Consider the following 288,358-nt stretch of genomic DNA (forward strand, 5'->3'; position numbering starts at 1 on the left):
GCTTCAAAAGTGCTACTTACAGAAATACATCTTTAGTGATAAAAAAAAGAAAGCTACATGTCACATGTGCAAGTTCTATTCCTGATCAGTACAGCATAGTGTCCAATCATCAGGATAATGCACACACTAAGATTTGCACATTATACCACAGTAACCATGTAGTAAATTACATATTCCATTTGCACATAGGCAGACACCTGAAGGAATCGGGAAACTAAGAACCACTTACCTAATCCAAATGTACTGGCTTTTGTATATATAGTAAATGGACGCTTGTAAAATATCTGACCCATTTTTACTTTTGAATTTTTTTCTTTTCATTATTTTTTTTAGCCCAAAGATACTAATTTTTCAGTAATAGAAACTGTATGTAAACATTAGGAATTTGAATCGGGACAAAAAAAGGGCAAGGACATAGAAAAATTATGCTCTTGGGACCTGGAGGATAGAATCCATGCATGATCAATAATTGCTCTCCCGACCTATTACATGAAAAATCAAAAGATACAGAAGGACACTTTTCTTTATTCCCACTAAGCAACTTGCAGGCAGTATTCCACATGATGGAACTGATCATGGGCACAGTATCAGATCAGCCTCAATTGTACGTCATATCCAGAGTGCAAAGGTTTTCGTAGACTGGAGTCTCTTTCAACACTGTGTCAGTTACTGATATGATAGTTCTGAATCTGCTGGTGTAGACAGTATCTGACACTGGTAGAGCAGCAACTGAATTTGGAAGGAGTTGGCATGCAAGTGTTTATATTTAGGGATGCCCCTCTGTGAGACTAGAGCATGACCTTCTGAAGATGACATCAGAGCCAAGCAGACCACTGAGACAGCAGGGGCGAGGATGCCGCCCAAACACAACCGGAAGCAGAGTGAAGCAAGGATCCGCTGAACTTACGGCTGGCTGCATTCCTCGCTGCATTCCTTGGGAGGGCTGGTTAAGTGCATTGCTATTTTTTCTGTTGTGAGTTAATTTTATTAATTTTAATGTGAAAAACAGAAGTGACAGTACTGAAGCACCGAATTGCAGCCACAAAGGCAGGCCCTTCTTTGCTTTTCTTGCTTTTTAAGATAAAGCATCTTTCACTATCAGCAACTTGTTAATAAAAATGACGTCTCTGTCACCTAAAAAAATTTGGCAACATCACAATAATAAATATGGAAGAAAAGAAACATATACTATGGTTGATTACTATAGAAAAATCACAAGTATTTTTTTTCCCCCCAGAAATGTAATTTCTGTTCATTCCAGTTAATTTTTAAGACATATTTTAAGGGAATGTCAAAAGTTTACATTGACTAGGATGATCCCATGGGAAAATATCTGTCATTCTCACCAGGGACAGATGATATTTTCCCCCATTTCTTTTTTTTAAAAATTCTACAGCCTCAATCAATCAATGGGTTAATGGTACTCCATACTTTGTGCTATGTAATCTGAAGTTAAATGGGCGTGGTTTTTGTTGTCTTTCATCTTCCCACAGTGTGTATGTGCTTTTGAACTTGTTATAGGGAACAGAGCCTCCTGAACTAAAGCTGTTCTCTGGCATGAGGTTGGCCAAAGTGTACGGAATGTAACTCAAATGCTCAACACTCAGACTTTCCTGGATAAACACTGACGATATTTGGAAGATGCAGTATCCCTTTTGCAAAAGCAGTTCTCCTCCCTTAAATATGAAGAATGTACTGAATTCACCTGAGGGGAAAGAAAACAAAACACGCAACACCTAGAACAATTTTTAAAATAAGGGCTATTTCAGAGTCAAATGAAGAAAAATTTGTTCAGGAAAATGTCAAGACTTCAGTCTTCTGTAGTCCCTTTTCTCACCAATGACACTTTAAAAAGGAGGTGTCCATCTTCTGCAAAACTGGAGGCCAGATGCACTGATGTCATCAGCGAAGGGCTACAATTATCCCCCCACCCCAATTTTAATATCTAGTAATTGTTTCAGAGTGAAGAGAATGGACCAATATTTACATTATCAACCCACTTACATGTGTTCACATACATAGCATTTTACTTCTTTTAATTTTAGGGCATTCTTTTTAATGCTTGCCTTTAAAGGCCACACATGAAGCTCTGCAATCCTCTGGGCCTCTGGCTCTCTGCTGGCCCACTGATCCTCCAGTATCAGGTATCAAAGGGCTCAAAACCAGGTTACTGGGCAGGAGGCCCACACTGCCATTTCCGGCCTAAGACACATTTCACTACAATGTGTGTACAACGGCCAAGGCTGATGCAGATATTCTACCAGTCTCTGAAAAGAGTAAAAAGGGAGAAAAGAGAATAAAGATGTGGAGATCATTAATGGCACACCTCTTTTAATGTATCTTTAGTGATAGGAGTAAATACAGGAATCAAACATTTAAATCAGATTCCCCTTTCCAAATATGATTTAATCACTGGGGTAAAGGTAGCTCCAGAAGTGTCGACTGTGCAAACCCTTGCTGTAATGGTTAATCTACAGAAGCACACATTAACCCACCTTAAATCCCTTTTACCATTCTCTTTCTACATCTGCATTTCTGGTTAGTATTAAGTAATTAAAAATCTTCTTTTTCTATCTACACTTGAATTTTAAAAAGAAAGAAAAAGAAAGAAAGAAAGAAAGAAAGAAAGAAAGAAAGAAAGAAAGAAAGAAAAAGAAACCAACCAATCCGATGGGGGTAGTGACTTGTATACACATGGAGAGAAATTTTCCAAAGCTAGGAATGGCAACTAAATATGTAAAAGACATGCCGCTGAGCCCTGGGACGGGAGGCAATCTCTCCTTCCCGAGAAATGCAAGAAAATAATAATCCCATAGAGGAAAGGTAATCTGTTCCAAAGTAAAATAAATTAGCACACTATAAAGCACTGAGTTATTCAATTTGCTGCCGCTGACGCCGTTTGGCTTTTCCGTTGTTGAAAAGGGATACTGCATCTTTTTCGTTCAGCTCTTATCGCACAACCAGGCAAGCTACACAGAGTTTGGAAGGACCTATGCAGTCGTCATGGCAGAAGGCCCCGCAGCCTTTGCACACAATCATGGCTTTCAGCCGGCAAGAGCATTTCAGTTCCAATTCATCCGCGTTGCTGCTGTCGGCAAAGTTCTGAACGGGCATCTGAGCATTCTGACCTGGCAGGCCCGTGGCAGGGCTGGAGCCACTTCCCAAAATCCCAATGGACTTTTCAATGGCAGAGGCCGCCCTTTTGAAGCTCGTGCTCCCAAAGTGTATTGTTGGATAATTTCCACAGAGCTGCTGCTGTTGCTGCACCTGCACTTTCTGAGCAGCTAATTGGGTGAAAGGCTTTTGTGGCTCAGAAAGCAAATAGGAAGAGAAATCTGCATTTTTTAGCGCAAATGCTTTTAACTGTTCTTTCATTTCATTCTGGTCATAGGAAACTTGTTTCATGCCCAGTTCACAGCTGCTGCCTAAACCTTCCTCAAAAGAAAGAGGTTCCGATTTTATATTGCTACATATGCCCGTGGACTGTGGCCAACTAAGTCTCTTAGTGGTTTCCATGGTAACCGGAGGTTGCTTTTGATCGGCTGGGACTTCTGTATTAGGAAGAGGTGGAGGTAGTGGAGGTGGTGGTGGGGGAGGCGGGGGCAAAGCCAAGGGTGGAGGCGGTGGTGGCGGCGGGGGTGGGGGATGCACTAGTGCTTTGTTGGGCACTGTGTGTGCAGCCCCGCCCACATCGTCGCCTTCTTTAATGGGCATACTGGGAGATAACATGTTGGCTAACCTTAGCTGGTGAGGTGCTGAAGAAAGGCCCACCTCTCCCAGTCCCTTTTGTTCAAGATGCCTGTTGAAGGCAAATGCATTACAGCCCACCGGGGCCTTGGCAGAGGCCTGTAACAGAGCCGCAGTCGGAATGGGGCCCCTGGCAGCCATAGGCATTTGGTAAAACTGCTGTCTGTGTGAGGTACCCGCGTCGAGATGGAAGCCGCCATTCTTATCCACGTGAAACAGGTTCTGTTGGAAGCTACAGGAGGGGAGCAGCCGCTTCTGCTGTTTGACCTCGGGGCTGTGAACGATTCTGTTCTGCATGGCATGCTTGCTCAGCCACTCTTGCTTAAAGGGCTGGCTGTGTCCCAGCTGATTCAGGCTGGAGTTGATGACACAAGGCACGCCTTTAGCATCTGGCTCCACCAGCAATCTCCCTGGTTCACATTTAACTTGAGTGTGTTCCCCCACAGTCCTGGCCACTCTCTTCTTGGGGTGATTTTCTCGCTTTCGCATTTGGAGTGGCGCGAGAGTCCCTGCCAAGTAGCCCTTCCCATCTGGGTTTGGAGAGCTTGACGGCATCTCCACGACGTTCCTTTCGGGTGCTGTTTTACCCACTGAGGTAGTTTGAAGAGGCAGAGGAAGCCTGTTAATTTCCAGCTTGGCTCCCAGACGGGGCTGCGGCAACACTTTTTCCAAGGGCAGGTTGCCCTGGAGTAACTGTGTCACCAGTGGATTGTTCGCCTCCACAGACGACAGACGACAGCTTGAGCTCCCTGCATTGGGAGCTCTTTTCAGGGTGTCGGTAGCCAAGGAAATCGCCTCTTCCATAGGACCAGAGTTGGGACCCTTCACAGTCGGTGTCTGTTGCACACTCGGGACTGCCTCTGTGGCCGGAGGTGGCAGCTCAGGGCCAGGGAAGTCCTCAGTGTCCATTCTAAAGCCCTTGTCCGCTTCGTGAGGTTCGGATTTCACAGGGAGAGTGACACTTGTTACAAGATTCCTCGGGTGAAGTTCTGACATGTGCGAGAAGCCGGCATGTTCAGTTTTGATAGCCTTTGGGCAGCTCTGCTCTTGATATTCTTTCTGTTTACTTGAACCCGAGTGACTAACCAGAGGCTGTCCTGAGCTCCTCACGCCCTCATCATTCCAGCAAATCCGGTTGCCAGGGTTATACTGATTGCTACAGGTTGCATCTGCCTCACTTTTGAAAGTGGTTGGGCCACGTGCCTGCTCAGCAAAGCTATTACTTGGAACAGTGACCTCATTTAATTTATCTGGAACAACCAGGGGTACTTCTCGGAGATTTGTGCAGGGGGCCTGCATCACTTTACAGTCCTGTTTCGCTGCAGAAGCAGCAATGAAACTAGAGCCGTGATCTATGCTTTCATTCGCAACTGGCTCGGGCCTGCTAATAACAGACACCTGAGGACACGCCATGGGCTGTGTGGCTACTTCTTGCCTCACGGACCTGCTCTGGACATCCAGGCTGGCTTCTGCACTTCCGATGGAGACAGTCAGAGACAACGTGGATGTCAGCGTGGTGCTGTGGTCCACGATGACTTTACACGGAATCGATCTGTTTATGGCTGCTGGTGCAAAGCCCCCCGAAGGTTGCTGAGGTTTCCCAGAACTGTCTGCCCTGTTTCGAGTCCCTGAATTTTTGTCCAAGCTTTCCGCACTTAACTTGGGAGGACTGTCATAAGAATTTATTGTCAGCATGCTGCCAGTAAACATTGCGACGGGTGGGCGGGCAATCAGGGTGTCTGTGACGGCTACTGAATCCCTGCCGCTAAGGGCGGCTCTCACAGTGGTCCCCATGGATACAGTGGCCTGTTCTTCACTCCCAGGCATGGCTATCTTCTCAGGAGGAAATCTGTTCATTCCCGCTGGGGGAATCAAGACAGAACTAGTGGAGAGATGGTTTGGCAAGTTACTTCCTATGGACGGAGTTGGCACAGAGGTGTACTGACTGGAGACTAAACTACCGGCACTGCTGCCTGACAGGAGCAACTGCTTGTCATCCATGGAACTCGATATGCTGGCGCCCTCTGCAGCGGTGGGAATGGGAGTGCTTTCAACACATTTTGGTATAATGGCTATGCATGGGGCGTCTGATCCCTGGATGGTTTTTAACATGCTTATATTACAAGCAGAAATTGTGGCGTTCGTACTATCAACAGACATTAGAACAGAGGATTTATCAACAGAACTCACAAAGGGATGTTCTTTAATTGCTCCTGACATAGCAGTGCTGCAGACAGACACAGGAACAGAATTTTTATTAAAGAGCACGGGCACACTGCTATTTTCAGAAGAGGTAGATGAAACAATTTTCTCAGATAAATGGGACACAGGTATATTTTCATCAGAGCTATGCACAGATAAGTCAGTGGCAGTTTCTGGAAGTTTCGTCGGGTTAAGAGACGGCTGTAATACAGTGGTGGTCTCCCGGAGGTGTGCAGACTTGTTGGTAGGAGATCTGCAGTTTGGATTGACAATAATGACACCGGTTGAACCTTCGATTTTTGTTTCAGGGGTAGGAGGGACTTCTAAGCTTGGAAGGCCTTCCTTTGAGCCAAGCGGAGGCAACCGGGACTCTTTAGCATTCTGGAAGAGGTGGGCTCGAGCCTGATGCTTTGCGAAAAGCTTCGCCTTTGTCTGCTCTTTGATGTGGGCCAGGGTTCTGGCCTTTCCCCCCTCTCCTGGGCTCCCTATGGCTCCAGAGACAATGCTGGCTGCGGCAGCCACAGCCGCAGCTGCTGCAGCCTCTCTCTGGGCCCTTGCTTGCTGGGCTCGAGCCTTGATGTCTGCAAGGGTCCTGGCTCCCGTGTTCCTCCCACCACTGACGGATGTGCTAGGGGATGTTCGAGACTCTGCTTTGGAGACTGGTTGGCTCTTGATAATGAAAGGTGGCCCAATTTTGGAAAGCTGGATCTACAAGAAGGGAAAATGGAAAGATAAAGTACTTGGTCCATGATCACAGAGCAGACACATGGCACATAACAATGCAAAGAGTAGCTGTGACTATGGGTGACCTACACCAAAATCCCCGAATGGGTGAATGGGCTGTTGGGGTACAAAGGAACACGAAAAGCAGCATGAATGCGAAAAGTAAAAAAAGTAATTTCTGTTTTTACTCTATGAAAACATCAACGGGTGACTTCATTTGGCATGGAAATGAAATATCATCTTCATGCCTCACACAAACGGAAACCAAGTCCATGCCTCTCAAAATGAGGTTAGCTAAAAAAGACTTGGCTTTTAAATGACCTTCCTTGCTGGCATGAAGACCTGAGATCTTCACTCTACTTGAGTTTAACTGTTTTCATTTGACACACACTAAAAAGCCCTAGCCAAGAGGTCAGGAGACCAGAATGCTAACCCTGACTTTACTCAAACTTTATGATGTGAGGCAAATCACTGTGTCCTTTGGTGTCTCCAATAACCTCCCTGAGCCAGAGATGGTTTCTGGGTATTCTTACACCGTCTAGCAGGCTGCTTTATACATATGTAATAAGCACACAAAAGGAGTTCGTAAACTCAGATGTAAAATGAGACTAGTTATTTCTGGTCCATTTCCTTCACAGGACTGTTATAAAGATGGAATCTGGTTTTTCTGGGTCTGAAATGAAGTATGAGTTGGGCAATTTCTTTTGATCCTGGTAATCCGCAATTTGCTGAATTTCATAAATGTCCCAAAACACAAGGTTCACCTACTCAGGATAATTAAGAGACTTGCAGTCATCACCAAATTCATGAGACACAAGACAATAACAGCCAACATACCACAGCCAGGCCTGTGGTTCTCTAGTCATAGAGAACATTCTTAGAGTCATGGATTTGTAGAGCTGAAGGGGATCTTGTTAAAGTCTCATTTTACAATTGAAAAAACTGGAGATAAGGTAGACTGCCATGGGGCCATGGAACAGTAAGTGACAGGGAGACTTTGGGCTCCCCATTCAGAGTTTGTTGACATGTAGTGTGTTTCTTCTTCTTCTTCTTTTTTTCTTTTTGAGGTGGGGAGATAGTGAGACAGACTCTTGCATGCTCCCTGACCAGGATCCACCTGGCAACCCCTGCCTGGGGCCGACACTCATATCAACAAGCTATTTTTAGTGCCTGAGACCAACTGAGCCATCCATTATCAGCACCTGGTGCCTATGCTCAAACCAACTGAGCCACTGGCTGCAGGAGGAGATGAGGTAGAGAAGGGGGAGACGGAAGGAGAAAAAAGCAGATGGTTGCTTCTCATGTGTGCCCTGACCAGGAATCAAACCTAGGACATCCATAAGCCGGGCCAGCGCTCTATTCACTGAACCAACCAGCCAGGACCTGTGCTTCCTCGTTTTACCCCTCTAGAAAAAGTTTTTCTTAGAAGTGTATGTCTCTCTTCTTAACATACATATATTTGCATTATAAACACTTGGATATATGAGAGGATCACATCAGTTTGGAGTTATACTGTGGGACTCTGGTAGATGGAATTATCTTCCTGGGCTATCTCATTTCTCATTTTCAAGCTTGTGATGTCTCTTCTAATTCAAACATTTCAAAGAAAAGATGAATTCAGAGAGGAAATTCAATTTTTCCTTTTAAATATTTCCCTTACTTTAAAAATTTTAAACTGTTAAAGAAATTAAGCCTGGATATACTTAAGCAAGAACTCAAAGTCAAATCAACATAAAATATATCTATAGTATCTACCTTTTTATATATCTTTACATAAAGTGTGTTATCTCTTTGAAAATAAGCTTTTGACAAAAAATTAGACTGGTATTAAAATACTTCTTATGAAAAGCATGCTTATATTTTCCTTCCATTTTTTCAGAAATTAAAATGCATAGCAGTGTTTTATGTTCATCTTTTCCATTGCTAAAATCTCATTTACTGGGAACTGCTTTATTAAACAGAGCAATTACAACCACACTCTTAAAAGTCAACCTTATAGAGATCATGAGTCATGTATAAAAAGGTATCAGAGCAAAGCAAAATAAAAAGAAAGATTAAGAAAAACAAAGCTTGAATATGTTTATAATTCTAGACCTACCCAATGATGGAATAATCAATTTTATTGGTGAACAATATAAATGGACTCAGATAAAGCACCAAATAAGTTTAAATTATAGTGAGTAGAAATTTTTTTATTAAATAGAGTTTCTTTTGAATTAAACTTAATTTTCATTTTATTAGGCAGAGCCAATTTATATAAAAGGTTTGTTTTCTGAGAGTTAAAATCTACTGGGATCAAAAGTAAATATTTAAATAGAACTGTTTGTCTCAGGCTTTATTTTTTTGTGCGAAGTTAAAGATCTCTTTGACTATCTTGGAAGTAAAAAAATAGAATTTGTATGCCTGTATCCCACAGCATTTCCTTTCAGAGTTCACAAAGCAATTTTATTAACTCATTTTAAAAAATAATAAGGTTCTTCCAATGAGCCAAGTTCTTCTCTGCTAGGCAATGGCGGTATTCAATGTTTGCTGGAAACTGAATGAAGGTATAATTATGTACCTTCAGCTCTTTAGTGCATACCTCTAACTTCTGACTACTTTCTCTATTCCTTCTGAACTTTTATAGGTCACTGAATTATCTTTCACATTTTCCCATGTTTATTTAGGTCTCTTGTCCTACACCTTGAAATCCTCCAGAAGATTCTGTATCTCAGTGGCCTGTAGGCAATTCTAGGCCCTGATCCTCCTCCTCCCTTCTCTTTCCTTTAATGCTAAGGTCTAAATACATACATGCTTCTAATATTATCATATAAGCTCAATGTACAGTCTTAGAAAGGATCATTTAACATTAGATTAGTGCTGTGAATATTAGATTATCAACTGCCACGTAAAACCTGGAAGAAAGAAAACCTCATTTATTTTTTGAAAAATTAAGTATCTAAATAGAAAAAGCTGATCTATGGAATTGCCTTTTCTTCTTCTTCTTCTGTTTTTTACACACCATACCTTGAGAGGTGGGACCCTGGGCTCCTCTCTTGGAGGCTGCTCTTTCTCAGGTGGGCTGCTAGACGACACGTTCCGGGTGGACGGATCATCTTCTATCCTTGCCCTCTTCTCCTTACAGATTCCAAAGCTGTGCTGCTCTGCAGTTTTCCTCTTTGATATTTCGGATTCTCTTTCATTTCTTATCCCATCAGGTGACTTGGAGGGTTCTGACAACTTGGAAGTGTGCAGGGTCTCCAACCGATTCTGTGTGCTCCCCTGCTTATGTGTTTTATTTCTAGAGCCTTCTGGAAATGCAGCCTTATCCACTGGTAAGACATACTGCTTGTCCTGTAATTTAGCTGAGGGAAGCTCGCTTCCTTTAGTCTCTGTCTCTTCAGAAAAGACAGATACTTCCAATGGTGAAGGCACCCCCTTCTTTTCTGTTCTTTGCAGGACATTATGGTTTTTAACTTTAACGATTTCTGCAGAAGAAAGTTCTGGAATTGAAGTAGGATAGGACTTCTCTGTTTCCACGTGTAATTTACAAGGTTGCTGACTCAGGGTCTTACTCTGTAGTTCTTCTGATGAAAACTCTTCAGGAACAATGAAAGAAGAACCCATTTTGATGGGGTCAGCAGTATTTGATAGTGTCTTCTGCTGAGAGAGAGCGCTCTCCCCCAAGGTCTTGGCAGGGGCAGAACCTTCATTCCTCTGTGGGGAGAGTGGGTCTTCAGGTACGGAAGGTGACTTTCTTTGCTGATGTGCCATTCTTTCATTCATGGAAGAATTAGAAATTGGAGATGCTTCGGAAGGAAGCGGCAAACTGGATATAAAAGTGGTCTCAGATGTGAGAAGCATGGAAGACACTGAAGAAGTTTCTGACGTCAAAGGTAAGTCAGACATGGGTGATGCCTCTGATGTTAAAGGTAAATTCGATACTGGGGATGCTTCAGAGGTTAAAGGTAAATTGGACATTAATGATGCTTCTGATATTTCAGGTGAAGTGGATACTGGAGATATTTCTGACATCAAAGATGCATGAAGGTTTTCTTCAGTGGGATTTCTCTGATTATATTTGTCTGTGTTCTCTGTGCTGGACACCTCAGAACAAAATGTTGTCTCAAGGGAGGCCGGAGTACATGATTCTTCTGAAGGGGACTGGGTTTCCCCTCCTGGGGAAGGCATGCTGGTACAGGCTCCCTCTGGGCTCTCAGAAGAGAAGGAAGTTTCGGAGATGCAAGCATTTTCAGAAAGCTGTTCATCAGGATCACTCTGTAACTCCATATCCACAGCAATTCCTTCATTTGGAAACTGGCCTTCTACAGAAGATGACCCTGTATTCGTTTTTGGAGTATTGGTCTCTATCGCAGTTTCTGGCTCCTTATGTTCTGTGTCACTGGCATGAGTCACAGATGAAGTGGAAGGAACGAGAGAGTCACAGACTTCTAGTTGATCGATAACAACTGACATTTCTTCCTGGGGAGATTCTGATTTCTCTTCCACTTTAACTTCAATGTGAGGCAACGTTTCTAAAACATCATTCATCATAACACAAGATTCCAAGTTCTCTTCAGGAAGTGCTATTTGGGGCTCTTCATGAGCGTTGGCTGAAATTTCAGACTCCTCAGAAAATTCAGGTATTGTCTTATGATTTTCATCCTGGCATTCACAGATGCTAGTCTCTACCTCTTCTGCAATTTCTTCCTGAATCACAGATTCTTCGGGGATCAAGATATCCTCTGATTCCGATTCTGCCATCACATCTTTACCCACCTCTACCATAGGGCAGAGCGTAGCACAGAAATCAGGCTCTGGAGAAGCTGGACTTTTCATGCTCTTTGGCTGTTGTTCTTCCAAGGGAGTCTGTGAAGAAAGACTTGGAAGACTAGCGGTCCCACATGAAGAACTACTTTCAGCCCCATCATTGTTTGGTCCAGAAGTGAGCTTTGTGGATTCCTCTCTTGACATGCCCAACCTGAAGAGAAATAAGAAACATTAAATTGTTGTTCAATCACAAAACTAAAAAGGTACAATTTTGATCTCTCACCAATATGGTGTTCAATATAAGTAAATACATCAATAACAGTATAAGCATTAACTTTATAATCACTAAGTGACATGCTTAATTTTTATAAATTAATTTAAAATGACTTGGTTTTTCTATTTTATAATCGTAACTAAAATAAACTCTATTTCTGGTTAAGAAAGGTATAGATTTTTATTCCGTAAGCAAACAGAGGTGAACCTTAGCAACTGTTAATAAAAGAAATAAGAAAATTACATACTATAAAAGATTAGAAAATATGAGCAGAAAAGCAAACAAATGTGTAAGATCTAAATTTTTTTAAGTCATAAAGTAGAAAGCTACTGTTAGAAAATAACAGCCTTCAAAGGGTACATATAATCCAACCAAATTATTAGGATCAACAGAAGATGGGTATGTTGTAAAATTTTGAAATTGAAATGACTTCTGAAGATTAAGTTCTCTTAAACTAATTAAAGAGATGTTATTCAATCACTTTATTTTAGCATCTAAGTGTCTAACCCAAGATAATATGGAAATTTCACTAAAGAATAAGAGATATATTTTGGGTCATCAGAGTTGATTCTACTTGATTACATTTTTGGGAGTCAAGATTTAAATTCTTTCATGTAAATCTCTTACTGTAAAAATATTCATAAAAAGTTAAGAAGATTAAGGATCCAGCCTAATGTTCAGATTGCCAGGCAAAGTTAATCAGAATTACAATCAAAGATATTTTAAATCACTACTTCCTGTCAAACTACTTTATAATATCAGCATCAGATGGTAGAGGAATATGATGTTCTAAATGTAGTTAATTAGAGAGCTAACGGCAATTACAAAGTAAGCTGAAGAGAGAACACTTCCAGAAGAAACATAGCTAAAATATAGCTATAATAATATCAATGCAGAAAATACCTCAGTGAAATCTTCCACGTTTTACTTAAATCCTCAAAATGAAATGGAAATAAAATTGAACACACTTTTTGGGTGTTTTATCATTGCCTTCTTTACTAAAATTCAGAAGGTTCTGAGACGAAGAGAGAAGATACTGCTTTCATAATTTGTCTCTTTCCTTCAACTTTCCCTATGCATTCCAACTAAGCTGTAATTTGTAACTATACTAAACTGAGAAGAACAGAATAACTACATTACAGATAAATTTAAAGCAGAATAATCAGATAGAAATAAGGTCTTCTGGGACTAGGTCAAGGAAGAGAAGCCACTAATAGATAGTAGATTAAGTGTAGAACATACAAAGTCTATCCATCGGCAGTCAAATTTCTGCTAGTTGATTAGTAAGATTATTAAATATATGTGTATGATAAATATGACATATAGAAAATAGCACTATATGAAATATGCCTATGTCAACATTTTATTATTTCCATGGCAGAATAGATTTAAGATGAAATGAAGTATAGAAAGAGCATGCTTACAGCACAACACATAACCACATAAAGAAAAACACTGCCTTCTAGTAATCTAAACTGCATATCACCAGACCAACTCTTATAATTCTGACTTAGCATAAATGTGGGTGACTTTTAAGTAACTGAAATATATAGACAACAGTACTATATCCCAAGTAGAGTAAGCCAGTAAGAACCATAATAAAGACCTCAAACAAAGAGCAAAAGCAAACTCAGACAGATCTTAACTAGAGGTGAATTGGAATGACAACATTTTGGGAAAACTTAGAGCAATGAAAAGGCACTTGGTGTCAGTCAACTGAAAATGATCTGATGCTAGGAAAAAAATCCCTGACATATCAGGAAAATGTGGGAAATCTAAAAGTAACAAAATTAGAAGGGCGGTCAATGAAATGTCCAAAATACATCTGTCATCCAGTATGAAATCAAGACAGCAAAAAACAATCGAGAAGTCCAGTGATTTACGGAGACAGAAACTCTGTGGAAAAACTACAGCAACACGGGGTTAAATAAAATAGCTGTTGGTATTCAGAGCTGAGAGGTAATAAGTGGGAATCATATTCACTCACAGTGCTGTAGCTGACATCCTCTAGGGCAGGGACCTTTAACCTGGAATCTATGGAAGTCTGTGAAACCCCGAAATTTCATGTAAAAAAAGTGTGTGTGTAATATTTTCTGAAAAGAATTTGCAGGATTAAGATACTGAGTAACTTACTTAGCCTTGCTGTGAAAACATGGGAAAATTCAGTTTTACTGTCCCTCAGTTTAGGGCACTGTTTTTTAAATGTAGTCATAATAATGATATATCCACCTTATAGAACTGTTGGGAGCAAGAAGTGAATAATATTCGTAAAGCTCTTAGAAATATATCAGAGCCAGAGTACAGGCGGTAATTATTTGTTGAATGAACAAAAGCTACCTGTCACACATGGTCTCTAGAATGTAGGCTGATGGCAGAGCTTAGGTAGCCCTACAGATGACTGTCCCTGTGGCATCTAGGATACTGTCTGGCACAGAGGAGATGCTGGGTAAATACTGTTGGATTCATAAAAGAATGGGCCCAACACTCAATAATAGTTCAGGACCAGTGCATTGGAGGTAATTACCTCAGTTATGCTTCTGCTGTTAGTGAAAAGAGTGCCCCCAACATCCCCTTTGTCAGACAAAAGATGAAGGAGGCCTTCTGAGTGGTGTTCAATGTCATCTTCCAGGGATTTTAGTTCTGCTGGGCATCAGCATGACCTGGGGAGCATCTAAAATACAGATTCCTGGGCTCCACTCCTGGAGAGTTCCAATCAATCAGTCTGGGGGGTTTCTGGAAATTTGTAGCTATTTTTAAAGTGACAGTGAGAATGTGACACACCCAGGCTTTAGTAATACTATTAGTGTCTATATATGAAGGCGTAGAACTAGCCAACAAGTTTTAATTTTTGGAAAAAAAGAAATGAAGGCCATTGTCTTCTTTCAGTTTTGCTTAATTAGACATGTTTACATATCCAAGGCCTTAGGGCAGCAACTGAAAACAAGCCTTCCTTGCCTGACCAGGCAGTGATGCAGTGGATAGAGCATTGATTTGGGATGCTAAGGACCCAGGTTTGAAACCCTGAGGTCACTGGCTTTAGTGTGAGATCACAGACATGACCCAGGGTTGCTGGTTTGAGCCCAAAGGTAGCTGGCTTGAAGCCCAAGGTTGTGTTGACTTGAGCCTAAGGTCACGGATTGAACAAGGGGGTCTCTGGCTTAGCTGGGATTCCCCAGTTAAGGCACATACGAGAAAGCAATCAATGAGCAACTAAGGTACAGAGACTATGAGTTGATGCTTCTCATTTCTCCCTCTTCCTGTCTGTCTGTCCCTTTCTCTCTCTCTTCACAAAAAAAAAGAGGAAAGAAGGAAGGAAGGAGGGAAGGAAGGAAGGAAGGAAGGGCAAGAGAGAGAGAGAGAGGGAGGGAGGGAGGGAGGAAGGAAGGAAGGAAGGAAGGAAGGAAGGAAGGAAGGAAGGAAGGAAAGGGAAGGGAAGGGAAGGGAAGGGAAGGGAAGGGAAGGGAAGGGAAGGGAAGGGAGGAAGGAAGGAAGGAAAGAAGGAAGGAGGGAGGGAGGGAGGGAGGGGGAGGGGAGGGGAGGGGAGGGGAGGGAGGGAAGGGAGGGAAGGGAGGGAAGGGAGGAAGGGAGGAAGGGAGGAAGGGAGGAAGGGAGGAAGGAAGGAAGGAAGGAAGGAAGGAAGGAAGGAAGGAAGGAAGGAAGGGAAAACAAGCCTTCCTACACAAGAGTACCACTTAGGACAATTTACCAAAGGCTAGCCGACTCCGGGTAAGAAGGCTATTAGTCTTATAATTCCTTTTCATGAAGAGCACTCATGTGAGATTCATTCTGATGTTTTTCTCCATTTACAAGGTAGAACTCTTTGAAATTAGACCGAATGGTATAGGTTTTGTTACTTGCATCACCTCAGTACCTTTTACACAAAACAACTTTCAAGCATTAATTGTGTACATGGAGTTAAAGCTCAAATTCCTTTACTAAGGAGAATCTAATGGTACTGTCCATTGTCAGCTTCTTAGTCCCTCTTCCTCTCTTCGGGATCTGACTGACCTTGACACTCTAATGCTGCGCAGGTGAGAATATTTCCCTGCTGACTATGAAGCAATGGAGAAATACTTTTAATTTAGTTCAGCCACTGCCACACTTCTGTGTGGCTGGCAATATTTTAAAAAGAAACACACAATTAAATATAAGTTCAAAACTGGTTATACCCAAAGAGGAAGATGGGCAAAGGGTAATAACACCTCTTCCCTCCCAAAAAGACTAAACAAATATATATGCATGCTCAACATTTTAGAAAAATGTGAGAATTAAATGTGTCTAAAACTACTTACGTCTAAAGTATTCATTAATAAAAAATACTTGGATAAAAATCAGGAGATTTCTTTCACTGAAATCCAGTTAAGAAAGCCAAAATTGACTTCTATAGGATTTCACGCTGTTTTCAGTCCAAAATGAATTTTCATGGACAAGTTATACACCCTTGAAAATGCATTTTTAAAAATTTAAGTGCTGATACGCCACTATAATTTTACCTGCAATTTCTTACACTGAGGGACTATTGCCTTTTATCACAGCTTTATTAAGTTTTACAGCATATGAGTGTGCTATGTGAAGCAGAGAATTACATTTTCATTTCCTTCTGAGAGAAATGAGAAAAAAACACTCTAGCACTTACTTTTCTCCATAAAACCTTTCAAAGAATTTTTCTTTCCAAGGTTCTGTTTTCTTTTCCTTCTCAATTTCTTGCCTTATCCGCAATTGCATTTCTGGAGTAAACTCTCCTGGAAAGAAAATGCTCATATATTGAGTCAAATGGTCATATCCTTTGCCAATTAATCAAGAAAACATGTCATTAATTTGAGTAAATTTTTATGGATGTTGAAAACTAAAAGCTGAGCACTGATAATATTTCTACAGCTTCTCTTTTTATGACATCACTTAAATAGTAATTTAGTCATGGATGAAAGCTCCAACATTTAGCAAATGCGTTGCCTGCTCAGAGCTGTGAGTGAAAGAGTATGTACTACTGTATTCAGTGTCCTGAATGAAGTTGGTCTGGTGAGAGGACAGGCACACAGCTGATGACAATATAATGTCAAAAGCCCTATATGGGATAAATGTAGTGAAAGTATAGGAGGGAAAGCACTTAATTCTGCCTATATCAATTACAGAAGGCCACGTATAGGAAATGATTCTTGAGTTAGCTTCTGGGGGATGATTAAGCTTTAATAAAGTAATTAATTCAGAAGGCACAGAGATATGAATATGTGTATTTATGTTCTTTTTAGTAGCCAACTGTGAATATAACATAGGATGAAATAAAATAGAAAAGATAGGCTGAGGCTAATTACCCAATGCATGCTCTAAAGAGAGTTCTGAATTTTTCCTTTAAGACACAGAGGGAGGTCCTGATGGTGGTTAGTGAGGGATAGATATGGCCAAATAAGCAGTTCGAGATAGGGTCGAGAAACTGAAGGACTTCACCTAAAAGCCTACTGTCCTAAGTAAGAGACAGAAATTACAGCCAGACCAGTAGCGGTGGGGCTGAGAAGAGGCTGCAGGCTCAGCACAATTCACACTTCATGGCCAGAAGGAGCTGAGGAGAAGGAGACACCACCAAAACACAATCAAGTTTCAAAGTGAGGAGCAGTGAGGACAGAGTGGTGATCTTAACCTCGAGAAGGCAGGATGAAGAATAGACAGCAAAGGAAAGAGAGTGAGTTTAACATGGGCATTTTGGTTTTAAGTGCCTAATATCAGCTAGGGAGATCATGTGTGCATCTGGAATAGGACACAGAGGGACAGGACAGAGGAGTGAGAGGCAGAGTTGATGTATTCAGCATATGGGCCAGGGGTCTCAAACTCGCGGCCCGCGGGCCGCATGCGGCCTGCCGAACAATTTTGTGTGGCCCGCAGACTAATCCACGAAGTTCAAAATATTTTGGATAAAATTAAGTAAGCCTAGGGGCCTACTTGTATTTTTCATTTCTCTAGCATCCTAGCTAGATATTAGCTTAGTTAACAGCAGTTGTGATGAGAACTACAGTTTCTGGTCGTTTTGTGACACTGAGTAAACTGCATGTACGATTGTGCTTGTTGTACTGATTTTTTTTTTGTTTTCAACTGCAGTGAGAAGTGTTGTGTAACAGTTGCCTTTTGTAGACCTAGTGCAGCCCGCCGAACGGCTGTGATCTTGCTCTGCGGCCCACATGCTGAGTTGAGTTTGAGACCCTGATATGGGCCATAGCCAATACCAAGGTATTGAGGCTGCTTAGAGAATATGAATAAGTTAGAAAAGAAAACACCAGGGAAGAGAATGGTAGAGACATTAACCTTTACCTTCCAATGAAAGGGTAGGAAATCCTGAAGGAAGCTGAGAAATGGCTGTCAGAAATGTAGCTTTAGAAAGAAACTGTAAATATATTATGCATATCTACAGTAGATGGTTTCCAATCGAATAGGATAACAAGCAAATGAGAAATTGGAGCAGGAACATGAAATGGAGGGGTTACGGAGGGACTCGAACTCTTCAGTTAGAGCGCCATCAGCGTTTCCTCGAAGGGGTTACTTCAGTTGTGTATAGTGGGGTCACACCCAATCTGAGAGGGAGAAAGGGTATACTGTAGTAGCATTGGGTATGTTTTCGTCTTTTAAGAAGCTTGGTGACTAAAAGAAAGATAAGGTGAAGTGGTGGCTTCAAAGGAAGAAAGGATTAAAAGAAGATTCTTTATACCTCAGGTCATTGATAGAATATATAATGCGTCGTACAAGTACTGAAAATTAACACTCTCCCCAAAATCTTGCTATATCAAAAATTTTATTCCACTCCAGAGAACATCATGCTTTCTTCAAAAATATCAGATATCAAAAATGTCAAGTATAACAAAAGAATTGGAGAAGTCATTTGGAATAAAATGTGAATTTTTACTCAATTAAAGTACACTTAATGGGGGGGGTGGTAAAAAGACTTGGAAAGCAGAGAAAGGCACAAAGCTCAGTACAGCATGTGTGCTCAATTATATCAAATAGTAATAGGAAGTAGAAGTTACCTTCCGCCAGTCGCTGTTTCCATCCCTGTGCTGCATATGCAAAGAATTCGTTATTTAGAGCTGAAGTACTGAGGCGTAAAATTCCATCGCTTCCCATCTAGAAAATAAGCCAACAAAAACAAGATTACGTTAAGAATAATTCAAAGCAAAAGTATGCAGGAAAGAAGCAAAAAAAATGAGGGTGTGTGTGTGTGTGTGTGTGTGAGAGAGAGAGAGAGAGAGAGAGAGAAAGAGAGAGAGAGAGAGAAAGTGCAGGTAGAAGGAAGAGAGAAAAGGAAACCAACCAGAGACGGCTCTCCTAGTATGAAAAGTGCACTGTTCACAGTGACTGTCCAATAACAAAATATACCAATTTAAAGGAAATTCTTATTAGGCATTTCCATTATTGGTGGTGAGTATAACAAATGTGTGTGGTTTAGTCAAAATAAGTTTTATATGTTATTTTTCTAATATGCCTTAAATTGTACCTAATGGAACATCAATATATGTTTACATCTTTTGATTAGGTTTTTTAAATGAAATCTTCTAAAATGTGTGAAAACTAAAAAATTCGGTCTGATCGCTTGGATCCTTTTACTGTCAGAGGTTTGGACAACAAAAAGTTCTGAAATATATTAAAACAAGTACACCCTCACTATCGTACATATCCCTCTACCCCGCCTCCTTTGGATACACACAAAACCAGATATATAACAAGGACTAAAACATGTGCAACTATATGCTCCTAACCTTTCCCCTCAAATATACTGATTTCTTAAACTCATGTATACAAGAGACCCAAGTAATCATCATCAGACTGGATGCTTTCAACTCTGCACTCCTTTTACTGCATTTCCTTTGTGCATGTACTGTGCTTGCTAAGATAGGGGATAGAAAGAGTTAGTCGCGTCCTTGGCTGGCTTCTTATGTACTTGAGGAGGGAAGATAAAACACATAGAAAGTTAGATAATGCGCCCTGGCTGGTTGGCTCAGCGGTAGAGCGTCGGCCTAGCGTGCGGAGGACCCGGGTTCGATTCCCGGCCAGGGCACACAGGAGAAGCGCCCATTTGCTTCTCCACCCCTCCGCCGCGCTTTCCCTCTCTGTCTCTCTCTTCCCCTCCCGCAGCCAAGGCTCCATTGGAGCAAAGATGGCTCGGGCGCTGGGGATGGCTCTGTGGCCTCTGCCCCAGGCGCTACAGTGGCTCTGGTCGCAACATGGCGACGCCCAGGATGGGCAGAGCATCGCCCCCTGGTGGGCAGAGCGGTGCCCCTGGTGGGCGTGCCGGGTGGATCCCGGTCGGGCGCATGCGGGAGTCTGTCTGACTGTCTCTCCCTGTTTCCCCTTCAGAAAAAAAAAAAAAAAAAGTTAGATAATGCTAGCATTAGATAGGTGGAAATTAAGACGAAAACACATAAAAAGTTAGATAATGCCAGCGTTAGATAGGTGGAAATTAAGAAGTGCAAAAAATAAAGGCAGGGAAAGATGTATACCTGACACAAATGGTCAGGGAGAACTGAGGCCAGGGCTGACACTGGTGCAGGGTCTTGGGAGAAGGACAGATTTAGACAGAATGGTTTCAGGGATAACGCACAGAGTCTACTGCCAGAGAGTGTGAGCTGTTTGGTAGAGGCACGGCATCATGGAAAATCAGTAACTGGACTGTTTATGAAGGTGTAAGGATGTTTTATTTTAGCCTGCTAGGCAAAGGCCCGGCAAACTATAGCTCCAATATATATATTTAAAATGTCCCCTTAATCCTATATGCATGCTTCACATATTTTTTTTTGTATTTTTTCGAAACTAGAAACGGGGAGAGACAGACAGACTCCCGTATGCGCCTGACCCGGATCCACCTGGCACGCCCACCAGGGGGTGCCGCTCTGCCCACCAGGGGGCGATGCTCTGCCCCTCCGGGGCGTCGCTTTGCCTCAACCAGAGCCACTCTAGCGCCTGGGGCAGAGGCCAAGGAGCCATCCCCAGCGCCCGGGCCATCTTTGCTGCGATGGAGCCTCGGCTGCGGGAGGGGAAGAGAGAGACAGAGAGGAAGGAGAGGGGGAGGGGTGGAGAAGCAGATGGGCGCTTCTCCTGTGTGCCCTGGCCGGGAATTGAACCCGGGACTTCTGCACGCCAGGCCGACGCTCTACCACTGAGCCAACCGGCCAGGGCCTGCTTCACATATTCTAAGCTTGAACTAGTCACCGTTATCTGAAAATGTACTCATAGATTTCTTATCTCCATGTTTCAGTTTGTTTGTAGTCTTTTATACACATCAGACACACTATCCCTATTTTAAAATTTAACTCAAATAATGCCTTCATGAATGTGTCACCTAAACCACTACTTAGGAGCAGAGGAGAACACCGGATCTAAAAATAAAAGTTGTACTAACTATTCTAAACTGTATAATGGTCAGCCAAATCCAGAAAAGGGAGACCATGGGAACATGAGTGAGATATACCAAATTCTGCTATCATGACATCTACAGAAAGCCACAGATTTGAGATCCTGTATTTCTTCATCTAAAAAAATATTCATCTTAGTTTCATTCTAAGTTTCTTCATCTAAGAAACACTAAAATATTCAATGCACTTGAAAAATTTCAGCACAATTTCATTTGTTCATTGATTGTTTACTTACTCAATTATTCCACCTGTATTCAACAGATTCTTATTAAGTCACTCATATGAACCTATGTACCTGACACTTGTATGGGTGTTCGCAGTATGGTGGCAGTAAAGAAAAAGCTTCTACCCTTGTATTCTGAATATATTCTACATACAGCACATACTTCTGATCTATGTACATCTCTTCCACCTACTAGAGTCCAACACAGCTGTAATGCACAATTATATTACCCTGCCAGTGTCCCACCTTATGGCCTTACCACCACCCCAAGATATGAGTACAAAAATGTCCCAGCCTTCCCACCTTCTGATTGGATGATTCTAGGATATGGTTCTCTGGAATGTGGTATAGACACTAAACCAATAGATGCCACCTGAGTCTTGGATTCAGGCATGGAATGAATGAATGTTTGTACCATCACATCTGGGGAACCACTGGCAGACTATGCACGCCTTGTCTCCACAGCTCTAGACTATGTGGGAGTAGAAGTTCATGTTTCCAGGGGGCATCATTTCTGCTAGGGCAGGGTTTCTAGCTTTGGCACTAGAGAACATATCCTGTGCATTGTAGGATGTTTAACAGCACTCCTGTCCTTTATACACTCAATACCTACAGAAACCCCTCTTCTAGATGTAACAAGGGCTCTTATCAAGAATCTTGTCTAGCAAACAATAGGATGAGAAGAGAGACCAATTGAATGATATGCCTCTAGGAAGTCTAAAATTTTCTGTGAATATTGACTCTGAGTATTTGTTTTTGTGGTTTGGGAGCCTTGAATAAAAGCAAATCCACTTAGGAAGACTAAAAGGGAAGAGGTATTCATGCACAGATTTTCAATAGATGGGTATAAAAGGCAAGTTCCCTGAAGAGGTAAAGGAAATTTGTTTGCTACGCAGTGCATTTATATAACGCATGGAGGAAAAGGTTAGACTTTTCTGCATTTAAGGATATGTATGGTGCCTTCTAATCCTCTGTCATTCATGCAATGCCATATTGCAAGTACTCAATAGATGTTTATTGTCCTTGCTTTGTGTGGTGAAAGGTTTGAAATTTAACTACAGCAGCTGATAAGTAGGATTTGTTTTGTGCATTCTGCCAGACCAAGGGCATGATTATTAATGGAAATTTCAGCATAATTTTAAGACACAAAGAAATACCAGTTCTGGATTAGCTCTGACAGAGTCTCGAGATTTTAGCACATGAAAATGCAAGGCAGTGTAAAATAAACACATTCAAGAATAAGTAAGCTAGCCCTGGAGGAAAATGTTTGTCTTTTAAAACAAAACAAAACAAAATAATATTAACAGCCAGATTTGCAGCCTGCATGAGACAGAACAATTAAACACTAGGGCTAAATTAGACTTAGGAAACACATGCCAATAAAACTTTTCAAATACACTATTAATTTTATGGCTTTAAGAAATACTGTCCAAAAGACATAAGATTTTAATGTAATGAGCTGGAACAATAAACATTTCTGAAAGGTTTATTTATTTATTTATTTATTTATTTATTTATCACCGAGCTATAAATTCTTGTTTTTCTGATTACCCACAATAGAAATGTTCATTCTAAAAACTCCCCTTTCTCTCTTATAGTAAAATGTCTAACTAAGCTATTATTAAGTTATGTTTTCTCTTAGATCAGAAAACCTCTGATCATACTGATGACTAAAGAGAAAAATAAATATTAGTAAAGGGAAACTTATTTAGAGATCCCTTTACAAAAATGTAAACTATTGGTCAGTGTATCATTTGCCTTTAGTATTGAGTATATGTAGAGGCCCTGAATAGGAACTTAAAACAGAGACAGAGATCAGTGCCCTGAGGCAATGGCCACAGTGGCTTTACTGACAAAAGTACTGAACTCAGTACTGTGCTGAACACAGCACTAGAGGAATAGAATTACCAATTCTGATTAATCAATAGGTGGGGACATTTGAGCTACTCCCTTGGCCTTTAATCTGCTCTAAAGAAGTTCCCCTTCCTGACTTCTTCATTCTCTTCTGCTCATTCTCTTCTCTGCTTTCGGACTTCCTCATTCTTGTTTCTGCTTCTGTTTTGTGTGTATCAATAAATACCCATATGGACTGAGGGTCAGGGCTCTCTCAGGAAAACGTGTATAAGGAATTGTGAGATGTTCTTCTCTTCACCCCTCAGTGCACTCCAGGTGGTCTCTGAGTAGTCCCTGTCTCCACAAGTATATTAATATATATTTTATGGGCTGAATATCAGTGGAATTCAAAGGGTTAAAATGTTGTTGTTACTTGCATACCACTAATGTTTGAAGTTTAATAAATGTTAATTTTGTACAAGAATATAACTACATTTAATAAAATCCTATAACCCTCTACTATATTCTTTTTTAAATTCATTTTATCTATTTATTCATTTTTTAGAGAAGAGAGAATGAGTGAGAGAGAGAGAGAAAGAGAGAGACAGAGAGAAAGAGGGGAGAAGCAGGAAGCATCAACTCACATATATGCCTTGACCAGACAAGTGCAGAGTTTCGAACCGGTGACCTCAGTGTTCCAGGTCAATGCTTTATCTACTGCGCCACCACAGGTCACAGGTCATGCCCTCTACCATATTCTTAACCACGTTTTCCCTATCTTGGGTTTCTTGAGAGAGATTCAGAATGCATGGCATGTGGGTTGCTTAGAGAGGAACAGTGAGAAGCATGCTGGAGAGTTAGAATATGACTCAGTAACAACAGGACACCTAGATGGCTCAGCAATCTGGACTTCATTCTACAAATGATGAGGACCTAGCCATTCAAAACGAAGCCAAAACATGATGAAAGGTTCATGCTGAGTGTGTGAAGGTAAGCAGACTGCGGCTTTAGACATCATAATGGTCAGGATGGGCTGCTAATGCTCACTGTTGATACGGGACATTGGAGCAGACACCTGAAAGGGGGGGGAGTAGTGAGGTGTGCAGCCATCTGGGGAAGAGTGGGCTGAGTGAAGGAAGGCATAGGAAGGCAGAGGCCCTCAGCCGGGGCATGCAAGGAGGCCCTAAGAGCTGGAAGGACCTTAGAGAGTGGAAAGGACAGGAGTGGAGGGGACAGGACCATTCCAGGCCTCGTAGCCCAATGGAAAGACTGGCTACCCCCACCCTTTTGAGTTAGGTGGGAAGCCTCCGGAGAACTTGGGCCTGACAACTGAAAAGATCTGACTTTTCATAGGATTGCTCTGCCATCTGCATTTAAAGAAGACTCTAGAGTAGTACTGCCTGAAAGCGATAGCAATGTGAGCCAAACATGTGATTTTAATTTTTCTAGTAATCACATTGAAACAGTAAAATGAAATGGGAAATTAACTCTAATCTACTTATAACTCAATCTATACAAAATGTTGTTTCAACATATAATCAATATAAAATATTGTTAACGAGGTATTTTTTTCATTCTTTTTGTATACTAATTATTCAATATCCCCTGTGTATTTTTATATCACATCTCAATTCAGATCAGCTTAACAGTCATGCAGTTCTTCAGTGTGCCCAGTAGCTACTACAGTGTTTTAGAAGATAAAGATTTACCAGATACATAAGTGTGTGGTTACTGCAAAACTCCAGGAAAACGATGATAATAGTCTGGACCAGGGTGACAGCAGTGCAGGTGCTAAGAAACGTTTGGGTTCTGATTAGACTCTGAAAGTTGAGCCAACAGGATTTGATGGTGGATTGGATTTGCACTATGAGAGAAAGAGAGCAAACAAGGATGCTATCAAAGACTTTGGCCTTTGCAATTAAGGCAAAGGGGAGGCAAATGGGGATGGAAAGAGACTTTGTTTTGGGCAAGGAGTACATGATGCAGCGTGCAGATGATGTTTTGTTGAATTGTACATTGAAACCTGTGTAGTGTGAAACAATGTCACCCAAATAAATTAAATAAAAAATTATGAAATTGCTAGTTATTAAAATGGAGAGGACTAAGGGAGGAGGAGGTTTGGTTTTGAATCAATTAAGGTTGAAATGTTGATTATAATTCCAAGTAGATGTCTTAGATATCTTTCTGCATGTACTGAGGATGCCCTGGACATAGGCAAGATTACAGACATGGGTTCCTGTCAAGAAGCATCAAGAAAAAGCCAAGGGACAAACGATAAAAAACTTTGTTCAGGCAGTGACAGTAAAGATACATATTATTCAAGAGAGGTATAGGAAGCAGAATTGATGGGGCTGAGTGAGCATGTGTGGGCACAGTGAAAACAATAAAGGCATGAAAGATGATTCCCAGGAATAAGGCTGGTATAATCGGCTAGATGCTGGCAGCAGACATCAGGACAAGAAAAGACACAAGAAACAACAGTGCTTTGGACAAAGAAATGATGGTTTTTTCTTTGGATACACTAATATAAGGGTATCTTGAAGGCATCCAAGTGAAGAAGGTCTAATCAGTAACCCAGACGGGGCAAGAAGCTTCACAGTGACAACAGAAGTGAACACAGAAAATTAGGAATTATTAGCATAGAAGGTATCCTTGAAAACATGGATATGGATGATAGCACACAGGAAGAATTGCCAAAGGAGAGAATGCCTTAAAGAAGATTCCCAGGGAACCCCAACTTAGAAGAGACAGGAAGAAAAAATTAATACTGTTAGGAATACTAAGCAAAAGCAATCAGAGATAGGAACAAAAATGAATCAAACAGCATCATAGATGCAAGGAAAGAAAGTGTTTCCAGAAGATAATCTGTATTGTGTATGTGCTTATATCTACCCATCAGTGTGGAATTATTTAGGCCAACACTTTGTGCAATACACTATGTTAGCTGTTGTGTCCAATGAAAAAAACCAAGAGGGGTATTTAGAGCAAAGTCAACCTAGGAGTCATATGCAATAGCAAGAGAGCGATGAGCAGATGAACTATATAAACTGGTATCACTGACCCTTGCATACTTTAAACTCAGAGTGTGACTCAAGTTTTTCTATAATGGAAAAAGTAATTTTGAAAGCATAAAGTTAGGCATAAAAAGAAAAGGTGGCTGAGAGAGACAACATTAGTAAGGGAAATAGAACCAACACTATATTTGGCCAATACTTTTTTAATGTTCTAAAATTTCAATAAGACAGTATTTCTCAAACTGTGCTTTGCGAAACAAGAATTTTAATATGTAATTTTAATTTTAATGGGCAACCTATCTAAAAGGAAAATGATTGTAGAATTCAATAAATATAGCCTATACTTACTAAACATGATTAGTTTTCTTCAAATATTTTCTGGTATGCTAGAATTTATTTTAAGCTCCTAAGAATATACTTATCATTCAGTATTCCCCAAATGTTTTAAACTTATAGTCCTCTCAAAAAAAAGTATAATTATCTAATGGAATAAGTGTTCTCCAGAATATAGTCCGAAATGATGCATTAAGTGTCATAAAAATATCATTGTCAGGACAAAGGAGAAAAATCTAGCACAATAATTTTCACATGCTAGATACTCTATTCCTGTTGAATAAATGAATAAAAATTCCTAAGATCTGGACATGGAATAATTTTCAGTACATTGCAAGAACTAAATATTCAAAATATATAAAATAGTGAAAACATGTAAAGGATGATGTCATAAGCTTTTGCCTTCATATTTAAACAACCTTGGTTTCAAAGCACACTCCTTGAAACAATTACTTGACATTCCTTTTTTAACTGTGTGAAAATAAAAGTGTGCATAACAACTCTTATTAAAAATTAGAGATTGTCATTATAAAATTGTAATTAAGACTACTATCTGGAATTATATGAATGTTAAAGGCGGGGGGGAGGAAAATACATTATTTCTATTCTCCCTCCATTTAATTGAAAAAATATGCATGAAATTAAGCTAATGTGTCAAAAGGCAAATCTCAGAGAAAAAATATTACCAAAACAAGTCAACATTTCAATATAAAAGTGGAAGGCTTTTTATATCATCATTGTTATTAAAGAATTTTAAAGCTTCTCTTCTAAGCTGAGCTGACTCCTTTTTTCCCCTACTACTTGTTGCTTTGGGGAATCATACTATTGCAAAATCAGCAGGAATGAAATTCAGTATGAAAGGATGTGGGAGGTGACATTCTACCATATGCAGGATGATGCCAGGCATAATTCTTTACTGGAATGAAGTTCCCGGGGCAGAGGAGTGAGCAGGAGAAGCACATAGCAACATTTGAGTATTAAAATGAGATTTGCATGTAAATTGCAAAGGGCTTTGAAAACAAAAGATTATAAGATAACTTAATAACTAATAAAAATTGTGGCCCTGGCTGGTTGGTTGGCTCAGTGGTAGAGCATCGGCCTGGCGTGCAGAAATCCCGGGTTTGATTCCCGGTCAGAGCACACAGGAGAAGCGCCCATCTGCTTCTCCACCCCTCCCCTCTCCTTCCTCTCTGTCTCTCTCTTCCCCTTCTACAGCGAGGCTCCACTGGAGCAAAGATGGCCCAGGCACTGGGGATGGCTCCTTGGCCTTTGTCCCAGGCACTAGAGTGGCTCTGGTCGCAGCAGAGCGATGCCCCGGAGGGGCAGAGCATCGCCCCCAGGTGGGCAGAGCGTCACCCCCTGGTGGGCGTGCCGGGTGGATCCCGGTCGGGCGCATGCGGGAGTCTCTCTAACTGTCTCTCCCCGTTTCTAGCTTCAGAAAAATACAAAAAAAAAAAATTGCATCCAATAAATATAGCTTATATTTACAAAATATGGTTACATAGTTTTTTTTACTATAAATATTCCCTGATATGCTAGAATTTATTTTAAACCTATTTATTATGGGAGCCGACTATAGTCTCATTAAAAAATACATATAAACATATATATGTGTATAACCAAATATCCTTATCTATATCTAGATTATCTATACATATATGTGTGTGTGTGCATGCATGCATATATATCCATGTGTGTATGTGTAATTCTCTTCTTTTAGAAAAACAATTTGCAAGTCATCTAATCACTTGGCTAAGATAATGGTTTCCTTTAGAATGAAATCTTTTGCACGTCCTAGAAGAAAGGTTCTTCCTTCCACCAGATGACCTGCATAAGCCTATAAGTCTGCAGAGGAGATATTCAATTGATGTTGAAAGGCCATCCCCTAGAGCAGTGGTTCTCAAAGTGTGCACCAGGGCGCACTGGTGCACCCTAGAAGATTTCTAGGTGCACCCTATGGTATTCCAGAGAAATATGTGCCTGTTGGGGACCAAAAAACCAACAGGGTTTTTGGAGTATAGATTTTTGTGGGACAGCGGTATAGGGAATTGGCTGTAACTGACAGTCTGCCCAACCCCCCACCTCACTTGCCTGATAAGGTTGCAAAAGGCTGTTAAACTGTAGTGCTGGATTATTTACACTACCCTTCATTTTCTTTCTTTTTTTTTTTTTTTCTTTTCATTTTTCTGAAGCTGGAAACAGGGAGAGACAGTCAGACAGACTCCCGCATGCACCCGACCAAGATCCACCCGGCACGCCCACCAGGGGCGCCGCTCTGCCCACCAGGGGGCGATGCTCTGCCCATCCTGGGCGTCTCCATGTTGCGACCAGAGCCACTGTAGCGCCTGGGGCAGAGGCCACAGAGCCATCCCCAGCGCCCGGGCCATCCTTGCTCCAATGGAGCCTTGGCTGCGGGAGGGGAAGAGAGAGACAGAGAGGAAGGCGCGGCGGAGGGGTGGAGAAGCAAATGGGCGCTTCTCCTGTGTGCCCTGGCCGGGAATCGAACCCGGATCCTCCGCACGCTAGGCCGACGCTCTACTGCTGAGCCAACCCGGCCAGGGCCGCTACCCTTCATTTTCCCCAGAAAGACTGGAGGCAAGTTTCTTCTATCCTTTATTTGGTGTACAGTTAAGATGATATGTATGGTGGGGGTTTTCTGCACTTGGTAAAATTCTTGGGTTGCCTTGGAAACATGATTAAAGATCTCATTGATTTGCTAATGGCTCACTTTGCCCAATAAATAAAGCAAGATGAGGGTTTTTCTTTGTTTGTTTTTGTATTTTTCTGTAGTTGGAAACGGGGAGCCAGTCAGACAGACTTCCACATGCACTTGACCGTGATCCACCCGGCATGCCCACTAGGGGGCGATGCTCCACCCATCTGGGATGTTGCTCTGTTGCATACAGAGCCATTCTAGCGCCTGAAGCAGAGGCCATAGAGCCATCCTCAGCACCTGGGCCATCTTTGCTCCAATGGAGCCTTGGCTGCAGGAGGGGAAGAGAGAGACAGAGAGGAAGGAGAGAGGGAGGGGTGGAGAAGCAGATGGGTGCTTCTCCTCTGTGCCCTGGCCAGGAATTGAACCCAGTACTCCTGCACGCCAGGCCGATGCTCTACCACTGAGCCAACCAGCCAGGGCCAAGATGAGGGTTTTGAGCATGCTTTGTTCTTGCCAGCAGCAATTACAGGGCCCTCCGACCCCGTATTTTCTTAATTCCGCACTGTTCCCACTCGGGACCTGGAATTACTAGCTGCCCTGGTTCGTGGCATGTGCCCAGATATAAAAATTAATATAGTTACTCTATTATACCATTTCATTATGGAAATACCACTATTTTTATTAACACATCATTATTATATTTATTATTAAGACATCATTATATTATTTTTAGATTAATACACCCAAATAAAATGAATAGATTTCTCAAAAAGAAGCATGATAATGAAGAATCAATTCTGGAAGTGAGCAAAAGTTAAGTGTAAATAAAATGGGACTTGAAGGCAGAATTTAATTTATAGTATTTTCCATCACTTAACACTGAACAATACGATTGGATTAGAAGCCCATTCATGGAAGCTTTAAGTGATTTGGTTTAACATTATTAACATAAGAAGAACTGGCAGCTATATCCACTGATCATGGATTGATGCTTAAACATAAGGAATTGTCTCTTGAAGCCTTTTGGATTTCTATAAGAGAAGAATATGTGGCAATATCTAAAAAAGCTTTGAACATTTTACTACAATTTTCAACATCCTATTTATGTGAATTAGGATTTTCCACCCTCAACACAATTAAGAGTAAAAAGAGAGGAATCCTTCAATGTATTGACAAGGAAATGAGAGTTTGCCTTTCAAATATATGCCTAGACATTGAAGTAATTGCTAGGGCACATCAGGTTCATGTTTCTCATAAATACAAGAATGAAAAAACTTAACACATTCTCACTGGGACCTGCCAAATTTACTAAATCTTACTAAGAATGTATCTATATATAAAAGAATGTATCTATATATAAAAGAATGTATCTATATATATTTGCACACTATCACACATAAAAAAAGATAACTTTTTTGTCGTTTTAAAAATTTTAACCCCCTCTTTTTAAAAAATTCTAAAAAGCATAACAAAAAAATGTAACATAAAAATGGTTTTAATGTCAGAATAAGTTTAATTTTGTCATATTTATTTCATTTAATTACCACAAAAGTATGCTTGGACTTTATATTTTTTCTTTAATATTTGACTTAATTATTATAAGATATTTCTCAGAAATTTGTATATAGTGCGCCTACAATTATTCGTAGGATTTTAAATGCGCCCTGACTTCAAAAAGTTTGAGAACCACTGCCCTAGAACAAGAGCTGTTGGCAAGCAATTTCTCTGACCCCAAATAACTGGAAAAAGGAATTTGCTAGTAATATGAGGAAAAGATTTTTCTCTTAATGCTTAAAAGAATTTTAGCCTTATCAATAGGGAAAACCATATATGAAGAATGTACATAATAATGTAAACATTTTCAAATACATAATCTTGATACTGATTCTTAAAAGGTTTCAATTACTGAGTTTTAATTACTACAGTTATATGGAATAACCCTTAATTTCTATACAATATTAAACAGAAAAATGATTCCCTAATGACATTCTACAACCTTTCCTAAGAATCATCCTGTTGTCAAATTTCAGGAAGAGAAATATCTACTTAAAGTGTTACAACATCTCTAATACTTTAGCAGCCCTGCTCATAACAGATGTAGCCAGTGCTGAAATAGGTAAGAATAACAAAATAACAATATCTAAAGGCAAAAATCAAATCATTGACAGATTAAGATTTAATCAACTTCTCAAAATTAAAGAAGTATGTTTTGATAATTATGGTTCATCTTCTTCATTAAACTTTGTGGAGAACTGCTAGCCACATATTGGGACAATCTGCTCAGCCTTGATGAGAAAATATATTTTTAAAATTTAAATGTATACAAATAAAATTTGAACATGTTGACAATATGTGTATGACTTAAAACACAACCACTCTTATAATCTGCATTTTCATCAATGTTTCCTCTGTGAGAGGAAAATAAAAAGCAAACTTCCAATGTACTCAACCATAAAACAGAATATTTATGCTTTATTTAGTGAAAATCAAGCTGATGTTCTTGTATAGATAAAATAAGGTTATGTTATAATGTGGGAATCAGTGAATCACTGTTTCCACTTGAAATACACTGAACAGCTGTGTTTAAGTGACTATTAGTCACTCATTTCTTTAACAGACATTTCAGAAGCATCCACTACATGCCAAGAACTGTGAAGTGGACAGACAGCTTCTGCTGCCACAAGAGCTTAGCTGCTAGCACACAGAAGGATAATGCCCATTATAATAGTATGGTAAGTGTCCAGAGAAGGAAAAGAAGCTGTCAAGAACCTCCGGGCCAAGGTACCTAGTATGCCTTAAATTCCCCCTTTGCAGCCTGTTAATATCTATGTCTTTTCCCCTCTGCCCGATTTCACAATGGCTCCAATCTTTTTAATTGCTCAATAGTAGCAATAACAACTATAATTAATTTAGTAATTATTTGAAGCAGGATTTGATCCACCACCACCCCCAGAATAAACCTTTCCCATTATACAGGGTTTCTTGATTAGCATGCAGGCATTTATTCTGCCACTCAAAGCCTTTATGTGCTAGGACTAAAACAATAGCAGCAGCAAAACAAAAGCAAAAGACATACGGTCCCTGTCCTCTCAAGTTATAATGACAAATTGTGTTAAGGACTCCAAAGGAGAAGTAACATGTATAATGTGAGAATGTTCTAAGTGTGTGTGTGTGTGTGTGTGTGTGTGTGTGTGTGCAGGAAGGATTCTCTGAGGTATCCACTTCTGGGCAGAAAGGTAAATGTGTGAGGGGGACAAGTGAGCCCTGGCGGAGTGAAGAAGGAAACCCACCAAGACTGAAAAGGGATGCAAAGAAGCCTGCTAAAAAGGGAACCACAGAGAGTGCAGGAGCTGACAGAGTATGTGGCACTGAGGTTTATTGCTGTTTGTGTCATTTTATTTTATTTTTTTAATGAATCTTCTTACCTGAGAAGGCTCCACCTCTCCATGCTTCAGTTGCATCATTTGTAAACCAAGAATAACAAACTACGTACTTCATAGAGTTTTTGTGAGAATTAATAAATATAAAATGCTTTGAATAATGCTGGTTTAGAGAAAGATCTCAAGAAGTTCAGCTATAATGATAATAATTATATTTGGTAGCTGATGTGACAGAGCCACCCTAGGGCACCCCCAGTGAGTCACACCTTCATATAATCCCTCTTCCCTTGAATGAGGTAAGAACCTGTCACTGGCTTCTAGCCAATATAAAATGGGAAAGGTGAGGGCGCTCTCTCTCTTGACTATGTTATGAAAGACTCCATCTTAACCAAAGGAGGTGGCAACACTCTCCCGCTGGCCTTGCAGAAGAACAACCATATGAGAATTTGTCTATGGAGATAAGGGGTCTCTAAGAGCTGAGGGCACCAACCGTACAGCTGTAAGGAAGGAAATCTGCCAGCAATCTGAGTGAGCTTGGGAGAGGATTCCAACAGCCATGAGACTGCAGCCTGATTTCAACCTGATACGATCTGAACAGAGAAATGAGCTAAGCTGTGCCCAGCCTCTTAACCCTGAAACTAGGAGATAATAAATACATGCTACTTTAAGCTGAGTGTTACACAGCCCAGAGAACTAATACAAAAGATGTGAAAAAGCTCACTTGATTGCTTCTTCATTATCAGTTGAGGGAGAAAATCATCAGTTAAGTGTGTGTGTGTGTGTGTGTGTGTGTGTGTGTGTCTGCCTAAGGCAGTGGTTCTCAACCTTTCTAATGCCATGACCCCGCAATACAGTTCCTCATGTTGCGGTGGTGACCCCAAACCAAAAAATAACTTTGGTGGCTACTTCAGAACTATAATTTTGCTACAGTTATAATTCAGAATGTAAATAACTGATATGCATTATGTATTTTCCGATGGCTTTAGGCGATCCTGCCGGGGTCGCGACCCACAGGTTGAGAACCGCTGGCCTAAGGACTAGGAGGAGAGAATATAGGACTCCAAGCAGTATTATCAAAGAAGATGGATTATGAAGAGTGAACAGACTAATTACCAAGAGGCCTGGGATTTGCACACCATGACAAAGTAGGTGCTTACTAAATATTGTTGAATGAACTAATTTTGTTGCAGTTTAGCTGTGTCAATATTTGATGTATCTACAAAACCCTGTCCAGTCTTTTGATGATGGTGCCCAAAATATACTTTTGTTAGTGTGCATAGCCAACTAATTTTGTAAGATACAGATAGCAGCAGCTACTTTTGTTGATGTCTTTGATGTAAAGTAACAAAGAGGAGAAAGACTGTGTCCAGACTGCTAAAGGATTTAGCTTTCATCTAGTGGTTAGCAACACCAGAGTTACAGTACTATCACACACCATTACGAAGCGTGAACATTGTTTATTTTCGAATTAAACCAATCCATTTTGTGCAAACCATAAAATAGAAGGGCTACTATGGAAAGATTTAAATTTTATGTATATCCTAATTCATCTCATATCCATTAAGAAATTTTTAAAAATTTTTCTATTTGCACGACATTTGCTGGTATTCTCCTTTGCTAAGTAAACCAGCATGTTACAATGGAGAGTGGGCCGGATTCAAAGTTAAAAAGCTAGACTGCTGACCCTCTCTCAGCATTTCATAGCTGCCTGAAGGCACTCCCCTTTCCTAACAGCTTTAGATCTCTGTCCCATTACTTAAATGGGAAGGACAAATGCACTTGCAAAGCTATTACACAAGTTAGAAATAATAAATATAAAGAATCTCACTACTATCCAGCGAGAAGGGAAATTTTAAAAGTTTAATATATAACAACACTAACCATCATTTATTGCTTCGTTTATGATCTTCTTTGGAGAATCTCAGAATTTTCAAGTTATGTCCTCTTAATCTGACGCAACTTGAACACAGGTGTCGTGCTATCTAAAGGTGCAACATTTGGAAGGAACTATTTGCTTTGAAACGAGGTATCAGAGCTGGAGACTCTACAGTATGGGGTGGGCTTTGCTGCGTTAGTGTGGGCTGGTCACCTGAGCTCATCCTTCCCAGAAATCAGCCCTACTACTTAGCTGACTGGCCCAGAGATCAGTGCCTGAGACAAAGCTGTCTCGGAGCAACATTCTATGACTTCAAATAAGCAATTAATCACCTCCTCACTGTTTCAGGGAAAGAGATAAGGTCTGAAATACCAGAAGAGATACCTTGAAAGGGACAAGGATACCCCAGAACCATGCAGCAGAAGAAGAGAGAGGTCAGTGTGTGTTAAGCTCCCTCCTCCTCCCCTGTAATTACTTAAAGTCCCCTCATCCCCCTCAGCTGATCTCTATTTCTTGCAACCTGAGCAAGGCCAAACGGATACAACTAAAAAAGTATTACACTGAGTAAACTTTAAACATTTTCCACTTTGAAGCTAGAGTACCGTTTATTGGAGAAAGAAATTCCACTCCCCTCCCCCAAAAAAGCCAAAGACCATGAAAAAAAAATGAACTGCAATACAAATAATAAGCTAGCAGTTCACATTACAGCAGCACGCTATAAGGGTAGAGTTTCAGAAAGATAAGACTCTAAATCACCCTTTAAATGTTCATAACAAAATGCCAAACATGCCACCTAAATCACACTGACACTGAGCAGCTAAAGAAAATCCCAAGATATACAACTCTCTGTTCATTAGTAATAGAGAATGCCTATCCATCACCAGATATTTGAAATACTTATGTCACAGATTAGTGACATGCCAAACCTCCGGTGCTTTACTTTCTCACTTTCCCAAATACATTCTCTGATAGTAGTCCAGGAGATGTTCCCAGGGAAATAAAAGGTTTTATGATACCGTAAGGTTGAGAAACTGTTTACACCACGTCCAACAACTCTGCACTACAGAGCTCAGCAGCCTGCAACCATGCAAAAGGGCGCAACGTGCCTGCAACTCCTGAAAGCTCTGAGCACTGCTCTCCACCGATATTCTGTGGAAATGCTGTTCCGCAGCTGATGTTCCCTATAGGAAAAGCTGCCTTACAGTATCTGTACTAAGTCAGAGCCCTACAGAAATGCCGAGCTGGAGTCCACTTTATTACGCTGTCACTAAATTGGCATGTCTTTATAAATTCCAATTTAATGAACTCTCACTTGCTGTCAGAAGTTAGAACACAAAGCGGCCTTCGGGAATCACGCCCCTGACATTTTAACAAAACTGCCATTGAAACATTATTTAAATACTATTTGTTACTTCCCACACATAAACTAAGGATTCCTTTATTAAAAAAAAAAATGAGGTCTATGCAACTCCTTGTGTTTGACTTTCGCCTTTGATCTCCAGAATCTTTTATTATTTAGACAATTAATTTTAATGGGGTGATATTGATCAATTAGAGTACATAGTCCAGAATCTTTTAAATAAGTTGTGTGCTCAAATGCAGGGCCTTCAATGGGAGTCGGGGGGGGGGGGGGTGTTCTGATATTATGGCCACATTCTCTCTCTTTTCTCTTTATTAGTTGCCACGTGTCTCTTTACCTAGATTTCAAAAGTTTAATTTTTCAATCACGTGGATCCCAATACTTTTTAAATGTAAAGAGAACACAAATAAAATCAGTTTTTAATAGCATTGGCATTTCTGCAAATATTTGATAAATATGAAAAAATATATTATCTTTGCTAAAGCTAAAAATAGAGACATTGCTAATGACAAAAACATTACTCATGGGAAGATGATGTTTGAGGAATTAATCATTGTATTTTTAATAATTACGCGTCCACACTGGGCCCATCCCCTACAACACAATCACCTCCTCCGGTTACTGCGGCTTGAGAAACAACAGAAGGCTAAACTGAATGTGATGACATGTCTACATGACACTTTAAAAAACTAATGTGACAAGCGGAGAGATACTGGGGCAGAATGTGCAGACCTACTGGTGTTTAATATGCTAATGTCCATGGCAGACCTGTCTGTGCCAAACGGGTTTCAGACTGTTAGAAATGAAGTTGCTGGGTTTTAAAGGGCACCTGCTGGTTCAGAAGCAGCCAGAAGGACAAAATCCCAGAGAAAATGGAGCGGAAGAAGTCTCAGTCAGGTCATGCAGATCCAGAACTTCAATTAAAAAAACTTATTGCCTAAGGTAGTTAACTCATGTAAGGAGTCAAATCAGTGGTCTCCAACATGGTACTCCACCCCAGAGTACAGACACCATGAAGTGCTTCATGGGGAAGCAGAAATACAATAAAGCAGTGATTTTCAACCGTTTTCATCTCATGGCATGCATAAGCTAATAAGTAAAGTTCTACAGCACACCAAGACATATATTCTTTGCTGATCTGACAAAAAAAAAAAAGGTATAATTTTGATTCATTCACATCAGATGGCTATTCTTGTGTTGACTGTCATCGTTTTTATTTTTTACAATATTTGATGATCGATGGGAAAAGCGGTCAGTGTCCTCAACTAAATAGTCAGGTACTGCAAGTTTTAAAAATTCTTTCAGCACACTGGTTGGAAGTCACTGAAATAAAGTAAAATATCAAGATATCACTTGACCTTCATGTCCATGTCCTGCCTGAGTCACTTACTGTTGGGCGGAGTGCAGAGGGAAGAGAGGGATCAACTTCCCTCCACCTTTGTTCATGTTTACTATATTTCAAAGCATTGCATTCAACTTATTCCCAGTTCAGTAATTATACCTAGTATAAATTTTTATTAAATCAATCATCAAAAAATGGACTAGGGGCTCATAATGGCCTCTACCAAGAAATGGATTCAATACTAATAAGCAAATTTAAGCAAACAAAAATAGAGTAAAGCTGACATAGGTCCTTCTAGTATAAATTCATCATGAGCTACATAGAAAGAAGGGCCAGGATAGAGGATGGGGGAACTGGGGTGTGGTGGAGTGGGCAGTACAGAGACAACACACCAGGGGTCTAGAAAACACCACCGAGTCAGGAAATGAGCTGTGGTGTAAAGCTGAGTTGGAGGAAACTTGGACAGAATAAAAAGGATGCTTGCTTCCCAAGGGAAATATGGGAGCAATAAGAAATATCCTTGGCCTGCTTTAGAGTTAGAACAAACCATATGTCCCTGGGCAAGTTACTGTAACCATATGAAACTCATTTAAAAGGTTTGTAAAATGAAGTGATTAAAATAAAAGATCTCTAATGTTTCTTCCAGATCCAATAGTCTATGACATAGGTAGGAACAAAGGGGGAAAAATGACGCTGATCCTGAAGATCAAGCCCTAAAGGACACCACTTAATGAAAATAGGGTGAAAAAGAGTTAGGATGAAAGCAGGCGCTGACAAAATCAATGCGCGGTGAGATTCTATGAGCTTGGCCACCTGCACCGAAGGCAATCTGCATCCTTGAAGGCGGCTGTACTAAATAAACCACATGAGCTGACCCTGCAGAGACGCAAAGAACTAGAGTGCATGTCTGAGGGTACAGTTACCAATGATGAAACGGAAGAGCCAAAGGCGGGGAGGACTTCTGGGGGAAAACTTTCTAAAAATCAGAAATGGCATTTGAAGTATGTGTGTGGGGGGAGGTATTTTTCACAATGATGGGGCATTTCTGGTCTTTAGTGGGCGAAAAAGATGCAGAAATTCTCAATGTGCACACCGTCACACACAATGGAGAACTGTCCTGCACACCAAATGCCTTACAAATGACTCAGTGGACACACAAGCAAGCAAAGCACCTGCTAAGATGATCCAAGACAAAAAGATAACCCCATCTATTCGTGTGGGTTTTAATATATACTGAATTTTCTTTCTAGGAAGGTACCTAATGTGTATTTTGAGAAAGTACTACAATTTGCTGTGTTTAGAACTTTCATAAAAGTTGTTTGTGAAAAACTGCATTACTGAAGTTAATTTACAATTTCTATCCACAGTGCCGGTCTCCAACTGCTACTATGGCAACTACAGTCTTTCCATATATGTGTGCACTGTTCTACTCTCTGTCATGCCTTCACAGATGCTCAGGTCTGACCACTTACAGACTGGAACACTGAAGAGTCTACTATTGACTTATGTTTCTCTTGGATATATCATCATTACAATATATTATTTTACATATTTGGAAAATATGTGTGTAGAAATGTTATCTTTTCTGTGACTTTAAAGATAATAAAAAGTCTTTAAAAATATGTATTTCAAAATACGGTCATTCTTTTGTCTTCCTGATGTTGAGTTGTATAAATTCTTCATAAAGTTTGGATATTAACCCCTTGTCTGATGTATAGGTGACAGAATGACTTTCATCAATAACTCAAGAAACAACAAGTGCTGGTGAGGGTGTGGATAAAAGGGAACCCTCCTGCACTGCAGGTGGGAATGTGGACAGGTGCTGCCACTATGGGAAACAGCATGGAGTTTCCTCAAAAAATTATAAATGAAACTGTCTTTTGACCCAGTGATCTTCTCAGAATATACCTTAAGATTCCTGAAACAGATCCTGATCAGGCAGTGGCATAGTAGATAGAACGTTGACCTGAGATGCTGAGGACCCAGGTTTGAAACCCTGAGGTCACCGGCTTGAGCATGGAACCACAGATATGAAACCATGGTAGCTGGCCTGAGCCCAAAGGCTGCTGGCTTGAGCCCAAAGGTTGCTGGCTTGAAGCCCAAGGTCGCCGGCTTGAGCCCAAGGTCACTGGCCTGAGCAAGGGGTCACTGGCTCAGCTAGAGCTCCCCAGTCAAGGCACATATGAGAAAGCAATCAATGAACAACAAAAGTGTTGCAACTACAAGTTGATGCTTCTCATCTCTCTTCCTTCCTGTCTGTGCATGTCTATCCCTTTCTCGGTCTCTTGCTTAAAAAAAAAATTCCAGAAACCATAATTTGAAAGCATCCACCAGAAGATGAGTGGATTAAAAAGCTATGGCACATTTATATATAGAATGGGTACTGCACAACCATAAAAAGAAGAAAATCTTACCCTTTTGTGACAGCATGGATAGACCTGGAGATTATTGTGCTAAGTGAAATAAGCCAGTCAGAGAAAGACAAATACCACATAATATCACTTACATGTGGACTCTAATGAACAAAATAAACTGATGAACAAAATAGAAATAAAGCCATGAACACATGAAACATACTGACTGCTGTCAGGGGGAGGGAGGTGGCGGTACTGAATGAAAGAAGGTAAAAGGATTAGTCAAAAAACACATATCCATAATCCATAGACACAGTCAACAGTGTGGTGATAGCCAGAGAAAAAAGCAAGGGAGGTGGGCAGGGGAGGGAAATGGGGACAAAAGGGACATTGCTAGGGTGGAGGGCGCATGATGCAGTGGGCACATAGTGGTTTGTTGAGTTGTGCACTTGAAACTTGTACGGTTTTGCAGGCCAATGTCATCCCAATAAATTAAATAAATAAATAAATAAATAAATAAATAAATAAATAAAATAGCATCCTTGCTTTAGAGAATTTTTATTCTATCTATATCAGTAGTTTTAAACATTTTGAATTCACACTGCCTTTTCTATATTTGATAAAAACTGTGGATGAAAGCTCTGTGTGGCAGACTAAACTGTCTCCCAGGATCCATCTGTCCTTCATTCTTGCACATTAACAAACATATCCCCTAGGTTTGAACAGCATGAGAGATGATATTTCCCAGACTCTCTTGCAGTTAGACGTGACCATGAGAGTAAGATCTCACCAAAGGAATGTGAGCCAATGTGACATGTGTACTTTGTACAATGTACATGTTACTTTGTAATCTTGCCCTACATAATCCTTGAGTCAGAAAGTGGATGTCCCAGCTTCAACCTTTGGGAATAAGCAACTTGAAAGGCTAGAACTGCCCAATCCCCAAGGACTATCTACTTGTGCACTATTACGTGAAAAAAAACACCTGCTATTACATTGAAGCCACCTTTCCTGAAACTCTGTCACAACATAGCCTCTATTTTGAAGAATACACCCTGAAAACAAACAGACAAATGTAAGATCACATGCATGCAAGCATGTGCATGCATACATGTACATGCAAAAAAACTGCACAAAATTTCAAGAATTTCACAGACTCCCTACAGCCTTCCTTGTGGCTCTGACCTAAAAATACCTTGGTGTTCAGGGTAGCTAAGAAGTCTACTAGGCCAAGTATGTAGCTTAAAGACATTAGAGGAGCTTTTGTTTTGGGATGGTCACAAGGAAGCTCATTTTCTCAGCTATCTACAGGTGAAACAGGAGAGCATTCCAAAACAGAAAAATGTCATTGAATGATTAGCCCCTTTTCCATAACCCACATTCTTCCATATCTCTTATTTCTAGGCTTAGGCCTGCAAGCAAGTAATTTTAAGAAACATCAAGCTTATTTTGGTGAGGCAATGTGAATACCAGCAGTGACAAACATCCAACCTTCAAAATTATAATGTACTCTTTCTCAAATGAGGAAAATCACTAACACACCCATCATCCACATTCTCTCTCTATCATTAATAAAGGGTAAATATCTAATGCACATATCTTGCAATAAATATATAAAGTGGAAAACAAAGAGCTAAAATCATACTTCATGACTAACCACTATGAACATACTTTAAAAAGAATGTAATAATTCTAGCAAACTAGTAGCAACTGTAGGATCAACAATAGTTCTCAAATTTTGGCCAAACCATTATCTAATTTCCCTTTAATTCTACTCTTAGCAAGCAAATAATAATACCTAAAGAATAACCGATTGTCCATAAACTAGAAATTGCAGGAGTATGTGAAACTAGCTAATCAATTTCATATACTATGAAAATATAATAAAATAAGGATTGCAGATTTCTTGACTACATTACTGTTTTCTCCAGCATGTGTAGTAATGAATAGAATTTTAATCTTTTTGACAGAAGTTTTTTATTGCTGAAAGATATTCAAGTGACTGGACCAAAAATCTGCGAATGTGGGACCCCTGAGAGGAATTCTTAGGAAAGCAATACTGTAAAAATGCCGCACTGCCTCTGCAGGGATACCCAGCGACAGCCCCACAAACACAGAGTGATCTAATCACACCATATGCTCTCATCCACAGGACACATCTGACCTAAGTGCAAACAATCAAGTCAACGACCGCATTTTATTCCAGTGATAAAGGCAATGAATGGCTTTTAAAATTCCAAGCTGTTTAAAAATCAGTTACCAATGATACAATTCATTATCATAATAACTGAAAAATGTTTCCATCTAATTAAATAATAACCATATCCTGACAAGTTAACAATTAGTTCATTTGGAAGTACAGATAGTCCATAATCTGATTCTTATCTCATAAACAGGGATAAATTGCAATTATATAAATATTGTATAAAATTAGGGAAGGGGAGCCAAACTAAATTTTGGAAGAATATCATGTATATTTTGAAAGCCAGTTAGAAGCATATGGCACAAAATCAAATCAAAAATTAAATGGGCAGAATATTCATCAAATTTGCATATAAAGGCAAAATAAAGAACAACTGTGAAAGCCAGGGACATTACAAATTAAAAAAAAAAGATATATTTCACCAAAAGGAATAGAGAAATCATGGCAATAAAATAAATTTGAACATCTGTTTACAAAATAAGATGTAATTCAGTTAATTTAGAAATCAATCCAAGAAAAACCATGATATTCATTCTGAAATGACAAAATTGTACTGTTGGACTAAAACACAGAAAACTAATCAGAAAATCTAAATGAAATAAAAAGCTGAAAAAATAGAGTAAGGCTATTTTAAAACGTTAGTGAAAATAATGCAATAATATACATAAACAATAGTGCTTTATATATAAATATATTTTATCACCAATTAAAAATATTTTATAAAATAAAGCTTGGTAAAATTTTTCTTCTCCAAAAACAATCAAACAAACAATATTTCCCAAATATTCAATAAAGATATGAATCAAAAGTTAAAATACTCAGATAAATTGAAAAATTCATATCTTCATATGGTTAAAAAAGGCAGTAATTTAATGCACAAAGCTTGCATGTTTGAAAGAAATAAGAAAGTAAAATTTTAAAAAATATTCACCAACAGATTTGTATCTAATTAGAAAATTCAAAATTAGATAATCAAATCAAAGGCAAAAATTCAAGGGAAATTTATATTGGTTGGAATCAATAGTATAGAGGTCCCTCGTCTATTGTGGGGGCTAGGTTCCAGAACTCCCAAGATAGGCAAAAATCCATGAAGTAGTGACCTTATATTGATTTTATTATTTATATATATTTTAAGGCTTTATTTCAATTTAATATTCTTTTAATGTTTTAATTAATATTTTATATTTGTTTATATTGTTTTCAATTTTTTAGGCTAGAAAATGCTTATTTTACTGCAAAAATAATTAAAATAATATATAAATATATCTATATACTGCAAAATCCCATGATATAGTGAAAAATCTGTGATACAAAATTAGATATATACAATTTAAAAATCCACAATACCGTGAGAACACAAAAGTGAACTGTGATATGTTGAGGAACAACTGTATACATCTTTGTTAATCAGATTAAAAGAGAACAGTCTACTTTTTGTGTCTGAACATATATTTAAAAGCTCAGAGACATTCTTTTCTCTATGATCAAGTGAAAAAGAAAATTGAAAAAAATTAAGTTATGAACAATTCTGTGTAGACAATACATTTCTTTTTCCTTCCTTCCTCCCTCCCTCCGTCCTTCCCTTTTTTTTTTTTTTTTTTTTTTAGGGGAGAGGAGGGGAGGCAATGACGCAGACTCCTGCATGTGCCCCAACCAGTATCTGGCAAACACAGCTGGGGTGGATGCCCCAGTACTGACTAATTTTAGCGCCTGAGGCTGTCGCGCTCCGATGGAGCTATCCTCAGTGCCCAGAGCCAGGCTTGAAACAATTGAGCCACTGGCTGTGGGGAGGCGAAGAGGGAGAGGAGGGGAAGAGGGAGAGGAGGGGAAGAGGGATGGGGGAGAAGCAGATGGTTGCTTTTCCTACATACCCTTGACCAAGAATCAAGAATCAAAAATTGAGAATCGTGAATTGTACCCGGGATGCCATACACCAGGACAGTGCTCTATCCACTGAGCTCCCAGCCAGGGCCTAGACAATACATTTCAAATGTGGGTGCAATTTTTGAAAACTGGACCTAATATTAAATACAGTTTCCTAGCTGACTCTTAATGAGTTTCTGATGAAACAAGGTACAAGTAGAGGTAAAAATAACACTTTGTCCACAATCAGCTTTAAGTCAGACACACCAACCTCAGTACATGTGAGCCAGGGTAGTGATAGGAATAGAGGTGAATGGGAAGTAGTGGTGAGGAAAAGAAAGAGCTCTAATTGCAGGTGTGATAGAATATACTGGGCACTGGCCATTGCAGAGCCAAAGTGTGGGAAGAAGAGTAGTGTTTTTCTGTTTTGTTTTGTTTTTTAATAATGTTTACAAGTTTTCATTGAAGTATAACATACACAAAGTGAGCAGATTACAAGTATATAGCTTGATTCATTTTCCCAAACTGAACCCTCTCATGCTGTCAGCATCCAGATGAAGAAACAGAACAGTAATAGCACTCCGAGGTGCCAGCTCCTGGTACTGCTCTCCAAGGATAATGTAACACCATAGATTAGTTTTGCTTGTCTTTTACCTTGATAGAGATAAAATTACATAGTACATATACTTTTATATTGGGCACTTATGCTCAACTTGTTTATAAATTTCACCCATTTTGTGGCATACAAAAGTACTTTGTTCACTCTCATTGTAGTACATTTGAACACTAGAACACTACACAGAAATTTATCCATTCTGCTGTTCATGGGCATTTCAGTAGTTTCCAAATTTTGAGTCTCATGGCTATATGGGCAGTATGACTGTAAATATTTTTGCTCATCTCTTTTGGTAAACATATATATATATATGTTTGGTAAACATTTATATATATATATATATAATTTTATTGGGTATAAATGTAGACTTTAATATTGTCAAACTATTTTCCAAAGTGGTTGTACACTCCCACCAAAGCAAGAGTTCCATGTGCTTCATTTCCTTACTGACATTTGTTATGTCTGCTTGTAATACTAGCCATCTTCCTGGATATGTATTTGTGTTTCATTTGTGTTTATTTTATGAGCAGCTTTACACATGCTTATTGGCCATTTTCATAACATATTTTAAAGAGCCTGCTCAAATTCTTTTTCCTAAGTTGACAAAAATTATTTGCATTAATAAAAAAATTTAGCATAATTGTTTGATTGCAATCCATAGAAATCTATGTCATCACTAAATAGAAATGAAATTTTTTTTTACCAGCACTAGATAGAAAATGAAATTTTTGAAGGATACTGTATACATTAGTGTGAATACTACTTTGGAAAAAATTCAGATAAAAAAAAATGCGTGAGATCCTCTGTACCAGTGTGTTCAAGCTTGCAGCTTCAGAAGACCTGTCCCTTGGCAACCATTAATATCTAGAGAGTATGTTCTTTGTTTTTATATAATTAACTTTTATTTATTTATTTTTAACAGTTATCCTTTTTTACTGTATGTATTGGGGTGACACTGGTTAACAAAATCATATAGGTTTTAGGTACACAGTTCCATAACACATCATCTGTACACTGTATTGTGTGTTCACCACCCTAAGTCTCTGTCCATTACCATTTATTTCCCACCTCCCCTCAGCAATCCCTACACTGTTTGTTGTCTATGTCCATAAGTTTTTTTTTCTTTTTTGCTCAATCTCTCCACCCCTCCAACTAGTCCCTCAACAGCCTGCTCTCTGTGAGTTTGTCTCTATTTTGCTTGTTAATTCATTTTATTTATTAGGTTCTACATTTGCATAAAATTGTATGGTACCTGTCTTTCTCTGACTGGCTTATTTTACTTGGCATAATGCTCTTCAGGTCCATCCGAGCTGTCACAAAGGGTAATATTTCCTTCATTTTTATGGCTTAGTAGTATTCTACTGTGTACCTATAGAATATTTGCAATTGTTAGGATGAAAGGAATGAAATCTCACAGACATCTAGCGTGTAGAGGACAGGTGTGTTGGAAACATCCTACAATGTACAGGACAGCCTCCCTAAGCCCATTCTGCACCCCAACAGAGGATGATTCATGAGTGCGGAGGTTGAAAATCCCTGCTGTACACAGAAATTACAAAACATTAAAAATGTATAAAGACTTAAGTAAAAGGGGGAATGGGGCATACAATGCTTAGAGGTTGTAGGACTTACTGTCATATAGAGTCAGAGGGTATGGGGATATTCTTTGGGGTGATGAATCTATTCATTATCTTAACTGTAAGACTGGTTTCCTGGGTATATATGTATGTGAAAATACATCAGCTTGCAGACTTTCAATGAGTGCAGTATATTTTATGTCCACTACACTTCAATGGAACTGTTAATTTTTTTAATTCTCAAAAAATTTAATAAAGATTGACTGAATTTAAGAGAAGTTCTACATCTACTAAGTAAATTGAATCTGTAATTAAAAGTTTTCCACATGGAGATTTTCAGGCCTAGATAATATTACAAGTAAATTTTTCCAGTTTGAAAAGCAGTAATCTTATAAAAATTTTACCATCAAAAGAATATTTACTAAATTATTTTAAAAGGCCAGCATTACTTTTACTAACTTGACAAAGACATTACCAAAAAGCAATATGACAGGCCAAACTCTCCCCCTTATTCATAAATGTAAAATCCTAAGCAAAATATTAACAAATTATATTTAGATGTATATGTTTGTGTTCTGTTTGTTCTAGGAATATAAACCTTGTTTAAAGTTTGAAAAGCAATTGGTCATTTACCACACTAATATAATATAGGAGAAAACAATCATCTTAACAGACACAGAAAATAATACCATTTGTGATTAAAACTCAGAAAACTAGAAAAAGTACGAACTTCATTAATATTATAAAAAGCTCCTATTTAAAAATCTATATTAGGTTTCCTCTATAAAATGAAACAAGAAAAATATTTTTTTCCTGAGATTAAAACAAGATACCAATGAAAGCTATTCAACACTGTAATGAAGATATTATCCAATGCAATAATGAAGCAAGGATATCAGCATTTAAAAAAAATAAACAAAACTGTAATTGTTACAGACAATAAAATTGTATATGAAGAGAATCCAAAAGAAACTATACACTTTAGAATTAATAGGTAAGTTAGCATATTTATTGAGAAAAATAAATATACAAAAATGTATTTCTATATCAACAAAAAATAAAAACAATTTAGAATAGCAGCAAAAACAGCAGATATGCAGGAACATATCTAATAAAATATAAAATACCTTTCTATCTTTTAAAACATATAAGACCTTTTCTAATGAAACTTTCAAACATTACTGAGAGAAATTAAAGACATAAAAAGAAAACAAGCTATATTAATGAATTAGAAGATTCAGGTGTGACGTCAAAGTAATGGTGACGTGAGAGATACTCCTGATATCTCCCCTTGAAATTTCAACAAACTAAACAACTATAATGCAGTGAAGGGATCCCCGTCACAGGCACACTTGAAAGATCCATACACCAAATAGACTAAAGGTGGGACAGGTTGAAAAGGGGGGCGGAAGATTAAATGCATTTGAAGTGGATCTGGGAGGAGTCAAAGCTGGAGGTACTGTTATTTTTTTTTCTCTGCCAGACTAACAGGAGGAGGGAAGCCCAAGCTATCTGTGTTTTGTCTGAGGGGTATGGAGAGGAAAACCCAGAATGACTGGGTCTCCTTCTGCTAGGAGGAGCAGTGAGATAGAGGGGCAGAGGGGGAGATAAACGAAAGCAGCCATAGTATGGAGTACGGCCAGTATTACTGTGGTCTACCTGCAGTCCACACTCAGCAGAGACAGAGAAAGCTCAAGTGTGGCCCCCAGCCTCCCAGATCGCATATCCCTCATCTTGTGGTAAGGAGAGTGGCAAAGACAAACCCCACAGCTAGCTCTCCATAGCCACTCTCTCCCCTGAAGAACAGCAGTGCTTTGCATCTGTTTCCCAGGTCTGTTGTGGGGAGGAGCACATGGAGACATGAGATCACCATTGCTACAGCCAGAAGGCTGGAAATCTGAAGCCTTAAAGCAGAAGCCATAAAGTCCTCACAACATACCCCACCCACCAATGCACTATGGCCCTGCTGACATCATTGTGACAGTTATATCTCAGCAGAGGACAACCCAGGAACTTCACAGAGCTAAAAGTTGTAATACAGTGATACCTACTTGAAGAAACTGCTCAAAAATGAAATTTATTTTTTCTTCTTTTTCCATTTTCTCCTTTTTTCCTTCTTATTCTTTTTTCTCTTTCTCTTCTGAATTTCATTTTCTTTAATTTTTTATTCTCTATTTTTATTTTTTTGTGAGTGTTTTTGAGGATTTGTGTTCAATCTTTGTTTACTGTGGTTTCCCCTTTTTACTTGTCACAATTTTTTAAATTTTTATATTTTTATTGTACTGTTTTAATTTTTTTAGTTGTTTGCTTTTGTTAGGGTTCTTAACAATACCACTCTCAAATGTCATCAAGGAAGAAGAGTTCAAATACCATGGCTATACAAGCCAGAGACAGTTCAGAAAGAAAAGGAAAAATCTCCAGAAAAAAAATCTCAATCACATGGAAACCTTGGAGCTAAATAATAGAGAATTCAAAATTGAAGTTTTAAAAATACACAATGAGATGGGAGAAAATACAAACAGGTAACAATATAATGAGCTCAGAAAGAAGGTTGAAACTTTAAAAACAGAAATGAAGGACAATACATGAATTGAAGACAGAGGTAGAAAGTTTAGCTAATAGAACAAGCCAGATAGAGGAAAGAATCAGTGACATCGAAGATAGGCAACTAGAAATGCTACAGAGAGATGAGGAGAGAGACTCAGGAATTAAAAAAAAACTGAGGGAGCTCTACAAGAATTGTCTGACTTGGCCCTGGCCGATTGGCTCAGTGGTAGAGTGTCAGCCTGGTGTGCAGAAGTCCCAGGTTTGATTCCCGGCCAGGGCACACAGGAGAAATGCCCATTTGCTTCTCCACCCCTCCCCCTCTCCTTCCTCTCTCTCTCTTCCCCTCCCACACCAAGGCTCCATTGGAGCAAAGATGGCCCGGGTGCTGGGGATGGCTCCTTGGCCTCTGCCCCAGGTGCTAGAGTGGCTCTGGTCACAACGGAGCGATACCCGGGAGGGGCAGAGCATCGCCCCCTGGTGGGCAGAGAGTCGCCCCCTGGTGGGCATGCCGGGTGGATCCCGGTCGAGTGCATGCGGGAGTCTGTCTGACTGTCTCTCCCCATTCCAGCTTCAGAAAAAAAAAAAAAAAAGAATTGTCTGACTTAAACAATGGAATTGCCACATACAACAAAATGCACATATCTCACTAACAATATTAAACTTAATTAAAGAAATAGGGTACACACTGATCTGTATAAAGCTAAAAAACAGATCACACTAGTTGATGGTAACAAAACTAAGGATGTGGGTTCCTCTGAGTATTTACTGAAGTGAGGAAGAAAGACTTCCAAGGTTTTGTGTGTGTGTGTGCTATATCCCTTCACCTTTTCACCCAGTCCCCAAGAACCCTCCTCTCTTACAGCTGTCAGTCTGTTTTCTGTGTCTATGAGTCTGTTTCTATTTTGTGTGTTTGTTTCTTTTGTTCATTAAACTCCACAGACAACATATGGTGATCACCAAGGGCGAGAGGGGTCTGGAGGTAAAAGAGGGTAAAGGGGAGATAAGTGGTCACAGATGGGAACTTGACTTTGGGTGGTGAACTCACAATACAATATATAGATGATATACTATAGATTGAAACTATAGAGGTATCAGATGGGCTTTTATCTGTATGCATGTTATACTTTTAAAAATTTACATAAAAATAAAGGAATAATTATGTTTTCTTTCCATTACTCCCTCACATTAAGAAATAGCTGACCTATAGAACAACAAGAAAAATAAATGTGACAACCCAGGAAGACCCAGGATCGACAAAATCAGAAATGGCCAAGGTAAACTTGGGGGCTTGCTCAAAATAATGGAGACTTAACATTTTCAGCAATTACCGTATCTGTTATTTTGGCATATTTTTAAAAATCTAGAGTAAAAACTTAATTTTGCTGCTAATTAAGTACAAAGTAAAAGCTTCATTTTGTACAAAGCAAAAGCTTATAGGAATTAACTGACCACATTTTAAAATTTAGATAAAGTTGTCAAACACATTTGGTGTAAAAAATATTTTCAGTCAAATTTTTAAAAATGTGGTGTATCTTTAAGATTTGAAGTAGAGCCATACCATATAAAGTTGGTGGGATGGTACCACAGTGTTTTTACTTCCCAAATGAAACACATTTAGTTTATATTAAAAACACAATAAATGTTAGCTTCATTATAGCTATAAAGTTACTTTGTCTTTTGTAATATGAAATATATGTATATGTACTTTAAGATACCCCCAAAAGCAAAAATAGCCATTATTTCTTAAATCAAATGTATACTAAATATTGAATTATATTAGCAAATATATCTGAGCTATTAAACATATCAAATAATATCTGAATATTAATAAGTTTATCCAATTCTGTTTAACAGATATTTTTTTCTAGCTTTTCTTTTCCATTTAATGCAATCTCTGAATAGATAAAACATTTGATGAATAATTTAAAGAAAAACATAAAGTACAAAAAGTAACATTCTGGAAACAATCCCAAGAGGAGAGTAAAGAAAACAGGAAAACTGTTCATTTTTATCAATCATACATTAATAAATTCTTTCTTTCTCTTAACATTTAATGATATTTCTGTGTACAAAACAACAGATGCAAATTACCAATATTTTAGCATTAAAAAATCAATTAATAAAAACAAATCTCTAAAGGCTTGATGAAAAAAAATTACTCTAGGCAGGAAAAAAGATTAAACATATTCTAAGTACCATTATAACCTCTGAACTCCCTATGCATCAATTTCATTCCACTGATTACCATGGAAATGAAACACTTAGAACTAGGCTCACAATATTTATGAATGGCAAATATAATTTGAAAATCTATTGCAAATTGATTACCCCATTCCCCAAAGGAAATACAAACCCCTCAAAATTATGATAAATAATAATAAAGTTACCATTATAAGTACTCTCCTATTTTAAGTAAAAATAATTTAAACATTATATTTAACACAGGTATTTATAAGCATTTAACAGACATATCAGGGAAAGGAAAAAGAGAACTCCATCAAGACGATGATCATGGCCAAAACTTTGCCCTTTGAGAAGCAACATCAGAGACTTTACATAGCCGAGAAAACAAATTTCGCTGAAATAATCCAGGGAAGTCTCTAATCAAATTAATAATAAATCAACAACAAAAATTCCCTGGAGAAAGGGGCTGTAGAATCAGTATACAGATGATAAAAGATATAACCTAAAATGCCTAGAGAAAAAGAAGAAAAGGGGGAGGAAGGGATGGAGGAAAGAAAGAAAAGAAAAAGTTGAAGGGAAAGCAAGGGAAAGGGAGAGGAAAGGAAAAGGATAGGGACACACACACACACACACACACACACACACAAGAAAAGTGACCCATAGACTGGAAAGCTACCAGGCAAGAAAACTGCTTATAAGAAGACTGATGTTGGATTTACACAAAAAAGCTTCAAAGTGGCCATCACAACTATCTTTAAATAACTGAAGCAAACCATGCTTAAATATATTGAGGAATACATGATCATAGTGTTTCATCAAATAGAGAATATCAATAGAAATATAATAATAAAAAAAGAACTTACTAAAAATTTTGAATTGAAAAGTAAAATATTAAAATGAAAATGTCATGAGAGGAGGTTAACAATAAATTGGACCCAGCAGGAGGAAGAACCAGCAAATGTGAAGATAGAGCAACAGAGATTATACATTCTAAAGAATAGAAAGAAAAAGAATGACAAAAATAAAACAGAGCCTCAGAGAAATGTGGGACACAATAAAGTGCACCAACAAATGGGTAACAAGATAACAGACAAAATTTCTCAAATTTAACAAAAAAGTTAATCTACAAATCAAAGAATCTCAACATGCTATAAGTAGGATAAACATGAAGAGATAAACAACTAGATACATCATAGTAAAAATGCTGAAAGCCAGAGAAAATTTTAAAAGAAGGAGAAAAATGACTTGTCAATTTATAAGGGAACCACAATGACAGCAACACTTGATAGCTCATCAATTCAAAAAATGAAATAAAGAAAAACACATTAATAATTACATTAAAAATAATGAAATAGTGAAGAATAAATTTAACAAAATAAATAAAAGCATACACTCTAAAAACTAAAAAACATAGTTGAGAGAAATTAAAGATGTAAATAAATGGAAAGACATCAAGATTGATATATCCAAGGCCTTAATGTTGTTAAGATAACAATACTTGCCAAAGTAATCTATAGATTTAAGACAATTCCCATCAAAATTCCAGTTGGCTTCTTTACTGAAAATGACAGGCTGGTCCTAAAATACGTATGGAACCAGGGCCCCAGAATAGACAAAGGATCTTGAAAAAGAAAAACAAAATTAACTGCAGGACTCACACTTAAAAAAATCTAAGAAAAAAAATTTTAAATATATATATTTTAAATTATTAAACTACTTGGAAAGGTATTTGTATAAATCAATACAGGAATATATTATCAAACCTGACACAAAGCCCCAAATCATAAGGGGAAACTCAAATTTTCTATAGAGCTAGAAATAACTAAAAAAAAAAAAAAAAAAGACAAAAGACTATAGATGTTTGGGGAGAAACTGGGAAAAAACTCCAAACTGCTAGATCACTATAACCCTTTATCATCTATTATGCTGACCCGGCACCCTCTCTCCAGCTGATTTGCTCTCATGCTCCTACTGTGGTCACTCTTGATCTCATTATGAACTCCTGCTGGCCAACCATCCCTTTTCTTTCACCTCACCTTGCATCATCGCCTACCTTTTCCAGTTTAGATTTTCTGCTCCATGATGTTCTTAAGATTTTTGCCCTCCTGTGCATCTCAAGATACTCATATGACAAAAACTCAATCCATGATGGATCTTACCATTCTACAGTCAGTGCTTGGGAATATTCACTCTTTTAAGCAAACAGCTTTGACAATTATGCCGTCAGCTGTGAGCAACTTGTCACTCTCCAGATAGCCTACTGTGCTTCTTTCAGTAAACTCACTTTCTCACTCTTCAGTGACTATTTCAAACTCCATTCTCAAGTGTTTTACATTCCTCCCTATGCTCACCCTACCCATCACTACCTATCCATAATTTTGATTTCTCATTCTCTAGGGGAAAAATAACCATAGTGATCAGATGGGAAGCCCCTAGACTTTCTACTAGTAACTTCATGCCCATCTTCTTCACCCACTTCCTTCCTCCCCACTTTTCTTTCTAAGGAAAACCTCTCACTAGTACTTGGATCATGACCTCCACCCCTGTGTTTTCAGGGATCATCATAACTTCCATTCTTATCTGGATTATTTAATTGCTACCTCTCTAAAAGACTCCTATCCCTTTGATTACTAAATCTATTAAATCCCCTCCCAGGTGGAAAAAATATGTATTAAACAAACAAAACCCTCACCTTTCATCTCACCGGATGTCCTTTCCACTTCATAGCCAGATTTCTTAAAGACAAATCTATATTCTCTACTTCCTTTTATCTTTAACTCAATCCACATGCCAATCTAATCTTTCTTCCCTACTAAACAAAAGGTTCTAAATATTATACTAACTAAAAAGGAGGAAATAAAATGACCATTCTTGGTAAGTGAAATGATTATCTGGGAAACGTTAAATAAAATAAAAAACAATTAAAAATGATTAAAAGTTAAATAAGATTGCTAAAAAAACCTTTAATATACATGTACACAAAACAAAACACTATATTAATGAGAGAAAGACCCCATTTACAACAGCCATGTTTAAAAGAACAATGGCCTCATGTACTCAACAAGAAATTCTAAGATGTACTGCTCCATTTACGTTTCTCTGTACATGCAGGGGAAGATTGTTCTATCCAAATTCTCTACTTTCATTCACTTCTGAAGCCATTCCAAACTGGTGTTTCCTCCTATAATGCCTCAAAAATAGTTCTTGTTAAGATTAGTAGTGAACTGCATATGTGATATCGGATGGTTAACTCTTCATGCTCATCTGATTCAATACTTCAACATTATATAAATTTCAGCCTACTCCTTAAATATTCACCCCTTTGACTTTGTGATACACACTTTTTGTTTTCTTTTACCTCATTTCACTGGCTATGTCTTTGCAGTCTCTTTTTCAAACTTAATCTCTTTTATTTGGCCATTAAGATTTGGAAATCTCAAGTCTTAATCTTGGCTCTCTTTTCCTTCTTTTCAATAATACATATCATTTATATCAATGGTTCTAATTAACAGCTATTTGATGATGGTTCCCAATTTTTTTTTATTAACTCCAACTTAGAATTCTTGTTTAATCTTCAGATCTATCTAGCCAACTTCTTATTCAAAAATCTTCATATTTATTTCTCAAATGCACCTCAGGTACAACATGTCCCAAGCTGAAAAGGTGTTCTTCTTCCAGTTTTCCCTCCCTCAGTAAATGATAGCACCCTCCATCTATTGGGCAAACAAGATACTAAAGCTGGGAGTCTGAGGAAGAAAAGCAGAAAATCAAAAATGAAAACCAGAGTATCCCAGAGAGAGAATTCTGGAGTTCTGCAGTGAAGCATTGATCAGTGCATACAAGTGACGGAACAGAGGCTGGGAAGAACTACCTGAAGTGAATACAGATCATAGAGGCCTGTGTACAAAGGATCTCTTCCCACAGGATCTGTTCCCACCCGTCAGTCTGTAAAAACACATCTCAGTGATGCGGAGAAATGTCGCACAGACTGAGTATTGTTCTAGGTCTGCCAAAGATAATTTAAGATTGCAAAGTATCAAACTGTTTCCAAATAACTGAACTACATCAAGCTCACTCATATGCCCACTCATAAACCTTCTCTCTCTCCTTCAACATCTATTCCTAAGTGAGCTTTGTGGACAGGTACAACTTCCAATATTGTTTCTTCTGCAGGACTATACCTTCAATGAAGGCAGATGCATGACAGTCTCATGGAACATGTCCCCAGTGTCTAGAACATTACACAGACCACCATAAAACTTCAATTAATAAAACTGAAAAAAATTATATATATGTATATATATTTTAGTGAGAGGAGGGGAGGCAGAGACAGACTCCTGCATGCTCTCCAACCAGGATCTACTCAGCAAGCCCAATAGAGAATGATGCTCTGCCTATGTGGGCCCCTTGCTCCACTGCAACCGGAGCCATTTTTTAGCACCTGTGGCAGAGGCCATGGAGCCATCCTCAGCACCCAGGGCCAACTCGCTCCAATCAAGCCATGGCTGCATGAGAGGAGGAGAAGAGAGAGAGGGAAAGAGAAGCAAGAGGGGGAGGTGTGGAGAAGCATATGTACACTTCTCTTGTGTGCCCTGAAAATGTATTTTAAAGAACTGAATTCTTTTGAATCGCCTTCAGTTTATTAGTAGAGATTGTCAAAATCATTTTTATCCTGTTTCACAAACACAGAGAGGGTCTTGTTCTCTGCATTGTCACAAAGGGTCTTTTATTTGAACTGCCAAGTCTTTCCTATGTCTCATTGATTTGTCTTTTTATTCTGAGACAGGTCAATAGGTGTTGGATCTGTGTTAGGTATCGAGATGGCTTCTGTCAGAAACTCTTGGACCTTGTGTAAATCTTTCAAAGATCAGAGAGAAGTGTATGTTTGCCTCATTGATGCTTCCGCCCAAGTACTATAGGTTTGGCACTTGTGAGGAGTAGGAATGGATTCTTTAATAAAAAAAATGTCTTAACCATATACACTGCTCACAAAAATTAGGAGATATTTCAAAATAAATATGAACTGATAAAATATTCCCTAATTTTTGTGAGCAGTATATTTAAGGATACATCAGTGGGGTCAGACCTCCCTTTAGCTAGCAATACAGCTAGTCTTTGAACACAGAACACAAGGCAACCCACTAGCAAACAAAGATTGGAACGTGCTCTGCAGTGGGATCCTTCTGCTTAGAGACTAACTCCTAAAGCAGATTTATAGAGAGCAAGACCAGTATGGAGACTTGCTCACAGTGAAGGCTGCACCTTGTCCTCTGGCCCTGATGGCTCAGAGCTGGGTCTGTGTAGGGCCAATCTGCTGACCCTTTTGGTCAGATCCCACAAAAAGCATCCGTACCTTTTCAGGCACTCACTTTCATTTTAGTAATCTCTTAGCTCAATCTAGTCTTGCCTTTATTACTTCCTGCAGAAACTCCTCACCATATTTGGCATCTGAATAACATTCTTCCCCTAGGTTCCAGGGCTAATAAATACAATAATGAAAAAGAAAAGCCAATTCATTCTAATGAGAAGTTAGAAGCCAGAAAGGGAATTAAATATGCATACTTATTCTGCCACCTTAATCCATAAATTCAAACATTACTATAGTGTTCACTTCATCTTATAATCGATTTTTTATACCTTGACAATGATCTTTAAGAAATGGTACAAATGGAATCAAAGAACTTTTTAGGCACCTATTTTTGAATAGTATTTAATAACTACTAGGGGTTCTAAAGGTGATTTGATAAGTCAGTTTTCTTCCTTTTCATCCTATAGTCTAACTTAGAGATGACTCACTGTATGACACCTGTTCATAAAGGTTCATGGTGACCTTAGCATTAGAAATGTCCTTTATTAAAAAAAAATAGAAATGTCTTTTATTAAGATGACAGGAACTAATGTGTAATCTGCCACATGCATGACTCCCTTTCTCAACTTTTAGTTATTTCTATGATAAAACAAGGTTCAAGTTCCTTATCTTCCATTCTGACATAAACTGATAGCTGTTACCCCGACATATATTATTAAATGATTTATTTAACGATCAAAGTAATTATGTAAATATTAAGTGACAAGGTTAAATATTGAATAATTTGATATGGGAGTGGTGGGAGTTGAGCTGACATGGCTTCTCAAACACACCCTCTCAGGTGTCCATTATAAAAGAGGAAGAAGCGGTTCCACGCACGGATGGGATGTTTTCCGGCTTAAAGAAGCACGTGCGTCTCAGTTAACTGCCTGCTTCATAGGACCGAAATCAGCAGTATTTGTCGGATTACCTGTTACATGCAATTACTTGATCATCCGCAATTCAATCCAGCTGATACATTATTCGACATATATTGAGGTAGATACTGACAAACAGGATTTGATGTTAACTATCCAGATAGCTAAGAAATATATACTATTTAAATGAAATCACTTCCCTTCATGAGCATAAAGCTCAAATGGCAAGAATAAAAATCTCCAGGCATGGTCTAAAAGGGTATCTTTGGTCCTGTATGATTTACTATCACCAGTAAGTGACTTAGGCTAGAAGGAATATTGAATATCCTAAGTACTTTAAGATATGCTTTCAGAAGCAGGAAAAAAACCAAAGTGTCAGTTCCATTAAAATAATTACAGCTCAAGTACACACTTACTTTTACCTAAAGGCTTAAGATACTAGTATTTGTACATATCTTTAATGCTTTTTGAATTTTTGTAATCTGTTAGGTAAACTGATATTTCATTATATATGCTATTTGTAGAATAAAATAACTGTATAATTTTTAAATCAATATATATGGTACATAGAGCAATCTCTAAGAAGAGCCTGAGTTATTGCAAATGTATGAGCTATTTCCATCGAGGAAAAAGATGGAAAGCCATTTCCCATTTGCATTTATAAAGGCTGTGTGACTTCTTTAAATATATACACTGATGCCAACAGAGCCATCAGATATCAATAAATCACATTCTCATGTGCTGTAAAATGTATGACACACACATTCATTTTCCTAGTCCAAAATTCTCTGCAAAAGGGACTGTGTAAATGTTCCATTTTAGTTTAATGACATTCTTCACAGTTAAAATTATGTGCATTATTGCCAGTGAGTGCAAAAACCTGAAGAGCACAGAGCTAGACAGGATTTTAAAGAGCCTACACAGTACATATCCTTTAGTGGCTAATCATTTAACAGACCACAGCCACACAGCTATGAATAGAGAACGAAACTGGGAGGTCAGTAAGGATGGATTGAAATGCTGCAATTAACTTTTGGAAAAAAATAATGGGCATAATTTATTTAGAAGCAGTTGGGGAATGGTCTTACAAGTATTTGGAGAGACAATCTGATCGCCCCGATACCACCAAATGAGGGCAGAACTGAACATCACTTAGAAATGACACAGATGACAGAAATGACAGCAATCTATTCATCAGTGATGTTCAATTTAAAAATGTAATAAAAACCTAAATATGACTCCACTTTTTTTAATTGAAATTTATTCCACTAGCTGCCATATATTTTAAAAAGGTCATAAAATGGTTCTACTGTAGACACAGTTTATAAAGTACAAATCCTTAGAGATAGAAGGATCTGCTATGCATAATCAAGGAGGTTCTAAAAATTCTCCCAGCTTATCTTACAGAGAGCTGTGCACAAAGACATGCATGGCCAGAAACCCAAGCACTGAATTTATTTAACGAATATCCTACATGGGACTGAATGAGGAACTAGCTGCAATTCTACCGGTTCACTGGCATTGAGCAATGCTGCTCAGACTCCTTGGTTTCTTTGTTTTTGATCTCTGAACTTAAATACGATAACCAACAAGAAGACTTTTAAACCACGTGTTTACCTAAACCTGATATTTTGAGACTCTATTACACCAGTCAACACACGTATTTCTTCCTTTATCCCCCATTTTCCTCTTCCTGAGACCTCTACTTATTCCAGTTCCTCTGACCTTGCTTTTTTCCTATCCAACCTGAACCCCATAATCAACACTTCTACAAGAATTTCACTAAGTCCACTAATATCTCTCAGCTCCTCCAATTTGAGCCTCTGTAAACTCCAACCCTCATAAAGCCCAACTTCTGGCACATCTATTAACTAGCTAAATGCACAAATATTTAGCATTACTGGGGTGTAAAACATAGTAGACCAACTGTGTCCACCCTCACCGAACCTCAAATAGGGCCTCAATGCTGTTCAGCAACAACTTCTTTCCCAGGATGAATCCATAGGACAATCCATCAAGCTGTATTCAAAGCCATTTTACCCTCCTGAAACCCCTAGACCTCTAGTCTCTGATCAAATACACCACCGCACAGCTGAAAAACCCTGACTTCCCACTTAGTTATTTCTTCACTCATTCTCTTCACTCTGATCTGATAAATCAGCACTTTTTAAAACTTAAACCAGCTTCTTCTCCAATCCCCTTTCCTTCCCATCTATTCTAAAACTGCTCAATAAATCAAATCCTCTCTTTCATGCTTAATTTCTCCCAGGAACTGCCTCAAATTTTAGGGCAAAAACATGTTTAAGTCTACCCTAGCTTTAAACACTTTTTTATTTATTGATTTCACAGAGCAAGAGAGGAAAGAAGGGAGAGAGAGAAAAGGAGAGAGGGAAAAGAAGGGATGGAAAGGGAGAGGAGGATGGAGGTGGGGAGAAAAGAGGAAAGGGAAAGGGATGAGGGGAAGGGGGGAAGAGGCAGAGGGGGAGGGAGAGAGAGAGAGAAACATTGAATTGTTGTTTCATTTATTCATGCATTCATTGCTTGATTCTTCATATGTGCCCTGACTGGGGATCAAACTTACCACCTTGGTGTATCGGGATGCCACTCCCACTAACGGAGCAACCCAGCAAGAACCACCTAGTTTTATACAGTACCATTCTTTTGCTATTCTCAGATGACCAATAAACACTTACTGCCTTAAGATATGTATTCAGTTCCCCTTTCTCCCCCAAACCCAATTCCCAAGTCTTAATGATTTTATTTCTGAAATGTCTGTGTTGGACTGAACTGTGTCACTTCAAAAACATATGAACACCATAGCACTGTTTTAAGAGAAGAAACGCACCCTCATGTTTATGGCAGCATTGTTCACAATAGTGAAGATCTGGAAACAGCCCAAGTGTCCGTCAGTGGACGAGTGGATTAAAAAGCTTTGGTACATACATACTATGGAATACTACTCAGCCATAAGAAATGATGACATTGGATCATTTACAACAACATGGATGGACCTTGATAACATTATTCTGAGAGAAATAAATAAATCAGAAAAAACTAAGAACTATATGATTCCATACATAGGTGGGACATAAAAATGAGACTCAGAGACATGGACAAGAGAGCGGGGGTTACAGGGTGGTGGGTAGCAGAGGGAGGGGCTTGGGGGAGGGGAGGGGCACAGAGAAAACCAGTTAGAAGGTGACGGAAGACAATTGGACTTTGGGTGATGGGAATGCAGCATAATGAAACGTCAAAATAACCTAGAGATGTGTTCTCTGAACATATGTACCTTGATTTATCAATGTCACCCCATTAAAATTAATAATAAAAAAAGAATTTGTCTCACGGCTAATTCAGGCAGTTAGAAGAACAATATAAGGATGCTAATTCTGCTTCTCAGGCCACATCTTGCAAAAGGGGCCCCAAGAAAATTGGTTATTTGGCTCCTTTGATTTTGCCAATTGGATTTAAAAAAATAGGTCAGGAATGCCCTGAAATGGAACTAACAATACATGAGCATAAATTTTAAGGACTTTTAGATACTGGAGCTGATGGATCTGTTATTGCTAAGCTACACTGGCCTCCTTCCTGGCCCACTCATCCAGCAGCCACAGAATTACAAGGTATAGGGCAGAGTAAATCCCCTCAGCAAAGTTCTAGTTTTCTACACTGGGAAGATTAAGAAGGTCATTCTGGATTTTTTTAAGTCTTATGTGCTCCCTGGATGGCCAGTTAATTTGTGGGGTAGAGATGTTTTGAAAATATGGGAGCATTGCTTGTCAGTCCTAATGGTTTAGTCAGTACTCAGATGCTTGATCGGGGATTTTTGCCCACTAAAGGACTAGGGAAAGAACAGCGAGGAATTCTCACCCCCATAGAAGTGGCACCCAATACCAGAAGGTGTGGATTAGGATATCAAAATTTAGCCTAGGGGCCTCCTGCTACCCCTATAATGTATTGTGCAGACCCAATTACTTGAAATCAGATAATCCTGTATGAGTAGACCAATGGCCCCTTTCTCAGGAGAAACTTAGGGCAGCTGCTCAATTGGTACAAGAGCAGCTACAGCTTGGGCACATTGAACCATCTAATAGTCCATGGAATACACTTCCATATTTTGATCTTGTTGCCTCCTGGAGTATCAAGGGGCTAGCTTATAGGTTTTGAGTCTCAAAATTATTGTTGTTCCTTTTTTTCAAAGGATCAACAAGAATGGCTCTGGGAAACTTCCACTAAATGGCAAATCGCTTTTGCTAATCAATGGACAACTTTATACTGAAACAGTCAACTTAAAATCAGCCCAAAGACTAGAATTATATGCCATTATCATGGCTTTTCAGCTCTTGCCATATTCCCCCTTTAATCTATATACAGACAGACAGCAAATATTTACTTATGGTGTTTCCACTATAAAGACTGCTGTCTTAGGGACAACTGCTGATGAACTATTTCAGCAGTTCCTCCTTCTTCAAAGACTTGTATGTCAACATAGAGCTCCATGTTTTATAGGACATACTCGAGCTCACTCCATGCTCCCTGGAGCTTTAGCATAAGAGAATGCCCTTGTTGATTAAGCTACCCAAAAGGAAATTATTTGGAGCAACCATGACAGATCGAGCAATTCGGTCTCATACTATTCATCACCAGTACGCTGCAGCCCTGTGTAAACAGTTTCAACTTTCTCGGGAAGCAGCATGGCAGATTGATAAATCCTGTCCAAGGTGTCCTATACTACAATCTGTCCCCTAATTTGGAGTTAACCCTCAAGGACTCCTACCAGGACAACTTTGGCAAATGGATGTTACTCATATACCTTCATTTGGCAAATAGTCCTATGTCCATGTTACAGTGGATACTTATTCTGGATTTATAGTAACCTCTGCCAGAACAGAAGAGGCTGCTAAGCATGTTATAGCTCATTGTCTGTATGCAATTTTCTATTATTCGATTTCCTAAACTGGATAAACTGACAATGCTCCTGCATATGTAGCAAAAGCTTTTACTGTATTTTGTCAAACCTTTCAAATTATGTGTATTTCTTAAAATCTTTAAAGTCAGGTATTATTAAAGTGTACCCAGCAGCCCTGGCCGGTTGGCTCAGCGGTAGAGCGTCGGCCTAGCGTGCGGAGGACCCAGGTTCGATTCCCGGCCAGGGCACACAGGAGAAGCGCCCATTTGCTTCTCCACCCCTCCGCCGCGCTTTCCTCTCTGTCTCTCTCTTCTCCTCCCGCAGCCGAGGCTCCATTGGAGCAAAGACGGCCCGGGCGCTGGGGATGGCTCTGTGGCCTCTGCCTCAGGCGCTAGAGTGGCTCTGGTCACAACATGGAGACGCCCAGGATGGGCAGAGCATCGCCCCTGGTGGGCGTGCCGGGTGGATCCCGGTCGGGCGCATGCGGGAGTCTGTCTGACTGTCTCTCCCTGTTTCCAGCTTCAGAAAAATGAAAAAAAAAAAAAAAAGTGTACCCAGCAAATATTTTAAGATCAATTTAAAAAAAATTTAAAAGGGGGAGTCATATCCTGAAACTCCTATGCGTCTACCATATCATGCTTTTTACTTAAAATTTTTAAAATTTCTTTTGAATGCTGATGAACAGAAGACACCAAATCTTTTTCTCCTGCAAACTTCTACCTTCTTTTATTTGATCCAGCTAATAACACTGTTTTATCTTTTTCCAAATAGCTCCAGATATATGAAAAAGGTTTATATAGGTGGATGGGGATCCTCAAACCCCTCAGCGAGATCTTCTGAGCATGGCTTTTAAGGTACCAAGAGGCAGAAAAAGCCCAATAGAGATCAGGTGAACTACCCACTTTTAGGATACGCCCTTAAAGGCTCCAATACCCCAAAGGGGTTTCATAGGATGCCATCTGGGTCCTGCTTCAATAGTGGAAAGGAAGGTCATTGAGCTAAAGCCTGCCAGGCTTACATGCCTTATGCTGTGAGGAAAAAGGGACACTGGAAGGTAGGCTTTCCCTCGCTCCTCTAAGGGAGGGTTCAGTCTCTCCCAGCCCTGCTCCAGCCACCTATGACCTAACTTTGCCCAGACTACTGGGGTTTGCCACTGAAGGCTGAAGGTGCCGAGGGCCGTCGGCCCCATCTACAACACTGTGGACAAGCCTAGGGTATTTCTTCCAAGAAACAGGTAAACTGATCTCATTTGCACAAGGGCCACTTAACTATGTCTTGCCTGAATAGTCAGGTTTTTTATTCTTCCCTTGAAGATCTCTGTTGTGGGTGTTGAAATCCTATTTTCTGCTGCTTTGTTTAATATATAGTGTTTCCTTTATTCCTCCTACCTCAATGCCCCACTCATATTTCAGGCTGGGACCTACTCCTAATTTAGAGCTCTCTTTCCCCCTTTTGCCAATTTCTATTATGAATTTACCTTTGCCACCCAGCTTAGTGTATCCCAAGGTTCTCTTTACCAAGCCACAGTTGCAGAGCCCCAGGGAAAAGCAACTTGGTCTCATCTGTCCAGGCAGAGGAGAACAGAAGCTCCATCTCCACACATGCTACAGATGGCTTTTCCAGTCTACCTGAATCATTACCAGCTAGAAGCAGCAGTCATTGGGATTTTGACGTGAGCTGCAAAGTATAGAATTGTGACAACAATTCCAGTGTCATGTGGACTTTTCCTGGGTGTGGACTTTTCCTGGACTCCTGCTCCTTGTGACAGCTCCTAACAGACTGAACTGGGGTTGGGTTGCATTTGCATGGATTTGGAATGGTGTTAGAGACAATTTGGACTTGGTGAAGATGTTAAGGACACTACACTTTTATGGATTCTTGCTGTATTGGCCAAGAGTTTGCTTAAAGGCTTTAATCACTGTAAAAAAAAAATAGAAGACTTGATAAAGAAGATGTGGCACATATACACTATGGTATACTACTCAGCCATAAGAAATGATGACATTGGATCATTTGCAACAAAATGGTGGGATCTTGATAACATTATATGCAGTGAAATAAGTAAATCAGAAAAAAACAGGAACTGCATGATTCCATACATTGGTGGGACATAAAAATGAGACTAAGAGACATGGACAAGAGTGTGGTGGTTACAGGGGCAGAGAGGAGGAAAAGGGGAGGGGGAGGGGCACAAAGAAAACTAGATAGAAGGTGACGGATGACATTCTGACTTTGGGTGATGGGTATGCAACATAATTGAATGACAAGATAACCTGGACATGTTTTCTTTGAACATATGTACCCTGATTTATTGATGTCACCCCATTAAAATTAATAAAAATTTATTTATAAAAACAAACAAAAAAACCCATATGTCCAAACCATCATCCCCAATGTGTTTGGAGATAACGTGTTTGAAGAGGAAATTAAAGGTAAGTGAGGTCACATAGGTGAGGTGCTAATGCAATATAACTGGTGGCTTTATGAAAAGAGGAAGGGATACCAGGTATGTGGATGCACAAAGAGAAACCCAGTAAGAACCTAGTGAGAAAAAAGAAAGAACTTCAGAAGAATACAAACATGCCAGCACTGTGAACTTGCAGCATCTAGAACTGTAAGAAAATAAATGTCTGTTTTGGGGCCACCCAGTCCGTATTTTGTTATGACACTTCTAATGAACTGATACACTGTCCCATTACCTAGGTCTTTCTTTTTCATTCTATAATGAAATCTTGGTTAAAGTTATTATGTTTATCCAACACACTAAACTAACCATATAAATGATTTCTCAGGCTATATTTATTCATTCAGAAACCATTTATGGAGCACTTAGTACATGCCATGTACAGTGAGCAGAAGAAACAAAGCCACCGTCCTGGGGCTTTTATTCTCATGGAGAAAGATGAATGAATTCATGGTAAGTACAGGGAAGGAAGTAAACAGAAAAATCAGATAGAAAACAACTAAAGAAGGTATATTAGATAGGAGGGGAGGCAGGAAAAGACTTTGGGAGAAGAAGCCACTGAGAATAATTTGGTGGATGAGAATGAGAGGGCCTTGTCAAAAGATAGCAGAAAAGCATTTTGCGCAGAGCTGACAGCAAACACGGAGGCTAAGAGAGAACGAGATTTGAGGGACAGGAAGGAAGATAGTGTGGCTAAGCCACAGCAAGGTGGGAAGTGGGGGGATCTCCCTCCTCTGCGTCAGGCTTCATTCTTCCATGGAACCTCGTTTCTAAAATAATAAATCTGAGCATGTCATGCTTCTAATGTAAAATTTCAATATATTTAAAATATATTCAATATATTATTGCTTGCTGACCTATGAAGTCTTTTATAAAGGCTTGCTCCAACTTTCCTTTCTAGCCTCAACTCACCCTATATCCCAGCCATCTCAACCATGTGTTGAAGGACATCATACACTCCTCTGTGTGTGTCCTGGGGGCGAGGCTCACCATGTGGGGGAAAAGAGCATGGCCTAGAGTCAGCCAAATCTGTGTTCAAATCCTGGATCTCATATTTTAACTTGGGAGAAGCTGGGTAAGCCCTCACTTCTCCCTGATTCTCAGTTTCCATATATAGAAAGCAAGACTGATCAAACAAACCTTTTGGAGAGTTAGTGTAAGGATTAGTGATAGTCTATGTAGAAGGCCTAGTATTGTGCGTAACCACTGTTATTATTGATGCCCATTGTTTCCTATGCTAGAATATCCTGCTATTCTTAACCTGGTGAACTTCCTCCACCTCCCCACACCCAGTTCTTATAACCCTTTCTCTTCGAAGCCTTCTCTAACTCCCACAGACAATTTAATGATTCCCTGTATGTGCATATGTTGCATACACCACCACATGACATATTCTGTAACTATACGTTTCTACATCTCTCTCCTCTAGAACTATTACTTCCTTGATGATTTGAACTGTGACTTCCCCAAAAGGTTGTTACGTGGGAGACGTAGGAGGAACAGAGGGCTCATTCAAGTTAGGATTATTTGAGGAGAGTAAATTAACATGACATTAAAGCTGTGGTCAGTGTGCAGAAAACCACAGAGGATAGTACAGTAAACCAAAACTAAAAAATGGGGGGGGGGCTAGTATCTCAAAGGCAAGGGAGAAAGGGCTTATCCAAACTTACAGAGTGCTGTATAGACAGGACAGTCTGATATGAGCTGGTCAGTGGATATAGCTTGTGTGCAGGGCAAGTGAGGGGCTCAATCCCATTCCTCTTCCTCCTCCACCCAGCCTTCTGTGGGGCTCCCCAAAAGCTGAACCCATTGAGAACCAAGAGAGCCTTCTCCTTTTCCTCCTGAACAATTCAGGTCTTAAACTTATAACAGTGTAGGTCTCTGTGCTACTGGAGAGATGGAGGGGGCCCATGACAGCCCAGAGTATAGTCACAGGACCTAGCAGGATGAGGTAGGTGCCCATGTGGGGAAAGTCTAGGAATGGCTGTAGAAGGATGACATGTGCCTGAGGAGTGTACTGATATGAATGTCAGAAATCAAGAAGGAAGGGGAGGCTGTCCAGTCCAGACGGGCTTGCAGGTAGCCTTTCATGAAGTAAGTGCCTGAGTGCAGTAAAGAGACCATCCACAAGGGGTGGTGACCAGGGTGGTAGACTGGCTATCTGCAAGGGGATTAATCAAATATTTAGATATATTAAGGGTGTCTCACTGTCTGTATAAGACAGCCACTGAAAGGAAGAAAACTGGAGTGAAACATGGGTATTAGATTAATATGAATCTAATTAATATTAGATTAATTTTACTGTGGTTTTACTGTGAATTCATGGCTTATAAATGTAGAAATAGAAATATATATATAAATAAATATAGAGATAAATGATGTTATGTTTATATATTGTGACTAGGCTTATACTCTTTTTTTCTATTAGGTATTCCTCAAGATATAGAAGTAAGAAGGTGCTTGCACATGCATACATGTACACACATGTGTTCTACGTATTCATAGTCTATTTATATTTCCTAGCTCTGACTTAGAAATATATTAGTATATTTCATCACTTTGTTCTAGATCTGGGAGCAGCAACACACTAATAGCAAAGGCTGCACATTTTGTGACATCTTGATTTCTAAATACCATCTTCCACTAAAGGGAACCGTGGCTCCATGGACAAAGAGGACATTCCAGGGCCAGGGCAAAGAAAATGTAAGATAAGACTAGAACAATCTGATGCACTTCAAAGTAATGAAGTGCTCAAAAATAATGTCAGGAGACATAGGAACCATTGGAACAGGTTCCCAGTGACCAAATGTGAGACTATCAAGCATACCTACTGAGAAAATAGGAAATTGTGAAACCACATAGATATACTTTTTTTTTTTTTTTTTTTTTTTTTGCATTTTTCTGAAGCTGGAAACAGGGAGAGACAGTCAGACAGACTCCCGCATGCGCCCGACCGGGATCCACCCGGCACGCCCACCAGGGGCGACGCTCTGTCCACCAGGAGGCGATGCTCTGCCCATCCTGGGCGTCGCCATGTTGTGACCCTCCTGGGTGTCGCCATCTTGCGACCAGAGCCACTCTAGCGCCTGGGGCAGAGGCCACAGAGCCATCCCCAGCGCCCGGGCCATCTTTGCTCCAATGGAGCCTTGGCTGCGGGAGGGGAAGAGAGACACAGAGAGGAAGGCGCGGCGGAGGGGTGGAGAAGCAAATGGGCGCTTCTCCTATGTGCCCTGGCCGGGAATTGAACCCGGGTCCTCCGCACGCTAGGCCGACGCTCTACCGCTAAGCCAACCGGCCAGGGCCGAAACCACATAGATATAAATAAATGAATAAATTGAGAGTCTAAGGAAGAACACTATATTTAAACAGTTTGAAAGAACTTCTTCATAAAATATAATTACAAACAGGGATGAAGTAACTTGATACTGGGAAAGCTCAAGTAGATACATTTTAATAAAATGATCAAGTGAACATCATAAGTATTGAGACAAATCAAAATTGTGTGCCATTTATCATATTCCTCCAAAAAATACTTAATCTGAATCTAATCACAAGGAAACATCACACATACTTAAAAAGTGTCAAAAAAAAGTTTAGTGACAACTGAAGAACTCTTCCAGAATGAAGAAGATAAAAAGACATGACAACTAAATGCAATGACAGATTCTGCACTGGATCTTGTTGCTAAAAGTGACATTATTGGGACAACAGGCTCAACTTAAATAGAGTCTAAGAATCCCATGGTAATACCGATCACTGTTCATTTTCTGGTCTTAATTGCTTGGATTGTGCGTATGAAAGAAAATGTCCTTGTTTGTAGAAAATAAAATCATGGAGTCATAATATATTAGGAAAGAAGACAGGATGGATCATCAAGCTAGAAATCTATTCCCTATGTATCTTTAAATTTTCCAAAGTTTATGATTATTTCAAAATTAAAAATAAATACAGGCCTTGACTGGTTGGCTCAGTGGTAGAGTATCGGCCCGGCATATGGACATCCCATGTTTGATTCCTGGTCAGGGCACACAGAAGTTGCCATCTGTTTCTCCACCCCTCACCCTCTCCCTTCTTTCTGTCTATCTCTTGCCCTCCCGCAGCCATGGCTTGGTTTGAGTAAGTTGGCCCTAGGTGCTAAGGATGGCTCCATGGCCTCACCTCAGGTGCTAAAACAGCTGTTGCTGAGCAATGGAGCAACAGCCCCAAATGGGCAGAGCATTGTCTGGAAGGGGGCTAGCCGGGTGGATCCTGGTCGGGAAGAGTCTGTCTCTCTGCCTCCTCACTTTTCACTTAAGAAAAATAAAAAATTTAAAAAAATAACAGAAGGCACAGGTCCTCTGATGAAGTAGTCCATATATGAGTTAGCCTCCTAGAGCTAAGCAGAGTGAAGAAGGTTGAAGGATGGATCTAGAGGGACAAAGGGAAGACATTCATCTTACTCCTCTATGACCTCCTAATGTCCATTTGCTACTGTTCCCGTATGTAATGTCCACATTTACGATTTCTCATGGATTAGCATTTTCTGTCTATTCCCTGGCTTTGTCCCATACTCTTTGTTATCCACACTCTCTCACAAATACCTGGATTCCTGTGAAACTAATATGATATCTCTCAGTTGCCTCAAATCCCACAGCTAACACTAGAATCTATATAGATTTTATCACTTACTCCATTTTATCCAGTCCCAAAACCTGAATATATCATCATTTCTGAACATTTCATATGGTAGTAGAAGCATCTCAACCCAACATGTGTAAACTAAACTTGATACCTACTCCATTCCTATAGTAAGCACTGTTACTTGACTACCAAGCTTCTCCTCATCCCATCCTCATTACATATCCTTCTAATAGAAACTCCTAACAATTAGGTTTATGAAGTATCTCTGACCTTCACCACAGTGCACCATTTTACTTTTAAAATTCAAGAGAAGGCCTGGTTGCTTTAAACTAATTTGCATATTTCATTTCCTTGGCTAGCATCTGGCTTCAGAGGTGGTCATATGATCTAAGTAGTACCTTTAGTGTGACTCTTAGGTCATTCCTTTGAAATACTGAAATAGAAATATTTTCTTCATGAATATGAACTAAGAGGCAAGTACCATTTTTTTTTTATTCAGATAGCCATCATCCCACAAAAGATTCAGGTTTAGAACAATAACAACAACAAGGGAGGAGATTTAAAGTTAATTCATTAAATAGTAATTAAATGGGTCCTTAACAATAACTGAAACCAGGATGAACAACTGGAAGCCCACTCTAACATCACTCTTCCAGTCCCTGAGCTAATAAATCTCCTTTAGAGTTAAGTCAGTTTGAGTTCCATTTTCTGTTATTTGCAGCATAATGTGTGGAAAGTAAAATTAAACATAAAACTAGAGGTAATAATCTTATAAAACAACCAGGAGCAAATAAAAAATGTAACCTAAAATAAAAATAACCTCTTAAAAAGAAAGAAAAGTACAAGTATAGAAAAACAAAATACCAGACAGGTTAGTTTAATGATCATTGGCACTAGCAGGATAAATGGGAAACCTAGCTTATCAAATTTTAAAGACGTACAATACAATGAACCCTGGCTTCATATGGGCCAGAGTCGGAGGTCCTGCAGGACTGCTTCTGGGGAGAAATCAGGCAGAAACCTGGGCCAAAGGAAGGAAACACGGCAACTGAGAATTTCAAAATCTGTAAAAATATGTGAAGACAAGCTTCCACACAAGTAAAATTCTCAGGTATTTCACATAATTATAGTACCTTCCATAGACTCAAATAAATCTATGCAATCAGATGCCCACTTCCATGCCTTTCTAATGATTCTGTCCCAAAAAATATTCCCATTTGGATATTTATAAGCTAAACTGAAACATCGTAATTTTGGTAGCAGGAGAGAGGGCTGAGCTCACCTCAAGACAGAGAGACCACTCTAAATTTGTTGGTATCAAATATTGATGGGACCACAGAGCATTTTTGTCCTTCTAAGTCACCCTAGATAAAATCTCTAGTTCCCTTCTAGACTTTTTACAACTCCATCTCACAGGGGTTCTGTCATTTATTCCTACTCATCTGGGTTGAAAGTATGCCTGGAATTCAGTCATTTCATTTCCAAGGCCAAAGCTCAAGGTCAGACCCTTATCACAGATCTCAACTACTACAATTGTCTCTTAACCAGTTCCCCTGTGTCTTCGCTTTCTGCCTGTCCAACACATCATTCACAGGGCTACTGGCTCTTAAGAGAAAACATTTATTTACTTGTCCTTTGGATGTTCTTTCCTCCCTTTTGTCCAGTCACTCAATTATTTGTATAAATTATTCTATGCATGCCATTTCTCATTTGAAAAGTCTCTGATGGTACCCATTCCATTCAGAAAAAGTTCAAAGAGCTTAGACTGCAACCAGGTCACCAAGATTGTCAACCACATTACCCTCAACATAGTAACCCACCTCTTTGCCCTGGTCTAGTCTTATTGAACTGCTGAACCATCTGGTACACACAAGCAGCAAGTCCTGGTAAATGACATGCTCTCCCTCTGTAAAATTCACTGTCCTTTGCTTCTGCTTATAAAACACCTATTAGTCCTTGAACGTTCAAGTATTCTTTCCACCATGAAATCATCTCCAATACTGCTTTCAGACTAAAGTTCATTATCCTCTGTACCCTCCAAGGACATTCTCTGGTCTTCCATGTTGACATCTATATTGCTTTGCCCAGTCATATACTAAATTTGGTGTCATTCTATCGAGTTATTAGACTCCTTTCCTAGTGAGGAGCAAAATGTATGTTGAACAGTATTTTAGCATGTGGTTGTTTTCCCTTCTGTCTGCTACTTCTCTAGAAGGTTCATTCTTGTATCCTCTATATTTAGCAAAGTGTATGGAGCACAGAATACACAGTCCTTAAATATTTCTTGAATAAACAATTTCCTGATGAACTTTTATTTGTGACAGCTATTGTTTTATTTTCTCACAGTGACTAGAAAAAACTGAGTAACAGAAACTGTAATAGGCTGAATAAAATACTGGACTTAGACTAGCCTCCTGGGTTACTGAAGTATTGGGCTAATCTTGGGACAATTTGTCATTTCTCATTCCAAAGAGATTTATTGGATATCTTGTATATGCAAAACCCTATTCCAGGAGCTGGAGATAGAACTGCAAAAACGGTAAACCACACAGATATTGAAGTGGAGGAAATAGTATGTAATTAAAAAATCAGTCAACACACACACACACACACACACACACACACACACACACACACACGTTTTTCTTATTTCCTGAACTCAATTCTCAGTAACACAAGCTTGAAATCAAGAGTCATCAGTGGCTTCTCTCTGTATCTAACTCCAACTGTCATTTGACAAAATGTAAAACTGCTACCTCTGGATGATGATTATGCAGATAATAACAACATTATCTTCCTTTTCTTTTATTTTCCAAATTCAAGCCCTCATTTTGCCTTTTTGGAACAACTAAAATTGCTGTCTAACCATTCCTTTCACTTTCATGCTTCCCATCTCTAACATTCTTTTTTAGCACTGCCAGAATAATTTTCTTAAAAGGCAACAATATTATATATTACAGCTCTACTCAAAAGCACTTGATGGATTTGTACTGCAAACACAGGGAGAACACTGTTCAGAACTCTTTAGCCTCATACACAAGCATCTTTCAAAATCAGCTTCAAATTTGTCTTTCCAGACTCATTTGTACCATTCTACCTAAATTCCAGACGTCCCCAAAATTAGCTTTTGATTTTGTATCTTTGAAACTTTCACTTGGTATATTTCAATCATTTTTTTCAAAATCTGCCTATATTTCAAGGCCCATTCTTAAATTTGTCTCTGATTTCTTTCTTTCTGCATATGAAAACTCAATACATTGTGCTTTTCCCCTTAAACTTATCTGCTTATAGATCACATTTTGATTATTACAAATATAGCCTATGTATCCAACTAGAGTGCATGTAATCATTAATTTCATAAAAATTTAAAAGTCATTTGTTATCTTTCCATTATTCCAAAGCATTTAAAACATCAAATTCATACTAAATATTAAATGATTTTTGTAGAATGAAGGTTAAATCCTAAACAAAAATGTACACAAAATGAAAATATTTTTCCAAATATTAACAGTAATCTCTACCAAAGAGTATATAAGAATGATAAAAAACTATACAGCTCAACACATCTTAAGTATGTATGGAAGAGGGTCAGTAGAAATTGAAACAAATAAAAAGCTAAAAAAAAATCATTCGTGTTATGTGGAAATACTGAATCAATCTTGATCATTTCAATTTATGGATGTACCTATCATTTTGAGATACAAATTCATAAACATATACACACTATATCCATCAACTGGAAACTATAAACTGTCAAATTTTACTGAAATGAGAATCACAAGGAACTGCTTCCTATTTACCATTTATTAAGTTTTGTGAAATTTAATAAAAATTTATGTAATGATGTCTTTTCTCTTTTCTAAGGAAACAGCCTTAGAAGACAATTGATGCCTGCTATCATGGTCCTATATTTCTATTTCTTTATTTTAGAAGCGTTTCAAAGTACAAAAATACATGTAAATCATTTTCAGTTACGCTAAAAAAAAGATAAAAGGTGATTATTTATAGGCTATCATATTCATGATGATACACTCTCAGAAGGCAACTGCAAACAAATTTTCAATGCTTTTTGGGAAGTGTTGAGAATAAAAACATTTACATAATTTCTTAGAAACCCTGGCCTTTTATTACTGCACTTCAATATTCCCTCCGGGCAAGGGAACAGTTTCTTCAAAGATTTATTTGATAATGGAATGTTGGATTTCTTTGTTTTTCATTCCCAATGTGGGGAGGCCTATTGTTTTCATACTATGGCAATGTGCTACATTTTAAATTTTGAATTGGCTCACTACTGAGAGAAAAAAGATGATTGTGTTTTGGCAGATTAAACAAATACGCTATGCTAACAATAAGTATATAAATTACATAAATATTCTATTATAAAATGGTCCATTCACTTATCAATCATCTTCGATAACAGACTTGCCACTTCATAATAATATAACTAGTGACTAATATCAAATGTCTAAACATCTACTTACCTGTCTATCCACTTCTGGGAGCAAAAGCAGGAGGTATTGTTGAAAATGCTGAGGTAAGGAAGCAAACGTATGTTTATTTATTAATGCCCTCAAGTTAGTGTTGACAAGAATAGATCCTGGGGTTTCTATATCAATGTCCTCAGCTTTGGTCCATTTCAAGTGTCCTGTGATAAAAACCAAGAGGCATAAATTTACTCTAGATGAAAAATCACGCACATGTACACACAAATATATGTATATTCTGAACACACACACACACATATATATACTCATGAATATATAAAATTCTATCCCTTTAAAAATATATTTCAGAAGAAACTCTCAAAGTTTCTTTGTGTTTTTGTCTTGCCTTAGTGGTCTTTAATTTTCATAATGCATACTTCACTCAATACAAGCTATATTTTTTTATTTTCTACTCAAAGACAGCAGTGCTAGAGAAAGAAGTATTTTAGCTATGTTCTTGCACTTAACCAGAATTTTCAAAAAAACTCTGGGAGCATAAATGGTAACAATTACAATATTTATGGATTCTATGATACATAGAATAAATAACAGCAGTGCTATTAATTTTAACAGAGATAATGGTAGCATTGGTAGCTGAGTGCTCCTCATGTATCAGCGAGAGCACCAAGTACTAGATTATCTCAGAAAATTCTTGTGCAGGATATTTTGAGGGTAATAACATAAAAAGCAATCCTTTATCAAAATATTAGCTGCAAAGTCTGAAATGCCAGTGTGTTTTGAAGGATATTCTACAACTCAAGGCACACTGACTTCCAAAAGAAGGCTGTATGCAGAGTTCACAACTCAAAATAATGACAAAATGCCTGACCAGGTGGTGGCACAGTGGATAGAACACCGACCAGGGACACTGAGGACCCAGGTTCAAAACACTGAGGTTGCCGGCTTGAACACAGGTTCATACGGTTTGAGTATGGGGTCGCCAGTTTGAGCATGGGGCCACTGACATGACCCCATGGTCGCTGGCTTGAGCCCAAGGTCACTGGCTTGAGCAAGGGGTCACTGGATCAGCAGGAGTCCCTCAGTCAAGGCAAATATGAGAAAGCAATCAATGAACAACTAAGGTGCCTCAACGACGAGTTGATGCTTCTAATCTCTCTCCTTTCCTTTCTGTCCCTATGTGTCTCTCTTTCTTTCCTATCTGTCTGTCTCTCCCTCTCTCTCTTTCTCTCTTGCTCACTTGCAAATATATATATATTTTTTTCTTGTGTTATATATATATATAACACAAGAAAATAATCTACCATGAGGGACAGTCAGATAATGCATCAAACAGAAGAATTACTACTCTTAGTTACTTGAATTAAGAGAATCATTTGAATGTGATTTCAATAGAATATGTTTTAAATCAGGGGGCACTAAACTATGGCTTCTGAGTTATACACAGTTAAATTGTTTAGATATTGTCTACATCTGCCTTTGCACTACATTTCAGAATTGAATAGTTATGGCAGGAATCACATGGCCTGCAAAGCCTTCAGTTTTGCCTCTCTGTCCTCTTACAGAAAAATTGTTGACTCTTATTTTAAATAATTATAGACAAAAGAAGGAATAAAAACCATTATGAAAAACAGGACACTATGATAAAAAAAAATGTAGGCAAGATTGAAATATAACCATATAGAACTTCTGACAAAATTAGTTTTTAATAAATTTTTTTAAATATCCCATGAACAAGGCCCTGGCCGGTTGGTTCAGTGGTAGAGCGTCGGCCTGGCGTGTGGAAGTCCCGGGTTCGATTCCCGGCCAGGGCACACAGGAGAAGCGACCATCTGCTTCTCCACTCCTCCCCCTCTTCTTCCTCTCTGTCTCTCTCTTCCCCTCCTGCAGCTGAGGCTCCATTGGAGCAAAAGATGGCCCAGGCGCTGGGGATAGCTCCATGGCCTCTGCCCCAGGCGCTAGAATGGCTTTGGTCACAACAGAGCGATGCCCCGGATGGGCAGAGCATCACCCCCTGGTGGGCGTGCCGGGTGGATCCCTGTCGGGCGCATGCGGGAGTCTGTCTGACTGCCTTCCCGTTTCCAGCTTCAGAAAAATACAAAAAAAAAAATCCCATGAACAAAGCAGAAGAAATAATTACTAAATATAGAGTTGATGAAAATATCTAGAATACAGGATATAAAATGAGTGATAAAACAGGACAGAAGATGGAAGACAGGGAATAGGATAAACAGTCTGAATGCACAGCTGTAAGAGTTTCAAACTGAGAAAACACAACAGATAGAACAGAGGCAATATTTAAAGAGCTGATGGCTGAAATTTTTAGGATTGGAAAAATGACGAATCCTCGATAAAGCAATACTCTAAATCTGAAGGACAAATGCCTTAGACCACAAGACATCAAAAATAAAGAGAATATCTTAGAACAATTTTGAACAAAAATAGATTGCCTCTAAGGGATGACAATAAGATACAGAAACCTTATCTTCAATAGATAACAGACGATAGTGAAATATCTTTAGTGGGCCAAGAAAAAAATAAGCGTCCCTCTAGAATTTCATTAAAAACAAAGTTTCCCAAAATGGCAATGATACAAGAACATTTTTAGTATCCAAAATGGAAACTCCCTTAGAGAATCTTGCTTAAATAACAGTAAATGTTCTTAACAAATAAAGAAATTAAATCTAAGAAGGAATGAGTGGGTAGCTAAAGCAATGGTAAACTAAAAGACTAATAGACTTGAGTAACTCCAAATAAACTTACGGTGAAAAATAATGCTAATATCTAATGAGAGTTAAAACAAAGTGGAAATAAAATAGTAGACAATAATTCATGCAACATGGGAAGATGTGATTGGCACTGTATGGGGAAAAGAGAGACACAGACTATTATTTTACATTGTTAAAAACTCTATCAGGTAGCCATTTGAAAAAAAAAAGACTCATATTTTCCAAATAAATGCATGGAAAGAAAACTCAATCAATCAAGTGGAAGGCATATAAAAGGAGAAGAATTTTTTTAAAAAAAATTAAGTCCAATACAATTATATAAATATAAATGAATTACTGTATTTAATTTTATATTATATAATTTAGTTATATGATGCTTACAAGACATATACTTAAAATGAACATTGTATGGAATAGATAAAAATGAGATAAACTAAGAAATACTAGGCAGATATTCAAAACAACAACAACAACAAAAATAATACTATAACATTAACATCAGACAAAATAAAGGTAAAAAATCTTATTGGGCATGAAAAAGGTCATTGCTTAAGTGTAAAAGAAATAATTCACTTGGAAAATATAATGACCTTATTAGTCTTCTTCCGTTTAAACAGTATAGTACTCAAAATCTAACAAGAGAATTAAAAAGAGATATTGGTATTGTACAATGCCAGCTGGAAGTATTAACATATTTAATTTAATTCTTAAGACAAAAAAGTTGTCTTAAGAATATAGAGGACTTCAGCAATTCAATAATCAATCTTGAGCCAATGAATTTGACATAGGGCACTGCACTGAGACCTTATGAGAAAGCAATGTTTTTGTCAGCACTCAAGGGACAGTAAGAAAACAAAAATAAAACAAAAATAACTGACTGGTGAGTCTCAACAAATACTGAATAATAATATAAAACCTCATCTTTCTTTTCACATAGCAATGGTCCAGTCCTCTCACACCCATGAGATAGATATATATATATATATATATATATATATATATATATATATATTTGTGCATTCAAAAAGCACATTTCTAAGTGTTTCATAAGTTAAAGGAAATAATTTGCAATAAAAATTACAAAATATTTGGATTCTAAATAATGTCAAAATTTGTAAAATGCAGATCAATTAGTTTTAAAGGTAAACTGTATATATTAGATAATGGAAAAAATATTTAAAATTCATAGGTTAAATGTACAAATCAAGAAGTTAATAAATGAACAAGAGAATAAAAACTTGAGATGAAGAAATAAAAGATTGTAAAATGAAGGGTAGGCATTCATGAAACAGAAAAAAAGAACAAAATAGTTTTATTAGATTAATAAAACAGGCATACCTCTTGTGAGAGATGGCATAAATGAACATTAATAGAAACAAAAAATAGGCACATAATTTGAGATATAATATAGATTTACAAGGCAGTTATAATAACTTTAAAATATGTTTAAGTACTTCTATGACTTTAGACAATATCTTAAAAGACAGATAAACTATTATAAGTTTATAACTTTTCAAATTTAACTTACAAATAGAAAACCTGAATAAATTTGGAAAATTATTTTAAAAATGGATAAATATGCAAACCCCCCCACATACACACAAAGCACTTATTATAAATAGCTCTAAAGATAAAGTTTACCAATACACTGGCACTTTTGCATTATTTCATTTAATACATATTCCAATTAAAGGTAATGAAAGAAAGATCTTTAATTCATTTTATGAAGTTAATATAACTTCTATCCCAAAATAAGTACAATACAATAAGAAAATTTCTTGGTCAATCTCACTAATAAACACAAAAAGTACAAAAATTATATCTTTCTTTTAAAAATCTAAAGCAGATCTGGCAAACTCCTAACATTTGCTGAGTCAAGGTGATTTATATGTAGATGTCTGTTGTATTGGCATCTGTATTTTTCTATATGTTTGGAGTATTTCACAATGAAAAAAAGAGCACAGGGAGAAATGAATTGGGAAGAAGCTTCTCTTCTCATCAAAGGCAAGGGTCAAACCTAGAGACAAAAATGTTGAAAACGATAGGGAGGAAATTTGCTTAATTCTTTTCTTATGGCCTAAAATATTCTCCATATGAAGGAATTGAGGTCATTTATCAGCAGTAATTCTGATTGGGAAGTGGTATTGGGGAAACGAGAAAATTAAAAACCTTTTGAAATACGTTATGAGCAATGTGAGAAGTAGGGCTTATGCTGCTGGTTACTATTTAGTGTGGTTCAAAACCATTAAGACTATCATAGAAAAAAAAAGATCAGAGAGGTACATAGTCTTTTATGGCAATGCCAAAAGATCTACTTCAAAGATGTCCATTTAAGCAAAAATATGTTCCAAATTTTAGAACAAAAACGGAGCAGATGAAATAATTGCTAAATTTGCTGCCACACAGAATGTTTAATTCCTTTTTAATTATCCTCATGCACTTACTCATAATTGGCTTAAGAACAATCCAATTATATCTGATTGTCTTATCTTGTTAAAGCTGGTACCTCATCTCCTTTCAGTATTGAGAGAAAGAAAAAGATGTAGTCATTTCAGTGTCTAATTCCTCGACACTAGAGAGTATAAAGTAGTTGAGGTCGATAGAAAAAGGAAAGCTAAGCCCATTGCCACAGTGAGAGTCTATGCCTGATCTCATGATACAAAATCATAAATGTGTCCAATCAGGTGCAGGGCAATTCCCTATTATTCCCTATTATTTTGATCAAAGGGAGTCGGAAAGGACCAATGTGAGGAAAGACTGCAGACTTTGGAGCTCCTGTTGATCAGTTGGGTAGTCTGCTGGCTGAAACACTCACTACCCAGAAGGGAACCCACACAGGATTTAAGCATAGAACGCACAAACACAGAGACAGAGACATACCAGTCACACAGAGGGAAGGAATACATATCAGGGCAGACCAGAGCCTTTTGTGACAAAAGGAAAATATAGAAAGAGTTCAAAACGAAGAGTTCTTCATTGTCTCAAAGGAATTAGAAAAGAATGGTTCTGAAAGAGCTCAGAGAGGAAAAACAGGCTTTCAAAGAGTGAAGTGTAAGGGGAAAAAAATTATCTGAAGTCAAAATCAGATCACCTACAACAGGAATCTACATAGCCTTCCCAAATGAAAAACTGTGTAAAAACGTCTATTAGGGAACATGGAGTCTATTAAAATATAGTACCAGGGTTAATGAACTATGGGGATTCTGATTATAAAATAGAATATAAGTGTTAACAACCTTGGTGTTTAAAAAATAATAAAACAAACAAAAAAATAGAAGTAGGAGGGGCTACGTGTAAAATATCCCATCTTTGCAATATACTGCCCAAAGTTAAATGAACACTTAACAAAATAATCACTCCTACTTCAGCTTTTCATTTTTTTAAATATATTTGAAGAGAACATTTAGTTATAAATATATCTTGTGGCAATGTTTAGCAATTTTCTTTTTTGATTTTACTTCTGTTCCTTTTTATTACTCAGCACTCAGCCTAGGCTTAATTAAATTTAATATTACTAATTAAAATGGTATAATACAGTTTTTTTAATGAAGATATGTACCTGTACTTACACATTAAGAGATGTCACATAATGTTTATAAATACTGGGAGAAATTATTTTGGGTGATAGATTAAGGCTTATTTTTCATCGTTTATTTTTATGTAACTGCACTGAATTATTTTAAATGTATATAACATTTTATGAAACCAGTAATGTTATAATTCTCCACTGCAAAAAGATTAAACCAAATACAATATAATATATTGGAATGAATCCCAGAAGTTGGGCTCAGCAAGGACATTTATTACAAACTCTTCAGGGGCAGCCATTAGAATCTCAGATTTGTGATTAGGCACTTTGGAAACCTCTGTGTGATTAGGTAAAAAGAATTATAATTAAAAACTGGTTTAGGTAAATTACCTATAATTTAAGAAATGTACATTTTAGTTAGGGGAAAATGTGAGAAATTAATATAAAACAAATGGTAAGAGAAAATATCATTAAACAATTTTTTTAAAATGTTTACACTCCTTCCTCTAAGTGCCCTGAAGACCATGAGAAGATAATGTACCAGGGTTTTTTCAGAAAACTCCACAGGGAAGGTTTTAAATGAGTTTCATCCTTTGCTAGAATAAGGAGACAGGATATTAAAACAACTGATTAGGCAAGGTAAACATATACCTCCAACCTCATTTACAGCTGTCACCTACTTTTTTAATGTCGCTGGACGTAGTTTCGACTGCCTGATTATTTGGTAGTCTAATATTTATTGTTATAATAATTTTCAAGACATATACAGAAAAGCTCTTGTAGATACTGTTAGCATATGTTTTTATGCATAACAGAATGTTTTCTACCATACATGATTAAGAAATAGGAGAGTGCTAACAAAGTTTTCTTTCTTTTTTACTATAGCATCATCAAAGAAATAATATATAGCTCCGTTATTTTTTTCTACTGCATTCAGTTGCCCCATGCACCATGTCTATTCAATTCAATCAGACCTATTCAGAGAAATAGTCTCATAATTTTCATAAATAATCCTGGTTAAGAACACAAAAATAAAACAAAACACCTATGTCAAAAGTAGTAGGTCCCTAGGCTGAGTGATACAGTATGTACATTTCTCATAAGGATTTCAAGATCACCATCAGAACTAGAATGAGGGATGTTGAAGCTCGATGTGTGTGTGTGTGTGTGTGTGTGTGTGTGTGTAACTGTGTGCGCCTCACCCTCTCCAGAGAAGCTGGCATAGGAAGGGATCTGAGGAAGTCTGTGGTACATCCTTTACTGCACGGTCCTCAGGGGAACAGTAGGGTCCCCTGTGTGCTGGGCTACATACATGACATTCTCAAATTAAGTAAATGCCAGAGACCAAAAGGAAGCATGTAAGAGATAATCAAAAGTATTTCACAATAAAGATGAAACTTTAGATTTACACCCTAAAGTTTGATTTTGACTAAATTTAGTTTCAGAATTATCCGTTCAAGTTAGAAAAGAATTAGAACATTCGTTTTAATTCATAATGTTTTGACAGGTTAGGACTTATATACAGTTACCTCTACCTAAAGATGGCAAAGAAGGTTAAAACCACATTTCTGAAACTGTATGAACTAGACGTCTAACTTTGGTGGTAAAAACAAGTAAGAGAGAACCAGCTCTCCCTTTCTGGCTGGCTCAGGGGTGCTAGGCGTTCGTCTTCTTTGTACTGGCTCTGGAACTATACATTGGTTCACAGAGAATGACCTTGCTCAAGGAGCACAAAGTCATTTTTACTCAAGGTTATCTAAATTATTGTTTATTATGCCGAAACCTATAGGATGCCTCACACATCCAGACAAACCTACTAACCCATTCAGTTACTTGCAAATAATTCATTCAAAACTTATTCAGCACCTACTAAATAAGAGGGATATATGGGTCTGGTGAGAACTTCAAAGATGAACAGGAATGTCACTATTCCCAAGGAATGAACAACTTAATGGCAAAGAAGGGAAAGCAAAATGTATATAAATATGCCTTATGGAGTACTAAATATCATCCTGACTCTAAAATGTGTCACAGCATATGGAATATTTTACTCTAAGGTCATAGAACATCAAAATCACTACTTTCTAAAAGAGACATGAGTTACTGTCTGGAGATAGTTACATTTAAGGCTTTTTCTTTCATTTTATATTTTTTTCCACTTTTAATTCTATAGTATTGGGCATATGTTGGAGGCTCAATAAGTTCTACTGACTTCATTTGCACAAAATAAGCCATTCTACTAAGCTGCTTGCTAGGTTAGTCAGTCACAGTTCCTTCCCAGTAATTACCTTCAGTTTACTAATGATATATTTTTACCTTAATTGACTTAATTTTAGTCCCTCCTTCTTTCATCCAGCTGTCTGACTTTATAGGATGAGCTAGGAAATCTTCACGGTTGCTCACTCTCGACCTATGTGTAACTAGTGTACCTGTATTTTAACACCTATGGTGTCACAGAGTACCATGGTGATCCTCAGTGGTGTCTACAGGTCTACAGTGTAGGCTAGATGATTTGACAGTCAGACCATATACGACATTAATGGTTTAGATCAGTGGTAGTCAACCTGGTCCCTACTGCCCACTAGTGGGTGTTCCAGCTTTCATGGTGGACGGTAGCAGAGCAATCAAAGTATAAATAAAAAGATTTAACTATAGTAAGTTGTTTTATAAAGATTTATTCTGCCAAACTTAGCAAAAATCCGACATAAAGTACTTGGTAAGTAATTATTATTATATGCTTTAACTTGCTGTAACTCTGCTTTATAAATTTTATAGAGTAAAGTTACTTCCCTACTTTATAAATCACCATTACTGTGGAACCGGTGGGCGGTTAGAAAATTTTACTGCTAACAGAGATACAAAAGTGGGCGGTAGGTATAAAAAGGTTGACTCCCCCTGGTTTAGATTCTGGAGCAAGCTGTGCTTTGGCTTGTATCTTAGCTGTGTCATGTATGAACAAACCTCCTTAAACCTCTGGGCCTCAGTTTCTTCAGCTGAAAAAAAATGGAAATAATTCCACTGTACATAATTGAAGTAAAGACTAAATAAGGTAACTTTGGTCAAAATACCTAGGCCATGGCATTAAATATGTTTAGTGAATACAATTTCACTCCATTCCTTCACTAAGGTAGCTGCACTATTTCTAATAGTCTAAAGAAAGCAGGTTAAAAAGAACCCAATGATCACTTTTATCACCTTTGTCATTTGCTAACAAATCAGCTTAAATACTCTGACAATGCAGTTTTGAACATGGGAGACGTTACTGGTGGGCAGGACTTCCAGGCAACAAGTAAATGATAAGGGATCCTGGCCTGAGCACCTACGAGGCTCTCGAGGACCCCGTAAAACACTGCTGCTGTCTTCGGGCCTAATGTTAGCTAAGGAATTAAATACAGACACCCCGTGCCTTGAATTTTCTTAAACTCATGATTATGACACCAGTTTTATTGAGGTTATTACTAGACTATTTTAAACCGAAGGTCACTGACTTTTATATTACTTAGGGTATCATAACATGACATTTTTTAGGACATTCTTTTTTTTTTTTTTTTTTCTGAAGCTGGAAACGGGAGAGACAGTCAGACAGACTCCCGCATGCGCCCAACCATGATCCACCCAGCACGCCCACCAGGGGGTGACGCTCTGCCCACCAGGGGGCAATGCTCTGCCCCTCCGGGGTGTCGCTCTGTTGCGACCAGAGCCACTCTAGCGCCTGGGGCAGAGGCCAAGGAGCCATCCCCAGCGCCCAGGCCATCTTTGCTCGAATGGAGCCTTGGCTGCGGGAGGGGAAGAGAGAGACAGAGAGGAAGGAGAGGGGGAGGGGTGGAGAAGCAGATGGGCACTTCTCCTGTGTGCCCTGGCCGGGAATCAAACCCGGGACTTCTGCACGCCAGGCCGACACTCTATCACTGAGCCAAACGGCCAGGGCCAGGACATTCTTTACATATCATTCTCCAATTACAGCTTTCTATTTCAGAAGCTACTCATAGTAAAGGACTTCTTTTATTATACCCCAAAGGCTAGTAAAACACACACACACACACATACACACACACACACACCAAAATATGTGTAAGTGTGGCTATACACAAACACACCCATACGTTTTGGGCGATCCAAGAACTATAAAATTATTTAGCCTTGGAAATAATGCAAAAGAGGTAATTATGCTACATTTAAAGAATTAAAATGGTCCTGGCCAGTCGCTCAATGGTAGAGCATCAGCCAGCATGTGGCTGTCCCAGATTCAATTCCCAGTCAGATCACACAGAAGAAGAGACCATCTGCTTCTCCACCCCTCCCCCTCTCCTTTCTCTCTCTCTCTCTCTCTTCTCTTCCAGGAGCCATGGCTTGGTTGAAGCAAGATGGATCTGGCTACTGAGGATGGCTTCTTGGCCTCACCTCAGGCGCTAAAATAGCTCAGTTGCTAAGCAATGGAGCAATAGCCTCAGATGGGCAGAGTATCACCCCATAGGGGGCTTGCCCAGTAGATCCCAGTCAGGGTACATGTAGGAGTCTCTCTCTCTGCCTCCCCGTTTCTCATATAAGAAAAGTTAACAAAAAATAATTTAAACAAAAATAAATCCTGTTTTCCAGAAGATAGCTTATTTAAATGTATATATATATATTTGAATAATATCAATAGATATAAATATATATCCTATTTAAAACAGATATATTAAGGGAATATTAAGAATAAATATATATAGGATATAACATATATCCTATATTAAAATATAAATATATATCTTATTTAAAGACTTTATTTTTTTCAGAGTCAGAGAGAGGGATAGATAGGGACAGACAGACAGAAATGAAGAGAGATGAGAAGCATCAATCATTAGTTTTCTGTTGCGACACCTTACTTGTTCATTGATTGCTTTCTCATATGTGCCTTGACCGTGGGCCTTCAGCAGACCAAGTAACCCTTTCCTCAAGCCAGCCACCTTGGGTCCAAGCTGGTGAGCTTTGCTCAAACCAGATGAGCCTGCACTCAAGCTGGCAACCTCGGAGTCTCAAACCTGAGTCTTCCGCATCCCAGTCTGATGCTCTATCCACTGCACCACCGCCTGGTCAGGCTTAAAGACTTTTTATTAAAAGTATGTTTCTAGGATTTAACAAAATTCCTGGTATATGATAGACAACCAATAAGCCTTTACAAAAAAGTAAAAATAAATATGTCAAAACCTTGCTTGAATTTTACAGACAGACTCTGCAAATAAGAACAACCTTAAGTTGCCAAAAATATAAGTGGCAGAACCAGTAATAAAGCTCAGGTCAATGAATTTGTAGTTTCTCCATTTCACAAAATGTTACAATGATCCAAATCATTATCATCACCCTTACTCAGAGGTAAAATAACTAAAGAGAGAAATGAAGCCATTAGGTCCAGACTTCTAATAAGGCAGATTCAGTAGAGAATTACAATGTTCAGCCCAGGATACATTTATTTATGTCTTTTTAATTCTTATCTTCCTTTTTCCTTGAATGCTACTGCTGAGTTCCTTAATGAAATGTTATCAGGAAGTAAATCTTCAGAAGGAACTCTGGTGCTGACTTGTAAGACCCATGGACTATGTCTCCCACACTTCTTAGCAATTTTACACTGTGTTTCAGACAAGCACTACTGAAAATTTCAAACAGCACAGATGAAAAGCAAGGCAGAGCAGTTTTACTGCAGCAGACCCCAGTGACAATGTACTCTTCAGCTCAATTAACTCTTTATAAAAGTTTCATATATTCCCTCAATAGAGTGTATTCTTATAAAGTGAAATCTAGTTACAAGAACAAAATATTGTACATTAGATAGAATTGTGCTTTGGCAGATAATTACTTAAATCCATATCATTTTAAATATATTAATTTAGCCCTTGTTTCATTCAATAATGCCATTCACAAATTTAGAAATATTTAAGCAATATTTAATAATCTTAATACTTAATTAAGGTCATTCAGTTGTAACTACATTTCCTTTATTTAACACTTTTTTAGTTTTGATAAATGGGAAAGATAAAAATTCTTTTAATCATTAAAAAAAATGCTCTGAGATTTCCCATAACTTCACTCAAAAAGATATAAATCTATAAAATGTGAAATGTCATTGTCTATTGAACACTTACCTAAACCAGACTTTTTTAATCGTTTTAAGTGCTGACTTGTTTGTTTTCCAGTGGGAGATTTTTGCCCATGTTTCATTTCTTTATCTGAACTGTCTGCTTCACCATTTTTAGATTCGGATCCTAAAAAAGGAAATAGTTATTATGTCATTATCTTCCTCGTGCTGTCCTTGAAAAAGAAAAATCTGAAATTGTTTTTAAAAAACTGTAGATAAGATCTCTTTTTCTAAGAGTTACTTCACTACCGTTAGCCACAATCTGATTCCTTCACTAGATACAAAGAGAAAGCCCAATAAATCAATCAAACAGAACAGAAAGCAAGAACAGATGGCCTAATAGTGGAGTCAAAAAACATGTTCACTGATCTGATAGCTTTTAAAAGAAACACTTAGATCTTCTGTAAAAATACACAAATAAGCTTCAACAATACTATATCATTTAGAGATGACGAAAGAAAGAAAGAGGATATGGGAAGAGAGGCTGAAGAGAGGGAGAGATCATACCTTTATAAATAACTTAAATGTTGAAGCAGGAACAGAAAATGTAAGCATCAGTCTATAATAAATAGAATGGTACACAGCTGATAAAGTGACAGAAGGTAAATTAGAAAAGGTCAGGGCTGCACTGAGGTGAGAAGAATGCTGCTGGAGCTCAGAAACGAATAAAAGATTCCCAGTTCTGCAGCAGAGGAGTAGAAAACAAATTCACACCCTCGAAGAACTGCTTTTGATGACATTATACACATCAGCATGGGGTCCACCATTAAAGTTCAACATTCAAACAAATGCCAAAACAACAACAAAAAATCCACCCAGAAGTGCCACACATTTTCTTATACTTATTGACATTAGCAAATGAAGTCCTTTGATGAGTGAGCTGGTACCCTTATTTTGTTAAAGAGGGAAATACTCTTATTTTTTTATTTTAATAGCTGAAAGAGTCAAAGGTATAGAAAAATTAAACAGAACTTCAACTGGAAATATTATTCAGGTGAAGAGAAAATCCCTGAGACTTCTCTTTCTGTGAGGACGCTCTCTCCAGGAAGAAACTGGCCAAGCGGACCACATTGCAGCTCTTTACCTGAAGGCGAATCCGACTGCTCGTCAGACACCTTTAATGGTGTCAAAACAACGCGTGGAACAGTCTTGTTTACCATCATCGAGACTCCATTTCTTCTTTTCTGCTGCTGCCTCAAAGCCTATAAAACATGATAATAAAATATAACATAAAAATATAGTCAAAATGATTTCTCATAATTGAATTAAATGATCCATTTGCCCATTAGATAGAACCTTTTAAGAGACTTAAATTCCATAGTTACTAATTTGTCAGGCTTCTTCATTGTCACTTACATGTCATTTTTCCCCTCAAAAGCATAAAATCAGGCTTTGGCAAAGGGTTTAAACCTGAAACCATTTTTGGTTTAATTCTGCAAACAAAGCAGCACTCAAAAGGTTTGTTCTACCTTAGCAGTGTGGCTTGAAAGCCCATGGACTTTGAAACCATGACTCCCAAGTAAAAGAAATGTAAAATAAATGTTTCAAGACCAGGATAAAAATATATGTGTCTGCACTTCTCTCGCAGGTGCGTCCTCTCCGGTGCACTGCTCAGTCAATCAAGTTAACACTGAGTGTCATCAGTATGTACAGCAGGTAAGGACTACAGTATTGATGCACTCACTCAGCCGTGGGGAGTGCTGCACAAAATCACTGAACATGGCAGGAATCATTTATTTCTGTGAAGGGAATCAGTCCTAATCTTGGAAACCTTGCAGCACTTGGCTTCTGTCTGCTTGACTTTGGGCATTAACCTTCAGAACACGAACATGACGGCATTCTGGCAAATCCAGGGGGGGAAAAAAATAAACTGATACAAGAATAAATCATTTTAAATGGGATCATTTTGTGTTTCACAAATGAATCAACCACAGTGATTATCATGTAATAAAAGACGTTTAAAAGTTTTGAAATACACCTTATCAAGATGATCGCTTTAGGCCAAAAATTGCCTATAATAAAAAAGGGTCTTAAGCATACAAAATTGAAGAGATATTAAATTCACACTTACAGGAATGCTAAAACTCCTCAAAAGGTTAAAAGGCTGACCACAGACAGTCTCAAACCTTTTTATTCTTGGTTTCTGTGTAATTTCTACCAATTTTATAACATCTCAGTTACTTGATTAATGGTCTTTGACAACAGCTGTCACAATCTGCTGAAATACTGCATTGACTGTATGTCTCCTTGCTGTCAGAAATGATGCCATTTTATTTGCAAAGGGTATTAGCTGAATGTCCAATGTGTTGATCATAAGATTTAGTCCTCAAATAATTACAAAAGTGAAACATTAAATACCATTTAAATGAGAGAAGGCATCTTCAGATTATATTTAAAACCAGATGGGAAAGTGAACGGTGTGGGAAATCTATTACAAAATATTATGTTGCTAATGATAACACAAGATACTTTCTCTTATGGAGCTTCTGTATAGTACCAAGCACTGAGGAGGGTCAAGAGATACCAAAATGAATAAGATTCCATCCTCCTCACCTTTCGCTTGCTCTCAATAATATATTTAATCAGAATATTGTTCTATAAGATATTTACGACATTTGTTCTCTTTTCATGAAGGTGTGTATGTAACTGCATGAATCTCTCTAGTCTTGTGAGAGAACACAAAGCACTTTATAGACATTAACCTATCAATCAAATAATAAAACAGAATGTAGGCAACACAGTGTCTTATATTACAATTAAGTCCATCTTTGCCCACTCTGTAAGAAACTCACAGACAATAAAGTCTACATAAACACTGATAAGTTTTTAGGAGGGTCTACCATATAGATCTAAACTATTTCCCTTGGTAACTCAAATAGGCATTCTAAAAATATGCATTTTATGTCAGGGTAAAGAGGTATGTTTTGGAAAAGTCTGGTTAAAAAGAAAAAGAGATGAAATAACAAGAGGCCTAGAAGCTTGAATCATAAAGTCAAAGAAGGCCTGCCTTTTTAGAGCATTTTGTGGTAACAATTAAAGTAATAAAAACTTCATCCTCAATTTTTAGAGCTGAGAAGACTGTATTACAGAAAAATTAGTATTTGAACAAAAAGAAACTATGACAGAAGCAATAGTGTAATAATAATAACTCAAAAAGCTATTTTGAATTTGAAGAGTCATGGTGGGGCCAGGGTAGGTATAAAAGAATGCTTATCAATACCGAACCCATTTCAATGATTTTTTTTCCTAAATACATATTTTCTACTCAAAAATGTATGCAATATTTCTTAGTATAATATTTTTTTCAAATACTGAAATGTAACACTTTGTGCCTATTGTTGACCAAAAAATGCCCACCACATTAGAAAAATGATTGTTTTAAGTGTATGGAAAATATACATACTCTTTGGTTTTACCTCTAAAATAAAAGCATAATATTTGACCCCAAATAACTTTTCTAGGGGAAAATGAACAACATTGGGAAGCGTGTCACAGCAGCAAAGCTGCAGGCTACTAGGTAAACTCTGAGGAGCACCTGAGTTCAGCTAAAGGGGCATCTTGATCACATTTACTAGATACACAGTCATTAGGCTAAGCGATTGTAGGCTTCTTGAACATTCCAGTTCACTTTCTAGAAAGCAGGATTTATTTGACTCTGGACACTGAACACCCTCCGTGCAGATCAGGATGTGCAAGGACGGAGAAAAAACAATGTTCACTAAAATGAGATGGTTAGGATAGTGTGGACTGGCTCCAAACAACAGAATTGGCATTTGTCTTGTCCACAAGGAAGGTCATACAGTGAATCCTGCCTTAGATTATTATATATATTAATATATTTCTTACTTTCATGGTCTCTCATTATAGGGCTCAGATCCTGCAAATAAAGAAGCTAGCTATTCATGGTTTAGGTTTTACTTTTTTGGTTGTGTAAGTATATTTCTGCCACAACATGCACATAGATCCCTCACACATGTGCTACTTTTGTACTTCTCACAATCATTTGAAAAATGTGCAATGCTGTTTGGTCCATACCAACTATGGTAGAGAAAAGGGGAGGCTGAAGTGAGTAGGAACCCACACACGCCATTGGAAGGGGTAGTGCCAGTTCAAGAGAGCCAACATAACAGGGCTTTTAGGATTTTTTAGGTGAGCTTTCCTGTTTTTAAACAATATGCCAGACAAAGACGATTCTGAGCCAAACTCAGACTGAGGGCACCAATCTTTGACACCCACTAAATACCATTCCCAATGCTCCTCACCTCACCAAATAAATGAGTCTGACCCTGCCCAAGAAAGGCAGTAAAGTCCCCTCTTCTAACACGTTGACCTACAGAGGGATTGGCTTGCTGCAGAGCTGTGGTAATGACCATGGGGTGCGATGGTTAAGGGCGAGGTTGTAGAGTCAGAGAAAGACCTCACTCACAGAGTAACGCAGAGTAAATTACTTGGGTAAATGTTCCTGTGAGACAGACAGTGTTGCTAAGACATTTTAAATAGGAAATCCACAGAGCTGTTTGTATATAGGCTGTTGGGGGACAGTCAGTGGCCATCTGGCCTTCCCTCAGTAAGGCCTTTGAAGCTGTGTCTAACACCTCTCTTCACAACAGGGCACACCTGTATCCCATTTTCCTCAACTTTGAGCTTTAGCTAAAATTCCAAGAGAATAAAAGTTTCTATTTTATATAATGTTACAAATATAAGAGAAGAGAAATACTATTGAACTTGTCATTATCTAAGTTTAGATATCTCACAACCTGGAAATGTAAATCCACATCCTAGATTAAGAAAAGAGAATTACAAAGGCCACTTTAGTTGGTCCTGGAAGAATTCACTCTGCACAAGAGTACCATGAAAGGGGAAGTTTTTGTTGTTGTCATGGCAATAACTTGGGACAATGGGCGCTTTTTCTATTCTACACCAAAGGTATTGATTAGCCCTAATGGCCCTGTTGATCAACCAGAATATGGTTTTATTTTGATGTTGCTATTACTTTAATTATTCATTTTAGGGGGATGATATCAATAGTTAGTGGAACCTCTAACTATTCAAGCCTTGGCTATACATGAAAACGCTAATGGTATAGCTTATTTAACAACTTTAAATCCTGGCATTTCAAATCCAGATAAAAGTAGTATCAAAACCTAAATAGGCCCTGGCCGGTTGGCTCAGTGGTAGAGCATCAGCCTGGCATGCAGGAGTCCTGGGTTCAATTCCCGGCCAGGGCACACAGGAGAAGCGCCCATCTGCTTCTCCACCCCTCCCCCTCTCCTTCTTCTCTGTCTCTCTCTTCCCCTCCTGCAGCCAAGGCTCCATTGGAGCAAAAGGCCCGGGCGCTGAGGATGGCTCTGTGGCCTCTGCCTCAGGCACTAGAATGGCTCTGGTTGCAACAGAGCGATGCCCCAGATGGGCAGAGCATCGCCCCCTGGTGGGTGTGCCTGGTGGATCCCGGTCGGGTGCATGCGGGAATCTGTTTGCCTCCCCGTTTCCAATTTCAGAAAAATACAAAAAAAACAAAAACAAAAACAAAAACAAAACCTAAATAAACAAGTAGATGGCGAGTGTAAATGCAGTCTACTATGAGAAAATGTACCTCCTAGCTGTCCACACAAATAATGTCTTCATGTCTAAACTACAGAGGATCTTGGCCATACAAGTTTAATACTTTCAGATACCATTCACCATAAAAGACATTTACAGGCAAAAATTGGAAATAAACTTACTTTTTAAAGAAAACAAACATAACAGAGCTAACCCATCTAGGAAAAGTAAAGATGACATACATCAATTACAATTTTAGGTCAAAACAAAAAGAAAAAAATCAAAAGATGATGACTCAGCATGCTTTTCTCTGGAGATGTACTGCAATAGTCTCTTATAAAAAGAAGCTAAAAATCCTTTAGATAAACATTTAAATTATAAACAGAAAGCTCGTCAGATAACTCTACAAACATGACATGGTTCTCATTTCCACTCTAATGAAAAATAAAACCTAAAATCAGAGGCTCTTGTATTAACTTGGAATTTGCATGCACAAGTAAGTAATGCCTGCTTTATTTTAGTTGAAAAACAACTCCAACAATGTAACTTAAGAATGCAATGAATTGTAATAAGCCTTTCACTAAAAAGGAATCTCAAAATATCACATGCTGTGAATGCTAAAATAATTACAAATACACACATATGAAACAGCTGGTTGTGTCAGGCACCAACAATTTGCATTGTTGCTAGTACACTAAATGTCAACACCCACGTTCAGAAACTGTTATAATGCAACATAACCTTTGGAATTTCGCAGTATTGGCCAAACATATAAAGCTAAAGCAAAATACCAAGAAAGTATCTGCTTTGTGATATGAAGAGGGAAAATGATGTGCAACTTTATGAATAAATTCCACCATCCTAAATAAATAATGCAGGAAGACAAATCAATGGGAACAACACAGAAAGGTTCTGTTCTCCATCATGTTACCTCCTTTAACAGACCTCATCCTTCTTAAAGCTATTATTTGAGTGTTTAAAAACTCCAAAATTTAATCTTTCTTAATTATCCTTCTTTAAAATTCAAAATCTAATTCCTTTTATACATTTTAGGATCATTACAACTAAAATAAGGCAGAAAGAAGGCAGAGGACAAGGTAAAAATCAGCAATCTGCTGCTCTCCAGAAGCTTCTGAATATGCTTATTCAGAAAAAAAACCACTGAAATAACAATATATTATTCATGAAGTTACTACCAATATATGATACTAACGTTTTGATGATTATAAAGTAGATGGGTCCCAAGTATTTAGGAATAAAAAAATAATCTGTCAATAGCGAATGGGCATTACAGCCTCCATAACTATCAACCTATAAGCACAGTCCACAGTCCTGCAGAGGAAAAGAACCCACTGTCTTCAGTGACACGCTTCAGTTGGGAGCTGGGGTGTGGGGCTAGGCTCAGGACTGGGAAATATATCTGGCTTATTTTGTATGGAGGTTTGCTTTAAATGATTATTTCTAACTGTATTTGTGAGTATAAAGTTACTAGATTTGGGTGTTTTTCCCCCTACTTCTAAGATTCTACAATGGCCAATGTATGGTTAAACTACCAAATCCCTACTGACTCAGAAAATACTTCTAGTAAAATGATGAGAGTTAATATATTTGAGTGCCTACCATTAAAATGTGCTGATACTGAACATAAGCAATCTGTGTTTGGAAATAATATTCTTAATGACTGTGCTGTTTTGCTTCCCTTATACTATACAAATATTCATGAATATAAATTTGCTTGAATAATGTAAAAAAAACCTCGTCTATCCTATTATGTACCATATGCCAAAAGTCAGTATGACTTAAGAGGGCAGTATCTGAAACCATGATTCCGGGCTGAAATGTCATCTCCAAGATTTACTCACTGGATGGGTTTAGGTAAGTTATCTAACTTCTCTGGACTTTAGTTTCCTCATTTGAAAAATGAGGGTATTAGTAAATACTTTAAAGGATTTGTATAAGGATTAAATGGCACAGTACATGTAAAATAGAACATAATTTCTCAGATTTAGAAAAGTAAATGTCAGCTAATGTAAATATTATTAGGGTCATTCAGTTGGCCCTACATTCATTAAATTATGATTTGTGCATGTAAATATGCACATAAAACATATTCACAAGTATAGAACACATACATATGCATATATATGTATATAAAATATATACACTTACAAAGACTTCTACAAGACCATTCAACTATCTACAACAAAAGCTGCAGATTTGCTGAGCTGCTACAATTTAAAATGCCTCATGTTCAGTCAATTTTTGAAATGCTGTCTTAAGAAATTCAGCAATTACAGGGAATCTGAACAAAATTCTGCAAGAACAGCTTTTCTTCTAAATGCTATTCCAATATGAATTTGATTATTGATCAAACATTAGCACAGCTGCTATACAGTGTGCCATATTGTCCTGGTAACTCATTTGTTACTCTATTATACAACAAGACACTTTAAGAAATTAATAAATAGCTCTTTCTGGACATTAAGAAGTTTTCAGAACAGATTTCTTCAAACAACCCTTAGATCCTAAGCAAGCAGGTGCCATCTTCCAAAAACACATGCTCTTCAATAAAACAAAACAAAAAACCACTAACTTGCAGTGTGTAATGTTTTAATAAGTGTAAAAAATGTTTAAATGATATGAAACCAAAATGAAGTAAAAAATAATAAGACATGACAATGCAGAGATGCAAATTTTTGTCTTTACGTTCAGACAAAAAAAGATTTATGCTATGCACACTTTCTAAATCTCTACTTTTCAGAAATTTGGGTTTCTTTTATGATTGCATCTATGTGTGTTAGATGCTACTGGCTACCAGTATCCAGTTTTGTATTTTTTGTTCTATCCTGGTATTTTATTACCTGCATCCCAATTGCTGCTTGAATAAGCCTTTCCGAGACTTTCCTACCATCACCCACCCTTCATTTCAGCAATTAAAAAAGGACCACAACACTGAATTCAATTTTGTTCTTTGGCATCTAAAACATTTCACAAGGGCAATGATATAGATGACACAGGTATGTATTTTGACCGATGTAAGATGAAACACTGTTACTACTATAAATATAATACCAATGAATGGAAATTTCAAAAATTAACATAGAATAAAAGTAACATAATTCTGAACAAATGTTAAGTTTCTTTCTTAAGTTTCTTTGAAATACAGGAAAAGTAGTAGAGACAGTATAAATCCAGGAGATTGGATGTGAATATTAAGAAGCTTTACAGATTGATGGGACTTTGAAAGAAATGTTGAACTTTATTTAAATACATGGTGTCTTTTCTTGTTGGTCTTCAAACTTTTTATAAAAACCGCCCACTTTTGCAGTGCTGGTCAACCTGGTCCCTACCGCGCAACCAAACAGTGCTGCGATTGGCCCACCGTGAAAGCTGGACCGCCCACTAGTGGGCGGTAGGGACCAGGTTGACCAGCACTGCAAAAGTGGGCAGTTTTTATAAAAAGTTTGACGACCCCAAAATTGTAAGAGTAAAGCAGTTACACAGGGAAAACCAGGAATTCAGGGTTAAATATGTAAGCCTTCCATTTATTGACATTGTTAGTATGATCATCACACAATATTCCTATCTAACCATAGTGTCTCTTACTTTTCTTCTGTGCTCAACTGGGTGTGTGCTAGTGTGACAGCTGTGGCGAACATTTACTGAGTGACTATTATGGGCTCACTCTAGCACCTGCTGTCTGTGTATCACCTTCCTCAATTCTCAGATCATTCCCACATTTTCTAGAACTAGAATTTAAGATTCAGAGAATAAAAGTGGCTTGGTCAAAGTCATACAGTGAATGGTAAAAATTGAAACAAGGGTATATCAGAGCTCAGAGTTGAACCTTATAACCATCAACTCTTACCACTATCTCTAGACAAGGATACAGAGGTCAAGACTGCTTATGTGATATGAGGATGATACTACAAAGGTACCCTCCATTCAGCACCAAACAACACTCATCAAAGATGGATATTCTAGATGTAAGTAAGCCATAATTACTATTTTCCTTATGTGTAACCGAATGCATCCCAGTAATGAGAAAACAATTATGTTCATTTCTTTACGTCAAATATCAGATAAACATTAGACAATACGGACACTATTTTCAAAACATGCAACGCATTTAGGAACCCAATATATTTAATATAAAACATACACACAAAAAAATCTTAGTACACGTTTTTATGTTTCCAACCAAATTTTCCTCCTTCTATTTTATATCAAAGTTCTCAAACAAGCCTCTCCTAGTTCTTAGCATAGATTAAAATTAGTGTACTGAATATTATCAAAGTGGTTAAATTCGGGGCATTTATATTGCCTTCTGGTTGCTATACTCTGATTTGTTTTATTTTTTCTGCATGAAACCCATTACCTTAGGCAGGAAGAACCAAAGGACAGAGGAAAAACACCAGCTGCCTTACCTGTTTGAGAGCCTTTTTGGTGTGTTGCTGAAAGGAAGACACTAACTTGCTTTGCACTGCTGTGTTAGTAATGCTTGAATCTCGAGTGGAAGATGCTTCGTCAGTTACCGGCTTCGTGCAAACTAAGAACAGAGAGAGATAATGATATTACTAATTTGAATCCCTTTTTTATATCCACTATAATTAACTTGGAGCTTTTCTTCAATTGGAAACAGAGACTTAAAATAAAACAATACAGCACAGTAAAAAGAAGAGTATCAAAATTTCAAAGAAGGGATCATTTAATAACTGTGTGGCCACAGTGGCATTTAGCCTAAGTCTCCATTTCCTTACCCACTAATTAATGATAACTTCTATGTCATAGGGGTATTGTGCAGACATAAAAAAAGAGCACAACATCAGCCTCAAGAATTGGAGTCAGTAGAGATTCTACAAATATGAATATGGATATTGGGCAATGCACAGTACTATGAAGAAACAATCTAAATTAATAAAATTGTTATACATCACCCATTGAGGTATTATCATTCTATTCCTCTTTCTACAGAATCTGTGACCTACTGGGGCATCTTTATCCTCTCCTGGGGGCCAAGTCACATACTATGAAGAAGAAAAACCAAAATACAAGCTGCTGAGTGTCAATTAACACAATTATTTTTGAGAAAATTGAGCCCTTTTGCAGATGACAAATGATTGGCCATTTGCACCAGAGGCAAGATTTCCTGCTGCCCACTCTACAGATGTCATTTGTTTAGAAAAGACTTTTTTAAGAAGAACCAATGTTGTATTGACATGGATAACCAAAGGGCCCACATTCACCTCCTGCTCTGTGAAACCAGTGGTAGAACCAGACACTTCTTTCAGCCCGGCTCAAACATTCCACCTGAGAGGCCAGCTTTAACACCGAAGTGGCTTTGGCAAGAGCACAGAACAGACTCTTTCTGTGCACACAAGGGGAGAAGGAGGTATTTGGAAAATAAAAGTGAAGAAGTAGTATGGTTATCAGCAGAATGGAGGCATATGTCAAAGGCAAGGAGGCAAGAAGAAATCAGATGGAAGAAAATAACTTCAGAACACACTGCATAAGCTCAAAATGTGACTTTTGAAGGGCAACAGGGTCAACATTAATCCAAGAAAATTTTCCAAAGAACAGTAACTCAGGAAGATTCTGATCTGAGTATTAAAAAAAAAAAAAAGAAAAAAAAGGTGGAGTAAAAATTATTCTTGTCAAACATAGAAGCATATGGAGGCACCCAGTGTTGAGAATACTCAAGCTGCTTTTGATAGACTCAAGCACATATTGCCCTGAAATAAAAATGTGGTTCGTGAAATATAATGTTTGGAAAAAAAGTGTTAATCAAGTTTTCTTTTAATACAGAAAATAATTAGGAAGCCAAAATGAACAAGTTCTGGAGGATAAAATGATTGTTAGTTATTAATGCCAGACACTTAACATATGTGATCTTTATTTCATCCAGCTTCCTTGCAAGATGGAAAGGTATTATCTCCATATCAGAAAGACAAAACCAGCTTTCGGAAAGGCTCTGTAACATGCCGGCCGTCACATAGCCAATGAAACTGCAGAGCTGGGACCCAAGGCCAGGCCTGTATTTTCCACCTAAAATATTTGGCCTCAAAGCCAAAAACTGATGCAGACAATTCCACGTCTAAAGAAGTCCAATTTGCATCAAGTTGGCAGTACTGTAACAGGAAGTTAATAAGGGCACAGGGAACAACTCATTTAGCCTCTGACATGAAAAAATTGAGAAGTGTTTGTGAGAGTGATCAGTCCAGGAAATGCTATGGTTGAGGGAACAAAAGGAATTGCCCATGGCTATAGTGAGAGAAGTCCCTGTATTAAAAATTACCTTTTTCTACTTGGTACTATATGATATTTTTTCTTAAAACAGTCTAAATATTCTAGTTAAGAAACACTGTAGGTCCTGGTCTGGTTGCTCAGCAGATAAAGCATCATCCTGGTGCACCAAGGTCGCAGGTACAATCCCCAGTCAGGGCACATATGAGAAGCAATCAATGAGTGCACAACTAAATGGAACTAAGTGGACCAAGTTCATGCTTTTCTCTCTCTTCTTTCTCTCTCAAAACAATGAAAGTTTTCTTAAAAATGTTTTATGATACTCTTTGCATAAGCCATGGCTCCCAGGCTTCCCTCCTTGAAATGCTCACTAGAGTGATTGGTAATCCTTTCACAAAATTTCCTTATCAAGAAATATTAAAAGTAATCATCAGTTTATAAAGATTAATTTATTTTATACTGATTACATAGATGGCTTTTCAATGTTCTGAAATCTATGAAGTATGACAAACTAGAGGGTGAAGGTGAGGGGAAGTCGGACAATGAAATATATGACCCCAATTGATCAGATCTAAACAAATGTGATATAAGCCTAACCAGAAATAGAGTGTATTAGGAAACGTTTTACTACTTACACATTCTCAGAGTAGTATTTGCATCTAGAAAAATGGTAACTTACTAGTTAATTAAAAAAGATAACCAAACTTAGTTATGTGGAGATTTTAGGGGCTTTGTGGAAAATACAAGAATCCTTCTGCCAACAGGATGTCTAAACAAATTTACTGGTTTTCTTAGGGAATGGTATTATTCATTAGTGTTTAAAAGGTCAACTTTCCAATGGAACAGAATAGAAAGCCCAGAAATAAAACCACATATATATGGTCAAATAATCTTTGATAAAGGGGCCAACAACACAAAATGGATAAAAGAAAGCCTCTTCAACAAATGGTGTTGGGAAAATTGGAAAGCCACATGCAAAAGAATGAAACTCGACTACAGCCTGTCCCCGTGTACTAAAATTAATTCAAAATGGATCAAAGACCTAAATATAAGACCTGAAACAATAAAGTACATAGAAGAAGACATAGGTACTAAACTCATGGACCTGGGTTTTAAAGAACATTTTATGAACTTGACTCCAATGGCAAGAGAAGTGAAGGCAAAGATAAATGAATGGGACTACATCAGAATAAAAAATTTTTGCTCAGCAAGAGAAACTGATATCAAAATAAACAGACAGCCAACTATATGGGAACTGATATTTTCAAACAACAGCTCAGATAAGGGTCTAATATCCAAAATTTACAAAGAACTCATAAAACTCAACAATAAACAAACAAACAATCCAATAAAAACATGGGAAGAGGACATGAACAGACATTTCTCCCAGGAAGAAATACAAATGGCCAACAGATATATGAAAAGATGCTCATCTTCTTTAGTTATTAGAGAAATGCAAATCAAAACTACAGTGAGATACCACCTCACCCCTGTTAGATTAGCTATTATCAACAAGACGGGTAATAGCAAATGTTGGAGAGGCTGTGGAGAAAAAGGAACCCTCATACACTGTTGGTGGGAATGTAAAGTAGTACAACCATTATGGAGGAAAGTATGGTGGTTCCTCAAAAAACTGAAAATAGAACTACCTTATGACCCAGCAATCCCTCTACTGAGTATATACCCCAAAACCTCAGAATCATTGATACGTAAAGACACATGTAGCCCCATGTTCATTGCAGCACTGTTCACAGTGGCCAAGACATGGAAACAACCAAAAAGCCCTTCAATAGAAGACTGGATAAAGAAGATGTGGCACATATACACTATGGAATACTACTCAGCCATAAGAAATGATGACATCAGATCATTCACAGCAAAATGGTGGGATCTTGATAACATTATACAGAGTGAAATAAGTAAATCAGAAAAAAACAAGAACTACATGATTCCATACATTGGTGGAACATAAAAACGAGACTAAGAGACATGGACAAGAGAGTGGTGGTTACCAGGGGTGGGGAGAGGGAGGACAAAGGAGGGAGGGAGGGAGAGAGTTAGGGGGAGGGGGAGGGGCACAGAGAAAACTATATAGAGGGTGACGGAGGACAGTCTGACTCTGGGTGAGGGGTATGCAACATGATTTAATGACAAGATAACCTAGACATGTTTTCTTTGAATATATGTACCTTGAATTATTAATGTCATCCCATTAACATTAATAAAAATTTATATAAAATAAATAAATAAATAAATAAATAAATAAAAGGTCAACTTTAGTGCAGCAGGATCAAAAACCAACAAATGCTTAATTAGTATGTAGGTAATTAAAGCCTCATGTCCTTTAATATTTTCTGACTGCTACAATAAGTGGTATACAATCAGAGGTCCTTCCTGAAGACAATGGATACATAACTTGGTACTTGTGCTATTTGTCTTAGACTTAAGAAACCCTTGATATCATGATACCTATTTCAGTATCACTGTATATGCTGTATAGTTTGGTTTTAATTCGCTATTAAATTCACAGTATTAACAATGATTCACATATATAGTGTGTCCGTAAAGTCATGGTGCACTTTTGACCGGTCACTGGAAAGCAACAAAAGATGATAGAAATTTGCACCAAATAAAAGGAAAACCCTCCCAGTTTCTGCAGAATGATGTGGCAGCATGTGTGCATGTGCAGATAATGACGTAACACTGTGTAAACAGCAGAGCAGCCCACGGCCATGCCAGTCGAGATGTGGATGGTACAGAGGAAATTTCAGTGTGTTCTGTGGCTTGCTAAATTCGAATCCGTGACCAAAGTGCAACGTAAATATTGGTGCGTTTATAACGAAGTGCCACCACATAGGAATAACATTACTTGGTGGGATAAGCAGTTGAAGGAAACCAGCAGTTTGATGGAGAAACCCCATTCTGGTAGGCCATCAGTCAGTGATGAGTCTGTAGAGGCTATAAGGGATAGCTACCTAAGGAGCCCTAAAAATTTGTGCGTAAAAAAAAAAAAAATCTGTGCGTACGTGTGCTCGACAATTACACCTAAGCAAGACTACAGTTCATAGGTGTTAAAGAAATGTCTCTGTGTTACAGGGTACAAATTGTGGCAACAAATGGAGCCCACATCAAACTGCACTGAATAGGTCTGAAACTGGGAGAGTTTTCCTTTTATTTGGTGCAGATTTCACATTTCTATCATCTTTCGTTGCTTTCCTGTGATTGATCAAAAGTGCACAACTTTATGGACACACTGTATTTACACACAGTGTTTCCAAAAGAAAGATTTTGTTCAATTTAAAATCCAGAACTTCAGCTAGAGGGCAGGACACTAAAACTGAAACAGTAACAAGAGGTACTATAAAGTTTTTTCTCAAGATGATTTATTTTCCTTTAAATCAACTCTTTTTTGCTTTATCTTACTGTCCATCTAAGACCCTAGAGATGCACTATGAGTCATTTTTCTCCCCAATCCTTCTTTCTGGAATTTAGTCCTATTTTTCTGGGTCAAACAATTTTTCTAATTAGTTACTTCTGATAATATGATTACAAAATCTGAAAAAAAAATGGGTGATGCACAATGTAATGAATGCCTAGACTTCAAATGGTGTTTCTACCTGTGCATGCATGTGTATGCATGTGTCTTGACACTATAGGCTCTTAACACAGACATATGTGTCTCATAATTTATTCTTTTGCCATGTATATGATGAGTGTGGCTAAATCTAAAAATATGAAATAGCTGGACTGTGCAGGTTTCCACTTTGACATATTCTTATAGCTTTCTTAATAACACATTTGATAAATAAATAATAGAGGGTTTATTTTAAACAGTTGCCTGAATATTTATCTAAGGGACTGAGTCTGGCCTCTGAAATACAAGCCAAGGAAAATTAATGTTAAAGAAAGGACCAGGGGAAATCCCCTTTATGTGAATTTACAGCAGGAGCCAGGAAACTGAAGAATTAGGACAGATGTTTTACCCAATAAATATCAAACACTGACATACAGCTTAGAAAGTGATATCTTCTTGGCCTTAAGCACAGAATGGGAATCTTTTCTTTTTCTAACTGTGCATGGGCACCATCACAAAATGAATATCGGGATTTTATACCTTGAAACCCCACAAGCATGCCTGTTCTTTCAAAAGAGGACAAACTGAAGATGAGGAAAACAATGTTAAAGGTAGAGAAGTCATACTTCTGCCTACATATTGCTTGCCTGCCCAAATTAGACAAGTCAAAAACATAGTTAAAAACTATTTGCTACTTTTAAATTCAAACAGCTCATGGGATTCTCTATATTCGCTGCTCATCTACCTCTACTCTCACTCACACACAGATTCCAAAAGCCCACTTGCAAAATATTTCATTTATAAATATAGATGGAGGATTACAGGTAACCATGAGACAGGTTCGAAGGCTAGAGAAACTGGTAACTGTGTTTAGCAAGACTGGATTTCAGTGTCTTTTTTTTCGAGTCTCCAAGTTGTCCCTCTCCCTCCTCTTTTCATTCAGCACACAACTTGAAAATGTAATTGAACTGGAAAACATGGGCAAGAGCTCATCTTTTTAAAGGTGAGTGCTAGAGAGAAGGTAATGGTGATAAGACCCTCGATCTGATTACTAATCCACTGACAGGTGAGCAAAAGGGCTCTGACCTTTCACCAGAGACACAAAGGGAGGGACCAGAATGCAATCCTGACTTTGCTTCTATTTCTAGTCTCACATCTTGGTCACTTCCCCAATTCCTACTCTCTCTGATCCAGCCAGCAGAGGCCCTGTGTTATTTCTTGAATACATATACTTGTATTTGTTGCAGTTGCTCTGACTGCCCCTCTATCCAAATAACCTTTCTCTTTCTGCCTAGCAAACTCATCTTTTTAAATTAAACTTATTGGTGTAACACTAGCTAATAACATTATATACATTGAAGGTGTACAATTTTACACTACAACATCTATATACTCTACTTGCACTCACTGCCTGAAGGCTAGTTTCCTTTTGTCCCCTTGTATTTGACCTCCTTTGCCTTCTCCGTTCTCTTCCCATACCCTCTCCTCTAGTAACCATCATTCTGTTGTTTGTATCAATAAGGGTTTTCTGTTGTTGTTGTTCATTTGTTGCTTCTTGTTTTGTATCTCACATATGAGTGAAATCATATGGTTCTTGCCCTTTTCTATCTGACTTATTTGACTTAGCACAATACCCTCAAGAGCCATCCATGTTGTTGCAAATGACAATGTTTCATCTTTTTTATGGCTGAGTAGTATTCCACTGTACATATTTACCACTGCAGCATTATTTACAATAGCCAAAACATGGGAATAATCCAGGTGTCCTTTGACAGACTGACTGGAAAACTCATCTTGACAGAGCAAACTCAAACAGCCTCTCCAAAACCTTTGCTGACTATTGTAGTCTATGAGGTAGGCTTATTCCAACCAACCACGTTCCCTTGGAGCTTAGTGTAGGAATTCCAACAGTTCTAGCATGCTGAGGTGTCTGCCTCACTACGACAGGCTCAGCAACTCAGGGACTTACGTATATATTTATATAAAGATAGGCACAGAGCAGTTGATCTATAAATGTTTATGAAGCTAAAATGTCAAATTTGACTTTCAGTAAATTTATTTAAAGTGTCTATTTTTAAAGTTAACTTTTACTTACTGTTTTTAATAAGAATTAATGGAAAAGAGACCAGCAAAGCACAGCTTTTTATTATGGAAAATAATACATAAAAGGTGACTTCATTTAACTTTGAAAACTGAAGCTTTATTTTTTTAAATGTTTAAATTATCCTAAAGTCAGTTAGGGAAAATATAAAAACTGAACCACAAAATGTCCTAGGCAAGTCAGTGGGAAGTCTTATGACCTGCCACTCAATGTATATATACTTCCCTCTGCTGTCCTAACTCATTACCTTATTCTGAAGACAGTCATAATTTAGAGGTTTTGCATAGTAAACTAAAAATAAATTTAAAGTCAAAATTAGATATCACAATGCTTACTTGAAATGGCAGGAGCTGTACAGGGACAGAACCACAAAACAAACCAGGATCTCACATAATATAGTCACTGCAACAAAGGTACTCATTGCAGTATGTTCCATTAAATGACATGACAAATAACAGGCTGCCTGAGGTGAGAGGTGTTCAAAGGTCTGACCAAGGCAGGAAGAGGGGCATCCTTTGATCAGTTTAATTTCTAGTTGTTCCCCCTCCAACGAGTCCCTTTCAATTTTCTGAAAACCCAAACTAGATGCTCTCAAATCAAAACGGTTATCTGGAGAAATAGTCCTGACAGACATGATAGGCTTAATACAGTTTTTATAAAGAAAACATTTACATCAAAGACCACACAGTAGATTAGGCAGTGTGTGCCACAATGTTAGAATTCAGTCACGTTTTAACAGAGGGTTGGGCCTTAGAAGGAGCTTATTTATTTTTTAATAATGATTCATTCCATTATAAAACTTTTATTGAGCACCTTCATGCCAAGCCCTGTATAAAACGCAGGAGAAAAACGGTGAATAAGACAGACCCAAGACCTAATTTAGAGACCGTAATTTATAAAAAAAATATGTTTTTCAAAGAATAACAATATAGAACTATTAATTTTACATAAGAAAAACCAAATCTATAAAATCTTAGTCATGATAACTATAATTTGTTTTGAAAGATCAATAAGTGGGCAATTCAAAGGGATCCCTAGACAACAAATCATAAAGAAGACATGTTTGAATTGTACCATATATATATATATATATATATATATATATATATATATATGTATGTTATACTTACATTTGAAATTGTGTACATCAGATATTCTGGAAATATACAGCAACAAAATACATGCCAAAAAACTGTTAAAAATGATGACAAAGACCAGGAAAAACCCATCTAACCCCAACTAAATCTTCCCTGACCTCCACTTCATTCAAAGGAAATTCAATTCTTTAATCCTTTTTTGCTCCAGACTAAGAAAAAGTACCCATTCTCAAAGCAGTCATACTCCAAAATAGACATGTGTCTGAATTTAAACAATTTCCCTGTCGCATTAAAAGAAACTAAACCATTCAAAGAGTATTAGATACCAAGACAGGCCAGAAATTAAATAGAGCAATGATAGCAACAGAATAATGGAAACAATAATTTCCCTTTAAGAAACTTTCAGGCCCTAGCTGGTTGGCTCAGTGGTAGAGCGTCGGCCTGGCGAGCAGAAGTCCCAGGTTCGATTCCCGGCCAGGGCACACAGGAGAGGTGCCCATCTGCTTCTCCACCCCTCCCCCTCTCCTTCCTCTCTGTCTCTCTCTTCCCCTCCCGCAGCGAGGCTCCATTGGAGCAAAGATGGCCCGAGTGCTGGAGATGGCTCCTTGGCCTCTGCCCCAGGCGCTGGAGTGGCTCTGGTCGTGGCAGAGCAACCCCCCCACCCCGAGGGGCAGAGCATCGCCCCCTGGTGGGTGTGCTGGGTGGATCCCGGTCGGGCACATGCGGGAGTCTGTCTGACTGTCTCTCCCCGTTTCCAGCTTCAGAAAAAAAAAAAGAAAAGAAACTTTCAAGGGAGAAAGCATCTGAACATCATAAGTGTTGATACTTGATAATATTTAGTACAATATAATCCATGAATAAAATATACCTAATATAACTAAAATTTTACTGTATTCTATAGTTAGATTCATTTGCCAAAGGTAATGAATACAAACCCTCAATTTGTCACCAGAGCAATTTATTTCTACTAATATCTCTGAATATCCATAAAAATATCCCTGTAAACTCAGACAAGAAAAGAGAAAATAAAACCTAAAATAAAAATATTTAGCCCTGGCCGGTTGGCTCAGCGGTAAAGCGTCGACCTAGCGTGCGGAGGACCGGGGTTCGATTCCCGGCCAGGGCACATAGGAGAAGCGCCCATTTGCTTCTCCACCCCTCCGCCGCGCTTTCCTCTCTGTGTCTCTCTTCCCCTCCCGCAGCCAAGGCTCCATTGGAGCAAAGATGGCCCGGGCGCTGGGGATGGCTCTGTGGCCTCTGCCTCAGGCACTAGAGTGGCTCTGGTCACAACATGGCGACACCCAGGATGGGCAGAGCATCGCCCCCTGGTGGGCAGAGCGTCGCCCCATGGTGGGCGTGCCGGGTGGATCCCGGTCGGGCGCATGCGGGAGTCTGTCTGACTGTGTCTCCCTGTTTCCAGCTTCAGAAAAATGCAAAAAAAAAAAAAAAGAAAAAAAGAAAAATATTTAATGTGAAAAGCATATCCTACCGGTACCAGCTGCTAGCCACCTCACCCCTTCCACCACAGAAGCAGTATGTATTCCTCTCCCGGAATGATGGATAATAAGTTGCCTATGTGAGGAAAAACATTAGAAGCTATTTCTTTTATACTGCACCATGATGTTCTATAGTGTATCAGGTTCCTAAAACTTCTACACAGAAATACAGCAATCCCCCTAGAAAATGAGAAATTTAAAAAAAAGTGGGAAGGAAGAATATCAGTAAAGGTTGGTATAGGTCAAGGGTAAATGCTTCACTCATGGGCATTGGTACTAATTACTTTATGCTTCAACATGGAAAAGGTAACTCTAGTGTACAATAAAGAAAAGTTAGGTAAGGGTACTCAAGTAGCTAACTGTTGGGGAAATGATTGTATATTGTCACTTTAGAAAAAAATAGAGAGAATAAATTATCTGGTATTAGTTTTAAAAGTACTGTATTTAATTTTATTTTTTAATGCATGGGTGCTTGGTCCCTATATACAAGTCACAAACTACCTAAATCAAACAGAAATCTGGCTAGTTAAAATGAGTCATTACAGAACTACTTTTGATTTTGATTTTACTTGAGAGGGGGATTTGTTTTTATTATGAGATCATAGTCTCTTTCCAATCCTTATCTCTATATTATGAAATAATTCTCTCAGAGTATAGGAAATGAGGGGAAAGTACACTTAAATGGCCTGATCTATCTGCACTTAAAAATAAAACTTCATTTCTTCCATGACTTGTCTAAACCCATTTCTACAAGAACAAAGTTCACAGTTCCAGGGAAAATATGTCAGAAAAAGAGGTCCCTGAGGGCTACAAGAAGAAAAGAGGAGTATCCATAAGTAATGCTTGAACAGGCTGGACTAAGCCATTTGGAGAAGTTAAAATAAGGAGGGGGGGGGGTGATCCAGATGATGCCCAGCTGTTCTCCATCATCAGGGAGACAAAAGAGAAAAGTCATTTAATTAAAAGCACAAATGATTTCAGCATAAGGGGGGAAAAATATTTACTATGAAGGTCACCCCAATAAATTTAATTAAAAAATAAAATATATCCCTTAGGAAAAATAAATAATAAAGGTGATCAGAAAGACAAATATAAAGGAACTGTGTGATTCTGATCCTTCTGGATATTTACTAAATGAGAATAATGTCTCGTTGAATCAACTGGTTGAAGTAAAATGCTGCCTTGAGAGAGGATACGGGCCCACGTGAACTCCTGCAGTCCCTCATTCTTCTTGTGAACTCTAAAGGCTGTGGGCGGAGATGAAAGAAGGGAGGATGGACAGAGTGGGCGGAGGAAGTTCTGCATCCCACCAATGGTCATTTCTGACTGTGAACAGTATTCTCTTTCCTCTGGATGTTCTTTCATGTGTTACTAAAACAACATAATTTTCACAGACTTTAGTTTCTCTCGGCCACCAATGTAGAACAGGTGTCTCCATAAGAGCGAACAAAGCTGTTAATGAAAATGCAGATGTTGGACAGAAGACAAATCAGCCTAACCTAAGAAAGACAAGGGTACCTACCTGGAGGACTTCCCCTCCCTCATCTACAGCACTGGCTGGAATGGCGGTCAGGTAGAAATTGGTCATGAACACAAGGCTACACTAACACAGCATCCTACGTAACATCACACTGGAGCAGTCACTGACAAGCTTCTGAAACACCTCCAGCAAAACAAGGCCCATAGCACCACGAGGAATGAGGTGCCGAACAGGTTGGTAACATCTTTTAAAGTTACTCGAAACAGCCCCTTCACAACGCTACAGCCCCTCAGTTTGCTCTCCCAGGCCCTTGGAGAGTATTGGCACTGGTAAACTGTTGGAGCTCCTCCCTGGGGGCACTCAGCCTTCATTAGCACACATCTCACTTCCTCCAGGAAGCTCATCTGTATGTAATTGATGTCTCAACAGAGATCCTAGCCACACACTTCAGGTCATCTTAAAGCACTTTTCACTTTTGAAAAAAAGACCCCTCAAAAGTGTGGCCTCGAAGGCAAGAAAAACAAAGAGTGAGCTGAATAATGTTTCATTAAGCTAACACGACTCTGCCAAGAATCATACCATCAGAAACCTGCTTATAAAACTGGCCATGAAGAGTAATGAAAAAGGACCGTGTAAAAATTCTTCAACTGTTGAAATCATTATTTACCCTGGGATCTGAGGACTAAAACATAGGATATAAGTTCTCTATAATTTTTTCCCCTAAATAGAGACTTACAATACTAATTCCCCTGCTAGATTACTGCTTCCTCCCTGAAAGCCATTAGGGTTAATAACATCCAGAACCTTTTTGATCTATGTGGATGAAAACTGTGCATTCTCCAATTTCCTCATTATAAAAAAATTAAATGGAATGGTTGCTTTTAAACATGAACTAACTTAGGACCACAGAAAGAGAAGCTCATTTTCTTGTTAATAATAATTTATAAGTAGAAGGTAAAAAAAGGTGAAATACCATCTACTGATGGTATCATTTTATATAAAATATGTAGGGGTTCTGCAGGCAGCAACATGCTATAAGTCAACTTCATATGTGTGAGCCAACTTATGATATACCAATGTATTATGTTCAGAAAACAACTCAGACACAAACATACCCATAAATCTCTGACTAAAACAGCCCATAAAATTCAAAGTATTTTCTTTGGGTGACACAGATCTATACTTACATTGGCATAAATGGTCATGGGTTGTCAACAAAGATATATCAAGTGATTCACCTAAATCACTCTTAGATCTCTAGAGCTAAGCTTGTAAAATTTGAAGAGTTTACTTACCCAAGTCTATAAGTCTAATCGTTATTAACTTGAGAAATTGCTTAGGAGTCAAAGAAACATAACACATAACTATAGTTTTGTGTCTTGTAAATTCTATAATCAATAATATACCACTTTTTCCACATTGTAAAAATTTTAAACAAAACCATAAAACAAAATATCTTGGCAAAGCAACTTCCATTTTAAAAAAAATCTGTTTCTCCAGCCAGTTGACTGCAAAAAAAAAATAAAAAAAAAAGAATGAAAGTATTACTATTTTTATCTTAACTGTACCTAAGGACTCTCATGTTACTGACTGGAATTCAGCTGCTACGATTTCTTGTTATCAGTTTTCATAAAGTGCTTTCTTTCCAAATACTTCTCTGCTTACCCCCCTTTAATGGTGCAGCAAATGTCAATTAATCTTTGATAATTTGAAATAACTCTATGATAGCAGTGGTTTATTCTTCGAATTGCCACAGGAGTATCTTAGAAATTGATAGTTATTAGCATTTACTTCAATACCTTCCAATAGCTCATTCCAACGGAGGAATGAAACAGGAGGAGGGGAATAAGATAAACAAACAAACAGACAAACAAAAATGGATGTTGGCACGCTCCTCTTCCCCTCCTCCTCTCTTCCTGCCCTTTCTCCCATGTCCACACATCCCTCACATGCCCCACCTTCTCTCTCTGGTAACATTTTCAAAGTATATTTGCACAGCTGGAAGAAGTGTGGATACTATATCCATTCTAACTTCTGGTTCAAATCTGTATTAGAAATGGAGTAAGCAGGGAAATCACCTACACCAGTTCAGAGTCATGGATTTATTACCAGTTTGTAAGAAATCACGAGGTAGCCCTCTTCTTCATTTGGATAAGCCAGAAGCTCCTCTTTGTCCAATTTTTGTATTTATAATCTAAACAGATTTGTACAAATGTCGCAAACGCAAACTGCATTAATGACTCCCAGCCAGTAGTGTGCCCTGTGGTTTCAGCAGACTTCTGGTGTCACATCTACATGGGCTTGCCACTTGGATGGGACATTTAACCTAAGTTTGTCTCCTCACTGGTTAAAATCAAGTAAAACAACAGAGCCTAGGAGTGACTGTCTCACAGGAATGTTGTAAGGATTAAATAATACTTATGTAATGCCCTTACAAAGGCTGGGCAATATAAGCACTCAATATATATATTTTCAATGTCTAGGTTTGAAAATGAATCCTAAGGCTAGGTTAATGAACTAGATATATATAAGTATATCATATTCACAGGGATAGAAAATATACTTGTCCTACAAGAAGCAATTGTGGTTTGCAATAAGATGCAAAAGCGGACAAATCAAGGAACACACAAGGAAATAAGCTATTTACTATTTTTTCAATGATTCTCCAGAGCAACTTCCCACTTCCCTAACGCACGCAATTTCAAAAGAGGGGCCAGAAAAATCCAGTTTCGGTGACATTAGCTGGAGATGTGTGGGATATGTTATTTTGTGAAGTACCTAGTCACATTTCCAATTAAGGGAGTTTGCTTATCTCTGCTTTGGTTTAATTATTGTCTGAGTGTTCTCTCCCTCTCCCCCACCTCTTCCCAGCCACGAAAACCCTCCCCCTTTTCTCTGAAATTCAGGATTAGCCATTAGCAAAATCTCCTATGATCTTCATCTTTTCTCTAAACACTCCCATTGCATGTTGATCTACAAAACCTGGCTCTCCTGTGGACTCTCTTCCCCTTCTACTCTCTCGGGTATTAGCCCTTCTCTTTTCCAAACATCTTGTGCCAGGGGGCTGGGAATGAAATGGGTGACATCTAGTCCCCCTCCCTGCTCCTCAGATGCCTCTAGCATTGTATCTCATGTTCTCACACTATAGTACCAATTATTCCTCCTCACTGTACTTATCTACCAACTAACTCCTGAATTACTCTTCTTCACTTCATAAAGATTTTAGCTCCTCAATGTGATACCCTTTCAATGATGGTTCTATCAGGACCATCTCTTTCAATATCCATACAGATGATGCTGTAATATTTTATGGCAGAACCACCCTTTATAACATCTTCATGCCAATAAGAAAAGGCAATGTTTCCTCCCAGGAGACCTTGTTCCATCCCATGACACTAAGGTGGGTAAAATAGAGGGCTTGCTGGCTTTCAGCCACTGGTGGGCCCATCGGCCAGACCACTCTGAAACCAGCAGGCCACACTGCTAACAACTCAGACAGCCTTAAACCTAGCCTCTCCCTTTCTTCTCATTTTAGACACATATTCCAAAATACTACCCTAAACTCAGCTGGATGCATTCCACTCTTACATCACCTATCCTTCTAACTTATTTTCTCTAGAACACCAAATCAAACAGTCCTTCCACCCCAAGGAGCCCTGCTCCTTCACACCACCCTTCACACAATGTGTCTCTACCCACCTCCATAACCAGCTTCAATTCCATGGAGACTGACCTTAACAAGTCTAGTTCATGCACCTTCAACTCTCCTACCTCTCACTCTTTTCATCACTGACATCTGGCAAAATCCCAACTCTACTCAAATTCAACTCTGTACCTACTCTGTGCTTGTACAGTGGACATGAACAGGAACTGGAGAAAAATGTACAGCCATGCTGGCTGGTCTCATTAAATTCAGGGTTAGCAATCTTATGAGTTTCCTTAATGATGTCAGACTCTAGACAAACATTTTATATCTTCTTAAATCTATAAATTTATCTCCCCTATCCTCAATCTGAGCTGATGAACATGTTTCCTATTTCACTGAGAAAAATGAAGAATAAGAAGCCACCTTCCATAGGCCCTCTCCCACATGGGCTCCTCTCCCTTCATTTCTAGCAAAACACATGGACTCTTCCTGCTGCTTTCTTAGAGTGTCCCTCCATACCGGTAAATAAGGGTAATCTTTCATCTGTTTAAAAGATCCCATTCCCTCTCATCTAATCAAGCATCTGGCAATAGGATACCCTGTTGTTCATTATCAAATCCTCCTCCCCAACTGGTTTTTCCATTGGTATACAATTATTTTCATATTCATCTCATATTTTAAACAAAACTTTCTCTTGGTACCACTCTCCCTGCTAGCCATTTTTCCCATTTCAGATCTTCACTTGATCTCAAACATCCCTGACAGAATTATCTACACCTGGAGTCACTAATTTCTGTTCTCCCATTCTCTTTAATTCATTCTCTTCATGCTTGTGGTCTCACTAGTCAACAAAAATTGTTCTTTTCAAGTTCATCAATATGCTCACAAAGCTAAATCCAATAGTTATTTTCTAAGTTATTATAAGTTGATAATGCAAAAACATTTGAGTCAGTTCCTCTCCAGAAACACTTCACTTGGTTTCCAGAACAGACAGCATATTCTCCTGCCCATTTACCCTGAGTCTCATTCACTGGTTCCTAAAATACCCCCAACTTCTTAAAATTCAAGGACCCTGAGTTTGGTCTTTGGGCTTCTTCTCTTTCCTATTTACCTTCAGATTCTTGGTGCTCTCAGCCAGAGTCTTGCCTTCAAATAGCATCTATAAATGACTACTGTCAAATGTATATCTCCAGCAAGGTTTTCTCTGTGAATTTTGTGTGTGTGTGTGTGTGTGTGTGACAGAGACAGAGACAGAGAGAGGGGTGGGGGGACAGACAGACAGGAAGGGAGAGAGATGAGAAGCATCAATTCTTCATTGCGGTACCTTAGTTGTTCATTGATTGCTTTCTCATATGTGCCTCAACTGGGAGGCTAGAGCAGACCAAGTGACCCCTTGCTCAAGTCAGCAACTCTGGGCTCAAGCCAGTGATCATGGGGTCATGTCTGTGATCCCATGCTCAAACCAGAGACCCCATGCTGAAACCAGTGACCCCTGGCTCAAGCTGGTGAGCTCATGCTCAAGCAGGATTGAGCTAACACTCAAGCTGGTGACCCTGAGGTTTCAAACCTGGGCCCTCTGCACCATAGTCCAATTGTCTATCCACTGTGCCACTGCCTTGTCAGGCTTCTCTGTGAATTTAAAATAGATACATTCAACTATGAAATATACCAACCATATTGTTGAAAATAAATCCAATACTTAGTATTTCTAAACTAAGCTCCTGCTCAACGTAGCAGCCTCCTGCCCCAAACTGGTTCTCTCGCAAACTTTCCATCCACATTAAAGATGATGCTATTCTTCTATTTGCTCACACTCCTATTCGGAAGTCATCTCTAACTCATCTTTATTTCATAACCACAATCATTTCAGCAGCTGCTCTTGTATCTACCTTCATATATATCCAGAATCCAATCCCTTATCACATCCTATCTTATTTAAACCACTGTCACCTCCTCTTTAGATGATGGCAACAGCTTTTCTAATCAGTCTCCTTGTCCATATATATATATATATATCTCAGTATACATATATCTCCACCTATATATACCTATAGATAGAGATATATACAGATAAAGATAGATCAATGTCTACATTGTTTTTATATATATTGTACTTCATGATCCTAAGTGAGATCATTGTCTCTTTTGCTCAAAACCCTACAATAGTTTAACATCTCACTCAAACTAGAAACCAACACCAAAGCACTATATAATCTGGCCTTATAACTTCTCTTTGTATCTTTCCATAGTCTCTCCTTGTTCTCTCTGGTCCCCAACCTCACTAGCCTCTTGATGTTTCTGGAACATTCCAGGTTTTCTTCTGCCTCAAGACCTTTGTAACTACCGCTTCTTCTACCTAAAACTCTTTCCCATTAAGCTTACTGCCCTTGGATCCTTTCTCAAATGTATCACTCTCTCCTAATCTTATTTTCTTATTAAGCTTATTTTGCCCCATATCATTTGCCAGCAGTAAATAGGCTATACATCTTATATTTTATTTATTTTCTTATTTTTTTAATGAGAGGAGGGGAGGCAGAGACAGGCTCCTGCACGCATTCTGACCAGGACCTACCTGACAAGCCCACCAGGGGGCGGTGCTCTGCCCATCTGGGACCCTTGCTCCATTACAACCAGAAACATTTTTTTTTTTTTTAGTGCCTGAGGTGTAGGCCATGGTGCCATCCTCAGCGCCAAGGGCCAATTTGCTCCATCAAGCCATGGTTGCAGGAGGGGAGAAAAGATGATTGATAGATAGATAGATAGATAGATAGATGATAGATGCAAGAGGGGGAGGGGTGGAGAAGCAGATGGGTGCTTCTCCTGTGTGCCCTGACCGAGAATCGAACCTGGGACATCAATATGCCACGCCAATGCTCTACCACTGAGCCAACTGGTTAGGGCCATTTTATATTTATTTATTTATTTATTTATTTATTTATTTATTTATTTATTATTGTCTGTCTCTTTACCAACATAAGATCCAGAGTGATCTCTTTTTATTCTTGATTTTCACCACTGTAACTGCAATGTTGAGAACAGTACTTGGCACACAGTGAAAAGCTCAATACATATGTTGACAGAAACAGCACACAAGTGCTCAGGCAAGCAGGCAGGACAACTAAAGGAATGGCCTAAGGAGACTAATTTTTATTCTGCTGAAGAAACAGTCCTTGCCCCATTCATCAGTCCTTTCAGAAAGCCAGAAATTGCCATGCATCTCTGCTTTGTTCTCTCTCTAACCACAAGGACCTGCCAAAGCTCACAGTAGAATTACAACAATGGTGGAGAGTTAAGTTTTCAAAAGGTATAGGAGGATTAGGGACATCAAATTCAATGAAAGTTGATTAAAAAAAGAAAAGGTCTACAAGGCCTACTTCAGCTGTTTTACAAACACACCTATCTGTGTTGCCTACATTAATTCACAGTCTCCGCTGCTGATCAGATAGGTGCTGAAGCAGAATCCGTCTCAAGGGGACTATCAGAAAGCACAGCAGCTTAAAGGGCAAGAGTGTTCAGTCTGAATACAGAAAATCTCCTATGGCCATTAATAAAATGAATGGGTTTAGGCTATTAGTGAAATATGATGTTTCTGCAAGGATTCTTTCAGGTTTGTTTGTTTAAAGGTAATTTACTGATTTCTCTGAGGCCACTGACAGAGACTTAAATGACACAATCTTCCTCCCAAATCATGGTCTGGGTCCACTCGTGGGACCTGTGGGTAGAGTGAGGGATAAGAAGCACAGCGGCTTTTGTGAAACAAAACTTTCCCCACACTGAAATACAGAAATTACATACACCAACAGAATCATAATGCCAATGTCTGGAGAAAGATAAAAATGAATTAACATGGGTAGAATTCAACGGTGGAAAATACCTCCTTGGAATTCTGGAATGGTTGCTTACTTTTCAGAAAGTGTTTCACGAGAATTTATTTGGCCCTCGTTTCACCGTGAGGAATGTTAACACTAAGCTTAATTTACTATGGACTAACCTAGAAACGATGCTATTATAACACCATTGTGATCAGAGGAAACATCAGCACAATCAGACATGAAACACTAGCATTCTCAAACCTCACATAAGAACAAAACCACTAGATAACCCCTGGGAACTCTCTCACCTTGCAAGGGAAATTTACTGATAACACTCAAGACTATCCAGGGAAGCCATACAGTTATAAACAAAATAAAACAAAATGCAAAAACTGTATACTTTTCTTAAGTACTAACCTTTTGAATCAAGATTGTGTGATGATAAATCTAAGCAGGTGATAAAAAAAATTAGAAGAAAAATTTATTTACAACAGTAGTAGGGAATTCAATTAGTAAATTATTGAAATTCTAGATTACTTGTAGAAAATAGGGTTTATAGCGTGAAATCCACCTCACTTACCTCCATTTCCTTCCCCACGGGCATTGGCCTCCGCCATTTCTGTGCCATCCAATTCAGACTCACAGCCTAAATCCAGTGTTCCATCAGCTGGGCATGATGACTCCTCTTTCTATATTATTTTTTAAATGATTTGTGGAGATGTATCAGCAACAAAAACACTTTCAGAATCCTAAAGTCTTATCGCATTTACTTGTAATTTGAAATTTTAATACTTTACTTTTTAATAAAAAATCACACATTAAAAAAAAAAAAACTGGGAAAAGCACATTGCCACAGCTGGTTTTTTGGATAACCTTTTAAAAGCTATACAAAAACTAAGTTTTCTTTTGCCATATGTTACATGTTTTTCTTTTTCTTTCTTTTTTTTTTTTTTTCAATTCAACATTCCTCCTATGTTAGGAAATGGCTTAACAATTGAGAATTTTAATCAGTAAATTAAACACCCGGGTAGCTACAAAAAGCCACTAAAATAATACAAATCCTTTCAGTTAATCTGTTATTTTCTGAAACACACACAGTGACAAGAGCTTGATGCTTAGTAGCTGAGAAAAAAAACTTTGCTTCTTTGCCAGGTATAACTTTTAGCGTGAAAAGCAAAATCTTCTCAAAGAAAAATAATCAATTTTAAATATATTTCATCATTTATTAAAGCAGTGGCTCCTTTTTAATTTATAAGATATAAATATACTGATTTTACTCATTCCAAGGCACATAAACATTCATAGACCATTCACTTTTGTCCTCTGGAATTTTGAATCCTAGATGACATTTCCCATTATAGTTGAAAAGGGAAATTGCACTAAAATAAGTAAGGTTCAGTTATATGAAGCTTTTAGTTTTATTTCTCTATTCTTCTCATATAACAAATAATGCATTGTTAGTAAAACTTCCCTGAGAGATCACTGTTTTAAAAATCAAACTGATTTATATCAACACGTTTTCAAGGAAAATGGTGAAAGTTCTTATTTTTATGAAATACAGAAAAGCATCAGGTGTGAAGCCATGTATCAACCAATGGTCTAAAGTCCGATATTTTGCGGCAACTGTGATCATCTTAAGCTCTTGGCTGATGACCCGTGGCACTCGTCCATGTAAATTTTTTAAGAATCAAGAATTTTAAGGAAGCCACAACTATTTTCCATTACCATATGTTAGAGTGAAACCACAGATATGCTTTCTTTCCTTAAAGAAAAATGTCATTGTTTATTCTTAATATGAAATCATTTTTAAGACATCTGCAAACATTTAAGAGGCACAGGGGTCATTCTACCCTTTCCACAAAACGAGTTTTGTTTACCTGCATATGTTGGGGGAAAAATGCATGATACATGGTAATAACAGACATAATATGCAGAACAATCCAACTTACTTTGAGAGCATAGAGGCCTGACTTTCCAGGGATTTTGAAGAATGTCCCATCCCCTATTCGAGTGTTAGTGTGAAGCATTGCATTCAGACAAGCTAATGGAGAAGTTCCACTAGAAAATAAAAGTATATAAAAAATGAAGCAGTCTGAGATGCAGTTTCTGTGGCAAAACTGTTCTGTCTCTTAAAAAAAAAAAAACAACCCTCTTGCATGCCTTTTAAAAATATCCTCTCAACCCTGAAAACATCTACATTACAATAACAGGCCAGTCCAGTTTCGCCAAAGTTAATCAGATGCATCTGTCTTATAGGCTTCAGGCAAAAAGTCTCCTGAATTGAAATTATGCTTTTATTCATAAAGCAACCAACACTATATTTCAAAGAAACCAAAACCCAAACGTTTATGTGGTGTTATTTTGCAAATAATACCAGGAAAACCACAGTATTTAAATATTACAGACAACTTGATGGTTGCACTTGAATGATCAAATAAACCAAGTTCAAGGACAGCTCCATCCTATAGGTTGAAAAGCAACAAAAGAATAATAAGAAACCAGGGAAGAACTGATTTGAAATTATAAGCATTTAAATTACTCATGGGATTGCATTTCTCACAAGGCCAAATAAAAATTTATATCTGTGTTTATATCTCCGATACAGCTTCAACAATAACATCCCTTTCTCAGTTAGACTTGTCAAATAAAGAAATGTGTGTTTGGGAATTCTGCCCAGCTAATAATTATGTTCTGTAGGAAAGATGCAAGTGACTGAATTATGAAATCAACAGTGTTTTAAAAAGAAATCTAACAGCATTAAACTAGTGATTAAAAATATCAAAGCCCATATGCACAAACATTATTGAAATTATACACATAGAAAGATGTTTATGTAATATATGACACATATGTATTTCCTGGGTTAGACTTTATAAGCTTTCTTTTGTGTTTTGTTTGCAAACTGATAGCTTTGCAAACTAGGATTTAGAACCAGAATTATTACTTTCATTAATTTATGTTTCCATATACATTTTACTTCCTAATATGCCAACAGATTACTATTTGGTTGAGCCAATATTGATTAGAAGTCCTATTGTACTCTATCACTCATTAGTGGTTCTGGGTATTTAATCCAAAATATTGTGGGACATGAGGACCTTTAAAATAATAAGGTTTTGAATTTTGAATTTCTGTGATAGAAACATAATTTTGTGTTACTGAAAGTTTTCTAAAAACCAACATTATCAAATCTCTTACTTAGTATGAAAACTCACTGAGAAAATAAACAAGCCAAATTTGCTGAGCTGCCACAACATACTTAATAGAAAGTCAGCATATATACACATCACGGTCATAAAGGTTTATAGCATTATAACAATGGGAGCACTCTTTATTATTTTAGAAAGCAAGTCTCTGCACCAACAGGTCAATAAGATTCCATTGGGTTTGACAGGAAACAAGAGCCTTAATGTAAATTTGGTCATAGAACAATGCAGTTATACCACTACAGTACACATGGATATAATGCTGTATGTTTATATAACATCTTTCCTCATGAAACTTCTACAAGCTACAGCCTCATTTCATTATTTTTCCTTACACAAGATTTTTTGCTCATATTTAAAGTAGGCCAGGCATATTTTATAAAGTATAACATATTCATTTCCCCAGAAATATCTGTCCATGAATAAATTCCAGATAAATGATGCTATACATGTTATACTGAATACTTCAAAAAATATATTTTTCAACATTATTCTCTTCAGGCAAAAGCACAGACAATTTGAAGCTGGAAATCATTATGCCAGATTTGTGGAGTTTTAATTTAGTGGAACTGTCAGAAACACAGATTTTCTGTAGGGACTTGGCAAGACGATGTTAACACTACAAGTAAAATAGAATCCAATACATAAAAATGATAGAATATAGACTTTAAAAAATATAACGTAATAAAATTGTCCACCTAACAGCAACCCTCACACACATTCTTCCTGATCTTTACCCCTGAGGTCCTAGCACACACAATTCCAAGAATAGTAAAGAATAATATAGCATTAAAGAGAGCTAAAAAATGCTAAATAGATATAACTTACCACTGCTAACATTTAAATTTTTTCTAAAGTACAGTAAAGGAAAGATAAGTGAAGATAAATTGACTTTTAAATAGCAGTTTAAGGCTATGCTTATTTCAAACATAAGTGATAAACACCCAGTTTCAGATAATAAATAAACTCTGTCGAGCATGTATATATTATTTAATTATACTGTTTATTAACTCAATTAACTCGATTCACCATAGAAATATTTAAAAACACATAATTCACAATCATACGCAATACATCCCCCAAAGTCTCAATGACTACTGTGATTTTTCCCAAATCTTTCTCAAAACAGACATATGAAATTTATTTTAGTTCAAAGCTATAAAACATTTGCCTTTTAGGAGAATTAGAAAATACTTTGCAATCAAATGCAAATTTTACAACTTAAATCACTAGCTGATTAATTTAGTTACTTAGTCTTAAGCGTGTCACTTGTAACTAAAAACCTAATAATATAAACTGTTTTATTTTAAAAAACAATAATACATTAGCATCAAAAGAGTTAAGTGCTTATGTCAGGGTAACTGTTTTCCATGGCTACACAAAAGGTTATATTTTTTAAAAACTTTCAGATCATTCACTTATTCTGAACAATTTCATAAAGTTTAGAAGATTTGGTTTGCTTTTCCTGAAGAAATGAATGTCTTAAATAGCAGGAATAAATAAAAGTATTATTTATTTGTTTTATTATTTTTATATTCAGAAAAAATAGAACTAACAAGTATGCCTTGGCCTACTTTAGGGAAAAAGATATTTATTTATTAGACATATATATTCATATATATCATAATGATTTACTGTGGGTACAAAAGATGATAAGGCAAATATATGTATATGTTAAAAGTCTATAATCTTTGATAGTATGAACACTTTCTATGTAACATTTCCTATTTTTAATTAATTTTTTAATTTACAGTTAATGTAAGGGTTAATCACCTTAGAATTTAAAAGTTAAAAATTCTATAATAGACTACATATGTGTATATGTATATATGAAATAAAACATCAATAATTAACAAAAAAATCTCTGAAATTTCAAATGTTACTTACTTTCTAAAAAGATGAATTGGTAGAATCATCCCGATTTATGAAAAGAAAACAAACAAAGAAAAAAGAACAAGTTAGTTTTCCAACTTAACATGCAATTCTTCATCTTACCATTTTAATAATAGAACAACTTACGAGAAACACATCAAACTCTGATCTGGCTGCCCATAGAAAGGGAAGCAGTGAGGGAAGGGGGCGAAAGGTGGCTTCCACTTTCGTCCCTAATACTTCTACTATATTTTCATTTTGTCCACAATGCACATGTATTTCCATTTTAAGAATCTAATTAGAAATAAATAAGGAGGACAACATTTGTCCCTAATTCTTTTCTTTCTGCTATTCCCTATTATTGGGCCCTTTCCTATACACCTGCCAGGGTAGATGTACAGCTTATTCTATTTGTTTGTTTTTCTCCATAGACTGTTGTGTTATGGAACCCTTCTGGTTTGTTTTTATTTCCCACAACCCCTGAAGCAGAACAGGGGTGGAATTTGGAGGCAGGGGAACAGGCATAATTTAAACTGTCTAGACATCAAAGAATCCTGAGATGCTTTGCAGAGACCAGTGCTGTGTGCAATAAAGAAAAACCATTGCTTAATCACACCAAATTGATGACGAGCACATAAAATTTTACTAAGTGCACACTTAGTAAAGAGAACGAATGATCTATCTATTTTAATAATTTTAAAAACCAGAAAGAATACCTGGGGAATGCAACTGGAAGAATATTTATAGATATGACAAAGAAAATTATCATAATTGTGGTCTTTCTTTTCTTTATATATAAAATAATAATGCTTTTCAAGACAGTATTTAAGTAATACAAATCTTAAACTACTTTATGTTATTAAGTATCTCAATAAAATTTTTAGATGAAAGCTATTTCCTGAAAACATTCTTAAATGTCACTTTTCAAATATGGGAACATTAAAAAATTAATCTTGAAATACAGAAGTTTAAAAATTCAAAAAGTTGAAGAAACTTATAACAAACATTATTAGACTGTTATGCTAAGTGCTACTAATATAAATTAAAAGATACAATTATATGTTCACTCTCCTTTCAGAAAAATTAGTAATAGCTCCTTTCAAGTATTTTCAGTGTTGATAGCTTAGAGAGAATATCTTAATTATATTTTAGAGAAAATTATGTGGGCCCTGGGGTGCAGGTAATGTTTTATTTAGTTCTTTATACAGATGCATTCACTATGTAAAATTAAATTACTTATGATTTGTGCATTTAACTCAAGGCTACACTTCACAAAAATAATTTTACTGTTATAAAAGGATTGATGCACTCTTGGATTTATCTATTCATTTACAGATTTAATGGGCATGTCATTACTAATGGAAAAATTAAACTATTTCTACCAATGAATGTGATGACTCTTAAATAAAATAGGCACAGTGTGCAACAGTTGATAACCTCGTCATCAATAACCTAGTCATCCTGATGATTAAAAACTACCACAGAAGGCCATACTCCCTTCTTTCTCTTGACAGACACTACTGCTAGTCTGTAACTCCCTAAAATGACTGAAGATAGAAACATAAAGGCTACATTCGTTTATATACATTACATGACTAATCCTAGCGCATAAAATGTTAGCCCAAAAATGACCTCCAGCTACCCTTAAATTTAATTTTGAACACAAGAACAGTGTTACCAACTTCACAGTCTCTCTAAAAAGATCACCAATAAAGTTTTTAATAAGCACTGACATGAAAAATAAACATTAGAGTTTTAAAAATATAAAAATAGAAACAACCAATTAACTCAAGAGATGGGTCCTATGTAAAAGGAAAATATTTGCCCACTTTTATGTTAAGAATATCGACATGATTTTCAATATTCTATATGTCTCTAAGGTAAAGTTATAAATGTAGAACTAGTACTCTTTATGAATTGATATTTTGAAGAAATAATTACTTAGTGACATATGTTGTACAATTTGTTTTACATTTAACAAAACAATTTCAGACTCCAATTGTAAATAATGTGTCTCTGAACAATATAAAAAGATATTCTTCCTGAATATAAAGACATTTTAACATAGGTCTATTATCCATTTTATAGATACTACCAAGCTATCACTAGATCTATTATAGTTATTCATACAGCCATATTACTAAATTGACCTTTTGTTTTAGGAGACAAGAATTCCTAAATATTAATACAAGGACAAAAGTTTGGCTGGTATTCAGTTAGAATAGGTCTTTAAAAATATAGCATTTCACATACGAATAAAATTGAAAATAACTTATTCAGTAGAGGGAAAAGAATAAAAATAAATGTTACTTTAAAAAGTTTTTTATTTTACAGAGAGAAAGGGAGAAAGAGAGAGAGGGAGAGGGAGTGAGAGAGAAGGAGAGAAGAAAGAGGGAGAGAGAGGGAGAAAAGAAGGGAGAAGAGGAGAGGGAGGAAGGGAGTAGAGAGAGAGAGAGAAACATTGATCCATTGTTCCACCCATCTATGTATCATTCATTGGTTGACTCTTGTATGTGAACCCACAACCTTGGCATATCAGGATGACACTCTAACCAACTGAGCTAACCATTCCGGGCTAAATATATATTATTATAAGTTAACATTTATCAGTATCTTAAAATGAATGAGCTTTTACAACTATTGTCAATATTCCTTACAGCCACCATAAAATGTAAGCATAATTCCCAGTTTTGCAGATGTAACAGAGGCTGAGAGGTTAAGAATCTTACTGCAGGCTTTGGCCAGTTGGTTCAATGGTAGAGCATTGACCCAGCATGTGGAAATCCAGGATTTGATTCCCAGTCAGGGCATACAGGAGAAGTGACCATCTGCTTCTCCACCCTCCTCTTCCCCTTCTCTCTCTCTCTCTCTCTCTCTCTCTCTCTCTCTCTCTCTCTCTCGCTCTCTTCCCCTCCTGTAGCCATGGCTTGATTGGTTTGAACAAAGTTGACCCCAGGTGCTGAGGATGGCTCCCTGGCCTCACCTCAGGTGCTAAAATAGCTCAGTTGCCAAGCAATAGAACAATAGCCCCAGATGGGCAGAACATTGTCCCCTAGGGATTTGCCAAGTGAACTCAGTTTGGGGTACATGTGGGAGTCTGTCTCTTTGCCTTTCCAACTCTCACATAATAATAATAATAATAATAATAATAATAATAATAATGTCTTACTGCAGTCAAAAAATACCTAAGTGATACTCTGATTCGAAAGCCAATGGTCTTCCCACTATTCCATGTTTTCTCTCCACAGAATTGCCTTTTCTACCTAAGGAACCTTGGCTACTAAAATATATACATATATTTAGCACTTGAAGAAAACACATAAAGAAAAGGCAGATGCTGGCAAAAGGTAAGGTGGTTGGTTCCAACTTCACTCATGACTACCCCAGGACAAATGTCAAGTATTACAAAGAAAGAACTAGGCTGCAAAAGATGTCATTGTTGGTTATCTTCTTCAGGTAATGCTACCTGTGTAAACTAAGGAAGAGAGAACTCTGAGAGAATAACATACAGAATTCACATCTATAATTGAGATGCCTCTTTGTAGAACAGAATCATTAAAAAATAACACAATCCATTAAAGGAATAATCATTTATGAAGCACATTATACATGTCAAGCTAGTGTTAAAATAAATTTGCACTCTGACAGTGCTTTTCACATTAATTGAAATGCAGGCTAAGCTGAAATGAATTCTCTGAATACACATAAAATGACAAGGGGTTCAGGAGAAGGAGCCTTGAGGCATGTGGCACACAAGAGGAGATCATTTGGAATTTAAATGTTATCCTTAGCTCATTTCAAGGAGAGGGCTGAGAGGACATCATGCACACATTTCCAATGTCACCAACCTATGGCGATCGTGGGCTCTTCAGAACTTTATAGAGTATGTTCTCACCACTGCGATCTCATAGAAAACATTTTCAATGAGAACAAAATACATAGCTTTCAAAATAAAATACTGAACTTCATATATTAAAGAAGAGATTTAGTTATATTTGGTATGATAAGTTAGTTTCATATAAACATGTAAATTTTTAGGTTCTACTTGTAGCTTACTTGTACTCTCTCATCTTGTTAGCAATGGTTAATACTGCAGCATTTCCAGCTGTGTTCTGTGGGATAGTAATCTCAAGCAATGCTCCAAAATAATGATCAAGTAAGTTTTGGAAAAGCAGCATGCTGCATTCTTCCCTTGCGTACTCAACAATACATTAACAACACATACTAAAGTCTCTGAAAATTCCTACTTAACTCAAGAAACATGCTTAACTCAGTGTTTCCTAAGCTCTTTTTAATAAAAAACCTCCCCACCATAATATTTGACAACATTCCCTATTATAGTATGCCAAGAAATAGACTTGGGGAAATGCTATACTATATTTAAGATTAAGATCATTAGAAAAAGTGCCTAGCACTTATACTCTCAGGAATGTTTAATTTTATCAGCCAAATGCTTAAAAAGTGTAAATATACAAAATATGCCTCTCTGTGAAAAAATAATGAAGTGTAGTGATTATTTTTCCTTGTGTAAATATATAAAACTGAAAAACATATCCGGGAACTTTGAATAGCATTGTAAAAACTTATAAACAGTATCTACATATAATTGAAAATACCATATACTTGAATATTAGATTACCAACAGAAAAATCATGTTAGTCATCTCTCCCAATGGAATCTCGCCTCCTGATTCTCTAGTTCTCGCCAGTGATGGGTACTATCTCCTCATCATCACATAAGACCAAAGTATTTCTCACACTATTCAATTATTCTGCCTCAACAAAGTTCATCATTCAATTTACATTTTTACTGCCTCAAGTCCTAATGTAAAATATTTGACATCACAAGAGGACAGTTCTATAGCCCCTAACCAAAACTCTTCCTTCAAAATCCCCTACTCTAAATCAACCTACCCACTGGTGCCAGGGCAACAAACTAAAACAAAAGTAAAGCAAAAACAAAAAGAAAGAAAATGAAATACTGCTCACACTCTTCAGGCTATGCCATACGTTGGATATTAATTACTTTGTTTATTTAATCGGTGGCTTTGCTGCCTACAAAGGAAGCCCAACTCCTCGGTGGACATTCGGGTCCTGTATAGTAAGTACTCCACTTGCCACCAAGCTCATCTTCATCTTCTCCAACTTTCTGATAACTCTTCCACTCTCAGACTACTCTCATATAATCTGATCCAACTAAGCAAATCTAGTGCCTCCAAGGTTTCCCATTTCTCTGCTTTGGCCCAAATGAGGCCTTCTGCAAGCAACTGCATCCCACGCCTGGCTCCACTTACCACTCAGAATAAAAAAATTAACTACCACCTGTATGTACCACCTTTTGTAATATTCCTGTATTCTCATCTCAACTCGATGCAGATTTTCATCAAAATTGCTTACACCTCCAACTTTCCTGCCCTTGCTACTTCCAACAAGTTTGTTAACTTCCCAAGGGATAGATGTGTATTGATTTATGTTTGTATTATCTGACAAGAAATCTCAATGTACTCAAAAGATGTTTTTTGAGATGATTTTAGATACTGTTATACAAACTGTTACAATCATGGATTTGTGCACACAAAGCACCTGAAATGAATACCATCTCTACTGCATTTAAACTCATGACTACAGTCATGTGTGTCAACAGGGTACGTGACCATCTCCTATTTATACACCCTGTATGCCTTTCTTTTAGGGACTTTCCTCTCCTTAGTAACATGCCTCCAGTTTAGCCATCAATGAAATGGTCCTGATTTTCCCAGCAGGAAGGCTAGCAAGATTAAGCTATCTGGTCAAACAGTGGGAGTTTGAATATCTTTGGGGGAACTTACACAGAAATCAAGGGAAAGAGTAGTAGAAACATAACCTGGAAAGGTAGCAAAAAAAAAAAAAATGAATGAGCTGCTGCCCACCCCTGCCTCCACAGACATGGAATGCTAAGAATAAAACTGACCAAAGGAAAGCATAGCAACAACTCATGGAGTGAAAAGAGAGGGGAAAAGATATTCCTTGAATTCTGCATAATCTAGTCACATTGAAGATCAACCTATTAAACATCCAAGTTAATTAAACCAGTAAGTCCCCTGTTTATTTTATTTTTGACACGACTAAGTAATTTATACAAGTTGACCTCATTTTTATCATCTGTAAAATGAGTTTAAACAGGTACACTTGAAAGCTCCACTAACCCCATTCTGGTTCAAGTATGAGGGCAACTAATAATGTTTTGACTATTAGCTTACTGCTCACTGCAGCCACACTGCCTGCCTTCGTATTCTATCATGTTCAGCACCCATGATCTCTTTGCTTCCTACTCATTGGTCAAGTTTCCCTTGCCTTCCAATAACCTCCCCAGTACATAAGGATCATCTCTGAACCTCTGCAGCATTACAGTGTGTCCTTTGATTGGAGCATTTAGTCCCGTAATCTCTAAAACTAGATTGCTTGATGGCAACCAGAGCCTCAGGACTCTAACTTCATTAGGATTCTTTGCGTTCCCCTCAGAGGGCCATGCAAGACATGGACCCACAGAAAACATTCAGAGGTTGTTGATAAGCTAACATTTCACAATTTACAGAGTAAGACAAAATTTGAAGCCTGCCAATACCAAATATTGGTTGAGGATATCCAGAAACAGAACTATGAAATAGCCCAGCAAGAATATAAATTGACACAACCATTTTGGAAAGACATCTGATACTATCTAGAGGAAAAAAGTGTGCATGTTCTACAGTTCAGCAACCCTACTTTTGGTATAGAGTCTAGAAGAACTAACATTCACGGAGACAATATTTGCTTTAGGAAAAAAAAATGTCAGTAAACTTAATGTTCACCAATAGTTACAGCTATAAAAATATACTTTTACCTATGTATTCATAATAAAACTATAAAATTCTGAAGTATAATAGCATACAGAAAATCTATGACACCAATCATCTCTGAGAAAAGAAGGAAGTCAGAGAGCTTCAGCTTTTTCTGTTACACTCTATTTAAAAGAAATTCAAAGCAAGTATGACAACATGTCCACAGTTATTAATTCCAGCTGGTGTTGTTGGTCTCTGCTATTTTACTATATTTTGAAAATTTTCCAAACCTAAAATAAAATTGTTGATGACTTTCTTCTTTTATCAACAATTTGGCTTCTCTTTAATCTATCAGAGTCCTCCTTTGTTTCAAGTTATATTAATGTTTAAACATTTTTATGCAAGCAAATAAGTAACCATATGGAAATTACATAGAAAATGTAACAGTACAATATTATACAGAGTTGAGAAGTACCTCCCCTCAATGGTACCCACTGCTTCAAAAGTAATGAATATTAAAGATTTATCATGCTTTCTTCCAGAGCTTTTTCTATTTGCATTCATATATATGCATATATTCAGCTCTATGGCTCAGTATTTTAAATTTATTTTCAACACAAATGAGAGCATTTAGTGCATACTGGTAGAGGGATGCTTTTTTACTTAATAACATGACTGGGAGTAGTGCCCATAGAATATTATTTCTTCTTAATTTTCTATAGACTATGCTCTTAATATCCCACAGGGTAAATATGTGATACCATAATTTTTAAGTATTCTCTTATTATTTAACATTTAGTTTGTATCTAAGTTTACCCATTAAAAGAGTGCTGCAATAAAGAATCACATAGTCTCTTTATATATGAATATATTCTATAGATTGAATATTTGTGTTCCTCCCAAAATTCTTACATTGAAAACTAATCCCCATTGTGATGGCACTGAAAGGTAGAGGCCCTTTGGGAGGTGACTAGATCATGAGGATGGAGGCCCTTCCTGTATGGGGCTGGTGGCCTTATAAAAGAGAGCTCAGAGAGCTCTGCCCACTTCCCATGGAAGTACTCAATGTGAGCCTGGACATGTATGAACCAGAAAATGGGCCCTCACCTGATTCCAAATCTGTAGGTGCCTTACCTTCGATTTCTTAGCCTCCGGAACTGTGTGAAACAAAGTTCTGTTGTTTATAAGCCACTGAGTCGACGGGATTCTGTTACAGCACCAGAACAAACTAAAATAACATATACTACTCTTCCTATAGTATAGATATAGATTCCAAAAAGTAGAATTTTTAGATTACGAGGATGCTTCTAAAATTTTGATAGTTATTTCCAAATAACTTTCCTTGAGAGTAACTATTTTCCACATTCTAGTAAATGGTGGGCAGTATCAATCTTTAAATTTTGGCTAATGTAATCTAATTTAATCAAAATGGAAGTGGCTAGGTCATTCCAGGTAGAGGGAACAGCATGAAGAAGGCAGAGTTAAAATGTGATGCACAGAAACAGGGTTATTTGGTATTTCCAGAGCAATGAGTGAGATGGAGAGTCAAGTTGGGCTCCTATTCCCTAGGGAAGTTATGCACCAGGCCACGTGCATGACTTTTACACTACAGTTCAAATACCCTGGGAGGGAGCTCTGTCTTCATGCAGGAGACAGTGTAGAGGTCTAGAAGATTTTAAGGAGGGACATGCCCTTGTCCCTGGATAGCATGAGGACAGATCTAGATTGAGACATGCCTAGACAAAGACAAATCAATTAGTGTTTGGTAGTGTTGCACTGTAGGGAAGATGACAAGAACCTCACCAGAGCAACAATGGCACAGCAGAGATGTAGAGAAAGTGCCAAGAAATACCTGAGAAGAAATATGGGTAAAAGGAAATTGAAAGAACAGAAACTGACTAGATGTAAGAGACAAGAGAGAAGAAGAAATTTAGGATTGCTTCAGGACTGGGGGTAATAATAATTAACTAAGATGTGCAATTTGAGAAGAGGTAGGTTTGGAAAAAATATGGTGAATTTAGTTCTGGACTCACTAACTTAAAGTTATGCACCCAAAATTCAGATACACACTTGAATCACAGAGTTAATGTTGGGGTCACAGGTAAACATTGAGGAACCATCAGCACATCCGCAGTATTTAGAAAGGTGAAAACTGATAGGCACTGATGTAGCTTAAAATAATAAAAGAAGAGAAAAATGACTGACTTGAGCTTATTATATTTTAAATGTCATAAAACTACAAGGGAAAATATTTCTGAGATAAAAAAAAAAAAAGGGAAAAAGAGTCCTGTGAAGGATTTCATTATAATAATGAGGTGTGACTCTAACTTCAGGATATGATTATTTTAGAAGTCAGAATAAATCTCTATACTCACAGGTAGTAATAACCTATAAGTAGAAAATTACTTAAACCTTGCCAGCAGGTACCCTTCTTTAAATATAATTTTTCTTTTAAAAAAGCAATATAAGAACATTATGAAATATCTGTCAATTGAAGAAAAAATGAAAAAAAATCATTCAAAATCCCAACTCCTTATAACATCACTGAGAATTTTATAAAATTTTTTTCTATTTTTCTGCTATGTTTCCATTTTTAAATGATCATTTATCTAAATGTTGGGTCATAATATTTCATTTTATATTATACTCTTTCTATACTAAAGCCATCATAAATATGTCAAATGGTTAAAAATAGTCTATTGGCCCTGGCCGGTTGGCTCAGTGGTAGAGTGTCGGCCGAGTGTATGGAAGTCCTGAGTTTGATTCCCGGCCAGGGCATACAGGAGAAGCACCCATCTGCTTCTCCACCCTTCCCCCTCTACTTTCTATTTCTCTCTTCCCCTCCCACAGCCAAAGCTCCATTGGAGCAAAAGTTAGCCCAGGCACTGAGGATGGCTCCATGGCCTCTGCCTCAGGTACTATTATAGCTCCAGTTGTAACGAAACAAAGGCCTAGATGGGCAGAGCATCACCCCCTGGTGGGCATGCTGTGTTGATCCCGGTCAGGCACATGTGGGAGTCTGTCTCTCTGCCTCCTTGCTTCTCAGTTCAGAAAAAATACAAAATAAATAGATAAATAAAAATAGTCTTATTAATTTTTTTCAAGTGAGTGGTTTTCAATTTGGCTGTATATTAGAACTTTTAGGGGAATATTTTTAATGGAAGCTTTGAGGCAACTCCAAACTTATTAAATAAAAATGTCTGGGTGGGGCATTGGCAGCGGCATTTTCTCATATCTTTCCAAATGACTCTATTATGCAGCCAAGTTTGAGAACCCCTGGTATGACCAATAAACACTTAAATTAGGTCCTTTATAACTGAAATAGCATTGATATGAATATCAAAGTGTATATAATATGCATATAATACTTTTTTATTACATTCAAGAATACTTTAAGATAGGCTTGCAGAAGTAGCATTATTAATTCAGGAAATTTAAGTTATGTAATGACCTTATGAAAATAATGCCAACTGGCCTTACAATTAGCTGTGTTGGTTTAAATTCTTACCAGTAGTATACAAGCGAGAAGCATTATTTGGATTCGGGGTGAGTACATGGACTAACTAATTTATTAAGAAAACTAAACAATTTTCAATGGTTTACTTTACCTTGCACTTCTATGATTATTTGTTTATTCCTTTGCTTTATGGGTTGGAGCTCCTCTGTTCACATCCTTTGACTACAATGCTCTAAGTTGATTTTTTAAAATTGTTTGAGTAATCTCTTTATGTAATACCTCTAGAACAGGGGTCCCCAAACTTTTTACACAGGGGGCCAGTACTGTCCCTCAGACCGTTGGAGGGCCGGACTATAAAAAAAAACTATGAACAAATCCCTATGCACACTGCACAAACCTTATTTTAAAGTAAAAAAACAAAACGGGAACAAATACAATATTTAAAATAAAAAACAAGTAAATTTGGCCCTGGCCGGTTGGCTCAGCGGTAGAGCGTCGGCCTGGCGTGCGGGGAACCCGGGTTTGATTCCCGGCCAGGGCACATAGGAGAAGCGCCCATTTGCTTCTCCACCCCCCCCCCTCCTTCCTCTCTGTCTCCCTCTTCCCCTCCCGCAGCCAAGGCTCCATTGGAGCAAAGATGGCCCGGGCACTGGGGATGGCTCCTTGGCCTCTGCCCCAGGCACTAGAGTGGCTCTGGTCGCGGCAGAGTGATGCCCTGGAGGGGCAGAGCGTCACCCCTGGTGGGCGTGCTGGGTGGATCCCAGTCGGGCGCATGCAGGAGTCTGTCTGACTGTCTCTCCCGGTTTCTAGCTTCAGAAAAATACAAAAAAAAAAAAAAAAGTAAATTTAAATCAAGAAACTGACCAGTATTTCAATGGGAACTATGGGCCTGCTTTTGGCTAATGAGATGGTCAATGTGCTCCTTTCATTGACCACCAATGAAAGAGGTGCCCTTTCCGGAAGTGCAGTGGGGGCCGGATAAATGGCCTCAGGGGGCCGCATGTGGCCCGCGGGCCGTAGTTTGGGGACCTCTGCTCTAGAATATCAGCTAAAAACATTTTTTCCAATGCCACTTAATGTTTTGTGTTTAATATGCAGATACATAAAATGCCATGCAGTCAATTATGCCTGTCTTTCCCTCATAGTTTATTTTACAACATCTAACTCTGAAATGTCATTACCCTGTCAAAGGAGAATTGACGTGGTAGATTTGAATTCTAATTTTTTCTCCAATGGTACGACTTTTCATATTTAAATGTGCAATGATATTTGTATCTTCTTTAATATAAACATAACTAACACATCACATGTTTGATAAACATTTAGCATTTTTATGAACCTTTTTGGTTCACCAAGAAAGGAAGAGCTCCCGTGTCCATTTACTTCATTTCCCATTCATCCTCCTACCCCTTCTCTGCAAAAGACTGATACTGCTCATTGGAAATTCCTTGGTCAGCAGAATGTCAAAAGAATTCAGCTCAGAGTTTTGCTGGCTATGGGAGAAATTTTACCTTTAAATGTTTGATAAAGGAAATGTCTAAAATTAACTTCACCAACTAAAACTGTTAAGATTGGCATTCATACCACAGGACAAATGTCAACTGAATTTAGCTTTCTCCTTGCCTCCCTCTTTCTCCTCTTTCTCTGTCCACTTACACTCTTTCAAGGCAGCATGTTCAGTGGTAGTTGTCTGCTTTGATTAGAAGGCTAACAGTTATTTAATGAAAATAACTTTTCACCGTAAAGTAGAAGTTTTGTGTAATTCAAAGACCAGTTACCTGGGACGAGATCCAATACATCTACAAAATTCAGATAGAAATGTAAAAGTAAAAACAAACTTTACAAAAGGTCTAATTTCTAGGTAAGATCTCTTATAGAAACAATGTGCTTTGAGAAAGGAAAAGGATACTAAGACCAGAGAATTTAAGCATCCTTCACTTCCTCAAACTTATTAGCGACACTTAAATATACACCCAACAATCTGGCAGTAGACCTAAAGAAAATTTAATACGCTCAGTTCTTGTTTTCATATCACCCTCCGGGAAACAGAATTCAGGAGAGGCATAAGTTGGGAGCAGGAACTGCAGAAATGCTTGTGTTTGCTACAAGCCATATTAACACCCTTCCATACAGAATAAAACAGTAAAATTAAGGTAAGAATGGCTAGGATCAATGCAAATGTAAAAAGAAAATAATAAATCATATGGTTTCAAGATAATGGTTTTGGAAAACCATAAAATTATACACACATACATATTAATAAATTCCAAAAGAAATGCCACTAATATGTTATATATGTATACCTCTGTTTTACAAAAATAACATCTTCCTTAGGAAAAAATGCGCATTTTGATGACCCATGGGGAGAAATGTATCTTTAGACAAAACAAGATCTCTACACATTATTTTACAGTAAAACCGATGTTCCAACCAGGCACACAGAAACCCCTCCAGACAACTCCAATTACAAAATGGATGAACAGTATGTAAATGGAATCGGGGTGAAAAAAAAAAAAAGAATTTGGGAGCCAAGGAAATAATTCAAGAAAAAATTTTTAAAAAACTAGAGCCCTATTTAATCAGCTAACTAAATGGTAAATGATTAAGCAGCTGCTAAAATTATAGAAAACTATCTATGTCTATGTAACAATAAGAGATATGTTTTTCTGCCTTCATTTTATAATGTATAAAAAAACAAAACTTGCAATATAATGGCTTCTGGACATTTGGCAACCATCTTATTTAAGTAAGCACAATTCCAATCTACTCATTTGACCTGAATTAAAATCTTGAGGTTTTATATAGCCACTTAAGGCTTTCAGGAAATAGTTCCTCGATGCACCTGCCACCTAATTCCACAAAATCGATATTTCACTTAAGCTAAGTCAGGAAATCTTAGGTGATGAATTCAATTATGACTGTTGCTTCATGAGCTGCTAGTAGATAAAAAATAGCAGTGAAGTTGAAAATCATTACCATTAAATAGCTTAACTTCTTTGGGAAGGGTGTTTTCTAAGGTACTGTTACCATAATTAATAACAGTACATCATGTTAGGATAGCAGTAACAACTTTAATATGTGACATAGTACCTTTCTATTGCAACATGTCAGTTTATAACCAATGAAACAACATTCTCTCTGGCTATACCTGAAATAATACTATTGTGATTATGGGAGACAGCTTCCCAGCAATATAAAAAAGGAAAACTGATAATATTGATTCAAACATACAAAGATAAAAGAAAACAAGAATTTAATCCAGATATGTTAATATTTTAGCAGAACACATAAAAGTTGCCCCATTTTTAGTCACAAGCACCGTGTTATACATGAAAGACATCGGTAAGTGGAGGTTCCACATAGACAAATTTTTTAAAAAAGCTTTCATAAACAGTAAACCCTTAATACTGGTCTTCAAATGCTAATAATTACTAACTACCCGATTGACTTCCATACACTGATCCTTATTGTTCCTGGGTTCAAATGTGGGGGTCTCATTACTTCATTTTCAAAACAGTGAATGAACAAAGAGATAAAATCTGAACTTCTAAACCTATTTAATCCCTTACATGATAAATCTCTGATGATCCCAAATTGTTCCTTTCATCACTTGACTTCTTAAACTGAGTTTTAAGAAAACTGGAAATTTTCAAAAGAAACATATGCCAGTACAGTATATGCCTATACTTCTCATTTCCTCTTTGATTTGCTCATGCCTTCTAATAGGCATTCCTTTTTTCTTCTTTTTTTCCCTTTTGGGACAGCCACTTCAAGTTTAACATTTTCCTGTGGCTTAACATTTGACTATGATGGAAAGACTGAGCTCTGGAATCAGCCAGACCCAGGCTCAAATAACAGATCTTCAACTTATAATTGTGTGATATTAACAAGATACCTAACTTCTCTCGACATCGATTTCCTCATCTGCAGAATGAAGAAATAGCACCTACTTTCAATGTTACTGTGTGGATTAAATTAGTTAAAAAATAGAAACTGCTTGGCTCAATGCCTGACACTGATCAGTTACTGCATAAATGTTAGTTTCCTGCCCTTTTGCCGAAATGACATTCAACAGACAATTCTAATGATATTTACAGACACATACACCTATGTTTCTTCATTTCAGTTCTTTACCTCTATTCTACTCCTAGATTTCATAAACTGCCTTCATGTTCAATACTCATCAAGCTTTTTATTACCCTAAAGGAAAATAACTAAAATAATATTACATAAATAACAGCCCAAAGAGACATCAAAGTTCTAAAAAAACATGTTCAAAATTAAAGAAATTCTAGCACATTTTCTGTAAAAACTTAAAAATGCCTGAACAGTTTAAGTAAGGAGAAGGAGAGGCAGTGAAATTCCTTAATAGTGCAACCCAATTTGATTCTTAGTAAAACAGGGTTAGAATAACGAAGTACCTTCTGTGAAGATAAAGCAAAACATTCTCTGGGAAAAATCACTCATCACCAACAAGAATATTAATGTAGCCAGGCTACTTTGCTTAGAAGAGCCCCAAGCAAAAGGGTGAACAAGCAGACTACAACTTTAGCAAGAAAGATTATGAAGGAAAATAAAATATTTCTATCTAACATGATAGTAGGATTTTCAAGTGTATTTACAGTTGTAGTAAAAGATATGGCCACAGTTTACACAAACTATAATTCAGACAGAGAAATTAGCAAGCACACCAAGGCCTCCCAAATTTTCCTTTTCCAACACATCACACTTTCTCAGTTTTGATTCTAGTCTGCCCTGACACACTGACGAAACAGAAATAGCAGATGTGTGCAACATCGATCGTGGAATCACCCTTATAACCTTCTGCACAGTCATTCAAATCACACTGCCTGGCCTTCAGGTGTCCAGTTGTCTTCTCAAACCCACTAAACATGAACAGGGGAATGAGTGACAACTCTGGGGTTCCATACAGGGAGACCCTCAATGTCCATTTTCACCCAACATCACTAGCTGGTACCTACCCGGAAGGAATGAATGGAACCACTCCAATGCAATCCCAGCCACTCCTGCTAGTTCAAGCATTCGGTTCAGCATCACCTCATGACCAACACGAAAGCAGCTGAGGCTCTAATATAATCATCATGGAAAGTTGTCCCAAATCCTTCATTCGAGGAAGATCCTTCATACACACCAACGCTGTCTCCAAGCCATGCCGGGGTCTGAAACCAGACTGGAAAATATTATATATGTGTATATATAGTAAAACTCCCACAAACCACTCTTCTTCTATGTCATATTTATTACAGCTGCTTAATTCATCCTATATATATATATATGTATATATATATATCCTTCTCAAGGTGAAAATATGAACATTCAAGGAAAGATCCTTCCCATAGTAGGAGGTAAACTGAAAGCATATGAAGACCTGGTGCTGCCTGGTAAGGTAGTTGAGGCGGTCCCAATTGGAACATACTTTGTCCTGAAGGGAAGAGAGAAAACACAAATTGGTTTCCAAGGCTAATCTTCTACACTCAGTATACAGGATCAAACTATTCCAATATTATTTTTAAAAGAAAAAGAAAAACCTTGGCTTTATGGGAAGGCAAAGCCAGATTAATGCTTGAAGCCCTGCTGGATTAGCAAATGTGCCTTTTCCTTCCGAAATCAGACTGTGCGACACCACTTTCATATTCCTAACAACCGTCGCCTTGACTGCAATATCAGACTCTCTACTGATTACAGAGCTCTAGACTGACAGCACTTGCTAATCATGACAACAGTGCCAGGACCCTTTGAATGAATAACTTCAAATGGTAGGAATAATAAAAAAATGACCAATGAAGCCCCATGATCTATAATATGTTAAGGAGCAAGAACAAATGTATTTAAAGTACATCAAATTTCCTCTCACTTCTTAATGAATAAGCTTTTTAGAAACAAAGTGATAGACATTATATAGAGTTTTCAAAGTTTACTCAGAAAATTCACTGTTATTTTCTTGAGAACTTCATTACAATGTTAAAGATTATACATTTACTTCTTGCTTGCACCTTTCTCCTAAACTAATATAATACTGAAAACAAAAACTTTCAATCCCAGCACAAAATTTCACTAAATTTCTATATTTCTAGAATATATCTAAAACAAAATTAAATGGGTTACATCACTACAGCATTATTTTCTATGCACTTATCCCCAATTTTTATTTGCATTAAGGAAATGGCTCTCTATAAGACTGCCTGTCATATATAATTCCACCTAAAATTAACATAATTTTGTCTTCTATTCTCAATTTCACTTGCTCTAATGACCAGATTCATCTGATTCTTTGTCAGTTATAGTCAGTCTGTACCAAAATGAAGAAGATTGGTGATGTCCATCTGGTACACAGCCTCCTCTTCCCACTCAGTATTTACATCGGTTCCCAAGTCAATTGTTCCACTGATGTCAAATACCCAAAAGCCTTATTAGGCAGGTTTGGACCTGAGATTTATACTTAGTATAATACTCGCTATGTTTTTCTGGACATTCTCCACTAACTTAATTGCATTTTATAAAAAGTGATGCATCTATCATAAGGAAAATGCAAAGAATGAATGAATCTCCTAGGCAATGGTCTCAGAAAATATTATACTTGAAGGAATAGATCACTTGGTTTCTTATCTCAAACTTACAGTCCACTTGGTGCTTAGCAATATACAGTGCATTTCCTTCTTAAGTTTTAAGTCCTTATGTTAGCATATTGGCCCTTTATTGCATAACTGGAGGGACTGATGAAGTAGAGTAATATTAGAGTCTCCTCAAACCACCCTTTATACAGATGTCAGCTAAAGATGTCTAACTTAGAATTTCAAGCAAATTAACATTTACTGAGATGTCTGTTATAATCTAGAAACTACACAGCATATACAAACATGAATATGGTATGTCACTAGCTATTCTGGAATTCAGAGTTTAGTTAACAGAAAGACAGATAAACAAAAAGAAGTATGATAAAATATATTAAAATCCTCCCTTGGACTATGAAAGACAAAACTAGATTTATACCTGGGAATTGTGGGGCACATTTCCCCAGGGAGATGATGACGATCTGAATCTTAAGCATAAAGAGGTATTAAGGGTGGCAGCATGGTAATAACCAGCAGACACTAAGACATTAGCATATATGTTTAAAAGAATCTTGGAAATCAGGTTACTACTCAAAAGTAAAATGTATTCTATCCTACATTTAGCTTAATAGAAAAAATATTTCAATTTAATAGAAATTCTCTGAATACTCAATAAATATTATACAGCTCAAATATATGAGAACATTAATGACAGAAGAACATAAATAATGACATAAATTTTTCAAGTAATTAATTGTTACCTACATACTTCAGTGTAGCCCTTCTCAGAGATAGCAAACTGGTTTTGCTCACTACAGTCTATTCTCCAAAATTTCATTCTGTGTATGTGAAGCTTTACAATCAAATTGCAAACAAAATTTGGATGACCGTACAAATATACAGGACTCTAAGACACATCTTTTACCCCCAAAACATTTTGGTTAGAAAATCAGTGGGTTGTATTGCCAGAATACTACAAGTTAACACCTATTATTAGTCTGGAGGATGAGAAAAAGAGGAAATACTACCATCAGTATTATATATTCAAAAGGCTAAAATGGCCCAAGTATGAGAGCTAGCTAGAGTTAAATTACCTTCTGAGTTAAATTACAATCTCCCCAAAGCATCTCATTTAATGAAAAATAATTTATTTACTGGTATATTCTAAATCAGGGAGATACCTGATACTGGAGTCCCTACATTAGTCATTGGCAGATATCATGTAAAAACATCTTGGGCTTTGATTCATCAAGTAAAAATGTTTTAAATCTTATCATTGAATCAGAGGCAAGAACAAAAACTAACTAGAATCCCTTTTCTGACTTCTGAGGAAATTTTAGATAAAAATTAAGTATTAAACAATAATACATACTTCTTATTGAGATGTGAACCTTTTGGCATCATTGTACCAAAATACTACTATGAAGTATCTTAGAATATAAATTTGAATCGACAACCTATTCAATCTTAATTTCCCTGAATTCTAAGTAATGCAGCAGAGAGTAAAATCTCAAATCTTAAAACTTACATCACATTTTTCAAATTATTTTATTTTCATAATAGTTAAAATTGTCCTCAATTTTACTGAAAAGACAAAAAATAAAAGACGAGTGACTTATCTAAGATGACACATTACATTACAGAGTAGAGTTAGAATTCAAATTCCCATTCACTCAATCAGAAAATATCATAAACTTATTATATAAATGGCACTATGGAGAAGAGAAGGATCAATGAGTCATAAACTCTACGATTAGAGAAACTCCAGTCCTATTATAACAAGAGTAAAATTGAGAGAGTTTATTAGAGACGACAATAAAGGAACACATATATTGTGTTATAATGGACTAGCGAGGATAAATGATCCATTAAAGCCAGAGTTAAAGAATTCTTCACTGAGAAGGAGTTATCTGACTTGAAAGTGGGCTTTGGAGGTAGGAAGTGAAAGACAAGAAATGGTGAAGGTCATTACAGGCTGAGCAGAATGAGAAAGACTACAGAAATATATGGAATATTTGCATAAAATCAAGTATACGTTCACAGACATTTTTTTTTTTTTGTATTTTTCTGAAGCTGGAAACGTGGAGAGACAGTCAGACTCCCGCATGCGCCCGACCGGAATCCACCTGGCACGCCCACCAGGGGGTGACGCTCTGCCCACCAGGGGGCGATGCTCTGCCCATCCTCCGGGCACCGCTCTGTCGTGACCAGAGCCACTCTAGTGCCTGGGGCAGAGGCCAAGGAGCCATCCCCAGCGCCCGGGCTATCCTTGCTCCAATGGAGCCTCTGCTGCAGGAGGGAAAGAGAGAGACAGAGAGGAAGGAGAGGGGGAGGAGTGGAGAAGCAGGGCACACTCCTTCTCCTGTGTGCCCTGGCCAGGAATCGAACCCGGGACTTCTGCACGCCAGGCTGACGTTCTACCACTGAGCCAACCAGCCAGGGCCGACAGACATTTCTTTTTACAAAAGTGACAATACATATTTAATCCAAATCAAGCCCAAACATGAGATTTAATTTGAATATATATACAGCAGAGAGACTGGCAGTTGTTCTCCATAACTACCTTTCTCTAAGTTAAGATTCCCACCTGTTAGCTGGGACATGACTCCCACAACAAACTATATTCCCCAGCTTTCCATTCAGTTAAGTGTAACTATCTGACCAATGGAACATAGGAAGACTGATGCACTGAACTTTCAGAACGCATCTATAAAGGAAGTACATATGCCCCTACTTCATGGATTTAGTGGCTAGCCATATTAGGTGATGGGAATAAGGACAAAACCCTAAAAATAACAGAGCAACAGACAGAAGGACCCTGGCTGCCTAGATGTCCTGATAGTGCAAAGTAATCTCATCATTCCTTGGACTCTTTACCTTGAGTTCATGCAATGAGCAATGAATCTTTATTTGATTTAACCATTTATTTTCAGACTCCATGATACCCATGCAAACATGTACATTCGCTTATGTAAATAGGCTATGCTATAAAGCAAATACAAATTAAAAGTAATTTCTTGGTTCTCAATTCTTAAAGCCTGAGGAAATAATCTGAAAATATTTACACTAATTGCAAAGCATTTAATATAACCAGCAATATACAATTGTAATAGACTTTCAAATTTATTTTTAAATTTTAATCTATGTAACCACTCTATGTAGTGGAAAGATCAAACATCAATATTATGACATTGTAAGTGAAGAGTAAAACAGTATACCATGAATTCACTACAAAAAAAAAAGTATTAGATAGCTCCTTATTGTATTGGTTTTAACCTTAATTAAGTCATAAAATTATCACTACATATGGTCCATCCTGTACTGATATATTAAAGATCCATTTATAAAGAAAAGCCAAATGAGTTATTAATACCAAAAAAGAAAAAATCAATAAATGAAAATTATATTTTTGCTCTACGTTCACATTAGTTGACCATGTTTTTATTTACCCACTGAACATGTCAGACTACTCAATTGTACTGTGATTACATTAAATATTTAATTGTTATCCATTTTATGTTCTATAAATAATAGAGGAAAATTTAATAAGTAAACATAACTCTATTATCTCAGTGTGAGTGAAGAAACAGAATGGGCTGAAAGAGTCCAAAGGGAAAATTCTGAAAAGGGAACAATGGGTACTGGATGACCTGTTTGCACGCAACTGTCTGGAGGCAAATCTATTCCTTTCTTTCCCGTATTACCTCATTTTATAAACACTCCAAAGAATAAATGGAATAATCACATTGATTAAAATTATCTAAGTGTCTTACTGAGCTCCCTGGCTCTCTACAGCCCACAGAGGCAAGAATGTAAGGCAGCCTCAAGTGCTTCCCCTATTATCATTGCCCTCCTTCGGGCAAGGTCTTAATGACAACAGAAGTCAATGCCGTCAGAATCAAGAATATTAGGTCACCATTTGAAATATACATTATAGTACAATCTCTCTTCTACCTCTAACACCTGCCTATAGCGGTACAAGTATGTACTAATGAAGACAAATAAAATAAGGTAATAGAGGGTGACTAGCTCAATAAAAACCCATCGTGTCAGGAAAATCAATTGAGAGACATGTCCCTTCTAATAATACCTTAGAATAGAAGGTTTACCTTTTTTTTTTTTTTTGTACAGTATGGCCTTTCCTTACTACTGGGTTTTTGCACATTCATCTCAAATTCTGAAATGATCTGTCTCTTCTAAGTTTAAAAACAAGTCAAACATTTACTAACTCTATTATGGTGGACAACTCATCTTCTCTAAGTCTTAGTTTATTAATATGTAAAATAAAAGTTTAAGACGATATGATCTGTAAAGTCCTTACCAGAAACAATATGCTATAGTTGAATTGAACGTCATTCACATCTTAGACTGTACCACAGTGTAGTAAAGCTGTTCTGAATGCCTTTTTAAAGAAGCTTACTTTCAAATAAATTTTCAAAAGCATGGCTTAAAATTGGGATAGTAATGACTCCAGCAAATGGCCCCTTGTATAAACTATTCCTGAAAGGTGTGATTCCACAGTTATGAGGAATTATTCATCCCGCACTACTCTCTTATTACAAGAAACACTTCTAATAAAGGTTAGGAATTGCTTCAGTGACCAGATGGTTAAAAACTAGTTCAGAGAAAGACTGCATTTAAAATTTGAAAATGATCTGCTACTACTCAAAATTCTATAGACACTATTTCACAATTCCCTATCACTCTCAGTGAGAAAAGATAAGAGTATATCTAACATACATTCTAATTTATAAAACTTTGAAAATTGAAAGTTGTAAGTGGCTGACTCAAAAGAATGTGGTTTAAAATAAGTAAATTCTATTTTTTTAAAAAAAATTAACACTTCCAATATTAAGGATGGATAAAAGAAGTGATCACAAAAATCTGCTCTAAGTAATTCCAAATAGTACTATTTGTGTTCCTGATTCCGCACTTTCCTCAATAGGGTGGAAATACAGCAGGATTCCAACATGATCTTTGCTAATCTGAAAACTGAAAAAATGTAACATTTGAGCTATTGTTGAAACCATCCCACAAGCAACAACTTGTTCCAACAAATCTTCATGAATGCCATTTTTTTTATATATGTAGCAACTGGCAGGTCACCTTCAATAAACATAAATTAAGCAACAAAATAAATAATAATCCTTGTACACATTGTTGTGTTTCATACAGACATGCTACAGAAGAACGAAGTCATGAATTCTCCTAGCCACCATGGCCTAAAGGAGAACGTGCTCTACCTGACAATTTTACACCTGTTTTCTGTAAAAATTTGAAAAAGAGAGTGTTTTTATATCTCTTGGTGGGAATACAATGAATAGATGTGATGAGGAAGGATGGAGAAGTGGTTAAGATACCAAGTCAAGTATAGCTGATTATGCTCTCCTTAAGAACATCTCCTTAAAGATGCAGTAATGCTACTTCTACAATTAGACTCACTTATGCATTTGGGCTTCCTTTCCTTTCCCTATGCATCTCCTAAAAGGAGAACAATGTTACTAACTTAGCCTCCCCTACCTCCACCTCAGCACGATTTAGTCAGTTCCATTTATTTTTCACAAATGTGGTAACTGCCACCCTCTAAAATTGCCTTTTGGACTAGCTACATTTTGTTAGCAACTTTGCGCTGACTTGTCACAGTTAGTGAGTTCCCCTGAAACAAGTTTCACTGTAAGTCCAATATCAACAGCCAAACTTTAAATTAAGAGCCCCTATGAAGTCCTTGGTTCTTCCATTATCCGAGGAATGCTTTCCACTCGCCCTGCATTACCTTCTAAAACAACAGTGAGAAGAGACATTACAAATATGTCTTACTGCAGTCCATAAGCCCAGATCTTAGCTCACAGTTATACTCCTCATAGTGACAAGCATACAAAGTTCATCTGAGGCTTTGAGTCCTCCTAGTCTAAATGGGTTATAAAAAATTTTCTCCTTTAATCCTATTTACAATCAGGCTATAAACTGAAAGAGTCTCAACATACTTAAATCTGCAAGCTAGTCTTTAATATCTGTAATACATAAGGTACTCAACAATTAGGCCAGAGAAGCTGTCGAAGAGGATGGAAGAATTTACTTAATAGAATTATATAACCAATTCTTTTCTTAATTAAAATTTTATTAGGATCATAAAATAAGTATTTTAAAAGGTCAAGTGTAATTGGTTCTGAAACAGACATCAAACCCTAGACTTGTAACTTGCCAGGTGGATAAATCGCCTTGGTTTCCATATCGGTAAAATGGGAAATATAATAGTATCCACCCACTTCAAAGATTCTTAGAAGGTAATTCATGTAAAGGCCTTAACACTGGGCCTAATTTAAGTTAATGATCAGAAATGTTAGGTACTCTTTTAATCATCAGCCTGTGCTCATTAAGTTGCTTGGCATACTGGATAAATCATGGCATCTCAGCATTATGCCAGATAAATTAATGACTGGCATAATGTCTAAAAGTTTTCTAATTTATAAAACTTTGAAAATTGAAAGTTGTAAGTGGCTGACTCAAAAGAATGTGGTTTAAAATAAGTAAATTCTATTTTTTTAAAAAAAAATTAACACTTCCAATATTAAGGATGGATAAAAGAAGTGATCACAAAAATCTGCTCTAAGTAATTCCAAATAGTACTATTTGTGTTCCTGATTCCGCACTTTCCTCAATAGGGTGGAAATATAGCAGGATTCCAACATGATCTTTGCTAATCTGAAAACAAAGATGTCTTATATTTGTGATGGAAAGACACCACTTCTTGGCATGTTGGAAAATAAGATATTTTATTAAAAATTCAAGAGAGGATTTAGAAATTTATAAATTTAAAATTTTTTAAATAAAAATAAAAATTAAAAAGTCACTATTCACTAGGCTGAAAACAGGCTTCACAGAGAGCAGTTAAAAGACCCAATGAAATGATGCAGGGAAGAATGGTCTGTGGCCATGCTGTGAAATCATCAAAAGCAGGGATCACATTTTATTAGTCCAGCAACGCTTCCAGGCTCAAGAACGAAGCATGTGCTTAATAAATGTTAATGCAATGAATACATGCCCTTAAAGCTCCCACAGAACCCTCAGTATCTTACACAGTGAGCATAGTAGGTACAATATTTAATTGATTCACTTCATTTTATAATATCTGTATCTCCACAACTTTATTTTCATTTCTCTGACATCCTTTAATTTGACTACTAAGTACCTGGCAAAGCTCTGTACCTGCACACCTGAGTACTGTGAACCTGGCCAGAGGATGATTACCAACGGACCGAAGAGAGAGCAGATAAAAGCCTCACACAGCACCCAGAACAGACCTGAACTTTAAAAAAAATGTTAATAGCCATTACCTAAATTTCACAAAGACTCCCAGTCAATAATATCAATTTGATTTTGTATAGGCATCTCAGGGAATGTAGGTTAAATAGTCCTTAATTGTCCTGAAAAAACTAAAACTTGTTCTTAGGAATTATGCACTGTAGCTTTTAGAAAATCTGGTATAACAAAATGTAATTTTTATTCTGCTAAAAACAAATCAACTATAAAAAGAAGTCCCCATGTCAGCATATCAACTGTTTTGCATTTGAATTATGTTGTCAAGTTCAAAACAACGAAGCAAAACTAAAATTATTTAAGCATGTGGCAATTAAGAGTGCAAGCAATGAAATGAAAAGATAAAGAGAAAAGCACCACTTAGGGAAAAAATGAAATATTATCACCCCAGTGAAATGCCTATTCCTCCCCAAAGATTTTCACCTGCTCAGGCTCCTTAAAAAGGCTCACATACAATGTAATTTTATATCCATTTCTGCTTCTATTTCTGCACTGAAATATTTATAGAGAGTGCAGTATTTCGGTAGTAAATTATACCTAGATCTTGATAAAGCTAAAATCGCCTAAATTACCTTTTTGTTCAATTATTTGGAAGAATGGAGAAAGAAAGCTTGACAAAATAAAAAGGCGTATGAAAAAATGGCCATTTCATAGCTATAATTGCATACCTTAGTGAATATTGATGCCTCAAGGGTGATATGCAGTCACCACAGCTATTTTTACCAAAGGCTTCAAATAAAATCCAAATCAATTTCTGTTATGTGAATATACACATTATTTTTTAACACAAAACAACCCAAGTATTCTATTGTTTTATGTTAGAAATAACATATGAAAACATATACTAGGAGTATGTAAAAATGGAAGCACAATACAATATTAAGCATATTGTTATGAGATACCTTCCAAGATGAATCCCATACTAACAATTCTAAAAACATTCTTTTTTTTTTTTTTTTTTTTACAGGGATAGAGAGAGAGTCAGAGGGAGGGATAGATAGGGACAGACAGACAAGAACAGAGAGAGATGAGAAGCATCAATCATCAGTTTTTTGTTACGACACCTTAGTTGTTCATTGATTGCTTTCTCATCTGTGCCTTGACCGTGGACCTTCAGCAGACAGAGTAACCCCTTGCTCAAGCCAGCAACCTTGGGTCTAGGCTGGTGAGCTTTTTTGCTCAAGCCAGATGAGCCTGCGCTCAAGCTGGCAACCTCAGGGTCTCGAACCTGGGTCCTCGGCATCCCAGTCCAATGCTCTATCCACTGTGCACCACCTGGTCAGGCTCTAAAAACATTCTTATGGTAGGCCATGAATTCTGGAAATGTAAAGTTCCAAATTCTGAGTCACTGTTGTAAACTGAATTTTTGCACCCCCCCCAACTCATATGTTGAAGCCCTACCTACTAGTGCAGCTATATTGGGGATGGGGCCTCTAAGGAAATTATTTCAGTTGTGTGAGGTCAAATGCATGGGGCTATGATATTATAGGAGCAGTCTGCTTATAAGAAGAGCTATCAAAGAGTTCACTCTCTCTGCACGCACATACCCAAGAAAGGCCACATGAGGACATAGCAAGGAGCTGGTCATCTATAAGCCAGGAAGAGAAGCCTCACCCAAAACCTACCCTGCTGAACTTTGATAAAGGATTTCTAACCTCTGGAAATGTGAGAAAATAAATTTCCTTTGTTTAAGCTATCCCATCTATGGTGTTTTATTATGGCAGCCTGAACAGGCTAAGCCAATCACATAAGACTTCAATCTGAAAACCAGAAAAAGTCCTTTTCCAAATTGATTATATTATTAGTGTGAGGCATTCTTTCTGAAAAGTGCTTCTTCTCCAAACAGTAATCCAATCTTATATATAGCCTCTTATGGACCAATGTGATTATAGAGTGTATGTGAGTGTGTGTAACTACACATACCCTCAACACATACACACATAAGACAGTTCATGAATGCCTCATGGGGCTCTACTTCTACTTCCCAAATCATGAGAAGATGATGGGAGAAATCCCATCATGAAAGCAAGTAGTCAACTGTGGCTGCAATTCCGGGTTCTTGAACATAAAGGCTTTTAAGTAACCCAAGTCCAGACTGATTAGGATGTGCTAAGGAGTTCAAAACTGACCTCATAGGGTAATGTTTCATATAATTATTTTTTAACTCAGGATGTGCTTCCATAGTCATATATAATCTTATCATCCCCCTGAAGAATTATTCCAATCACATTGTCAATATAAAAAAAATAAGTTTAAGTAAAAAGTTTGACTTCTGACAAATTACATAATTATTTTAACCAAGTAATGATATCTATGTACAAATTATGAATTCTTACATACAAGTTTTATACCCACTAACTTAAAACTAATTAATTCTAAACAAAAAAAAAGCATATAACATAAATCAACAACATAATAATACGTGACATATTTTGGAAGGAACCAAATGTATAAAAAAATTACCAGATTGGAAATTCAAAAATTTCATCTAATTGTAAGGTATAATTTATGCTTTTATTATTCATATCATAAGTCCTGCACTATCAGACTATCCCATACTCATCATCTCACTAGGAAAAAAGTATCATACCAATCTTATCTAATTATCACCAGAAGTACAACCGACAATATCTTTCAACTCATAGTTTACTAGTTGCAATTTTGGGACTTATCAGTTAATAAGAAATCCTACTATTGATATAAGTGGTAGTTTATGAGAAAAAAGAAAGAAGTTATAAGGGGGAGAATGTTTTTAAAGAGACCAGCTAGGAATATAGTGTGTTAATCTATATAGTTAAGAAATTTTAAATGACCACTTTCGTGCATGGTGACAAATAGCAAGGAGTCTAGTATCTACCTTCAAAATTTGAAAACATTTATTTATAAAGATATGTGTACCCTATGTTCACTGCAGCATTCATGGTGGCCAAGATATGGGAACAACCAATGTCCTTGAAAGAGGACTGGATAAGAAGATGTGGTGCATATATATTGTACAATGGAATACTACTCAGACATAAGAAAAGGTAAAATACTGCCACCTGAAACATCATGAGTGGATCTTGAAACTATCATGCTAAGAAAAATAAATCAGATTAAAAAAATCAAGAAACATATAATTTCACTGATATGTTGGATATAAAATCAAAAACAACAAATAAACAAGACAAACAATACAAACTCACAGACACAGACAATAATAATATAGTGGTTACAAGAGAGAAGGGAGAGTGAAGGGAGGTAATGAAAGATAAAGGGGTTAAATATATGGTGACAGAAGGTGACTTGATTCTAGATTGTGAACATACAATGCAATGTGCAGACGATTTATTATAAAGTTGTACACTTTAAACCTATATAATCTTATTAACCAATATCACCCCTTTAAAAGAGAAGTTATAGCCCTGGCCGGTTGGCTCAGTGGTAGAGCGTCAGCCTGGCGTGCAGAAGTCCCGGGTTCGACTCCCGGCCAGGGCACAAAGGAGAAGCACCCATCTGCTTCTCCACCCATCCCCCTCTCCTTCCTCTCTGTCTCTCTCTTCCCCTCCTGTAGCGAGGCTCCATTGGAGCAAAGATGGCCCAGGCGCTGGGATGGTTCCTTGGCCTCTGCCCCAGGCGCTAGAGTGGCTCTGGTCGCAACAGAGCGACACCCCGGAGGGGCAAAGCATCGCCCCCTGGTGGGCAGAGCGTCGCCCCTGGTGGGCATGCCGGGTGGATCCTGGTCTGGCGCATGCGGGAGTCTGTCTGACTGTCTCTCCCCGTTTCCAGCTTCAGAAAAATACAAAATAAATAAATAAATAAATAAATAAATAAATAAATAAATAAAATAAAAGAGAAGTTATAAGTGGAAAAAAAATGAATGGCAAAGAGTAAGGAAACCAAAAAAGAAAAGAACATATATTTAGGAAATAGAACTAACACTGGCCAAGACCCACATGGCCATGGGGGTAAGGGAGAAAAGAGAAATGGCTCTAATTGAGATTTCTTTTCTTTACTTTTTTTTTTTTTTTTTTTTGTATTTTTCTGAAGTGAGAAGCAGGGAGGCAGAGAGACAGACTCCTACACATGCCAGACCGGGATCAACCCGGCAAGCCCACTCGGGGGCAATGCTCTGCCCACCTGGGCCGTTGCTCCATTGCAACCAGAACCATTCTAGTGCCTGAGGCAGACGCCATGGAGCCATCCTCAGTGCCTGCCAACTTTGCTCCAGTGGAGCCTTGGCCGTCAGAACAGATGACAGAAATAGAAAGAAAGGAGAGGGGAAAGGGTGGAGAAGAAGATGGGTGCTTCTCCTGTGTGCCCTGGCCAAGTATCAAACCCAGGACTTCCACACACTGGGCCAATGCTCTACCACTGAGCCAACCGGCCAGGGCCAGATTTAGATTTCTAATCTGAGTAATGATGATGATAAGTAAAATTTTTGTCAACTAAGAGATAGATAGTTTATTCTAAAGGCGTGTTTATACACATTCATGTACACACCTATTCCACAAATAAATATATCCAGATGGCCCTATGTTTCCGTTTAATAACACCATTGTCTCATTATTCCTTTCTAAGTAGCTGACTGTGCACACCATTTATACAATGAGGGGATTAAATGTTAGCAAATGGCAGGAATGACACTATGAGTTAACACTGTAATTTTAAAATGCCCCACCAAAAACCAGACCACCATTTCAGTAAGAAAGGATAGATGTCAACATGGAGTCTGGAGATAAGAATTGATTCTGCAGCAGAAATTATTTGTGTTTCTTTCTTATCTCTAGACAAAACATTTCAGCCACAAGAAAGAATCATCTCCTATAGCACTAATTAGAAACGTAAATCTCGCTGAAAGAAGTGCCAAGAAATTTTATTGTTTGTCACTGTACATGGCAATAGAATTTTCTATTCCCCTAGAAAAATGCAACATCTTTAATAAACCACTGTCCAGTGGAGATCCTAATTTCAGCATATCATAACATAGATTAAAAAACAGAAATCATGCAAAGCCTTAAGACAAGTAGCTAAAAATAAATTTATTGTCAGAATTATCAGTGGGAACAAAAAGTTTTCCTTGACACCAGAATAATTACCAAATCTTAGATTGTCAATTGCTTGTTCCACATGGCAAAATCAAAAATATGTTCATATTCTGAGTAAACACTAAACACAACACTAAACACAACAGAGATTGTTATAAACCTTTCCAAATGTCCCTACTGTGATATGTAATTATAGGCTGCTGCTCTGTAAATGGTTGATAAAGTCTAACATAGATTTTTTAAAGGCAACTATAATATTGTAGAAATATACCTCATAAATATTGATTGCCCTGCCCCAAATCCAAATGTGGTTTTCTATTGCTTTGTGTGAGCTCTTTCTGCCTTTGTTTTATGACTGCCTCACCTCCATTAAAAAACTATTTACTTATTATCAAATAATATAAGAGCCATATCACAGTTCATGCTACATTAATGGTGGGTATCTTGTAATGAGAATGCTCAACACATAAGAAATTATGCCTCACTGATGAACAGCTGTTCCGCTCTCTCCAGTTAGAGCTACAAGTCTCATTCCTTGACCTTCCGACCCAGATGTGTCACTATACCAAGCTCACATTTCTTTTTAAGTATAAATTTAACAATTGTATGAGCAGAGAAAACCATATTTTCAGGCATCAAAAATCCCTCAGTCTTCTTTGTAAAGAAACGATCACTTCTGAATAAGCAAACAAAACACAGAAAAGCAGAATTAAGACAACTCCAAAAGTCAGCCAAGCCATGGTAACTGGAATTACTCCTCTTTTTCTACAAATATTTTTAATCACTGCAGACAAGACTATATTCTACATCAGCACGCTAACTCTCTGAGGAAGCAGGAGTATTTAGCCAAGGGTCCCAGCAGGCATATTAACCATTCACAAAGCATCAGACTGGAATATGCACGTTTTTTATCCCCTCTATACAAGCAACACTACTATTTGACTGATTATAAGATTCTGATCATCTGAAAAGCATTCATACTGCTATGTTTTATCAATTGTTGACAACTCATAAACACAAAGTAACAGAAGCCTGAAAATAATTTTTCAGAATCAGTAAGAGCAAATATATACTATATATGGACCAATGTAAAACTGTATTGATAAAATCTTCTATGCTATTAGAACAAAGGAAATTAAAACTTATCAAAATATATTTTCATCAAAAAACCAATTCCAGGAAATCAGACCATGATATTATTAATATTTTTTCAATAAAACCATTTATCCTTCTGACAATTTATTATATTTGTATACCTGTTTAAAACCACATGGAAAGTACTTATTTTAGTATGGCTTTTCAAATAGAATTTAATCATACATTACTCATCTCATCAATAACATGAACAAGATACACATAATACGATACAGAAAAGATACCCTCTGTTTATCTACATGAAAAGAACGCAATTTAAAGTATCACTTGAAAAGAAAAAAGATAGCCTAAGATGTCAAGAATTTCATCTCAAATCAATTATCAGTATCACATATAGTGAACACAAATACTCACATTAGCTTTTCCAAAAGTATCATACTAGTGTATTTTTATTATATGTTACAAGTTTAAACCAGCAACACTTAATAGTGTTTGAAAACCAGCAACAGTATATAATGTTCTTTGTTCATAGAGGACCTGCTGGAGACTAATAGCATGCATGTATTTAATAGGATTCCCACAAAACTGTTAGATTCCTTTTGATTTAAACAAACTATTGAAAAGGATGAAAAACACAAGAAGCATCTAACTCTAAATGTAAGCCAAAGTCAGCTCTAGGCTCCAGCAAATTAGCATCTTGAGAAAGATTATTTACCCAACAAATAATTATTGAGTATCTCTTGAATGCCAGGAGTGTTAGGTATCTGCCCTGAAAGCTCTCACAGACTGGTGGGAAGATGCATAAGAACAAAATTACAGTACAGTGAGGTAAATGCTACAGGAGCTCTAACTGGCACAGAGAATAAAAGAACTCCCAGGTTACCCAAGACACATGGTGTTACTTTAAAGCCAGATCTGGAATGAGGATAAATTACAAACCCTATCTCCTCTTTTCTAGGATGCAAGGCAATGTGGAGGACTATTTGGGAGAGGACTGTCAACATGACCTCTCATCCCTAGAGCAGTCTAACCAGAGGGCTATGGTCACATTAGTAACTTTCCCAATCACTCCCCTCCATTTAACCAGGCGTATCACAACGCTGCATTTCTTTAAAAATACATCATTAATAAATAGAAATTAAACAACTATGTTTGACTTTGTGATGATGGAATTCTTAAATGTAACTCTACTTAAGAAAAATAGATACAGTTACACTTAATTTACTCAACTCCCATGAATATCTGGAAAACATTTAAGAACATGGAAGGAAGGTAGCAAAATAGTACATCAATGTACTATTAAGTAGGCACCATAAATGTTAGAATCTGCTCCCTAAACATAGATAATGTGTAGAAAAGCCCAAAAACTCACCCAAAATCTATATACTTTTATTTTAGAGTTGGTTCTAATAAGCAAACTAGAACTAGTAAATAAGAAAAAAGTGGACACAGATACACTAGCCATAAGTAACAGATCCCTGTTGACATGAGGGAAGAGATTTAAACAAATTTAAAAATAAATGGGAACATTAAATGCATAATCTGAGGCCCTTCGATGTAACCCTTTACCATTCTGGAAAGACCAACATTTTGAAAAATATGAAATAATGCTGTTATAATAAAAATGCAATTAAAATGCTTTTCAGAGCCATGGTACAAGAATTTTATACCTCAAGGTACATAACAACTGATAGCAGCATAGTGACTCCTGTGGAGAAGAAGAATGTGATGAACAAATTTCAAATGTCTGCGCATAGGATATGCATTTTATGTCTCTGTTGGCAGCTGCCCCTGGCACAGAGCCCACGTGAGACAGGAGCTGAAATCTTGCAATTTTACCCCCTCTTTTCTTTTGGTCGTAGCACAAACATTTCCAGTGCTTTGTAAATGGCATAAATATTTTCAAGGCTTTGACAGGCAGCAAGGAGAAAATTCATTTCCAGGTGCCCCATTTCGTTCTCGAACGCCTCATGCTGACATCTGGCTGAGAAGACCAGGAGCAGCTCTAACAGAGCTGTGAGGCTCTGTCAGCAGCTTCCCTGCCCAGAGCTGCCTCCGCTTTGTGGGAGAACAATTACTGCACACACAATATAGTTTATATTATCTCAGGCTCTTTCTTCAGAACAGGCAGAAAAAGACTCTAAGGGATGAAAATTTGATCCTAGGTGTCCTAGTATGCAACACTAAATTGTAATGTTCACAGATTGCACTTCCAAAAGATGCATTTTAAACAGGTGGAAGCTGATACTACCCACACTTTACAGGCATAAGAGTTGTGGGTAATATTAATAACTAATTTTTAGGAAAAGTTGACCCACCATGAAAGCTGGAATGCTCACTAGTGGGCGGGAGGGACCAGGTTGACCAGCACTGCAAAAGTGGAGGGTTTTATAAAGGTTCACCATCACGGCCCTAGGAGGATATTCATTTCTCTCAACAGTTCTATCTCAGTATCAGTCAAAACATTCAATGGGTAACTCAGCAGGTTTAATTTTTTTCTTTCTTTCTTTTTTTTATACAGTGAGGGGAGAGGAGGCAGAGAGACAGACTCCCACATGTACCTTGACCGGGATCCACCCAGCAAGCCCACTAGGGGCAATGCTCTGCCCATCTGGGGAACTGCTCTGCTGCTCAGCAACCAAGCTCTTCTTAGCACCTGAGATGAAGGCTATGGAGCCATCCTCAGCACCCAGGGCCAACAGGCTCCAATTGAGCCATGGCAACAGGATGGAAAAGAGAGAGAGAAAGAGAAACAAGAAGGGAAGGGGTGGAGAAGCAGATGGTCATCTCTCCTGTGTGCCTGGACTGGAATCAAACCTGGGACATCCACACACTGGGTTGATGCTCTACCACTGAGCCAACTGGCCAGGGCCCAATTTTCACCAAGTTATAATCACTATATGCTCAGTGGCTTGCAGATGACAAACTTCATACAAAAAAGAACCTCACTCTATGTAACATAATTATATATACATATATGAAAACTCTATGGTTATTTTATCCTCTAACAAACTTTATTCCCCTGTGAGTTATATCATCTATCTGGTCCTCAACTCCTGGCTAAAGCCAAAACTATAAAATTAATGAATAAATAAAAATAAGGGATCTTCACAGATAAACAAAATGTATGTATATCCATAAAATGGAATATCTGGCAACAAAAAGGAATGAAGTACTATTGGTTTATGCCACAATATGGACAGACTTTAAAAAAATATGCTAAGTGAAAGAAACACATAATGAAATGATACATATAATATCATTTCATATATGTGAAATGTGCAGAATAGGCAAACCCACAGACAAAATGTAGATTAGTGGTTATCAGGGACTAGGGGTGAAAGGAATGGTAAATGGCTGCTAATGGATACAGGGATTTCATTTTAGGGTGAAGAATGTGTTCTTAAATTAGAAAATTGTAATAATTGCCCAAATTTGTGAAAATACCAAAACCCACTAAATTGTATATTTTAAATGGTGAGTTTTATGCTGTATGCATCATATCTCAATAATATTTTTTAAAAGGCTCAATAACTAATTAATGATGCTCCAAGTATAGGAGTTCTAAATATAAGAGGACTAAATTTTCAGCCACATTCACTGGCACTCTGAATGTTATGAGTGAGCTCATCACTATATCCTGGGACCTCTCTATGAAGCCTGTAAAAGTATTTCTCTTTCACTATTCATTTTCAGAAACAATCTTTCTTATAACAAAGAGGAGTGATTCCAGTAAGTGGATAATTCACACAGTGCTGTGCTTTGTTAATAAATATGCTTAATATTAATCTGTCCAATGTTATTTATTAAGCCAACAGGAAGTTCCAAGGAAGTATTTGGTCATCCAAATATTTGGCAGTCACAAAAATATTTGCAGGCAGTTACTTAATTCACAACTAACTATAATATCAAAATGTAGATACAATATTGCTTTGCAACTAGTAGCCATTATTAATCAATTAAAATGGGATATGTTATAAATATGAATACGGACCTTGTTTCTTTTAACCCTTCTTTCTGAATGACTTCCAATATCTGCTTTGCTGTCATTGGTGAGTTGGGGTGTTTTTCTAGTGCCTAAAAAATAAAAATAAACATAAGATTCATAGATTATTTCATAGAAGCATACAAAATGAAAACATGAGTGAATCATGCAGTGTTTCCATTAAGGGGAAGGAAGGGGTTGTTTTATCAAAATAAGGTCCCATCACAAAACTCAAGTGTCTAAAGAAAGAATGTAATTATTTTCTGGACGTTTATGGTAATTTCTGCAACACGTAGAGGCCATTCTTTTTTTAAAAATCACAAAGGCGTACATACCAAATAACAAAATAATAATAATAATAATAATATGAAACTTAAAAAAATTAAGCATTTAAATATATATAACTTTATTAAAAATTGCTAGCATTTTATGGTTAAAGACATGCTTTCAGGCTGTCAAAATAGTTCCTAAATTTCCAGGACCTTGGAAACATGGAGCCTGAATATCAACAACAGAGAGCAAAGTGCTGCTCAAAAACAACCTTACTGGATTCACATTTTGATCAAGTTCTTTTACATTAAAAAGAAATTGAGGGGGAAAAAATTAAACTCCTTCATGACCAAAATAGAAAGAAGCATACAGAAACCCAAGTCACTCATTACAGTGTGTTTTCCAGTTCAGCTCAGTTTCCTTTCTTTTGCCTTTTCTAATTAATTTCAGGTAAACCCCTGCCTCTTCCCATTCATCCCATCTCAGTTTTAGAAACTGAGTCTATTTTTTTTTCTCTTCCTCTCTATCCTACTTATCTTTGAGTAGAAGGGAGTTCTTTAAACAATGTGTGAGTAATCCCTGGGACACAGGTATTTCCACAGGCATTAGACATCCACCCTGAAAATCAAGTTCTTTTATTTAGCCAGGGATTTAACTACATGTATTGAAAGCAGTATACAGCAGTGACCACACTGCTTACCAACACGGGCTACAGGGGCCAGCTCTAGGTACAAGAAACAAACCTGCACATGTCTTCATGATGACCTCCTCCAAGGGTAGACCATACCTACTTAAAGACCCTGTACAGAAACTTCTGCACAAGTTCTGGCCCCGTGCAACTTTCTAGAGTTCCAATTTGTGATGATTTACTAGAAGGATCATAATTATTAAAAATTAACAGGGGCGCTCTAAAAAATTAAAAATGGCAACCATTCCACATCTATTCATAGCAGCTCTGTTATCTCTCCTACGAGCTATGGCCAAATTTCTACAAAGTCACTAGCAAAGGTTCTGTCCATCAGGTCCTTCAATGATTTGCATCCAGGTAGCCCCAGCTCAACATTAGGGCCACTTTCCTGGCCTTCCCTTTCTGCTTCCCAGTACATTTCCCCATTTTTCCCAGTCTAGATCAGTCCCTGAGTCATAGCTGATAAGTTCTTTAAAGAATATAGAAATATAAGCTGTATTAGAAGGAAGGTATGGCAAGTATGTCATTGGAAAAGAAGAAAAACCGTCCTCACAAAGGAGGTCACCGAGAGCTGAACTGAAAACTGGGAAAGGGGGAAAAAAACACAGGCATTGCTGTTTAGGGAAGAGGACTCAAGTATAAAAATATTGGTAAAAAAAAAAGGCAAGAAGGAAACTGTATAATAGAGCTGAAGGGGGAAAGATTAGTTCACAACAAAGGGAAGGAAAGAAACAGACATGAAAACAAAAAAAACTGACAGAACTTTTAAAATAAGAACTACAGGTAGAGAAGTACGTACTTATGAATTACTGAAGGGAGATGCTATGGTCACATGGACTCATTACAGGGTGAGCATCACCCCAAATGATAGGAAATGCTGGGGACACTAATGTTCTCTCATAAAAGAGATGGGCAGAAGGTCAATAGACACAGACACACACAAGTCAGCAAGCAAGGAAGAGGGGTACTGGGGTGAGAGGCACAGGATGGTGGAAAGAAGGGTTTGGAGGAGAAAGGAGGGAAAGGAGGAAAATTGAGCTGAACTGGGAATGTCCAAAAGGCAAACTGGTTAAATCTAGAAAGGGCCGAGGAGGAAACTCCAGTGTCCCAGGCAACGTTTTAACAGAAATTTGGGTGCACTTGAAAGTGGGGTTACTCACTGTGGAGGACTCCCTGTTTCTCTTCCTGAGTACAGGCCCCTCAGCACACCTGGGCAGCTCCTCCCAGCAATTGAGAGAATTTGGATAGCCCTGTCCCCTTCTCTATGACATCACATCCTACTCTACAAAGGAAGTAAAAGTGCCAAGAATTACATCGTGAAGTGGATGAGAGGCAGGAAGGAAATGATGAAGCCACACAAAACACCAGAAGCCACCCTCAGATCCTGCAAGACAGAGAAAGGAGACAGGGGAGGAGAGGTTCCTGGGTGTGAGCAAATGCCACTGAACTAGCTGTGTGAACATTCATAGAACAAGATAGAGAGAAATTACCTTCACAGAACAAAACATTGATACCATCAAAATAATAGAACACATGGTAGAGACATGAATCAGACTCACAGGCAGCCATACTCAAACACTTCGGTGGGAAGAAGCCACAGTCAGAGTGAAACGGCACCCTATGCTACCAGGCCCCGATATTAGATTGCCCCAACAATCCCAATCTCTCGGCTGTTATGTGTCCTGCATAATGATACTTTCTGGATTACCTTTTATGACATTTATAAATACTAGTATTTAAATATGGCATTATGGTCAATTAATACTTTAAAAAATTTTTTTTCTTAATTTTATTTAGACAATTAATTTTAATGGGGTGACACTGAAATTAAAGTACATAGATTCAGAGAAACCATCTCGAGATCATTTTGACATTTGATTATGTTGTATACCCATCACCCAAAGTCAAATCGTCCTCCATCACCTTTTATTTGGTTTTCTTTATGACCCTCCCCTCCCCTACCCCCTCCCTTTCCTGTCGCCCCCTGGTAATCACCGCACTCTTATCCATGTCCATGAGTCTCAATTTTGTGTCCCACCTATGTATGGAATCATATAGCTCTTAGTTTTTTTCTGATTTACTTATTTCACTCAGTATAATGTTATCCAGGTCCATCCATGTTGTTATAAATGATCCCAAGTCATCATTTCTTATGACTGAGTAGTATTCCATAGTATATATGTACCACATCTTATTTATCCAATTATCTATTGAAGGGCTTTTTAGTTGTTTCCATGTCTTAGCCACTGTGAACAATGCTGCGATGAACATGGGGCTTCATGTGTCTTTACATACCAATGTTTTTGAGTTCTGGGAGTATATACCCAGTAGAGGGATTGCTGGGTCATATGGTAGTTCTGCTCTTAATTTTTTGAGGAATCACCATACTTTCTTCCATACTGCTATACTACTTTATATTCCCACCAATAGTGAATCTGGGTTCCTTTTTCTCCACAGCCTCTCCAACAGTTGTTATTACCTGGCTTGCTGATAATAGCTAATCTAACAGGTGTGAGGTAGTATCTCATTGCAGTTTTGATTGGCATTTCTCTAATAGCTAATGAAGATGAGCATCTTTTCACATATCTGTTGGACAATTGTATTTCTTCCTGGGAAAACTGTCTGTTCATGTCCTTTTCTTATTTTTTATTGGATTGTTTGCTTGTTTGTTGTTGAGTTTTGTGAGTTCTTTGTATATTTTGGATACTGGGCCCTTATCTGAGTTGTTGTTTGAAAATATCATCTCCCATTTAGTTGGCTGTCTATTTTTTTTTTCTGAGGCTGGAAACAGGGAGAGACAGTCAGACAGACTCCCGCATGCACCCGACCAGGATCCACCCGGCACGCCCACCAGGGGCGATGCTCTGCCCACCAGGGGGCGATGCTCTGCCCATCCTGGGCATCGCCATGTTGCAACCAAAGCCACTCTAGCGCCTGAGGCGGAGGCCACAGAGCCATCCCCAGCGCCCGGGCCATCTTTGCTCCAATGGAGCCTTGGCTGCGGGAGGGGAAGGGAGAGACAGAGAGGAAAGCGCGGCGGAGGGGTGGAGAAGCAAATGAGTGCCTCTCCTGTGTGCCCTGGCCGGGAATCAAACTCGGGAGTTGGCTATTTTGTTGTCAGTTTCTCTTGCTGTGCAAAAGCTTCTTAGTCGGATATAGTCCCATTCATTTATCTTTGCCTTCACTTCCCTTGCCTTTGGAGTCAAATTCATAAAATGCTCTTTATGGCCAAGGTCCATGAGTTTAGTACCTATGTTTTCTTCTATGTAATCTATTGTTTTAGGTCTTATATTTAGGTCTTTGATCCATTTTGAATTAATTTTGATACAAGGGGACAAACTGTAGTCGAGTTTCATTCTTTTGCACGTGGCTCTCCAGTTTTTCCAGCACCATTTATTGAAGAGGCTTTCTTTTCTCCATTGTGTGTTATTGGCTCCTTTATCAAAGATGATTTGACCATATATAGGTGGTTTTATTTCTGGGCTCTCTATTCTGTTCCATTGGTCTGAATGTCTCTTTTTATGCCAATACCATGCTGTTTTGATTATCATGGCTCTAAAATATAATCTGAAGTCAGGTATTGTAATGCCCCCAGTTTCGTTCTTTTTCCTTAGAATTACTTGAGCTATTCAAGGTTTTTTATAGTTCCATATAAACCTGATGATTTTTTGTTCCATTTCTTTAAAAAATGGCATTGGAATTTTGATGGCAATTGCATCAAACTTGTATATTGCTTTGGGTAATATGGTCATTTTGACTATACTTATTCTTCCTATCCAGAACAAGGAATATTTTTCCATTTCATTGCATATTTTTTATTTCCCTTAACAATGCTTTGTAGTTTTCATTACATAGGTCCTTTACATTCCTTGTTATATTTATTCCTAGGTATTTTTGTTGTTCTTGTTGTAACCATAAAAAGGATTATTTTTTTTAGTTCATTTTCTGATGTTTCATTGTTGGCAAATAGGAAAGCAATAAACTTCTGTATATTAATTTTGTATTTTCTGACCTTACTCTATTGGTTTATTGATTTAATAGTTTTTTGAGGAGTCTTTGGGGTTTATGATGTACAAGATCATATTGCAAAGTGAAACTTTTACTTCTTCTTTCCCAATATGAATGCCTTTTATTTCTTTCTCTTGTCTGATTACTCTGGCTAGAACTTCCAAAACTATGTTGAATAAGAGTGAAGACAGTGAGCAACCTTTTCTTGTTCCTGATTTTAGAAGAAAAGTCTTCAGTTTTTGCCATTTAGTATGATGCTAGCTGATGGTTTATCATAAATGGCCTTTATTATGTTGAAATACTTTCCTTCTATACCCATTTTGTTGAGTGCTTTGAACATAAAATGATGTTATATTTTATTGAATACCTTTTCTACATCCATTGATAAGATCATATGGTTTTTGTTCTTTGTTTTATTGATATGGTGTATTACATTGTTTTACATATGTTGAACCATCCTTGTGATTCCAGGATGAATCCACTTGATTATGATGAATTATTTTTTAATGTGTTTTTGAATTCGATTTGCTAGTATTTTGTTTAGGATTTTAGCATCTGTATTCATTAGAGATATTGTTCTGCAGTTTTCTTTTTTTGTGTGGTCATTGACAGGTTTTGGTATGAGGATTATGTTGGCCTCATAAAATGTGTTTGGAAGTATTACTTCTTCTTCAATTTTTTGGAAGACTGAGTAGAATAGGAACCAAGTCTTCTTTGAATGTTTGATAAAATTCACCAGTATAGCCGTCTGGCCCTGGACTTTTATTTTTTGAGAGGTTTTTGATAGTTGTTTCTATTTCCTCCCTGCTTATGTGTCTGTTTAGGCTATTTCTTTGTGTCTCAGACTAGGAAGATGGTATTGTTCTAGGAATTTATCCATTTCTTCTAGACTGTTAAATTTGGTGGCATATAGTTTTTCATAGTATTCTTCAATAATTCTTTGTATATCTATGATATCTGTGGTGATTTCTCCTCTTTCATTTAGGATTTTGTTTATGAGTTTTTTCTCTTTTTTCCTTAGTGAGTCTTGCCAAGGGTTTGTCAATTTTATTGACCTTCTCAAAGAACCAGCGCCTTGCTTTGATTTTTTTTCTAGATTTTCTGTTCTCTATTTCATTTATTTCTGCTCTGATTTTTATTACTTCCTTTTTTCTGCTGGTTTTGGATTGCCTTTATTCCCCTTTTTCTAGTTCCTTAACATGTGATGTTAAGTCATTTACTTGGGCTCTCTCTTATTTGTTCATATAAGCCTGTAGTGATATGAACTTCCCTCTTATTACTGCTTTTGCTGCATCCCAGAGATTCTGATATGTTATATTGTCATTTTTGTTTGTCTGTATCTTTTTTTTACTTTTTTAAATTAATTTTAATGTGTTGATATTGACAAATCAGGGTACATATGTTCAGAGAAAACATCTCCAGGTTATTTTGACATTTGATTATGTTGCATACCCCTCACTCAAAGTCAAATTGTCTTCCATCACCTTCCATCTGGTTTTCTTTGTGTTCCTCCCCTCCCCCCTCCTTCTCCTTCCTCCTCCCTCTAACCATCACACTCTTGTCCATGTCTCTGAGTCTCATTTTTATGTCCCATCTATGTATGGAATCATATACTTCTTAGTTTTTTCTGATTTACTTATTTCACTCAGTATAATGTTATCAAGGTCCATCCATGTTGTTGTAAATGATCCGATATCATCGTTTCTTATGGCTGAGTAGTATTCTATAATATATATGTACCAAAGTTTTTTAATCCACTCATTCACTGACAGACACTTGGGCTGTTTCTGGATCTTCACTATTGTGAACCATGCTGCCATAAACATGGGGTTGCATTTCTCCTTTTGGAACAGTGCTATGGTGTTCTTAGGGTATATTCCTAAAAGTGGGATAGCTGGGTCAAAGGCAGTTTGATTTTTAATTTTTTGAGGAATCTCCAAAAACAGTATGAAGATTCATCAAAACATTAAAAATCGAACTGTATCTTTTGATCTCTGCTTTTACTTCTTCTTTGACCCACTCATGTTTTAGAAGTATGTTGTTTAATTTCCACATTTTTCTGGATTTACTTCTTTTTTGCAGTTGAATTCTAGTTTCAAAGCTTTATTGTCAGAGAATATGCTTGGTATAATTTCAATCCTTCTGAATTTGTTGATGTTAGTTTTGTGGCCCAACATATGGTCAATTCTTGAGAATGTTCCATGTACACTGGAGAAAAATGTATACTCTGTCATTTTGGGATAAAATATCCTGTAGATGTCTATCATATCCAATTGTTCTAGTGTTTCATTTAAAGCCCATATTTCTTTATTTTCTGTTTGGATAAACAATCTAGAGCTGTCAGCAGTGTACTGAGGTCTCCAAGTATGATTGTATTTTTTTTGGTTTTTATTTTTAGATCAGTTAGTAGATGTCTTATATACTTTGGTGCTCCTTGGTTTGCTGCATATATATTAAGAAATGTTATGTCTTCTTGATTCAATGTCCCCTTTATCATTATGAAATGACCATCTTTGTCTCTGATTACCTTTGCTGTCTTGTAGTCAGCATTGTTAGATATAAGCATGGCTACACCTGCTTTTCTTTGGATGTTATTTGCTTGGAGAATCATTTTCAAACCTTTTACTTTGAACTTGTTTTTATTCTTGTAGCTTAGATGTGTTTTTTGAAGGCAGCATACAGTTAGATTTTCTTTTTTATCCACCCTGCTACTCTGTGTCCTTTTATTGGTGAGTTCAATCCATTTACATTTAATGTAATTATTGATACTTAAGGGTTTCCTATTGACATTTTATATATTGCTTTCTGATAGCTCTGTGTCTTGTTTGGTTCTTCTCTTTTGTTTTTCTGTCATTTGTTTTTGTTTGGTTGTATTCCATACTTCTTTCCTCTGTTTCTTCTTTTTTTTAAGCCATGTGTTTCTGTAGTGGTTTTTTCAGGGGTGGTTACCATTAGGTAATAAAAAGAATATATATCATATTCATCGTAGTACATTATCTCATGAGTGCTTCTGCACTCCATCCTCCTTTGCTACTGTTAATCTTTGCCCTCTCCTCTTTTTTTGTTGTTGTCACAGATTAATCTTGTTTTTTATTGTGATCTTGTTGGAGCTTTTACTTGTAATTTTGTTTTGTTCTTTGTATCTGGTCAGAAAACCCACTTTAGTATTTCCTAAAGTGGGGTTTTTCCGGTGATAAATTGCCTCATCTTTTCTATATGTGAATGTTTTTATTTCCCCTTCATATTTTTAGGATAGCTTTGATGGATATAGTATTCTTAGTTGAAAATTCTCCTCTTTCAGTACTTTAGATATTGGGATCCACTCTCTTCTAGCTTGTAGAGTTTCTGCTGAGAAAGCTGATGATAGCTTAATGGGCTTTCCTTTAAATGTTGTATTCTTCTTTTCCCTGGCTGACTTGAGGATTTTTTCTTTGTCATTGGTTTGTGATAATTTCATTACTATATGCCTTGAAGTAGGTCTGTTTGGGTTAAGGTAACTCATTGTTCTGTTTGCTTCTTGGATTCGAGGCTCTAATTCTTTCCACGGGTTTGGAAAGTTCTCAATTATTTGTTTGAGTATGTTCTCCATTCCATTTTTTCTCTCTTCTCCTTCTGATATACCCATTATTCTTATGTTGCTCTTTCTGATGGAGTCAGACAATTCCTGCAGGGCTTTCTCATTTTTTTAAATTCATGAGTCTCTCCCCCCTTCTCTCTGTAATATCTCTAGTTGCCTGTCTTCTATGTCACTAATTCTGTCCTATATCTGGCCTGTTCTATTTGCTAAGGTTTTTACCTCATTTTTCAGTTCATGTATTGAGTTTTTCATCTCTGTTTGTTTTTTATAGTTTCAATTTTCTTGGTGAAGTATTCTTTTTGTTCACTGAATTGTGTTTTGAGCTCTCTAAATTGCCTTTCTTTGCTTTCTTGTATTTCCCTGAGTGTTTTTAGAACTTCAATTTTTAATTCTGTCATTAAACTTCAAGATTTCCAAGCAATTAATTTTTTTCTAGAGATTTTTCATCATCTATCTGAGCTACATCTCTGTCTTTTGTATCCATGATATTTTATTTCTTGTTCCCTAATGGCATTTGAGAGTGGTATTGTTATTAACACTAATAAGAGATAATAAAATAAAAATTGGATACAGTGAAAAAATAAAAATTCTATTATGATAAGTAGAACAAAAAGTACAGAAAACAAGGAGCAAGAATTGAGGGAAAATGACAAAGAGATAAAAAATGAAGTAAAAAACATGCAAAATGCCACAAAGAAAAATATAAATCCAAAATAAAATAATTTGTTGATGACAATCAAATGAGAGAAAAAGAAAAAGGAGAAAAAAAAAGAAAAAAATGTTAAGGTTTTTGAAATGTAACCCTCATAAAAAAAACAAGAATGAAAAATGTAACTATGGATAATGAAGTTCAAAAGTAAAAGAAAGAATTAAAAGAAAAGAAGATAAAATGATCAAAGTGGGGAAAAAAAGAAGTTATAAAAAATGTAATTTTTTTTCCTGGTTTTGAGAGGTAGCTGGGTTTTTTTGTTTTTGTTTTTTTTGTGTTTTTTTTTTGCAGGTGGCGCTGTACTACAGGTTTTGCCCCTGTGGGGCTCTTGAACAGAGATTTGCTGTTGTGTCACTACAGCAATGATTAGGCTGGGCCTCAGTCTCTTTGGTAGATGGGCTTTGTTAAGGCTTGGTGGCTCCAAAAATAGGAAACTCAGTTTTCCAGGTTCCTCTCCCCATGTCTCTCCCTCCTGAGCTAGCAGCCTGGGGACTTAGCTGTGAGGTTGCCCCAGCCACTGCTTGCACAGGAAGAGGCTCTAAGAGCAGCCAGGTCCTTCAAAGCACAGTTCTGGGTGAAGAGCCTTCAGCGAAAGGAGGCAGGGTTGGAGCTGATTGCAGATCTGGCACCTTTCTAAGGGCCTGAGGAGAGGTCTAGCACATCTTAGCCTGCCCCAGGCTGGGAGCCCATTACAGATCAGATGCCTTTCTCAGGGCCCACTGGCATATCTAGCATGCCTCAGTGCTCCATGGTTCTAATCTCCACAGGCTTCTCCATTGTGCTTGCAGCAAGCCACATGCACGTGCAGCCCACATGATTTCCGCAATGTACAAGGAAGTCTGTCCCTGCTCACTTAGGTGCACAACTACTGTGATCTCAGACAGTGCTGGGAATGTGAGAATGCGCTTTGAGACCTGTGTGGGCTCGCAGAGGTGCCCCGCCTAGACCAGTCCAGGCCTAGGGATCCCGGCCCTTGTGCACTTCCCATGCTGTTGGTCAGGGAGCCCGGACTACACAAAAACGCTGGCTACACCCACGCAGGTGTCCACCACTGATAATCTCTGGCTAAGCCCTCCAGCCCGTGAACATGTGCACAGATGCCAGAGGCACCAGGTGGAGCCACTCACACACTGCCCATGATCATGGACCCAGGCACGCACAATGCCACTCCACTGCTGGCCTCCACGGGCAACCTGCACTGGCAACCTCCGTCAGAGCCTGCCACCCCATTAGCCCCACCTCCACGATGTCAGGCTGAGCTGGTGTGTTCTCTTCTCTGCTTGATCATCCACCCTATCCCTGCTTCTTCCCTCTGTCCCAGACCCTCTGTTTCTCTCGGTTCCAGATGAAAGCAGCCCTTCCTCAGGTCAGTGAGGAAAGCAGAATACTCCATTCTCTGTCTTATTTCCTTCAGAGTGGATTATATATTCAGCCACCTTTTTACCCAATCATACCTTTGTCTGGTGTGTATATTTCAGGTGCTCCTGAGATTTTTTTTCTCCGCCTTTAGTTGTTGAATTTGTTGAAATTTCAAAGGGAGATATCGGGAGCATCCCTCATGGCACCATTTCTTTGACATCACTTCAATTAATACTTATTTTGAATTTAACACATTCCTCCAATTGTTTTCCACCTTGTACCTACTTCTTTAGAAAATCGGATCAAGGATGCAAGAGCAGGGAAGGGAGTAGGATTTTGAAGACTATTACAGTAAGATTTTTCCAGGAATAGGTCCAATAAATAGATCGTCCAAACAGCTTCAAACTGGCTTGGTCAATAATAATTAATTGTGACAAAACAGGCAATTTAGTTTTAAAGTGTGCCATAAATAAGTATTTAAAATAATCTTGCTTTCTAATAGTAAATGTAGAAAAATGCAAACTCATACCTATTTTACTGAAAACAATATGAACCCCAAAGCCTACAACCAAGAATATTAGCCACTGCTAATATTTGTTTTCTTTCTAGCTTTTCTATTGATATATATTTATTGAATAACATAATTATAATTATATAAAATTCATGTATATACTAGTAGCTGTGCTACTTTTATGTAATTTGAATTCTTCACAATGGGCATCATAGAATATTTCACTAAGAGTAGGCATTATTTTGCCCTGGCCGGTTGGCTCAGCGGTAGAGCGTCGGCCTAGCGTGCGGAGGACCCGGGTTCGATTCCCGGCCAGGGCACACAGGAGAAGCGCCCATTTGCTTCTCCACCCCTCCGCCGCGCTTTCCTCTCTGTCTCTCTCTTCCCCTCCCGCAGCCAAGGCTCCATTGGAGCAGAGATGGCCCGGGCGCTGGGCATGGCTCTGTGGCCTCTGCCTCAGGCGCTGGAGTGGCTCTGGTCGCAATATGGCGATGCCCAGGATGGGCAGAGCATCGCCCCCTGGGGGGCAGAGCACCGCCCCTGGTGGGCGGGCCGGGTGGATCCCGGTCGGGCGCATGCGGGAGTCTGTCTGACTGTCTCTCCCTGTTTCCAGCTTCAGAAAAATGAAAAAAAAAAAAAAAAAAAGAGTAGGCATTATTTTATTTGCATCATTTTAAAATTTCAATTAATAAATTTAAATATCCAGAGAATATACTGAATGTAACATTTTTAGTGTATTGTTGAGTTAAAGAATGTGAGTTCTGGTATTTCTCTTGGCACACTGCCAATTGTTTGCAGAACTATTTAACAATTTATACTCTCACCAAGCAGAACTGAATCTTCCTCCTCACCACAACTTTATCAGTAGTAAGCATTATCTTATATACTTATGAGGATAAAATTTGTTTCAAATAAATATCAGGTGGAATAGGGGATATGATGCTTGGGACATTTTTGTTTTTCTTATTAATGTGGAAAAAGCTCTTTATAAGGTAAAAATAATAGTCATTATTTGTATATTGGTAATGCTTATTCCCTTTGTTGCTTGTTTTTGAATATTTTAGAATTACATTCAAAGTTTTCTATTTTCATATTAACAATTCTATCCGACTTTTCCATTGTGACATCTACTCTTATGTTAGAAATTCATTTTATCCATAGAGTGTGCAAACATCTACAAATACTTCTTTCAAGTCTTTTCTTATTTTTATTTTTAATTTCATCTGGAATTTATCTTTTTTTCTTTATTGGGGTGACACTGGTTAACACAACTATCGTATTTCCCCATGTATAAGATGCTCTCATGTATAAGACACACCTCAATTTTGGGGCCCGAAATTTGAAAAAAAAATATTACATAAAGTTACTGAACTCGTTTTATTCATTATAAAATTCATACAACTCCTCATCACTGTCATAACTCCCATCCATTAGCTTGTCCACATCTGTGTCTGATGACGAATCACTGTCTTCATATATTGCCTCGTCCTCCGTTCCCTCTGTGGCATTTGAAATGCCACAGCCACTGTATAAGATGCACCCAGTTTTTAGACCCCAAATTTTTCAAAAAAGGGTGCAGCTTATATATGGGGAACTATGGTATACAGTTTTCAGGTGCACAATTCTTTATACCAAAGTGATGCACTAATGTAAGCAGCTCACCTTCTATTAATAAGCCAAGGTTCCCCAACATAATTTGTTTCAAAAACCTGTCATGATTAGTGAGGCACCCTCTGCCACCTATTAATATTAAGGCAATGGAAGCCTTTTTGGATGTGAAACCAACATATATCAATGTGGGTACCCATATGTGAAATGCACAAAAGCAGAACTGTTCTTGTTGAGGTGGAGATGAGAGAGCACAGAGGCCTGCACATCCTCTAATGGCTGAAGGAACTTCTGGGCATTTTCAGGGTCTCTGAAATAAACTGCAAACCACTGTGCTTGGGGCCCGTCCAGGAGTCCTGCTATGTTCCCCTGATCTGATCAATTGTACCAGCACCACACTGTTTTAAATTGCTGTCATGTTATAATACATTTTACTATCTGGATAAGACACTGCTCTCATTATTCCTTCTTAAATTTTTAATTGTTCACTTCTTTATATTTCCAGATGAAATTTAGATTGGAATTAAATGAGACAGCTAATTAAAATTTTAAGGAATTTATACACATTGTTCCATGTATTTAAGTTTTATAAACAGTAATAAGCTTTCTTTTAATATTTTCAGTTGCAAATATAAATACTTTTTCATATAATATTCTCACATTTTATTGCTAATATCATACATACAAAAGCAATTGAATTGTGATCATTATTATCTATATGAACAGCAAATTGAATTCTTAATAGCTCCTATAGTACCGAAGTACAAAATCATATTTTCTAAAAATACTGTGTTTCTGTCTCTTTTCCAATAGCTGTTTTCTCTTTCCTACTTATTTACATTGGATAAAAACTGATCTTTTCTAGTCCCTGTCAAAAACACTTTTGCTGAAAATTGAGCTGCTTTGTAATTTATTTCCTCAAACAGAGGCCCCTAAAACCACCTAATTTCCTTAAGAATATTCGTAGCTAGAATTAGTGAAACTAGCGATCATGCCAAGAGAAGACTGTAATTGGAAACCACTGGCCAGATCCTACTGTCTCTACACAAATCAATGTCTGAAACAGTGTTGAATCTCTCCATAAAACGCCCTGTCTTTCTTTGTAAAATAAACTGTTCTCCTGTGTTAGAGCTCTATTTGTGATTCCACTTCACTCTAAGAATTGTGTCTTGCACCTCTCCTGCTTCTGCCTCATGCACTGAAGGCCTTTCAATTCTCAACCACCTCTTCCTCCTGTATGTTTCACATGAAGCGCTGCTCTCTATAAAAGGGGATTTCTATGGCTAGGGACACAAATATTTACAACTGACTTCCTAGCAATGGACCCTCTTGCATATTTTCAGACAATGTGAACAGATGTGTAGAATTGGTAAACACACCAGTGGGTTGATTTCACCTTCTTTACTTATGTGGTTAACTATAAGAGAGCCTATCTCAAACACACCTCAATTCATGCAACCTAAGGGAAGACAGACTCAGCCCAGAAACCTCCTCCCCCAGACTTCTGCTTGCTCCATTAGAAGGAGGGGGGAAAAAAAGACCTACATAGAAGCATAGTAATATAGTTAAGAGAGGAGAGAGGCAGTTTGCCAAATAATCAAGGGCACAGGCCAAGCTAAGTATCTATTTTTTTCATTTTAGATTTAAACATTTTAACCTAATAAATACAATGTTTCAAATATTTTAAGGCTTATTCAAGATTGCACTGGTCTCTCTCAACAGAAAAGTCATTTCAAGTATCCCTAAGATAAATACATTAGACCAGTGTCCATCTAATGGTTAAAAGTTATTTTTTGGCCGTAAATAAAATATTCTGAGCTTACTTATCTGATTGCAAACTAAAAATATTTCCACAATTTAAAATCATATCAATGATGTATTATGTTTAGATGTGTGTAATCCCAAATGAGTATCAAACATCAGGCTTTGTCCCTTTTTCTAATTGTATTGTGCCTTCCCTTAATCCATACTGGCAGTTCATTAAAATATTTATGTTAGCTGTTTAAGGCCTCGTGTCTTAGGTAAATGACTCGGGGGTTATAAAATAAGCCCATAACTCAATTAGGTTATTCTTTACTCCTAACATGCATGATTACTAGGCAAGAGTTTAAAGATGATACTTGTAATATTTCTATTCTACTTGCACTAATTTTATGAGAAAATGATATGTATATGCTCTACAATTACAGAGTGTTTTCACACAACATAAATTATTTCATTTGCTTTCATACAATGATGTTATTTTATTTTACCTTTATAATAGCTTGGTGAGATACACAGAAAAGGCAGAATCAACTTTCTTTGAGATGCACAAAGTTGAAATAATTGCCCCAAGGTCATGAAACCAGTAAGTCGAAGTACAAGACTTATACACATGATTATGTTGATGATGATAATGTTTAAATAAAATAACACCAGCTAATACTTATTAGACAGCTCCTCTGTGCTAAGTCCCTAGGGGATGTGCGTCTAGTACAATGGATTCTGCGGTTCATATACTTATGTTTCTAGTTCCACTACTCCTGAGGGCCCTCAGGACCTATGCATTCTGATGAAAAGTAAATTAGGTTCACCAGTAGTATTCACATAAAAAGTGACAGTAGATCACCTAAAGCTCAATTAGGTTATTCTTTACTCCTAACATGCATGATTACTAGGCAAGAGTTTAAAGATGATACTTGTAATTTTTTTCTATTCTACTTGCACTAATTTTATGAGAAAATGATATGCCACAGTAATATTTGAATATATGTGACTTATAAGATACATAAATTTTGATATAATGGCCTTGAAAATCAGCCCAACTTAAGCCAGAAGAAAGCAGCCTCCAGGAAGAAAAAGTGCCTACGAGGTACCTACGAGGTCTGGCAGCTAGTGAGTGACGGGTCTTGCCCATCTGACTCCGAAGTTTGCACTTTCTACTAATTAAACTGTTTCCTTTCATGAGCACAGAGAATTTAGCAATTGCATAGGCTTAAAGTTAAAATATTATATACAGTATCTATCTCATAATCTCCACTTTGGTAATCTCACACTTAAAAACAATCAGATATTTTCTTGAACTTGCACATAAAATTTAAACCATACTTTTCTGTGTAGAAGCTGTCAAAACTGTCATTAATTGTTATAACCTATTTACTGATGTTCTTCCTGCTACTCTGCAAGCCTCATGAGATCAAGGACCTTGGTCCTCATAAATATCTACAACCCCAGATTATGACACTAGTATGTAAACAGGCTTAAGTAAGATCAAGTTAATTTTGGGAGATGTTTTGAGTTGCTATATATTAGGAATTTTAATAGTGTAATAAAGACAGTTATGAGCTTTGGAGTCAGGTAGACTAGGAAACCCTTACTCATTAGCTGTCTGATCTTAGATACTTAACCTTCCTGAATCTTAGCTTCTTAGTTTCCTCATTTATAAAATGTTATGAGGATCAAATGACATAATGAATGTAAAGCGTGTATCATTCTGATATAACAAATGACTATACAGCAATATGTGTTAATAATCATTAGCTAGTACTATTATCTGGGTGGAAAAAAACAGTTCACTTTGAACATAGCCCAGAAAAATGAATCTTTTCAATACAAAGAAGAGAGCTGTAAAAAATAAAAATAGATGAGTGGACTACTAGTAGACATGGTCTCTCTTTGAGATCTCCAGCATAAATTGAACCCAGAGTTCTACAGACCAGGTTAGCCCCATACTGCCATCCCTCATCCTCTGATCGCTGCCAGACTTACTCCACTGCAGATTCATAGGTAACCCTGCACCACTCTGCGCCGAGTTTCACCATCCACAGTTTTTCTCTATTTAACAAGCGGAATTACACAATACGGCACTCTGGACACTGCTCTGTCACCTAGGAGAAACAGCACACTACAGGAACAAATTATCCTCCCACGTTTGTATTACAAATCAAGTAAAAACATCCAAATATCAACTATAACTATTTATTTCCTACAATGTATACTTAAAGACAAAATTTTAAGCAACTGTGATATCAAATGTCACCGAATATCCATCAGGAGGAAATTCTGTCTTACAGGAAAATTGTTTAGTCACCCAGCTTCATAAAACCTGAGCAAGTTGAGAGTAGACAGATGTCTTTAAAAGGCCTGGAACAGTTCAGAGTGTGATCATTTACTTGAATCTGCAAATAATATTGAGAACTGAATTCTAATTTCCTGTGGGATTTTGTCAACTTTTCTCTACCTTCATAAATTCCTAATCTTTTGAAACAGTTGACATTTAAACAGAAAAAAAAATTGTGACAGACACCCAGAATTTCCACAATGTTAAAAAAAAGTTTTTAAAAAAGTAAAACATATCTTTAATGAAAAAGAGATCCTTCTATCACAGAAATTTGCAGGCAGTCTACTCTATTCAGAACCAACTAATTGTCAAAAAGCTTTTTCTGCATATCAAGTAAAAAATTATGATTTCCTATCATATTCACTGTATAGTTCTACTTTTTGTCACTGTGACAATTATTTAATGTTAAATTCCAAGCATTTTTGGCCCTGGCCGGTTGGCTCAGTGGTAGAGCGTTGACCTGGCGTGCAGGAGTCCAGGGTTCGATTCCCGGCCATGGCACACAGGAGAAGCGCCCATCTGCTTCTCCACCCCTCCCCCTCTCCTTCCTCTCTGTCTCTCTCTTCCCCTCCTGCAGCCAAGGCTCCATTGGCACTAGAATGGCCCTGGTTGCAACAGAGCAACACCCCAGATGGGCAGAGCATCGCCCCCTGGTGGGCATGCTGGGTGGATCCCAGTCGGGCACATGCGGGAGTCTGTCTGCCTGCCCCTCCGTTTCCATCTTCAAAAAGATACAAAAAAAAAAATTCCAAGCATTTTCCTAATATACAGCTTAAAGTAAGGTAACTGTGTTATATGAATTTACAAAACGAGGTCCAATAATTTATTTACATGATATATTATCATCTATTTTAAGACACTAATAAGGGCCTGGTCTTCCTTTATTTCCAGGTTAATGACACTTCAGTTTCTTCCATCGATTCTCACATAAAATAGCTTGTAGACACTACTTCCGAATCATCCATCTTTGAATATTCTTGAGTTTGCCAATGTCACTTGTAAAACACACATCTTTTAGAATTATACTAATTTAATTAAATAGCATTGATAAGTATTCTGCATGTAGTCTGATCAAAACATAATACAGTGTCACTTCCGTTTTGCTAATTCCTATAACTACATTAATGCCACCTATGATAACACTTCCTCTTTTTTGGCAGACCTCATCACACTGCACTCAACTGAAACTTCCAGATCTTTAACATTTGCTTCTGAAATCACATGCGTAATTCTGTGGCATATTTTCAAAATTTGCCAGACATAAATCTATCTTTGTTTCATGGACTAGTGTTTGTTTTAATATATTTTTGCAGCCTCTGAAATCTTATTATCCCAAACTGTCTGACTATCCATGGCAATTGCTATACTTTGCGGAGTTCACAAATTTGAAAATACTTATCTCAAGCTTCATTTTTTTAGGTTTAGGTTATTTGTTCAAGCTTATAAAGTTCTTTTGGAATCACTACTCTTCTGTCCAGCTGTTCAGTTTCCTTTTTTATATTCTGATATCCACATATTTGGCAAGCATGATTTTTATGTATTTCTGAAGTTACGACAGAGCTGAACAAAGCAGTGGAAAACAGAGCAATACACCATCGTGGCTGCCGCTGGGCTCTCCTTTCAGACTGATACTGATTGGCAAATCAATATACTTTGTCTATAGATGTACAATCTGCTACAAATTCATTTAATTATACTATCACCCAGTACATACTTGTCCATCACTTTTAAAAGAGTTTCATAATAGACTATGTCAAATGACTGGCTGAGATTTAGTTCCAACAGGAGCAACCTCCTGGTGTGCAAGTCTAATAATCCTATCAAAATAAATTAATTTAGTTTGACATAAATTAACTTAGTGAATCCATATGCCTTCCAGGGATCACTACCTCCATTTCTAACTGCTCACAGTCATCAGTTTAATAATACATTCTAGAATTTTACTGAGAGTTCAAGTAAAGCTCAGTAGTCTGTGATTTCAAAAATGTTCTTTTACCTCTTTGATAATAATAACAATAGCAAACACACAGCAGGTACTCTGCATCAAACATTATTCTAAAGTGCATATGATCTCGCTTAATCCTCAAAACAATCACCTTATCTTATGGGGACTATTATCACCCTCATTTTGTAGGTGACAGATGAGATAACTAAGGCGCAGGGAAGTTAATTTAACTCTCCCAAAGTCACAGCTACAAAGTAGTAGCATCCAGATTTGAACCCCTGGGGTTCATTTCTTGGGACAAATACCCTCCTGCAGTCGGTGACTGTCCCTATGACTATTAGCAGTGCCTCGATCACGTCCGCACGTTCTTTCAGCGTCTTGTCACTGATCTCATAGTTCCTCATTTCTTACCTCATCTAAAACACATTGGATTTAACTTCTATGATACTCCCTCATCACACTTTGCTTTAAAAAAAAAAAGCCTGCACTAATTTAAAAGTACAATGAAATATTTTAAAAATAAAAAATCATGCCTGATAAGACAGCTGCTGTGACTCTGGCTACTAATTTCATGGCAGCTAAAACATAGAGGCCAACATGAGTCTCTTAACACCCATTAGCTAAATAAAAAACATTAGTTTGTCAGAGCAGATAAAGGTTTTCTTATTTCTAAACTAAGACAATTATCTTGTATGGATATTCATTCAGAAGCACTGGGTGATAGACAAGATCTTCAATGAGAGTTTCAGGAAAGCAAGCATGGGACAGATATAAATACTGTTGTAGAGCCTCTCATAAAAATCTAAACATAACAAAATATAACTGAGAATAGGTAAAATAATCCAAGAAGATAGTCTTCCCACAGTTAAATATAATTAGATTAAGATTATATACTCTGATAAATTGGAGTTTATATTTTACTATTATAGATAGAATAATCTGAAAAAAAAAAGACTTGCAGATAGTAGAATCAGTACAATATTATGAAAATTAAGGAGCTTAATGCACATTTCTGTCCACATATGGTAGACTAAACAAACACATGTCATGAAAAATCTATGGTCAAAGGCAACAATCTCCTCAGGATAACATTCGGAAGCAGCAGGCAGTTGAGACCCCAACTTCACATATTACAGGAATCCTTACAAGGTACTCCTATTAGTAATAGCAGGTAATACTTACAGAATTCTAGAAAGCATTTTGTAATAGAAACAGGAGAGTCAAATCTTTTACAAGATTTTGACTTATGTTAATGTATATAATTCTTACAATCACCTATCAAGGTAGGTATTATTTCTTTGTAAGTGAGAGAACTGAGATACAGATATGTTAATTCACTTATATCAGGCTATTTCTATGTGATAAGAAGAGCTGGGATTAAAACCCATGCCCTTGAATTTCAAGTGTTTCACCATTACAATATACTACCTTGTAGCCAATAGCCCAACCTTACTTGGAGGGTAATTTAGTAGTACTATTAAAATATAAAAGGTAGGCAGTCCAGTTTGTTGAACTTAACCTGTCTTTAGGTATTTTTCTTAAAGAAATTCAAAGACCATCCTGCAGGCTTATTGAAACATTATTAGAAGGAAAAAAAAAGACATAGCCCAAGAAAGAGAAAGACAGTTAAATGAATGAAGGCAGATAGACACAATAAAAAGAATATACAGCCGTAACAAAGAAAATAGGCAGTGACACAGAAGAGTATCTATGAAAAACTGATTAAGAAAGATGAGCAAGTTGAAGAACAGTATGCACAGAGGAAGCATATATTCAAGTGCATGTGGTATACACATACACACCACCATACCCACAACACCCCCCAGCACCCCCCATGCACATTCACATCATATAAAAATATTCAAACAGTAAACAACTGTCACTCTGGAGAGTGTTAGAAGAGCAAAAGTAGAACAGGAAATTTTATAAGTTTTGTTTTTAGATGCAAGGTACTTTCATAATCTTTAAACTGTATGTTAATTATATAATCTGTATTATATACTTTATGTGATATATGTTTATAATATATAATATTTAATTACTAATTTAAAAATCAGTTGAGTACAAAATAAGTACTCAAACAACAAAAGAAACATCTATAGACCTTACACTCTAATGCACAGTGAAGAAAATAAAATATAGGCATATTGAATTTTTTTTCCAAAGTGAACATTACTCATCCTTCAATCTGAGTCAAGAAAATTCTTCGGCGTTATTCTCACAGACTAGTCTGACATGACACAGCATCCAGATGTAGCTGCCAAAAGGAATTAGCTGTAAAATATATCTTGCGATAATTGTAGAAAATGACTTTTTATACGGAATTATTTGATTCTGACCACTTAAATGTTGAAGAATGACAAAGACAATGATACTTGCTTTGTCACAGTTAATAGCAGCCCTTTCCTCCTGACTGTAGTTAAACAACAGCATTATCTCCTCAATAATTCATTGATTTAGCAAATATTTACCAAGCACACACACACACTACAATGAAATACAATAAAACATGTTATCACCATCTCTGGAGACATGTATCCTCTGGTTTACTACAGTTGTGGAGGGGAGGGTGGCAAACATATAATTTACTTAGAAATAGATTTAAAATAAAAGGAAAGAGACAATGCCATATCCCTTAATATTCACTCAAAATGCCAATTTAGTTTATATAAAATCACCTTTGCCTACCCTATTCCCAGGAGCGATACTATATTTCAGATTCTATGCAGTAGAGATAACCATCATGATATGTTGGTTTTTGTTTTATTTTGCTCGCTCTTTTATTTCTGGTACCTGCCACACTATAAGCACTTAAAAAGTGCCTAATGGAAAGAAAACAAGACGAGTAAATGACAAGGAAAAATTGATGTCCTAAATTTAATGGGTTTTGTGAACTCCTTATTCTCCATTTCTTAGAAATACCTTTTCCTACTTTGACTTGAATGGGAAATGTCATATTTCCATAGATCCTAAAGAGTGACTTACTAATAATGGGGTGGTGGGATGGCAGAGGGCAGGAACAGTTATGCAAGGGGGGACAATCACTGATCTTCCCCATGATACATGAGCCTAAAGCTCAAGAAAACAAATCTCAGTTGCTTTCTCATAATAATCCCATGTGCTGGGCCCCTGTTCCCAGCCATTTGAAAGAAGCCAGGTTCAGAAAATAGGGCTTTTGTAGAGAGAAGTAAAGAGAAGAGCATCCTGGACACATACATTCCTTCTTTTCAGGTGTTACTGAGGACTTTTAGTCACCTATATTGATTGGTGCTTATACAGGTTTTCCAAGAAATTCTTCTCAATAAATTGATTAGAGTTAAATTTTAGTATCTGTTTAGAGCTAAATGTTCATGACTAATGTGTTTCTTTCTTTTCTTTTTCCAAGTGAGAGGAGAGAGATAGACAGACTCCCTCATGTGCCCTGACCAGGATCCACCCAGCAATCCCCATCTGGGGCCTATGCTCTGCCCATCTGGGGCCATGCTCACAACCGAGCTTCCTTTAGTGCCTGAGGGAGAGACTCCATAGAGACACCCTCAGTTCCCAAGGTCAGCACGGTCTAGCCAATAGAGCCATGGCTGCAGGAGGAGAAGAGAGAGAGAAGGGGGAGGGTTGGAGTAGCAGATGGTTGCATCTCCTGTGTGCCCTGACTGGGAAGAGCTGGGCCAACGCTGTACAACTGAGCCAACTGGTCAGGGCTGACTTAGGTACTTCTTTTTTTTTTTAGATTTTTTTAAAATTCATTCTTTAGATAGAGAGGAGAGAGAGAGACGTGGAGAAAGAGAAGGGGGGAGGAGCAGGAAGTATCGTCTCCCATATGTGCCTTGACCAGGCAAGACCAGGGTTTCGAACTGGCGACCTCAGCATTCCAGGTCTACACTTTATCCACTGTGCCACCACAGGTCAGGCCAGTATTTCTTATGCTAAGTATTAAGCCCTTAGTTGATTCTTTTCACAGAATTTTTAAGAATTACAAAATATCTAATATTTCTAAGTCTGATGTTACATTTTGATTCCATTAGAAAATGAATAGTAGTTATTAGTAAAACTTTTTCATCATTGCCAAACTAAAAATCTTAATCAAATAAAACTCAAGAATGCAAGTTTGTCAAATATACACTTTGACCCATCCAGAGATAATAGTTTAAAAAAAATAAACAATTGTATAAAACTAGGAACTCACCAGGTAAAGGTATAGATAATTTAAAAGAGTTTTTTACCTAGAACTCAAGTTTGATGAGTAAAGAATTTCTGAATACCAGGCTTCAGAAAGAGGACTATTTTAAAAATATACATGAATCAGGTATATTAATATTCTCACAATATGACTAGAAGGCCTTTTATAAGCCAAAAGGTTTTATAAGGTATGAGCTTCCCTGTTTCTCATTGGAGTTGTGCATAAAAATCTACCATAACTGTTTATACTAAAAACCAACTCAAAGGTCTCCCACAAGTTTACTACACTCAAATAATTAAGATACCATTAAAGTATCTACACCAAGATTTATGCTAAATATATTCTTGAGGCAATTACTTTAATATGCTACTTGACATACTTACTACCCACCTTAGTAATAGCCAAGTTTTCCAACCCTTTCCCTTCTACCCCTCCCCCTCTTTTTGGTCCTATTTGTTAAAGTATGTGCTAGAGGAATTTAGGCTATATTTATCAGGGCACAAAGCAAACAGAACTGGTTTCAATCAACCAATATTTGTTGATATGAAGTATGGGCTGAGTCTCTTTAAGGAGGTAATGGAACATTAAAACATACCTTTACCAACAAAAGAGTCTTTATGAAATCAGATAGTCTCTATTGCTTCCTAGCCTTCCCCAGTCCTGATTTTACCAGTACAGTTTCACATGGAACCAGGCTGGGAGTTGATTATACTATAATGCTATGATTAGATGTCAGAATGAAGAAAAATGATTAGTTCTGATGTGACCAAAATATGTATCCCTTTGAAAGAAATACAAATAACTTACCTATTAACCGACTCTAAATTAGCACTTGCATAAAGTCTTACTTAGATTTTTCCCAGTGGTTGCCATTCAGCATTATCAAATTATGCCTGAAGATAAATTAGGCCAGATGTTGTTCTCTTAGATTCAATCAACTACAGGCAGTAGGCACGAGGCCCACGAGGAATCAAACCCTCCCCGGGAAAGCTATATGTAGGAAATGCTTTGAGAGTTCTGTTAACTACCTTAGCATTCAGGTTTAAAGAGGTAAATAACTACACCAGCCATCAGATACACAGAACATAAGGGGAACAAAGTGTGAAATATTCTGTAGGTATACTCATGCAAAGGGAATATAGATGTAAAACATATCACCTCCATATTATTGGGAATTAAATGGAGATCTGTTTTGTGACCCGTGCAATTCAGTGGTGACCTTATCTATAATAAGACATACATACCTATACCCTATATAAAGGGCAAAAAATCTTGAAGATAAGGAAATCACTGAAAATCAATGTCTCCTGCAGATAAATTATATCATAATGAAAAACATAACCTAACATGTACAAGGACATTCATTAACAACTCGATCCCATTTGAGCACAAGATTGGCAGAAAATTCTAGGTAATCTAGTTTTGAGTTTTTGCTTTAGAGCATGGAACAGATATGGCTGCACACTGGTAAACTGCAGGGCTGGAAAACACTGTCCATCTGGTTTAAGATGCATATGGTCAACACATTCCTTGTGGTATGAAAGTCTGCAGGCTTTCAAGACAAGTTTTCTTCATTTTTTCCCCCTTTCCCTACATGAAGGAGTAGGGCTCAATGGGGAGTCTGTCAGCTGTCAGGAGTTTTGTATGCTTTATGGAGAGAAGAGTGAAAACTGGAGGGAGAGATAGCCTGAGGGTGACTTTGCTCTCAATAGAAGGGAAATGTAGACCATAATCTCAGGGACAGACTGGAAAACATAATCCCTTACTGGGGTTGCTCCTCTCCACCAGCTCTCCTCTAGGTGCGAGGGAGGGAAAGAGGGAGGGAGGGATGGAGAGAGGGAGAGAGTGAAGGAGGGAGAAAGAGAGAGACAGTGAGAGATAGGGAAGGAGGTATTATTACAGTGTCTGCTTTCCTCTTCTCAGTGGTGTGGGATAACTGGCCATACCTTTTCAATGAAACACAATTTGTCTGGACTTGGAAACTTGAACTCATTTAAATTGTCCAGGTGCCCTTTTTCTATCTAACTATCTCGGAATTCAATTCCCTGTTAACAATAATCGTTCTACTCTTTCTAGTCAGAAAACATTCCTCCCTAAGAGACAGACGGAAGAAAAGGCAATTATTTTAGAAAGCAGATATATAAACAGAATTATCTTGAGATAAAATATAAAAGAATTGTCCTTGTAATGAAAGTTTTCTATTGTTTACTAGTTTAGAAATACTGGAGAAGATAATTCTACAAAGCAATTTAATGTAATGAAGAAGAAAAAAAGGACTTAGCTTTGTTTGCTTTACTTACCTCTGAAACATGTAACTATGCATTTAGTGTCTCATAAACAAAGGTAACAGATAGCCTAGAATAAAACAAGTTTCGCTATAGGACTTGACCTGTGAAATCTCAGTGGATTAAAACAAACATTCATTTCTCACTCACATCTATATGACCAGCCAAGAACCAGGCTGACTAAAATTCTACCTTGTCACTGCTTCTGTGATCAACACAGCAAGGAAAGAAGTAAGGTGAATCACACACTGACTAGAGGAAATAAGACAACTCACATTGTAATGCCTAACTTCAAGGGTCAAAGAAGTCTAATGCTACCACATAACTCTAAGGAGATAAAAATGAGTGAACTGTGCTTCGACCCATTGACAATAACAAAATATCCAGTCAGCCATGCATCATAGACAAAAAAATTTAGCAATTTAGTAGAAGACAATCTTTTTTTCCTCTATAACTCTAACCAACACAGTTAAAAATAGATGCACAAACAGAAAGAAAAATATAACAATACAGTAAGTTTTCTTAAAGTCCTACTCTGTTTCTTCATCATTTATCTTTGTACACGACACCATTAATGTGCTTAAAGTTGCCTCTTTCCTAAAGCTGCCAACTACCATCACCTACCAAGAGTAAGAGCTAAAATTTCATGAAAAGATGGAGTGGGAAGACTGGACTAATTAAGAAAGGGCCTCAGTCTCTACTGCAGCTTTTAACAAATGCAAAACTGTTTAACCTTGACGAATCTTGCATTTTCTACCATGAAGCTGAACTCAGTAGTAAACTCTGAAAAAATAAATAAGTAAAAAAGCAGAGTCGTTAGAAGATTAAAAGAAAATGCAATATCTGTATTTGCTCATTGATTTTTTTCCCCTACTGATAGTCTATCTAATCCTATTTAGTTACCAGAACTTGATTTGTAAAGATAACATTAGCTAAAAAATGAAAAGACATATCTAAAAATTGGAGAAAGGATGAAAAGAGATAAGATTTTTTTTTACATTTAATAGTGTCTTTATTTCTTTTTCTCATTTCCTTATTAAAAACTTTGGTGGATTAAATGTATTTTTTAATTCATACACAATAGCATCACTGCCTAGAGCAGACCATGAATAACATCAGTCCTAAGTACCATTCACTTTCTTCCAAAGTGAAAGATATGGTTAAATTTGCACAAAGCTGGGGGAGAAAATAAAAAGAGGAATAAAGAAGAAATTTTCAAAAGCACTATCATTGTTTCTTTTAGCAAAGAAATTCTATTAGATGAAAGAATAAGAAGTGATAAAAAATGTTCACAGAATTCTACTTGAAATAAGGAGTCACTGTCTTATTCTGATCTAATCTCAATATTCAGAGAAATGAGTGTGATTTATGCTATGACTAAGAGAAGTTTGCTCTCTTATAAACTAACATTTTCTAAAAATTATGATCAACACCGTGACGAAAACTTGGCATTTAGAAAGTGATAAATATATTTACTTGCATCCAGAAAGTAACTGGGAGTTTCATTCAGAATTATATAAATGTATTGTGAATTCAGATCCTAAATTGCATTTAACTACAACATGTTATAAATATTATATATGAATTAGTTATATATAGCTCTAAAGAAACTGGTCAGTGAGTGAAAATAGAACAGAAGCCATCCATAACTTTTAGCCTCTAAATAAGGAAAGTAAGTTTCAAAGGAAACAGACCAAAGAAATCTTTAGAATTTTTGTGATTGCTGCCATGGCTTGAACATTTTTTAAATGTACAATGAGTATCATAAAAATAGCCAGAAAGCCTGACCAGGTGGTGGCACAGTGGATAGAGTGCCAGACTGGGACATGGAGGACCCAGGTTGGAAACCCTGAGGTTGCTGACTTGAGCATGGGCTCACCAGCTTGAGCATAGGGTCGCTGACTTGAGCCCAAAGGTCACTGGCTTGAAGCCCAAAGTTGCTGACTAGAGCCCAAGGTCGCTGGCTTGAGCAAGGGGTCACTCGCTTTGCTGTAACCCCCTCGCACCCCCCCAATCAAGACATATGAGAAAGCAATCAATGAACAACTGAGGAGCCAAAACAAAGAATTGATGCTTCTCATCTGTCTTCCTTCTTGTCTGTCTGTCCCTATCAATCCCTCTCTGACTCTCTCTCTCTCTGTCTCTGACAAAATAATAATAATAATAACAATAACCAGAAAGAATGTATGAGAAAGTATCTTCATTAATACACCTAGAGCTCTAAAGGGCAGACATGGTTTCAACTGCTACACTACTTACTACCTGAGCAAGTTAATTTACACTCTCTAGATTAAAGGTAATGGCATTCATCATTTGTTTTTCCAAAATATTTTCCATCTGCTTTTTATTGCTGTCTTTTTATGATTTTCCTTTGTTCCCTATAATCCTTGTGTGGTGATCAATCATGTTACCTGATCTTGGCCATTGCTATTGATGAGGAAGGCAGGACAAAGTGAAAACTTTCCTGGGATTGGCTTTAAGTAATAATAATGATGATGATGTTGATGATAAAGAGGCAAAGAAGGACAGGGAGGGGAGAATAGGTAAATCAGTTGATAGGTAGGTAGGTAGATAGATAGACAGATTGAGATTCTTTTTATGTTGGTGTGCGAAGTTTGGAGGACACATGTCTGGGGCGCTAGTGACTATATTAACTTACCCAAGACTTGGACATAAAAAAATAAGTACAAAAGATACAGAGAAAGCAAACAGCTTGATGGTATTACCTAAACCTCTATATCTACTCATACCTGAGGTCCACCCTTTGATTTTTCAGTTATGTGAGCTTCCTGCTTAAACCGGTTTTAGTTCATTTTATTTCAGTTGCAACTGAGAGAAACTGAAGTACATAAATGAATATTCTAAATCTCAATTTTGTAATTGAAAAAATGTGTGTAATATTACAACATGTATCCTAGGTTTGCTCTTAGGATTAAACAATATAATGCACATAACAAGTAAGTGCAAAGTCAGCCATATAAGTACTCAATAAATATTAGCTTTTAGCTATTAATGTTAAATGTTACTTTAGTAATAGTAATTTTATGATAATTGATATAATAAGACTACATCGTCATTAAATCAGAATTCTACATTCTCAAAAGGAGGCCATGATACCAAATATATAAATGTTTTAATTACATTTATAAAGAAGATTATTTACTTTGAAAACATTTCCAATCTGTGTTGTAATCTGTGTACTAGATGATTCTTCTCTTGGTTTGGAAGTAATAGCAAGCCATGATAGATCATCATTGCACCTTATTAAAATCCAACATCAAAGTTTACTTTTAGGTTTTAACTGTACTTCTCAACTTTAAACATACAGAGAAGAATCTCTTGGGCTCGAAGTAGTTTATTTTTTTTACATTAATTTCCTAAAAGTCAAGGTCCATATCTTATTTCATTCATATGTCAGCTAACATAATGACAAAAATTAAATCCTTTCGGTGCCATTAAGCATGATGATTACTAAATTATTATTCCAAAGAAATAAAAGGTACCGGTAGCTGAAAGTAGAAACACTTAGAAAATCTATCAGTTGTCCAACTGATTCTTGGAAAATTTAATCCCTTCTCTAGATTGTACAGTACCAGTTGAGCAATGACACAGAAGTAAATTAAGACATAACTTTTATAATTCTACTGATCTGCTAAAAAAACTTTTAAAGACGTTTTTCTAACAGCTCCCCTGAAAAAGACTCCTTTGACTCATTCAGTTTATTCAACTGCATTCAGCACTAACTTAACATGAGGTAGTACATTAGGCTCTCAGGAAATAATTATAAGCAACTAAACAACTAATTACATTGTCACAAATAAAAAGTGCTTTGGGAACATATAAAAGTTTCTCAAAGAAAGAGGAAAACTGAAGGAATTGTGGGAATTTACCAGATAAAAACAGGGAAATGATGGGGAAGGAGGTCTTTACAAAAAGAAGGAACAACATGTATAAAGTCAAGGCAAAATATGGGACAGTGTAATTCAAAGCTTATCTAACAATACTCTTATATGACTGGTATTTAGAATGCCAATGGCAAGGCAGTCAAGCAAAGAAGTTGGAGAAGTATACAAAAGACAAACCTAAAGTATTCTGAAACCAGTAGGACTACACTCTTAGAATGATAAGCTATTAAGAAGTTTTTGAAAAGGAGATACTGTGTATATTCCCAATTAACAACTCCAAATTCACTCTCTACCCAACTCTGTAACCCAGTAGTCTGACACCTATGAATTTCCTCATTGAAGATTCCCTGTCCTCTGGCTTCTCAGCCAACAGGAGGCACCAACTGGAGAATAGTGAATGGAAATGGAAGGAGAGCAGGATCAGAGTATGGATGTCCACGTCTCCTCTGAAGCACTGCTATGTTCTACTACTTATGGTCGCAGCTTCTGTCACACACTGTTTTCCTAAACTCACAGCCCACACCATTGCAGTAAGCCACTCCTGGCTCCTCTTGGCTCCTCTAGCCTAAAGGTAGTAACAGCTTCCTGGCTGATGATATCCTGGTTTTCCTCCCTATCTTTTGTTCTTTTCTTTTACTGTGCCCTAACTTTCTTTAATCACCTCTTTGAGATAGTGCCATCTGTTTCCTACAGGAACTAAGACTCAAGGGGGTACCACAGACCAGTTTCACCTTTAGTTAGACCTCAAGGGGCACCATAAATCAGTTTTACCTTGAAAAAAAAAGTTAAGGATGCAATAAGGAGAATTGTTGCAAGTGGAAGCAAGTCTAGAGGCAGTGAAACCAGTTACAAAATTGCTGTAGTGATTTAACAAGAAGGATATTACCAGCCACTATCATTAACTGGCATCGTCTAACGTCAGACACTGTACTAAGTACATTACATACATTATCTTACTTAGATATTCCAGCCACTCTCTAATGTTATTATTCCCTTTTAATAGACAATGAAACTAAAACTGAGAGATGTTAAATAATTTGCCCAAGGTCAAACACATAGTAAGTGACTGAACTGGGACTCAAACATAAACCTTCCTGACTTTTAGGCCCATCATTCATCTATATTTTTTCCCATATACTTCCAGTGTCAAGGTAAATTATAGTGTAAATGAGTAATACTGTAGTATCTAAATATAAGAATTTGAAGATTTGAAGAAAAGGAAATAAAACTGACAGAGTTTGGTGATTATGGAATAACAGAAAAATATAAAGAGGCATTAACAGAGATAGTAGTGGCTTTCACTGAAAAATTAAAAGGAGAAAAGAGACTTACTGGGAGAAGGAGATGGGGAAGATACGAAGTATTCGGTTTTAATCTTGTTGACTTTATTGTTGCTATGAAATGTGAATGGAATATTTCCATACAGAATGAAGAGACCATATACACCTTCTAATCAGTCCTTAGTCACTGAGGTATAGAAACGGAAACTGGAGTCTGACAATTAGATGATTAGATGCACGTACTTGTAAATTTTTTTCTTTTTCTTTTTTCTTTTTTTTTCTTTTAGTGAGAGAGAGAGAGAGAGAGAGAGTAACAGGAAGAGAGAGAGATGAGAAGCATCAACTCATAGTTGTGGCACCTTGGTTGTTCATTGATTGCTTTCTCCTATGTGCCTTGACCAGGGGATCCCTTGTCCAAGCTGGTGACTTTGGGCTCAAGCCAGTGACCATGGGGTCATGTCTATGATCCCATGCTCAAGCCAGTGACCCTGTGCTCAAGCTGGTGAGTCTGCACTCAAGCCAGATGAGCCCACATTTAAGCTGGCTACCTTGGGGTTTCAAACCTGGATCCTCAGCATCACAGGCCAACACTCTATCCACTGCACCACTGCCTGGTCAGGCTGCTTGTGAATTTGAATCTTGAGTATGAAATGCAAAGACATACAGCTCATAAAACATTCATATGATACATTGTTGGCAAGGGCAGTATCCTATGTCAGCGCCAAGTCACAATGGTGACCATTAGCATTGGTAGTGGTGCCCAAAGAAATAGCCCAACTACAATATTTTAGTAGCATGACTTTGTGTGGTTTTGCTCCTCGGCCTCTAGTGATACATGCCTATTTTTCCAGCCTGGTTTTTCAGACATCTCCTGATGATTATATGAATTACTTTGTGGCCTCCAAAAACTCCTTTTCTATTTAAGTTAGCAAGAATTGACTTCTATTGCTTGTAAGTCATAATTCTGGCTGATAAAAACAACACAGTCATTGCTGCATTGGGTTAAGTATTAAGAGGACTCTTTCTATATTGTTCTTAAATCATTGCAAACCCATAAGATAAATACATTAAATCTGATAGATGATGAAGAAATTTTAGAAGACTTCAAAGAATTCACGACCTGGAGGGAATACAAAGCATTAAGTAAGTTCTATACCACAGCATGACTACATTTCTAAAGCAAAAAAAGGTAATAGGTCAACACTAAAAAGTATTTATACTCTAGGTACCAAGTAGGGTACACATAAATTCATCCACAAATATTTAAGATAGAGTATTAAAATTGTAGAACTTCAAGGATAAAGTTAACATGTAACAACTCTCAGATGCAAAAAGCGCATTACTTCTTAAAATTAAAAAAGCTCACCACAAAGTATCAGAACCATTGATGCAAGATCATAATGAAGATACAGTTCCAAAGTACTAAGGGTAATAAACTGTCAACTAAGAGACTTTTATAACTAGCTAAATTATCCCTAATGTGAGGGCAATGTAGGATCTCTAAGTTTTTCCTACCAAGTTTCTCCACCACTTTTTTTTTTTAAATAATAGATGTGTGAAGCTTTGCGAAGGGATCCTCCATACCATGTGCTTGGAGGATAATGCTTCCTAAAGGCTGCTCTTGACCACTTTGGTACACCTAACTTGGACTATTAAATTACTGAGGACAGGAAGAATTTAGGGTATGGATGTATGGATAAGAGTGAAAGAATGTGGCCATTTGCTCACTCTTTTCTAATTCTTATAACTTGATGTGACTCTATAATTAATTCAAATACAACATTTTAACAAAAAGTATTTAAAGGGCAAGTAAAACAAAAACATTTTAGATATACAAAAACTTTATGAACCCAGAGACCTTCACTTAAAAGAAAAATATGTTAAAGGAGGCAATTTAGAAAAAAAAGTATGATACAAAAACATAAAGTTGAACACAGAAGTTGATAAAAAAGTTAGTAAATTTGATTAACTACTATTAAAAATAACTACTTTGTTGTGTTTTAAAGGAATATGAAATAAATCTAAGGCTGTAGATATTGTTCAATATGGGGAGGTTGGTGTAATGTATAAGGATAGAACATGCTAAATTCTGCATATCGTTAGGGAAAACAATCATATACCACTTTTAAAAGGTGCTGCCAATATTGAGAAGACCTGTTGGACTTTAATTTACAGGTAATTAATCACAAAAATTTTTAAGCAGAGGAATGATTCAGTCTGATCAGATTTGTTCTGAGAAGATAAATACAGTTCTAGTAAGCAAGAATTGGAAAAGAGATTAGGGATAAAATTCATTGGAAGGTCAAAACTATGTAAAATATAGTGAATGAAAGAGAAGAGCTAAATGTGAGCTATATATAGAAGACAGAACTTACCACTCTTCACAGATACCATGTGTTTAGGTAACAAAGATAAGTTTCTCCCAAAGGGGAATGCTGTCACATTCCTCTTTCCGTGCCCAATGTATAAATACACTTGTGGAAAATACGCAATAGCTGTTGCTAACTGGGTAAGTTTCATTTGAAATATCCATAGTACATAAAAATAAACAATAGGAATTGTTAATATATTTAGGGAAAAGATCGAGGCTGGAGTCCTCATTATGGGAGAACTGCCATTGGGTGGGTGAGACTGCCAAAGGTGGGGGGGACAATAAAATTTTAAAAAAGGATAGGCAAAATTCTGAGACAGATCAGCACCAAAAGGGAAGCTGAGAGTAGAGGGGATCGTCAAGCAAGCAGGAATGGGTAAGAAAAGTAAAGGGAAAAGAACAAGAAGAATATCAAAGAAGTTTAATTCAAAATGTTTTAATTGAATTTTTAGGATTAATTTAAGAGATAAGAAATTAAACTAAATGATTTAAGAAAGACGATTTCTGAATGCAACATTCTGAAGAACTATAACACATATTTTAAAGGAAGGAGATTTTTTTCATAAACACTCTTTTAAGTAAGATTATCTGCATGGCAGGGGGGAGACAAGGGGGGAGAGACTGGAAGGTAATATGGAATTCTAACAGTCCAGATAGCAGCTTACTACTATAACCATGTCAGCAAGGTTTTGATATGTGTACAAATTATATATGCAGTCATTTATATTGAAATAAAAGAAAAAACTAAGAACAATAAACAACAGCCTCATTATATCATGACTTCTCTATGACTGAGCTGGGGGGGGGAAAGCCCCCAAATTCTATCTCAATTACTAATTCCTTGAAATTATTATAACAAGTTCTAATTCATTATAGTTAACAAAATCTTGAATATGCCATCTGTCTTCTATGAATAAGAAGAGGTCAATTTTATTTCCTTCTTTATCTTAAGTCACATGTAATATATTCATAAGTCAACTAGTGCATAGCTAATGAAAAATGAAACACTTGCCAAAAATGCCAATTGTGGAATTATTTTAGAAACTATTATCTAGTTTTTCATGGGCTAATTTATGCTAAAAATATGCAAAATAAACCAAGGTAAATAATTGTATCACATAGTAAATTATACTTATATGTACACATACACACTTAGAAATAATGTTACAATTTCTAAGCTTGTCCACTAAGCATAAATTGCACTGCCTTGGAGAATTCCTCAGGTTCTAAAAGTTTCCACCAAAGCTAAGGTCTTAGATGTGATTTAAGTTATATATTTCAGCTATTAAAATCAATGTTCTGACAAGCCCTTTGGCTCTAACCCTAGGGCATAAATTTCCTTAAAACTACAAAAGAATGTGGCAGAGGGCTATAGTCAATCAACCTGGTGAAGTGCCTATTCCCAATTTAGTGTTGTCAGTTGCTGACATTAAAACCAGCAACAGTTGATTGTTACCACTTCAAGTGGGAATATTGAGGGAAGAGGAAAGGTAGGTGTCTAAGTTCAGGCTGATAAAGCTGTTAATTGCTACCCTTTTATGTAGATTTGTATAATAATGAAAACAATGCGGCTAATCATATAATGTTTCTATTTGTTCCCCAAGGGCTCTTCAGGGAAAGTTTCAGTCGGGGCTAGATTTCCCCAGCTACCAACTGTGCAGGGACAAAAGCAGAACAATCAAGGCACTCAGGGCTGGCAAATAGCTGAAAGTGGTTCTATACAGATGCCCCTCCTCCCAGCCCTATTGGGAAGGGCCCAGAAGCTGCTACTGACAATCTCTAGGGGAGAATTTAAAATGATAAATTTAACAACAACAATAACTTCATGCAGACTTTTGATGATTAAAAAAGAGAGAGAGAGAAAGAGTGAAAAATAAATAAGCAGGCAATCTGAAAGAAGTCTGATGCAGGCTTGGATCCACCATACAGCAAATCAGTTAAATTTACATCTGTTAAAATGCCAGTATTATGTTTTAAAAATCAGAAAGCATGGAATCTAAAAAGATCCTATGTCAGCCTGCTCCTTAAAGACAGGGTGACGATATTGGGCACATCATTAAAACACACTAGGGGACCAAGTTGCCGAGATTACCCTAGCTGCCTACTGATCTCAAGAGAGTATTTTAGGAAACAAAGCACTCTGTATATGTTTTCTACAAGTGTGTATTGCTTACTGATGTTTACTTTACAGTAACATCATTTGCCTCATTTGGTGAAGGATACAGGATAGAATAAAGTTGTTATTTTAAATAAAATAGTTCTAACATCAATTCTGTTACCAGACTCTATATTACCAAGTAATGAAAGTTTCAGATATACCCCAAGACCACCGATGTCTTCTCTCCATAAGGGATAGTCTTTGTGTTTTGTTTTAACTCTCTTTCTCCTACCACCAACTCACCAGCACCATGCACCAATTACAATGACTAACTGACATAGAAATGTCTTTCAAATTCTTCTCCCAAAAATAATTTTCAACTTTACTGCAGTGCCTACCCCCTCAAGTGTTCTAATACTTCTAGACTTATCTGCTCAGTGGTCTCTGGACCATCTTCTTTCCTGACTCTACACCTTTACCCAAACAGTTTTCTCAGAATGTTCTCTTGTCACTTGTTTAATCTTACTCATATTACAAGGATGAACCAAGTTTCATCTAATCCATTAAACCTTTTACAATCATTCTACACCACATAGCTTCTCCCTTCTGTAAATCTGTAAACCAGCACCTGCTTGATCGTTCAAGTGACAACTACGGATGGTGTCTGCTCAGTCATCCTCCAGTTTTTCCTGTCTCCTCTACTGAACTCTATACTCCTTGAGGATATAGCTTTGTATCCTCCCAGCATTTGAACTGTATGTGTAGGAGCCCTCAAAATGTTTAGGGACCATATTTTACATTTCCAATGCATTTCAGTAAAGTGCTGAATACATTATCAAATATCAACTTTAATTACTTTACAAGTTAGCTTCTCTGTAGTGGAATTCCTTTACAGGTATAACTCTACAAGTCTAAAAGCTAGAGTATGCCAAGAAAAGAATCAATTTCTGACATACAAAGAATCATCTGCTACCAAAGAGTTTGTCAAAGAAGAGAAAAACTTAAGACTCAATTCTCAAAATTCCCTTTCATGTTAGCAGTAAATAAAAGCTTAACAACTTAAACACTAAGTTCACATTTCCCCTTATTTCAAACACATTTTTTTCAACTTGAAACTCATTTTGTAAAAAGTGGAGATTCCTAAATTCTCCCATCTTTTAAATTACAAAATGAAAATTTAGGTTCCATATCTGAAAGAAGAAATAATGAGATATAGACATAAAGAGATGATATTATGTGTCAATCACAGAAAACAGCTGCATCAAACCAACTAAATGTAAGCGATTGAAAATAAAATACCATTTGCCAAATACATTAGCCAGGCTTGTAAGCCAATAAACAGTGTCACAACTATGCTCTTGTGCACCTTTGGGGCTTACCCCAAATCACAAGCCAAAATGTCCTCAACTGTTAACAGCCTGGTCATAACCAAAAATCTAAGCACCACTAACAGTGAGAAATGCCAAAAGCAGTATGAATGCTCTCTCATCCATCCCATGTTCATCATTCCTGAAAAATTATGCTTATTTCTAAAACACAAAGACAAAAGGCCAAGCAACCAGTAAATTAGCAATTATGAACTATTTCCTATTTTAACAGCTACCACTACCATTCAGCTTTATTTTTTAGAAATCTTAACAGTTTATTTAGAATATAATGTAATATGAATCTTCAATGTGCAAAAGAGTCACAAAGATTTCCTTTAATTAAAAACCCCTACTTAACTTTTCATATAAGACAATTTACAAGATAGCAATTTCTTTAAAACATCCAACAACCCTGTTATGGCATAATATGTGCCTGTTTTCTTCCAACAAACAATGAGGCAAATTTGCCATTTAAAATCTTTTTCCAAAGGTCACCTTGAACAACCAAAAAAGAAAAAAAACCACTCATATTCATTATCTGTGTGAATGTATCTAAACTATGAGCAAAAAAATCAGCTAAGTTACCAAGCACAAAGCTACTAAAGATTGTTAAAATTTATTTTCAGGTGCCAGTGAGACCAAACAAAGATTATAAGGAATGAAATAAATGGGAGGAAAGTCAGGGAACAAATTAATACGTTGAACCATTATGTTAACAGCAGCATTCCCTATAGAACAAAGTGATGAAACTATCAAAAAGCACTTCTACAAGCAACAACATTTTTGCATGTCAAAAAAAAAAAAAAGAATTAACCTAGAATAAATATATAAATAACAGTATGTTCTGTGTTAAGTCAGTAACAAAGAAACCCCTTAGTGCAATAAAACAAAGTCCTGTCAAATCCCCATTTTTTACAAAGAAGCATGAAGATCCTTTCACAATGGTTTAAACTGTATTTATAGTAACAGAGTGAAGACTTGAGATAAAAGTCAAAAAGATTAAAGTCAAAGCCCCAGCTCGACATGAGTTATGGTTTTGATTTTTATTCTCATTGTGGTCTACAAATATTAAGACAGAAGATATTTCCATGTGATTATGGGACCCTCTGAGACTCTACAACCTTAGAAGAGCAGATAAAACAGATGAAAATGCATCTGGTTTGGGAGCAGACTCCATATTAAATGGCAATGCGCAAAGTAACAACCACAATTGCAGAAAGAAAGCCGAGGGGGAGGGGAGGAGGCTGAAGGCTGAAATTTCTGCGACTGATGCAGGGCAGAAAGGGGGGGGCGGGGGGGGAAGATGTGGTATTACTGTTTTAAAATGGCAGCCTGTTAATAATCACTGGAAATTACAAGGAAATACAAGGAAATTATACCACCATTCCTTCTCCTAAACTAAGCAAGCCCACCACACACAAACATTATTACATACTTCTTGAGAAAACTGGTAGAGCTTGATAGCTGCATCTCTCTCTAAAACAAAATCCCTGGAGTTGCCACTCAGAGTTTATAGATTTAGAGACTGTATACTTTTCTCACAAAGAAAAAAACAGAATCTGTTGTCAACTGGAAGTTCTTAGTTACTCCGGAAAGAATTGTTCTTCCATATATATTTTTCTTAAAAATAAATGCAAAGCTACATTTAAACATAGCTTTTGGTCACAGTTCAAAAAATCTATTTTGCATTTCCTCTCCCTTTATATCTTCTCCCTCAAGATAATCACTCTCTCTCACACACACACCCCCCCCAGTTGTATGTAATACACACTGCATGTATTGGAAGGTTATTCTTAATGTTAATTGGGATAGTCTCTCTTCAGTTCATATATTGCATGTACCACATACTGAGTTGTATATTTTCAGTCCATCCTTAGTATTTACTTTTAAAATCAGATACATGGTTTAACATTTGATGAAGAAAGGCTAGAAGTCTTTAACAACAAGAAGCACAGCAAGGGGCAGTGTAGGATATGTAATGATAGTAGTATTTGCACCACAGAAATGCTTTTAAAAAAAAAGCATTTTCATTGAGTGTAAATGAATACTATCAACTGTAAGAGTAAAAATGTTTTTCAAGCAAGCTTGTTAAAGAGTCTAAGTCTATATACATTCATGTAACCATAAAGAAAGAATGAAAAAATGTCACTATTACCCAAATAGATCGTTTCTCTTATATTCACAAAGTTAAGAATAATCAAAAGTCACTTACAAATCACAAATTTCTGGAAAAGGTATTTCTAGTACAATTACTTGCTATTTTATTCAGTATTTTATTTCAACTGTAACATTTTGAATACATACACATTTGTACAACTACCAGGGGAAAAATAACGTGAACCAAATTGAAAAATTACCATAACTACTAGTTCAATATGTCTGGTTAAAATAGAGACATCTGGTCTATCATTAATTCTTTTGTGTTGATGACTCCTAGTGTGTCTTTTCCCATCAATGAACTTTGCAAGAGAAAAATACAACTTTTAACAAAAAAAATGTGACTCAGAAATCTATTTCAAGATTTTTCAATACAGATATATTATGGTTAGATCAAATAAAGCTCACTGCTTTCAAGAATAATTACATACACTGATTGAATACAAATGGTTAGCTTTAAATTCCATCAGAATAATGTTGTTAAAGAATCCTCTGCAGGCAGATATGGCTAATTCATGAACCCTGATTTAAAAATATTTATAAACTGACACATTGTTCACTTGTTTAAAATACATACAGTGAAGCTCTATAATAATATTTGATTGCCACTACAAGGAACCTGAATAATACATTTTCAGAAGCCTTGCCCACCCCCACACAATTCTGAATTAAAGGCTGGGCAAACAATAAGTAATGTACTATGCTCTAGCAAAAATTCAGTGATAACATCAATCCGGCATCTACTTAACACTTACTGCTCACTTTTCACATATTCTTCACAAATAAGTTTCTTCTCCCAGACGCAGTTCATTAGAGAATGACTATCACCTGCCCATTCATCCACAGAGAGTGAATGATTTAAGTGATTAATACGATTCCAGATAAGGATAGAAGTCATAACATACTCTACCACAAATTAAGAAATGAAGTAAAGGGGCCTGGCCACTTCCAATTCCAATAACTAGACTGCAATTAAAAAGGACTTTTGTCACTTCTTCGCAGGGCAACAAGACCAATTATCTAAAACCCTTTGCTAGAATCCAGAGACACACCAGAAAGGCCCTTCAACCAAACTCAGATAATTACTTTTGACAAATGTTCTTCGTGAGCATGATGTAGTTATTTAAACCCCCCCACACACACACACACACCACAGTTATAGTAAAATAACCTTTGCAAAACCAACCCAATAACATGTCCTGGGGTCCTCCTCCCTCTCACTTCATGCACTCTGCTTTCTTTTGGCCAATTTATAACAGATAGTAAGTTGGTGAATAAATATTTAATTTATGAAGCCAAAACTCTGAGCTTCAAATGTAATGCCTTGCATTCCCATGAGACATACTGTATAGAAATATCCTTTAAAAAATCCATTTACAGCTGTCCTTTAAAAGAAGAAAAAAAGAAAAACCCACACAACCACATGCATCAAACCAAAGACGCCGCCGCCCCTCTGCCAACCAGCATTTCTATAGAGACATTCTTTCGATGATTAAAACGTAAGCTCCGAAAGGTTCAAGAGAAGGAAAAGCAGCCAAGTAACACCCGCCCAGGAAGCCAGCAGTAAAATACACCTAGCTGTACATTCTTAATAACCTCCCGCTACAAATGACACCGACCCAACTTCACCAAACACACACACCCCGAAACACACACTCACAAATTGCACACACGTGCACAAAATGTACACACAAACATCGAGCAGAGCACAATACCTACAAACACAAACGAACTTAATCAACACAAAACATGCACGTATCCGTGTGCATACATAATACACACGACACGGCACACAGATACGCAACGACCTAGCCCACATGCACACGCCCCACAAGTCCGTATCGGACACACACCGTGCATGCACGTGTAAAATGTATGAACTCACAAACACCGAACATACACACAGACCGTGCACAGAGTTATTGATGAAAATTCCAAGGGGTGGAAGGGCCAGGAGGGAGTGGTAATTGCCACACAAAGGTCTCCGGAGTGGCAGAGAAGGAAGTCGAGTGGGGCCGAGTGCTCGGAAATTCGCCCGTGGAGAAGGCACAGCCGAGCCCGGACAGCAAAGTACCGGGAGAAGTGTCCCGGGCGGTCCCGGGCGCGGCGGGCGCGGGGCTCTCCCCGAGATAATCGCGGCGCCCGTCCGCGCGCACGCAGACACACGGGGGCCCCCGGGCGAGCCCACTCCCGCAGAATAACAAAGAGCGGGAGCCCGGCGAGCGGGCGGCGGGCGGGATGGAAGTGGCCGTCGCCGCCGCCGCGGGCCGGCGCGGAGCGAGCAGCGGGGCCGGCGGGACGCGCGGACGGCGGGCGGGGGGCGGTACGTACCAGGCGGGCAGCCTCGGCCCAGGTGCGGTCCTTCTTCTTCCTCTTGTCTTTCATGTTTGCATCTCATTGATGGTTCTGATGATGACGTGGGGGATTCCACGGGGTGCTCGGGGTTCGGGCGCGGAGACAATGACCCAGTGACCCGGTGACCCGCACTCGCTCCGCGGGGGGAGGCGCGCGGGCAGCGGCGGCGGGTGGGAGGGATGGAGTGAGGGGGTGGGGAGGGCCGGGTGGGGGCGCGCGGGCGGCGGCGGCGGCGCGCGGCGGGCGGGCGGGCCGGGTCCGGGCGGCGGCGGCGGCGGCGGCGCGGGGCCGTGGACGGGGGCGGGGGCGGTGCCGGCCGGGCTCGCTCGTGCGGGGCTCGCGCTGCGCCGCCGCCGCGGCCGCCGCGGTGACAGCTCCGGGGATGCTCCGTTCGGCCCGGCTCACAACAATACACTCTGACGTCACAGGGAATGGCGACGCGGCCGCACACTCGCCGCGCTCACACTCGCGGCGCTCACACTCGCCCTCTCGCGCGCACACCCGCGCACACTCGCCGCGCGCCCCCCACTCCAGCCACGCCCTGAAACCCTCGCGAGACCCCTCTCCGTCCAGCCCAGCTCCCCAAATCCACGGGGCGCTGCCGGAGGGGCGCAGGCCGGGTGTCCCCAGCCCCGCTCGGGCCGAAACCCGCGGACGCGGTGACCTTTGGAACTTGGGAACGAGTCCGCTCCGCAACTCGATGCCTCCGTCCTGTGCGCTCACACTCGCACACCCACACGCTCTCTCGCGCACACACATTCCGTACTACTCCCCTCTGCTGGACTCCTTTAACCCTTTTCTGCTTGGCTGGGTGGATTCCCAGAGCCTTGTTGAAAGGGTACAGAACCAGCCTCCTTCTCCTACGGAGCTAATACGGAACGTGCAACTTGACACAACGTTGAGCCGCCTACATCATCTTAAACAATGCAAGACTAAGGAGCTGTGCTGTTGGATCAATGCCGTGTCGTGCCGTGCCTTGGCACTAGTTATTTTTAAATTGCGTACACTCATCTTTCTGTAGCGTAAAACATACTACATATGTAAACAACCGCACAGCTAAAGCATGCGTGTTTTTTTAATTATTGATCATTGCCAGGTTTGGGGTGCATGAAGAGTTGGATTATTAACCTTATTAGCGAACTACCAAAAAAAAAAAAAAAAAAAAAAAAGAACTGTGAAGACTTGAAAGTTTATTGTAACCTTTCCAGCTTCTTAGACCGCTGGTGAATTGTGTAAGTCAATAAAGTTATTGTTAAGCAAAGAAAGAAATGGCTCTGTGACCCACACAGTAATTATGTGTGTATTTATCTTGAGTATCTTAAAAACAGAATGGGCAATCATACTGGATTGTTTGAAAGGTTATTTACTGAATTAAAAATTAATGGTATGTAAATTGTACTTGGTGTTTTTTCATATACATGAGCTCATTTGATTCTCAAAACATCGCAGTTAAACATATTTTTTCACTCTACTGCACAAATGAGGAAATGAAACTTAAAACATTACATTGTTACCAAGGTGTCTTGCTAAAATCAGTGTTAACCGAATTCAAATCTTTCTACCCTGATCCTGTTCTTTCTATTATTCTAAACAGTAATGCTAAAAAAGAAATGCTCCTAACTAGAAGTTAAGAATTCTTTACATCTAAGTCCTTACATCTAATGAAAAGACGTATGTCTAAGAATGAGAACAATTATAGTAAGGTGATTCCTTTGAGAACATTGTGAAATGACTGAAGTAATAAAAATGTTTGATTACCAAAATTTAAGCAAGGCAGTTCATAATCATAAAGAGCTAATTATGTTAATTCTTTAAAAATATTTGCTTTATTAATTCACTAGAATAAGAAAAGGCTAAGCATCTGTTAAAGGAAATATCAAATGATCATTTCCACCTTTCCTCCTTTCTTTTTTTAAATGGATTTGGAGAAGACACTGAAGTTATCCCTAGGGGAAAAATTTACCCATGCAATTTGCATAACTTTATCCAGGTGTATTGTATTTTTACTTTACATTTCAAATATATTAAATTTGTATCACATTCATATCTGCTTTTATTTTCAAAAATCCTTTTTATGGCTAAAGTAGTGGATACATTTTCAAAGTATTCTCATTCTAATGTGTTCCTCTATTCAGAAATAGCTATCTTAAGCAATCAGACCATAACATTATAATATGTTATTGTCTGTGAAATAGTGCTTAATAAGAGGTTTTGGAGCCAGCTTAAAAAAATACATACTTAGTTGCTTTGCAGTAACTAATTAACAATATAACATCTCACTGACACAGATGTAAATTCATTTAAAAAAAAACTGGAACAAAAAGTAATTGTTATACCCCCATTCTTTGACAGTGAGTCAAATATAAATAATCAATATTATGAACTGAGTCTTAGAATCAACCTCTATCTTGGGGTATTTCAGTATAAATAGTCCCTAGCAGGTAAGTTCGTGAAGGACTTGGTGAATATTGTATGCCAAAATAACGTATATTCCACAGAGCACTAGAATAGTGATGGGCCACCATTCCAGAGAAGCTGTTGCTGTTGTTATATCCTTTCCTTCTACATGCATGTATGTACACTAAGTCCTACTTTCCCTTATGACTCATTCAATCTCAATAATTGCTTGTGATGGGAGGAGGCAATATATGACTCAATTATAGATCTTTTATAGTTTGGTAAATTGCCTGAATATCTTTTTTTAAAGAGGTAGAAAGTGATGAATGTCACAAAAAATACACAAGACAAATCATTGGAAGACTAATAAGAGAAATAGCTCTCTGTGCGAAAGATTAAAAGAAGGCTTTAAGAAGGAGATGTCTTTTGAAATGGGATTGGAAAGATGGTAGGATTTGATCATTCAAATTTGTAGAAGTGGAGAGAAGCTTTCCCTATTTATTTTAAATTTTTCTTTATTTATTAATTTTTAGAGAGAGGTGGGGAGAGAGATAGAGAGAAGGAAAGAGGGGGGAGTAACAGGAAGCGTCAACTTGTAGTAGTTGCTCCTTGTATGTGCCTTGACCAGGCAAGCCCAGGGATTTGAACCGGCAACCTCAGTGTTCCAGGTCGACGCTATATCCACTGTGCCACCACAGGTCAGGCCGCTTTCCCTATTTAAATGCAGTGAAAGAACAATGTAAGACTAGGAAAATACTCAAATAGGTGACACCTACCAAGTGCTGCTAGTATTTGTTTAAAGTTCATATAAGGTCTCATGTATTTCAAGAACTCTTCCTTTCAATGAGAGAGAGGAATCATTCAAAGAGCACAGGTTTCAGTTTAAACTGTCTGCCCTGCAGTTCTTTTTTTGAGATTCCCCATCCCAATTATACAACAATATAACAGCTCCAGAGCTCAATTGGCATGTAACAGCACCTTCTCTGAGTTTCCCTGCTTTCTTTCTTCCCCGCTTGCTTCTAGGTCAGGAATTCAATATTTCAAACTCCTGTTGTGCATGTCTCCTTTCATCAATCCCAGCAGATCTTTTCATTTCCTGTCATGTTACTTTATTTAAGATTATAGGATGTTTAACAATTGGTAAACACCCAAAACAGAGCAAACCCAAATAGTAGTAAATGTCAATTTATATAAGACAAAAGTAAGGTGGCGATGTTTTGGAAAAGGGTTAGCAGTCATAGGAAACTACAGTACTAAGAGAAAAGAGACAAGAACTTGGGGACTTAAGTTGTTGTGTCATGACTCGTTAGTCAGAAAATATAACCAAAATGTTGACCAAATATGGGAAAGTTTAGGCAGAAATAAAGGCCTGGAATTGCTTTTATTGCCATCCCACACACCCACTGCTTCTGGAAGTCTAGAATGAATGGAAATCTCTTCCACCCCTCCCCCATACATGCCTACCAACAGGCACAACAGAGCAGAAGGTGGTGTGAGGAGAGAGTAATAAAGTTGAGGGGAGAGAATGAAGGCAAAGGTTGCAGGAAAGATGGAAGAGGTCTTTGGTGGTCTTCATGACCATGCAACATGAGATTTATTTCTGAAATACTGTTATTATGCCTAAACGGAGGATCTCTGAAGTCTACAAATAAGAATATTTAATAGTCATATTTTCCCAATCAATTAGGAAAGCATATGAAGATAGCCACCTTGTCTTCTTTGTCCAATACCCAATTCACTGAATTTCCTGCACTAAGCAAATTACTTGTCATAATCTAGGCCACAATAAATATTTATTAAATAAAGAATAAATGATTGGAAATATAGTAATGTGAGCCTCTTATTGTAAGTACAAAAGAAGTCCAATCAAGATATTTTTCTTCTAATAACAAAATATTCTGGTCATTTTGTTTTCCTTCTCCTACATTTTACTAGAGTTTAAAATTAATATGAAGTGAAGTGAAATAACATATCAGCATTAATTATATATAGTCAGATGTCACTGAGTGAAGCTCCTAATTGCTAATAAATTTTGACCTTCTCTCTTATTCTATTCCAGTATAGCCTGTGTAACTCACTTTTCAAGCCACTGAATATACTCACTTACAGTCAGTTTATACAATGAATATAAACATCAGCTGCACTCCAGGAACATACATAAGTGCTTTAATAATATTATCTGAGACTAACTGTATCAAAACTCTTGACAATTCTTCCACTAGGAAACAAGTGGATTAACTGTGATTACTTTGTTTTTAACTTGAATTCTCTAATAGTTTAATATTATAAGATTTCAATGTATTAATACTATAATTATAGAGATACGTTAAAAATGTCTTCTACATTTTTTTCAAAACTTTTTCTGTAGCTGGTTTTATTTGCATTGTCAAAGCATATAGTTTTTTTGTTCTAGTTGATTAGAGCTCAGTGACCAACTTTTAAGACTGCTTGTTTTTTCTGATCACTTTGTATTATTTTTACATTTCAGTGCACTAATTAAAAAATACTTTCTTTTCATGTTATATCCAGACCCTTTAGCATCTTTAGATTCTAAAGCATTCTTAAATCTAAAGAGAAGTAGAATAAAGTGGCAAAAATATTTTCCTCTGTTTCACTTTCTTCAATTGCTCTTTTTTCCTGCTTTATCTATGTACTTCCTTTGTGAAATAACAAACTCTGCTTCTGAGTAGAGTCCTTCATTCAAGAATTTACCTTTTCCCTCTTTAAACCCTTAATTAGGCATAGAGAACACAGTCTGATTTATGACCTTGTGTTTAACAGGACTCACACTTAATCCATTACACAAAGAGGGATACACATATTCCCTAACAGCACTACTCATTAAGTTTATACAAAATGAAAAAACACTTAGGAAATGTAAATAAAGCTTTGCTTGATACTATCTTCTTATGCATATGTAATGTGATCAGAATATCAACATCGCAGTCCAACAGCTTTTTGCTTATTTTCAAAACTACAAATTAGATTTCTCTAGGTAAACTCTAATTCAATCCCACATTTAGTGGATAAGAGGGAAAATTACATGCTGCTAAATTCATCTTTGTGTGGAAAGAATGTTCTTAGTTCACTAAAGAGAGGACTAGGATTCTGATTACAACGACTGTCTCAGGCTCAGTAATTCAAAGGAATCTTGGCTGTATTACTGGTATTCTGCTTGCCTCAGTTTCCATGTTTCCCGAAAGGGTAACTTTTGTGATTGAGAGCCCCCCCCCCAAAAAAAAGAACTTTAGAGGAATCACAAATATGTTATTTATTCCAGTTATTTTTCACCTACCTGCTATTTTAAGTTATACAGTAAGGTGTATAGAGTATACACTGTCGGTATTAATCTAGCTGTGGAATGTCCTTCCCATTCCAAGCATAGCACCAAAAGCTCAAAGGGAGCTAGAAGGTCATTCTGTAACTTTTACAAGGATGGATTGACATGATAGGGAGATAGGGCTCCTATTGTAACTGAAGAATTTCTATTGCTTTCCCATTGAGTTTATTGCAGGGGACACGGCTGATCATCTTAGCCAACACACTTCCAGTAACCATGGGTGACATGATTGACTAGCTAAATAGCAGGAATAACTGTAAAATCTCTTAGAAGCCCATTGTAGCCAAGGAAATGCTTTCCAATTGTCTACTGGTTTATGTGATGAGAGAAAAGAAGTGGGAGTGTGTGCATGTGCAAGAATTGCCACCTCTACTCAGAGATCCACATAGGCAGTGAGGAAAGGCAGCAGCACTGTATTTCAGAAAGGAGAGCAATGTCCCTGCGGTATCTGAATTCTGTTCAGGATTTTCATAGCCCCAGTGAGGCCCGGAGGGGGGTGGAGCTAAGCATATTTACCTTTTGTGTAAGAATAGAGAGAGCCAGGAAAAGAGATTCTTGCTCACCTACTCCCGGTGACTTTCTACCACTCTATTATCATCACATTTAGGCAAGGTATCCCCAAGGAAAAGAATCAAAGATAGTTATGACACTTAGATGTCAAAATAATGAATCATGCATTTTAACAATACCTGCATTGAGTTGCTGGTAAAGATTTTGATCAATGCACATTTCTTAGTAGAAGTTTCTTTTCTCTGGAGACTTTCCCCTTTTTAGACCAAGAGGTGATTAACTCTGAGATAGATCCAAAATGTCTAGATAACAATTATTCTGCCTAACCCATAATCATTTATTTAACTTCCATTTTATAAAACTAATTCCTTCTTTCTTTCTATTTGTGGGCTTATTGCTGAGTGCTCTAACCAGGACAAAAGTATTTTGCTTTGGCAAAATTAAAAAAAAAATTTTTTTTAATTTTTATTAGTCTTAAAATATAATTAACACAAAATAAAATGCCACAAGGGTTTTGTTCAATGACTTTTGATTGTTGTACACATCTCAGTAACATTTACAAAATACAGAACATTTCCATAACTCCCAAAATGTTTATTTCTTCTATTTCCAGTCATTCCTCACTCCTCACAGAAATAGCTGCTTTCAGACTTTAAGCAAGGTAGATGAGTTTGGCCTGTTAATGGACTGTTTATATTTTCCTTGCCCATACCTTATCTATTTATTTTTGTAACGATGTCTGGTGTATCTAATGAGGTTCAATTTATGACTTTTTTTTTTCATTTATGAATAGGGATTTTGAGAATTGTACAAGAAATCACTGCCTTTACCAAATTCAAGAAGATGTTCTCCTTTTATTCCCAAGTTTTGATATTTTTATGCTTTTGAAAATACTATTTTTATTTTATTTTGGGGTTATTTGCTGAAGATAAATAGACATAATATTGGTTTTAGAATGTTGATCCTGCATATTATGACCTTGCTAAATTCACTTATTCACATCATCATTTCAAGTAGAGTTTCCATGTCTATAATTATGTTGTTTACAAATAATAAAAGTTATACTTATTTTCTAATGTAATGTATTTTTTTCTTGCTTTATTGCACTGGCTAGAACCTTTAGAAAAATTCTGAATATAAGTGGTAAGAGGAAACATACTTAACATGTTCCTAAACTTTGAAGTAAAGAAATTCTTGTTTTACTTAGGTATTATGTTAATCGTATGATTTTTTTGTAGATGCCTTTTACCCGACTGAGGAATTTTTTTTTAAGAAGGCAGATATTTCCTCCCTTCACCCTCTATGAGTGAGTTTTAAATTTTATCAAAAAGTTTTCTGCATCTATTGTGATAATTTTTATATTTTTTCTATTATTTTCTTAGTATTATATGTTATATTAGTTGGTTTCCTAATGTTAAACTAAGCTTGCATTTTTATAAAAAATTCACTTTTATTTTTTTTTGAGAGAAGGGGTGGTGCAAGGAAGGAAAGAATGAGAAGCATCAACTCATAGTTGCAGCACTTTTAGTTATTCATTGACTGCTTTTTATACGTGCCTTGACCAGGGAGCTCTAGCTGAGCCAGTGACCCCTTGCTCAATCCAGCGACCTTGGATCAAGCCAGTGACCTTGGGATCATGTCAATGATTCCACACTCAAGCCAGCAACCCCATGCTCAAGCTGGTGAGTGTGTGCTCAAGCTAGAAACTCTGGAGTTTTGAACATGAAATCTCAGCATCCCAGGTCAATGGTCCATCTACTATGCCACCACTAGTCAGGCTCACTTGATCTTTTATTATTATTATTATTTTAAATTTATTGATTTTAGCAAGAAAGGAAGGAAGAGAGAGAGACAGGAACATTGATTTATTTTTGTATTTACCCTGACCAAGGACTAAACCAGCAACCTCTGTGCTTCGGGACGATCCTCTGACCAACCGAGCTATCTGGCCAGGGCCTAATTTGATTTTTTTGTTTGTTTGTTTCGTATTTTTGTAAGTGAGAAGTGAGGGGAGAGGGGGCAGACAGACACACTCCTGCATGTGCCCGACTGGGATCCATTCACCCAGCATGAATACCAAGGGGTGAAGCTTGGCCCCTCTGGGGCACTGCTCCACAGCAGTCAGAGCCATTTTAGTGCCTAAGGCTTCCGCAGCATGGAGCCATCCTCAGCGCCTAGGCCAACTTTGCTCCAGTGGAGCCTTGGCTGCGAGATGGGAATAGAGAGAGAGAGAGGGAAAGGAGAGAGGGAAGGGTAGAGAAGCAGATGGGTGCTTTTCCTGTGTGCCCTGGCCAGGAATTGAACGCAGGACTACCACACACCAGCCAATGCTCTACTGTTGAGCCAACTGGCCAGAGCCCTCACTTGATCTTTTTAATTATACTTTTACATGTTGCTGTATTCATTTTTCTAGTATTTTGTTAATTATTTTTGTCATTATACACTTCAGGAATATTGACTAATTTTCTTTTAGTGTTTTGAAATATTTTAATATTTTAGTATTGATAAATTTGTAACATGACCTGGAAAGTTTCTTCCCCATTTGTATGCCAAAATAATGAAATAATCATTGTTTAATTAATATTATTTTTTTCTTAAGTGTTTAATACAATTTATTGTTGAAATGCCCTAGAACTGGAACTATAATTGTGTGTATGTGTGTGTATATGTAAATGTTTTTGACGGCACATTCCATTTCTGTAATGTATTTAAAGCTACTTATTAATTTACTCTACTGGTTCTCTGAATTCTATTTTATCGAAATTATATCAGTTTTATTGTGGTATAATTTACATACTACAAATTTACCCAATGCAACTGTACAGTTTGATGGGGTTTTATATATATATATATATATATATATATATATATATATATATATTTATATATTTATATATAGTTGTGCACCCATCACCTTAATCTAATTTTAGAAACCTTTGATCAGCCCCCAAAGTGTCTTCATACCCATTTGAAGTTAAAACCCACTACTACCTCCAGGGCATATAGTCTTTTATGTCTGTTTTTTTTTTAAAGGGAGAAGGGGGGAGGTGGGGGAGAGACAGAAAGAAAGAATGAGAAGCATCAACTTGTTCCACTTAGTTGTGTACCCCATTGATTGCCTCTCACATGTGCCGTGACTAGGCTCCAACCAGTGACCCTGTGATGCAACCAGCAACCTTGGTGATTTGTAAGACATTCTACCCACTACTACATCACTGGCACTATGTCTGGCTTCTTTTGCTTAGAAAAATCTATTTTATATGTGTCCATTTTGATGCATGTATCAATAGTTTGTTCCTTTTTATTTCTATATAGTTTCCTACCATATGAATATACATTTTCTTTATCCATTCATCGGTTAAAGGACATCTGAAATGTTTCTCATTTTTGACTATTATTAATAAACTGCTATGAATATTTGTATACAAATCTTTGTGTGGGCATATGTTTTCATTTTTATAAATACCTATAAGTGAAATTACTGTATAAGAATGTACTTAAAATTTCAAAATAAATATCTTATTTTAAGTGTACATTTATATTTTTAAGAAAATGCCAAACTGGTTTCCAAAGTGAGAGTATATTTTTGGCAAAATGTGTATTCAAATATTTTACCATTATTTTATTGTATCACTTATCTCCTTATTGAATTTTCAGAGTTCTTAATGTACTCTTTATATGAGGCATTTATCATATGCATCAGTTACAGGTATTTTCTCCCTATGTTATCTTCTTATTTACTTAATAGTATCTTTTGAAAAGCAAAATATTTCGATTTTTTAGAAATCTAATTTATTACTCTTTTCTTTTATGAAGTATCTTTTATGAAGTATCATATTTAAGAAATCTTTGCCTAACCAAATGTCACCAATATATTTCTTATGTTTTCTTCTAGTAGGTTTTTATTTTTTACTTCATAAATATTTGTATGTGAACTATTTTGAGTTATGGTATGGATTTTGTGTTCAGTGTGAGGTAAAATTATTGGTTTACTATTCTTGGCATATGAATATCCAATATTCCAGCACCATTTGTTGAAAAAAATTATTCTTTCCCCCATTGAAATGTCTTGGCACATTGGTTGAAAATCAACTGACCATAATCACACAGGTCTTTTTCTGGGTTGTCTATTAGGTTGCATTTATTTATGTATCTGCTTACACTGATCTCACACTGTTTTGATTACTGTAACATTATGGTAAATTTTGAAATCAGGGAAAGACTCCAACTTTGTTCTCTTTTTTTTTTTTTTTTGAAGTTGTTTCAGGTACTCAGTGTTCATCAAATTTTACCTAAATATCAGAATCAGCTTATCAATTTTTGTTGCAAAAGGAGGAGGCAGCTGGTACGTAATCCCTATCAAGTCTTCACACTTGCATTATTATTTTTTATTTTACTTATTTATTTTTTTGTGATAGAGACAGAGAAAGAGAGACAGAAAGAGGGACAGATAGGGCCAGACAGAGAGAGATGAGAAGCAGCAATTCTTTGTTGTGTCTCCTTAGTCTCCTTAGTTTTTCATTGATCACTTTCCCATATGTGCCTTGACTGGGGGTCTGCAGCAGAGCGAGTGATGCCCTGCTCAAGCGTGTAACTGTGGGCTCAAGCCAGTGACCTTGGGCTTCAAACCAGCAACTTTTGGGTTTGAGCAGCGATCATGGGGTTGTGTCTATGATCCCACACTCAAGCCAGTGACCCTGTACTCAAGCTGGTGAGTCTATGTTCAAGCCTGTGACCTCAGGGTTTCGAATCTGGGTCCTCTGCATCCCAATCCGATGCTCTATCCACTGTGCCACCTCCTAGTCAGGCCACACTTGTATTATTTCTGTGAAGAAGTCTGTTCCTCTGTTCAAAAAAAAATTAATTCAAAATGGATCAAAGACCTAAATGTAAGATCTGAAACAATAAATTGAATAGAAGAAAATATAGGTACTAAACTTATGGACCTTGGCTGTAGAGAATGATTTATGAATATGACCCCAAAGGCAAGGGATGTAAAGGCAAAAATAAATGAATGGGGCTATATATATCAAACTCAAAAGCTTCTGCACTGCAAAAGAAACTGACAACAAAACAAATAGCCAACTAAATGAGAGATGATATTTGCAAAAAGCAGCTCCAATACAGGGTTAATATCCAAAATACATAAAGAATTTACAAAGCTCAGCAACAAACAAGCAATCCAATTAAAAAATGGGGAGAAGACATGAATAAACAGTTCTCCCAAGAGGACATACAAATGGAAAACAGAGATTGAAAAAATGCTCATCCTCACTAGCTTTCTTCATTAGAGAAATGCAAATCAAAACTACAATGAGATACCACCTCATACTTTTTAGATTGGCTTTTGGCTATTATCAACAAGATAGGTAATAACAAGTGTCGGGGAAGCTGTGGAGAAAATGGAACGCTCATCCACTGCTGCTGAGAATGTAAATTAGTACAACCATTATGGAAAAAAGTATGGGGTATCACAAAATTTAAGATTTGAACTACCATATGACCCAGCAATCCCTCTACTGGGTATGTACCCCCCCCCAAACTCAAAAACATTGGTGTGTAAAGACACATGCACCCCTACGTTCATTGCAGCATTGTTCACAATGGCCAAGACATGGAAACAACCAAAGATAGAGTACTGAATAAAGAAGATGTGCTACAAACATACAATGGAATTATATCAGCCGTAAGAAATGATGACATAGTGACATTTGCAACAACATGGATGCACCTTGAGAACATTATACCGAGTGAAATAAGTAAATCAGAAAAAGTTAAGAACTATATGATTTCACACATAGCTGAGAATCATGGACATAGATAAGAGTGCAGTGGTTAGCAGGGGGAGGGGCATGTGGAGGAGGGGACTGGAGGAGGGAGGAGGTTAGGGAAGGATGTAAAGAGAGACAAATAGAAGGTGACAGAGGATGATTTGACTTTGGGTGATGGTTATACAACATAATTGACTGTTCAGAGGTGTGGAAATGTTTACCTGAAAACTATGTACTCTTGTTGATAAGTGTCACCCTGTTAAATTTAATTTTCAAAATTTAAAAAAAAAAGTATTTTTTCCTCTGACTATTTAAATTTTTTTTAAATTTATGAGTGGCTTTGGGTGATTTTATAATAAAGTTTCTTGATGTAGTATGTTTCCTGTTTCTTGTTTGGGGGTTGTTGAGCTTCTTGCACCCAAATTTATACTTTTCACAAATTTGGAAATATTTCAGCCATCATATCTTCAAATGGCTTTTCTGTGTAGTATTTCACCTTCACCAGCATCCCTACTGATCGGATATTTCTACAAAAGGAATGATGCCTTTATTGCCAGCATCGTACACCATGATTATCCCAGGGTTTAGTACATACTAGTTAACTGATAGCAACAATGATAGTATTTGTTCTACTTATTTATTTTGGTTAAGCAGTGTATCTACACTGACTAGAAATAATTAAGCAATTATCTACCACCAGTTTGGATTAATTAAATTCTCAGGCTTGCTTAATTAAGTCCAACCATCTTAGGCCCCCATATTCTCATATACACTCTTCATTTTTACTTTTTTTCTTCTCACTGCTTCTCTTTAATTTAAAAGGAGTGGAAAAAAGAAAACAAAAAGGTGAGAGAGAACAGAGTGGAAGGGAGGTGACAGGTGTCACCCTAATAAATTCAATAAAGGGGGGAAAAAAGGACTCTTCAACACCTTAATGATTGATATGGAATTTTCTGATCTTCACACCTATAAGGCTGCACTTAGAGAAATTTTATTGACTTATTTTTATGTTTAATATTAGTCCATGTTAAGGATAATACATGTGGAAATGGGTTGTTCTTGGGATGATGCCAATTGTAACAGCAGCCAACATTTATTGAGTACTTACTGTGCCACAGGGGCTATTATAAGGATTTGTCCAGTTATTTGCAAGAGCAGTATAAGTTATATATGATTATTAAGCTCTTTTACAGGTAAGAGAGCTAGATTGCAGAGGAATTAAGTAAATTGTGAAAGTTGGTACAACTTGCAAGTGACAGAGCTGAAATAAAACTTTAGACAATCTAGTCAAATTTTATACTTTCACCTCTTCCAACTAAGCACACCTGAGCACAATAGTGTACATTTCTTCTAGTATAAAATAATTTCCCTTTTTATTAAAAGTGAAAATAAGCTACATTTATAATTTTATTATATCTAGAATTCTGCTGAAATATGTATGCTTCAGAGGAAGATATTGAGTTCACTAAATTATGGACATAATTCATCCACATATACAGTATTTGTAAAAGAAGCAAGTGCCTCCCTGTTTTCTTCATGTTTGTGTCTCTGTTTCTTTTAGAAAAACATACCCAACACGTCCTTAACTTCCTGAGTACTTCTGAGACCATTACTTTTTAAATAAACAATGTCTTTTAGAACAGTTTTAGATTTTTATTCCAGCATTTTATTTTATTTTTATTAAATGTATTGGGGTGACATTGGTTAATAAGATGATACAGGTTTCAAGTGCAGATTTCAGTGACACATGATCTGTATATTGCATTGTGTTCCCTTGCTCAGTCAGATCATCTCCTGCCACCATATACTTGGCCCCGTACCTTTATCTCCTTCCCTCCACAGCTGGCTCCCCTCTGGTAACCAGCGCACTGTTGCTGTGTTTGTGAGTTTCAGATCTAGATCTCATCTAAGAATGAAATGGTGGTTTCTTAGCTTTTTCTAACTGATTTATTCCATTTAGCATAATATTCACAAGATTTTTAGAAAAATTACCAAGATATACAGTTATTTTTCCTATACTTATGTCCAGTTTCCCAAATTATTAATATCTTACATTATTATGATACATTTGTCACTATTGATGGATTAATACCGATACATTGTTATTAACCAAAGCCCATCCTTTATTATGTTTTCATGGTTTTTACCTTAGGTCCTTTTGCTTTTCCAGAATTCCATCTCAAAGCAGAAGTTTTAGATATTTTGTTAGGTCAAATTCACTAATTTTTTCTTTTATGGCTTGTGATTTTTTTTTTTTTTTGGTGTGTTGTAACTAAAAATTCACTACTACATCCAAGGTCTCATATATTAGTATGTCTTTTTTTATGAACTATTGCATTTTACACTTTGATCTATGATCCATTTTGAGTTAATTTTTGTGAAATATGAAGGTCTATATCTAGATTCATTATTTTGTATATGAATGAGCAATTATTATAGCATTATTTCTTGAAAAGACTATTTTGTCTCCACTTGAAATATTTTAACTTTTGTCAAAGATCATTAGAGGCACAATTATTTAATAAGTATATGTAGTTAACTCAGTTGTTTAAAGATGGTGCTATTGAGGTCAATACTGAAGTTAAATCATATACAAGCAATTTGGATTCATACAAGCAAGACGTTTTAGGCATTTATGCCTCTGTGTGTTGGCAGTTCTCCAGTCTTATACTCTAACTCTATCTACTGATTTTCAGATGTACATATTTGCTTATTAAGAGAGAAAAAAACTCCAACCACTCCCTCAGTTAAAACTCAGCACCAAAAAGCATAGATTGTAAAAGTGATGGGTCTTTATTGCCCTATTGGTATAAAACAAAACAAAAAGTACCCAAGAGATAGGTAAACATGTGCTAAATTAGGAGTCAAATAAATATTAAATAATTTGGAAGTCAGTTGCTCTTTTCTAGCATGCAGTAGAATTGCAGGCTACTTTGATTCTGCCACTCATTCTTCTAGCCCCTGAAGTTAGAGGAAAGGGTGTCATAAAGAAGAACTGAAGGGAAATATATATATATAATTGTATATATATAATAAATATAATATATAATATTATATTTAATATTAATAAATATATATATATATATATTGCTGCTGGGAAGTATTGTTGTCCTAGCACTTTTCAGGTGGGAATCAGCTTCTTGCCCTAAACTTAGTGGCTATGACAGCTTACACTAATGTACATCACCACCACCAGTCCCCACCACCCTACCTCAATGGATCAAAGTGTTTCTTATCATCATCAGGTATTCTTTTTTCCTTCCTAATAAAAATCCCTGCGCCTTGGAATAATTTCAGCAATAAAAAATTTTAAATCACAAATGCCTAATAGCAAACAACAGAAACCTATTCACATTCATTTTGCAAGATAAGTCACTTTTATTTCAAAGCAATTAAAATAACACCAGCTCAAACTCTATCTTGCCCTATGGCTTTGAAATACATTGGATTATGAAAGAAATTAGGAGGATGTCTATCTCTGAATGCACTGCATTTCTTCCTTGAATACACAATTAACACCAATGTGATAGTAGGCACACCAGTAACTTGAGTTTGTAAGACCCAGTTTAGAGTCTAAATCAATGTTAACAAATTTCTTCTCTGCGGAATGTGCTTCTTTAGAATTTTGTTGGCTTGTCAGCTGTTTCATTAATATTTTACAACAGAAAGTAAATGTCTTGAGATTCCAAAAATATCACCAACTGCCCCTGCTTCACTCTATTGGTTATTATAATGCCATCAAAATGCTTTGATATATGTATAGAAGCCTCCTTACACGGAATGGTTTCTATTCTCAGTTTCTACATATGCAGACAGAGGAAACCTGTAAAATTCAACTTTAATGGTGTTGAAAATTTGTAAGCCTGTTTTGGAAAGCTGTGTACATACATTTCTGTGTTTGGGATGCTTCTCATGGAGAACAGCATTCAGCACCTTTTTTTCAGGCAACATCAACCCTCTTCAGTTTTTCATCTTTTTTTATCTGGCCTCCTGTTTACAAATTGAAGAAGAAAATATTATAATGGAATGAATATAAATAGCAGATGCAGAATATATTCTGCCAAGAATACATCATATCTTAGAACTGGTTTCTAGGGGGGGAATATTTCTTGACATTTCTTTTGTTTTATTTTTTGTGTATGGTTTTTGTTTTTTTCTTTTTTTGTATTTTTTCCAAAGTGAGAAGCGGGGGTGTCGGGGTGGGGGAGGTCACGGGGGGGTGGCAGACAGACTCCTGCATGTGCCTGACCAGGATCCACCCGGCATGCCCACTAGGAGTCGATGCTCTGCCCATCTGGGGCATTGCTCTGCTGCAACCAGAGCCCTTCTAGCGCCTGAGGCAGAGGCCATGGAGCCATCCTCAGTGCCTGGGCCAACTTTGCTCCCATGGAGCCTTGGCTGCAGGAGGGGAAGAGGAAGGAGAGGGGGAAGGGTGGAGAAGCAGATGGGCGCTTCTTTTGTGTGCCCTGGCTGGAAACTGAACCCGAGACTTCCACAAGCCAGACCGACGCTCTACCACCAAGCCAACTGGCCAGGGCCTTGACATTTCTTATGCACTGAAGAGTCCACTTCAGCTGGAGTTGAAACTGAGAAATAGATATACATATTGATATGGGAAATTAAGGCAAATATAAAAAAATATTTTCAAAAAGTGTCTTCATATATGAGAAGCCCAATAAATACTTGTTGCATAGAAATGATATTTAAGAAATAATAAAAAATTATTTTTCAAACTAGATGTACACATAAAGAGCTTTACCTTTGAAACATTTTACCTTAAAAAATGTTTAATCAAAGCTGAAAGAATGAACACACATATATTGATATTGTCCACTTAGATTTAAAAACTGTTGTTGCTTTTGCACTTGCTCTGTGTGTTTGTATCTTTATGTGTAAATAGATTTAGCTATAAATTTGAAAGTTTGTGATGAGGAGTTTTCTTTTTGTCTCCTGTTCATGTGAGTATAAAGTTCATGTATACAGTTAGCCTTAGGGAAGGTCTAGAGTGTTCCTAGGCATCAAGTGTAGTGATCTTGCAACATATTTTATTTTAACTACACACCACAAAGAGTTGAAAATTATTATCAAGCCCTGGCTGGGTAGTTCAGTTGTTTAGAGCATCTTCTCAATACACCAAGATTACAGGTTTGGCCCATGGTCAATGAACATACAAGAAACAACCAATGACGGCACAAATAAGTAGAACAACAAATCGATGTTTCTCTCTCACTCATTTCCTTTCTCTCTTAAAAAAAATTATCAAAATCCACTACACATGCTCCAATACTACTGTATACTATATTAGAACAGTAATGAATTTATATATTATCAAAATACAAAATAAAAATGTTCTAAATATTAAATAATACATATTGTTATTTTTTCATTTAATTTGTTAATTATCCTAAATATTTTTATTCACAAAATATCAAATAATCAATGTTAGTTTTCAGTGAGACCATTATAATAAAAAATACCTCATTTTTTAAAAACTAGTTTAATTCTCAATTAACTTATTAGCTAATTAAGTTAGAAATTGTTAGGCAATTGAGTTTGTAAAATTTGTAATTTTTTTTGTATTTTTTCAAAGTGAGAAGTGGGGGGGGGTGCAGCAGACAGATAGACTCCCGCATGAGCCCAAACGGATCCACCTGGCATGCCCACTAGGGGTGATGCTTGGCCCCTCTGGGGCATTGCTCTGCTGCAACCAGAGCCATTCTAGTGCCTGAGGAGGAGGAGGCCATGGAGCCATCCTCAGCGCCTGGGCCAACTTTGCTCCAATGGAGCCTTGGCTGCGGGAGGGGAAAAGAGAGATAGAGAGGAAGGACAGGGGGTAGGGTGGAGAAGCAGATGTGTGCTTTTCCTATGTGCCCTGACCAGGAATCAAACCCAGGACTTCCACATGCAGGGCTGACGCTCTACCACTGAGCCAACCGGCCAGGCCCTAAAATTTGTATTTTTTTAGTTTGTTCACTTTTATTGTTAAAAAATGGTGCTGGGCTGCCATGTGTATGCTTGCTCTCAGAGCAGGGCAGTTGATTGCAAATTGTGGGTTGCATTCCTGCTTGGGAGGGCTCATTATTTTACTAATGTTTGCTGGAGGAAGGATCTTTGTGGGGCCAGACAGTTTGCAGGAGAAGAAGAAAGTGTGCAGATGTGGAACCGTAGCTGAGGGGCTTTGGGAGCTCCACCAAGACTGGTGGGGTCTTTGATTCTAGGAGGAAACAAAGAAGGTTCTCCTGGTTATGGAACCAGATAATGTGTCAGAGCTTTGGGAGCCCTGAATGAAAGGGAAGTGTTTTCCTTGTTTGTTTGCTCGTCGGCTGCTGCAAGACTTGAATAAAAGAATGGCTCACCATTTTTTGGCTCCACTGTTTCTTTACCATCTGCCCGAATCCAATGAGAACCTGCAAGGCCATGACGTTGGCAGCCACTGGCCATACAGAAATAAAGTTGGCTTAGTTCTAAATTAGGTTTCTTTAAGTACTGTTGTTATTGGCTCTATAACTAAAAATGATATTCACAAAGGTACAAAAAAACTGGTGGAAAAATGATCTTTGGTTGTACTTATTAAATGATGATACATATTTACAACTACATTCTCCAGTAATGAAAAAGCTTTTGTTGAAGTTCAGCTAACTAATATATTTCCATCTTCCCTGATGCTAATTGCTTGCTTTAAAAAACTGATTGAAAGATGTTGGATTTTAATTAGAGTATAAACTTGATTAAACATAAATTTCTGAAATTCTTCATGTGGACGATTAATAAGTTAGAAAATTCTGTTTCCAAGTTTTGTTTTCTTAATTTGTCCAAACATACAACTGTTTTCTTTAGAGTTGAAATAGTATCATTTCAGCAACAATATTCACTTAATGATTATAACATTCCAAACATCTATTTTCAAGGTTCTCTTTTATTCTATGAAATTCTCTTGAAAAAGAAGCCGTTTTCTCAATTATTGTTAAAATGGTATTTCTTTCTTAGAACCATAACCAAATATATCTATATTTTATATTTTAATCTCTGTAGATACCATACTGTTGACAACCATGTATTGTAATATAAAAGTCCTGCAAAATTAGAACAAATGTATTTTTGTTAAAAAAATGTTTAAAAATTTTAAGCTCAGTGATTTAAAAGTATTTCACAATTGAATAATCCTCACAGTCTTGCATGGTACAAAGGTTTTCATGGTCACTCCTGATTTCTTTACAAGGTGCACTAAAGATTTTACTGTTTAAGAGCTTACATTCTATCAGTCAGTCCATTACTTCCCAGTACATTGAATGACCTGAAACTGAATCAATGATTTAGAGAACCACTACTAAGTCCTTTGTGTCGTACTACCTCTTTTCTTCTCTTCCTTCAAGATACCTAATATTCTCTTCATTACATACATAGCAGGCACTCTATGTATTAAAACTAAGAAAGTATTAATTTTTTATTTTCTTTCCTTTTCTCAGAGAAGGTTATAAATACGAACAACCAAACAGGCTTCTGTTGAACTTACATATAAAATAAAAAGAATAATTCTGAGGAAGGCAAATTTAGGAAAGACAAAGTACATTAGACATACTTTTTCCTATACTCCCACTATGGGATGGCAAATTTGGGAAAGACAGAGTATATTAGACATTCCTTTACCTATACCCCCACTATGTACAGCTGAAAAGCTCTGGGTATTATATAGAGTTAGAAAAAAGTAGGTTTACAGTTGTTTGTATGGAAACTAATATAATAATTAATAATGCAAGAATAAAATCTGTGTTTTGTGTACTCACCACTCTAAACTTACCTTGACCCTACCTTGTATATAAACAAATATAAAAAGTCTCTGAAAAGTGGAGAGAAAGAGAAACATTGGCTAGAAACTTTGAGACTCAAGTTCCAAAAGTAATGTATTTCCTAGCTTTTCTTCTGCTTTGTGTATGAAACAGGGTACTGGAGATATAGGCTATTCAGAAATAACAAGGCATACAGGAAACATCAACCAAGCAATGACCTCTGTCTTTTGCCAAAGAATTAGGAAAAGGGCAATCTGGTAAGACTGAAGTTTTTGGACAATTATTCTGCCATTCCAGCCAAATACCACCTGCCCCCCCCACAAAAACAAACCTGTGGCTGAACCCCCACCCATGCCAGCAAAGGATTATACGTAGGGAGTCTACACTTTCACTTTCACCTGATTGTAAGGAGGTGCCTCAAGGACCCTCATCTCCTACCTCCCTGGGCACAAGCCATGATTGTGTCAGAAAAGGCTGAGTCGGGATCTGAGATTTTCATTCATGTCAGGTGCTAAAAGAGGTTCTCTACTTCTGCAGTGTTAATGGAGACCAAGTAGAGTCCTGGATCTTTATCTCCAAAGTACTCTGCCAGGGCAGTGTCAGAAGGAGCCAATGAGAGAATCAGGACTGTCATCAGGGCTCAGGGGAATAGCCATACCCTCATGGTGGAGGCTCCATGGAGAGCCTAAACTCTTACCCTGTCCAGCAATAAGTAGGAGCCCCTTCCCTCCACCAAGTGTTAAAGGAGACTGAACGGAGATCCTAGATCTTCCACTACCATTTGCCAATGAGGGGGCTGAGTCCTTTTATCCCCATGAGAGAAGTGTTAATGAGGAGATCTGTTAAAACAAAAATAAGATCCAGAGTCTCCTGACATTTTAGCCAAAATGTTCAGGTATCCACACACAAAAAATTACTCATACAGAGAATCAGGCATGTCCTGTCTTTGTAGAACAAGCCAGCTTGTTCCATAGATGTGTATCTTTTGCTTTCTTTCTCCTAAGCTCCAAAAGCCTTTCTTTTGCTTCTGTAACTCGTTTCCTGAGTCCACGCAGCCCAGCTGGCTCAGTTCTTCTGCTTCTGTGACTTTTCTTCTAAAAGGCTAAATAAACTTCTTGTGCTAGAAAATAAAAAGACTCAAGACATCTCAATTTGAATAAAGAGATGTAATCAATAGATGTCAACACTGAGATAACACATATGTGAGAAGTTATCTGGCAAAGATTTTAATTCTGTCATCATAAAAATACTTTCATAAGCAATTATAATTACACTTGGAACAAATGAAAAAGTAGAAAGTCTCACAAAAAAGAAAATATAAATAAGAACCAAATGGAAATGTTAGATCTAAAATATATAACTAAAATGAAAAAATGCAGTGGTTGCACTCAACAGCAGATTGGAGAGGACAGAGGAAACAAACAGTGAACTTGAGGATAGTACAAGATAAACTGTACAATCTAAACAACAGAGAGAAAATAGACAAAATGAGATAAACAGAGATTCAGGGTTTATGAGATTTTAACAAAATAGCTAACATTTAGTATTAGAATTCCAAAAGAAAAGAAGAAATATAGTGGAGTTAAAAATGTACTCAACAAAATAATGTCTGAAAACTTCCAAACTTGGCAAAAGAAAAAACCCCTACAGATTCAAGAAGCCATGTGAGCCCCAAACCCAAAGAAATCCATGTTAAAGTACATCATAGTCAAACTTCTGAAAACTAAAAGCAAAACAAAACAAAAGAACTCTTGAAAGCAGCCGGAGAATTCATGCATTACTTATAAGGGAACATCAGTTTGAGTGAACAGCAAATTCTTCATCAAAAACCATGAAGGCCAGAGGGAGGTGACACACATATTTAAAGTGCTGAAGGAAAGAGATTGTTAACCTATAATCTTATATCTAGTGAATTTCCATAAGAAGACATTTTTAGATAAAGAAACATAAAAAGAATCTGTTGCCATAATTCTATCCTAAATGATCAGTCAAAAGAAGTTCTCTAAACAGAAAGAAAATAGAAAATAATTAAGATAAAAGCTTTGAAAATCAGGAAGGCAGGAAAGTCATGATAAGCAAAAATATGAACAAATACAATAAACTTTCCTTCTCTTGAGCCTTCAAACTTATGCTTATAGTTTAAGCAAAAATTAAAACACTGTCTAAAGTGGTTCGTAATGTATGTAGGTATATTATATAAATGGGGAAAAGTAAAGATATAAATTATATAAATGGAGTAAAGTTTATAACTTCCCTGGTAAAATTTCAACAGTAGTATACTATGACAAGTTATGTAAAGATAATTTAACACTTAGAGGAGTCACTAAAAACACTATAGAGTGACACTAAAACTATAGATAAATCAAAATGGAACTCTAGAAAAATGTTCAAATATACCCAGGCAAACATAAAAAAGATAGTTTTTTTTTATGTAGACATACACAAAATTATTCTAAAATTTAATATGGAAAAGCAAAGGAACTAGTCTCACTAACATAGTAAATTTTTGAAAAGAATAAAGTATGACAAATCAGTCTACTCTTTCATAAATGATATAACTATACTCTCAAGAGTGGGTGTTAATGGCAGAGGATAGGTATACAAATCAATGAAGCAGAACGGAGAACAAGGAAACAACCTAAACAAGTACAGATAACTCATTTTTTATTAAGTTTCCAAAGTAATTCAATAGAAGAAGAATATTCCTTTCAACAAATGGTGCTGGAGCAATTTCCGTAGGCAAAAAACAAACAAGCAAATGCAAAAGCAAAGCTCAACTTAAACCTCAAACTTTTCAGAAAATTGGCATAAAGCTGGCTGGGAAACTTGAGAAAAACACTAGGGGTGAGCATTTAATATACAATAGATAGCTGTAACTTTAAGACCAAAATAAAGGTGGGAACAAGAGTGGAATAAAACAAGATAAAAAGCATTGCTTACAATCTGATAAAAGATAAGTAAAACTTAACTAAAAAGGCATTAAGCCATGACAATGAAGGACATATTTTAATTCTAAAATCTATATTTTACCATTTTATCATATATATATATTTGTTATAAACATATTTTTTCCAAATAACACATTTACCTTTAAAAAGAAGATGGGGAAATAGATATAAATACTAATAATAAATTTTTAACATGCCACTCTTAATAGAAGAACAAAATATGAAAAAAATACAGGAAACCTAGATAACATTATGAATTAATAAATGGTATGGATATATGTCAGACTTTACACTATGATAATAAAGAACAAACTGCTTAGACATAAACATTTTGTAAAAATTAAACATATACAGGGTTACATAAAAGTATCAATTTTTATAAAAAAGTGTTATAAACAGCAACCTTCGATCACCATGCATTATACTGTCTGCCAGAAGTTAGGAGAAGGGGTACTGGAGAGGTATTAATCGAATGATACAAAGTTTCAGTCGTACAGAATAACTCCTAGAGATCTACTGTACCACATACAGCCTTATAGTTTATGATGCTGTATTGCATACTTAAAATTTTGCTATGTGGGTAGATCTGATGTTAAGAGCTGTTTTCACACACACACACACACACACACACACACACACAAACAATAAAAATAAATAGAGGCCCTGGCTGGTTGGCTCAGTGGTAGAGCGTTGGCCTGGCGTGCAGGAGTCCCGGGGTTCGATTCCCGGCCAGGGCACACAGGAGAAGCACCCATCTGCTTCTCCACCCCTCCCCCTCTCCTTCCTCTCTGTCTCTCTCTTCCTTTCCCTTCCCACAGCTGAGGCTCCATTGGAGCAAAGTTGGCCCCAGGCGCTGAGGATGGCTCTGTGGCCTCTGCCTCAGGTGCTAGAATGGCTCTGATTGCGGCAGAGCAACGCTCCAGATGGGCAGAGCGTCGCCACCACTGGTGGGCATGCCGAATGAATCCCGCTCAGGTGCATGCGGGAGTCTGTCTGACTGCCTCCTCGTTTCCAACTTAAGAAAAATACATACATACATACATACACACATAAATAAATAAATAATTTAAAAAATTAATAGAGGGTAAAAGGAAACTTCTATTGGTGATGGGTGTATTTATGGCATAGATTGTGATGTTTCATGGTGTATATGCCTCCAAAATCATTAAGTTGTATACATTAAACATGTATTGCCTTTGGTATGTTAATCATCTCTCAATGGAAGCAGTTTAAGAAAAAGAAATTAATGAGGTAAAGCAGAAAAGTGATGACTGATAGCTCTGACACGAATAAATTTACTGGTTCTTTGAAAAACAACAAAATATTCAAACTTCTAGCTAATTTAATAAAGAAAATGGAGAAAACACAGACATACAAAGTAAGTAATGATGTGAAGGTAATAAAATTGAAACAGAAGACCTATTTATTTATTTTAAATATTTTAATGTTTATTTTATTAATTTTAGAGAGAAAGGAAGGGAGAGAGACAGAGAGATAGAAACATTGATCTGTTCTTACATGTGTCCTGACTAGGGATTGAGCTGGCAACCTCTGTACTTCCGGACAATGCTCAAACAGGGCCAGAGACCTATTTAAAAATATATATATTGGGAGAAGCAACTTTGAAAACCAATAGCAAATAAATTTTAAATATTTAAATTAATAAAGGAAAATCACTTTTACTAAAATTGACCCCATTAAAGATTTAAAAACTTTATTTTTTCGTGGCTTTTTTTTTTTTTTGTATTTTTCTAAAGTGAGAAGTGAGGAGGCAGAGAGACAGACTCCCGCATATGCCTAACCAGGGTCCATCCAGAATGCCCACTAGGGGGCGATGCTTTGCCCATCTGGGGCGTTGCTCTGTTGCAATCAGAGCCATTATAGCACCTGAGGTTGAGACCACGGAGCCATCCTGAGCACCAGGGCCAACTTTGCTCCAATGGAAGCTTGGTTGTGGGAGGGAAAGAGAGAGATAGAGAGAGGGGAAGGGATGAAGAAGCAGATGGGCACTTCTCCTGTGTGCCCTGGCGGGCAATCAAACCCAGGATTTCCACACACTGGTCCACCACTCTACCGCTGAGCCAAATGGCCAAGGCCAAAAAGCTTCATTTGAACACGTTAATTTTTGTAGAAGAAGTTTAAAAAGTTACTAAGATACCACTCTACAACAAAGGACCAAGCTGTTATTTTTCCAGTAGAAACCCAACAAAGCTCTAAAGAACAGAAAATTGCAATGCTACATAAAATGTTCTGAGTGGAGTTAAAAAAAAAAAAAAAAAAAAAGCCCAACTTTTACAATGCTAGTTTAAAATCAATAATTAAACCAAAGGTGACACAAAAAAGAAACTTATAAACTAAAAAAAGTATTCATGAAGATAAGCCCACTATGTAATGACAATTAAGTGGTATTTATTTAAGAAATTCATGATTGGTTATCTTTTTCTCTCTCACACAGACAAACACACATGCGCGCTGTACATGATAAAGAAAAGGGAAATATTCTTATTTTCTCTTTTATTATTTAACACTGCACTGGAGGTATTGCACAATGCATTAGATAAAATAAATCAATTAGAGAACTGTGAAGTAGATAATAAGTAAAAATTTTTCTATTAGCAGAGGATTTAATAGTATGCCTAGAAAACCTGAGAGAATCGATTATTGTATTTTCAAACAAAAAATGAGTAAGGTAGTAAGATATACAAATGATATACACAAATCAATAATTTTCATTTACAAAAATAACCAGTTAGAAAGTAAAATGTTAGTGGATCCTCATTTTCAATCATTAAAGAAAATTAAATACACTACTTAGAAATAAATTTATAGAAAATTACCAAAACTAATATGAAGAAAATCTTGAAATATTTCTGAGACACAAATGTAGGTTTGTACAAAGGAAACACATCCCTATTCTTCAACTGAACAAATCAACATCATAAAGATGTCAATATCCCCAAAAATAATTTGTAAATTTTATAAAATTCAATAAGATACCAATAAACTATTTTTATGCAGCTAAAAATCTCTAAAAATCTTGATATTAAATTTCATATAGAAAAATAATCACATAAGAATAATTAGTATAACAATGACAAAGAGAAGCTAAAAGGGATTAGCCTCACAAGATATTAAAATATGTGAGATAGACTGATTAGGCTGTGGCTCAGTAGATTGAGCATTGAACTGGGATGCGGAGGAACCAGGTTCAAAACCCCAAGGTTGCTGGCTTGATGATGGGCTCACTAGCTTGAGCACAGGGTTGCTGGTTTGAACGTGGGATCATAGATATGACTCCATGGTTGCTGGCTTAGCCTAAAGTCACTGGCTTGAGCAAGAAATCACTTGTTCTGCTGTAGCCCTCCAGTCAAGACACATGAGAAAGCAATCACTGAACAACTAAGGAGCTGCAATGAGGACTTGATACTTCTCATCTCATCTGTCTGTCTGTCAGTCCCTATCTGTCTGTCCCTCCCTCTGTCTCTGCCAAAAATAAATAATTACATACATAAATCTATATAAATAAAAATGTAAATGTTCATTTGTTCAAATCTTCAATCTCCAAAAGTTCTTCACCGATTGCTTTGAAATATTGACACAATGTTGCATTCGAATATGCACTTTTTAAAATATACCTACTATTATATAGATATAGATGTCACACCTGTGACAGGTAAAAACATGCTTTTTTTGAAAAATAACTCCATCTGTTGGACGTAAAAGCAACACATGCTATACTAAATATTTTACAATTTCATTTCAATGTTTCCAATTTACGATCCATTTACGTGCAGCCAGACTTGAGGATGCATGGTTGTGAGCATGGCGATTGTGTACTGCAGCTTCATATCTGCTTCGTTCTCAACAGAATGAACATGAGAGGCTGCGAGTGACTGAAAGACGTCAACAAGAAACAGCAGATCAGCATCAAACACGACCCCGTGCTCAGCAATCACATGATTACAATCACCTTGCATTCCGGTACAACCCAGCTGATGATTATAGTTCACGCTGGCATGTTCTCATCGGAACTATGAAGTGTGTCCTTATTGTAAAGATCTGAAATTTAATGGAGAAATAAAAGGAATGTGTTGCGATGCCGGAAAAATTAAACTGCCTTGACTTGGAGAACCGCCAGAGCCATTAAAAACTTTGCTTGCTGGATATACCGCTGAATCAAAGCATTTCCTATCTAACCTCAGGAAATAGAACTCATGAGTCCAAATGACGTCGTTCAGCGCAGAAATCGTAACAGCTCAATTCATGCCAACTTTCAAAGTGAAAGGACAAATTTATCATAAAGCCAGCTCCCTGCTTCCATTCCCAGATGGTCAACATAAATTCCTACAAATGTATTTAATCGGTGATGGCAATGATGAATTGAATGCACACTGTGGAATTTCTACCAGCATAAAAAGGTCCACCCTTTCCCAAATGCAAGAGCTTCTTCACAAAAACCCCCCCACAATTTAGTGCTTTTGTTCAAAACAGCAATTGACATGATGCCATCTGATACACACAAGATTGTTATTCATGCTGACAAAACGGCTGCTGGAGAACATGTGCGAAGATTCAATGCTCCAACTATAGACGAAGTGGCAATTGTTATAGTCAGAGATCAGTTCCAACCTAGAGATATTGTTCTTCATCGGAGAAACAATCAATTGACAAAACTTGTAGAAACTCATCGATGCTACAATGCCCTGCAATATCCAATCATTTTTTGGGATGGTACTGATGAATATCACTTCAACATTAAGATGATAAATCCAGTCAGTGGTGAAGAAACAAATATGAAATGCAGCGCAATGAACTATCATTAATACCAATTAATGATTCTAGAGAATAAAGACAATCACATTTTGAAATGCCGTCAATAGTCTCAGCAATACAAAATCAAAACAGAACGTTTGATATTCATCCGTTTGAATCAGACCAAGCTTCACTCTAAAGAATACATTCATTTGCGAGATGCAGTTGTAAATGATGGTAATACAACTAACGTTGGAAGACTAATGATTTTGCCATCTTCATATACAGGCAGTACATGTCATATGCATGAGTACGCTCAAGATGCAATTGCGTATGTTCGTCACTACGGGCGTCCAGACCTAGTCATTACATTCATATGCAATCCAGCTTGGGAGGATATACAATAGCTCTCACTTCCTGGCCAATCGCTGGTGGATAGGCATGACATCACAGCACATGTTTTCAGACAGAAGCTGAAATCGCTGGTGGATTTCATGGTAAAACATGAAGTGTTTGGTCTGTGCGCTGTAAAAAATTAATGAGCAACATTGTAGAAGCAACAATCTTGACAGGACCTTTCAAAGGTGAAGATGTCCTCACTCTCGCATTTCTATGATTCCAATGGATATGCCATTTCAATTTAAGAGATTGCAGTTCCCAATTTGACTGACATTTGCAATCACCATCAACAAAGCTCAGGGCCAATCTTTAGATTTGTGCAATTTAGATCTACACATGGATTGCTTCTCATATGGACAATTATGTGTTGTGTGTTCTAGACCCGGCAAACTAGGCAATCTCTATATCTACACAGACAATGGTACAACAAAAAATACTGTATACCCATAAGCATTGTGAAATTAAACATATTAGAAACGTGCGCTTTCTTTTTTCTTTCTTTTCCATTTAACCAGACTGAGCCACAGCAACGCGTGGCCGGGTACAGCTAGTACATAAGTAAATAAATAAATGCAAGATAGCCTCAAAAATGAAAACAGTATAGTATTTGCCCATAAGTAGTTAAAACAGTGAATAGCAGAAATTTCAGAAACTGGCCAAGGTACCAATAGAAATGAAGTATATAAATAGAGATGGTATCACAAATCTCTGGGCAAAGAAAAGCTTTTTTATAAATAGTGTCAAAATAACTGATTAGCCATTTTGAAAAAGATGATGATAATCAATGTCACACACCATATGTAAGAAAAATAATTTCCAAATGAATCAGGAACTGAAATATAAAAAATAATGCTAACAACCTGCCTGTATAAGTCTTTCTAAAAATGACTAAAAATATAGTTAAAGCACTGAAAACTTGGTAAATTCTACTTATCTGTAAATATCAAAACATTTGCACAGCAACACATAATAAAGCAAATCTAAAATCAAATGTGAAACTGGAGAAAAATATGTAATTTATAGAACAGCTGAAGGGGGCTAGTAACTAATACATAAAGAAACTATGGATGGCTTTAGAGTGACTGTCTTGAACTAGAAGTATTAGAGCAAGTATTCATTTTATTTATGAAATGTCCTTGTTATAATTATGTCTTTCATATAGAATCATCTATATGGGAGTTTTCAAGAAAATATATACTTCCATTATTTGGATTACATTTGAATGTAGTTGTAAATTCATAATACTGAGCCTTGGACAAAATCGTCTTTTGGCAAATTGAACTGAGAATCATTTGGTTGCAAAAGTCATATTTGTATCTTGATTTTATGCTAATTGTCCAGGTGATTCAGGTTTTAAAACAGATTTCTTTGCCTCAACCCCTAGTCAATTTCCTCTTCTGTCTTTGAAGTTCTACTACATATTCTAGATTACTCTTCGGATAAATCCAGCCCAGTTTCTTCGACTAAATGGATGTTAATGAATACAATATTGAGTTTTTTCTTGGCTAAATTACTTCTAACAAGACATTTTAAAGTAATTTAATGAAGTGCACTAAGAAGTTAAGTGGCTTATTTCATTAAATGAGGTAGGTTGGGAGAGAATAAACACAATAACTACTGTAAGGTGTAATTTTATTGTTTACAAAGTATTTTGTTATCCTTCAAGTGAAAATGTAAAATGCTGTCATTAATTACTTCCTTCTATGTCTTACCTCCCTGAATATTAGATTGATACATTTATCTATTGCTATTTTGAGCCTGGATGATTTCACTAATTTCTTCAAACCATAGATGAATACTATGTAAAGTTTCTATGTAATCTTAATAATGGATGTATCCAAATGGTATCCTAAAATTGAAAAAGCTGCATTTTTAACTTATATTACTTATGAAAAGAAAGGTACTTTTTCAAAACGTGAATTAGAAATAAGAGGAATTGCATGGCTATCTTTCCGACGTCTAAGAAATGCTTTTCATACTAAAATTTGCATGTTGATTTAAAGTCTACATGGCACTTTTTCATACATTCTCTGCTTTGATTGATTCTTACAGCAAACTTGAGATAAAAAGCAGGTGAATTTTCTCTCTGTTTTAAATATAAGAAGGCCAAAATGCATAAATTCATATTGCTGGTATTACTGAGCTTTCTCAATAAAATAAAGTGCTTCCCTGTTAAATAAAGTCTGTTCACTAGATGGTCTGGGGATAAACTGTTGTGCATGCAATAAACATCTGACACTAGCCTCTTTAATTTAGATAGTCCATCCCTTTAAGGATTCAACAAATGCTTTACGGGAGAATCTCCCTGATATTTCTTAAAGTTCTCTGCCTGGAGAGACCTCCACAATGCATTAGTTGTAGTGCATAAGTACTTTCATCAAATATTATGAACTCTCTTGAACACAGATGAGAAACAGTGATAAGTTCAATAACCAGACCAGAAACTTCTTGCCTTGCCACGAACTCATGGTATATTTTTATGTTGAGTTGGAAGCAGTTCAGTGCTGGCAAGTGTTTAACAATTGGCTCTCCAGAAAATCAGAAGTCCTGATTTCAAGGGTTTGCCAACTCTGTTCTGTAAATAGTTCCACCACGGAGGATTTCACACTTTTAATATAGTTGTCATCGAATGCAGTGTTGGGGAGCGATGTAAATAATCAGCTCTCATGGGCCAATGTGATTCAGTTTCAGCAGATCCCTGGTAGGAAGTCTCCATTAGTCTCCAAGGGTCTGAAAAAGCATTTGGAGGAGTAGCAGAGCAGATAGGTTTGGATTTACATTAGTTTTTATATCTTGCCTGGATCATTTGATATTTTCACCTACTCCATAACCTATTTAAGATAGGGGGAATGTAAAGGTACGGAAATAAATACTTCCTGTGCCCCATTTTATCAGAAAACTTTCAGAGGTGGAGCTCTGAAGTAATCAGTCAGTTGAAAATGTAGTCAACGGTGTGCTATACAAAATATGATAGAGCTCCAAGGTCCTCTGCACTTTCTGAGTTTGAATGAGTAAAAGAGATCTTCCTTATATTCCACAATAGAGTTTCCTTCTCAAAAATCAGAACTTAGTTATGCTCATAGAAAAATATTAGACATGTTCTCTGTTCTCTACGGGTCTACAAGCTAGCAGGAAGAAAGACTCAAACACAAGTAAAGATAAGTATGTCTTAAGAACAGGCATTTGAAGTATAGCTTTGATATAATAAACATCTAACTGCTTACCCACTTGACATCCGCTTTGAGGTCACGTGTTATTGTCCTTTCTCTTTACACAGTCAATAAATAATTTGTGCTGGTTGGAATAGAGATTAATTTAGATTTTTTTTCTTGAGTTGCTATGTGCAAAGTGTTTTACTTAAACTAATGTCAGAGCAGTCTTGAACATTGATTCTACAGTATAACTCTTCGTGAACTGGAACCATCTTCCTTAAACTCACAGGGTCTCCTTCAAAACTGACTCTGCCATGCCTAATTGGTCATACGCCATGACAAACCATCGAAATTGATGCTGGTTTTCTGGTGAACATCTTCCTGGAAGGTGAGGTTAATAAATCTGCTCTAAGAGAATATGCCCTTGAACTCTGAGGGCTGTTTTGTGGTGAAATATTGGAAAGTATCCTTCAGTGAGGAGAAATTATTGTTCTTTTCTGATATCACAGTCCTTTCTGAGTGGGTGTGCCTCCAGTACCCTGTACCACCACCACCAAAAAGTGGAAGGCTGAAAACAGAAAAAAATCAAAATTCTTTTAAACTATCTAGGTAAAATTCTTTGAATTTCCATTAAAAAATTAGCAATGTTTAATTATGTAAATCTCATACATGAACAGTCTTCAAAGTGAAGCCCCTGCAGCTAAAGCAGCAGCAGCTGGGGAAAAATTCTCAGTCCCATCCAGTATCTACTGTTCTACTGACCTAGAAATTCTAGAAGTGGGACTCAGGAATCTAGGTTTTAATAAGGGTGTCCAGGTCACCTTGATGCAGACTCAAGTTTGAAAATCACTGCCTTACAAAAATGATCTTTAATGTGGATAAAATGTATTTTCCTATGGGCTTCTCCCCCCGCCCCCCATTAGTTTATTGAATCAAATTTTAGACAAAGATAGAAAAAATTTTCTTGATGTTCTTACCTTAATCGGAAGGATTTTTTTCTTGTTAAATAAATAAAAATCTTCAAGCATTATTTACTTTATAGCTGCTAACTTCTGTGAACAAAAAAAAATAGGTTTATGCAAACTAATCTCACAGGATGACCTGATCATAAATTCCTAACTGGGCAGTACATGGTGGGTAGTCATACCCCAGGTATAACTTCTTTAGTAAAGGGTTTATTTTTGCCTTAAGCAAACTCTCTTCATTGTTCTTGTGCATGTAGGTCAACACACAATGGCAGAAGAAATCCTCTCTCCTTAACTATCCTGTAACTTTTCTTCTGTCTTCCGGGAATCTTTCTTTTCTCTCCTTAATTACAAAGGTATAAAGAAGAAACTGCTAAACTGCCATTCCCTGGTACACTTAAGATATTGTTTCCCAGCAACTGTCCTCAATTGGGGCTCAAATAAAATCTTAAGAAAATTCTTTGCGGGTCTGGATATTCTTACATCGACACTTCTGTAATAGAGTACTTCTAGGATAAACTCATCCTAGTGACAGAAAGTTACCTAAATCCTTTAAGACTTCCAAATCACTTCAACTACATTTAAACCTACATTAAACACAGCACTAGTACATTTGAACTTCAGGGTAGTTAAGAAAAGTGGTGGGGAATCCTCCAAGAAATGTCTGCTTAACTCTCTGGCCTAACATTTTTATGAGAGAGGTCTCTTACATAAAATTTAAGTCCTCAAATGAACAGTGCAATCCTTTCTTTTCCATTCTTTAGAATGTGGAATAACTTGATAACTCCCAGGTTCTTGCAATTTAGTTTAGAAGAAGAATGTTTTGCTGCTCATGTGATTACCTGAAAATCAGTCCCTCCTAGGTATTATAAGCTGCATCCATTTAAAAGAAGCCCATTTTCAAAAGTACTTATAAAGTCAACAACAATATCGATATTTACTAGGTCTTGTCTCCTTTCTCTTTTCCTAGGTAATTTTCTTCTTTATTTCTGCTTGGATTCTTTCCCAAACCACCTCTCTCCATTTTATCCCAATTTAATTTCTCTTTCTCTATTTTCTCTTGTTCTGACTTACTACTTTTTGCTCTTCTAGTTTTATCCTGGTTCCTTTGTCATGCACTGGCTGGTTCCAATTATGGAAACCTTATATTTACTCTTTTAAGTTCCATATTGGAAAATAGCCCCCTTCACAAATAAGTACACTTTTGTAAATGGACTAATCCTATTCAGAGAAACACTTACATTAAAATAACGAGATTGTTGGTTCTGGTTTCAGATAATGAGGAAAGTAAAAACTTTGCCCTACTGAGAGCTAGACCTGCTGGCCTCCCCTCACCCCCGCCCTTTGCTTGCTTAATGGTTTATAACTTTATGAGGTTACATTCTACAAACAGGAAAGCTTTAAAACTATCCTCTAATGGGCTTACACCCACCTCCCAGCATTTCCTTTATCATTCTTTACAAAGTAAAGATAATTTTTTCCATGTTTCTTTAAGACACATTATTTGGATTATTTTGAAGGGCATAACATCCAAAAAAATTGCTTTAATTTGAAGTGTTTTAATACTGAATTAAAACATTCTAAATTTGCTGCTCTAATATTTGAACGCCCTACACAGAATCACAATATTTGTCTCGACATTTTCTTAAACAATGTACATGTCATATACCTAGAGATTCTTTCATGCTGTCCTTTAAGTTTGCAGAATCTGGCTTTACTCTTTCTTTAGCTGAAGGACTGGGGTGATGTATGTACTTCACACTTGGTAAAATCTGCAATCTTACTCACTTGTGATATATAATGCTTTTAAATGTTCTTAACTGAGAGTTTTTCAGTTACTTTAAGCAAGCCAGTGTCCTAATATATCAGTAATGTTTGAAATAATACAAACACAAATTATTCATTTATCAAACCACTCATTCTTTCAGTTTTTTGTGTCTTCTAAAGTGCAAGTATGTATAGGGAGAATTATCCCATAGCTCAGGGGTCAGGAACCTTTTTGGCTGAGAGAGCCATGAATGCCACATATTTTAAAATGTAATTCCATGAGAGCCATACAACGACCTGTGTACGTTACACATTATCCAATAAAAATTTGGTATTGTCCTGGAGGACAGCTGTGATTGGCTCCAGCTACCCGCAACCATGAACATGTGTGGTAGGAAATGAATGGATTATAATACATGAGAATGTTTTATCTTTTTAACGTTATTTCTTTTTTATTAAAGATTTGTCTGTGAGCCAGATGCAGCCATCAAAAGAGCCACATCTGGCTTGTGAGCCATAGGTTTCCAACCCCTGTCATCGCTCATCTCTCATGTCAGTGGAGTTGAGAATTCTAAGACACTTACTTGGCATTTTTAGATTTTGTAACCCTGGATTATGCTTAATTCTCATCATTGTTGTTGAATAAAGTCATTTTATTCTACATTGAATTAAGTACAGAGGCAGTGTGTTCGTTTTAGTTTTTAGTGTCACTTGTATGATCAGAAATTAAGAGTATCAACAAATACATGAGAATTTAATTATAGATCCTATGATTGATTCAGTTAAATATATTTTAGCTTCATAAATATTTATACTTACTTTGAAGGATAGAAGTACTGAAGTATATGTGTAAATCATGTATTTCTGGAATTATTTTTAAAAAAATTATATAAAGAGTAAAGTACACAGAAATACTAGAAATACCATAAACAATTACATGTACATACTAAAATTAATAAACACTAGCATACTGTGTTATTTGGTCTATAAATTTTAATAAAACAAAAATTATAAATACAGTTAAATTTTCTATTGTCAAAAAATTTCCATTGTCCACCATTTCTTTCTTTTCCACTCTTCATTTTTATGAATTTGATCTAAGTTCTATATGTTCTTATTTTGTATTTTCACATAAATATATGTGTATCACTGTGGAAAACACAACTCTAGGTGTTTTAAATTTTTTATATAAATGACATATTATTCAGTCATTATGCTCTTGGCTTTTAAAAAATTTGTCCTTGCCAATGTAAAGCAATTATTTAATTTACTACCATATGCTATTGCGTTCTACTAATCTTCTGTATATATTTTTTACCCATTTCTATACAGTGATGTTTTGCTGTTATAAAAAAGCTTTCAGTAAACAATTTTGTATTTGTTTCTTTGTGAGTGGAAGCTATTTCTCTGTTAGTGTAGATATCTAAAAATTGTTGAGTTTCACAGAAGGGATATTTTCATTGTTGTTAGATTTTTTTAGTGTCCAACAACAGTTATACCAATATACATTCCCACCAGCTATGAATGAATTTTCAGTTTTTTTACTTATTAGCCAATATGTAATGATATCAGACATTTAACATTTGTTAACTTAGGTGAGAAATTTCATTTTATTATTAGTTGCACATTTTCTAATACTTATACTTTCTCTTTTGTGAATTCTTTATTCATATCCTTTGTCTATGTCTTACTGCATCTTTTGTTTTTTCTTATTTTCTGCAGAAATTCTTTATATATTCTAAATTTAAGCAATATCTTTGTTTACTATGTTGCAGAGATCTGTTAATATGTTGCTTATTTTTAACTTTAATCATGTTGTTTTATATTTATAAAATATAAGGTCTACCGGAAAGTTCTGTTCATTTTTGGAATAAAACGAAATAACAAATTTTTCTTACCGTCAATAAACTTTATTAAATAATATAATTGCCATTATTATTAATGATTTTTGCCAGTGTGAGGGCAATTTGTATATCCCATTTTTGAAAAATGTTTTATCTTTTGATGCGAAAAATTGAACCAGTGCTTGTTTGATATTTTCTTCATTTTTGAATTTTTTGCCCTTCAAAAAATTTTGTAAGGGCAAAAACAAGTGATAGAGGGTGCTAAGTCTGGGGAATATGGTGGATGCGACAGACATGCTTCTGTAGCATTTCTTCCTTCTTGAAATTTGTAAAAATTACAGTGGCGTAAATGAACTTTATCAGTAGCTATGGGTACATTATCACTTCACACATAAGACTAACGTGAATCAACTTTGTTTTAGTTAATTTGCTACGTCAGTATGTATACATTAAGTGATAAAAATAGAGAGGCACACATGCGCCAAATAAACATGTGCTTATGTGTTGAAACTTGTGATAGAAACGGACAGAACTTTCCGGTAGACCTTATATTTTTAATTATTTAAGAGGTATATTATAATGTCACTTTTTTTCTTCTTTTTATTTTTCAAGTGAGAGGAGGAGAGATAGACTTCCACATGTGCCCTGGCTGGGATTCACCTGGCAACCCCTGTCTGAGGCTGATGCCCACAACTGAACTATTTTCAGCACCCAAGGCAGAGGTTCCAGAATCATCCTCAGTGCCCAGGGCTGATGTGCTTCAACCAATTGAGCCCTGGCTGCAGGAGGGAGGGAGAGAGAGAGAGAGAGAGAGAGAGAAGGGGTGGAGGTGGAGAAATAGATAGATGCTTCTCCTGTGTGCCCTGACTGGGAATTGAACATAGGACATCCACACACCCGGCCAATGCTCTACCACTGAGCCAATCAGTCAGGGCCATAATGCCACTTTCAAGTGACCATGAAAGTGTAATATCAATAATTTTTGTCCAATTTTTCTTGATTTATAATTATAACTTAACATTCAAGTTGAGAAGTAATACTATTTTTAGAAAAGAATATATTTGAAAGAATGACCTCATTAGGAATACATTTAATTATCATGCTTTTCTGATGAATGATATCAATTAGCTTTAAAATCTTAAAAGATATGAAACTCTATGTTACTGATTAAAGACTAGTTTTACAAATTTTCTGTGTGTTAGCACTGAAAGTACCCTTAGAGAAAAGTACCCTTTTTCTCACTTTGTACACAATAGAATTAAAGTCCATAGAATGTTGTGGCCAAAGACCCAGTATTTATGGGAAATACACAGCCAGAATCAATGTCTATTCATTCCTAGTTTGGGACAGTTTCCATTGAACCACATTCAAAGCATCTCCAAAAACAAATAGACGTATCTTACTTTTCAGAATTAAAGTTAATGTTATTCTTAACTAGCATGCTTCCTTTACTTCTAGGAATGAGGGACATTAGACAATCATTACTCAGGTTTCAGATAATGCCATCTTTCTTTCTAATGGGGGAAAGGTCAGAACATGATTAAATTCGGCTGTTTAAAGAGAAAGCTACGTATATAAAGTCACTGCTCACATGGCTGTTCTTGTAGATTCCACTCAGCAGGTGGTAGGCAACAGAGGTGAATCTAATATTCAGAAGGTTTACCAATTTCATCTCCTAAAAAACTGGTCTCACATTCAGAGAAATTCTCTAGTAAAGGCTGAACTAATCTCAGGTTTCCAAGTGCCAAAGTTAAATTGTGAATGTTCATGACATGGAGGATGTTAACCACAGAGTAATTACACTATAATTATCCTGTCTGAGTCACATGCTTACAACAAATTTCTGTGAGTGGAAAAGCACTAACCATTGTAAATGCTTAATGACTCACTCTTTACTCAGTGTATCTACATTATACAAACATATCCATTTGTTACAGGAATCAATTTATCCATTCAGTTTTGTTGCTACTTTTCCACCTGAAAGAACCTATGGTTAAGAACAGGGATTAAACAAATACAGCTAAGAATACAGCTTTGAGTCAGTGTACAGCTATTTTGAAGGGCAGCTGAAATGTTCTCAAACATAGCCTGAGCTTTGTATTCCCTGAGCTGTCTGTAAGTCAGAGACCTTTCATGTCTTCATGGTAGTTCATCATTTATTTACTTCCTTTAATAATAATTTTGTAGTCCTGGCATCAAAGGCTATGCATTCTTTCCATTTTGTTCAACTTTTGATCAAAATAAAACTAGAGGGTACTAGAAAGAAAAAAATTATTTTCACACTGTAGTACTCTCCCATAGGAAGTTGAATCTACATGACAAGCAAGTATATATAATATATGCAACTCCTGTGGCATAAAGCACTCTGAGTCTTAGAGGTCAGTTTGTGTCCCACATGATATTCTCTGGTTGCCATGGAAATTACTTGTTTTCATTGGGTAACTGGGCGAATGGTCACATCTGTTCTTGCTGAGCTCCCCCTCCCTTTCCCCACCTAACACAGAACATAGGGAATAGATTCCCTTCTTAGTGCACAAAGATTTATGGGCATAACTGTCTCCACATCAAGGAGAGACCATAAATCTTAGGTCAGAAAGTCACACATACCCCTGAATACCCTCCTTTTTTTCTGTCCAAATGTTCTTCTATTCTTTTATAAGCACAACTAAATATGCATTTATTCAATGGGGAATAAAGCATAACATTCCCCTTAGGCAATAAATATATATTTGGATATGTATTAAAGAAGTGGTAACATGTACATTGGCACAATGATTCTCTGGATAAACTTAATTGCATCTGTTTTTAAGCAAGTGGATCTTAATTGAACTAGAAACTTTCTTGCACCTTGATAAATTTCTACCAGCCTCACTAAAATAAATAACAGCTCACCTCAATCAATTCTTTTCCTTTTCCTGGAGAGAGAGAGAGAGAGAGAGAGAGAGAGAGAGAGAGAGAGAGAAGTGATAACAAAGATGTGTGGAGACATTTAGGCCAATATTCAACTCACTAATACCAAGAGTCATGAAGGCGATAATTTCTGGGATGTCTACTATGTCCTTTTTTAACTTGAGAATCACAGGATGCCCTCTGAGAGAAGAGACAGGGATTAAACAAATACAGCTAAGAATACACTAGGTTTCTTGTATTTCCTCTAGCAGGCAGATACTTTTCTAGGGCTAAAGCTTCATATTCATCTAAAATGGTAGAACCTACTCTACTTTTTTGTTGTTGTTGTTTAAATTTTTTCTGAGAGGGTAAGTTTAAATTCTTAGGATCTGGGAGATATTATAAAGATGATGTTGTTTGGGATGATTTCACATTTTCTTGAATAATTCCAGATAGATAAGGGATGTCTGAAATTCTTAGCTATAGGAAATTCTGTACTGGCCAGCTATGTGCTAGTCAATTAGAGAATCAACTGGTTTTCCAGATATTTTCCTAAGATATTAAGACATAGAGTTTAAGAAGCAGAAGTTTCCATGGTGGTGGAAAATTCTGACTGAGTAAAGCCAAACACCTGTTCTCAAGCTGACCTAACAGTTAAGCCAAACCTCAAGAGAAAAAGGGAGCAAGATAAAAAAGTGAGCATTTGAGTCCAAAGGCAGAGAGGAACTTAATCCATAGTGAGAGAATCCAACAGTAGAATCCAAGATAAATTCAAGCTCAAGCTGTGCATCCATACAGGCAGCACAGGGTCTAGGCATGTGAGAGTTCAATTCCTCATCCTGGGGAATTACAGTGACCTGAGCAGGGTATCAGGTCACGTTAGCTGAAATACAGTTCCAGGAATAGGGGTTGGGTTAAACTTCATGGTTATCCAAAGTAACCAAAAGCGGGAGGAACTGAAGGATGAGCTCAAGCCCTGACCTAGAGAGTACTAAGGCCCAACAATGAGAATTGAATTCTGTTCCTGAGCAATGTGTGAGCATGAGGATAGATATGTGAGACCAATTAAAAGGCCAAAAACCAGGGGTACACTGGGTTAGTGCAGAAAATAGAGGATGTTAGAAAGGAATTACTTTCAACAGGGTGAGCTTATGAGATAATAATTGCACAAAGGCAAGAATGGGGTTCTTCTAGTTCACATTTGTAGCCTCAGTGCCAAAACAGTGACTAGCATAGCAAACACTCAGTATTTGGTGAATGAATGAATACATGAATGAATGAACAATTCAATGGAAGAATAGCAAGGGACAGGGCAGGAAGAAATGGTTAGTATGGGGAAGGCATTACTGAAGGCTCTGGGGGTGAACGTGGCAGTGGATATGTTCACATTTGGGGCATGGTAGACAAAGAAATATTAAAAAAGCCTTGAGACTATATATCAAAGTTTTGTCTGGTTGATAATTTTTAAAGGAGAAGGTCCTAGCTCACCTCTATAGGGCTCTGCAGAAGGAATACAGTGTTGAATTTTTGTTATCTCATAGGCCTTGAAGTAACTGGATCTGGCTTTACAAGCTATAGCTTGCATTTATTAACTGATCTGGGACAAGCTACCTAAAATTCTTGATCCCTAGTTCCCTTATTTATAAAAACTAGAAAATGATAATTACCTGACAACATATCTGTTAGTGTGGAGGGATTCAGCAAAAAGAGTAAAAAAAAAAGAGAGAGAGAGAGAGTACAAAAACCTCACGGACAAGGACAATGCTGCGGTGATTGCTGGGAGTGTGGAGGGGCTGGTGGGAGGTGGAGAGGGGAGAGGGGAGACAAATGGTGATGGACAGAGACTTGACTTTGTGTGGTGAACACACAATGCAATATATGGGTGATGTACTATAGAGTTGTGCATCTGAAACCTGTATAATATTGTTAACCAGTGTCACCCCAATAAATTCAATAAAAAGGAAAAAAATAAAGTGACTTATTTAACTACTTAGAAAAATAAACAAATCATTTTATATAGATGTTCAACTGATGCTTTCCTCTGTACCAATGTTCACTGTTCCTCCTGCCCTTCCCACTGGATCCCCAATCATTATCAGGCTATTTTGTTTTCAATTCAGTCTATATTTTCTTTGTTAATGGGAAAAGTAAATTATTTAAATAAACAATAACAAAAAATAGCACATCTGAATTTTAAAAGAAATTCTGGCAAAATAATTGTGGATAAAATGTATAATTTCAAAGATGGAGAGTCAATCAGAACAAATAATACAAGATAAGTAATATTTATTTATTTATTTGTTTGTTTGTTTTTGAGACAGAGACAGAAAGACACAGAGAGAGAACAGATAGAGACAGACAGGAAGGGAGAGAGATGAGAAGCATCAATATTTTATTGCGGAACGTTAGTTGTTCATTGATTTCTTTCTCAAATGTGCCTTGATGGGGGGGGGGGGGGGCTAGAGCAGACCGAGTGACCCCATGCTCAAGCCAGTGTGACCTTGGGCTTGAGCTGGTGAGCCTTGCTCAAACCAAATTAGCCCACACACAAGCTGGCAACCTCGGGGTTTCCAACCTGGGTCCTCTGTGTCCCAGTCCGATGCTCTATGCACTGCACCACCACTTGGTCAGGCAAGACAAATAATATGAACAAACATCTGAGCTCGAGAACTGCAAGTTTAAAGTTGTTCTTTCATAGTATACTTGAGTTCTTACTAGTCATAAAGTTATATTTATACAATAAACTTGAAAATGAGGTTTCAGGCCTTGGCCAATTTATTCAGCAGAAGAGCATCAGCCCGGCGTGTGGAAGTCCCAGGTTAGATTACTGGTCAGGGCACAAAGGAGAAGCAACCATCTTCTTCTCCACCCTTTCCCCTCCTCTTTTCCTCTCACCCTAACCCTCTCTCTTCCCCTCCCACAGCCATGACTTGAATGTTTGAGCGAGGTGACCCCAGGTGCTGAGGATGAATCTGTGGCCTCACCTCAGGTACTAAAATGGCTCCATTGCCAAGCAACAGAGCAATGGCCCCAGATGGGCAGAGCATCGCCCCCTAGTGGGCTTGCCGGGTGCATCCCGGTCAGGGCACATGCGGGAGTCTGTCTCTCTGCCTCCCTGCCTCTTACTTAATATATATATTTACAAAAGAAAGAAAGAAAGAAAGAAAATGAAGTTTCAAATTATTTTATTAACAATAATCCATCTTCACAATCGATGATATTTTTCCTCATTTTCAGACATATAAATGAGTTAAAATTATGAAAGAAATTAGGTATTCTTTGCCTCTAAGTTTGATAGATTTTTTTCTGAAGGAAATTTCAATGGTTTATTCAAACAATTCTTTTGGTAAAATTAAATGTTAAGTACCCAAATTATTATTTGATATAGCCATGTAGATGAATGCATTTTGGCACACAGATTTATAAACTTTTAAAACAGCATTATTAGCTCACTTGTTAAATATTGTAGTATGGTGGTTGTCTTTCATTTGCATAAACCAATAAATATGAACATACTATTTAATAGTACATTATTTTTTATTAAGTGAGAAGCAGGGAGGAAGAGACAGACTCCCGCATGCATCTGACTAGGATCCACCTGACAAGCCCCTACCAGGAAATGTTCTGCCTGGCTGTGCCACAGCTCCGTGATTCAACAACCGAGCTACTTTAGCACCTGAGGCTGATACCATGGAGCCATCTTCAGCACTCAGGGCCAACTTTGCTCAAACTATTCAAGCCATGGCTGTAGGACAGGAAGAGAGAGAGAAAGAGAGATATGGGGAAAGGGACAGAGAAGTGGATGGCTGCTTTTCTTGTGTGTCCTGACCAGAAATTAAACCCAGGACTTCCACATGCCAGGCTGATGCTCTACTGCTGAACCAACCACCCAGGGCCTCAATGTAAATTTTTACATTTATCTTAATTGACTAAAAGTATCCCCTTAGTTCCTCAGCATATTCATCAACATATTATGACAATGCCATAGGAAAAGAAATTATGCTATTTAAAATACTGATAAAAACAAAGTTACCCTGAACCAAGTTTTATTAGATATGTCAAAAATTATCCTTTAAAAAAAGTATATGTTCTTTTAAAATGCCAAGAAGATACAATTAATTCACTATAATATTCTGCCTAAATGAACTTATGATAACTATAATAAATATTTGAAAATAAAATTAGTGGAGAACTCTTTATGAAACTATCTCTCTGTGTTTATTATATTTTTGAGTAACAACAACCTAGTTTAAGTGAGAGGAAAGTAAAACACAAATTGTAAACTAAGTAAAGGGCAAATGCTTTCACTTGAGATTTTAGATTCCCTTTCCTGTCAAGACTTGGACCTGAGGCTAAAATACCTTTCCACTCAGGGAGAAGCAGGAGTCATAAAGTGCTTTTGTCTTAGCTCTATTAGCTCCAGGCTTTTCTGTAGGATTGGAGTGGCAGTGTTCCCAGGTCCAGCCTGCCCAATGGCAATTACCACCATACACTTTGCAACATAAAAGGAATATAAATAAGTGTTTAGTCATTTTGCCTGCTCTATTTTCATTCTATTCAAATTAAGTCAGTTGTGATTGAAAAGCTGTGTCTTGCAATATCTTAAATTTAACTCATTATATGCCTTCACAAATAATAAAGCCTATTCTTCTTTTAACAAAAATTGTTCTCTAAGAAAGTACTTTCTCTCCAGCTGTGAAATTGATTGATGTTTTTTAAAATCCCCAAGGAACTTCTGCTGGCTGCTAAAATTGCAGTTTTGAAAAAGAAATAGAGATAGTATGTGTTTTTATGTAAAGAAATGTTGAAGATTTCTAGTTGAAGGAGCAGAATTACTATACATAAAGTACTGAAAATCAATACAATTAATCAACATTTTAACATTGTTTTTTTATTAATGCTTAAATATTTTAAAATTTAAATTATTTAAAAATATTGGTTCAAAGTGCTATATTTTTTAGGAGGTTGGTTAAAAGCCAGAAAAATCATTAAGAAACTATTTAAAGAAGATTAAATACATTGGAATATCTACATGCCTACATTGGTATATTTGTTTTTATGGAAATAAAGGAAACAATCAATAAGGTTAATAACGAATAACAAAGAAAACTTTTAAGAGGTATTGTCACCTGAGCTGATGCAAGCCAGTTTGTCCATCTATAGTTATGACATTTTTTAACAATCCAAGGTAGCGGTAAGGGCCTTAGGGACTTTTCCCACAAACTTTCTACTAGGTTGTACGTTATAATAAATGCTATGTTTTCAGACAACTTCTACCACAATTAAATATTTATTAGCAGGAAAGCATAAAAATTCCAACCATCCTTTTGGACTTGGTGAAGTCCCACTTCTGTATCCTTAAGGAATTGTGTTAAGTACTTTGCATGAAACTTTTATTGGAGGCAGATGCTACAATATTCTAACATTATGATCAGATAATCATCTAGTCAGATGGGGAACAGAATCCTCACTCCTAAATGAACTAAAAATAACAACTATAATAAATTTTTCAAGACAAAATTATAACGAAGACTTTTTTTTTTAAATGAAATTATCTCTGTGCTTATTATGTTGGTGATAAGCAATCTAGTTAAAATGAAAGGTAAAGCCCTGGCCGGTTGGCTCAGCGGTAGAGCGTCGGCCTAGCGTGTGGAGGATCCGGGTTCGATTCCCGGCCAGGGCACACAGGAGAAGCGCCCATTTGCTTCTCCACCCCTCCGCCGCACTTTCCTCTCTGTCTCTCTCTTCCCCTCCCGCAGCCAAGGCTCCATTGGAGCAGAGATGGCCCAGGCGCTGGGGATGGCTCTGTGGCCTCTGCCTCAGGCGCTAGAGTGGCTCTGGTCGCAATATGGCGACGCCCAGGATGGGCAGAGCATCGCCCCCTGGTGGGCAGAGCGTCGCCCCTGGTGGGCGTGCCAGGTGGATCCCGGTCGGGCGCATGCGGGAGTCTGTCTGACTGTCTCTCCCCATTTCCAGCTTCAGAAAAATGAAAAAATGAAAAAAAAAAAAAAAAAAAAAAAGAAAGGTAAATAAAACACTATTGCAAAGTAAGTAAAAAGCAGAGCACAACAGAGTGCTTGGAGACTAAATTTCCTTCTGAAGAATCTTTAAACCCTGCTCAGGCAATGGGGCAAATATTTGTATAATATTACTAGCAATCCAGTTTAAGATTACAACATTAGTACATTACAGGTGTTGGGCAGATAAAATATATTATGCTCACTTTGTTAAAGATGGTGCTGCCCATGTGGAGGCTATTGCCTAGGTGATATTAATGTGTGTCTCTGTGGGCTGTGGGCAGGCAGGGTCCTTGTAGCCTGGGGCTTGGTTCTAGGACTAAGCCTTTTCCACCCTTTTTGATGTGGGGTGGTACAATCCCATCATGCCTCAGATTAGTGACTTTGTATCAGAGACTTCCTTATTTTGTATATTGGATTAAAGGTTTTGATTTCTACACTATAAAATGAGGGCAGAACAGAAGCTTGCTCGCTCTCGCTCTTGGTTCCTGGGATTATTAGCATTAGAGGAGACAGCAGAGAGGAGAGCAGAGAGAGGCCACGTGGAGGAGGCCAGGAGAAGCAGCCAAGATGGCAGAGTGTTGAGTGAGAAGCCAGTTGGTGCAGAGTTTGTGCAGGGAGAAGGAAGGAGATGGGGAACAGAGGTGAATAAGTCTGGTGAGCTAGAAATCTTTGATTCCAGGAAACTCGGATAAGTCAGTAGCTTTGTGAGCACTGAATGAGTGTGTTTTGGAGCCCAGTGTGTGTTTTTACTTGCCCACCGGGTGCAAGCTAGGATTAAAGATGATGGCCCACCAGTTTTTGGCTTTGTTGTTTCTTTGCCGACTGTCCGAATCCAATGCAAACCTGCATGGGCCAGGCTGCTGTGATGGTGGCCCTGGATACTGGCTTTACACAGGCAACAAAAATTTTAAGAATATCCATTTTCTGACCACAAACTTCTATATATACCATTTCCTAAATTCATGTTGACGCTTCTTTTTCCCCTGTCTTTCACCCATCCAGAATATCACTGTGGTACACTACCCTAGGGTTATTAAATCTGGGTATGAAACAAGGGACAATACAAAATATTGTTTGGGGGAAGCATTCTTTAAATATCTATTATTTTTTTACAGGGACAGAGAGAGAGTCAGAGAGAGGGATAGATAGGGACAGACAGACAGAAACGAAGAGAGATGAGAAGCATCAATCATCAGTTTTTTGTTGGGACTCCTTAGTTGTTCATCGATTGCTTTCTCATATGTGCCTTGACCGCGGTCCTTCAGCAGATCAAGTAACCCCTTGCTCAAGCCAGCAACCTTGGGTCCAAGTTGGTGAGCTTTTTTTGGCTCAAGCCAGATGAGCCGCGCTCAAGCTGGCAACCTCGGGGTTTCGAACCTGGGTCCTTCTGCATCCCAGTCCGATGCTCTATTCAGGCGCATCCTTTAAATATCAACCAAAGCAATTAGCTTGTAATATTCTTGTTTTGTAATATAATTTTCTCATTAAGTTGGCATGTATTCCTCTTCCTTTATTTTCTGAAACATTTTGTATAGGAATGATATTATTTCTTATGAAATATTTCATAGAAAAAAAAAGAAATATTTCATAGGGTTTACCATTGAATCCATCTGGGAAAATGTCTTGTGAAAGCTTTTTACCTATAAATTCAATTTTTTAAAGAGATATAGAGCCATTTAAGTTTTCTATTTTTCCATTGGACACTTGTTTTTAAGACTTTTATGGTGCATTTATAATGCTTTTCTTTTTTTAATTTAACCTTCTACTAATGCATGCCCCTGCATCAGCTGTCTCTGCTAAATGCCTCAGGTGTTCCCCACAGATTCTGCCTTCTGGCTGATTGGAATATACACTGTGCAGCTCCATGTGAGTTCCATGGAACATTCGGTTTACAGTTTCTTGGTCATTCTTTGAAAGGACTTGAAGATTTCTGGAGCCTTTCATATGCATGGTTCCCTCCTCTTTGTTATAATGCCTTGCAGATTTTCAGCTACATCTGCCTCCCCAACTCTGATCTCTCTCCTCCCTGTAAGACTGCCTGACAATGAATGCTCAAGACTTGGGTCCTCCTGCCCCGTGCTGCCAATCAGAAATGTCTCCAGGAAAAATGTTCAGGGAGATAACAGGACAAAGTAGTAGAGTATACCTTGTTAGTATATATTAGCAGGTTTTCTAATAGTAATTTACCTAAACCAGATTTCTTTTACTTATTATTTGTCTAATAAAATGCTTTCACTTCTCAAAAAGGTTCAATCTTTGCATGTTTTTATTCTTTAGATCTTTCTCTTGTAAACAGTATATACTATACTCTGATTCTGTTCTTTTTAAATCCTGTATGAAAGTGTCATGAATAGTGAGTTTAGAAAATTTACATTCAGATTATTTTAAATTTGTACCTAATTCTAATATTTTGGTTCATCTCATTCCATGTTGTCTATGTCCATTTTTAAACTTGTTTTACTTATTGTTTTTGAACTGTTACCTCTATTTTCATCTCTGACAAGATAATATACTTTCTTATTAGTCTATCACTCTTCCTCCTTCTTTTTAGTTTGATGTTAAAAATTTTAATTCTGGGGTAATATAAATATTTTTAAAGAAAAAAAACTGTATTGACATATTTAATGTCTTCTTACTATTTCTATAGCATCCCAGAGATTTATAAAATGATGAAAATGTTATTTAAAATGCTATTTTAAAACATCCAAACTATTTTCAAAGTGAGTCTTTTTGAAGAAAAGGTAAGGTTTTTAACTAATGTGAGTATTTTTTTGTCATCATGTACAATATTCAAATTAGTTTGGTTAGGTCTAAACATCTGTCGGTCAAATAGTTTGTAAATATGATATACTGTTGAGCAGATAAAATATATTATGCTCACTTTGTTAAAGATGGCGCTGCCCACATGGAAGCTTGTTGCCCAGGTGATATTAATGTGTGTTGGGGGCAGGCTGTGGGCAAGCAGGATCCTTGTAGCCTGGGGCTTGGTTTTAGGATTAAGCCTTTCCCACCCTTTTTGATGTGGGGTGGTGCAATCCCATCATACCTCAGAGAAGTGACTTTGTATTAGAGACTTCCCTATTTTGTATATTGGATTAAAAGTTTTGATTTCTACACTTTAAAATGGGGGCAGAATGGGAGCTTGCTCTCTGGGTTCCTGAGATTATCATTAGAGGAGAGAACAGAGAGGAGAGCAGAGAGAGGCCACGTGGAGGAGGCCAGGAGAAGCAGCCAAGATGGCAGAGTGTTGAGTGAGAAGCCAGTTTGTGCAGAGTTTGTGCAGGGAGAAGGAAGGAGATGGGGAACAGGGGTGAATAAATCTGGTGATCTAGAAACCTTTGATTCTAGGAAACTCGGATGAGTCAGTAGTTTTGTGAGCACTGAATGAGTGTGTTTTGGAGCCCAGTGTGTGTTTTTACTTGCCTGCCGGGTGCAAGCTAGGATTAAAGATGATGGCCCACCAGTTTTTGGCTCCATTGTTTTTTTTACCAACTGTCCGAATCCAATGTGAACCTGCAGGGGCCAGGCGGTTGTGATGGTGGCCGTGCTACTGGCTTTACATATACTGTATATGTCTGCTCACTTATAGTTTGCATTGGGTGTGGGAGACAGGCTGTAAGCTGGCAAAGTCATTCTGGCCTAATGCATAGTTTTAAGACTAAGCCTTTCCTGCATTTTTAATACTAAAATCTTCTCAGCACTAAGCTTTTCTCCACACCCTTGACTGTTGCATGGTGGGTGGTTGTAAAGCCAGAAGCCACAGCCACTATCACAGCAGCCCAGCCCATGCAGGTTCGCATTGGATTCAAACATTCGGTAAAGAAACAACGGAGCCAAAAACTGGTGGGCCATTATCTTTAATCCTAGCTTGCACCTGGCAGGCAAGTAAAAACACACACTGGGCTCCAAAACACACTCATTCAGTGCTCACAAAGCTACTGACTTATCCGAGTTTCCTAGAATCAAAGATTTCTAGCTCACCAGACTTATTCACCTCTGTTCCCCATCTCCTTCCTTCTCCCTGCACAAACTCTGCACCAACTGGCTTCTCACTCAACACTCTGCCATCTTGGCTGCTTCTCCTGGCCTCCTCCACGTGGCCTCTCTCTGCTCTCTGCTGTCTCCTCTAATGCTAATCTCAGGAAACAAGAGAGCAAGCTCCTGTTCTGCCCCCATTTTATAGTGTAGATTCATAAACTTTAATCCAATATACAAAATGGGGAAGTCTCTGATACAAAGTCACTTCTCTGAGGCATGATGGGATTGCACCACCCCACATCAAACAGGGTGGGAAAGGCTTAATCCTAAAACCAAGCCCCAGGCTGCCAGGATCCTGCCTGCTCACAGCCCACAGAGACAAACATAAATATCACCTGGGCAATGGCCTCCACGTGGGCACACCATCTTTAACAAAGTGAGCATAATATATTTTATCTGCCCAACAGTGGCGGTGCACTCTTATGAGGATTCCCATAGATAAGTGACTTTATATCAGAGACTTCCTTATTTGTATACTGGCTTAAAGGTTTTGATTTCTTCATTATAAGATGGGGCAGACGGGGGCTCTCTCTCTCTCTCTCTCTGTTCCTGAAACTAGCACTGCAAGGAGAAGCAGCCAAGAGCCAGTTTGTGCAGAGTTTGTGCAGAGAGTGGGATATGGGGAACAGAGGTGAATAAGGCTGGTAGAAACTTTTGATTCTAGGAAACTCAGATGAATCAGTAGCTTTGGGAGCCCTGAATGGAAAAGGAAGTATTTTCCCACTGTGTGTATTTCTTGCCCGCTGTGTGCAAGCTAGGATTAAAGCTAATGGCCCACCAGTTCTTGGCTCCATTGTTTCTTTTTCTTTTTCCTCTTTTTTTTTTTACAGAGACAGAGAAAGAGTCAGAGAGAGGGATAGATAGGGAGAGACAGATAGGAACAAAGATAGATGAGAAGCATCAATCATTATTTTTTTGTTGTGACACCTTAGTTGTTCATTGATTGCTTTCTCATATGTGCCTTGACCGTGGGGCTACAGCAAACCAAGTAACCCCTTGCTCAAGCCAACGACCTTGGATCCAAGCTGGTGAGCTTTTGCTCAAACCAGTTGAGCCCATGCTCAAGCTGGCAACCTCGGGGTCTTGAACCTGGGTCCTCCGCATCCCAGTTCGATGCTCTATCCACTGCACAACCGCCTGGTCAGGCAGCTCTGTTTCATTACCATCTGTCCGAATCAAATGCAAACCTGCACGGCCATGCGGCTGTGATGGTGGCTGTGGCTATTGGCTTTACAGCATCTATGTTCAAATTTCTTTCTTTCTATTCCTTAAAAATACCATTCCATTTTTATAGTGCCTCCAGTGTTGTTGAAAAATGAGGTGTTGATCTGATAATCTTCCTTGAACTGGTCTTTCTTTCTAAAGCTTTTAGTAGTTTCTTGTTGTCTTTAATAAATTCATTAATTCCCAGGTATTTCCCAACCCCCACTAATTTCTCTTCTTGAGCAATTTATAAATTCTTGCAGTATGAATTTTTTTACTTATTTTTTAATTCCAGAAAATGATTCTCTAATTTTTTAAATAACATACTCATTCCTTTAGGTTTCTATTATGCTTTCCTTCTTGGGGTTCCATTATCTGTATTTTTAACAAACTCTACTTTCCATATTTCTTAACATTAAATATGTTGTAAAGTACCCATACCTCACTTCCATGGATGTACGTAGAGACACCAAGTCCAGATCAATTTTGAAGTGTTTTATTAAAGGAAGAGGTTTATTAAATATGCCAACCACATATGACTAACACGGGGCATTGCAGACCCAAATTGTTTGCACCAAATACATCTCAGAGGCTGGTTATATACCCTTGATCACACATAGGCTGGGGGAAGCATGGCATCATGACACAATTATTAACAAGCCCACAACATTTGTTTAGTGGATCCACAAGAACATTAAAATTTTCAAGGTAATACAATCAAAGACATTTACAAATATTTCAGTGTCTACTTCCCCTCCTTTCCCTAGACCAGTGTTTCCCAACCTTTTTTTGTGCCATGGCCCACCTTAACCTTTCTAAAATTTTTATGTCCCCCCCCTATGTAACATACATAATTTTTAACATTAAAAAATTGATTTGTTCACTTAATAAACATAAATGATAGGTGCTAGGAAGAAATCACTATGAAATTGTTAACAAAACACAGTAAGTAAAATTTCAAAACATATAATGAAAAACAGAAATTTAAATTCCAAATAATTTTAATACAGATTTTTCTATATTAATTTATTATTTTAATTTAGTGTGATCCCTGCACTTGATGCTTGCTGCACAGAGATTTTATATTAGGTTCCAATTTGGTTAGCTTTAGTCTCAAGTCTCCACGTTGTGTTATATCCAGCAGATTTCTTTTTTTTACCAGTAAATCATTGACAGCACTAAATCCACATTCAGCTAAAAATGAAGATGGAAATGATAGCAATAGTTTTCTTGCACATTTGGTTGAATTTGGGTATTTGATTTCTGTTTCCTCACAAAGCCATGCCATTTCTCCTTTGATATAAAATAAAGCTTTATCTGACTCATCATTTTGCAATTCTGCAAGTTCTTCTTGATACTGCATATTTGATATATCAGACAAATCCACTAACATTGGCTGCAACATCCATGTTGGGAAATCAATTTGTTTTAAATCAGAAAATCTTTCTTTTAAATCAGCTGATAGAATATTCAAATGATTGACAATAACAAGTAAAGCGGTATCAGTTACTTCACATTTTTGGAGCCAATGAAACTGTTTCAAGTTTTTGTTGTTAATATGTTTCTGACATAACTCAAGATTGGTAATGAAACCAAATATCTTTGCTTTTGCATCGACAAGAGTTTTATTTATTCCTTGAAGTTGCTTATTTAATATATTTAGTTTTTCAAAGATATTGGCTAAATAACTACAAATGCTTTACCATTTATTGTTAACAGATACTTCATTTCAGGTTTGTCCCTTAAAAAAATCACTAAGAGTATCAAACAGTTCCATAAATCTTTTCAAACAGTTTCCTTTAGATAGCCATCTTACTTCAGTATGAAGTAAAAGTCTCACATGGTCTTCATTTTGTTCTTCACAAAATAGCTTGAAAAGACGCTCACATTTGGCACTAGCTTTAATAGCATTAACACACTTTATTACTGTATGTAATACTTCATTCAGAACAGGTGAGATGTTTTTAGCTACCAAGTTTTCCCTATGAATAACAAAATGCACAAGAATCATTTCTGGATTCGCATCTTTCATCAATTTTAAGCAGCCATTTTTCTTGCCCATCATATTGGGAGCACCATCTGCAGCACAAGATGTTATATTTTTCATTGGTATATCATTGACATCTAAGTAGTTTTTTAGCTTATTATATATATATATATATATATATCTTTGGAGGTAGTGGTGCTTTCTAATCTTTTACAGAACAACATTTCTTCAGCAAAATGTCCTTTATCAATATATCTTACGTAAGTTATCAATACTGCCTCACTGTCTCTCAAAGTTGATTCATCCATTTGCAAGGAGAATTTTCTTGTTTTCAGCTTTTCAATAAGTTGTTTTTAAATATCCTCACTCATTTCATCTATTCTTCTGCTAACAGAATTGTCACTGAGTGGCATAGGTTTTACATCTTTGTCATCTTTTTCAAGAACCATTTTAAGAAATGCTGATATTGACGGTTTTATTAAATTCTCTCCTATAGTGTGATTTTCTCCAGTTTTAGCGATGAATAAAGAAATTTGATAACTAGCCTCAAGAACACGATTATTAGTTGAAGTATGAGCAGTAAATAGAGACTTTAATGTTGTTCTTTTTTCAAAATTTTTCTTTAGAGTTTTAAAGTAACTCAAATCTGAATTGATATGAGCACTATGTTTCGCCTTCAAATGCGCCTCAAGACGACCTCGTTTCATTGATTCGTTGGTCAAGCATTGCTGGCATAAAAGACAAAAAGGAATCTGTTCATCGTGAACAGCGGGTATGAACCCAAATTTTAAATATTCCTCCGAATATTGATGAGTTTTTTTCTTGCTTGCACCACTCATTTTACTATGGGCTATAATAAAAATAAGATCAATTAAAAACTAATATTAAAATATGTGTTAAAATATATTCAATGTGACATAGAGTAAATGTATACTAAAAATTCATATTTATTTAAATGTATATAACACATTTACTACACTACCACCGCAAATCAAAAGGTATCTATATTTTTTCCACTTGACAAAATTTTCTGGAAAGTTATGCTTCTAAAAATTAAAATTGTCGTGCATGCACTATTATAGCCCCAATAATATTTATAAAATATTATTGTTGCCTGACCTGTGGTGGCGCAGTGGATAAAGCTTCGACCTGGAAATGCTGAGGTCGCCAGTTCGAAACCCTGGGCTTGCCTGGTCAAGGCACATATGGGAGTTGATGCTTCCTGCTCTTCCCCCCTTCTCTCTCTCTGTCTCTCCTCTCTCTCCCTCTCTGTCTCTCTCTCCTCTCTAAAAATAAAAATAAATAAAATAAAATATTATTGTTTTCTAGCCCCGATGCAAGAAGTACTTAATAAAGAGTTTAATATTGATAAAAATAAAATCAAATACTTACCAATTATATCTATACAATATATATGTATATTTATTAAATCAATGAGCTTTTACAACAGTTTTGACTGACACTTATTTCAAATTAACACCAACTGAATGATGTGAAACACTACAGAAGTTGCGATGGGCCAATTAGGTGAGAATAACTGCGTTGTTTAGCGAGTTTTTAAAACGTCGTCCTGGGTTCCCCGCGGCAGACGGCACACTCTGCGGTGAACCCAGGACGAAGTTTACTTGACGACGCCAATCACCCAGTTGATATTTTGGTCTCGTCAAACGAAATTATACTTAATAATTATTTACCACAATTATTTAAGAATTGCATTTTTTGTTAAATTTGGCACCGATATCTAGCATTGCATTTAAATGGCCCGGGGCGAAAGAGTTAAAGTTGTGTCGAGTCCATTTTCAAATTGCCCCCCTTAACTATTGAGTTGCCCCCCTGTGGGGCATGGGCCCCATGTTGGGAAACACTGCCCTAGACTATGTTACTTTCAGGATTCCAGGAATGGAGGAAAAGCCAAAATCAATGTAGGATGGTATGTAAATTCTGTCTCTTGTTGTAAGAGAAAAGAAGTTCCTCAGACAACCCATATTCTATAGTTAAAACTAAATGACTAAACTAATTGTCCTTGTAAGTCAGGAAGCTTCCACATTCTTCTCCCTCCCCACCCCAAGGAAAGGATGGGACAGAAAGCCTGACCTTCATAAAATATCAAATTAATTTTGCAACTTTTTGGTACCTTACCACAAATATTTTCTTTCTTTTATCTTTTATTTCTTCCTTCTGGATATTTGTAAGGTCAAGGGCCACCGCCATCATGGCCATTCACATGCAGGTTCTGTAAAGCCAGTAGACACAGCCACCTTCACAGCCGCCTGGCTCATGCAGGTTTGCATTTGATTTGGACAGACAGTAATGAAACAGTGGAGCCAAGAACTGGTGGGCCATTAGCTTATATCCTAGCTTACACACAGTGGGCAAGAAATACACACAGTGGGCAAACACTTTCCTTTCCATTCAGGGCTCCCAAAGCCACGGACTTATCCTAGTTTGCTAGAATCAAAGGTTTCTACCTCACCAGCCTCGTTCATCTCTGTTCCCCATCTCCTTTGCTCTGCACAAACTGCAGAAACTGCACAAACTGACTTTTCCTTCAGCACTCCACCATCTCGGCTGCTTCCCCTCTCCTCCACGTGGCCTTTCTCTGCTCTCCTCCAGCATGGGCTCCTCTGCCCCATTTTATAGTGTAGAAATCAAAACCTTTAATCCAATATACAAATAAGAAAGCCTCTGCTACAAAGTCACTTAGTAGGGTGGGAAAGGCCTAGTCTTAAAACTAAGCCTTAGACCCTGGCCGGTTGGCTCAGTGGTAAGTGTCGGCTTGGTGTGCAGGAGTCCTGGGTTTGATTCCCGGCCAGGGCACACAGGAGAAGCACCCATCTGCTTCTCCACCCCTCCCCCTCTCCTTCCTCTCTGTCTCTCTCTTCCCCTCCCGCAGCCAAGGCTCCATTGGAGCAAAGTTGGCCCGAGCACTGAGGATGGCTCCATGGCCTCTGTCTCAGGCGCTAGAATGACTCTAGTTGCAACAGAGTGACTCCCCACATGGGCAGAGCATCGCCCCCTGGTGGGCATGCCGGGTGGATCCCGGTCGGACACATGCGGGAGTCTGTCTGACTGCCTCCCCGTTTCCAACTTCAGAAAAATACAAAAAAAACAACACAACTAAGCCTTAGGCTATAACAACCCTGCCTGCTTACAGCCTGTCCCCCACACTCAATGCAAACTATAAGTGAGCAAACATATATATCATATTTACAAACCTATTTGACCAACAGGTTCTCATTGAATTCGGGCAGATGGTAAAGAAACAGTGGAGTCGGAGGATGGTGGGTGATTCTGTTTATTGGTGTCTCACCAAGACAGCCACAAGAAAAGCCAAGGGAAAAGCTGCTTTTCCCATAGACGGCAAGCGATCAGGGAGGAGAGGAAAAGAAATCCTATTGCACCTCTCAGTGGTGGGGCAGCATCTCCCTTCCAGTAAACATTAACAAGACAATGGCCCCTCCCATACAGGAAGGCAACCTGCAACCTCACAGACCATTATATCTGGCACTGCCCAGCCCTCAATGCAAACTATAAGCGAGCAAACATAAAAATCATATTTACAAACTTATTTGACCAACAATATTCAAGTGGTCCTTCCAAATAATTATTTCTCCTTTAAGTTATATCAATTCATATCTGTATTACCATTCTGGCCTGTATATCAACCATCTAAGTTTTCAAATTACTTTCTCCTTTCTTCTTTTAATGTCTGTTCTGATTCTAGTTCACATTAAAAATATCTTGCTTATATTTTAATATACTTTCATTTATTTATTAGATTTAGTTTTGTTACTTTTAAGCTCTTTTTTAAAATGTATTTATTGATTTTTTTGAGAGAGAGAGAGAGAAGAAAGGAGAGAGAGAGAAACATCCATCTTTCTTGTCTGTGCTTTGACTGGGGATGGAACCAGTATATCAGGACAATGCTCTGACCAACCAATCTATCTGGCCAGGGATTATTAGATTTATTCCAATTTTTTAAAAAAATTATTTTTATTTATTTATTCATTTTTTAGAGGGGAGAGAGAGAGAAGGGGGGGGAGGAGCAGGAAGCTTCAACTCCCATATGTGCCTTGACCAGGCAAGCCCAGGGTTTTGAACCGGCAACCTCAGCATTTCCAGATCGATGCTTTATCCACTGCGCCACCACAGGTGAGGCTATTTCAAATTTTTGATTTGTCTGTTTTTATGCTTCTATTTCTGAATGATTTTAAGCAGTTCTCCTCCCCCCCCTAATAGTTAGTCTCTTTAAATATCTTGTTATTTCATTGTGTGAGGATATTTCCCCCAGGAGGTATCAGATATCCTATCAGATAATGAGTTTTGGAGGTCAGATCTCAGGTTATAAAGCACTGTAAATTGCAAGGGAGGAGAATGGATATGGTCTGTTATTATACAGGTCCAGACACCGGAAAACTACAATCCTCCTTCATTTGGAAAAACATATCTCGTTAGAGATATGACTTTTGGGTAAAAGCTATATTAAGAGATATTACTCTTTATACTGTTCTGTTAGCTATTGAAGGGAATGCATAAAAATCTTGTGATTAAATTGATTTGTTCCGGTCACCAATTAGTCTTCCAGGTTTTGTTTGACATATTTTCAAATATGTAATTATGCACACAGGGACTTAGAATTTCTATGTTTATCTGATGGATTGTCTCCTTATCATTATCAAATGTCCCCCAAGTAACTCTGGTAATGGTTCTCATTCTTTTATTTTGAAGTATTCTGTGTCACAGAATTAGTGATGTATCTCTTCTAATTATCATATTATTTTTTCAAATTGAGTCCGATATTCTTACTTTTTTTGAAATATTTGCTTCATTTCAATATCATTATCGGTATACTTAGATAAATATTTATTATTTTCTATTTTGCTTCACATGTCATTAATCTCTCTTTTATGGTGATTTTCATGCTCTTTAAAAAATATAGGGGCACAGATTTCACATGTACAACTCAATGAAACATAATCTGCACACTGCATCATACGTCCACTGCCCAAAGCAATGCCTCTTTCTGTCCCCATTTCCCCCCTCATTTGCCCACCTCCATCTACTGCCACCCCCCTTCTGTCTGGCTATTACCACACAGTTTTCTGTGTCTATGTGTTATGTATATATATATTTTTTGCTTAATTCCTTCATCTTTTTTCATCTAGTCCCCCATTCCGTCCTGCCCTCTGACAGGTGTCAGTCTGTTCCGTGTATCCATATCTTTCCTTCTGATTTGTTCATCAGTTTATTTCATTCATTAGAGTCTATTTAGAAATGAGATCATATAGTATTTGTCTTTCTCTGAGTGGCTTATTTCACTTAGCATAATGCTTTCCAGGTCTATCCATGATGTCACAGAAGGTAAGATTTTATTTGTTTATTTACTTATTTTTACAGCTATTGTGTAAATGCACCACAGCTTTTTTATCCACTCATTTACTAACAGACACTTAGGCTGTCTCCAGATCTTAGCTATTGTAAAGAACACTGCTATGAACATAAGGGTGCATATATTCTTTGAATTAGTGTTTTGGTCTCTTAGGATATATTCCCCAAAGTGAGATTGTTGGGTCAAAAGGGAGTTCTATTTTTAATTTTTTGAGGAAGCTCCACACTATTTTCTACCATAGTTGTGCCAGTCTGTATTCTCACTGGTAGTGCACAAGAGTTTCTTTTTCTCCACATTCTCTTTAGAACTTGTTGTTTGTTGATTTATTTATAATAGTGTTTCTGACAGGTGTAGGCGACATCTCATTGTGGTTTTGATTTGTATCTCTCTGATGATTAGTGATGTTGTGTGTTGGTTGGCCATCTATAAGTCCTCCTTAGAAAAGTGTCTATTCAGGTTCTTTTCTAATTTTTTTAAAAATTGGCTTGTCTGCCTAGTGTTAAGTTGTATCAGTTCTTTATATATTTTAAAAATTGACCCCAAATCAGATGCATCATTGGCAATTATGGTGTCCATTCAGTTCCCTTTTCATTTTTTTATGGTTTCTTTGGTTGTACAACAGCTTTTAGTTTGATGTGTGACTAAATCAATCTATGTTCATTTTTCTATACTCTTTTATCTACCATTGAATTAATAAAATATTTTAAATTATTTTTTCTCAGTTTTAAGTGGTTATGCATACTCTTACTATTCTTTAATGGCTATTTTAGAGATCTCTACTTTAAATACAGTGGTACCTTGAGATATGAGTTTAATTCATTCTGCAACCGAGCTCGTAAGTCAGTCAACTCATATGTCAAACAAATTTCTCCCATTTAAAATAACTGAAATAGATTTAATCCATTCCAGCCCTGTGAAACATCCCTAAACCATCCTAAATTATGAAAAAAGACATGTTTGTAATTAAGAAACACACATGTATACTTTATCAATGCATAACAAAATATATGAAATAAAAGAAAAAAGTATTATTTAGTACTGTATTGTATTCTTACCTTGGAGACAGATGAGTGCAGCTAATGGAGGTGAATGGTGGAGGAGGAGGGAGGGAGGAAGGGATGCAGGCACTGTAAACCTGTAAACTAACACTGCACTTTCTTAACACTAAATGTAAACTAAAACTGCATTTTCTTTACTTTACTTTACTTTAAACAAAACTAAAACTGCACTTACTTTACTTAAAATGAAACCACAAAAACATAATTGTAAAAAAATGCACTTTCTTAACTTTAAACTTAACCAAAGCTTAACATTACGTATTTTTCATTTAATCATCACCTGTTTTTGCCTTTTTGGTTGCACTTTCAGCACTTTCACTTGCAGGACTTTTGAATAAAAATCTATCCAAAGAAGTTTGCTTTTGCTTGCCTTTTAAAATGTTACAAAAATGTGACAAACAAGTGTCATTAAAAAGTGCTGAAGCATGACCAGTTGAAACTTTTTCTGGATGTTTCTTTTCAATAAAACTTGAAAGCTTCTCCCACATTGCCAGCATGTCTTTAAATTCACTTGTAGAAATCACTTCCTCTGACTCTACCTCCTCCTCACTACTAATCTCTTGCAGAAGCTCCATATGTTGCATCATCTGTAGCTCCTTCAACTCCTCAGTTGAGAGTTCCTCCTCATGTTCCTCAACAAGCTCATTTACATCACCCTCATCTACCTCCAGACCCATCAGCTTTCCAAGGGACACAATCTCCTCCAATGCTTCTACCTTGGTCTCGGTCTCTGGTTCGAATCCTTTGAAGTCCCTGTCTGCAACAACATCAAGCCATAACATTTTCCATGCTGAGTTCAAGGTTCTTCTTGTAACCTCTTGCCATGCCAAGTCAATAATGTGTAAACATATCACGATGTTGTAGTGATCTTTCCAAAACTCTCGAAGGGTTAGAATTGTATTCTCTGTCATCTCAAAGCAGTGGCAGAACAAGTGCTTTGTGTAAAGCTATTTAAAGTTAGAAATGACCTGCTTATCCATAGGTTGCAAGATTGAAGTCGTATTGGGAGGGAGGTAGGGGACTTTCACGAATTTGAACTCATTGAGAATGTCATCTTCAAGACAAGGTGGGTGGGCTGGAGCATTTTCAAGGATTAGTAATGCTTTCATCAGGAGTTTATTTTCTTGAAGATATTTCTTCATAGCAGGACCAAAGACGAGATTTACCCATTCAATAAAATACTGCTGCATAACCCATGCCCTAGCATTGGCATGCCACATAACATGCAATTTTCCTTTAAGAATCTTGTGAGTCTTAAAGGCTCTAGGATTTTTGGAATGATACACTAGCAGTGGCTTTACTTGACTGTCACCGCTAGCATTTGCACACAATGCAAGGGTCAGATGGTCCTTCATGGGTTTATGGCCTGGCAGCTTCTTCTCCTCTGCGGTTATGAAAGTCCTCCAGGGCATTTTTTTCCAAAACAATCTTGTTTCATCACAGTTGAGCATTTGTTGGGGGATGTAGCCTTCCTTTGAGATAAGCGCAGCAAAATGTGCAATGTACTCCTCAGCTGCCTTAACGTCAGCACTCACTGCTTCACCATGCCTCACCACCCAGTGGATGCCAGATCTCCTCTTAAAATTTTCAAACCAGTCGTGACATGCCTTAAATTTATCTTCTGCTGCCTCTTTTGAGGTTGATGGTTGTTTCTTCTTCAAGTCGCCTTAAATGATACGTGCCGTTTTGCATATTACAGCCTCCGTCACTGTATCTCCTGCCAGCTCTTTCTCTTTCACCCACACCAGCAGAAGCTTCTCCATTTCTTCATGGATATTTGTCCTTAATTGGGACAGAATTTTAGTTCCTTTCTCTGGATTTGCACTTTTGATGGCATCCTTTTGTTTAAGGATGGTATAAATTGTAGATGTATTGTGGTTGTACAAGCTTGCCAGTTCAATCACTCGTACATCTCGCTCATGTTTTTCTATAACACTGAGGAACAAAATTTTGGTTGCATCCACAAAAACACTTGTTCTTACCTAATTCAGTGTGCTAATCTCAAATCTGACATTAATTTTTCTCTGTAAGCTACAGTTTTTTTTTGCAATTCAAGATTTTAGGTTTGCATCTTATTGTAAAATTTTCAACATTTAGTTTAACATAATGAAGTATCAATAGAATGTCTTCTTGGGCATAATCTTTTTGAAAATATAATGATTTATATAATGCAGTAAATACACTAATACACTGAAAGAGATGATTGCATCAGAATTTGTCTACAATTATAAAATAGAACATATTAAATCACTTACTTTAACCATAAAATTTGCGCAAAACTTATTTAAATTCTATTCAGGTAAAAACTTGTGTTTGTAGCTCTTGCATTTGTGTACTTGTTGAGGACAATATCGTTTGATGCTCCAGCAGTAGTCTGCTCATCACTAACAGCTCCAAGATTTTCAGGAAACTTATCAAAGTGACTGTTCAGGAAGTGAATCTGAACGCTCATGTTACATCCAATGTTGTGAAAAGCCAACAGCATCCTGAACCAGAAGTTCATAATTTTCTACTTTTTTGTTGCCACAAAAAACTGCCATGCTGCTTTCTCCTCCTTATTCATCTTCCTGGCAAATTCTTTGTCATGTATGATGGTTTGAATTTGAGGTCCATCAAATACACCTGCTTTTACCTTCTCGAAAGACAAGGCAGGAAAAGCAGAAATAATATGTTGAAAGCATTCACTTTCTCTATTCAAAGCCTGAACAAACTGCTTCATTAAGCCAAGTTTGATGTGAAGTGGCAGAAAAATGATCCTGTCTCGATTAACTACAGGTTCATTCACAATATTTTGCATCCCTACTTCCAGAGCTTCACGTTTCGGCCACTCCTTCTATGTCCAGTGTTTCTCTGAGCTTGGCTGTCCCACAAACACAGAAAGCAAGGATACTTCGTGAAACCTCTCTGTTGTCCTTGCAGGAAATTTATAATTTTAAGATCCACACAAATGATTCAGTTATGCTCCTTATCCTTCAGAATGTTGAGGGCAATTTTTATATCATTATAATCTTCTCGCAGATGAGTTGAATAATCAATTGGAACTGCTGCATAAACACTACCATTGTGTAGGAGAACACATTTCAGACTCCATTTAGAGCTGTCAAGAAATAGCCACCATTCTGCTGGACTATAAGTGGTAACACCTAGCTGGCTGAGAAGACTACTGATATCGTGACAGTAAACAAAGTGTTTGTTTTCAGAAAAAAAGTCCACAAAAATTTGTCCACGTTTCCTAAAATAGGATACTCTAGCTCAAGTGGTCCCCAACCTTTTTTGGGCCATAGACAGGTTTAATGTCAAAAAATATTTTCACGGACCGGCCTTTATAGTGGGACGGATAAATGTATCATGTGACCGAAACAAGCATCAATAGTGAGTCTTAGATGAATGTAACAGAGGGAATCTGGTCATTTTTTAAAAATAAAACATCATTCAGACTTAAATATAATTAAAACAAAAATAATGTAGGTTATTTATTCTTTTTCTGGGGACCGGTACCAAATGGCCCACAGACTGGAACTGGTCCATGGCCCGGGGGTTGGGGACCACTGCTCTAGTTGACCGATGAAGTACATTCTTTTCTTGAAGCCTGGAGGCTAATAACTCAGCTGCTTTCTTTGATAGGCCTAAATCTCTTACTAAGTCATTCAATTCAGGTTGGCTAAACTGCTGAGGGGTTAATGACGGCTTGGCATCAGAAGAAGACCTTTCAGATTCTACAACCATTTTCTCATGCATCTTATCAAAATACATTTGATCACCATGTTCACTTCTTCATCTTTAGAAGAAATAAAACCATTGAAAACTAGAACCAAGAGTATCGCATTGTGTGGGATAGGTCGTATTGCTGAAGGAATATTAGGATATGCAATCATATGCCATTTTTTCTTGGCGATGCCCTTTGTATGGATCAGACAGAAATAACAGTCACTGCTGTGGTCCTTAGGTTCACGCCAAACCATGGGAATACCAAAAAGCATTCCTTTGCATTTCCTTTTGTCCAGTCCTGAAGCATTTCCTCACAATGATGACACATAATATGAGGAGCCCAATTCTTATCTTGATCGCCAAGGGGAACTTGAAAATAGGCAATCTAGGCACATGTCACAAATAATAAAATATTGTGTCTTTGATGTTGAAATGTGTAATAGCCACATATATAAAAAAAAGTGTCAGGATTATTCTTACATTTATGCCTACTCAAAGAAGCCGTGATTCAATCTTAAAACAAAATAAGAGGATGTTTTTATCAGATAATAATTTTTTACATTTATTAACAACTACAATTATATCAAAGTGATGTTTGTAAAACATTAATTGCCTTGTGGTTATGTTCAATCCAAGAGTCATTGCCCTTTAACTCCAATTCAAAAACCAATGCATGCCATTAACTGTAACAAAAAGAAATTAAAATTGCATAAAAACTAGAGCATGCACCGAAAAATGAATTCCATATTTGGAATCAGTGATGCAGAAATATATAGAAACAGTTCTAAAACCTTATGCAACAGAAAATAAAAAAAAAATTCCCCAGTGTTATTTATTGCTTTACTTCTATCAACATCATTCTCTTCTTCTCACCACTGTCCTTTACACTCACTTTCTTCGGCCCCATGATAGCACACAAAAAAAGTTAGTAAAAAAATGCAAAAATGATGCAAGAACGAGTACAGCGCATGAGATTCAACTTGATTCTGTGGGTACACGTTAGAAAGAATGAGATACTGGTGTTGTGCTGCTGATACTGGACCCATGCGCCAATGCACCAACAAAGGGAGCTTCCCGAATCACAACTCATATCTTGGAATTTCGCTTGGATCTCAAACAAAAATACGGACCAAGTCACTGCTCGTATCTTAAAAAAAAATTTGTATGTTGGTCTGCTCATATCTCAAGGTACCACTGTAATAGATGGGCAACTTAATGCATCTGATAAAATTATTAATTTTATCATTTCTCTTATAATGCTAGATTCTAGAATACTTGAATTCTATTTACCCAACTCTCATCTTTTGTTCTATTATTGTTATGTTAATTCTGCATGTATTTTTTATTTATTTATTTATTTTTTTTACAGGGACAGAGAGAGGGATAGATAGGGACAGACAGAAAGGAATGGAGAGAGAGATGAGAAGCATCAATCATCAGTTTTTGTTGCGACACCTTAGTTGTTCATTGATTGCTTTCTCATATGTGCTTTCACCACGGGCCTTCAGCAGACTGAGTAACCCCTTGCTGGAGCCAGTGACCTTGGGTCCAAGCTGGTGAAATTTTTGTGCAAGCCGGATGAGCCCACACTCAAGCTGGCGACCTCAGGGTCTCAAACCTCGGTCCTCCGCATCCCAGTTGGATGCTCTACCCACTGTGACACCGCCTGGTCAGGCTAATTCTGCATGTATTTTAAATTCCACACATTACTATTATAGTTTTTACAATCAGTGTACATTTATAAGTATATTTTTATTTACTATTTCATTGCTTTTCACTGGTTTCTTCATTTCCAAGTAGCTGTTTGGGATCGTTTTTCATTGGTTGAAGAATTTTTTCTTGGTTATTCTGGATATATTTTATTGATGCTTTCAAAGAACCAACTTTTGGTTTCATCGATTCTCAATATTAATTTCCTGTTTTCAATTTCATGACTTCTGTTCAGAGTTTTTATTTTGCTTGCTTTATGCTTAAATTGCTTGTTTTTTCTCTAATATCATAAGGTGGAAATTTAGATTTTTGATATTTTGATATGAGGTATTTTTTTTCTCTAATAGAGCATTCAATGTTATAAATTTCCTGGTAAGCATTGCATTCTCCATCATACAAATTTTGATAAGTTGTATTTTCATTTAATTCAAAGCCTTTCTCCAGAGAGATCTTTGATCCCAGTGTTTAAAAGAATATTATTTAATATCCACTACATGTTTTTATTTTTTAGTTATGTTCTGTTACTGATTTCTGCTTTTATTCTATTGTGGTCTAAGAATATATATTCAATTATCACTATTCTATAATATTTGTTAAGTTGTATTTCATGGCCCAGAATATGGTCTATCTTGGTCAGTATTTCAGGTGCTTGAGAAGAATGTAAATTCTGCTGTTGTTGGATGGAGTATTCTATAAATGTCAATTAGGTAAAGTTAATTGATGGAGCTGTTTAAGTCAACTATAATCTTACTGATTTTTTTTTACACTATTGGAATTACTGTTAAACCAGTGCTGAAGTCTCTAACAGTAACGGTTGATTTGTCTATTTCTTCTTGCAGTTTTATTGTTTTTCTGTATTATGTATTTTGACACTTTATTTTTAGGTATATATATGTTAAAGACTGTTACCTTTTTTGGAGAATTGACCCCTTTATCATTACACAATGCTTCTCATTACCTCTGATAATTTTCCTTGTTCTGAAGTTTGCTTTGTGTGAATATCCCACATTATTTTTATCTTTGTTAACATGGAACATCTTTCCCCTTTTATTTACTTTTAAGCTGTTTGTCTTTATATTAAAGTAGGTATCTGTAGACAACATAAAATTGAGTTACATTTTTTTTCTCTGCCATTTGAGAATCTCTGTCTTCCAATGAACATATTTAGTCTATTCACATTTAAAGTTATCATTGATATAGCTGAATTAATATGTACTATGTTTCCAAGCATTTCTTATTATTGCTTTTTAAAAATAGTCCCCCTAATTTCTTCCTTTTCTAGCTTGCATTAAATATATTTTTTAAATATTTAAAAATTATATTTTGTAATAGTTTCAGATGTATAGCATATTTTTTAGACAAACAGATATTTTACAAAGTGTTCCCCCTGATATTTTCAGTACCCACCTGGCACCATAGTTATTAGAGTATTATTGACTATATTTTGTATACTGTACTTTATATCCTTATGAATATTTTGTAACTATCAATCTGTGCTTCTCAATCCATTCACCATTTCACCAACTCCCCCAAACTCCTTCCTTTTGGCTACCATCAGTTTGTTCTCTGCATCTATGAATCTATTTCTGTTTTGTTTGTTCATTTATATTCTCTTAATTTTTTTATATTTTTCCTTTGTTTATTATCTTTTAGTACACTATACTTTCTAAAATATTTTTGGTTGCTTCATTAGAGTTTGCAACTTTCAAATAACACTATCATTTCATGGTTAGTGCAGGTACTTTACAATAGATCTTTGAACACTTGAATACTGTAATAGTACATCCGTGTATCTGTCAATCTATCATTTATATAATGATTATATATATCATCTATATAATGAGTGTGTATATATATATATACTGTATATATATATATATGTAATGAGTAGTCCAATTTCTTCCTTGTATTCTACATAATATTTCTGCCATTCATTTCATTTGTCCTAAACTGTAATCCCCCAACAGTTATCTAATAGGTAAGTTAAGAATAAGAAAAAGAAAAAGTTTTATTTTTTTTCACTTATTTCTTCTGTGACACTTTTTATCTTCATGTAAATCTGGGTTTCTGGCCCACATCATTTCCTTTAACTTGGAGGAATGTTTTTTAACGTTCCTTGCAGGCATATTCTGCTGGCAATGAATTTGCTTACTTTTGTTTATCTGAGAAAATCATTATTTCTCCATTTTTTTTTAAAGGATACTGTTGCTGGATATAGAATTTTAGGTTGGTATTTTCTTCCAACACTATAATTATGCCACTTCATTCTCTTCCTCCTCTCATTGTGTCTGATAATAAATCTGATCTAATACTTTATAGGTAAGGTATGTCCCCCTTCCTCTCCAGTTTTGTTCAAACTCTTTTTTGTCTCTGCCTTTCTGAAATTTGAATATGATATGCCTAGAATTTATAGTTTTTGTTAAGTATCCTAATTGGTGTTCTCTGAGATTCCTGGAACCGTAATATGTTATCTATCCTTAATTTTGGAAAATTCACAGGCATTATTATTTCAAATAGTTCTTTTATTTTGTTTTTTTCTTCTTCTAGTACCCCAATTACATGTATGTTACACCTGTTATTAATGCATCAAAATCTGATCATTCTTTTTGTTATTATCATTTTTTGGTATTTGACTCTGGCTAGTTCTATTATAGTATTTTCAAACTCACTGCTGAGCTTCTTGTTCAGTCAACTAGTGCATTCTTTGTTCTTTTACAGCATTTTTTTTTATTTCTAGCATACCTTTTGACTCTTAGAGTTTTTATCTTTATGAATAAATCATCCATTTATTCTTGCAGGTTGCCTACTTTTTCCACAAAGGCCTCAGCAATATGAGTCATAGATATTTTAAATTTCTTGTCTAAAATTTCCAAAGTCAGTACTATACCTGAATCTGGTTCTGATGCTTGCTTTATATATTCACACTTTTTTTTTCTTTTTGGCATACCTTGAAAGTTGGATGTGGTATATTGGGTAATAAGATCTACAATAATTAGGGCTTCAGTGTGAGGATTTTTGTTAATCTGCCTAAGAGTTGGGCTGTGTTTTATATTTGTTGTAGCTATAGGTGCACAAGCTTTTTTTTTTTTTCTACTGCACTTCTTTTTTTCTTTTCTACAGTCTTAAGAACCTTTTCATGAACAGAATCTGTGTCTTAAAGCTATTTCAGCTATAATTCATTGTTGTTACATTATAGTCCTATTGATATAGGGGAGGAGGAGGGGAAGCCTTCTATAATATTTTGATTAAAACTAATCTTTTAGTGGGCCTGAGTCCTTGAGCTGTAACCTTCAAAATGTTTCTTAGCTTCCCCCTCACCCCCCTAGTGAGACAGGAAGGTTAGAGGATTGGAGTTGGCTAATTACCATTTTCCCAGGTCAGAAAAGACTCTGGTAAAGTATTTTCCCTTGGAGAGCTTTTATGTAGAAGTCTCTGGGTATATTTCAAAAATGGATAATTTCCCTCTTATTCTGCTGGAAACAGGAGGGGATTTTTTTCTGAGATCTTTACCATTGAAACTTTGCAAAATTCCTAGAGGGAAAAACTTATGAAAGTATGGGTCCTCAGTAGTTTCTCACTATGAAGGTAGTCCACTCTTATACTCCAACACTTCATCAAAATTGCCATTTAAGTTTTTCCACCAGATTATGGCTCCAATAACTTCTGTTCAAGGTAAGCAGATTTCAGCTGTGAGTCTAAGAGTTAACCTCTTTCCAGATTCCACTGTGGTAGTGTGCCCTGGTGACCCCATTATTCTGATGAGTCATAAAAAAGTCATAATTTTCAGTATGTCCAGCTTGTGTCTTGTTCTAAGGACAGAATGGTGACTTCTAATCTTTTTACATAAAAAAGAGCTCTTGAATTTGAATTGCCTTATAGTTTCAACGCTGGTTTATAGGCAACATAGTCTTGCAGTTTCTTTTTCTGTAAACCTCTTTATTTTACTTTCATAGAGAGTATTCTGAAGAATATTTTTATTGGGTAAAAAATTCTAGGTTGGCAATTTTTCTTTTCAGTTCTTTAATTGTGTCACTGCATTGTGTTGCAGCTTCCACCATCCGTTTTGTAATTCCTTCTTTGAAGGCAATATGTTTTTTGCCCTTCTTTCTGCTTTTTCGATTTTTTCTTTGTCATTGTTGTCCAGCAGTTTTACAGTGGCATGCTTCTGAAAGGTTATTATTTTATTTATCTCTAGGGATTCCTAGAATTTTTAAAGATGCTCAGCTACAGCTTTTCAAGTATTATTTGTATTCCATTCTCCTCTTTTCTTCTGATATTCTAATGACATCTCTTTGTGCTTTAGTTTTGGTTTCCATTGATCTTCTCTTCATTACTTATTCTGACTTCTGCTATTTCTTAGTTGATGTTAAACATATTAGATCAGTTTCTAGTTTCAGATATTATAAGTTCTAGAATCTCAGTTATATACCTTTTCCTTGTGTAGTCTAAGTATCTGGTGAAACTTTTAGTATTTTTATATATTTTTTACAACTTTTTCTCTATTCTCTTGAATAATTTAATATAATTATTTTAAAGTGCTTTTCTGCTGATTTCAATATCCAGACTGCATTTTATTTCTTTATCACTTCATTTCTGTTCATTTCTCCTTACCTTGGTGATATTGCTTTGTCTCTTGGCATACCTAATCATTTTTTATTGAATCTTTCTGATGATCTTATCATGTCCCAAGGGTATTTCCCCTTTTCAATGCTAGACAGAAAAATTTGGGTACTTGGATTTGATATTTTCATAATGCTCAGTCTACTTCTGGTTCATCCTTACACTAAAATCTGGCTTACTGGGGCTTTTCAATGGGAGTGTTGTGTTCACTGGAGCCCTTCCTAGTAGTTAGTCTTTATCCTCTCAGTATTGCAAGGACAAAAGAAAATACATTCTGTGATACTTTGAGACAGTTTTAACTTTTTAGTCTTGTGCATTGAAACACTTCAGAATTATGTAAATATTCAAGATGAAACAACTTCTATGTTTGAGATCCACAATTTTCCACCTTTGTCTCTCCAGTTCCCTGTGCTTTCCAAGCAGAGACCCTCTGCCCTGCCAAGCCAAGAGTCTTAATCCATAGTACCAACTCCCCCAAATCAGTAAAATGACCCCACAATAATATTGGATTCAGATCATCAGCTCACTGGTACCGGTATGTTTGTTGAAGTCACTTTTTTCTGAAAGGTCTTTGCTTCCTGAGACTGCATATAATTGATCTCTGGTTTCCATTATAGCTTGTTTGCTTCCCACCCATAAGCTTCAAAATTCAGTATATGTGTCATGTACTGAAGCTCCATTAGTCTCCAGTTCCCCTATCAGAAACTACCTATAAACACCTGCGCCAGAATTCTGTATCACCTGTGCTGTGGACAGAGAAAGCAATGATAGGAATGAAGCAAAAGCAGAGCTCTAGCTAAATGGTTCCTACTTTCCCACCACAATAACCCCAGGTTTCCAACCTTACCCTGGCCAAAAACTAGAACCATCCCCTTCCCAAACACACAACTGTGAAACAATCCTCTGTTACCACCAGGGTTTTTATACTTTCCTTGTTTGTTTGTTAGGTATTTCCCTGTCTACTTTCTCCATGGTTACCCTTGGAGAAGGGAGCCAACTATCTTGCCATTTTAGCATCTTAGTAGAAAATTAGTTTATCTTTTGTATTACATTAGTTTATCTTTTGTATTAATGTTAATAGTTTATAGATTTATTTATATTACTATCTATAGATAATTAAAGCTCATTATCTAACAATGAAATAAGCATTTTAAAATAAAATATATACAAAGTCAAGAAAATAGTCAAATAAGTGCTACCTCACACTGGATAGTACAACAATTTTTATTTTTCTCAATGCTTTACTTCTTTTTTTTTTTACAGAGACAGAGAGAGGGTCAGAGAGAGGAATAGATAGGGTCAGACAGACAGGAATGGAGAGAGATGAGAAGCATCAATCATTAGTGTTTCATTGCAACACCTTAGTGGTTCATTGATTGCTTTCTCATACATGCCTTGACTATGGGGCTGCAGCAGACCGAGTAACCCCTTGCTCAAGCCAGCAACCTTGGGTCTAAGCTGGTGAGCTTTGCTCAAACCAGTTGAGCCCATGCTCAAGCTGGCAACCTCGGGGTCTCAAACCTGGGTCCTCGGCATCCCAGTTGGACACTCTATCCACTGAGCCACCGCCCAGTCAGGCAATGCTTTACTTCTTGAATATTTTTGAAGTGTTATCTACCCAATTACTTGCATCAGAATGACTATTTCTGTGTGGGTGTAGTGGAGGGGAGAAGTTGTTAAATGCAAGTTCATGGGCCTTTTTCATATCTAATGAATTTAAATTTCTGGGTGGGAATTAGATCCAATAATTTACATTTTTAACAACTTTTTTCTCTTGAGACCCTAATTCATATTTCTTCTTGAGAGCCACTACACCTCAGTCTCTGTTTTATACCTAATTATTTTCTAACATGTTCATACAAATGTTAATGTTAAGCTGTTATTAACATCATTGTCATAATAATTGAAAATGATTAATGAACTTTACTTTCATTTTCCTGGTTTAATTATTTACTAATGACATTAGTTTAATTAATTGCTCATGTTGATGAATTTATGATTCTTGCTTTCCAAAGCTTTTTCATAATCCCATCCAGAAAGCAAATCTTTTATCAATGAAAGGCATGGCTTACCTGTCTGCATTTCATACTGCACTGTTCGCTAATTTGATGCTCTCTAAATAGTACTATATTCATTTCTGCTTTCAGTCATTTGTTTGGAACTTTTTTATTCTAAACATTTCCAAAGAACTTACATCTAGCAGTCTTTGCCCAGGTAAGCACAAGCAACTTCAGTAGTGAAAAAAAAGTAACTTCAGTAATTCAGATGAACACATATTTATGGGAGGGGTGTGGAGAATGTGGAATTATATACATTTTCACATTCTTTCAGGAGAATCCACTCCTTAGAGATAAGACATCTATTTTTTTTTCTTCAACTGTAAAACCAAAAAGGTTTAATTACATTAACCTTCTCCAGGAAACTGGATTAAATAGTTCTTTGATTCTGAAGTCACTAAAGTTATTCTTTAGAGAGAGAAGGGTACTTTGCAAGATTGTCTCTATGGAAAAGAGTAAACAATGCTAAATATTTCACCCCTGCTGAGGTATCCTGATACAAACATATTTGTGTACTTATTTGTTTAGAGTCTGAAGACTATGCCTGTTTTGTATACTTTTGTACATCTAACCACAACATAGTCCTTGAAGCCTAAGAGGTATTCAGTAAATATATATCTTGAATATCTGAGTTTTGGGTTACTTAGAATTTTAGGGGTGCTGAATTGTCAAGCTTATATACATATACATGTAAGATATATTTTCCTGCTAAATTTTAAGTATGTAGCAGGTAATTATTTTAACCCCAAAACTTGTATGCTGAACTATTTATTCATTTTTTTTCCTTTTTATTAATTGCCATGTTTTGGCTCTGAGTACCTATCTTACTAGGTTGATGAGAAATTTCCCTCTTATCTCATTGCCATTTTGACTGGGTCAGGAACCAAAGCCTGAAGCCAGCCAAGCATTAGAAACTGAAATGCAGATTTGGAGAAGAGAAAATTTAAGGGCATAAACAATTGCTGACACATGAATAAAATGTATCTACTCAAAAAGTTCAGCAAAGTATAACCTCACATATCTGGGAAAGACATCTGGCTTCAAGATGGCAGGCTAACTATATGAAGAGACTAAGAACAGATTAAAACTCGATGTTATTTAAAAATCTGACCCTGAATGTGTATTAAATATGTAAAGCAAATCACTATTCTAGGAAGTAGATTGTAAAACTTTCATATGCGTATAGAAGTAAATGGGACAATGAAAATGTAATCAGGCCAATAATAGAGAGAAATGTTTTTTTTTAAGTATCATAAATTTGAAACACAAAACAAGATGACAAGAGTAAGTTCAGATAAATTAACAATAACAACGAATAGAGTTCAGTTAAAGTATGTTAGTATTTGTATTAAAAATACAGCTGTATTTTATTTACTAGACACATGTTTAAAACAAAGTGGCACAGAGTTCTGGAAAATAAAGAAACAGAAAAAATATTCTAGCAAATCCTAACAAAAAGAAAGTAGTTAAACTCTATCAACATTAAAAATTCAAGACACAAAGCATTAAAAGGATTGAAAAGAGTTACTTCTTTTTGATAAAAGATATCTTCTTCCTCAAAATAATGTCACGAGCCTTACAAAATAACTAAACTTATAAAATCCAATGAAAAAAATGACACATTCAGTTATATTGAGATATTTTAAAATATCTTTACCAGATTAATAGACATGAAGTAAGTAAAACTCTAAAAGTTATAGATACCATAAATGATTTGACCTAATTGGTATTTACTTACAGAATTATTCACATACAAATAGGTGGTATAGTTTTTAAAAAAATATTTAACATTCAAACCCATTTATGATATGAAATATTTGTATATTATATATCTGACAAAGGACCCGTATATAGAATATATAAAAACCTTTCCAATTTTAATGTTAAAAAGTCAAATTAGAAAGTGAGTAAAAGACTTGAACTGACAGTTTATATACAGATGGAAAAATAAACATATAAAATATATTCAAAATCATTAGCCACTAGATAAATGCAAATTGAAACTATCATCAAATTTCACTATACAACTATCAGAAGAGCCAAATAAAAAATAGTGATAATATCAAATGTCGATGAAAATGTGGAAAAGCAATCTCTCTATTGCCATTGGGAATACAAAATGTTACAGACACTCTGGAAAATTGTCTGGTAGTTCCCTTTAAACTTAAGAATGGACTTACCATACTAACCAGAATTGCACTCTTGTGTGTATGCCAAAGTATTGAAAATTTATTTTCAAGCAGAAACTTATACATGAATATTCTTAGCCATATTATTGTTATAGCCCTGAACTAGAAACTATCCAAATGTCCTTCAGTGTGTAAAAAGTTAATATAAGACACACCTGTGCTGTAAAATACCACTCAGGAATAAAAAGAGGAACCAGTCATTGAAATATGCAAAAACTTGCATGAACTTAAAAAGGAAGCTATGATTAGAGAAAAAAAAAGAGCTCATGTCAAAAGTATTATATACTGCTGTATGATTCTATTCATATAAGATTTGTGAAGTAGTATAATTACAAAGATGAAAAACGGGCCCTGGCCGGTTGGCTCAGTGGTAGAGCGTCGGCCTAGCGTGCGGAGGACCCGGGTTCGATTCCCAGCCAGGGCACACAGGAGAAGCGCCCATTTGCTTCTCCACCCCTCCGCCGCGCTTTCCTCTCTGTCTCTCTTTTCCCCTCCCGCAGCCAAGGCTCCATTGGAGCAAAGATGGCCCGGGCGCTGGGGATGGCTCTGTGGCCTCCGCCTCAGGCGCTAGAGTGGCTCTGGTCGCAACATGGCGAAGCCCAGGATGGGCAGAGCATCGCCCCCTGGTGGGCAGAGCGTCGCCCCTGGTGGGCGTGCCGGGTGGATCCCGGTCGGGCGCACGCGGGAGTCTGTCTGACTGTCTCTCCCTGTTTCCAGCTTCAGAAAAATGAAAGAAAAGAAAAAAAAAAAAGATGAAAAACGGATTAGGAATTATTGAGGATTAGGATGGGGAGGTAGGGGTTAGTATGGCTATAAGAAATAGCATGGAGGTGTCTTGTGGAGAAGGCACAATTAAGTGGTTGATTGTGGTAGTGGCTACTACTTAGAGCTGTGCATATGATAGAATTGTATAGAGCCATATCTCCTTATACCCCAAGCACAAAAGAGTACACATATAACTGGTGAAATCTGAATAAACACGATGGGTTGTATTAATGATGACAATTCAGAATTAGAAATAAAATATCAGCCATTCCAATCAAATAATGCATTAAAAGAACAATGTTTCCAACTGTAGCAAGGTTAGTTATGCTACTAAATACTCAGCCTATAAAAAAAAAACCCTCATTTTAATCCAGTCACTAATATGACCAGCTTAAAAATTATACTCCTTTCAATCTTTTGGAGGCTCATAATATGAAAAACTAAAAACATGCTCAGTAATGTCAAATATAAGAAAAGAATATCTATTATCATTATTGTTCTTGGTCAATATGCTAAAGACTAAAGCTAAAATAGTAAAAGAAAATAATGGTTCAAAGATTGGAAAGGTGATGATTTCCTAGCACATTTAAGAGAATCAACTAATAAATAATGAAACTAATAAAAGAACTTAGCAATTTGGTTGGATAAAATTCCCCAAGCAGAAATAAAAAAAATTATCTTTCATCAGGAAGAAATTAAAATTTAATATAGAGAAAATACCCTGCTACAATAGCTTACACATTTAAAATGCCTGAATTAAAAACTTTATAAAATGTAAGATGTTTATGAAGAAAATAATAACCTTTACTCCATGATTTAAATAAATCTAACTAAACATAGAACTGAGGATGAAAATATTAGGATAATATACTTTCAATATTAGGAAAGTATCAGCCCTCCTCAAATTAGTCTAACCAGAGAAATGTATATAAAAATAAAAATAAAATTATTATCTACAAAAATTAAAAAAAAAAGTCTGAATCAAAAGTATCAGGAAAATGTGGAAATAGGTCTCTTCCCAAGCTATTTTTAGGGTATGGACACATTGATTTACTCAGTTTTGTTAGAAATTTGGAAGTAGAACTAAAAATACATTTTCTGCACCTGTGGGCTCGCAATTCTATTTCTAGATATCTGTGCTTGAGGGCAAAAGAATGTTTACTACAGCATTATTTGAATGATTAAAATATTGAAAACAAACTTAATGAAGTTTCAATCAAACATGGAATGTACATTTCATGGACTACTATGAATTAAAATACATAACCCATAGGTATCAACACAGATTACTTTAAAAGTTACATATTGAATAATACATAGAATATGATACTACCTAAATAAAAACAAATACACAAAACAATTTAGAGCAACACATATACACACTGACAAAGATTTAAAAATTAGAAATTTAAATCAAAGGCATAATATTATTAACTAAAGGAAATGGGAGAGGATACTAGCATTGGGGATGATGGTCAGAGTTTTAAATTTCTAGCTCAAATCTCATCATACCTTTTTCATCTACCTTAGGAAAACTCTGAATTTTCTTTGTCAGAATGTTTATAGTGCCTACAGCCTGTAGCCACCATTCCGATACTTAAGCACCTTCATCAAATGACTAAAATGGGTGATAGGAACATAATGGTTGCACATATTTTTTAAATTAAACTGAGAGAAGATACACTGGTACTTTCTAGGCACTTCAGCAAAATTAACCATTAATATAGGCAACAATGTTATGAAAAGTGAGGGTACAAGGAGTAATGCATTTTAGTATCCATTTTGTTTATTAATTAGCTTTAGTTCTCAGAAAGGTTGCTTACCTTTTCTTGTGACTTATTTTCATCATCTATAAAGTAGAGATGATAATAACACACTTAATTTTGTTGGCTGCTGGGAGCACTGCTAAGCTCTTTTTTTTTTTTTTTTTAAACATGGAGCAGGTACAAATTGGCACCATGAGACACACATAAAATAAATTGTTACATTTCTTTAGTTTTCTAAATCAAGTCAAATCTAGCTTAATCCCCACCTTCCAGGATTTATGATAAGACATTCTCAATAGTCCTCCATCCCACAGCTGTTGGGATTGATATGATCTTTAAATTTACACAATCTAGAGAAGTTAGATTTTACACAGTCTGTATGTGCTTATTATTTAATCTTAGAGATTCAGTGAAAAGCGTTCATTCTCTTCATTCTTTTCATACCAAATTTAGTATCTAGCACTTTGCTGTAGGTCAGTAGTTCTCAGTGGAGGTTAGGGAAATTTGGCCCTTCAGGGGACATTTGGAAATGACAGACACTTTTGGTTGTGACAACTTGGAGGGAAGATGCTAATAGCATCCAGTGGGCAGAGGGTATACGAATGCTGATAAATATCTTTTAATGCACAGGACAGCTCCTGACAACAAAGAATTATCTAGCCCAATTTATCTATAGGGCCAAAGTTGAGAAACTCATCTCAGCTACCATTGATAGTATAGACAGATCCATGGTGATTTTACTGTTTGATGAAAACTAAGAACTGTGACCAAAACTCAGGTAATCACAGAACCTGCTACATACACCTTCACCTGATTCAGACTCAAGGCTCTAACTACCTTGTCTTTCTTTCTGAAAAATTCACCAGCTTCCCTTCTCTCATTTTCTCTATTTTTTTACATCTATCTCTTTTTCCCCCTTCCTCTCACTCACCTTCCTTTTTTTTTCCTTTCCTCTTCTCTGTCCCTTCTTTTTTTTCTTGACTACCATAAGTTCTTTTATTACCTTTAATAAATTTGAGCAAATACAAAGGAGAAAAAATACTGAAATAGAGAACTATGATGGCAGAGGAGAAATACTTCACCGATGTCACTATCATGTGATGTTCGTTGCTCATCTAAATCCATTGTTACGGCTGACCAGGCAGTGGTGCAGTGGATAGAGCATCAGACTGGAATGCGGAGGACCCAGGTTCGAGACCCCGAGGTGGCCAGTTTGAGCGCGGGCTCATCTGGTTTGAGCAAAAGCTCACCAGCTTGGACCCAAGGTCTCTGGTCTCTGGCTTGAGCAAGGGGTTACTTGGTCTGCTGAAGGCCCGCGGTCAAGGCACATATGAAAAAGCAATCAATGAACAATTAAGGTGTCGCAATGAAAAACTGATGATTGATGCTTCTCATCTCTCTCCATTTCTGCCTGTCTGTCTCTATCTATCCCTCTCTCTGACTCTCTCTCTGTCTCTGTAAAAAAAATAAAGTAAAATAAAAAAAAATAAATAAATCCATTGTTACTCAGCACAGTGGCTGGCATTGCAAATCTGACTTTTAGAATAAATGCCATAAGATTGAAAGAAAGCAATAAAGACTGCCCAAAACAGTAAACAGAAATGGCACCCAATATTAAAAACATAAAAAAACCCTGTTCCTTCTGGATTTCTTTTTCTTTTGTGTTGCAGAGTATGTTTAATATTAAAAGTCAATAATTTATCACTTTCAAATATTCTGTAGACCAATTTTGCCCTCATATAGTAAAGCTGGGTAAATTTTGGCCAATTAGGGAATTGGCATAACATTTGAATTGAAAATCATACGAGCGTCTTTTAAAAACTGAGACTGAGGAATAAAAGAATTAGGCATTACACCTGTTTTATGAATTAATTATAGTGCAACAGAGTTTTATAGTAGCAGCTGTTATGTTTCACAGGGTGAGTTTGATGAGTGAGATACGCAAATCTGGGGAATAATCAGCCATATGAAATTGCAGTTTTTCTTGTTTGCTAAAAAAAACCCCACAAAAACCCACAATATTTTTTCTAAGTACATTCAGTTCTTCAAACTAAGTGGAAGGCCCTGCAGGACAGGACTTGCTGACTCCAGTCTAAGGAAGAGAATAAGGGCACATCCATTGGAATTAGCACATTAATTGCTTTAGTACAAATGGTTAGTGCTGTAGTTGCAAATAGATTACATGTTCCTAGGGTCTTCACCTGTGAATTTGCTTGGCTTGCCCTTCCCTCATAGTTTGCAAAGTTTGAGTTTCAGTAAAAATTTTGTATATTTGGTTAGCAAAGTTCAATTAAATAAAATAGCCTTATAAAAATCTGGAAAATTAGTATACTTTCTAAGGCTGTGCCTGGCCATACCAACAAATCAGTTGTTTTTCAGTTGATTTAGCTTCCAAGTCTATCTTAACATGGCACAATCTCCTTAATGAAGCATCTGTAATTGAATGGGCCATTAAGACAGCCTCAAATTGTTCATATTTGGATCTTAGATATTTTCTCATTGGAATGTGGGAAGAAGTTGTCTATTCTTTCCCCAGCAAAACTTTAAAATATCTGTACTCTCAGGGCACAAGTCTGCCAAACATAGTTATAAAGTAGAAATTATTCTACTTTTCAATTATTTATCAATCTTTATTGAACATTATTTTTTTAGAATTTTTGTTCTGCCTAGGGTTTTTTGATTAACCACTCAATTGATGGCTTAACATATGATGAAATTCAGCAATCATTCTTGATAGTCTTAGAAGAAACACACTTTTTCAAATAGTTCATAGGTACCTCATCTCATAACTTCTTATTTTTTTTAAGAAATACAAATTTTATATTAAATAATTTTATAAATTTTTAAAATAATTTTTGTTCTCAGCTTATAATACACACATAATTTAAAGACAAATGTCAGTGTATTACATTAAAGTAAATCTATTTGGAATACAGGTTTTCCAGAAGGCGATATATTATCTTTAAGGAGATTTTTCTAGGGCACAAATTGGGATTATGTATATGAAAGTATTTTGAGAGCACTTAAAATCAATACTAACACTTCATATTTGTCCCATGGCTTTGGCTGCCCTCCCAGCCTAGGCTGCAATTTAATAAGCATAGTATTATCTGTCTTTACCACCACACAGCTGGAATTAATCTTCCCAGTTAACTAGCCAGTGACATCGGAAGACCCTGAGAAAATGGAACAAATTTAAACATGCTGGATTTGCTAAGGGCCTGTGGCCTGACCTCAGTCGGGGAAGGGCGGAAGAGATCCAAGGATTTGGGTACCTAGGTAGTTAGACATAGTACTTGTAACATTTTAGTGTAAAGTACTTGACAGTTTTCCCTCAAGGTGATCCAGAGGAGACTTTATCCCAGGGTGCACTATACAGCTGCAGTGAGCAGAACCTAACACAATATTTCATCTAGTAATTATTCACAAAATGGGTTTTCCATAATACTTGACTGAGGATTGACGAAAACAAAGGTGTATAACTCATATACTTTTGAATTTGCATTAGTAAAATATTTTGAAAAATGTCACCTCTGTGTTGTGCACTCCTTTCTTTTTGGCTCCTGGAAATAAATGAACATGAATAACATATTATCTCAACCAAATACTCTAAATTAGAGTGAGTCAGTCTAGTACACATTCTAATTAATCATTCTTGTCCATTTTTAAATAGTATTAACTGAAATTTGTAGCACAGTGTGTGTGTATTTGTGTGTGTTCATTCTAACTACTCACTTCCTACTTTCAGTGTATTAACTAATTGTGACATTCACATTAAATGGGAATTACTCTCGTAATTTTCTGAGACTTATTGTGTTGTTTATATTGAGAAGAAAAGTTTCAAGCATTTTTATCTTCCTTTCTAATGTTTTAGTTCTCCTTTTTTTGACATATTTCTGTAAACAAAAATAGAAGCTCTTTATGTTTTATTTGAATAATAATCTTCTCATTTTGTGCCTCAGGAATATTTTTCTCATAATCCTTATTAAACAAACTTCCATGTTAATATTTAGTTTAGTTATTTACTTACATCTCATGTTATTTTTAAGACTTCTTATTTGCAAATGCATTTAGCTCAGCAATGTTAATGAAAGACTGCATTCCAGGCATTTGCAAAAGCATCTGTAAATCATGAGATATAACGAAAATATGTTTCACAAATACATATTCATGATTATTTTAATGACATGACAAGATAGCTCAAATCAGATACCTATGTGTTATAAATAATTAACACTCTTGCTCTATTAAAAACACAAGCTTAACAAAAATAATTTCTAGCCAGGATTTAAAGTGAGTGAATTAATATGCTGTAATTACTTCCATTGAATTTTAAGTTTTTCTCTGCCTGACCATAGAGGAAGGCATGAATATTTTATAAGAAAATTATCCCCAGAATGTGAATCTACATACTGATTCTACTGCTATATATCTCTTAAAATTGGCTGTTGTCAAACAACCCAGCACTGACAACGCTGGAACATATTAAACAGAGTTCTCCCTTGTAGCATCATGTGGGATTTGTTATTGCTGAATTCAAACAGATGGTGGCACTCTCCTCCACTAAACTCCCCAATAAGATCAAGCTTTTACCAGATGGAAGTTTGTGAGGAGTAGGACTGGACAGGAAAGCATTACACAAAGGACTGTTACCATTCATGATTTCACCTGAATTACACTAACGGAGGGATTTGGTATTTTCCTCTTGATTCGGAATCTCTGTAGTGGGGTCCTTCTAAAATTCTTCCCTAAGTAATCCATGCTCTTCTTGGTTGTGTTACTTCTCAAATTGAATAGATTTTGTATTATCTTTCCTACGTTTTGCCCTTCCTCCTTTGATGTCAGCAAATCCCATTTATTTTTAAAGCATGGAATCCATCTGGTTATGATGATGAGCTGCTTCTTTGAGCTTTATCAAAGAAGAGCTGCGCATGATTTGCTTTGATCCATATGATAAAAATCTTCCTCACTCTTTCCTTCCTCTCTTTCTCATTTTTTCCTCCCTTTTCCTCCCTCCCTCCTTTTCTTCCTCCTTCCTCCTTTATTTTATTTTTTTCTCTTTGGTGAAGCAACTTTATGGTAGACTGAATAACAACTACTTAAATATGTCCACCTCCAATTCCCTGAAAGCTTTGAGTGTCCCCTTATATGACAAAAGGGGTGTAGGTATGATTAAGATTCTTGAGATGGAGAAAATCCTGGATTATCAAACTGGACCCACTATAATTGTAAACATCTTTAGAAGACGCAGGCAGTAGTAAGAGTTGAAGGAGATTATGTAATGAAAAGCAGAGTGCTGTGCTTTGACAATGGAAGAAGGGTCCACCAGGTAAGAAATACAGTTACTAAAATCTGAAACAAGCAAGGAACTCATTCTCCCTTTAGAGCCTCCCCGAGGGACCACTTTGAGGACAGTTTGATCAGTGAAACTGAGTTCAGACTTCTAAACTCCAGAACTATTAGTAAATAAGTTTGTGTTATTTTAAATCACCATGTTTGCGGAAATTTGTTACAATAGCAATCCCAATCTAATACAGTTTTCCAGGAGAAGAATACATCTAATAAATCAAGAATCTGGTATTATTACTCATACTGTGAAAGAAAATACAAAAACTATTAAAGACGAAACACTGACCACTGAGTGAAAAATGTTCTTGCCAAGCCAAGGATTTGATCTAGCACAGAGCCTAGGTAGACCGTAGGCATGAAATTTAAGCACACGGTGGGTAGGTGGGTGGGGTAGGGGAAACGGCATAGGATTATAAAGGCAAAATAACCTGAATAATCTCTGCCTCATATTGGGAAAGGAACATCTCTGAGTTATCAGCTTGCAAGCTGGTTGTTGTTGATGGTTTGCTGGGAATGTATTGACTAGTCTGGTGATGACAGTCTCTGGCTATCTAGTGACATGCCCAAAATGGGATTGTCTCCCACTCAGGTCTGCACTAGTGTCAGTAATGGAGGTGATTGATCAGGGTTTATGGAGACAATAGAAAGGAGGAGGAGAGCTGTACACAACATGTTAGTAACTCTATCCAAAGAGAATGGGAGAAATAGGGTGGCGGAAGTAAAAATATAAACCATAACTAAATATAAGAGCTAACGCTCATAAAACACTATCTACTGGCCCTGGCCAGTTGGCTCAGCGGTAGAGCGTCGGCCTGGCGTGCGGGGGACCCAGGTTCAATTCCCGGCCAGGACACATAGGAGAAGCGCCCATTTGCTTCTCCACCCCCCACCCCCTCCTTCCTCTCTGTCTCTCTCTTCCCCTCCCGCAGCCAAGGCTCCATTGGAGCAAAGATGACCCGGGCACTGGGGATGGCTCCTTGGCCTCTGCCCCAGGCGCTAGAGTGGCTCTGGTCGCGGCAGAGCGACGCCCCGGAGGGGCAGAGCATTGCCCCCTGGTGGGCAGAGCGTTGCCCCTGGTGGGCGTGCCGGGTGGATCCCAGTCGGGCGCATGCGGGAGTCTGTCTGACTGTCTCTCCCGTTTCCAGCTTCAGAAAAATACAAAAAAAAAAAATAAATAAAATAAAATAAAACACTATCTACTATTTTAAGTTACTCTGCATATATTAAATCACTTATTGCTCACAAACCTATGAGGGAGATACTTTAATTATCTCCATTTTAAAGGTAAGGAATCTGAGGTTCTGAAAGGTTGGACAATTTGCCCAAGATCATTTAACCTCTGGCCAAGCTAGATTCAAACTTGGACTGCCAAATTGAGCTATTCTGCTGCTTCCCGTTGAACAGAATTTGCTTTGAACTTGAGTATTGTTAGAACTCATTTTATCTTTATAATTTGTTTGCTGCATGGGACTTAAAGGATTACAAACAATTTTTTCAATTAAAAGATAAACTGAGGCATATTAAAATTTGTAAGGGTCTATTTGTGTAAAAACCTATTGGAATCAGGCAGCATCAAACCAGAAATGTTTAGGAGCTCTCCATCAAGAGGCAGGAGAAAGACTTTTATGGGGAAGACATGAAAATAAAGCAAGAAAATTATTTGTGTGGTGTAGCTTAAACTGTTACCCTATTTGGGAAAGCCTATTTTTATGCTTGTAATGGGTTTTGGTTTCTCAATCTTGAGGAATTACAGACTTAGGTTTTGATTTGCTTACATAGGCTACTAAGGCATTGTAGCCACTTTAATCTAATGGCTTTGTTGTTGTTGTTGTTTTAGATTAAATTTATCAGAGTGACATTGCTTAATTAAAATTATAAAGGCTTCATGTGTACAGTTCTATAATACTTGATCTGTATATTGTATTGTGTGTACAGCACCCCTTCCCTCTTCTATTTATCCGCCTTTATTTATCCTCTTCTGCCTCCCCACCACCTGTTGCTCCTGTAATCTCCATACTGTTGTCTGTGTATATGAATTTTTTTCCTTAGCCCCTTTACCTTTTTCATCCAGTGCTCCAACCTGTCTCCTTTGACAGCTGTCAGTCTGTTCTCTGCATCTATTGAATGTTTCTATTTGTTTCTTAGTTTATTTTGTCAATTAGATTCCACATATAAGTGAAATTATATGGTACTTGTCTTTCTCTGATTGGGATTATTTCATTTAACCTAATACTCTATAGGCCCATTCATGTTATTGCAAAAGGTAAAATTCTCTTATTTTTTATAACTGAATAGTATTTTGTTGCATAAATGTACCACATCTTTATTAATCTACTCATCTACTGATGGGTACTTGGGCTGTTTCCAAATCTTGGATATTGTAAATAAGGCTGCAATGAACATAGCGGTGCATATATACTTTCAAATTAGTGTTTTGTGTTTTTTTGGATTTATTCCAAAAAGTGGAATTGCCAGGCCATAAGGCAATTTCATTTTTAAATTTTTTTTTGTATTTTTCTGAAGTGAGAAGTGGGGAGGCAGAGAGACAGACTCCCTCATTCGCTCTCCTGGGATCCACCCAGCATGCCTACTAGGGGGTGATGCTCTGCTATCTGGGGCATTGCTCCGTTGCAACTGGAGCCATTCTAGTGTCTGAGGTGGATGCCATAGAGCCATCTTCAGTGCCAGGGCCAACATTGCTCCAATGGAGCCTTGGCTCTGGGAGGGGAAGAGAGAAATAGAGAGAAAGGAGAAGGGGAAGGGGAAGGGTGGAGAAGCAGATGGGTACTTCTCCTGTGTGCCCTGGCCAGGAATCAAACCCAGGACTTCCACATGCTTGGCTGATGCTCTACCACTAAGCTAGCTGGCCAGCCCTCATTTTTAACTTTTTGAGGTAATTTCATACTGCTTTCCAAAGTAGCTGCATTGATTTGCATTCCCACTAATGGTGCACAAGGGTTCCCTTTTCTCCATATCCTCGCCAGAATTTGTTGTTTGTTGATTTATTGATGATAGCCATTCTGATAGGGTAAGGTAAAATCTCATTGTAATTTTAATATGCATTTCTCTGATGATTAGTGACATTGAGCATTTTTACATATGTCTATTAGTCATCTGTATATTCTCTTTTGAGAAGTGTTTATTCAGGTCCTTTGCCCAATTAGTAATTAAATTGTTTGTTTGGGGGATTCTTTGTGTATGTGTTGTTTTATAAGTTTCTTATAGATTTTAGATATTTAGCCCTTTTCAGATGTATCAGCATATATGTTCTTCTATTCATTGGTTTGTCTTTTCATTTTGTTGAGTTTCCTTTGCTGTGCAGAAACTTTTTAGTTTGATGTATTCCCATCTGCTTATTTTTCCTTCTGTTTTCCTTGCCTGAGGTAATGAATCAGAAAAAAATATTGCTACAGGAAATAGTGATATTTTACTGCCTGTTTTCTTCTAGGATTTTTATGGTTTTGAGTCTAATAATTAAGTATGTAACCCATTTTGAGTTTATTCTTGTGTATGGTATAAGAAGGTAGTCCAATTTCATTTTTCTGAATTTATATTTCTAATTTTTCACACCAGTTACTAAATAAACTATAAGCTCCCATGTATAAGACCCACCTTAATTTTAGGGCTCAAAATTTGAAAAAAAAAAGTATTACATAAAGTTATTGAACTCAAGTTCTATTGTTCTATTCATTATAAAATTCATACAACTCCTTATCACTATCAAAGCTCCCATCTATTAGCTTGTCCTCATCTGTGTCTGATGACAAATCACTGTCTTCAACAATGAGCACAAAAACAGGCATGAAAAAGTGGGAAATGCCAGTAAAAAAATCTACAACTGCATAAGATGCACCCAATATTTAGACCCCACATTTTCCCCAAAATATGCATCTTTTTTTTTTGTATTTTTCTGAAGCTGGAAACGGGGAGAGACAGACAGACTCCCACATGCGCCCAACCGGGATCCACCCAGCACGCCCACCAGGGGGCGATGCTATGCCCCTCCGGGGGACCAGAGCCACTCTAGTGCCTGGGGCAGAGGCCAAGGAGCCATCCCCAGTGCCCGGGCCATCTCTGCTCCAATGGAGCCTTGGCTGTGGGAGGGGAAGAGAGAGGCAGAGAGGAAGGAGGGGGGTGGAGAAGCAAATGGGCGCTTCTCCTATGTGCCCTGGCCGGGAATCAAACCCGGGTCCCCTGCACGCCAGGCTGACGCTCTACCACTGAGACAACCGGCCAGGGCCAAAATATGCATCTTATACATGGGGAAATACAGTATCTCTACCCCATCGTATGATCTTGCCTCCTTTGTCAAATATTAATTGCCTATAAAGTCATGGGTTTATTTCTGTGCTCAAAATGGACACATAGATCATTGGAATAGAATAATGGCTTCATTGTTTATTTAATGTAACATATTGAAACAACACTCAGTTGTAGTTCCTGTATCACAAGGTTTCATTTATAACTTGGTCTATATAAATCACTATTCATATATAAGATTGCTTCTTTTCTATTAGATTTGTAACATAAAATTCATGAGACTATATTTACATTTGGTGCCAAAACTCAAGGTTAAAAATAGAAGAATTCATCATTACTTACTTTCTCTTTTTATTGTTGTAAAATCCAATGTTTATTCATTTGCTTAAAAAGTCATGATTGTGATGATTAAACTTTCTAGTAAGTATTTGATATGTATTTGATGTTTTGTCTAATCATGAAATATCCTTCAGACAAAAGTAGACTATTTAATGGATAAAAAGCCAATGTGTTTGCTCAAGAGTGACACTTTTTTTTTCTCTTTCTTGCTTCTTAGGGAAGGCAAATTCCAAGACAATGATAACATTATATCATTGTCAAAACAAAGAAGGAGTTAAATGTATTCAGCATGATAATAAAAAGAAATAGACAAGGAGGAGCCCCTCTTCATAAGTAAGATCTCTAACTGTGTAATTGAAGCATTACTCATACACATCAAAGCCTCTCCTGTGCTCGTGATCTACTATAAAAATTATATTTCCAAATAGATAGAAACAAAGGGGGTAAAGGGACACAGAGACCACAGGACGAAGAGAAGAAAAAGGGATTCCAAAAGGTGTGTTAGGCCATTAGATGGAAAAGAGCAGAGCAAGGACCATAGGCCAGGTATAGAAAGAAGGTCATCAGGATACAAAGCCTTGGGTGCTTAGTAACAGGCAAAACTGGAAAAACAAGAATCTTGCCCCCAGGGTAACCTTTTCTCCCCTAGCATGTCGCTGGTCATGAGGTTCAGACCCTTCCCTGACCTTTCCTCCTATGGCATGTCAATAGTCATGTGGGTTGTAATGCTGGTGTTAAGGCCATGCAGGTTTGCATTGAATTCTGGCAGACGGTAGAGGAACTGTTGAGCTTGACAGCGTTGGGCCATTACCCATTTATTGGAGGCTCACAAAGACAGGCCAGCAAATCAACAAAGGAAAACCTGCTTTTCACAGTGAAAGGGCAAGGGATCAGGAAAACCACACTTGCAGTGGCGGGAGAGCAATCTGGGAGAATCACCCTGGAGGGAAAGCACTCCTCAGGTGAAGTGCTTACAGCAGGTAGAGCAGCTAGCAAGCCTAATGCAGCTGTTTTTCCCACTTGGGTAAACCCCCTTGAGCATTAAGCCCCCAGGACAATGAAGTTCTGACATGCATCAAATACATTTAGGCCTCAGTTGTGTTTCAGTTCCAGACCCAGAAAAGCAGCAAATACAGGCAAGGGAAACCACTGGCTGTCGCAGGACTAGATGCATTGACTAATGATTTCATCCCTGACACTGACCAATCAATGGAAACCACAATACTGAAAGGGCATACCTTGAAAGCTGATGAATTTTCTATTGAGATCCTCCCCTTAGAACTCCCCTAAAATCTCTGCCCTTAAAAGCCCTTAGGATGGAGGACTGTGGGTCAATAAGTTTGTAAATATGATATCCAATGGTACCTTGAGATATAAGTTTAATTAATTCTGTAACCGAGCTCGTAAGTCAGTCAACTTGTATATCAAACAAATTTCTCCCATTTAAAATAACTGAAATAGAGTGACGTCACGGAAATGGCGCCGTGAGCAGCGTGTCCGACAGATCTCCCCAAAATCACAACAAATTTATCAACTAGAAACAGAAAAATTTATCCTCGGAGCATTCCGGAGTTCCACTCAAACTGAAAGCAAAAGGACTGTTATCATTTGAATCTTAGAGATGAGGAGGGTGTGGAGGAAGCTACCGCAGCGACGTTCATTCAAGCCGCGAGGGAGTGTGCCTGTGGTGAGTCAGCCCACACTCAGGAACGGCGAGCAGCCGCCGGCGCGCGCCCGGTCTGGTTGCAGAGTGAGCACCGCTAACGTTCCCAGCGGCCCGCGCACTGCCACTGCGAGTGAGAGTCCCCAGCCACCGGTGCCCGGAGCACCCCATTCGTGCACGTGCCCTGGGCATTCCACGCACCCAGAGCGCCCTACTGGCCCGCACACCCAGGGTGCCCCATTATCCTGCGAACGGTGCGCCCCAGCCGCCAGCGGCGGGGCAAGCGGGAGAGGCGCCAGGGCGGTCTTCCCTACTTGGGAGATTCTCTCCGTGGGTGGGGCACCTCACCCAGCCATTCAAGCTAAAAATCAAGCATTGGGTGAGGGGTGCGCAGGCAGCCTAAAATACCTTCGGGAGCACAGCTGCAGACCCAATCACTGAAATTAGCTTAACCCATGAAATCTGTGCACCCACGGGTTCTAATTGATAAGATCTCTCTCAGTTCAGCGATCCAAGACAAGAGGCGTGATATTTTTTAGTGCCTCTCGCTAAAGGGGCGGGGGCAACTTCTGATTGATAGAGCCTCCATATTCAGGGATAAATGCTAACAAGAGGGACTTGGCAGATAATAAGATCTATACTACACTAGTCGCAAGCAGAGACTAGTGCCTCTTCTTCCCAGCCAAAACAGGCTACAAAGTGTGGAAAGCCTGGGTTGAGTGGTCCAACTGAATGCTAGGCACTGAACAGTCACCTTGACAACAATTGACTCCCACCCCCGCCTGATGACACTGGAGGCTCTGACTGCCAGAGCCTTTCCCAAAGCCTTGCGCTGAGTGGGGATAGAGTGGGGATTTCCTTGCTCTTTGAGCCTCTTACTCCCCAGGCAGAAGCAGTTGCAGCCTTATAGCTGGATCACCAGGCTGCTAATTCAGGAAGGGGAGACTAGGAGAGAGACTCCAGGAAAGCAAACTCTCTCATCGTTGGACCCTGCAGACGCCAACAAGCCTTGACTACCAGCAAGACTAAAGCCAATTATATGACATTGCCATAGAATCCCATCAACTGCAAATCCCTACCTAAGTGTGACACAGGGGCAGAGCCTGGGGTACAGAGTCACCGACCAGGAAGAGGGAGAGAAAAGAAAAAGGAAGAAGTTAACCTCTCGAAATCAAGAAAAATCCACAGACTTTACAACTTGTTCCACTAATTTTTTTTTGTTGTTGTTTGTTTCTTCTATCTTATTGCCTTTATTATTATTATTTCTATCTCCTCTACCTCGGTCCTTCTATTCTCTGCCCATCTTATGCTTCCCTTTTCTTGAACTACACTACCCATGAGTGTTACATTTTATTTCTCTTCTTCATCCTCACCCTCCTTTAAGGTTATACTCCAAAACACTTAACTCTCACTCTCTCTTCTTTTGTTTTTTTTTTGTTTTGCTTTATTTTGGTTTTTTTCTCTTCCTTTTTTTTCTTCCTTCGTTTTTCTCTTTTTCTTATTTTTTCCTTTCTATTCGTTTTTTCTTTTCTCGTTTTACTTTCCTCCCATTTAATCCTCAATCACGAACAAATTAGTTAATTTGGGACTAAAGGGTTTTTTTTTTGGCTTTATTTTTCTTTTTCGCTTTTGTTTCTGTTTTTTTTTGTTTGTTTGTTTATTTTTGTGGCATTTTGGGTACTTTTTACGTTGCTTTTTAACTCACTAGCATTTCTCCCAACCCAAGGTCTCCATTGTATTTAGTCTTCGCTCCACTTAATACAACAGATATTTACTTATTATTTTTATTTTTTTCTTCTTTATTATTCTTTTTTTTCTCCTTTTTTCTGGTTCCCTCTTATCCCTCTCATTATATCTCTTAGTCGACCATCACTTACAAGCAAATCATCTTATGCTTGTCTAAGATTTTCTTCCTTTTTTTTTTTTTTTGCATTTAGTAGGTCCCTACTCCCTTTTTTTGCCCCTTGAACTCTTCACCCCAAATCAGGCCCTCCATTATAGGCAGTTTTTGTTCCATTTAGCATAATATAATTCACAGGTCATCACGATATTTCCCTGAGGAGGGGAGAGGAGGGAAAGAGAAGAAAGAAAAAAGGGGAAAATAATAAATTATTACTTTTTTTTGTGGGGTGTTTTACCTTTTTTTTTTTACTTTTTACTCTTTATTAATTCTAATTAGTAATATCAACAAGACCACCCTCAGATGCCAATAAGAAAGAGGAAATCGAATATTATAGATACAAAAGAAAGAGAGGTAACACAAATAGATGTGGAAAAATCTATGGAGAAAAGACTTAACATATTAGAAGCCTTGGAGCTAAATGACAGAGAATTTAAAATAGAAATCTTAAAAATACTCAGAGATATACAAGAAAACACAGAAAGGCAATTTAGGGAGATCAGAAAACAACTCAATGAACACAAAGAATATATTACCAAGGAAATTGAAACTATAAAAACAAATCAAACAGAAATGAAAAACTCAATTCACGAGCTGAAAAACGAGGTAACAAGCTTAGCTAACAGAACAGCCCAGATAGACGATAGGATTAGTGAAATAGAAGACAAACAACTTGAGGCACAACAGAGAGAAGAAGAAAGAGACTCAAAAATAATAAAAAACGAGAAAGCCCTACAGGAATTGTCTGACTCCATCAGAAAGAATAACATAAGAATAATAGGTATATCAGAGGGAGAAGAGAAAGAAAATGGAATGGAGAATATACTCAAACAAATAATAGATGAGAACTTCCCAAGCCTGTGGAAAGAACTAAAGCCTCAAATTCAAGAAGCAAACAGAACACCGAGTTTTCTTAACCCCAACAAACCCACTCCAAGGCACATCATAATAAAGATGACACAAACCAATGACAAAGAAAAAATTCTCAAGGCAGCCAGGGAAAAGAAGAGTACAACATATAAAGGAAGGCCTATTAGATTATCATCAGATTTCTCAGCAGAAACTCTACAAGCTAGAAGAGAGTGGACCCCAATATTTAAAGCCCTGAAAGAGAGGAACTTTCAGCCAAGAATACTATACCCATCAAAGCTATCCTTCAAGTACAAAGGAGATATAAAAACATTCACAAATACAGAAAAGATGAGAGAATTTATCAGCAGAAAGCCCCCACTCCAGGAAATACTAAAGGGGGTTTTCCAACCAGATTCAAAGAACAAAAGAAAACAACACCACAAGTAACAGCTCCACCAAGAACACAATAAAACCAAACTTAAACTGTGACAACAAAGGAAAAAAAGGGGGGAGAGGATGGAGATTAAGAGTAGCAAAGGACGATGAAGTGCAGAAATACTCATAAGATAGGGTACTACAATGATGGGAGGTACCCTTTTCATTACTTAATGGTAACCACCCTTGAAAAAACCACCACAAAAACACTTGACTTAAAAAAGGTAGCAACAGAGGAAAGAAGTATGGAACACAAACAAACAAAAACAAATGATAGAAAAACAAAAGAGAAGAATCAAACAAGATACAAAACTAACAGAAAGCAATTTATAAAATGGCAGTAGGGCACCCACAAGTGTCAATAATTACACTAAATGTAAATGGTTTAAACTTACCAATAAAAAGACACAGAGTAGCAGAATGGATTAAAAAAGAAAATCCAACTATATGCTGCCTACAAGAAACACATCTAAGCAACAAGGATAAAAACAAATTCAAAGTGAAAGGCTGGAAAACAATACTCCAAGCAAACAACACCCAAAAAAAAGCAGGTGTAGCAATACTCATATCTAATAATGCTGACTACAAGACAGCAAAAGTACTCAGAGACAAAAATGGTCATTTCATAATGATTAAGGGGAAGTTGAATCAAGAAGACATAACAATCCTTAATATATATGCACCAAACCAAGGAGCACCAAAATATATAAGACAGTTACTTATTGACCTTAAAACAAAAACTAACAAAAATACAATCATACTTGGAGACCTCAATACACCACTGACGGCTCTCGATCGGTCATCCAAACAGAGAATCAATAAAGATATAGTGGCCTTAAACAAAATACTAGAACACCTGGATATGATAGACATCTACAGGACACTTCATCCCAAAGCGACAGAGTATACATTTTTCTCTAGTGTACATGGAACATTCTCAAGAATTGACCATATGTTGGGCCACAAAGACAATATCAGCAAATTTAGAAAAATTGAAATTGTACCAAGCATATTTTCTGATCATAAAGCCTTGAAACTAGAATTCAACTGCAAAAAAGAGGGGGAAAACCCCACAAAAATGTGGAAACTAAACAACATACTTCTAAAAAATGAATGGGTCAAAGAAGAAATAAGCACAGAGATCAAAAGATATATACAGACAAATGAAAATGAAAATACGACATATCAGAATCTCTGGGATGCAGCAAAAGCAGTAATGAGAGGAAAGTTCATATCACTTCAGGCCTATATGAACAAACAAGAGAGAGCCGAAGTAAACCACTTAACTTCACACCTTAAGGAACTAGAAAAAGAAGAACAAAGACAACCCAAAACCAGCCGAAGAAAGGAGATAATAAAAATCAGAGCAGAAATAAATGAAATAGAGAACAGAAAAACTATAGAAAAAATCAATAAAACAAGGAGCTGGTTCTTTGAAAAGATCAACAAAATTGACAAACCCTTGGCAAGACTCACCAAGGAAAAAAGACACAGGACTCAAATAAATAAAATCCAAAATGAAAGAGGAGAGATCACCACAGACATCATAGATATACAAAGAATTATTGTAGAATACTATGAAAAATTATATGCCACCAAATACAACAATCTAGAAGAAATGGATAAATTCCTAGAACAATACAACCTTCCTAGACTGAGTCATGAAGAAGTAGAAAGCCTAAACAGACCAATCAGCAGGGAGGAAATAGAAAAAACTATTAAAAACCTCCTCCAAAATAAAAGTCCAGGCCCAGACGGTTAGACTAGTGAATTCTGTCAAACATTCAAAGAAGACTTGGTTCCTATACTACTCAAAGTCTTCCAAAAAACTGAAGAAGAAGCAATACTTCCAAACACATTTTATGAGGCCAACATAACCCTCATACCAAAACCTGGCAAGGATGGCACAAAGAAAGAAAACTACAGACCAATATCTCTAATGAATACAGATGCTAAAATACTAAATAAAATACTGGCAAACCGAATACAACAACATATTAAAAAAATAATACATCATGATCAAGTCGGATTCATCCTAGAATCTCAAGGATGGTTCAACATATGCAAAATGGTTAACGTAATACACCATATCAACAAAACAAAGAACAAAAACCACATGATCTTATCAATAGATGCAGAAAAGGCTTTTTTTTTTTAAACTTCGAACTTCATATATTTTTTTACTTTACCCCCAGCTTTATTTATTTATTTATTTATTATTATTATTATTTTTTTATAAATAAATTTTTATTTTAATGGGGTGACATCAATAAATCAGGGTACATACATTCAAAGAAAACATTTCCAGGTTATCTTGTCATTTAGTTCTGTTGCATACCCATCACCCGAAGAGAGATCGTCCTCCGCCATCCTCCATCCAGTTCTCTCTGTACCCCTCCCCCTCCCCCTCTCCCTCCTTCCCTCCCCCCACCCCCCCATAGCCACCACACTCCTGTTCATGCCTCTTAGTCGCGCTTTTATGTCCCACCAATGTATGGCATCCTGCAGTTCCTGTTTTTTTCTGATTCGCTTATTTCACCCCGCACAATGCTACCAAGACTCCACCATTCCGCTATAAGTGATCCAATGTCACCATTTCTCCTAGCTGAATAATATACCATGGTGTATATGTGTCCCATCTTCTTCATTCAGTCCTCTATTTTTTTTACAGTGATTAACAGCCTTTAAGCAAACTCTTGGCCAATACAGCAAGAATCCATGAATGAGTAGTGTCCTTAACATGTTCCCCAAGTCCAAGTTGGCCCCATCACCATGCCAAATCCCTGAAAAATGCAACCCAACCACAGTTCAGTCTGTTAGGAGCTGTCACAGGGAGCAGGAGTCCAGGAAAGTTCCCCACAGGAAAAGTCCGCATGGCACTGGAATTGTTGTCACCATTCTATACTTTGCAGCTCATGTCCAAGTCCCAATGACCGCTGCTTCTAGCTGGTAATGATTCAGGCAGACTGGAAAAAGGCATTTGCAGCATGCGTGGATATGGAGCTTTTGTTCTCCTCTGCCTGGAGAGTTGAGACCAGGTTGCTTTTCCCTGGAGTTCTGCGACTGTGGCCTGGTAAAGAGAACCTTGGGATACACTAAGCTGGGTGGCAAAGGTAAATTCATAATACAAGTTGGCAAAAGGAGGAAAGAGAGCTCTAAATTAAGAGTAGGTCTCAGCCTGAAATATGAGTGGGGCATTGAGGTAGGAGGGATAAAGGAAACACTATATATTAAGCAAAGCAGCAGAAAATAGGACTATCAACACCCACAACAGAGATCTTTGAGGGGAGAATAAAAAAACCTGACTATGCAGGCAAAACATAATTAAGTGGCCCTTGTGCGAATGAGATCAGTTTACCTGCTTCTTGGAAGAAATACCTTTTGATAAAATACAACACAATTTTATGTTTAAGACTCTCAACAAAATGGGTATAGAAGGAAAGTATCTCAACATGATAAAGGCCATATATGATAAACCATCAGCCAACATCATATTAAACGGCATAAAACTGAGGACTTTCTACCTTAAATCAGGAACAAGACAGGGTTGTCCACTCTCTCCACTCTTATTTAACGTGGTGCTAGAAGTTCTGGCCAGAGCAATCAGACAAGACAAAGAAATAAAAGGCATCCATATCGGAAAAGAAGAAGTAAAGGTATCACTTTTTGCTGATGATATGATCCTATACATCGAAAACCTGAAGGACTCCACAAAAAGATTATTAGAAACAATAAACCAATACAGTAAGGTCGCAGGATACAAAATTAACATACAAAAGTCCATAGCCTTTCTATATGCCAACAATGAAATATTAGGAAACGAACTCAAAAAAATAATCCCCTTCACGATTGCAACAAAAAAAATAAAATACCTAGGAGTAAACATAACAAAGAATGTAAAGGACCTATATAATGAAAATTACAAAGCATTGTTAAGGGAAATCAAAAAAGATACAATGAGA

The 288,358-nt window shown here is 37.1% G+C and overlaps 1 protein-coding gene across 1 annotated transcript; it reads right to left on the bottom strand.

The window, feature by feature from the left end:
* Positions 1-2,689: 2,689 nt before the first annotated feature.
* On the bottom strand, positions 2,690-194,680 carry ASXL3 (ASXL transcriptional regulator 3). Its single transcript, XM_066247319.1, has 13 exons — positions 194,544-194,680; positions 153,808-153,890; positions 134,532-134,534; positions 116,418-116,526; positions 115,049-115,157; positions 95,447-95,568; positions 86,563-86,680; positions 85,486-85,605; positions 73,148-73,311; positions 18,706-18,802; positions 16,332-16,437; positions 9,679-11,632; positions 2,690-6,657 (listed from the first exon to the last, which is right to left on the bottom strand). The coding sequence occupies exons 1-13, from the start codon at positions 194,595-194,597 to the stop codon at positions 2,950-2,952; spliced, it is 6,747 nt and encodes a 2,248-aa protein (XP_066103416.1). The 5' UTR covers positions 194,598-194,680; the 3' UTR covers positions 2,690-2,949.
* Positions 194,681-288,358: the final 93,678 nt, after the last annotated feature.

This window comes from Saccopteryx bilineata, chromosome 11 (assembly GCF_036850765.1).
Source record: "Saccopteryx bilineata isolate mSacBil1 chromosome 11, mSacBil1_pri_phased_curated, whole genome shotgun sequence".
Lineage (NCBI taxonomy): Eukaryota > Metazoa > Chordata > Mammalia > Chiroptera > Emballonuridae > Saccopteryx > Saccopteryx bilineata.

What these genes read in the sequence shown, in the direction of transcription:
- ASXL3 (XM_066247319.1), bottom strand. Translation starts at nt 194,597, where the DNA reads ATGAAAGACAAGAGGAAGAAGAAGGACCGCACCTGGGCCGAGGCTGCC. An exon ending in CAGGCCTCTATGCTCTCAAA is followed by an intron (nt 115,158 to 116,417) that starts GTAAGTTGGATT and finishes AAAATAATATAG; the next exon opens with AAAGAGGAGTCATCATGCCC. An exon ending in ATTAAAAAAGTCTGGTTTAG is followed by an intron (nt 73,312 to 85,485) that starts GTAAGTGTTCAA and finishes TTTTTATCACAG; the next exon opens with GACACTTGAAATGGACCAAA.